The 288358-nt window shown below is 37.3% G+C and overlaps 8 protein-coding genes across 17 annotated transcripts in view; 4 read left to right on the forward strand and 4 right to left on the reverse strand.

Moving 5' to 3' along the window:
- Positions 1-3524: 3524 nt before the first annotated feature.
- Positions 3525-11258, reverse strand: ccr8.2 (chemokine (C-C motif) receptor 8.2). Of its 2 annotated transcripts, none has more exons than XM_032555004.1 (2): positions 11135-11258; positions 3525-6225 (listed from the first exon to the last, which is right to left on the reverse strand). In XM_032555004.1, exons 1-2 carry the CDS (start codon positions 11170-11172, stop codon positions 5145-5147), a joined length of 1119 nt encoding a protein of 372 aa, XP_032410895.1. In that variant the 5' UTR covers positions 11173-11258; the 3' UTR covers positions 3525-5144. The 2 variants fall into 2 exon arrangements, with proteins under 2 accessions (XP_032410895.1, XP_032410886.1); XM_032554995.1 differs by lacking the exon at positions 11135-11258 and adding an exon at positions 9623-9829.
- Positions 11259-14799: 3541 nt separating this feature from the next.
- On the reverse strand, positions 14800-19624 carry LOC116715169 (C-C chemokine receptor type 3). 2 transcript variants are annotated; one of them, XM_032555868.1, is made up of 4 exons: positions 19447-19624; positions 16338-16474; positions 16040-16212; positions 14800-15821 (listed from the first exon to the last, which is right to left on the reverse strand). In XM_032555868.1, exons 2-4 carry the CDS (start codon positions 16468-16470, stop codon positions 15123-15125), a joined length of 1005 nt encoding a protein of 334 aa, XP_032411759.1. In that variant the 5' UTR covers positions 16471-16474; positions 19447-19624; the 3' UTR covers positions 14800-15122. The 2 variants fall into 2 exon arrangements, with proteins under 2 accessions (XP_032411759.1, XP_032411758.1); XM_032555867.1 differs by lacking the exon at positions 19447-19624 and adding an exon at positions 18483-19219.
- A 1346-nt stretch (positions 19625-20970) lies between these two features.
- LOC116714449 (C-C chemokine receptor type 2-like) lies at positions 20971-25195 on the reverse strand. Its single transcript, XM_032555041.1, has 3 exons — positions 25064-25195; positions 22910-23074; positions 20971-22822 (listed from the first exon to the last, which is right to left on the reverse strand). Exons 1-3 carry the CDS (start codon positions 25068-25070, stop codon positions 21933-21935), a joined length of 1062 nt encoding a protein of 353 aa, XP_032410932.1. The 5' UTR covers positions 25071-25195; the 3' UTR covers positions 20971-21932.
- Positions 25196-28917: 3722 nt separating this feature from the next.
- Positions 28918-78860, forward strand: cobl (cordon-bleu WH2 repeat protein). 5 transcript variants are annotated; one of them, XM_032558828.1, is made up of 18 exons: positions 28918-29034; positions 29234-29366; positions 39513-39707; positions 42404-42614; positions 44669-44897; positions 45516-45560; positions 46194-46282; positions 46754-46825; positions 51720-51902; positions 63073-63646; positions 70219-70525; positions 72770-72873; positions 73727-73915; positions 74008-75563; positions 75649-75864; positions 76041-76151; positions 77164-77454; positions 78157-78860. In XM_032558828.1, exons 2-18 carry the CDS (start codon positions 29338-29340, stop codon positions 78238-78240), a joined length of 4485 nt encoding a protein of 1494 aa, XP_032414719.1. In that variant the 5' UTR covers positions 28918-29034; positions 29234-29337; the 3' UTR covers positions 78241-78860. The 5 variants fall into 5 exon arrangements, with proteins under 5 accessions (XP_032414719.1, XP_032414723.1, XP_032414722.1 ...); XM_032558829.1 differs by lacking the exon at positions 28918-29034 and adding an exon at positions 29137-29155; XM_032558832.1 differs by lacking the exon at positions 46754-46825.
- Positions 78861-83343: 4483 nt separating this feature from the next.
- Positions 83344-155138, forward strand: LOC116717152 (growth factor receptor-bound protein 10-like). The gene is made up of 17 exons (XM_032558300.1): positions 83344-83590; positions 98054-98163; positions 104487-104583; positions 112913-113204; positions 118268-118412; positions 136733-136889; positions 141353-141468; positions 141850-141924; positions 146095-146232; positions 146316-146426; positions 146701-146799; positions 147236-147304; positions 148047-148163; positions 148494-148557; positions 148669-148756; positions 148841-148934; positions 149348-155138. The coding sequence occupies exons 2-17, from the start codon at positions 98113-98115 to the stop codon at positions 149492-149494; spliced, it is 1860 nt and encodes a 619-aa protein (XP_032414191.1). The 5' UTR covers positions 83344-83590; positions 98054-98112; the 3' UTR covers positions 149495-155138.
- Positions 155139-157884: 2746 nt separating this feature from the next.
- On the forward strand, positions 157885-184515 carry ddc (dopa decarboxylase). 2 transcript variants are annotated; one of them, XM_032559534.1, is made up of 14 exons: positions 157887-158024; positions 160121-160409; positions 160659-160772; positions 160892-161011; positions 163614-163748; positions 165831-165974; positions 166415-166481; positions 166830-166924; positions 169465-169532; positions 170533-170609; positions 179218-179237; positions 179327-179425; positions 181851-181952; positions 183012-184515. In XM_032559534.1, the coding sequence occupies exons 2-14, from the start codon at positions 160209-160211 to the stop codon at positions 183210-183212; spliced, it is 1443 nt and encodes a 480-aa protein (XP_032415425.1). In that variant the 5' UTR covers positions 157887-158024; positions 160121-160208; the 3' UTR covers positions 183213-184515. The 2 variants fall into 2 exon arrangements, with proteins under 2 accessions (XP_032415427.1, XP_032415425.1); XM_032559536.1 differs by lacking the exons at positions 181851-181952; positions 183012-184515 and adding an exon at positions 180349-181844 and having other exon boundaries at positions 157885-158024.
- An 8037-nt stretch (positions 184516-192552) lies between these two features.
- Positions 192553-206602, forward strand: entpd3 (ectonucleoside triphosphate diphosphohydrolase 3). Its single transcript, XM_032558328.1, has 10 exons — positions 192553-192775; positions 197704-197841; positions 198379-198496; positions 199863-200022; positions 200365-200524; positions 200648-200875; positions 202224-202487; positions 202574-202684; positions 203864-204001; positions 204904-206602. The coding sequence occupies exons 2-10, from the start codon at positions 197707-197709 to the stop codon at positions 205090-205092; spliced, it is 1503 nt and encodes a 500-aa protein (XP_032414219.1). The 5' UTR covers positions 192553-192775; positions 197704-197706; the 3' UTR covers positions 205093-206602.
- Positions 206603-207294: 692 nt separating this feature from the next.
- The window catches only part of LOC116717170 (RNA-binding motif, single-stranded-interacting protein 3-like), a 134369-nt gene continuing 53305 nt past the window's right edge, over positions 207295-288358 (reverse strand). Inside the window, exons 3-14 of one of the 3 annotated variants that reach the window (XM_032558332.1) lie at positions 283762-283820; positions 273443-273534; positions 242441-242598; positions 241033-241112; positions 231731-231837; positions 227377-227420; positions 222962-223037; positions 221319-221369; positions 212334-212450; positions 211823-211909; positions 211326-211450; positions 207295-210317 (exon numbers count right to left, since the gene is read on the reverse strand). In XM_032558332.1, coding sequence (XP_032414223.1) covers positions 210314-210317; positions 211326-211450; positions 211823-211909; positions 212334-212450; positions 221319-221369; positions 222962-223037; positions 227377-227420; positions 231731-231837; positions 241033-241112; positions 242441-242598; positions 273443-273534; positions 283762-283820 — 1000 coding nt within the window. In that variant the 3' untranslated portion in view covers positions 207295-210313. Of the gene's footprint in view, positions 210318-211321; positions 211451-211822; positions 211910-212333; positions 212451-221318; positions 221370-222961; positions 223059-227376; positions 227421-231730; positions 231838-241032; positions 241113-242440; positions 242599-273442; positions 273535-283761; positions 283821-288358 lie in introns of those variants that run through there. The other 2 variants (XM_032558329.1, XM_032558331.1) reach the window with 2 other exon arrangements.

A 288358-nucleotide genomic window follows, 5' to 3' on the forward strand; every position in this document is an offset into this window, starting at 1 on the left:
TGGACAGATGAAAGCAAGATTGTTCTTTTTGGGTCTAAGGGTCACAGGCAGTATGTCAGACGCCCTGCAAACACAGAATTCAAGCCACAGTACTCACTGAAGACCATTAAGCATGGTGGTGCAAGCATCATGATATGGGGATGTTTTTCATACTATGGTGTTGGTCCGATTCACCGCATACAAGGGATCATGGATCAGTTCCAGTACATCAGGATCCTGGAAGAGGTCATGCTGCCATATGCTGAGGAGGAAATGCCTTTGAGGTGGACCTTTCAACAGGATAATGACCCCAAACACACCAGCAAGCGAGCAAAAGCATGGTTCCAGATGAACAAGATTCAACTGATGGAGTGGCCAGCACAATCCCCGGACCTTAATCCCATCGAAAACTTGTGGGCTGACATAAAAAGTGCAGTGCATGAGGCAAAACCAAGAAACGCTGAGGAATTGTGGAATACAGTGCAATTATCCTGGGCTGCAATACCTGTGGAACGATGCCAGAAGTTGGTTGACTCCATGCACCACAGATGTGTAGCAGTCATCGGAAACCGTGGTTTTGCAACAAAATATTAGTTTAGGATACTCAGCTAGGTTCACTTATCAAGAATTTCTTTGTTTGTACAGTACATTTTTGAGTTTCCAAGGAAAGATGGCAACACTGCTATTCTTTTGAACATGCCATTTCTTACTTTATTTGAAATATTATTATTATCATTTAAGTTTTGATGACTTTGCGCAATTGTTTTGCTTTGGAATAGAATGTACTGTGTCCCCAATGTATCTGTGTTCATTAAAGTACAATTTCTTTGAAGAATTTTGACATTTACTCATTTTTCTAAAGGCACTGCTATTATTTCGAACACAACTGTATACGCCACTACCTCGTGGACATGAATGCTATTTCACAAAACGTTATCCCACTCAGCGTGATGCATTTTTGTTGCTTAAAAGAACTACAAAACATGTTTGCTCAGCTTGGGTAAATAAAAAGCTAAACTAACACATTAACACTGAATCATCTCTTTAACCACATGTCAGCGTGGCTCTCATCATTTCCCCGTTTTGAACAACCTACCCTTCTGAGCATCCTTCACCCACTGAATTCAGTATTCACTCACACAAAGATCCTTATCTGACTTTTGTCATCAAGCTGAGAGAAATTTAGAGAATTCTTTGCTGTTACCTAAGTTAATTTTCATCTGCTGTGCAGTTTTCGTGAAGATTTTTAACAAATGAGGTCGTTTATTTCGCTTTGGAAATGGCGTGACAAACAAACCACGCAGACTTGACACAATGCAAGATGTAGACCAAAAAGCAAATTTGACTTCAGTGAACCACAGAATCCACTAGATGGGGCTAGAGAGCTAATGTACTATTTGATGATTTGCACAGCTGTCCACACGTGAAGCCACTGACTGATCATGAAGGTAAATAAAATGCCTCCGCCACAGATGATTATATAAGCCAAGGGTGCAGAGTGTCGCTATATTAAGGAAGGAGATACGAAGAAATCTTATGCTAACTCTTTTCATAATCTGGTTTCAGACGTTGGAAGATTTTGTGAAAGTAAAAACAGGAGTTCGTATTCAAATTAAGTTTCTGTTTGATGAGCGACTGAAAATTTTCCAAGAAAGCATTTGTTGTTTAGTCAATTGAGAAAAAGCAAGACTTATTTTTAGAAGGAAATGCATGTGGCCTCTGCTGCAGTTCTGGGAATCGCCCTTGTTAGATTTTCCGAGGAGCCTTTTAATTCCTGTTTCAGTTAATCATAGTCATGACTATTTTTTCTGAGTTATTTCGGTTTGTTATTGTCAGTTATTTTTCTTTTTTTTTATCATTCCGTTCTTACAAGAAGCACAGTGGGAAGTTCTTTGCCAATTTGTTTTTCTGCCATTCTGTTTGAAAGTTCAATTTTACTTTAAAATGGCTGTCTTTCCATAATCAAGATGCTTATCAACAGGGAAACCATTTATATATATACAGTTCACACCTTGAACTGCATATAGATTTCATCCAGATACTGACGTCCACTTTGATGTGTAACTGTGTGATGGTCAGAGCTGTCAAAGGAGTCCTCAACATCCCTGCTCCTATTCCTGTACTTCTTCTGTGTGTTTATATTGCCATTGCTCCAATTATGTTTTGGCATAAAAAAAACAGCTAAAAACAGGTCAGCATGATGGTCTTCATGATGATTTGAAACATTCTTAGAACTTGCATCCTGCTGCAATATTACCTGCACTTTAGTCTGTTTAGTCAACTTTTGTCACCCGGACTACAAATGACATCCTGACAAATGACTCGGACATCCTTGTTTAGTTTTCAGTGGCCAAACCGCTGCAGACCTGACAGAGTTTGTATATTTGGGACTGTCAGAGAAACAACACATCTGTTTCACAGTTCAGAAGGGGTATAACAAAAACACCTTACTCAGACCGACTAAACTCACCTGCTGCACATTCATACTAGTTTTCCTTCCTTCCTGAATCATGTCATTCATAGTAACTATGTCACCTCATCCCATTGTAATCGCTAATCTCCCCCCCCCTCACCCCCCCACTTCCTTAGCAAAAGTTGGCCTCCTTAGGGGAAACCCGTGTTTTGGTTTTTGTGAATAGTTCAGAGATCATTTTCCTGTGTGTCAGCAGTAAAAGGCACATATGCAATCTCTGTTCTCTCTGTGCTAATCTGCAGATATTTAATAATGATAAGGATCTCTGTATGAAAGAGACTCCACCACAAGAAACCACAGAACGAAAAGACTACACTCAGGGCTACCTTCTAACTGGTGCTATATATATATAAAAAAAAAAATAATAATAATAATAATAATGGCCGGTACCACAAGAAATGGACAAAGTAAAAATACATTCTTTAATGTTTTAATTATACAGTTTATTTAAAAAAAAATATAAAACATATATAGAAAAAACACAACAAACACAAGATTTAAGAAATATGTACATGTTTAGTACTGTTGTGAAGAGGCTTACAGCCATATTTTTCACAGTCTAATTCAAGGCTATAAGCATTACTGACTAAGAAACAAATCACACAATTTATATGTTTGTGTATTTCAGTCCTCATGCAATATAAGACATTTTTTTCTGAAGGCATTGAACATTCTGACACTTCTGCTTTATCTGCCAGCAACAGGCAGGAAATGCAGGGCGAGAGTAAAGGATGTTGTGGTCAATGCATGATTACTTCTTGTCTGAAAGATCCTTCTTTTTGAAAAAGATAAATATAATACAACTGGGTCTATTGTCACACAATTGGTGCATATTAGTGAAAAAACTATTTCTGCTTTGGCTTCATTCACTATTAATTTTTCTTTTTGCCATTTCTGAATTAGTAAACGTTATCCTTTGTCAGATAGTGAATTGTATTTTTTTTTTCAAAAGCAACAGCTGCTGTGTATAAAAACATACATGAGCAATAAAAAATAAAATTTCAAAAAAAAAAGATGAACGTTATTGAGTGTTTGCAAAGCCTAAAAAGGTTAAACTCACAGCTTGGTTACATGTTTCCGCTTTCAGGTTGTGGTTTTTTTTTTTTTAAGGTTGAGGTGAGGTACAGATTCTCTGCAGAACATGTTTCTGAATCTACCAAGCTAACGCTGCAGGTTGCATTAGAGGCTTCATACTGTGCACCAATCTCAAAAAAGCAAACCGAGAACTCTATAGCGATCTTTATTTGTAATTTATCTTCTCAGTTTATTTTGCTAATGGATGATTACAGTGAATGATAACAACACAGTTGCTGCACGTGAGGGTTTTACACTTATCTCAGGAAGAGAGACTTTAGTTCAGCTCAAAAATGTTTCTGATGTAATGTTTGCAGACACATGCTGTCGTGTTTTCAGTTTCTCGACAATCTGCAGTCTGTTTAACAAAATGCACAGCGTAAACACAGGTACATCACAATAACCTAGAATGTCATCAAAAAAAAGCGTACAGCCGAAACCACAGAAATTACAAATATTATATCCAATCAATAATAAAAAAGATTGTTTTAAATCAGAAATGTTGTGTTACGATCTACATGCATAGGGGAAGACTGCTTACTTGGCAAATACTGAGCCACTGAAAACCACCACAGGTATAGTATCCCACTATGCAAAAGAAGCTGCCTGTTCAAAGATTGATGCATCAACGCCTATAAGTAGAAAGTCAGGTGGAAAGAAAAACTGTGGTAGGACAAGCAAGCGTGATAACCGCAGCCTCAAATAAATTTAGTAAGAATTTCATGGGGACATACATTTTACGTCTAAATCTAAATGAGGCCTATGTGTTTTACAAAGTATGTATATTAAAACAGACTTACCTAAGTGATTATATATAAAAAGTTGCTTATAAAGTTGATTAATTTCCTATTTTGTAGTAACATGTCTGATTTTTTTTAAAATAATCTTTGTTGTTTATTACACAATGTCTATGATATGACATTACATCTAAACTACTACTGTGATGTAAAAATTTTTTAATTTAAGCAAGTTAACTTTGACCAACCTAAGTTTGCTCTTTTTTGGCTCTGATAGTTTATTGACTTTTCTAACTTTGACACCTTTGTACAGCATATATTAAGATTTGTAAGGGTTATTGGTTTTAGCTAGCTGTTGACAATCCAAATTCAAGAAAATAAATAGTTAATTCTGCAATTTCCCAAAATAAATTAACTGCAAGTGAACAACAAAGAAAATGTCGAATCCCTAAAAAAGCAGGTTTTAGGAGCCAAATTCTTCCAAACCAAATGAAATGGCAGAAAATAAACAGCAGATTTTTTCATTTAAAATTGGAATGGAATGCAACATAAGTATTAAAAGTCTGAGCATAAAACTTTATTTACAGCTTTATAAAATGTAAGACTTTGACAGAAACACTTTTACAGAAGATATTTTAAAATGCTGCACATTAAGAAATACAAGGTTCACTGAAAGACACTGTGCATTGGAAAGTATTACATTCAGTCTAGTTTCTACATATAAACCATCATTCGTCATAACAAGAAAACAAGTCAAAGGTATTTCACCGTTAACTTGAAACTAGCGTGACCTATCTGACTTCACATGAACAGTTTTTTTTATAAAAGATGTTCACAAACGTATTGGTATAAGTAACAGAATTTAAATTTACAGTTCCAGATCACACCACAGTGTTCCTTTCGTCCACGCTGGTAGTTTGCGAGTACACCGAGGTACCTCTGTCTTGAGGAATGTACATCTTGATCACCTGGCACAGGCTGCATGGAGCTCTGTTTATCAGCCTTACGAGGTGCCTCCTGAACTTCTCCCCGACAAAGACATACAGAATGGGATTGAGACAGCTGTGGGAGTACGCGATGACTTCTGTAATCTGTAAAGCCAGTCTGACGGCCTTGCTTCTTTCACATGTGGCATAGACCTGCAGAAGTTCCAGTGTTTTAAAGAAGGCCGCCACGTTGTAAGGAACCCAACAGCAGAAGAAAACGGCCACCACTACGACTACCAAACGGATGGCCTGCTTCTTGGAAGACTGGGTTGATAGCAACCTGCAAATGATCTGAGAGTAGCAGAAGCCTAGGATGAAAATTGGGATAAACAGGCCCAGAATGTTCATTTTCAAGAGACTAAACACTCTCCAGGAATGAAGATAGCCGGACACATTGTTGGGTGATCTTTGGGGATACTCAGGGTAGCAGTACTGAGAACCGTTGACAGATGTTTGAGTTTTGAGGAAGATCAGGTCAGGAAAAGAGGCCAAAAAGCCAGCCAACCACGTAACAGCAGCTGCCGCAATGCCACAGGTGCGTGTGCGTGCTTTAAGGGCGTAAATTGCGTGCACTACGGCCAAGTAACGATCGATGCTCATCAGACAAATGAAAAAGATTCCACAGTAAAAGGCAATGTGATAAATGCCCAGGACCATCTTGCACATAGCATCTCCAAACAGCCACTGGTCTCTGGCTTGGTGGGCGAGGAAGGGAAGAGAGCACACCATGAGAAGGTCAGCGATGGCCAAGTTGACCAGGCACACATCAGTCATGCTACGGAGTCTAACCCCGCAAGCGATGACCCAGATTACTAAAGAGTTTCCAAGGAGACCTAAGAGGAAGAAAATGACATAGAGGGGCGGAAGAAAGTAAGCCCCATGTCGCACATAATTGCATGTTTGATAGTCTTCGTCATCCTCTGGATAGAAATATTCAAATGTGGTGCCGTCAGTAAAGGGCATAGAAGAATTATACCTAGAAGGAAAAAGAGAAACAAAGAAAGTTGTCAGTATTTTCAAAATATTTCATTTTCACACTGATGGGGTTTTTCTGAATACTGATTTTCTTCAAAGCTTGACCTGCCGATTTAGATTGATCCCATTTTTTTCTCCCAGTTAAGTAGAACAGAGAAAGAAATGTGCTGCACCTTCTTTGAAATTGCTAGCTGTGAATCAAACAGCAAATGAAGTCATTACTAGACTATCACCATGTATCCCTATTCTGTGCCTGACTCAAAACATGGCTACAAAGTACATGTTGTTGTTCTTTACAAATAGCAATTTTAAAAGAATTTAAAAATGCTAGGATTGTATTAGAAAACAATGTTCATCATCCTCGGGTTGAGCTGGAATAAACTTTAGTGCCTACCCAAAGTGCAAAATAATTAATAAGTCTGTGGCAACTGTTCATGTACGACTGCACATGCAACTAATCAGACTGTGTCCTCTTTCTGAGCTTCATTGAGTCCATATTGGAACAGTCCTCTAGAAATGTCTATTAAAGAAATAATCTTTGTTTCCACAATTTGTCTCCCACTATTTTGTGCAGTCAAGTCCATGTTGATGGAGCTCTCATTAACTAAATCCCTTCATAGAGTATTTGTCAGTGGCTGTGGTTTTGGACAGTGCCGCACCACATCTGAAGAAACCCAGTTGTTAGATTACTGTGATGTGAAGCTGACATTTTCCTCAATTAAAACAAATTTTGATAGAAACTTATGCTTTGTAAAATCAAACAAAAATCTTTTATTTCAACATTCAAGACGAGTTCCCAAACCACGTTACAAAGGGGTCCACTATGCTCTCTATGCTCGGCCTCTCGTCCATATATCAACCAGACAACTGCAGAGTCATCTGAGTATTTTTTTTACAGATGATAGGACTCTGACTTGTACTGAAAGTCTGACTGAAAAACACCAGTGTGAGTACAGCCCCCTGTTGTACTCCTGAGCCGCTGACCACTTAGACACCCAAACCTTTAGCCTGTTTGAGAGTCAACCACCACACCAACATTCATATGTTTATAAGGCAGTCATTTTAACACTGGGGACATCAATCCGTGTCTGGAGTTTCTTACACAGTAAACCAATCCTCCCTTGAACATGCCACACTGTGCGAACGTCACACTGAACGTCTGTCTAGTCATGATTGCATGATTTAAGCCGAATAATTTAGAGATCAAGTCAGTCGAGTTGGTGTATTTTTCTGATATTTAATATTTCTCTACTTAAGGCGTTTCCATGGGTTCTAGTTGGACCACTCCAAAATGCTTCTATCACTGCCAGGCAGGAGGAATATGTTTTTAAATTAAAAGATTATGAGCTTTTAACTCGAATCTGACAGGAGTATGAATAATTTAGTGGGTGTAAAACAAATCCGCACACAATATAGGATAAATCATTTTGAGACTTTTTCTACCTTTAATTATTATACCCTGTACAATTCAACTTAGAAATGAACAAGCAGTTAGAGAGGAAAACACAAATAATGATAGTAATAATTATAATAATAAACAATAAGAGCTTGGTTACATATGTCTGCGCACCTTTAAACTCATGTTTTATGAATCACATAGTTAATTTCCAGCATTCAATCTGCCCGATGCTTGTTGTCGATATCTATCATATTGTGTGGAAATCCACACCCGTCTTCACCCATATATAGCAGAGCACTCTGGTTGGGTCATTTATAAAGTGTTCTTCAAACTGACATTTATTATTCAAGATTCAAGATAAAGTTCTAGTTTATCTGAAGAATAGCAACAGCAAAGTGTCATACTGCCACCACTATTTTTCACTGTGAGTTGAGAGTTGTTTTTTGTGACTGGAACAAAATGTCAGTTTTAGTAATGTCACTGCTTTCATTATTGGCTACTTCATTCACTCTGCATATCTAATACTGAGATTTTCACTGTTACCTTTACACAGGTTATCCATTTCATCCTTTGCAACCTCTTTGTATGTGAAGACTTTATATTTACTTTGTTTATGATCTCCAGCTCCTGATAAGTTTCTATCACATAACTCTGCTCTCTGCAGGATCCATGTTAAAGTTTGTGGTCTTCATGGTATAGAGATAGTAATTTATATTTCTGTCTGACTAGCTTCACTTGCAGTACGTCCTTTAGGTTAGCTGATCTGATCTGTATTTACTTGTTGTCCTTCACAGCAGATGTAATGGAATGCGTTTCCACAACAAGCCTTTAAATTATTTTCAACCACCTCTGAGATTTTTAAGAGACGGCTTGGAATGTATCTGCTTACAAAGGCGTTCCTAATTCTTACTGCATTGAAATTTGTTTCTTAACAGCACTTGTGTTGTTTATATTGCATATAGGCATGTATTTTAAATTGTAAAAAGTGGTATAAATAAACTAGACTCGTTTACATGCTAAAGCATGCAAATGAGGAAATTCTGGGAAAAACTTAGCTCATATCCATTTCAGATTCTTAATCAGATTCTCAATAAATAAATTGCCTGACTGTACTTAAGACTATTCTGAAACCTGGAAAGAAATCAACAAAGTATGGTTGTGCACTCTTATGCAGCCAGCTTATAGCAAGGTTTTTTTATTTATTTATGTTTTCTCTTGAACAGATTTGTCTGTTGTTCAGCTGAATAATAAAGAAGGTGTGTTAAATTAAAAGGCAGAAAAAGCTTGGAAATAACTTTTCCTGGTCTCATTTTCTGTGGTAAAGAGTAATATTTTAACCGGGTGTGTTTAAACTTCATTTGATATGAACTGCAACAACCACGCAGTTTGACAATAAATAACTTCAACACATTGAAACATTTTTAGACATGTCAAAATGTGGCTGTTTTCCTGCCAGGTCCTTTGAAGGTCTCTGCAGCTGAAAACACAGCTGTTGCTTTTAAGATTAAAATCGATCCGGCTGCAGACTTTTCTGTCTAGATGTATCTGCCCCTATTTTAAAGTTCTTTCTATATACTGTAAATATAACCATATACCAGTTCTGGGGTTATTTCTGTTTTTAATCAGACTAAACCTGCTTGGGAGTTGTTTTTAATTATTATTATTATTATTATTATTATTATTATTATTATTATTATTATTATTATTATTCCTACATATGTAGCCAAATATGCAAATACAACACAGAACCTATATAGCCTCGGTCAGAGAAGGAGTTACAAATCTATCACCAAAATAAAATTGCGAAAGTATGCATCATAAAACTTAGACGCAGCTAAAGTGAAACTGAACTGCAAGTAAACATCTTCCTGAAATGAAAGTAGATAGGTAGGCCAAAGGCTAGCAGCGACCAGTTAAGCTTTCAAGACTTTAGTGCTTTAAAGACCTCTGCTAAAACAAGAAATAAAACGTGTAGCTTTAAATTTTTTTTTTTCCTTACCCAGATGTGCCAGTATTAGAGAGAGTAAAAGTGAAAGCTGTCACAGCTGGGGGATTCATCTGTTCAGCTGACAAAAGGGTTCCACGACCCAGTTTCTGAGGAAGAAAACCGCCGATCGCACTTTCAATAAGAATCCCATCTGAACGCCCACAGACTGCAGCCAAAACCAGACGACGCCTTGGATCAAATGTCTGTCTAGGAATTTAACTTTTCTCCTCCTAGTTTTTTTTTCTTTTTTCTCCAAGACAGGGCTACTTCTCCACAAAATCAAGAACTGAAACAAAAATTAGGACCTTTTGTCGGCTGAATTGCGCTTAGCAAACATTCTTTAAATGTCGTCTGTGTTTCCTGACAAGAAAAAGTCACGAATCAGAAATAACACGGACTATAAATATTTTATGATTAAAAAGAAAAAAAAAAAGTGCATCTGTGGTTAGACAAACCGCACAGTGATAAGAAAAGCGGTTTAAGATAAAAATCTTTAACCAAACACGTATGAGGTTAAACTATAATGTACTGATTTTTTGATAGTGTACTTATATCATATGTAAGTTGTTTTTACTTTAAATATAATAAAAATAAATAAACCACAGACGATCTTGCTTGACAAATGAAGGGTTTTTTTTTTGTCTTTTACAGTGACTCAGATCTAGAACCACATCACGGCAGGGATCACTTCATTTTACAACTTGCCGATGATTATCTCACGACAACGCAGGTAAGTGAAAAATGTTAAAATAAGTCATATAGGTTTGTTTTTATGCATTTTGCTCAATGGTTTCTTATAAGCATACTCGTGTTTGAAAGAAAAATGAATAATGTATGTGATGACAGATGAATTGGCGTGGTTCAGTAATCCTTCTTTATACCCCTGACTGATTTAGACTGAAAGTAATCTTAATTTGAAAGTAAAATGAACATTTAAGAGTGAGTCGCCATTGCCCCGACTTAAATGCAGTAGAGGAATTGTGAAAGGAGGTGAGTATCATGGAGTTTGCCGGTAGAGTGTCCAACCTCAAAAATGAATGGGCCAAAATACCAGTGGAGACATGGGAAAAAGCTTGACACAAATTAAAGTAAAAGACATTGAAGGCAAAAATAATTATTGAAAACAAAACGATCCGCTCTCAACATGCAATTTTTCTTACACTGTAAATAAAAAAGGAAATGTCTGTATGGGCTTATGCTCATTATATGTAGTTATGCATATTATCAGTATTTTTTCCGGTTAAATTAAAATAATTTTAAATCCAAATCTGCTCAGTTTGTTTTCTGTAATGTATCAAAGGTTAAAAATAGCAGTGTATGTCCTGCATGTTCTTTAGGTGAAAATAAATAAAAAAACACACACAAAATAATTCTTTGTGTGACTACAAGTAAATACTGTACAAATCAAACAATGGGAAAAATCAAATAAGAGTAAAATTCAGCGACAAAACATTTTTTACTGCATATTTTCATATTAAAACTATATGTTTGAAACTTTTGCATACAAATTGAACAGAAACCTACCCATCACTGGTGAAAGGATCACTTTCTGTCGAATTCATTTTGCTTCCAGAAATAAAGTAATCAGTAATATTAAAAGCGTCTCAGCTGTGTATCCGATATGATCAGTCAGCCAGTATGAATGTGTGAAAAGGTTTATACACCTCTCAAAGCACTCCCCACCCCCTAGACCAGAGTGGCAGGTGGGCCTGTGTATAAATGATATGGTTATGTACTTCCTCAATCAGCTTTTGAAACTTTAAAACAAAAACCCACACGCAGCCACAAGTCCACATATGCTCGTCTAAATACTTAGTGACTTTGACCAAATCCTGCAAATGCACATAGATGGAAGGTTGCAGGGCATGATGGGTTATGCATGTTTTGCACAAGAGTGATACTACCAAAATAGACAGTGCTGCAGTCTGTACAAGTAGTTTCAAAACATGGCCTCTTATAGGAAATACATATCTTAACCTGAATAGGAAGTTGTACTCTTTCAGGTTGAGGAGAAAATTTGGGTTTTTGCAAATGCTGCTAGTCACTGTAAGACACTGCCTTCAGACACAATTAAATTTATTGGACGGGCTGGCTTTCTGGTTGGCTTTAAGGTATGACACACAAAGACACACTCTGCAAATCATGACAGGATGAAAATGGAAATACCACTCGAAGGCAATACAATGTCCTGTGGAATTCTCACCTATCACACAATAAGCACGCTCTATACCACATTGTCTTCTTTCTAGGTTACTGTCAATGACATATGGCTTTGCACTACGCTCATTGTAACCATCACTGCAGACACCGTAACCTTGTTTCTCACCCGACGTCACACCAAGATCCAAGCGTCAAAAAGCCTTTTAAAAATGTCACACCAACAATTCTGCGGTATCCAGGAAATCTCAAATACAGATCAAAGTTGGGCTACTATGAGGCTAAAAAGGTGACAGCTTGCATTGACATCCAAAAGGAGATTTGGCATTGGAAAACCAAACACTGAAAATGAAACATTTTTATTAAAAACAGAAACAGTTACATTGCATAAAATTTCATTTTATGATGCATGTTTATTTTCTGATTAGACAAGCTTTCACATTTTTAATTTGCAAAAAATAAAATGCAACTTAAGAGAATGACATAGATATATAATTGATTGATTATTTGACCGTTACAGAGAACTATTAGAACACTTCTCTTGAATAAATCTATTGTGTTTATTAACTTTTAAAATACGATTAACTAGAATACTGTATGGGGTTGCGGTCAGATTTGACCTTAATGTTTATTTCAGGAAAAATACTGCTTTGTTTTTATTAATTGTACTTTGTTAATATAAATACAACGTGAAAAGCATAAGACATATCAGTACCCTTTTTCAGTGACAATGACCTGAACAAATTAAAGCATCTATTGATGTCACAATTGTTCTCACAGTGAATCTTGTGACCAAAGGGATCATTTTAACATCCACAGCAGCTTTCCTGCCCTGTATGTCAGGAGCTTTCTACCCTTGGAGCCGAAGATTTCAGCAGGAATGGGATCAATTTGTTCACCAGTGAAATCTTCATCAGATTTATTGGTTTTCTGGTTGATAGCTGACATCATTGTCTTCCTCGGAGAACACCTAATCTGAATCACTATGCTGCTTTGTTCCCTAGGTCACATTTAAAAAATTTTTTTTACCAAAAATATAAATCAAAGCTTCACTTGCTGTAAATATGTTTTTTCCTTGTTTTTGCTTGTTGTTCAAGTGATCAACTTCAAACTGAATTTTGCATGCATGTCAACTAACAGTGTTAGGGAGGTCTAACTTTGGGTAAATATTCTTGTTTTAAAACCATTTGTAATAACAGGGTCAAACTAACTCCAACACCACAAACATCATAAATTTCACCTCAGTGTTTTCAAATTAAATGATGTTTGGCTTTATGTTGTTAATACAGAGGTTTTTGACAACGTTTTATGTTTTAAAAACCAAAGGATGGTTATACAGCTAATGACGGTAATAATCACGTAAACAAGACCCTGACCTGTGCTTGTGTAGTACTTAAACCTGAACCTTACATCAGGGGAACTCAAGTAGATGTAGAAGATGAGCAGAAAGATCTACTACTTTTACGTCACAGCTGATAGACTGGAGTAGCTTCTACGGAGAGAAAAACACATAAAATTAATAATTGAAATAGCAACAAATGATGCTAATTGGAGAGTAGTAGAAGAAAGTGAGAAAAAGTTATCGATTTGTCCTCATGTAGCCTATGCCTGTAGCATCATAACTACAGAGATAGCTGAGGTTCACCTAATCCAGTCTAACTAAAAGCGTTATCAGAAAGGAAAGTTTTAAGCCTAGTCTTCAAAGCAGACAGAGCTGGTTCCACAGGAGGGGAGCTTGATAACTAAAAGATTTGCCTCTCTTTCTGCTCTTTGAAACTCTCAGAACTATCAGTAAACCTGCAATCTGAGAGCAAATTGCTCTGTAATGAGCATATGGACCTATCAAATCTCTGTTTGGTGCAGCTCGATTATTAAGGGCTTTAGGAGAAGGAGAATCTTAAATTTTATTCTGTATTTCACAGGGAACCAATAAGAGAAGCTGAAACAAGAGAAATATAATCTCTCTCTTTAATTTTCATCAGAACTGTCACTGCAGCATTTTGGATCAGCTGAGGGCTTTCAACTGCATTTGTGGACTTCATGATAGTAAAGAATCACATTACTCCAGCCTTCCAGCCTTGTGTTAGGTTTTCAGTGTCACTCCTGGACAGGATATGTCTAGAGATGACAGAAAGGAAATACGAATTGCGATGGAATATTAAATTATAATAAATGTTCAAAAATAACACAGATTCTTTAATTCTGATTACTAAGTATTTACTGAACAGTACCTTATTGATTTCTCCATTATGAATGCTATAGGAACTGTGTGACAATTGTGAAATGATCCACAATTTCTTTGTTTTGTGCTGTTTTTATTATTGGAACTTTTTCATTAGTCTGCTGACCAATTTCATCAATACCATTGGTGCAGCCCTGGGTTGTCTAAAATCTCAACTAAAGTACGGTAAGTAAAACTTTATCACCAGAGTTTTTAGTATGTGTTGATTTGGTATGTTTACATGACAATCATCAAAGTGCAGTGTCCCTACTCAAAAAGCCATCCAATATGGCTGAAATAAAACAATCATGCAAAGAAGAGGGTGCAGAAATTGAGCCTTAATATTTTTTTAAAAATTCCCTTTTTCATACAAGATTAGGTTGGCTTGAATGAATTTTACCCCTGATAAATTAGAGAAAAAACAGAACAAATCATTGAATCATTACAAAGTACTTGAAATCTTTTGAAATGGGTAACTTGCTGGTTCATCTAAAACATGAGATGTAAGATGTTCAATAGTTGAAGATTTTGGAAAAGTTTGAACTACATTTATGATACAGAAAGAGCTTGTCAAACACATATCAAGATCTTGAAAGACTCTGTGGGTGAAAGGCATTTGACATTTATTGAAAAGGAAGCTGACAAAAAACACCACAGACAATTTAATACATTTTGGTATTCACAAACAGCACTATTTATACAAAATAAAAAGAACATTTTCATCTAATCTTAATGGTCTTCTTGTACATTCAAACCATATACTGTATATATATATATATATATATATATATATAAAAGTGATGAATTTTTATTTTTTTTTTATCTGCTCTTTGTACTTCTTGTTAAATGCTGAACAGAACGACAGAAAGACATGGGTTGGTTGGAGTTCGCATTTAAATGTTTCAGGTAATTCTTGCACACTTTCCGAATGAGTCATCACCTTGCATGTGACAAGGAAGAACTTGTTACATGCGCCGAAACCTTTGCAAGCTGAAACCGCGTGACCTCCCCCTCCGCCATAACCACTGCCACCATGCCGTCTTACACACACGCACTTTTATCTATTTAGTCTCTCGGTGCAGAGAAACAAAGAAGCACTGCACATCCCGCCTCGATCACAACGATGACCCAGTTTCAATAATCTGATCGTACAGGTGTGTTGGAGGTCTCGTTGTCTGTGGTTTGGCTGGTGCTCTGGTAATTCCAACGGAAATACTTGGAAAGCACTTTGGCCAACGTCTTCCTGAACTTCTCCCCGACGAATGCGTAGATGACTGGATTTACGCAGCAGTGAGACAGAGCAATGATCTCAGCAAAGACCATGGCTGCATCGATGGCCTGTGACGACTCGCAGTTGTTTAGGTATTCAGACATTGGCTGTAGTGTCTTCAAGAAGACTACGATGTTGTAGGGCACCCAGCACAGCACAAACAGACACACCACAATGAAAATCAACTTGATTGCTTTGTCCCTTTTGGAGTTCCTGGATTTGGAGACCACTATGAGGATATTCACGTAGCAAAAAATAATGACAGGAAGACAGAGAAAAAGGGCCACCACGTTCTCTGTGAAATTTCGCTGCATTTTCCACGACGACTCGGTTTCCTCTGGGTAGATGGGATGGCACTGGAAGCTTTCATTGTCCAGTGACTCTAAGCTGGCAAAGACCACATGTGGGGTTGCCAAGACCACAGATGCGACCCAGATGGTGACGCTGGCGATGAGTCCGTAGCGAAGGGTCCGCTTTCGCATGGCTGCCACAGCGTGGACGATTGCGAGGTAGCGGTCCACGCTCATCATGGTCACAAAGAACGTCCCGCTGTAGAAACCCAACTGTTTGGAGGGGCAGAAAGAAAGTACAGTGAGAACAGGATGTGACAGAATATGAAGCAAAACTGGTTAGATGTTCTGTAATTTACTTAGGGGGTGATTTGTTGTTTTTTGTATATACATTTAAATACTGCTTGTTACCATTAAAAAAGGTCTAGTTTCTGAGATTTTTAACATTTTGTTTTTTTTGTTGTTGTTTTTTTATTGAAAAATTGTCTCACCTGATAGAATCCTGTAGCCAGTTTGCAGGATGGAAGGCTCTGGGCAACGTGGACCCAGACAGGCAGAGATACAGCCATTAAAAGGTCAGATAGGACCAAGTTTAGGAGGAACACGTCAGTCATAGTCCTTATCTTTGTGTACCGGAGGAGAACCCAGAGAACTATAGCATTTCCTGTGAAGCAAATTAAAATAAAATGTCTTAGCTTTTTAATGTTAGACAATCCAAATCAAAAAGATATGTCTATCTAAGATATCATATTCCGTTTTTGCATGTTACTTTTGTGTGTGTGATCTTACCTATTAGGCCCACACAGAACAACATGTAGTAAAGAACAGGGATGAGCACAGATCCACTGGTGAAGACCCAACTTGTTTCATTGCAGTCGGAATCATAGTCATAATATTCGGTCAAATTCTCCGTTACGTTCATAGTGCTGTGTGAGACAGAACAGAACCTTCGTCAATAAAACAATGAACAGATAATGAAAGATAAAACCCAATCATATTCCTTAACATTAAAAAAATAAACTGTGAAGTGTTTACCTCCTTAAAGTTTTATGTTTTCTTTATGGATTTTGTCACACGTAAATGTTTTAGATGTGAATATCAGACAATGAGAACCTAAATAAATACCAAGGTCACTTTCAAGTGATGATTTAATAAAAAAAAAAAAGCTATCCTGAATAATGTGGTAATATATGAAAAAGAATTTATACAATCAGTAAATCATGAATTTACACTTAATCTCCTTTCTTTTAAATTGACCTTGGTTCCACTAGTCACACACTTGACTAGTGATTACTGACATTGCCATGAAATCAGGAAATTATTCAGCTAGAGCCTGTTTGGTAACAGGAAGTAGGCTAAATGATCTCAAAAAGTGTCTGGTCTTGAAAAGATTCAAGAGAACATAAGAGAAAACAGTTATTGATATCTGCTTGTCAATGAAGGGTTGCTGTGGTGGCACAAGGGCAAATCACACCCCATGTATGGAGGCCTTAGTCCTCAAAGTAGTGGTCAAAGGTTTGATTCCCAGCCTGACGACATTTGCCGCATGTCTTCCCTCTCTCTTATTACTCTTTTTCCTGTCGAACTACTTTCAAACAAAGGCTATTAGAGCCAACAAAATCTTTAAATAATAAAGGGTCAAATAGCCCTTCGCAAGGCTTTGGGATTCTAGCAAAGCAGAGAACAAAAAAACATATTTTATTGCTCATTGACAGTTCATGTACAGTAGGAGGTCATAATATAACCTCCTAGATGAAGGTCATATTGAACTACCTTGAACTACATTTTAAGGACTGCAGACGTCAGCTGCATTAGTTCAAGTACGTTTATGGTTCAACAATAAGAAAGAAAAGATGCCTTGGGAGAGTTCCAAGGCAAGAGGCTCTGCTAAATTAAAAGAGCATTTACCAAGAAACATCTTGATGATTTGTAAAAACTTTTGTGAAAATATTCTGTGGGACTTTTTGGAAGTTGTGTGTCCTTCTACATCTGGTGTAGGACTAATTTAGCACCCAGGAAAAAAAAAGAATTCATTGAAAGTAGTGTGGTAACCAGGGGCTGCTTTTCTGTTTCAGAACCTGGACCACTTTAGAGATTCCTAAAGGAGAGTGTTGGCAATTTGTGATCTCTCAGTTATTCTTGGGTAATGGAGTAGAATAATCATTCAAGTACAACCAGCCTGTCCACCTCTGAATGACTCCTAAAGTAAAATAAAAGAAAAAAAAACTGTTCTGGAGAGCCCTTGTCAAACTTTTAACTTAAATCTGATTGAGATGCTGCGGCATGACCTTAAACAGGACATTCATGTTTGAAAACACTCCACTGTAGCTGAATCAAAAATAATTCAGTAGAGAAGAGTGGGTCCAGATTTAAGATTTCTTTCCAGTTATCACAAACTCTTGTTGCTGCCGTCTTGGTTTTGCAGCAAGTAAAATTCTTTAATAATCTAAAAGATTTAAGTGACACAAAAAAGCAAAATCTGAGAAACAGATGTAAGTGGACAAATAGTTTTTCATGGCACTGTAAATATGTAATCTTTGACATTTGAACTCCTTATTTATCTCTGCAAAATCGTCAAATTTGAATTTACAATGAACAGCAAAGACATCATTATATCTGATACATCAACGAAACATTGGACGCATGCAATTCAGATGTTACAATTTCTTTTTCCATTTTAATGAAAAACATTTTTTCACTGCGCAACAGGTGCCGTTTCCTGTCACCAAACATCCCAGTTTAGTAAGCCTTCTCTCAAGCAAAGAGAGTTTACATTAGACACACTGAGTGGAGTTTGTACTTTCGTGGTCAAAAGGTAAACAAACAGGCATTTTATCTTATTGAGTCTCTATGATATTAATAATTGGAATATACTTTCATAACAAGCCAAAGCGGACAAAATATCCAAATATAATTTTGTACATCAGTACTTACTTTCCCATTCTGTCATTTGACTCCTGATACTCCCGTCTTGTGATATAAAAAAATAAATACAACTAATTATCTCTGAGTTGTCTGTTAAAATTCCTTTCAGAAATCTTCATGAAACGATCGTGGCACGCAGCATGCCTCCCAGTTTCACAGAACACCACGTCCTTCCTCACCACCACGAGGACTGGATGCTGTACAGGTTGACACTGAGCTGGGGGGGGGGTAATTTGTATTAGTGTGTCTGGACTTTTCTGCCCTTTTAAGCTGAACTTCAGATACCATCATCATTTAATGAGTCACACTGGAAAGGCCTATCCTTCACACTTTTTAGAAGTCGAGTAAGCAGTTGTATGAATCTGAAACAAATTCACTGTATCGCTGAATCTCTTCTAGAGATTCTTACTCCTCTGAATGAGTTGTAATTACAGAAACACGTGCAGCGCAAACTTCCTACTGTTGTGACCATAATCAAAATCATGTGATCTTATAAACCACATCTCAGACATTTTTCTTTCACAATCAACATACCCTGAACCACTCGCTTTGACACTTATGCCGACCCTCACTTCCTGTGGCTGACTTTGCTTACGCGAAAACACAAGCGCGCGCACACACACAGGTAGGCAGCTCAGCCACAAGTGCAAACAAAATCACCAACTACACTATGTGCTTAAGGTGTAGGAGGGGCGTGCTGTGGTGGTGCAGGGGGTTAGCACGCCCCACGTTTGGAGGCCTTAGTCCTCGTCGCGGGTTCGACTCCCGGTCCCGACGACCTTTGCCGCATGTCTTCCCCCCTCTCCTCACTCTCCTTCCTGTCTGCCTACTGTGGAAAAAATACGAGCCACTAGCACCGCAAAAACTCTTCGGAGAAAAAATAAAAAAATATTTAAGGTGTAGGAGGTGAACGAAAAGCAAGTGTTCCAAATGGCAACTAAAAGTTTAGAAATTGAGATATTGAGGCACTTACCACACTGGCTGCCAAAGTCACTGCTACTGAGCTGTGTGTGTGTGTTGCTGAGCTGCGCATCAAGATTTCATTGTCATCCTGCCACTTGCTTGCAAAGTTTTTGTGACAAATCCTGCAGCGAGGCTCATTTCTGGTAACGTGAACTCTGGGTTTTGTTGTTTCCTCTGCATCGTGTTAAACCTGCACAGAGGTGTCAGTGCGGTATTCTGAGAATTCTCCCTTGATGTGTACAGAAAGAATTGGAGGGGGCGGAAATGTCTGCTCATGGGGAGCTTTGCTGTTTTCTTTGCTCATATCAGAGAGATCTTTGAAGGGTCTTGTCTTTAATCTTTATTCCAAAACAGCAAACTTTTCATCACCTTTGACAGGGATTTGCAGAAATTAACAGTCTTACTACGTAAAAGTTATACAGTACATTGTCTTCCATAACGCCTGAACTTTTTAAAATTCTTTAATCTTAGTAACCCCAAATGTGTATGTATTTCATTGGGATTTTGCTTGAAAGTCAACACAAAGCTTAAATTGAGAGGCAGCCAAAAGGCCAATGGTAACTCCTGAGTAGCTGCAGAAAGCCGTAGCTCAGGAGGATGAATCTACTACTAGCTGGATGCTCCACAAATTTGGCTTTTAAAAAAGAATGGCTTGAAGAAAGTGATCATTGAAAGAAAGCCACAAGAAGCAGTATTTGTATTTTGGCACAAAGCATGTAGAGCTCAATATTGAGACGCGTTGATTAGATGAGAACAAAACTGAACCATTAGGCCTACATGCAGAACACCATGCCGAGACAATGCTGCTCTTTAGCAAATGCAGGAAACATGGTCAGACCTCATTGGAAGGTGGATGGAGCTACATATTAGCCAAGCCTGATAGAAAACATGTTAGAGGCTGCAAAAGCTTTGAGACTGGAGGACAAGACATGCCTACAAGAAGGAACAGTTCCAGTATCCTTACTCTTCTGATTCATATTCATGCTTTATCAGATAAAATCAGAAAATGTGCAGTTATAATGTGAAAAAATCAATCAAATCAATAAAATTTTATTTGTATAGCATCTTTCAGCAACAAGGCATTTCAAAGCACTTTACATCATAAAAACACAAAAATACAAAGTCATGAAACACACAGTCAACAATTGAAACATTACATTTTGTTGTTGTTACACATCAGAATGTTGATTAATGTTTCATTGATTATCTTTCTTTAGGTCCAAAGAGAATCATTTCAGTTTTGTTTCTATTCAACTGAAGAAAGTTTTGGCACATCCACCACATTTATCTGTTCTAAGGATTTGTTCAGAGTCACCTGGTGACATTGTAATGTACAGCTGTGTACCATCCACATAGTTACAGTAGCTAATCGTACTTCCTGTTATAACCTGAGCTATTTGACGCACATACTGTACATATTGAATATGTCAAAAAGTACTTTTGCTAAGCACCCATAGTTTGAGTAGAAAAAAATGAAAGGATATTTTCTTGTTTTTGTTTTTGTTTTTTCATCAATGTCTGTGTTTATATTGCATTAAGTTTCTCCTCAGCAATGAAATGTTTGACTTCTTGTGTTGATGATTTGACTTGCAACCGTTTATAGCAGTGCTTTGGGAAGAAAGAGATGCACATCCCAAAATCTCCCGGAGAGGTTGGTGAATTTCAAAATGTCCTATGTGGCAAAATAAAGGAAATATCTGTACACCAAAAAACATTCTGCAATACCTTGTCTTGCGGGAGCTCCACTCGGTGCATGCCTCTTCTCTCGGTTTTACCATCTACATCAATATATGAAAGTAGCTAACACGATGCAAAAGCTAGCAGATTTTGCTAATCTGGCAGATAAAAGGAGAAAAAAGTCCCACTTGCCTTCCAGTCTTCAGATGAGCAATACTCCTACGAAGCAGACTGCCACATCAACTGAGAGAAAGATCACACACTACCTCAAACATTCTTAAGTGAAAATATGACAGATTTGAAAACTCTGGAAAGAAGTTTTATTTAAAAAAAAGCAGAACATATTACAGCAGACAGGAAAACAATACAACTCTTTTTGATAACTTTTGAAAATGTCCTATAGATTGTTCAACTGCACAGTAAGCAAAAATTATTCAATGAATGCAAAACACCGTGCAGAGCAGGATGCAAAAGCTCTCTGCTGGAAGACGTTTTTATTATTATTATAAAGGTGTGAGGAAGAAATAACGAAACTGTGTTATCTGAAGTGGCTGTGAAGATCTTTGTGGTTGCAAGCTGTTCCAAACTGTAAGCTTGGTCTGATGCCCTTTCTGCATCCAACGTCATAAGGAGGAGGAAGTGTCTTGGTTAAAACAAAATACAAAGGGTTCAAAGGATGTACAGAGATTGTATTTAAGATTAGATACTGATGAACGTTGTCGTCTTAAGGATGAAACCACAACAAGGACACCAAGTGGCCTGGAATGCCTGATTAGTCTCTACCAATATCCAAAGTCAGAGTATGTCCACTTGTAGCTCCTACATGATGACAGTGGAGGTGACAGAGGATCTGGACATAACTGAACTTCTCCTGAATGAGCTCTCCTTGAAACTCACTGGGCCAGGTGCCCATTTCTTCAGCAAGTGCATGGCTCGTCTCATAAACTTTTGTCCCACGAAGGCATATATGATGGGGTTCAGGCAGCAGTGTGTGTACGCAATTGCCTCGGACACTATGGTTGACACCTTGAGGTTCATCTCCACACTGCAGCCGCTGGCCATTAGGTCTGTGGAATACAGGAACTTCAAGAAGCGGGAAATGTGATACGGAGCCCAGAACAGGAAGAAAACGATCACTATGGAGATGATGAGCTTGACGATTCTGTGCCTTTTGGCCGTCCTCATTTTCACCAGAGTGGGGATTATCCTCGAGTAGCAAGCCACCATCACCAGCATGGGAATCAAGAGACCCAGAATATTTGTAGCAAACAGATCGTAATAGACCCAGATTTCACTTTCCGGTTTGTAAAAACAGCCGACTGTTTCGCCATCATTTTCTAACTTTGTAAAGATGAAGGTTGGAAGAGACACGCAGAAGCTCACGATCCAAATCAACACGATCAGAGAAAAACACGCCTTTGTTGTACGATACCGTGCCACCTTGTGAGCGTACATGATGACCACATAGCGGTCCAGCGTCATGATAACCATGAAGAAGATGCTGCTGAAGAAGCCGGTGTGGTGGGAGCAGGACAGGAAACGACACATGAAGTCACCGAAGGTCCACTTGCCAATCAGAGTGTAGTGAATGTAGAATGGGAGCGTCAGGAGGAAGAGGAGATCAGAGAAGGCCAGGTTGAAGAGACACATGTCAGTCATGTTGGTCTGGTTGCGGTGTTTCACTAGGACACAGACGACCAGGCCATTTCCTTTCAAAAAGAAAGAGATCAACATGTTAGTTCCTGGCAGAATTGTTTGTAGTAAGAGTGTCTTTGGAGCTTTATTTATACACTTACCTAAGAAGCCCAGGATGAACACCAAAGTGTAGATAGTCACCAGAAACCCCTTACTAAATGTCCTCATATCATCCTGCTTACATACAAAGTGGGTACTGTTTATATCGTAGTCGTAATAGCCTGAATAATCAGCCGACGTGACTTCGAAGGGGTCTTCAGTGATGTCTGTAAACAGAGATTTTTCATCAAACATCAATCTCATTGTCAGTTCATTCAAAAGTTCTTGCAAAAATATTCACATGTTCATCCAAAGGAAGCTGGTTTTCAATTTATAGAAACAAAATATGTGGTTTGTATTAGCATTCTCAACTAGTAGTTGTCATGTCAGCTTATTCTCCAACCTGAGCCATACATTTCTACAAATTAAGAAATTTGCAATGCGTTGTCAATTGTGGTACTGGTTTGCAGATGCTTGACCAAATTACTTTAAGAATTCTCCAATCTGCTTCTATTGGATAACATTTTCAGGCATGTTTATTTATATAACAACCACCTTATTTTTTTTTTGCATTGTTAAAATGTTAATCTGTCCTAACTTTGCCCCCGTTTAAATCAAAATACTTTCTTTGCATGCAAAGCCTGTGTACAACACTTAGGATAAAGATACACCAGTCAGTCTGCTGGAGATCAAAATCAGATGATCTTAAAAAAAGATTTAGATTGTTCCTGTTTTCTAGATGCGGTGAGCTTTAGGTGCCCACTATTTTTTGTCTACGAACACTTTAAACTGCAGGAAGTACGTCAATATGGCTTTTGAGGCAACACAAAAATAATAATATATGCATAGTTTGGGGACATATGACGTAATGGTAAAATAGAGAAAGCATCTGTAATGTCATTTAATGTCCTTAGAAAAAAATACAAGAACTGGTCAACATCATAATCTCAACGAAAACAGGAAATTGGTACATTTCTAAATTTGGGTCTTAGTTCTGCTTAGTAAACCTCAGTTCAGTTTATAAAAATAAATAAGGCATGAAGCCAGTTTTAGTCTAAATCCAATGTTCAAAGCTTGAGATATTGTTTTAAAGCCTAAAACCACTTTAGACATCTCCATGGTTTTATACCAGACCTGCCTGCTGTGTTCCTTGGCCTGCATGATGCTCTTTATTCTTCAGTGCTTCTAAAAACTTCTGATGCCTTTAGACAGCAGCTGGGTTTTTTTTACTGAGGTTAAATAACACACATGTGGATTGTGGACTCCTTATTTATTAAGTGACTGAATGCAATTGCCCTGCAATGCACTAGATTTTATTTGGGGTTAAAAAAAAAAATAAAACAGGGTTAACACATTTCAGATTTTTTATGTAACATTTTTAAAATCAGCGTGTTATTTTCTTTTCACTTCATAGTTATTAACTACCATACTTTTGTTGGTCTAACACAAAAACACATAGAGTGCAATAAATTTTGTGGGTTTAATGTGACAAAATTCTAAAACCGTAAAGCGTTATGAACTCTTTTGCAGGGCACAGAACAAATCCGAGCGATCCGGATACAATGACGTGCTCAGGTCACCTGAAAGCTGTAACATCAGAGGCCAATAGCATATATTTATAAGAATTTTTATTGAAACAGAAGCACAAAGTCCTAGCCTGCCTAGCCTGTATTGTTGTGTGTGTGTAAATTATCCAATAAGCACCACAACACAAACTTGTATGTAAACAATCTGTAAACCAAACACATCTAGCTGCTTAAACTGCTGACATCCTGGAGGCAAACTGCTTAAACAGTTCATAATGAAACCTTTTACGCCATCTGCTGGTTATTGCAGATAATGCATTCAAAGGTAAGAACATAAATATACTGTTCCACGTCATTTTATTTCACCACGTACGTTTATATTGTTTGTCATGCGTGTGACTCATGAGGTATGAATTGTATAAATATGGGTCATAGGTTTCTGTGCGCTCATTTGTTCTGTATTATTTTACAAAATCAAACACACAAATCCTGTTTATTGAAAAAATAACTTCTAATGATGGAGAATATTCAATAATTTATTTATTTTTTTCTTATGAGTCATTCTGAATTTATTTAAGCCCAACTGAAATTAAAACTTCTAAAGAATAAACATATGTATAGGTAAAAAAAAAAAAAAAAAAAAAAGTACAAAAACTTGAAAGTTATTTCTATTAGTTGAAATGCACTTACTTGACATGGTGGTGTCTCAGTGATACCTTCTTCAATCAGATAAAATCCAAATTTGCTTATGAGGTCTGCCTGCCTCTAAATGACTGCGACTGTGATGCCCTCAAACGAGCAGAGAGGATGAACTGCCTCCGAACCAGCACAGCCTTAATAATGTGACTAGAAACAGTCAGAAACTGTAGTGCAGATGTTGTTTCCTGTTCGTCCCTGGGCGAGATCTTTATCTCTACACTTTCTGACAACAACCTGACAGAATATAGAACTCAATGACTTGTAAAACAAGTGAGAAAACATGCCAGATACTGACAAATACAACAAAGCTTTTTGTTGTATTTGCTGATTATACCTGCTGATTTTGATTTAAGAGCTCTTTGCCATACAGGTTATAGTGACAATGGAACAAAGGGGGCAATGTTATTTGTATAGCAAGTAAATGTGACCAAGCTTGTACCGGTGTAGTTGCAGTTTCTTGTCTTAATATTAACAGTATATCTTTTAAGATCATTCTGTCTCAAAAATCTGTTTTCAGGCCATTTTATTATTCGGCAAAAACACAGTTTGTTATAAGTTTTATAAAGATATATAAACTTATTTATCTTCTATCGTGATATGATAACTGTCTTCTTATGTTTGTTCCTCTTTCTGCTTTTATAAATATTGCTTTTGGGTGTCATTTTTATGCAGATATAGAGCCACCGTTTCTCTATATCTGACTGAAGCAGTCAAAGGGACAGACTGAACCGAAACGCGGACAAAGTTTCAGGGGATGTTACGCATTACATTTTTCAAAATTACACATTCTGAGAATAGTTTGTACAGCGATGTGTTGCCAGCCTTGGTACTGGCTTGCAGATGCTTGACCAAATTACTTTTAAGAATTCTCCAACCTGCTTTTATTGGAAAACACTTTCAGGCATTTTTATTTAATGAACTACTTTTCTTACATTGTTAAAATGTTAATCTGTCCCTTTTTTTTTGCCGCCACTTAAAATCAAAATACTTTCTTGGCATGCAAAGCATGTCTACAAGATTTAGGGTAGAGATACACCAGTAAGTCTGCTAGATATCGGAATCAGAAGATCTTAAGAAAAAAGAGTCAGATTGTCCCTGTTTGTTAGATGGACTGACTTTTAAATGTCCACTATTTTTGGTCTATGAACACTTCAATCTGCAGGAAGGACTTCGATATGGCTTTTCAGGTAAAAGCCATATTGTGTTAAGGGAACGCATACCTTATTGGAAAAACAGAGTTAATTTCTTTAATGTCCTTTAATGTCCTTAGAAAAAAAATACAAGAACTGGTTAGCATTATAATCTCAAGTATAACAGGAAATTGGTGCATTTCTAATTTTGGGTGTTTGTTCTGCTGAGCAAACCTCAGTTCTTAGCTCAATTCTGCACACAAAGCAGATAAAAATAAATAAGGCCTGCGGAGACGTTTTAGTCTGGAACATTTAGGTTACATACACAAAATTGCCTTAAAAAAATGCCTTCATTTATTTGGAGGTGAAGTGATAGTATCATATTAATCATCAGTTTCTCCTTTCGGGTTTTGAGCTGTTTCTCTATTTTTTGTATTTCAAAGGTCACACAACCACTATTTGTTTAACCATGTCAGACCATACTCTATTTCCTAAAAAGGTTTTAGATGGTTTTCCTGCTTCACCCAAACTTATTTAAGTTTATTGTGGATTGAACCACTTAAGCACAACAGGGCTCAACCTTTTGAGCTAATTGACTTTTTAAATTGCATGTAGTGAAGAAACAGGCTCAGTCTAACTTAAAAGTAGACTTTGTCGCATACTGCAAAACGTTCAAAAGCAATCAGTAATGAGGAATATAAAAGGGACATCAGTTGTGTAGTGGTCAGCTTACCTGGAGACAGGTTCCCAAATGAAATACTGTATATGTTTGTTTTTTTAATTGTAGCACTTTCAGATTGAAAAATGTAAAATTCATTACAAACTTACTAAATTATTATTATCATTATTATGAAATTCAGCCTTAGGTTACATACAATTTGGGGCCGATTTTAAGACATCTAAAACAAAACGGAACATCGTGCCCTCAAGACCCACGGTTGGGAAAACTACTCGTTTATTTTGTGTTTAAACGGTGACCTCTAGTGGTGGAAAAAATATAGTGCAACTATGTGTTTGTATGAAAATTGCCAGTGCGGACATAGCTAATTCATATCAAATTTAATTCAGTTGGCAATATGGGCTTTCTCGAAACCCATGGATGATTCACTCAATTGACTAAAAAAACTACCAAAATGCCTAATTGGCGGTAAATCCAACTCCTACGAGCTATTTTTGCGCCTCCGCTCTCCAGCTGGCGCTCATTGAATTCCCGATGAGAATGATTGGCGTAAGATGTGCTGACGAAGGCGGGTTTAGGAGAACTGCGTCAAGTTGCCAACAGAGAAACAAAAGCTGCTTAGCAGGCCTTCAGAATAAAATTGTTGATCGGGGGTTGCACATGTTTAGCAGAAATTACAAAACGAAAAGCTAGTTGGAACATTTTACTTGCGTAAAAATAAATGTTCCCAAATAAAAACCTATTTACAACAGTTTGCTTAAAATTGTCACATGGCAGAAATTAAGTTTCTGAAACAAATATTTGTTTAATTTGGATGCTTGGTCATTGTTTTATACCCTAACTCTTTTTTAAAATTATTTCTCCACAACTTTATTCCTGCTAATTTAATTATTTGTACTGTTTTTTATTTATTTAGGGGTATCAGAGTAAAGTGGGCTAAATACAAATAAATCTTATTTTTAAGATTTTATTTTTTAAAGTATCACCACTAGAAGATGCTTTGTTTTAGTGTATCACATGAAATCTAAGTAACAAAATGCTAAAAAAAAATTAAATAAATAAAAAAAGTTAAATGGTACAAACAACCTAAAGAAATATAGTTATAATACTTTTTCAACACCAGTACAGAGGTATCTCCGCTGCTGCACATAAAAGACAAAAAATGAAAAAATAAATGAATAAATTATCTTCTGTTTTCTTACAAAATACTAACATAATTACAACACAAATAAAAATAGAATTACACAATACAAAATGCTATTGTGACAGTGACAGAGCCTAAAACATGTCCACATATAACATTGTAAATCTCAATTGCAGAGCTTGACAACTTAGGAGATGTGCTGAATGGACTTCCTGGAAAAGTTAATTAAAGATCTTTTCATTTCTCTTAAAGGCATTTCACTTCTTTTTTTTATTAACAAAGTTTCTGCTCAAAGGAAAAAAATAACTCTCATTCAAAAGTGTGTAAAAATACTGCCTTTTAAAAAGTACAACTAAGGGTATATTAGTAGGTTTAATGGACATAATCAATTAACACTGATAGCTTTATGAGCCGTAGATGACCTCAGTTTGATTTATGTTTCTGTTTTGATCAGGTACTGTTTATTTCTCTATAGCTCACCATTCTCTCTATACTTTTTCTCTTGTGTCAGTTCGTGTGTTCTCATTGTTGTTCTTTGGCTTTGTTTCTTTTTAGATGTTACTTTCAACCTGCAATGCCAGAGCCACTTATGGCTGGAAATAAATTCTTACAAAAAGTGTTTCATCTGCTTCAAAGCTATTTTGTAATCGTTGCTTATTTGCATTATTTTATTCATTAGTCTTCAGAATTTGCACATAACTCTTTATTATCTGTCTGTATGATGACATGATTGCTATGTATTAAATCAGATATGATGTTGAGTTACTCAGTATTCAAATAAGCTTTTCACTGCCCATCTCTCGACAAGACTTTTATCGAAGTTTCATTTTGAAAATATTTTCCGGAAGTAGTTTTGTGGCCCAATATATTTCTGTAACTTGATAATGTTAGAGGTTATTCAGCTACTGGGAGACGGGGATTATATCAAGTGGATTTGACAAGTAATAAACCCTTTGGAAAAGAACCAATACAACTTCTAATTTCTCATGGAAGAGCGCTCGACGTAGCAGTAAGTAAATGTATCGGTCCCTGAGCCTAACAAGCAGAGACGGACGTAATGCTGCCATTGTGCTTTCAGGTCACCGTGAACTTTTATCACTTGTTTTGCCTATGCATAAATACACGTAGATGTAAGTTTCTTAAAAAAAAAAAAACATGCAGTTTAAAAGAGCAGGACGTTTTTAAAATTATTTCTGTGTACTATCCAGGTGATGTTGCGGTGTTAACGTAATGGATATTCAGCATATTTAAAAGGAAGAGCGGATTTTTGTGGGAGTCTGGCGTGTTTGGAGAGGATATCTTAATCAGCGTCATGACGGAGTCCTCCAAACCCCCTTCAGGGTGAGTCTATGAACACAGACTGCACGCATACCGACTTATTACCGGTTTATGTAACTTGAAACTAACTTTACGTTTTTAGTGTGCACGTGAAATCTGGCCTAGTTAACCACAATGGCATCGATTCTGTTGACCTTTTACAACTTTTGTGTGCTAAAGTTTGGTAGTTATTGTTAGGATTTATTTTAATTTGCCCGTTTAATGATGTCTATAGCAATACTAATAATAATAATAAAGAAACAAAAAGTGTACCTTGTAAGAACACTCACACTACTTGAACTTTCTGTTACAGCTATGCTTACTATAAAAATTACTTCTGAAGGCAGTGGATTGCACTGACTTTTATTATGAAAATGGGTGCCATCATGCATTTGAAATGTTTGCTTGATGTTGAGAATCATGGAGAAGGCATGGGTCTTGTAAAACATGACCTTCTGTCACATCTTTATAGTATGTGTGATGCTGCAGATGTTCTCCTGTTCTCAGTAGTGCATGTGAATAAGAATGAAGGACGATGATCTCAGTATTTATTTTTGCATCCGGGTGAGGTACGCAACTATTTCTGTGATGCCACTTTCATGTTTTATTTATTCATTATAGTTAACAATCAACTGACCATCAGAGAATAACATTTCAATACTTTGAGTTTTGAAGTAGCCAGATATTAGCCCCTTTGATGAGTTTGGGTTAGCGCTGCAGTGCTTCATGTTGTTGAATTCCACCATCACCATGTGTTAACAAGGACTTTCATCTTGCTACTCTGCCACAGGGGCCAGATTTGTGGAGATCATAGTAGAAATTTTCCAGACTCTCACCAGAGCTGTTGAATTCTGCAGCTCTTCCAAAATAACTGAATAGTTTCTGTGATTAATGCTTTTCTTCATGCCTTTCATGTTGTGCCATATTTTCCACTGACTGAAAAATGTCTCATGACATGTCCAAAGCTTGGGATATTGCAGTGGTATAAGAAGGACTTTACTTTAGATTGTTGTTGGAAACAGCACTGGTAATGTAAAGTGAACATTTTGCGTGTTTATCTGTTATTTTAAGTGCACGCCTCTTTAACCTGATTACAGAGATTTCAGAGTCCCAAGCACGTTTTAGCTAAATTACAAAGTGACTGTCCACTGAGTCTGCTGGTACCGGAGCCAAAATGCCTTTTCATCCTTTCGCTGTGCGACATTTTTCTTCAACATACATCGCCGTGACAACTTCTGTGTTACAACTTCTCCTTCGTCATCACTCTTTCTCTAGCTGCCTTACTACTGTTATCCTAATAAAACAGAGCTCATAAAACCTTGCTAACAAACTTGCTTCCAAAACTCACCCAGCATGGTCTCTTGAGCAGACACAGAAAAAAGACAAGACTACTCTTTTTGGGAAGTGCTTTTGTAACCTGGCTTTTGAAATCTGAGCACTGGGCTTTTATGCGGGTGTGGGTCAGTGCTTAGAAAGCTAAGAGTGTATCCTTCAAATGTGGGAAGGGAAGGCGGCCTGAATGAAACTTGAATTCTGTGCATTAAAAAACATGCGATAAATTCAGGGTAACTTCCTTAAAAGCGACAGTTTGATTTCTCACAGAAAACCCGAGATCAGACATATAAATGTAAGGAAAACTATTTCCAATCTGTTGCGGTTAAATTAACCTTAAATTTTGCTTATCTTGAGCCTAATTTTGTTTTTATTGGTGCTACCAGTTTTGACAGAGCAGGATGTGGGCAAGCTTCTGATTCCATATGTTCTTACTCTCAGTCAGAGAAGGAGCATTTTGTCTTTGCTAAGAAAGCAAACTGATTATAAATCAAAATTAGAAACATAATGAAAATGCTAGGTCAAACAGAACAACACCTGGGGATGTTTTTAATCCTTTGTTTCTTTAATTTATCAACATTTTCCACCAACACTTAACAAAAAAAATGAACATTTAATATGGGTATATATTAGACCAATAAAAACATTTTTAAAATAGACATGTGGGTGGGATTAATCAAAATTAAAGGACTTAATTTGACAAATGAGCCACATTTGAATTAATATTTCATTTTCTGAATGTCTGTCTTTTCCTATTCATTAAATACAAAAGAACTAGGGACATGTGGGAACAACATGTGTTAAAGTAACACTTTTTTTTAGGAAACAAGTAAGAATAGCCCAAAATCAGTAGCAGATAAAATCTTAAAGAGAAATAAAAATCAGTATTGGCAGCAAACACATCTGTGCATCTCATGTCATTTCTGAAACAAAACCACTATGTGAAAACTCTTCAAGTTTGTTACTTCTGACTGTGTGTGTCGGAGCATTTTGCATTTAGACTAGATTTGTCCTGTTGAACTCTGCAGCAAACACGTACCTTTTAATTAACAGACTGATGTCTTCCTCTGCATGACTGGAGCGTGTGCGCTTGTGTGTGGGGGGGTGTGTGCACACGTGTTTGTGAGAGAACAACTTCCTGAGAGTTTTGTTTGTGAGCTGATTAAGGTTTATACAAGAGGCTTTTTAATAATGTGGTTTTGTTGCATATGCCTTGCCTTCATTTTCCATCAGCAGTAAGGGAGCGGCAGATGTATGAACTTAAACTGAAGCGACTGTGATATTCCTTAAATTTACAACTTCCCTCACGTGTGTGGGGTTTTTGTTCTTCAAAGTGCTTTATAGATCTGTGATAACTTTATAGGGAGTTTCAGTACTTCTGTCTGTCTTTTATAGAGTTAATTGTAGTCACATGAGTTATTTCCAATCTGTATTTCACATATAAAATGAATTATTTTCAAACAGGCCACATGCATATTTCTAAATATGAACTTCCTCCTTTAAACATAAGGAAAACTCATGTCGAAGAAACTGTCTATGTACAGGCCTCAGCAACTGACGCATGCTGCCTTCTGCTTCACAGCTATGTTAGACTTAGTTTTCTTGTCTCAGAAGCTTCCATTGTTTGTGATGCACTTGGTTTTGCATCTGCTCATGTTTAGCTCAATTGTGAAAATGACTGATGCTTTAATTTTTTTTCTAATTAATACTATAGAGTGTGACATGCATTTGTATTTAGCCTACCTGAGTTAATACTTCGAAGTTCAACTCTTATTTGGAAGGTTCGGTGCTGTTATAGCTACAAGTCTTTTGAGTTTGTTGCTGTCAGCTTTGCATCAACATACATATTTTCAAATGTTGCACAAAATTACAAAGAAGAAAACTATATATCATTTTAATTTCACTTCACAATTGTTAAATAATTGGGGTTAGTCCATGACATAAGGACTCAATATAGTATAGAAGAGTGTAAAACTGAGTGAGTAGAAACATTCTTTTTAATTAAAAATATATATATATATATATGTCTATTTTTTTTATATACAAAGAGGGACGTCTCCATTGGTCACAACAGTATATTTAGGCTTATTTTATGGTAGCTTAAATTAAACCCCATCTGAAATGTGAGATGGACAGGAGAGCACTCACTTGAGGTTATGTTGTTTGCAGTTCTACAGCATCAACCATTTAGCAGACCACTTTGACTTAAATAATGTGTGGATGCTGGGTTTCCACAAGCTTGCAAACTTCAACTCAACTCTTAAATTTAGAGATAATCGGCAGAGAATGGTAATAAAATGTTACGTATGTTTTTCTGGTAATAATGGGATTTCTGTTTAATGTCAAATGGATGTTTGTTTAAGGGCAAGAACACCCAACAACATCCCTTCTGTGTACCATTAAGACAGAAACGCAGCTCTGAATATTCACTCCAGAGCAATGCGGTGCTATATTTATCACATTTCTACACTGGGTGTATTTGTAGACAGTTGTTCTTCATGGGCTCCACCACACTGTCGGCTGTGTTATATGCCAACCCCGCTGTTAGTGCTGAACACATGAAGTGGCAGACACTTTTTTTAACAACAAAGACCTCTCTGTACACTTGACAATGTGAAGTATCAACAGCGGACAGACAGAGAGTGTTTGTCTGTTTAAAGCAGCTGTTATGAGTCAGTTTATTTCTGGAAGCCCGCTGTCATATGTTAGTCACTGCGGTATGTGCGTTGGTAAGAGAGGAAGACAGACGGACTGCACATGTTTGCGCATACAGATTTAATGGAGTCTGGTGGATACTCCAAGATTGTTGGATGTTGGTGAACCGTTTAATCCATTAATGCAGAGCAAACAACCACTTTGTGCTAACATCATTTTTTGAGGTGTTATTATGAAAACAATTGAAGGCTGCAGTACAGAGCCTGTTTATGGTGACATTTCTATGATGTACATTGAGAAACACAACAAGTGGAACTTCTATTTGATCTCTTGTCCTCTAAATAATCTCAATTCATGAAGATGAGTACTTGGTTTAGTTTTAAGAAGGAGTAGGTGTTGCCATTGTGAAAGCTGTTCTAGCAATGTCTGCATCATAAGTGTTTTTCCTTGAGTCTCTCTAGTGGGAGCAGTCTCTAATTGAACAATCATCTTGGGGAATAGAGAACAGACTAATTAGCATTTCTAACTGTTGTGATTTTACATGATCTCTCTGTCTTTTCACCATCAGCTCCATTGTTCTTCACCTATTTGCTTTTTCTGTTCTGTAGTTCTGCATCATCAGATATTTCTCTTTTTCCTACTAACATCTGTTATTTCTTTTTCTTATTTCTACTGGGGTTGTTTGTCACTCATAAGTCATCATAACGTTGGAATATTGTAAAGACTCCTATCACTCCTTACTTATTCACTTAAGTCACTATAAATTTTTCTGCTACTTTATTTTTATAATGCATGGTTACTTATTTTTTGTGTCTAATTAATTAATATAATGTGTTCACTTGGTATTATTTTTTACTAAGCCTAATTTTATTTCTATTTTATCATTTATCTACTTGTGATGCTGTGTTTGTTGTGAAGCACTTTGGTCAGCTGAGACTGTTGTAAATGTGCTATATAAATAAACTTTGACTTGCCTTGATGGAGTTACTGCAATAAATACATTTTTCACTCATTTTTAATATTTTTCTAATGGGTCTACAGACTTTCTGGTCCTAGCCTAAATTTTAGATTGTTACAATAAATATTCAGATTTATTGTGATGCACATGTGCTGCATTTTTTGTTGGAGTCAAAAAAAAAAGCCTCTAATTGTCCTTGTTTCAATGCAAAATAATTTATGCACCTCTAGTTTAGTGGAAAGGTGGCTTTTCTATAGTATTTGATAGATCCTCCCACAGTTTCATTGAGAAAATAGTAATAAAATTGAGAAGACTAAACTGAGTACTGAGTCCCATATTAAAGGAAACCTAGCAGCCATGTGCAAAGAGCGAGTTTCATTTGAGTGTGGACGCTCAGAGAAATGTGATGCTACAGTGCCTATTTTATTGCTGTGCTCGAGGAAGGCAGTGCTTTTAGCGTGGTTATAAAGAACCACCATACAAATTATGTGACCTTAATGTATTTTAAAAAATGTAGAAATATAATGTGCAGACCAATTCAGAACAATGAAAAAACTGCATCCGCAGGCAAGACCTTCATTACGTCGCAAGACATAGTCTACATTTGTGTCTTGCTGTGTGTTTAGGTTGCTAATTATGTGGTCAGTAATTCTTTCATCAAGGCGTATGCTGAATTAGACCCTGTTTGGGTAGCTAAGCAGGTTGCTATATGTTGCTACGTGGTTTAGCAACATGTAGAGAGCTCGTGTTTTAAATGTCTTTATGTACTAACAGAAAAAAGTCTTTCAAAGCTTCTTTGCTGGTTTTCTTTCTTGCCATCCTTGTTGGTTTTTGCCTTTCTGGGACACACGCCCTTTGTGAGAATGCGTCCAATATCCACAGCTGCTGCTGAACCGAGGTCTGCTCTCATCTGCAGTCAAGTGGTGTAAATATAGGTTGTCATGGGGACACCATGACACCCAAGAAGTATGCTGGCTGGATTGCAGGATGGTGTATACGTGTGGGTCCAGAGTGAAGTGAGGGAGTGTCTGGGATGTGCTCACATTCATCTGAGACAGGACAATGGAAGGTGGAAGGTAAATAATGGCACTGATAATTGTTGTTGTTCATTCTAGTGGTTTTACCATTTGAATTTTTATTTTAAACACAAGTTTTTTTTTTAAACTTACTGACTACATATACAGTATGTATTCAATAAAGAAAAATGAGGATTTTAATTCTTCAAGCCAGAGGAAAGTTTGTCAACTCTAACAGCAGCTTTGTAATATGAACGCAAGATAAGAATTTTCCTCAAACATGTAGGATGTCCCATAGGCAAGTTTTTGTTTAGATAGTCATCAATCCAAATGATTGCTAAGGCCCACATTTGTGTCTTTTGGAGTTTCTGACAAAGCTAACAACTAAATAATGTTGTGTTTTCAATGTAACTCATTTTTATCTAAATAAATATCATTAAAAAACTCACTGGTAATTTGATATTGCCCATCCCCAACCTGTACCTTAACGGTGTTTGGTCACTTTTCAACTTTTGGACAATGTTCTGCTTGAGTCATGTTCCTACAACTCAAATAACAACGGTGTCAATGTGATGTTTTTGATAATCAGTCTTTTCAAATGGTACATTGGAATGTCTATGCGTATCTATGATTGTCTGTCCTGTGAATGGATGCATAACCACTATTTCTCAATTTTGAATGAAGTAGTGAAGCCATATCAAGGGCATCTAAACAAATTACCAATTATGATCAGTCAATGTGTATGTGGAAATTATAATGTCTTGTATTATAGGGTTTCACATTATAACTTCTATTGTCCTTGACTCTAAGGACATCCTTGTAGGGCTGCGGGGATGCTACTCCATCTCTCACCCAATGACATGGGTGGACAAGTTGCCACTAAATTAAATAAATAAAGAAATTTGTCAGAAACAAAGTAGTTCACAATCACCAGTGGTTGTCTTATTTAAAAACTGAAGGTTTTTCACATTTGCTTCTGTACTAGCTATGTCCTTCAAGCAATGTAACGGCATGTCTAGAAGGCAAGTGTGTTTATTTTTATTTTGAGAGGGTGACAACTTTTCTGCTTGAATTACTCCTTTCTAACACCTCTGTCTAAAACATCAGTCAGTTGACTTCCTGCTGTCACTATGTGCTTGTTCGGTAGTGATAACTGCAAAGTCATTGACTCTGTGCTTTGTAAATAAACTGAGTCGAACTTTGTTGCTCACGTTTAATTTGGTGCTGCACAGTGGCCCAGTTCTTAGCCATGTTTCCTTGTAACAAGAAGATCACGTGTTCAAATCTGAGCCAGGGTCTTTATGCATGCAGTTCACATGTTCTCTCTGTGAATGTGTGGGTTCTTTTTCTCCAAAAGCCTAAAAGATGCATGTGTTGGATAAATTGGTCCGTCTAAAGTGCCTTCAGGTGTGCGTATTGTAAATGTTGAAACAGGTGCATATTTATCCAACTAAATTTTTTTTTAGTAGTGAAATCAGAGAAAGGTTCCTCTTGTGAGTAATGGATATCTTAAATCTTATCAAAAAAGACCTAATAAAGAGTAAAAGGTGTTTTATTATGAACTTGGGGTAGTAATGTATCCTTATGAATGATGTTTAGTCAAGTGAAAGGGACTTAGTGGTTCTGAAAGGTCCATTAGCAGTGTGTGTGTGTGTGTATGTGCGTATAAAAGAAAAGAGCACTTTAGTTCCTGCAGCATCGCAGCACTCCACTTACTGCACCCCTGTGCCAGAGCAGGGTTTCCTGCTTTTCCTTCATTACTTCTCTTTTACTCTCCTCATCTTTCTCATTGCTTACGGTGATTCCAACTCTGTGGGAGACCAGACTTTTTCCTAAAGGTGTCTTTGTCTATGCTGGAGAGAGGAAAGGAGAGAGCGGGAAAGTGAAATGTTGCTCTAAAAAAAGAGAGGGAGAGGAGGATACTAGCTCACTGTGCTAAGTCTGGCTGAGGCCCAGTCTTACAGGTCCACAGAGCCTGGTTCTGTTTACCTTTAAAGACCAGACCTACCAAGAAGGCTTCACATCCTAATAATGCCTTTGTAGCTTCTTAAGTGTTTATAAGAATAACAATGTAGTAAACAATATAGTACTATGTTTATGGTGGATAACCCATATGTTTGAAGGAGTTTTATATTTACAGTCTTCAAACTTAATAATAAAACAAACCCCTCACTATAATTTACTTCTAAATGGATTATAATCAGTGTTGTCATAACCTTAATTGTGGGCTGTCATTTCAATGACACAACCAGCAGAAACCACTCTGCATTGCATGAGTTAATGACTCTCTGTGTCCTCTGGGTCAGAGTTAGCTGATGTCTCACATCCTGTCAATGTTTAACCTTACTCAGGTTAGAGTCCGTTCGCTGTCATGCTCATTCTTATTTTTCTATTCTGGACTGGGTGGAAAAGCCTCAGCGAACATTGAATTTTACAGCCCTGGGTTGGACGATAAAAGACGGGCACATCGATTATTTTGAGGAGTGTGCTGAATCTTAGAACATTTGTAAAGGTTGAGAACTAGTCTTTAGTCCAATTGTTTGGACACTAACGCAAGGATTTCCTTTGATGTAAGTGAGATACTTCTATGAAATTCACATGCACTGTATGAAAAAATGTTGTCTAGAATAATTGTTTGCCATTGTGTACATACAGTGCATGACTTGTTGAAACCTACTGTTTCTGTTGGGCTGCTGATTGTAGCCTCGGGAGTCCATGTCGATAATATCTTTCACAAGCTCATCACAGGAGGATTTTTTTAATGCAACTATTGTTCTTATGGTCTGAACATGCAGCTGTTTTCAGTAGTTTTCGTGCCAACGAAGTTTTATTTACTTTTGAAATGTATTTTATTTTAGGTAGTTCAGGAAAACCAGGCGATCCCAAGAACTAGGTGTTGGCTGGCATGAAATTCTCTTGGTGGATAACATTTATTAAGCTTCACTGTATTGAAGTGTTTATTCAAAAAACATAATATTTAAATGCATAACATAATTAGAATTATTGTATCTATTGTATCTTATTTCTATTGATGCTAAAATAATTGATGCTATTGATGCTAAAATAATGTCATTGAATGTTACTTATAATAATGCTATCTATATATTTTTTAATCATTTTTATACATAGATTTAAGAAAAACAAAGTAAACCCCCCTGGTAAAATTTAGCAGTTATTTTTAAATAAAGATGCTTGTCGCACAGAATGTTGCACCTTAATTATTATTTTTTTCCTTTCCAATTTATGTGAGCAGAAACAAGACGTCAAACAATGTCATATCTAAAATAAATGAATATAAAAAACTTCAGTATGATGAAGAAGTCAACATATAACAGTACTATTACAAACAAACTTATTTACATCTGTTTCCAAGCCTAGATAGTAGGAGCCTTTCAGACATTAAAAAAGCAGTGCACAGCAGTAAGCGGGGGAAGGGCAGCACTACATTAATCTACACTTGCAGGTATACAGATGGAATTTTCTTTATTCCCTCGGAAACTAATTTTCGTTGTGAAATGCTCACACTTTAAACCCTTTGTTTACCGTGATACCAGTAGCCAGTCCTTTCCAGGTTTCATTTTAGTAAAACTATGATTCATCAGGTGTTTTATAGGTGACTATATATTTTATAATGATCTGTTGCTGCATATTTTTATTTTAAATAATTACCCAGAGCTGCAATAAGATTGAAAAGAGAGATGTTTATGAGGGGTGCTATGGAATGCAATTTAAAGGCGAGAACTAAGTGACACAAATGCATTTCATAGAAGTGTGGGCGGTCTGGGATATAGGTGAGATAGCAGAAGGAGAATCTGCAGAAATTGTTAGGTTGTTGTGAGTCATTTCAGAATCACGTTGAATCAGTAGCTGTTCGAAGATTAAACATCTTGATAACCAAACAGATGATTTCAGTTTCTGTTGTGGTATGAATGAAGTCTTTGGTGCAACACTGCACCAAAGTCAGAAATACAGAAAAAAAAAAAAAAAATGTCATTGGTATTCAGGCTGCTCTTGAGGTGGTAACAGTGGAATCCATTCACCAGGCTGGGTTGTTATGTAAGCAGTGCTGAATTCAAGAGAAACAAAAGTGCCTCAGTTGAAATAGAAGTAAAAATAAAATTAGTGCTTCTAAAAAGGTAATAAAAAACACCTGGGAACATCTAGTATTTCTGTATCTTTTTTTTAACCTTTGGACTTGTCATTATCCAGGAGGAGAATGAAAGTTCCTGCCCCACCTCCACCGCAGGCCCCCCAACCGGCTCCCCGTCATTTGTTCAGGTACAATGTACCTGATGGAGGAGGGACATCAGCCATGGATGTCAAGGAAAACATCCTAAGGCCCACCATCGTTTTCCAGCTAACTCTACCACATGGCTACCAGGTTTCTATAACAGAGGATGGAAGGTTAGTCCAATGAAGCACATGTTTAATCTCTCAAATTCCAGTGGTATTTGTTCAGTCACTTTGTCCTTCCATTGCTTTCGTCTGCGAGATATTTTAGTTGTGAATGCTGATACAAGTTCTACAATCTACTGCTATTTTATTTAAACTGATAAATCTAGAAATCTTTCAATCTTAGAGTTAGATCATGTGAGTTAAACTCCCAAACTGGAATATGATAAATGGATGTTGCCCTATTTTATGAAGCCTGGTGAATGTTCACATGCCATTCTCTACGCAGTGCACAGGCTTTTGTCCTGGTGTGTGGTCAGCTGACCTGCTAATGCACTCCATAATGAGGTTCCTGCTGCTGAGGCAGAAAATTGGGGATGTCTTTGATAAAAAAACAAAAAAACAACAAGCCTCTCTTTATTACCCAAGTAGAATCTTAAGGCCAGCAGATGTCTCCATTGTATTCCCTACCAGTGTACAAACATAAGGTTTTGTTTGTTTTTCTCTGGTCAGTTTTTACATATATAATGTACTGGTGCTTTTTGGTTAGTTAGAAAATCATTGAGAAGTAAAATTATTTCAAGAAATCAGTTCAAGAAATGTAACTAATGTATTTTTTTACGCAAAAACACAATATTTTTTTATGTGCATGATTATAGCTTTTATTAACCAGTTAAAAAGTTATTCTTAATTCGGAAATCCTATGTTATTGCCTACACTATACTGTCTTGACTGTTGTCCAGTTTTAAGTCATTGACACCCTCCATAAGGAGAGCAGAGGCTCCTTATGGAGAGTCTCGAGAGAATCAAAATTTGAAGAGTTTCTCTTTGACATTTAACCTCTTGAAGCATTCACTGCAGTGCCTATTTTTAACAGTGGGAGTTGTGGAAGATCAAATCTGCCTGTATTCAACATCTGATGGCAAAACAATTGTGTATACAGGTTGTACATTTCTAATATAGTTCTAGCAACAGAGGCCTTACAAGTGTAAATTAGTTGCCCATTTTTTGCAGTTTTTCCATGCTTTTACTACTTTGTCTACCAGCCATTTTCCTTCCACTCAACTTTCCAATAACATGCCTAGATACAGGACTTTGTGAACAACCAGGTTATTTGACAATGACCTAAGGACAAATTAATGTCTGTCAAGTCAGCAGTCCTCCTCATAATTGTTTAGGGCATAACACAATATTTTTGTTTATTTTTTTATTGGTCATTCGTAAAATTACAATTTAAAAAATAATAATAAAGCTATACATTTCACACATACACTGTATGTGTGTCACAATTACATATTTGATTTATTCACTTTTTAGTGATATCCTAATTTACTCGGATGCATGAAACTATGTTTTATGCAGTAACCATGTTTTTCTAGAAGGTTTTGGATCAAAACAATTCAATAAAGTTTTTGAAATTAGTTCTTTTATTAATTGCAAATAGATGTGCTGTGGTCACCATTTATATCATGATTTGCATTGACTTACAGAAATCTCTTTCTAACTCTTGCATAAGAATACTCACACAGACAAAGCAATGTAGAGAACAGCTGACAACATATTGTAAAAGGGTTAAAAGAATCAGTGTTTGTGTCTTTATTTGCTGAGCTGAGCTGACACTGAGCTCTGTTATATCAAAAATCTTTTTAATGCCCCCGTATAGCACTCATATGAAATCGGTTACATAATTTAGCTGTGTAACTCGTATCTTTATTTCTGTTGCTAAACACTGCACTGGGTAGGTAACATGCAACTCAGAAACCTGGAGTCAGCTAATAGCTGATTACTTATCTTTGATGAATTGCAACACAGTGTTTTAATATTATGAAAATCATATGCCACTGTGTTGCCGTTTCAGGCCTACATATGGAGCACACTGATTCCAAAGTCAGAGATTTTCTCTTTAGCGTTCTTTGTTGTGCTATCTGTCTCCATTATGTCATTTGATCTGGATTTTCCCACAAAAGGAGACCATTTATTTCTTTGTCTGAAGATTGACAGGTAATACTGTAGACCTAATCATCACTTGCCCTCTCCAACTGGATTGCAGAGCAAATGAATGAATAAGTAGAGGGCAGAGCCAGTCCTGTTACACTAATGTTTTCTTTGCTGTTGTCTTCTCTTGGATAAACCTTGTAGTTTATTAGTTGATACATGGACAAACTGACCAAGTAGTAAAGTAAAGGCAAATTGCAATATTTGGTCAGTATTTAAAAAGAAAAAAAAATAATGATTATATATATATAATATATATGCTGCTTACATGAGGCCCCTTGTGTGTATATATATATATATATATATATATATATATATATATATATATATATATATATATATATATATAATATACTACTTATTTAGCTTATTAATAACTTATTGCTGTTTATAGTTTTAAAATTGACTTAGATATGTTTACAACAATATTGTTCAGTGCTCATCTAAGAACTCCAGTTAGATATGAAGACATCACATGTTTGAGTTTTCCAAAAAGCAAAGGGAAAACAGCAGTTAATTCTGGCAAAAAACAACTTTATTGTCCTGCTTATTTGCAGTTCATTAGGTATACGAGTTCGTTTTGCTTTCCTTTTTTGTGAAGCTAAAGCTAGGTAGGCCTCGTAACCCAATATTCTGTCCTTACAAAGTCGGGCACACGCACACACATATTATCCGGACACACTTTCACTCCTCTTTCTTTTCTCGTCTCCCAGTAAACCTTTGATGGATTTGCTGGTTGATTTGTGTGGTCACCACCATCTTAACCCATCAACGCACACCTTGGAGCTGCTTTCCCCCGACGGTCACTCTTTGGGATTCAAGCCCAACGCCCTGCTCGGCTCCTTCAATGTGGCCTGTGTGCTCATCAAGGAGAAAGTCGTGGAGGAGAAAGTGACCCGTAGACCAGCTCCTAAAGTGCCAGAGGTGAGTTACGGGGAATCCCGCTTTTGTTGCAGCAGGTCCCACTTTTTGTTGTGTGCTCATTGCGTTTTGAAGTCTATTTGAGGTCATTTAAAAAATACTGCATATGCTACCGCCTGAAATCAGTTCAAATGGTCCACGATTCTTATATGTTGTGTTGTGGCCAAAGGTATTTTCCTAAAAATGAAGCAGATATTTTAATAAAAGAGAATTACAATTGGAGAACATCTTTTTTTTTCAGTCATATATGAATAACTATCAGTTAATACATTTAACATCCTAGAAAAAATAGATCACATTATGTAACAATATTTCATATCACGTGCTTTATGCTGCTTACATGAGGCCCCTTGTAATCTTTCTTCCACCCTGTCCACTTTGTACCACTGGCAGAAGGCAAGGCCAGTGAAACCTGTAAGGGCTCATGCTAAGGTAGGAAGCTGGTTGCTTGTAAGCTGGCCTGTACATACTAGAGTCAATTTTATACACTCTTTATTTTTGTGTGCCTTTTCTGAGTGGAAACTCTACAGGTTGTGTTAACATTTTACTTTTTACTTCTTTTTGTTCACTCTTCAGCTATTTCTTTCTTTGTGTATTTTTCTCTGCCTCTCCTTAGCTTTCCTCAGGTGTTTCAATATTTGATGAGTCCCTTACCTTTAGTTACCATGCATTATTTCTCTGCTGTTCTCAGGGCTCAGTGGCAGCTCTGTCTGCCTTTGAGCCCACCTGGCCTCAGGCCAGAGGCCAACACTCCTCCTACAACTGCTGTCAGTCATTTACTGTTTTATTCCTTCACCCATTAGGCTTTTCAGCAGTTAAAGTCAGACTGCTGTGGGATCAGTGTGTACTCGGTTGATCAAAAATAGGTATGTCCTGTTAAAATATGCTAATCGGCCATAACATTATGAGTTGTTTCCCAATTGGGACTTATTTCTAGTCCTGAAACAGTTTATCTGATTAATCATGCTAGATTAATTATTGAAATGATAATCAGCTATTTTAGTAGTCGATTAATTAACTGGCATATGCAGACTTCACAATAAGGTCATTTGAAGAAAGAGCGACACACTTGGAGCCAAAACAGGAAATGTATAAATTTTTAAAATAAAAAAAACCTTCTCTGTGTGTAAAGACATAATACCTAGAACTCCTCAAGTGACATTGTTTTCATTTTTCCTGGTTCAAATTCTGTAAAAGAAATGCCTACAAGTAAGCTTGTTTTGCTTTCCAATTATTAATTGGCTAATTGAAAAAAATGGTCAATTTTTTAACCCTGCTCTATATTGATCCTAATTCAAGCAAAAAGGCTTGAGCTTTTCACTGGTTGATGTTAGAAACATTTTATTTAGATTTATATGCATTCTTTGCTCCAAATGATAAAGCGTTCACTAAAGGAATGCTATGTTTAGACAATAAATTGTTTATTCTATTATTGTAAAAACAAGTTGAATTAATTGTTTTTGTTTTTATTTTTGCATTTTTTTTATGCATTTCTAAAATTTAATAAAATAAATTGCAGTGATTAGATGACAAATTTTTTAAATTCAATTAATCATCAGAATATTTGATAGAATAATTGATTACTAAAATAATCATTAGCTGCAACCACTTATTTCCCATTATGTTGCCACAATCCTTCTGATCCATTGAGGCATGGACTCAAACAAATTTTATATCAGATATTGTTCCAGAGTCGTCATGTTGTCAGTAATGAAGGGAATGTGTGAGTCTCAAACTCGCTGTGATCTGCAGATGATGGAGGGAGACTTGCAAATGCAGGACAGATGAGGTTGGACTGGTAAACAGACTTGGTGCATACTACACACTAGTCATTTAAGAGCATCACATATATAAAGTTTTCTGTTGTTTCAATATTTCCATCAAGCATTGGCAACTTTTTCTTTTATTAGAAGTGCAACCAGCTGTTTTTCTACTTTCCCATCGTAGAACTAAATAATTGGAATTTGTCTATTGATTGACACATTTCTACTTAATAAGGCTTTTGTTTGATCAGTAGACCTAGATTTACTGATTAATTCTCTCCATCATTATCTCAGAAAACTGTGCGGTTGATGGTGAACTTCCACGGCAACCAGAAGGCCGTGTTACGGGTCAACCCGCTGGTTCCGCTCCAGGCTTTGATACCGGCCATCTGTGACAAGTGTGATTTTGACCCTGCACATGTCCTGCTCCTGAAAGATTGCATCAGTCGCCACGAGTTACCGCTGGACAAATCTCTGACAGAGCTGGGAATCAAAGAACTCTACGTGCACGACCAGAGTCTAGGTAAACCTTAACCTGAATTAACGCTAATTCTAATGTGGTGCTATGTGTACAATGGTGGTTTCAGTGACAAATATCAACTGTGAGTGGAATAGGACTTGCTTTATATGGATATTTTGTCTTATCTGTTCAGTTGTGATTGGAGTCAAGGTCATATTTTATGATTCATGTCATTCTGAGAAACCAAACCCAGAAAGATTCTGTTTTTATCATAGAAATTCTTGGTGTGGCGCAGAATGATACAAGCAAAACATTATGTCATGTTTATGGTCAAATGCAGTTATCTACTTTTTAATATCCAGCTGCGTTAACTACTAGTATGCATGCAGTACCTGGCAGGAGCATTCACTTCATTTCAAACTTTTTCACTAATCTTAGTGTTTTAGATATGTACATTATCACATCACACTTTGGTGTATTTCAAACACAAGGGCATGCATATTTTCATCCGGATACTGTAAAATTATTTATTATTTGTGTGTGTATCCTCCACATTAGTTTAGTCTGTGTGGCATTTTTAGATGTTTGAAAGTCTCGACAGAGCACAAACAATTTATCAGTTTGTTGCAATGCAGGTTACGTATCAATGACTCAGTCTGTTTGTAAATTTTTTTTTTCCAGTTTTACAGCCTAAAATGGCTTCTGCCCCTGTTCTGAACAACTCAGGTATATGTCCTCCATGTTGCTGGTGCTAATGTTTTCTATACTAACCCCCAATGGCTGTTTAACCCAATCTACTGCTGCTTCCTCATTAACAAAGCCTTGTTGGCGCTTTTATTAAGCTTTGTAGGCTGCTTATAGTAAGACTATGTTAAAAAAAAATTATGTGAAGTTATAGTTGTAATATGTGTGAACCATATTGACATCTTTTATTTCTGAATAATTGTAATGAACTTAATTAGCTTTGCTAATTTAGAGACCAAATCACATCATTGCTCAGTAGGATAGCACGAAAATAGCATTTTTATTGGGAAACGTCAGTTTAACATGTGAAGGTTAAATAAAACTGGTAGAAAACAATTAGGTTTTTGGCGCCCTCTGCTGGCTAATAAAGTAAGATATAGCAATTGAAACAGTTTTTTCATTAATCGATTTTTTTGGATATTGTTGTGTACAAGCAATGTAAATAACAGATTTAAATTGAATGTTTAGTTATTAAAAACACTCCGACCTCTTTATAACTGTAATTTATGCATTGCTATAGTTTCAGAATAACACTGACCCCTAACTATTTTAATATGACTCGTTAATGATGCCATATCTAACTTCACTTCCTCTACTTTTTTCTGTTTTTTGTAGAGTCTTTTTATTCCAGTACTGCTAGTCTGGGAAGACCACAAAAGAAAGGGTTGCTAAATATCTTCCCATTCAGCAAAAGGAAATCAAAGGTAAGATTTTAAATGTCACATGTAGGGAGTACTTTCGCAAATTCTAAAGTAACAGGCAGCCATTTTGTCAACTAACCTAACATCTTTATTTAATTTATTTTCCTAGTCAAAAGTAAACCTGTATTGTGTATAAATCTAAAGCCTCTGAGCCAAGCTGTAAGGCACATTCCTTGAGTTATCGTCATACTTTTGGATGGATACAAAGTGTCTATTTCTATATCGTTGAAAATATCTGCTGTCTCTAATTTTATTAAACACAAATGTGTTTGATTCCTGCTTGAGGCTGTCTCGAAAATTCATCTTTCAAAATAATCTCAAAGAAGCATTTTTAAGGTTGCATTCTTAACAATGATGATGTTGTGGATCAGATTGGTATCTAATGTAAAACAGCCAGAGAAAAGGCTTTGAAAAACACTAAATGCATGTGTGTGTCTTTGAATGCTGCATGTGTGTATTCCTTTCCATTTGCAGACTGACAATAAGTCTTTGGACATGGATGACTTTGATGACATTGCAGTTCAAAACTCAGACACAAAATTCAATGTAAGTATTTAAAATATATTTATCAATCTCATCTGAACTAGTTATGAAATTACTCAGCTATTTTTATGGGTGGATAGTACAACAGTTGATTGCAGCATATATTGAAAAACAAACTTCAAAGACTTGCTGATTCTGCAAGTTTTTGGACTCATTTTGTCCTTTGTATAGAGTTAGTTAAAATGTAATGTTTTGTTTCCGAGACTTTTATTCTCACTCAGCAGTTCAAACTGGTGTAGCATGTTGCAAACAGTATTGTGTGAGGTAAAAATCATTTATATGTTGATAGGTCTAATCTTTTGTATGACCGAGTATTAGGATCATAGTGTAGCAAAGAAAAAATAATGTGCCATGGAAAAAATCCCTGATGTTGAAAAGTTGCAAATTTGCAAGAAAAGGGTAGTTTTTTGGGGGATTTTTTCTGATTAAATTTCCAGTATTAAAACTTGGATATTCTCTGTCATTTAAAGGTATAAATTAATGTGCAACTGGAAGCACTGCATGCTTGAACAATGTTGTGGTTTATGAGTCCAAAGTCCAAATGGGGAGTTGCAGTACATGCTTATTGTAGTTAAAGCTGGGTCATTTAAAAAGTTGGTCATTATATCTCCAGTAAAAGAACATTGTTTTCTTTTGTCCTCCAGAGGGCAGCAACTGTCTTTACATTTGTAAGCAGGCCTCTGTCATGTTAATGTAGAAAAATAACTTGTTTTACATGCAAACACTTAATTACAAGTTGGACAATTACAAGCAACAGGTACACTGGTTATTATTAATAGAGAACAGTAAGTGAAGAGCAATGAACCTTATTCCTAAACACAGTCAGAAGGTTAAGATCAGCAGCTTCTTGGTTTGAACATCTGAAAATGTTTAGTAAAATTAGAATCCTTGATAGATGTGTTTGCAACTAATTATTTCAGGTTTAAACATCAACATAAAACTTCCCGTAACCACGTCACTGTAAAACAGATTCTCAGCTGCTGAGGTCTGCTTGTTACACCCATAACTTCATTAAGAAGGGAGTCAATTGCATTAGGTAAAGAAACACTGGCCGACTCTCTGCTGTTCTGTTTCACTGAGTTAAAAAGCTGCTGGTTGGACTCCACCCTCCTGTTTTCTGTCATATCACTAACACTGTGCATTGCCTCCATTGTTGGTCTGCTTGCTGTTGATGCTTTATAGCACATTTCTCATTGTATGCCTCATTTCCTTGATGTAATTATTTGAAAATGTTGAGAATGAAAACTTTTGAACTGAGTCAGGAAGTGTTAAAAAAAAAAAGGAAGGCATGGACAGGATTTATGCGTGCAAAACACAATGTAAAAGGCATTGTGTCATCTTTATGATGTAATCCAAATACCAAAATGTATCTAAGGCAGTGGCAGCTAAGTTTGATTTATAGATATTTTCATTCTCAGCCTTATCGTTATCAGTGGGCGTCAATGCAGCTTGGCTTTCGTCTCTGATATGATTGTTTTTCATTCACTGACTGTTATCAGACCACACACATGCAGGTGTGCACCCCAACACACACACACACCCACACACCTGCATACATGCTGTGTTATCAGCTTGAAGGCATCAAATTACACTACCTTGGCTACATTAACAGTAAAAGCCCAGCCTCTTATCTGTAATTGTTCATTAAGGGCTAAACTACTGTGTAGGTCGGGGTAAGAGTGTGTGGTCCTAGAAACTCTGACATTCCACATATCCTTATATTTGGGTAATTCTGTTTCAAATGGAAGCTAGTTAAAAATTAAAACCAAGTATTAATTTAATTCAGTTGTGTGACAGAATATAATGCTAAAGTGAGCCATAGATTTCAGCACAAAAAAGGAAAAAAAAAATTGTTTTGCTTACATTTTATACAGTATAACAGAGTGTTCTTCAAGTGTATGCAAGTGGAAAAAATTAAAGATTCTACATCACACTAACTAACCATGATATTTTAATGAGTGGACAACTGTCCATGCGACTGTCCATGCATTAAAATATGGACAGTTGTCCATATTGAAATGGCTCACAAATCAGCCAAAGGTGCTGAGTTGTAAGCACAACTCAAAAAAGGGCTACAAGGATCCAAGTGTCTTCAAGTTCCAGTTGGCCCAGTATAAATGTTATACAAGACTTTCCACATGGTGAAAAAAAAAACCAGTTTCTTTTAGGATATGCCTGTGTCGTTTCCAACCAGGATAAGAAAAAAGAATCCAGTTTGAATGACAAATGGATTTCAAACTAAATGATGGGCTTAACTGTACCTCTGGCATTATGTCCTTCTGGAACTTGAACCATCGCTCCTTTCATTTTCACACCAACTCTGATCAGCTTTCCTGTCCCTGCTGAAGAAAAGTACCCCACAGCATGATGCTGCCACTGCCAGCAGACAGTGTTGGTCTTCCTTTGCACGTAAAATGTTCAGTTTGGTCTCATCTAACCAGGACACCTTCTTCCACATTTGCTGCCGTCTCTTACATGGTCTGTGTCAAACTGCACACTCAACTTTTTCTTATATCCCCCTTCTCAGCAAAGGCTTTCTTCTTGCCACTCATCAATAAAGGCTAAATTTGTGGACTGTAAGACAAATTTTGTCTTGGCGGCAGATTCTTGAGCTGATGTTTTCTGCTGCGGGTCTCGTGGCTGCTTCTCTGATTAACGAGTTATGGCTCGGCCTGTCAGTCTAAGTGGACAGGCCATTTCTTTGTTGGTTTACAATTTGTCTATACTCTGTCTGTCTAATGAGTTTCTTGCCTACTCTGCTCTAGCAAACCTTTGAGGATTTGCAGGGCTACTTGGCAAAAAAATCTGTTACTGATTTTTGTTATTTTACATTTTTGTCTTTAATTTATTTAGGGATGTCAGATTAAAGTTATAGATTTGGAATGGGGATTAAATACTTAATTAAATATTGGGTGATTCTTATTCATGTTTTAGGGTAGGTTGCTGTTTTATAATTATTCTCTAAAAGTACTCAAGATCTAAATCCCCTTTGCCCATAAACTCTGCATGAACTCTACTGCATTATAATATTTGTGAGCGCATGTGTCTTCTCCCTCTGCACTCTGCCAACCCTGCTGAAGTCTTTAAAAAGATTTCTGTATTTCTCCCTCATGCATTCTGTCAGTTATTCATTTTCTGAGGTCTATAAAATACTCAGCCTTTACAGCTTTTTTTCCCCTTCCTATCACGCACAAGCACTTGTGATCTTAGATGAAACCGACTTGAAAGATTCAACCAGAGGGCAGAGAAATACTGCGTACTTTTCATTCAGTGACTTTTAAATGGTAGCACAAAAACAAGTCCCCAAAGTTCAAATCACAGCAGGCATTAGCACTTTTACTGTAATTGTCATCGTAAGCCACCTTTGTTTTTAAGTATCTTAAGTTATTTGCTAATGTGTTATTTTCTATTTATAGCTCTCAGTAATGGGCATCACTACAAGATGCATTATGTAAATGATGCTCCTTTAGGTTCCTTTTGTGTTGCTCTCATCGTTATTATGAATGCGGTGCCGACTTGTGTTCCCTTCCCAAGTGCCAGAGAACGTTCTGATCTAGTTTACCCACTCGCAGTTTTCATGTTTTTAACTAGGTCGAAGGAGAAGGAGCGAGCAGGTGAAAAAGTCAGATAGAGTTCATGCGAATTTCTTCCTTTGAATTTTTTTTTTTTTTTTTTTTTGACTTGAAATGTGTTCTTTTTTGGGGGATTCCAAATCATATCAGCCTCCCCTCAAGCATCCCTTTTGTGTTTTCATCACTCAGTTTGCTGCCTGCCACAGCTCCTTCTGCCTGTCTCTTATCCTGTCATCCTGTGAGCATATCTGTCATACCACAGAGAGAACAACTGTTCAGTCAAAGAAGAGTTGTACCATTTTGCAAGTATTTTACCGACTTATTTCATTTTTTAGTGGCAGTTGAGGTCAGGACTGTGGGATGTTTTGTGCATTACAGTGTAGAAAAATGTTTCTTTACAGCAAAATACAAAAAGCCTCTAGTGTATTGTGGTTGTCGTCTGAGCTTGCTTCTTTTTACTTCTGTTTCTGGGACTTTATTAAAGAAATACAATTTCTTCATCATCTTTAAAGCTGTTATTAAAGGTTTTACATTTTTCTCTCCATTTTTTTCTTTTGCTCCTCCTGCTCATGGCATGTTTTGACCATGGGTATTGTTACTTCAAGTGATCGGAACGTAATGTTCCTTCTTGCTCTTTAATCTCACATTCAGGCATTGTCTGAATCCATTGCTTAATTTGCTTTTAAACATTTTACTTCGATCATGGGGCTGCACACCCTGGTGTGGTGCCCCTGTTGTGCCAAGGCTCTGTACCAAGCTGAGCCACAGGGAGGCTCAGATTTTCAGGAGCACTCAAGGCTGTCTTTGATCACACATTCGAGTCTTTTTTCTGTTAAAGTGCATTCAGTCAAGAGCAGTCACCCTTTGAACGTAAGCTTGCACTTTCAGCTTGATCACATAAATTCGGCAATATCAGTTATGACCAAAGAATTACTTATAGTGTCGGTCTCTTTATGTTTCTGAGTATCTATGTGTGTTTGTGATCCTTATTTAGACAGATTTAGACAGCTTTATGTTCCCACGGGGCTTGAAGTGCCAATAATGTGAAAAGTATTAAATCTTTGTATAGCAGCTTTGAATTAAACTTGGTAGACTAAAGGTAAACATTGAAATTAGTAAATCATTATTAAAAGAATGAAAACAATCCTTTGAAGGAAGATTTCATCTTAAAATAGTGCAGGATCCATTTCTATTCTCAGAATTTTACGACAAAGGTATTAAATAGAGCCTAAATCAGTCTTTCCTGTATCGCATATATGCATATTTTAATGTTTTTATTTAAGATTTGATTTCTTCTCTCCTGTTTTTCTTCTTCTAACCCACAGGGTCTGTCCACTGTGTCAGGGGTCTCCTATAAAGAAGAACATCCAGGCTCCCTGGAGCAGTCTCAGTCCTTCACTGATATTCCCACGATGCATGCCAAAGCTGAGTCCAAGAAGAGAAGGGCCCCAGTACCACCTGCTGTCCCAGTACCCAGCCAAGGAAACACAAGCTTTAAGAGCAATCAGGTGAAGAGATAAAAACGCCGACACTGTGCGGTGCTCAGACTTAGACTCATTAGTCAGACGAAGCATGGCACTTGTTGAACACCTGTGGGTGTAGATACACACTGATTTTTAAAACTATTTTTCAACATTTGTCGTTAAAAACAGTGCTCTGATGTTGGGGTAATTTTTCTTTGTACATATGCAAAACAACTCTTCCAAACTTTCGTCCTTTTACAGTGTAGAACTGCACAGATCTTCATCCATGCATCCATATTCAAATCCTGACCAGTCTTTCTGAAAGTCTGACTGAAAAAAATATGTATTTTGACAAGAAACATTTGTGGAAATCCTTTGTGTTCAAATCTATTATGCAAAAAAAAAAATGTCAAGCGTTAAATCAAAAAGAAAAACAAATCTTTAAACTGTTTTAAATCATCAACCGTGATGTAAGCAAAAAACGGCTTTATCCCTATCTTTTTCATGTGGGTGATGTGGTAGAATGAATCATCTCCGCTGTGTCCTCTATAAAGGGGCGTCGTGGTGGAAAATGTTGTTTAGCAACTAATATCCTTCCTCACTTCATTTGATTACAGGGTTCCGTGTATTTGGAGGGGTCTGTGTTCATGATAAGTGTTACAGAGGAGAAATGTTATTCCCATGTTAACATGGACAATTGTGCTATTCTCACTGGCATAATTAAGCACACAAACAAACAGAGTACAAAGAAGCAGAAGTTGTTTCTGAGAAAATATCATCAACTCCAAACAGCTGACTGTGATGTAGGCTCAAGCCAGAGAGATTAAAATAATTATAATTAAAAAAAAAACAAGAGCAAGAATCTCTTTTCTTTTTTTCAGTGTACGTTTGATTTTATACCAGATGAGCTTATAGATATACAGTACCCCCAACACTTATGTTCCTGTAAAGGACTCCAGATTTTATGAACAAATTTACCAGGAACTATTTTTGGAGAAATAAGCCCACGGCATGACATATCATCTCCCATTCTAAAAAGCGAGCATGGAGTTATTTTTCACATATCCTTCTTTAGTGTCACACCAGACCCAACTGCAGTGTGTGGTTATGTGATCAACAGATTTGATGTGGAAGATGTAGTAATGGATACCGACATCAGTACACAGGCATTGGGAATAATGAGATTTTTAAAACAGAGCTTTATAAGGCCATTGCAGTGGAGGTAATGAAGGCAGGTCAAAGAAGAAAAAAAAACTACATCAGCCTTAATGACAGAATTATGAGGGTTAGAATCTCAGTTGTCCAATTAACTGGCAGTCATGGTTGTGACATGTCACCTTTGGGAATTTGTTTTTCTTTCTCACTTTGTTGAGATGATGTGGATGTAACAGGACCTTTTGTTCTTTGTACTATTTTAAGTGGAAACTGGTTTAAGGGGTGTGAATACTCTTGCAAGGCACTACAGGAATGGTAAATTGGTCTTAAATCTTTTTTATCACACTAACTGTTATTGCCAATGCAATAGTTTACCTATTTCATAAATATACTCAAAATAACTCGAGAATTGTACCATTTTGTTACAGTATGGGATCATATTTTATGGCTTTTTGCATGTATTTACCCGGAGGGCCAAAAATTCTTGTTGGTGCTATGTGAATGCAACTTAACATTGAAAATACATTTTTCAGTGCATTTGTTACTAAATAATAAATGTTTAATTTTCAAATCCTTTTTTTCCCTTGTTTTGCTACTCCAAAGACACTCGGTGTAATTGTTTAGCTGCTTTTAGGGATTTTAAATTTGACTTGCTCAGACAGAGATTTGATATTTATCCTTGCACCTGTCAGACTGAGGGTTATGGTTGACACCAAATCCAAATTACAACACCTCCAGGACGCTGCTAGACAGAGCAGGAGTTGGAAAGGTTAGCTGAAGACCCGATGACTGGTCTAATAATAGATGTTTCCATCTTGCTGTTGTGCGCCGTTACTAAGTCTGTGAACTGTGTCATATGTATTTATACGAGTCCTCTTGTTGCAAGAGTGCTGTCACTGTAGTGCTGGTGGCATCTCATGTTACTTGTCTCAGGATTTCTGGTGTTGAAGACTAGCAAGGACACGCTGTTGATGGCTTAGCTGGTCTTATCAACAAAACGCCACCTGTACACAGTGTTTTTGAAGTGTATGCAAATCATTGCATCAGAATAGTATATGGACTTTAAATGCTGAGGTGATGTGAGATTGTAAACTCTAAATCAGCAGGAATATATCTTGGGACAGAACTGAAATATGAGATGCTCAAAGATTACAGCTGTGCCTGACCTGTAAATTTTTTATCCGCGCTGTTAAAAAGGATTTAAACTCATGACAGTTAAGATTGCCAGAACAGCCAGGTCTGATCAAGAATGCTTCTGAAGGGCATTGGCATTAAATACTGTAATAAATTAAATACTGCATGACTTAATACTGTCAAACAACTGAACGTGTCAAATCTAATCGTTTCACAGTGAACAGTTTTGCTTTTTCATTTGCTTGAAATGTAGCAATGTATTTGCTGCAGGCGGTTGAAGAAATTGAATATTCTGTGGATGAGAACTTGAACTTATAAAATTGGCAAGATTTTGAGTGCACTCATTAAGTGTGTCAAACTTTTGCAATTGTTGAGGCTTTTTTATATTTTTGTCTTTTTTTTTTCATTTTAATCATCCTTCATTGTATCCAAGAACCTCTATCTTTGCCTTATACCAGCAAAAATACAGTTATAAATGGGTGTTCTGGGAGAGACGGGCATATTAGGAACATAATAGCAGGTCATCTGAGGACAGCTATTTATTATGACTGTCCTCATTACGAAGGTCCCTCTGATCAAAGGAAGCTTATGTGGTCTACTAATTTGATGTGCAAGATGTGGTAATGGATACTGACATCACAAAACAGGCAATGGGAATAATGAGATTGCTATAACAAAGCTTTATAAAGCCAATACAATGGAGATAATGAAGGCCGGTCAAAGAAGAAAAAAAAAAAAAAACTAAATCAGCCTTAATGACAGAATTATGAGAATTCGAATCTCTTTATTCTTGATTTTATTGGAGATATTAAGGCAAATGGGTATTTACAAACTATTACAAATGATCAGTCTTGGACAAATGGAGGTTTTGTTACACAGAGCACTCTGCACAGACCATATTTTATGTACTTTCTGTTCCTTTATTTTAGTAGCTGAAATATTAAGGCATGCATGACATTATTTGTACTTAATGCATCAAGCTACAGTAGATAAAGTTACCCAAACTACTACTTTAACTTGAATAACAATCCATTGCTGTACAGCATGCAATGTGGATGGCTGCCTGTAGAACCGCTCTCATCTTGCATGAGAAGGACACAGCAGGGTAAAAGTTAAAAACAGGCTAAGTAGCATTACAGAGCTGGAGTAAAGGAGTTTTAAAGCCAGCCGGGGGGCCTTGCAACCTCATTATGTTTTGCTTTGTCAGTAAATTGTATTTCAAATTCAATTTTGATTTTTGCCTTCCTATCTCAGTAGTTGTGCTCCCACGCTTTCCCTTTCAGCATTGGAGCCATGCAGCTACTGTTACAGAATCTTCTGGCTCTATTTTGAGAAGTTGATTCTCTTATGAAGCCTACACAGAAGAATGAAAAAAGAGCCAGAAATGATGACGGGACGTTGAGAAAGTCAAATTGAATACAGTTCAAGTTGCAATTGAGGCAAGCTACTCATATTACAGTATGAGTAGCTTACTATAATATTCTACTCATATTATAGTATCTAAAATATCCAATATCTAAAATATCTCAGTATTCACTTTTGAGTTCAAACATTTTTAATAGACATAGTGTTGATGATTAACATTTTTCATTTAAAAACACATGTAATTTTAAAGTTGTTTCTGAAAATCCTTCATTTCTCCACCTCGAAGAAAATTCAGCTAAAAACTTTAAAGGATAAGCTAGACTTTCTTGTTTGATAACTTATGTGCTTTAGAGAACTGAGGAATAGTTGACATTTTTTTCCCATTTATATTTCAGTTTTGTCAGAAAAAGCCAGTTTTTGCTTCCAGAAGTTTTTGCTTCTTGAATTATTGCTTACAAATGTGGGTTTTTTATAACCCACATTGCATTTACATTGAATAAACACAATTTTATTGTTTTTAGTCTTTGTCTTTAATATGCATCATTCATATGATTAATTTCACACTTTAATTAAAATGTCCAGGGTCCACTCACCTACCTGCCAGAGCGATCGGAGGACTGGGATGTCATACAGCATGCTTCTGTGTTGATGTCTGTTCTAGTTTACAGACCCTGACATGCCATAATATTGAATGATATATCTTGTTACATGAACCTTAAAGGTTGTTCAGTTAATTGGCAGTCCTGGTTGTGGCATGTCAGCTGTGAGAAATTGTTTTTCAGTTGCTTCCCAGTTTGCTCAGTAGAATTTATGGATGGTGTGGTTGTAACAGGACCACTTATTCTCTGTACTTTTAATATAATGTCTTTATAGTCATTTTATAACTTTTATAACCAGGTTTTGAACTTTTGTTTCTAAGTTAAAGGAGTTAAAGTTATTATCTATTAAGTCATTTAATAAAGGACTTGAAGATTGCAAAGTGAGGTAATCTCTCACTTTGCAAACTACTGATGGAAGGGGGAAAATAATCAACTCAAATTTTGATATGATCTAACATGCAGCCCTGTTTCAGTCAAATAATGAACAGACATCTGTTGTTGGATCCCTTTAAAGTACTGTGTAGTAAATTCATACATCTTTCAGCCTTGCAACATACTTTTTGTTTAAGGTTCAATGGAAACCATAGGATATACATTGACTGTGAATCTGTACACTGTGACTCAAGGAAAGTATCCTGGGCTTTCAGGATGCGTGACATCAATTTTCAACATTGGTTTTGAAGCATGCAGATAGGATGTTTACCCTCGTGGCTATAGTATCTCCAAATATGTTTCAGAAACAAAGCATTTTTTTTTCCTGAATCAGTTGGAAGCACTAGAAAAGAAGTTCACTTGTGCCAAAACCAACAGACAGCACTTCCTCTGCACGTTCTTATCCATATCCGTCCTTATTTTATAGCCCTTGTTTTGGTTGGATAGTGCTACAGCTGAAAACAGCAGGTGCTCTGGGTCCTGTAGATACATCTGTATTTTACATTCTCCAGTAGGTTTCTTTAGGATACAGTTTGTCTCTGTGTATCGATGTACAGTACAATGACCTACAAAAATATTTAAATCCCTCAATTTTTTGACATTTTGTAACAGAAAAATCCCAAACTTTCCTGCCAGCATAAAATAGAGGATGACTGTGAACTGAAATAAAAGATGCAAGATTTTCCAAACCTCTTGAGTAAACATCATCTCATAGAGCAATGTTAAGACTATCTAATGAAAATTGAAAGCAAACCTGTGAAAATGTGACTTTCCATGCTAGGAAGCTGGCAAAGAGAGCATCAGTCAGAGCTAATGCTAAATAGGGAGTGGCTGTTGAGATCACAGGTCAGGTGGATGACTCTCTGGACCCGACAACTTTATTTGTTTGAAAGTTAAAGAAAAATAGCCTTATAAAAAAGTGACAAGAAAAAAAAAGCTGTTGTAAGCTGTTGAAGTTTAAAAACTGACATTTAAAGTTTGTCACTAATGTTATTGGGAAGGGGACATGGATTCAAGATATGGTGGTCTGGTCAGATTAGACCAAAGCTGGACTGTAGACATACAGGACTATAATGAAATGGTTTAGATTGAAGAATTTTCATTTGTTAGAACGGCCTAGTCAATGTCCATGTGCAAATCTAGTGGCGACATAGTGCAACAGGATTTACAGTTAGTATTGAAGTGAAAAGTCATAGAAAACAAAGACCCAAGGTCTTATGCTTCAAAGACCCCCTGATTTATTTATTTTTTGGTAATAAAATGTGAAAACCACGTGAAGTGTCAGAAAAAGTAGGAGCTCCTTCAAGAGACAGAGGCAAGATTTGAGAAGTTAAATTTTTTTAAGTTTGATATAAACAGCATTTTACAATGACTTAAGGTAACATAGTTACTTGAATATTCTATAAAATGGCACTATTCTTCAAGAGCAATGAGTTCAGCCATAAAATAAGTCTATTTTCAGTCATACAAAATAGTTTGAATGTACCATCAAACTCAGTCAAAAGTTTGACGGTACATTTCCTTTTTGTTTTTATGCATTAGTTGTGTTCAGACTAATGTATTACCACAGCATTACCCATATGCCATTATTTTAGTGTCGATGTGAGAAATATCTAATCTTTCAAGAAACCACCCCAACACTGTAACAGGTGAATGAGGAGAGTTTTTTGGGGGCTTTGTGTGTTACCATCCGCTAAACCCGAACCCTCTTGTTGTGCTCTGTTATTGTGAAGCTGAATTCTGTAATGCGATGGAACAAGAAGTCTAGGGTTCATTACAAGAAAACAATATGCGCTTTCTTTTCTTGTGCATAGTCCTTGACGGTTGAGAGAGGACGAGGAAGGGGCCAGGATTAGGGGAACCTGGCCCCTCCTGTGTAGGACAAGTTCTCTTTGGACGTGAGTCTGTCCAAACATGTTATGTATGAAGTCATTCAGTGTAGATTGGACAAATGAATGAAACGTGAATGTTTGTGTCGGGTTCAAAGCAACTGCGGCTTAATTTTTCATGTGAGCATTGCTGGGGTTGTAACCATAATTTAAGGTTTGTCTAAATTAGAATTTTTTATTGTAAACAGAATGCGTTTGTGTTGGAGGAGTTGTTATTGACTATATCTGACTGTTCAATAAATGACAAAGATTATACTTTCTGAGTTTTACAGATTTGGTTACTTTTAAATTAAATTACTGCTTCAATTGCCTCTCTGCTGTAATTTCATCGAGTCTGAAAATAAATGTAATTATCTTTCCTTACTGATGAAAAGAAAGAGGTAAGAAAAACTAGAAATATCAGTGGGTTAGTAGAACAGGTTGGACAACAATGAAACTGGGTCAGCTGTGTGTCTCCTGATCCATTTCTCCACCCTTCGCCCCCACCCTCGTTTCTCACTGACACACATTGTTAAAACCTTTTTACATGAAACCTCTTTCATCTTACACTCACAACCCTACATCTTCATCATAACAGTGACACTGAAAAGCACAGCAGCTGTCTTCTAGCCTGCTGCTTTGAGGGGTGTTTATGACATTGGAATCCATCGTGTTTGGCTGCTATTTTTACCTTTGACATGTACACACATTTGCACAAACTCATGCAATTGTGAGTAAGCTCCTGTATGTAGACAAGCCCTTGCACACACAAATAAAATGTCTAATAGATAGGCATACATTACAGCATTCCACATTAGTGCTGTAATGTTGCTCTGTTAAAAAGACCCTTATCTGCAGCTGATGAATGGTAGCTTGGCCAGGTTTAAGCATTTATTTGCGTGGCCCTGTATGGTCAAGAATCCTCAATCATGGGGCCAGTATTCTCACAAGTTATAAAGTTTAACAAGTAAAAGACATACCAGTCTGTTCTGGTTAATTTTGTCTCTCTTTCTGTGTATTTTTACTGACTGAACAGCTGTGATTGGTGTGCTTGAATCCTGTTACATTCACAGTGACTTACAAAAGTATTGGTACCACCTGAAAATTCTCTAATTTTATCATTTTTACCTCAAACTTCAATGTATGTTTTACAGGGAAACCTTTGTGATAAACCAACACAAAGAAGTGTACAAATTTGAAGTGGAAGAAAAAGTATACATTGGTCTATTTTTTTTTCTTTTCAAATAAAAATCTGAATAGTGTAACATGGACACATATTTAGGCCTAGAAAAATCCAGAGCAAAAGTTTTCTGTCAAACCTCAGTTAATGGAATAGATTGTTTTAGTAAGGCAGTGTAAATCTTTCCGAAGTCCTGTAAACTTACTCTATAGTCCTTTTATTTAGACTAAATAAACCATTGTTGGGCTTTTTTTTTTTTTTTTTTTTTATCAAAAAATTTTATTCTAAAGCCAAAGGAATACAAATGGCTGGTATGTCCATGTCTTCAGATAACTAGTGTTTATATTTTCTCTTATCTGTTATTCACATTAGTATAAAGATTGTAATCCTTTAGTTTGTCACTGATTAGGTTTCTCTTTGAAGCATCATAGTTCTGCATGTTTTTTTGTTTTTTTTTACTGAAACTAAACAGAGCATCTTTGCGGTGAAGTCTGTTTAAGATCAAAAATAAAAATCTGTAAATGCTGATCTTCGCAACTAAACTTTTAGCACATACAAATGACTTGGAACTCACAGTGAATTCTTTTAAGGCTAAGGATTGCCTTGTAAATGTGGTTTAATATAGCTTGAAGCCTTATCTCTGATTCCCTACTCATAAGTGCATGCTGCATTCCCAGTCATGGCGCCATAAGCTCAAGAGAGCAACACGCATGTAATGCTTCTTAACAATCCTATCTATGCTGTCCAGCTCAAGCCAAGAGTATCATTATGATTATAAATGAGAGTGGGTATCCAACTGCTTGTCAGGTGAACCCCATGAAGTACTCCTTTCATGACACTGGCTTCACTGCAGTCCCGTATTTTTATTCTGTAGAGAAAACAATCACCCAAACTCGTATACAAGCATAAATACACTCATGTACACGCCGACAGACACACACACAAACAACACGTGGGTCTTCTCACGCATACACATCCATCTTCCAAGGCAAGTCAATCATCCATTGCAGCTCAACTTTGGCCCATGTCCATGTATATATGAATACTGGGGTGAGAGAAAAACAGGAGAGCCTTGAAGAAAAGGACAGCTATTTGGAGCGGGGGGAGGAGGGCATTCGGGTTTCTATATAATGCCATGCACCGGGTTCACTGAGTTCATGTGTGAACCCTGTGTGCCTGCAGAAAGACAAGGTGGCCTGATCTCTTTCATGCCCTGCTGAATGATGCAACCCTGTGTGCAACTCTGGGCATGTTGTCTGTTGAGTTTCAGAGAGAACGAAAATAGAAGGCAAGAGCTACTTGGAAATTTAAAATCGATTCTGTTATAGCCCGTCTTATCATAATAATAATGAATCTTTTAGCGCTGACCTCATGAAGAAAGAGAATGGCCTTGTCTCCCAGTAGAGTAAATTAGTTCATTTGTAACTTATTTTGTTAGACTCAGAACGTTTGTCTTGCTCGCTTTCTGTTTGTATCCACTTACTTCTTTTACATAGAAGAAACCGATTCCAAACTTCTTTTTTTATATATATATGTATGTAATTTTGTGGTTTAGCTTATTTTTTTTTCTTTCAGAATGCTAACTCATTAAAAAACTCATAATGTAGCTTAAAAGGAAACTATTGGTTGACTGTAATATAATTTTAAACTCAGGACTACTGGTGTATGGCATGCAATGAATCCAGACAATGTTGTCATTTGAATAAAAGAAAACATACATTTCTAATTTTTAAATAACATTCCTTTTTAAGATAGAACTTACGAAATATCCCAGTTAAAAGCTCATACTGGTTTTCTGTTGCAATACCACAGCATCATTTTAAATGAATTGCTGGGAGACCTTAAATGTCTTGAATTGAAGAGGAATGTTGACACACTAATGGCTAAAAGACTCAGGCCTCTGCCAGCACTCCACTCAATTTGATTACTTGGCTGTAAAATTGTTTCAGTCCTGACGGGCTGAATTTACGAAATGATTAATGCTTAAACCAGACACATAGACAGTGACTTGCAAAACTATTAATTTATCCTGAAATGTTTCTACATTTTTCAATTACAGTGACAGAACTTGATGTATTTTACTGGAATTTTATGTTGGGTGTAGTAATTTAGTGTTTTACAAAATTCAGTGCAACCACCTACCTTCAGGACAAATGTGCAACCAGAGTCCCGTTGTGTGTAAAGTCGGTGTTAATTGTACCTGAAATACAGCTGTCCTTAAAAGGCCTTTGAAGTTTGTTAGAGAACAGTAGTAAACAAACATAAATCACAAGGACAGGTAGGAAGAGCATTAATCAGAGAAGCAGCCAAATAGGGCATTATGGGACTCCTCTGAAGGAGTTGTGGAGTTCCACAACTTAGATCAGGGAATCTACTGACAGGAAGACTCTTGGTTACTGTATGGACACCAAAGATGTGTCCATACAGCAAGGGCTACTTTCACCAAAAATAAAGTGGTGTGTATGTAGGACTGTTGTACTCCGTTGATGCCAAAATTGACCTTTTTTTTGGCGTGCATCTCTTTTCTGTTCCTTCCTTTCAACAGCAGAGGGGCCTAATTTAAAGATTCAAGACCAATTTATACATGTAGACACACTGTGAAGGCAGATTTGTGGTGCTCACCAAATGAAACCCATTGTTGAAAAAATGCCATTATACATTATATTTAAAATTTATCCACATGCCACAATATGTATTGTGCTGTAGGGCAGCACAATATATCCCAAATTGATATTTATTACAGTATGAAATATGCGTCTCCTTGGACTACAATAAATATTAGCAGAGGTGTAACTACCAAGCGTTTAGCCTCTTTATGCCTGCAATTTGGTAACACTACTTGTGTAGTGCAGCATGTAAATGTTTTAGAAGGTAAAGAGAGATGGAGAGGTGCTAATAGTATAGGGTCTATGTTTACTCTGAACCAAAAGCAGAACGACATTAGCACTGTTAACTCACCCAGCATACATGGAAGATGTTACTTGATTAGATAAGGCCAAGATTATACATTAAATGTAAAACTTGAATCAGCTAAATTTCCAATAGAGTCCACCTATGCATAATTTGATGTTAGAATAAATAGATAGAAGAGCATCATCAAGACATTTTGGCCTACATGCAAAATGCTGTGTAGGTCATAAGCTAACATTGCGCATCAAACTAAATCCCAAAATCCTGGGAAATATGGTGGTGGGTGCATCATGCTATGGAGTTGCTTCTTTTCAGTGGAGGCGGTTGGTGGAGACTTTCCTCAAAAGTCTTGGAGTTGAAATCACAACATAAGATGAAGTTATGATCGTCATTTTCTCCATTATTATGGTTCACGGATCTGTCACATAAAATTCCATGGAATACATTGTTTATGGTCATCTTGTACAAAATGTAAAAAAAATTACCCTATGAATACTGTCACAAGACTCTGTATGAAGAAGGGTTTTGCATAAAATGTCTTACACTATCTTCTTTTTGCTATTTTCTGTTAGGAGGACCCTAGTTCAGAAGGCCAAAGGAAGAGAAAGGCTCCACCTCCTCCACCCACACCTTCCCCCATCACTCTGGATTCTGATGATCCTTCAGCAACTGTTGTTTCCGTTTCCAATCTCCGCAGCATTGAAATTCCCACCCCAGTCCCCCGTACCAGAACACCACAATTGCCCACGTTCTCTGATGACTCTGTGGTCATGCAGACAGCAGAAGTTTCTCGTGGTGAAAAGACACCAAAACCTCCACCCGTGCGCGATGCCACTCCACCCCGAAGTTCTCCGTCCCCCAGCAGCAGCACCACCACAGACAGCCTGGTTGTGCAGGATTCCAGCTCCGAGCTCAGCCGCAGCCTTGACGACTCAGATGTTGACCTTGACCAGGCCGGTTCCTGCTGCAGCACCAGCAGCGCGGCCAGTGGGCCTGTGCAGGTCCAGCTCACAATAAAAAAGTCCAACATGACGGCCACAAAACAAAATAAAGAGAAACGTTCTGACAGCAATTCCAGGTCAGACTCTGAATCGGCCCTGAATCTCACACTGGATGAAGCGGAGAACAACAGACACAGCGGAATGGGTAAATATCTTTTATGCTTTCAGAAAAACAATAGAAATCCTAATCAAAGTGTTCTTCTTGAACTCCTGTTAAACCGTAAATTCAAGATATATTTGACGAACAAAAATAACAAATTTCAGGTAGCGCTCACTTAACTTTGGAGAGTCGTGGCAAAGACACTGTGAGGCAGTCACAAGTTACCAGTTGAAGTTTTCTACCTGTCTGCCCTGCAGAACTGAGCTGTCACATTGCAGAAACATCTGACTCTTTACCTGTCAGAGAGGTGACGTATATACCCAGCTAAGAGAAAGGAGGCTTGTATGCCTGCGTGTGTTTGATAGCTACTTGTGGAACTTTTTTCCTTTTTTTTTTAATCGCAGTTCTTGACACAATGGAGTCCTTGTCTCGAACTTAGGCTTATCCATCTCTCAAGCTTCGTCTGTCTCTGCCTTCTTTTTCTTTATCTGCCTTTCTTTCATATGCATGCAATCACACTCAGAACTTCAGAGACGTGGCAGATTTGCATGTAGATAAATCTGTCATAGATTTACATTTCCTGACCTTTAGATGACCTTTTATTGACTTCTACGTAACCCAGAATACGCTCAGTGGCAGAGTGAGACTGCAGCGGAGGGTTGGCGTGTCTGACAGGGGCAAAGATGAGAGATACACGGACCTCAAAAAGGATGAGAAGAGGTGAGAGTGCCAGAAGTGTAGAGAGGAGAGCGTGGGAAGGTTTTGACAGAAATGGTGGGGTAACGAGGCAGAAAAACCGAGGCTGGCAGAGTTTTAAGGAAGAAGAGTGCTGCTGGAAAGGCAGATAAAAGCAGATGTAAGGTTGAAGTATGACATGACTAGTTTATAAGGCAGAAATGAATGAGAGGTAGTCATCAAGATAATTACTGAATCCATATAATACATTGCCAAAGTTGTCTTTTCCAATTATATTTAAAGAAAAAAAAAGAAATTAAATATTTTTTCTTTCGTCTTAGTGACAGCTACAGTATAAAGCTGTATTTCTTACGATGATGATCAAATAGCACTTAAGAGGAGCAGCACCAGTTACACATCTTAATGTCCAACAGCAGGACGACTTGCCTAATACTCCCACTACACAAATGTACAGCAGATTTGGAAATCAGTCGGAGTCTTCGGTCTTTAATGTTCGTCCACCATTCTGCATTCAATCTTCATGCTAACTTGGTAACCAGCACGCTGGCCAGTTGACTTGCATAGTCACCACATTTTGTTTGGGTTTTTACTCGGATATAACCACTGTTTTAGGAGACGGGCACTTAGCCTTGGAATTTGTTCTTTTACTTGCCATGCAGCTCAATTCAGGGATGTTGTTGAAGAAATTATCAAAAATAACACCTGTCTCATACTTGCATTTTTATGTGCTGAATTTGTACTTCCAACTGCAAACAATCCATCCCATTTTCTGAGGGTCTGAACAGAAGTTGAATGTAGTTGCTTCCTGCAAGTTTGTACTGAATCGTGCTAATCTATTGGTTCTGCAGACTGGTCTCCTTCTCTCAGCACACCACGCTCCATATGTCCTCTCTATTATATGTCATAAAAAATTAAGTCTAGTGAAATTGTCTGCCATCTTTAAATTTGGCCCAGTTACTCGGTCTGCTGTTTGCTGGCAGCACACGTACTGTATGCACATTTTAGCAAGTGTATTTTTCTTTCACTAAATTAGCTGCTGCATGTTTTTTTTACTTCCTTGGTGTCACTTTTCTTAAACCTGTTTATCTTCTGTTAACCGTTGGTACCCAAGATAGATTTACCCTGTTATGAAATCTCACAGGAGTAATACTTGCATTTCTACTGGGGCTGTATTTTCGTTCCACTCCTTTGACAAAGCACAATCATGACTTGTGTGTCTCCTTGGCACTGGGCTCTCAAACAGTGACTGCAGAGTTCACAAGATGCCGTAGGAGCAGCAAAACAGGTGTGAGGTTCACTTAAACGAGCCATTGGAAAGCAAATTTAACGTCTGAAAGTTGGCTGCGTTTTGCGAAGCGAACTGACACACGTGATTCGTATCTCTTTCTTGTGCAACAGCAGCGTGGTGCCAATCTGATATCTCTGTCAGTAAGAGCAAATTAAATACATGCAGCACACGTTCAGTGACAGTGCTAGAAAGCTGAAAACATAAATTAATCTAATAAGAAGAACAATTTTACCTACAGGCCAGAAAAGTCTCCAAATCATTTAATCTTCACAAGCTCGAGGGTAGAAATAATAATACATCATGTTAAAACTAGTCTCTCATTGAAGTGTCCCTTTGGTGTACGTATTATTATACATGTCTCAGTGATCGTCTTCATTAACTCATATGGTGATCACATTATTTTGCTGTCATATTTCAACTCACACTAAGTTATAACAAAGAGCCCTGTCACAGCTCTGTTATGCTTCCAAAGATTAGGTTTTTACCGCTCAGTTAATCCTGCCTGTCAGCTTATTTTTCTTTTAATGAAATGCTTGTGGTTTCTTCCCTCAATTTACTAAAATAAACATACTCTTGTTGTGGAAATTTAAAATGGGAGATAATTATGCCAAGCAGAATTTCTCAACCTTTCTATGGTTGGGCTCCTAGGTATAAATATCTGCCAAACTGTATCATATGCATTGTTTTTTTTTTTCCAACTTCTATTATTTGGTTACTGCAGCACAAACATTTGAAAATGTGCAAAATTGCAGAATCCCAAACTGACCGTAACCCTAACCCTAATCCTGCTGCTCCTGTTCAGTAAGAGTAGAAAATAGAGGAGGGACTGCCTGTTCTTTTTCTCACTTGGATAAGCTGACTATTAAAAGATTCCTCATCTTGCAAGTGTGGCCATGAACAGCACCTAGCCTCAAAAGTATAGTGCTGCAAAGAAAGACAGTTTGACCAGTAGGCTACTACCCAAACATTGTTGTCTTTAAAACAAGTTTTTATCCATCCATCAGTCCCCATGTTTATTAGTCTTTCCTTCATTTCTTTTATTGTTCCTGTTCCTTCTTGTCTTTTTTCAGGCACCATGTTTACTGTTTTACCCATAGAGAAATATTGCCCATAGATTCCTTATTAACTTTGCATAGATGTGGCAAACTGAGTTTTAAAAGGTCCTCCAACGTCATATATTTGATTGTGGATAAGTATGGAATTTTGACTTTGAAAAATGGACTGTAACCCTGTAACATGAGAGCTAAAACAGCCTGCCCCAACCTCTAGATTATCTGTTCCTTCGTGTTCTCTTCCCCTCCTCTTTTGTGCTTACAAACTGCATGACCCCACAGGATCAAATGGAAGTGGAAGAAGCAGTTCCCCTGTGTGGATTGTTGCCATCCTCTCTTTGTAGTTCTGTTTTATTTTTCCTAGAAGCTGCTCTCCTGAGATACAAATGGACATCTGTCTGAATTTTTATCCAACTTGTTTTCATGTGTGTAAATACTATGTGTCCTAATGCACTTTCCATTTTTTCTCTCCGGAGTGAGTGATGCTGGGTCCCTATGAGGTCAAGATAGTCCTTATCTATGACTGTCAATCTCAAAGCCATGTTGGTCCTTCAGGGTCTGCTATGTCCAGTTAAGGTCAACACCAATCAGTTGGAGTGCCTTTAATGTTTTTGCTGTGTGCATTTATTCAGTAACTCAGAGTATATGAAATGCATAATGGAGGAGATTGCTGAGTGATACTGAGCCACCATCTGTTACTGTACATGTTCTCAGCCTTACCATGGCAGATGACTAAAATAGAATTTTCTATTCAATTTCCTTATTTGCCCTTTTGTTGTTTCTGTACCATCTCGATTAATGTTTGATGCTTTCATCTCTAATCTGATCTGTTCTTTCCTTTGCTCCCCGCCCCGCTCCCTCTTTGTAGTGTACTGCTGTGGACCTGTGCGTCTGCGTCCCAAACACTCCTGAAGTCTTTCTCTGGCTCAGTTCTTTCTTCACCTTGGCAAACCTCTGTCATCAGCTCATTTTTTAATGTTTAAACCCTGCCTTATTGCTGTTGGACTTTCTATTACATCCTTTGTAAGCTGTTCCATGTCATTAGTTGAAAGCTATAGTTTCATATCTACAGCTTGTTAGCATTTCAAAGGAGGCTTTTGGTGTTTTCTTAAAGAAATGATATATATTATACATAATTTGCATGGTTTTACATTTCTTTTGACTCTGTATGAGTTCAGAGCATGTTGTGAGTGGACTCAATGTGGTTTGAGGAGAGTGAGGCAACGCTATCTGATACTGCAGATATGTGATAGCTATAGATCAATAGGTGGACAGTTTGTCTTTGAGTACTTAGTGTAATGCATTGGTTTAGAAATCTAAAACTTGAGTAAATGCTTTAATTGGTGCTGGTATCAGAGTTGTAATCTATGTGAAGCATGTTGGGGTTTTTTTTGTTGTTATAGGTTTTGGATTTAATAAGAGAGTAGATTTTTCAGTTCTATATAATTCAAGAGTTAAATGTAGCAAATTGTAGCAAAATTGACCATAAGAAAAAGCATGTGCTAAATGTTCTTTAATAGTGGTGGATCTGAATCCAGTAGGAAATTGAGCTAAGTAATCATAGAAAGTTTATCTATATGACACTTTTAATAGACAAATATCACACTCTGTAGTAAAATAAAAAATCAAATACCAAAATACACTGCCACTGGAAATTCATCTTAAAGACTCTGTGACCCTGACTGTAAAGATTGTTCCTAATCTAAACTAAAAGCAAAGTGCCTAATGTCAGCTAACGTGTCTGAGTAATTCAGATGCCTTTAATGAACAGTGGCAAAAAAAAATAAATAAATAAGATTATTCAGTGTTGGAGCCAATCAAGAAGCTGACTGTGTTTTGCTCTTTTTATAAGGACAACTTCATCAATATCTCCTCCAAATAGGTTTTCGATTGAAAAGATAAGTAGCACAGTTGTCGACGACATGTGTCAGTGCCTCAGTTTTTTTTGTTTTATTTTTCTTATTCAAAAGTCATATATAAAAAGACATTTTTGAGGTGTGCTGTAAATCTGACATCTTGGTTGGAAATAAAAACAATCTAGCCTTAAGCAAAGTTCCTAGGAATCATGTTTACAGTTATGAGAGTATTTTGTTTGCTATATAGTTTATTTTTCCAGGTAGCCTTTTATTTTATTTGTTTAAACTTATCTTATTGAAAGCAGTACTTGTTGTGATGTGTGCGACTACAATTTCTAGTGGTGCTCTGTTATGTCGCATGTATCTTATCAAGGACTGTATCTTATTTGAATTTTTTGAGGTATGTTGCAAATTTTAAAAGGATGTCTAATTACAAGGTCAGTAGAAATATGGCAATGAACATTTTGTTTTTGCCTTTGAAACATATTTTGTAATTAAACAACTGAAAACTGAACCAAGACAGTTTTATTTTAACTTGGCTTCTTGCATGGACAGCCATGGTCAGGTCCTGACTAATAGCACGTGTATGTGTATAGTTAGTTGACAGCTTGGGAGTGAAGACGTGTTTGGTTTATCTTTAACAGATGCATGTACTCAATGTCCTTTCTGAGCTGAAGATTTGAGAACGCTGTGTGTCTGTTTACTTGTGTGTAAGCATAAATGGGCGTGTGTGAGTGTGTGTGTGTGTGTTATCCTCTGTGTGTTGTGTGAACGTGTGCAGATTGTGGCTGTAACTGGCATGATTCAGCAGTTGCTGGGAAGGAGCTGGGAGGACAGCCCTGAGTCATCACCACATCTCCTGGAACTTACTGTTCTCTGCTCAACATTCGGACAAGGCCTAGAGCTTACACTCCTAATACACACATTAAAATACTCGAGGTCACTTTTTCCTTTTTTTTTTTCTTTCTTTTTTTTCACCACAGTGCATGTCCAGAGTGATGCTTAACTCTCACTTACATCGGTGATAAAAACAAGGTCACTCACTGTTGAAGGCATTTCAACCAGGCGTAACTACAGAAGGCCTGACAAACAGAACATTTATTTTTTTATTAACTTGGCCGACAGTTCAATGAGATCAGTGACACTCTAAATACATTTCCCAGAACCCACAGAACTGACCAGTGAATGAGTGTACTGAAGAGATGAGAGGGCATGAGGCAATTCCACCCTTTCCCTTAGACCAAAAAGAGTTAAGGACTATGTTAAAAATGGAATTAAAAGGATTTGTTTACAGTAAGTCAATCTGCACATGATATAAAATATTTTATTAAACCACAAAGGGCTGTGCCCCAAGCATGTTTAGCATATTTATCATATGCTCTGGTTTGCATGTATGTGTGAGTGGTGTCAGGATAAATGTTAAAACTTATTCCAGTAAACCACATCTTCAGAACCTCTCATTTTCTTTTTTTTTTTTTTTTAAACACAAAAACACTCTTGGCTTTCTCATCCTTTTGGGTTGTGGGTTATATTTCTGAACGTGAGAGATACATAGGGAATGAGAATTATTGGCATTGTTTTTGTGTATAACCGCTTTCTTACTTAACAAAAGTGTGCCCTGGAAAGTCTTTAATTTTCTCTCTCTCTTTTTAACCTTGGCTAACACTTCAAAATTGTGTGTTAACACTGTATTCATACAAATAATTTCTACCTATTATCCTCCAGGTTGGCTTCATTCCAAAAAGACTTCATCCATTGTCCAGAAACAAGAAACCACAGCGCCTGAGGCTGAAACTCTTTCTCTAGGCAGCAGCAGCGTTGGCGGCAGCCTTCCCGACCAAGGTTATACACCTTCTGAAGGTGCGGCAGAGGGCGAGGACTCTGGCATTGTCAGTTCCCCGTCTGATACCCAGATGACCTCTCCAAATGGGAGTTTATCAGCTGATGGAAAGACTGGTGACACAGGAGAGAGAGTATTTATTATGGAGGCTTCATGTGATGAAGAAAATACCACTTGGGGAGAAAAAGACAGGTAAACAGAAAGTCATGAAAAGCTCAGTTTGAGATTTCTCTGATTATTTTAGAAAGCTTTATACCGTTACTTTGGTTTAAGTGGTTATTTAATGTGAATATATGGGAAAAAATATGAATATATTTTAAAAAATCTTGTATGAAAACATCTAGAGTGGTTTTAGTGGAACCAAACATCATCCAGAGTTGATTATCATATGAAAACTTACTAAGTGAAACTTTGAGGAGTGCAGGCAGGAACACAGGAAACAACAGTGAAGAGTGGTTAAAAACAAAGGCCTCATGCTGAGTTTGGTTTTAGTCATTCAATCATCTTTATTATTCTCAAGCGCCAATTGTTGTGTAGCACAATAGGGAAAAGAAACAGTCATTCTTACATAACCCCATACCATACGTACACGAGCGATGAAGCCATATTGGGTCATTTGAAATCATTAAGAAATGTTGCAACTGTAGGGACAAATAATTTTTTTAAAGTCTATTTGTTCTACAACCTGGGGAAAAGATACCTGCGTCAAGAAGGAAACAACCGAGATTCTGTTGCTCCAATATCTGTTTTGGTTTTAGAATCGACCTAGTCTGGTACATTTGAGTATGGTCCCTCAGATCTATTCCAATAATTTTAGAATTGGGTGATAGTCAAGAATCTATCTCTGCCTCTGACAGTTAAAAGTCCAAATCAGCAGACAATGTTAGAAGTAAACACAGGATCGATAAAATAAGAATATTCAGTCTGAAGTCAGACCCTTCACCCCAATTGAAACTGTTGTAGTTACAAACTACTAGCACCCAAGAAAATGACCATAAACATGTATATATTTCACATGTTCAAACATTACAGGAATATGTTCACAAATATAGTGCTAATAATGAATTTGCTGACAAAATTACAAATGTATTTTCTGGTGTACCGTAAAAATAGTACTTGTACTTTATTCATGCTAGCTCTAACTCTGTGCTAAAAAGACCTAGCTTCTTCTTCTGAATTTGAATATAATTAACGTGAACATTGTTGCCACCTGCTGGCACAACATCTTAGAGATAGTGCAAAGATTTTTCTTAACAGTAAAATATGTCTCATAGTGTAGCTGTGACTTAGATGGGAAAACATGTCATCTGCAGACTTTATGCAGAACCTAATTTAAAAAAATCTTTATACCTTTCATGTGGATGGAGAATAAGAAAAAGAGCTATAAAAGTAGGGACAGGGGTTAAAATCGTATGCTTTGTAATTTTAGAAAAAGCATTTACTGTAAATAGCAAAATTGAATAATTAATAATAAGACTGTAGGAGGAATTCCCCCATGTGAGCCAGGTAATCTATAATACTGTAAAAATAATACCGCTTGAAATAATTTCCATGGCTTGTCCGACACCTGCACTTTAAGATTGTAAGTGGTCCATTTTGGCCAACTTGTTTCCAGAATTTTACTACAGTAGGTTTTATAACCAAGCACAGCTCCATTATATTATACTTGAGTTGTGTCCAAAGCTGGCTTGCTCAGCTGGGCTTTCATGCTGGGCTTTCATGGTTATGGTTTTAGGCCCTTGTTCAAAGGTCCTTGGAAGGAAAATTCTCCTCCAGATGTGTTGATTTTTCAACTTGTTGTGAAATATTTGTATGGTACTATGCCCAGACGAAGGATACTGGAATGATGCTCTCAAACAACAACCAAAAAAAAAAAAAAAAAATGTTTTGAATCCAGAGTCTGGCTTAATTCTGCTGGCTTCTTGGTATTCCAGGAAAGCATTATAGCAATGTTTTCTCAGAATCACTGAGGAACAGAGGATCCAATCCAAGTCTCCTAAAAGATAAATTTTATTTGGTTTGGCCCTCATTTTGCAATTTGTTATGGCTAATATGGCACTAATTTAGGAGAACGCTCTTTTGAACCCTGAAAGAAAAATTGAAGAAGTTAATAAACTGCATATTTGAAATCCAACAAACTTCAATAAAAATCCTGTTGAACCTTGAAAGAGACATAAAATACCAGATTTTTCTCACTCTTATAACTGAACTATACCAAACTATAAGTTTTAGAGCTACATCAGTAACTGGAAGTGCAGTGAATGAACTTCATCAAAGAGGAAGCCATAACATGTGCTCAGTAGTCCAACTAAAAGCCATGAAAGTGTTGTTTTCTCTGCTGTATGCTGCTATCCTTTATCTGTTATGAGACACTCATCATGTATCATATTATAAGTATCTTGTGTATTTTACATATATACACATTTTTTGGCACAGTGTCAGAAGCCCTCATCCAGAATCAGTCAACGGCTTTAAAGATGACTCTGAACTCACAATCCAGCTTCATCAGACTTTGGCAGATTTGGAAGCAGACCTTGCAGGTGAGAGACAGGACATCACAATGCCACAGTGCAGCTATGCAACCTTACAAAAGTAGTAATGTGGTTTTTTGTTTTTTATTATAGTCACATACTTCAGTGTATTTTATTGGCTTCATATTTGTTAAATGGGGTGAACATTACACATTTTCTAACACTGTTTACTAATTTTGATGCCACCGTGAGTCGGTATTTTCCAACATAAAAGCTGTAAAATTTGGAGAGTGTGTCAGAAATCCTTGCCCTTGTTTTTATTTTTGATTTATTTATTTTTTCAAAATAAATTCAAGTCAAGTCTAGCTCAGCTAGATAGGATACAAAATGTAAACATTTTTTTATTTCAATTTCTAATTTGATTTGACTGAATTATTCTTGCATGTAAATCTGCTTTGATCAAAAATAATTGTACTTTGTATATCTAGGTTTTTTATTCTATTAGAAAGTTAACCTCCACCCCAGGCTTAAGTCTTAGGTCAGACATGACTAGCTTCCCTGCCTCTGCTTAAATAAATATGGTGCTACACCCCTGTATCACAATGTGGCTTGATATTGATGAGCACTGTTAGTTTTTTACTGCACATAGTGAACTGCATTGACTAAGCCAGAACTTTACTCATGATCTCTCTGGTGGGTTCATTGGTCTTTGTGATGCTATTTATTCACTGAGGTTATCCAACAAACCTGTTGAGAGGAAAACAGATCAGATTAAATAGCAGTCATTTGGCTCATTGATTAATTAGACAACTTTAGCCATATCCAGAAATGACTTCTCAATCAAGAATATTTTCTTTAAATAGTTTTTCAAGGACAAATCTGCCTAGCACATATTCTGATATAAAACTGGTCCCTTTTTCAGAACATGAAGTGGTCATCTCTGCCAAAGATAGCCCTGATACCAAGTCCACAGACAGCAGCGATGTTCCTGTGTCTGTAGTGGACATGGATGTGCCAGTCACAGCCATAGATGAGGTACTGGAGGAATTTGAGTTTGTTGTAGAGCATGAAGTGAAACCACTTACAAAGACTGAATCAACTGACAACAAAGGTAGGACAAAAACAAAGGACCGGCATCTAAAGTAACCATTTTATGTTCTCTCAAAATTGTTAATTGTCTTTGTTGTTTTGTCTGATTTACAGGCTTCATTCATCACTCTGATGATGAACAACAGAACCAAAACAACAGCGCCTATACAGCTGCTCTTACCGACAAAATAAGCAGTGCAAGTTCAAAACCCTCTGAAAAGTCTATTGCACGACAGGAGATCAAATCTACAGGTAATAAAAAGGAAAAAAAGGCAAAAGACAAAAAAAGTAAAGAGAAGAAGATTGCTGAAAGCACCACTGTAAAACAGGACACGCAAACACTGGCAGTGAAATCCAGTGCTGACCTGCAGAAGACCAGCAAGCCTCCTGTGATCACAGTTGACCTTGCGCAACATAACACTCGGTCCTTCCAGCAGAAGAAGTTTGAACTTCCAGCAAAGATTCAGAGATCAGTTTCTCCTGGGAAGGATGAAGTGACACATAAAGTAAACCAGATCAGCTCTAGTGTCAGTCCTCTGCATGGTAAAATTACTCACAACGTCACATCCCGCTTCGGTATGAAAACATTCACCGTGGTCCCTTCAAAACCCTCTGTCACAAGCGTCACCAAGACAGAGCCAACTGACTCAGGAGGTCGTTTTGCTATTAAGATCGATGATCAGGGGAATATGGTGGCAGCAGGCATACCTCGCTTAAAATCCAGAAAGTCACCTAAATCAGAGATTGAAAATGGCACTCCTGTTTGTGAAAATGCCAAAGCACTTTGGAGCTCTGACAGCAGAAAAGAAAATTTGGTGACTCAAAGAAAAGGTCAAGTTGATAAACTTAAGGAGGGCACAGATGTCCTGAGCATTGCCTTGGAAGGAAAATTAAAGACCAGCAACCCAGAGTCCCAGAAAGCAACACCAAGACTTACAGTTGAAACTACAGTGGGAGTGAAAGCAGATCACAAACTGCTTAGAAAAGACATGAGTCCAAGCAGGGAGTTGACCGAGGTGGAGAGCAAGATTTCAGTGTCCAACAGTGTTCAGAGGCCAAGTAATAAACCCTCACTTCCCCCTCCTCTACACTCTGACAGAAAACAGCAACTCAGCTTTGTTAAACCATCGAGGAGGACCTCCAGCCAGTATGTGGCTTCTGCCCTCGCTCAGTACACCCCAAAGACCTCAACTAAACCTTCCAACATCCCTAAAACTACAGACTCCCCTGACTCATTGAAAACAGAGAAAGCTGAAAGTTCCAAGAAACCAGTCACTCAACTCCAATCCTCTCAGGTGTCTTTGTCAGATATTACGGAGAATGACTCTGCTTCCACAGTCAATGCTTTTTGTTCCAAGAGGTCTATGAGCTTCCCAGAGTACATATCAGACAGTCGGAGAGAGTTTGCTCAGGTGAAAATAAGCAGGGAACTATTTGAAAATAATGCTGCGGCCAAGAAACAAGTTTTGGATCCAGCCGACAAAGAAACAGCCAAGAAAAATCACAGTCACTACAACGGATCTCCACAAATACAAGTCTCTAGCAACAGCAGTGGCGATTACATTAAACACAATCAACCTCAAATCCCCAGCCCGACAAAAAGCAGTGCTCTACACTCATCTTTCAAACCGCCCATAGCCCCAAAGACCAAACCACAAGACCAGATAGGTGTAAGTAACTTTTTGACTGCAAATATTTCTTGACAAATGAAAACTAATTCAGATTTCTCATTTAAAGTGTACCTTGATTTTACAGGGAGTAAAGGATGTAGTGAAGGAAGTGAAACAGCAATCTTCAACTGCAGTATCAGACAGCACTGAGACACCTGGGTCTGTGGCAGGTTTAACCTTGTTTGGGCCTGTTAAAAAGTTCAAACCAGTCATCTGTAAATCTGTTGAGAAAGAGACATCTCTGCACAGCAACCTGATGGAAGCAATCCAGACAGGTGGAGGCAAGGAGAAACTGAAGAAGGTAAGGACAAGCTGAACGCGGTGCATTGTATGAATGGATACCCGGTTACCAAAAATCAGCAAAGGTGTTCATAGTATTGCAGTTAACCAGTCATTGCATATTCTAACTTCATATTTTAAGCTACATCTTCATCTAATAGACTGATGTCATTCTTTTTTTATTTATTTTATTATTAGATATCCACTACCACCGACAATGGTAAGAAAGTGGCCTGTGATGAAGAAGGCAATGAAAGATCTGCTCTACTAGCTGCCCTTAGATCTCAGAACATCAGCAGACTGAAACAGGTAAAACAATCTAAAGACTTTTTATGCACCGTCACTATGGTTGTATGTGAGCATTTCAGTCTTGCACTACAAGAGTTGTTTTATTAACTTGTTAATATTTATCACGTTTTGTGCTTTTTGATTATATCTATATTCCTGATACTTAGCCAAATCATTTATAAATAGGCAATAGCTGTTTGATTCTAAGTAATATACCTGAAGTCAAACTTGTATTCACTGTAAGGTCTTTCTACGTTAATGTTATCTTGTTTACTCACATTTTGTATGTAAATCATTGTTAATTTTGCTTCTAACACATATCATTGAAAAAAAAAAAATTATTTATAAAACTTTGTTCCACAGCTTTAAAATATGTAATTCCTGACTGTTATAATCTAATGACTAGAGTATTAGCTGCTCTGGGCAGCTGTGTCCTGCTCTTTAGCTGACAAACAAGGATCTGCTGTAACCTTAGAATCTGTGAATGACATTGATAAGAGCAAAAAATAAATAAATAGAATGACTCAACAATATAATGGCAAGAAACTATAACAGTTATGCAAACAGAGTACCATAAAATAGGACATTGTGTTTGAACAATTTCCGTGCAGAAAGATCGTGCACATCTTGCTCTGGGAGCGGCATGATCTTAAACGACAGAGATGCAATAGGTATCAGAAGTTAATTCCACAACTTGAAATGCCAGATAAATAAAAATGCTGTCATCGGGACCTTAGATCAGAAGCAGACGTCACTAGTAAGAACTAATCCAAAGAGAACATTTTCATTCTGGAGGTTTCCCAGCAGCAATAAAATTTCTGAAACAGTGACCATTTCGATTAGAGCTCAAAATCTTTCTTTTACATAACTTGTGTCATCACTTAAATGTAAAAATGTATATTTGAGTAATAAAGCCACATAGCTACACGTAGTATGTGGTATTTACTCATCACATACTGCGAGTAAATATCACATACTTCCGTCATGTGATTTTGCTTTTACAAATAAAGCTGTCTCACTTTTGTGTTCACAGACAAAATCTAAGGCCGCCAGTGAGGTTGAGCGTTTCAGGAAGGAGTTCTCAAAGGAGGAGAAAACAGTGGCGTTATCCCCCTCCCCTCCGTCTTTGATCAAACCTGCTTTCACTCCTCCACCACCACCTCCACCTATGAGTGCACCTCCACCACCTCCTCCCTTATTTCCCCAGGGAAAACCTGACCCTGTGGGTCATTTAAATGCCAACGCCCCCTTGAACCCTGCCCTGGCCAGGGAGGCTTTGCTGGAGGCTATTCGCTCTGGATCTGGTGCTGAGAAACTTAGAAAGGTAATGAATAATCACGCTATCTGTTGCTCCGCAGATTAAATTATATTAGCATTGTTACAATTTTCAAAATGATTTTCTGTGAATTAGTGCAGTTGGATTTATGTTTACATTTATTGCATGTTTGAAATACGCTAACATTTCCCATTCTGATAATGGCTGCATCCCAAAAAAAATCTCTTCTGTCTTTTGATTTGCAGATGTAATAAAAGTACAAAAAGGCAAAGTCAGGATAGAGTCAGGGAAGAAACCTTGGAACAGCAGCAGAAAGAAACATGTTGAGCTGAAAGTGTCCTCTTTCATCCCACAACTTTTGGTCTGATTTCAGATGGTTTGATCTCACAGCCAACATTAATGAACCCTGGGGATGGATTTCAAAATGTAGCACAGAACTATTGATAGTCTGTTTTGTGCTTTAATGTAAAAAGTATTTTCTAGAACATTCATTAGGATTTTACTTGATACAACATTCAGTGTTTCTCAGTGTAGATGATTTTCAGTGATGTGCAGTTTTGCTTTAGCCACATGTAGCAGTATATATACACAAAGTAAGTTCAGTTTTGGTCTTTTCTGTCTGGGGCACCATCTTGCACATGACTAAAGAGATATGAATACTGTTGAGGGCCAGTGCACTGTTAGGCACTAATCCATTATTCCTCATAGTATAGTGATGCAAAAGTGACATGTTATTTTTCCCTCAAATAGGTATCTACCCCCAGAAAGACTGTCCAAGTGAATGGCAGGCTGGGAACTATTCATAAAACCTCATCAACGATCCTTCAACATTGAGCTGGTGACTTCCAAATCACAGCAACAAGGACTCGAGCTGGAATGTGATTATTTTTTAACATTCAAATTATTTGTAAGACATGCCTGGACTGAGTCACTGGACATTGTAGAGAAGGGTTTTGCACTACAATAGCTAAATAAATGGATTTCATATTTAAGCTGTCTACTTTGACTACATATAGAGCATCTGATGCCTTATGCTTACATCAATGCAGTTTTAGAGGAACTGAATAGAGGGGATATTATTGAGAAAAATATTTGCCTGTTTGTAGCATTTGCAACAGTCTGAGAAAGGTGTCAAATGTAAAATGTTTGCAGTTAATATGACACCCACGACATGAGATGGATCAACCTCATAAGATGCTTTGGAAAATGGTTGTATCCAGTGTTATACCATGATGTTTCTGATTATATCTTGCCATTTGTACTAAAATCTATTCTTATAGAACATTGTGCAAAATGTGCCAATGAAAGCAATGGTACACCAGACTTTTACTTTTACTGTTTTTTGTTCATTTTGTTGACCTGTACCGCTGTAAGCTATGGATGCCTTACACCGCTGCTGAATCAGTGTTATGTGTCTGATGTCTGCTTCGTAAATTGTAGAATGAGTGCAATAACGGTGTCTGATGTTTCCAGATTTGGAGTATTTAATATTTTTTGCATTTTAAGATTATTTCAAGCACATGAAGGAAACAATGACAAGCAATGCTTGCTTATATATATATATTTTTTTTATGTTATCCGGTCCTTGTTGCCACCAACCACAATTTTAGGATCAGAGGTGGAGTTCACTAAAGATAACTCGCTCGTGCCTGGAAATTTATTTTGTTCATTTTGAAGCTGCTTTCAGGCTTTCTCAAGACTTCTTTTTGTTGTTTTGAACAGTTTCAAAGAACTGTTTTGTGTTATATTTACAAGGCCACTATTAATGATTCATCTATTCACCTAGATCATTAAGTAAAGCTGCAGGTAAACTTATATTTTGCCTCAATTTAAGCTTTATTGGGGTTTTTTTTTTCTGCACCCATACTAGTGATATTATGGGGAATCCAGGATTTGTAATGAACCCAGTAAATGTCATTGCACAGCTGTTGGAGAAGTAGATTCATACCTAATTGCCTTTAGAATGAAGATAGATTCAGGTACAGTTAATTGCTGCTGTATATTTAAAGGTAATTTTGACGGAGTTCAGCTGACAGTTTTATAGCGATTTGTTCAACTACAGTTTCAATACTATTTAGATTGTATAATATACAGACTTTAGCCTAATACACAATTGTGTATTTTCTTCTTTTTTGTGAAAATTTAAGATAATTTCATAGATTTGATTTATAATGCTAATAGATTGAGTCTTTTATAAGCTATTATCTTTTTTCTTGTTGGGAGTTGCACAGTTATTTTTGTTTACCTACATTTTTGATTCAATAAATAATTTTTTAATCAAGAAAAAGAAGAGTGCTTTGTGAACGGTTTTCAATTGTATAAAGCTGTACAATTTAGAGCATGAAGTGCATTTAGTGTATTTATGTGTTGGAGCCTTTTTCAGCATTGAGGTCGTCTAAAGGCTGTGGTCATCCTGCTGTTCTTATGAAATATAACTTCTCAGGCACACCACAGATGAGCTGCTATTCCGAGCAGCAGCTCATGGTCCTGACTCATCATTGTGTGGTCATACAGAATTACTTTTAAAGAAAGGACCGTGAACTTCCTGATTCCTGAAATGTTAGTCACTGTTTCGCTCTCCGTTTCACCCCCGATGCAAATAAGGGACACAAAATATGCCCATTAGTTGCAGAATGAAATACACAGTTCAGATTCTGTTTTCAGATTCCACAAAAGATGAATAAGTTTTAACAATGGTGTTTGCTTACAATGTTATTTATAATGTCTTTTCAGGTATGTCTGTAATTAATTATAAAGGTAGGCCAGGCTGATTCTAATTTTACTAAGCATTTCACTAAGTTGTGATACCACATCTGAATTTTACATACAGTACACTGGGTTTCTTTATGTTTTTTTTTTTTCCAGAAAAGACCTTTTTTGACACAGCTTGAGAGAATCTTTTACTGAAATTTGCAAACTTCCCAAATCTGAAGTATTGGGGTGGCAGCATTATGTTTGCTTCAGAACTGACTGGTGCACTGCAAATATTGAAACAACTTTTTGACGTCAGTCATGAAGTGAAAGCTTAGGCACAAATAAGTCTTCCAAATGAACAATGACCTACAGCACACTGCCAAATTAGTCACAGAATGACGTTTTGAGAAATGCAATGCTACCAGCGTTATTACAAATATTTATAAGAAGTAATTAAAACATTTTCCTTAAGTTATTTTAGCATTTATGACAAATCATTTAATTCTGACCACCCATAAATAGGGCAACTTTGGTCTCATTTAATGTTGGACAGCAAGGATAAAAGAACTATTTAGTCTTTTTATACAGAATCTGTAAACATCTGAATTCAACTACACTGAACTGCACCAAGTCCCTACAGTCTGTGTGTACAGCAGGAACCTTCTTGTTTTGATCCTGACTGCTTACCGCTGTGTACTTGTTCACTCAGATTTCAAATCTGAAATATTCTATCAAGCAAAAAAAATGAAGCCAACACTGTTATTCCTGATGTTCTCTCAGCCTGCGGTAGAAGTCTTCAGAATCCATCCATCCATCTTTTGCAAAGCCCTTTAAACTTTTCAACAGTATGTATCATCATGCCAGCTTTAGTGTATCTTATTAAAATTTTTTTTGCAATAGATCAACAAAAATATCCACATGTTTGATATATTTTTTTACTTTAAAAAAAAAAAACTAAAAGGTGTTGCAGGCATTTGCATGCAACTGCCTTTTAGTATTATACTCCCAGTTTTGCTAAGGCATGAGTGGCTTGTTTTAACCACTTTGTGTTGGCTGATCACATAAAGTCAGAATAAAATACAGTAATTTTGTGGGTTGAATGTGACAAAATGTTAAGTTTTGCTTCTCTTCAGAGATAAATTTCCATTCTGTTTAATTGAGTAAGGTTTCCCTGTGTGGAGTTTGCTCCATGTATTTAAAAGTGGCTTATGAACTTTATCACAAAAACAAGCCGGTTGAGCAGCGCTGATGTTGATCTCAAATTGTACGATAAATACTCCACGGTCTTGTGCAACGCAGCAATGCTCGCAGGTATACAAAGAAAACAGTTGTGAAGGTGAACTAGTGTAATGAGATTTGACCCCCTGTTGTGCAATTTACACACCTTGTGGCAAAAAGTGTTTTTATTGCAGATTGTGCTCATCATAACAAGACTTTCATAAAAACTGGAGTGTTGTCCCTCGCCCTGAGCTTCTGGACTATCAGACCCTCCGCTCTTCTCCAGTGCTTAAAGTCTATGTAAGATCATTTATAATCTAGTCATAAATAATCACTCATTTGCAAATAATACAAAAGATAAACAACATGGTACTTTAATTGCAGTTTTTACCTTATGTACGTCCACTGTTTTAAGAGTGACACAAGGCAATCTAAAAAAAAAGCACAGATTAGTGGGAGAGAAGAAACAATAAATGGCGAAATTGTAGCTTTTCCAAATCTAGAAAACATCTTATTGTTATCTTAAGTTCTCTCCTGGTATTCCGGCTTCCTACCACAGTCCAAAACCATGACTGTCAGGTAAACTGGTCTCTCTAAATTCTCCGTAGGTGTGTGTGTGCATGGGTGTTTGTCATGTCTGTCTCTGTGTTGCCCTGTGACAGACTGGCGACCTGTCCGGGTGTACCCCACCTCTCGCCTGAAACGTTTGCTGGAGATAGGCGCCAGCACCCCTCCTGACCCCACTTGGGACAAGGGTGATTTTTAAGTTGTGCTGAGTAAAAAACAAGAATGAAGCAAAAGAATGAAAGTTCCATCTTTAACAGATTCAGCTGATTTATTTATTTTTTAGTTTTAGTTCGAATGAGACACATTAGGTTCCTACAGAAACAGAAACCTAACGTTTTCCAGCTTGATGATTTTCAGAAATAGCTGCACATGGTCAGTATGTTCAGAGGGATTGGTACAAATACAGTGACTCGGTGCAATTGACCCAGCTAGACAATATAATCGATGTAACCCAGCTGGATAATATAATTTGTATGACATAATCAGAATGTATCGGACTGTACTATAATCACAACTGAATTGGACTGTATGCTACCGAATCTGTGTCACTAGGATTGGACTAATGGGTAAGAATTGGACTGTTTTTAATATATAAGTTAGTCGGGCCTGTTTGTCATGCAAAAATGACAAACCTTATGATGAATAAATAACACCAGCTTGTAAGGACTTTTTAAAAACCTCCATGCAACAACAGCCAGTTTTCCATTCATATGAGCCCATGATGGAAATATTTGCTTAAAACATGATTTCCTTGCTTCATCACAGCATAATGTTAACAAATAAGAGATGACATAAAGGGTATCTTCATAAGGAATTTAGGTTTTATGTACACCTCCTTTCAAAAGTATTCAAGTCTTTAAACCTTTTCACATTTTACTTTATGAATCACAAACTTATTATGTGGGATGCAATATGAAAGACCAACAAAAGTTCTTATTGTAAAATAAATGTAAAATGTTGCAAGTTATTTTTATTCATTTTTAAACATCTCTAACATATTTCTGAAAGGAAAAGTCATAATCATAACATAAGAAGCTGCAGAGATGCACAACTCGAGTAAGTTCTGTTATGCACTTCACAAACATGGTCTCTACAGAAGAGAGGAAAGAAATAAGGCCTTTGTTGAAAAACATACTGTATGTTCAAGTCTTGTTTGCGGTAAACAAACACGCGAACGAAGAAATGTAAAGCACTGTGTGTGGCAGAAGTCTGACTCTGCATATTGCCCGGACGACATCATCCTTCTTATCAAACCTGAAAGACGGAGGTGTCCGTATCAGGCTGAAAAGTGGACACTTTCCTTTAGCAGAGACAGGGAAGCACTCTTCTCCTTGCAAGACCCAACCGCCTCATTATTGAACCATTTTCATGTGGGAGCGGCCTATGCATAAGTGGGAGGAGCTTGTTTGCGCTCCTGTATGTTTGGGTGCGTGTGTACGTGCGTGTGTCCTCCTCCCTCAGCTGCAGGAGATGAGCTGCCCCCAGTCTTTGCTACCACTGTTTTCTCTCCTTCCTCCTCCTACCTCCTTTTCCTCCTCCTCTTCCTCTCCTCCTCCTCCCGCTGCTTCTGTCTATCTGTCCAGTCTGGGTATGTTGACCAACGTGGCCTGATCGAGCTCCGTAGATTGTCCCCTTCATCTTCACCCTGCCTGGACGTTTATGTCCCACGAGGATCGGAGCCATCCTGATCTGATCTGGCTTGAAGGTGAGCGCACGCCGCCGGATAAACATGTATTATCGTACTGGTTGGCGTGTGTGTGTGTGTGGGTGTGTGTGTGTGTGTGTGTGTAAGTGGATGCAGGACAAAAACGAAAGTGGTGCCTTAGTACACTGAGGAAAAGTTTAATGTGCCGATATGATGACACATGCTGTTTGGGAACTCATGTGCGCACTTTGCGTAACCGCTCAGTGAGAGAGCCCGCTCCCTCTCTCTGACATCAGCCAACAAGCGGTCATTGAACTTTTAACCAAGTTAATTCACCGGAGTGGACTGTTGCAGTCCCACCAGTGGGAATCTTCCACTGGAGACACTTCAGCCTGTTCCGGTGTCTCGAAACATGCCGATGAACTGCCGAGTCTCATGCGCGCTTTCCAAACACCTTCCGACTCTGATCCCGGTGTTCCAGTGGGAGCAGGGTTTTGATCTTTGTTTACAGTTCAGAAAACAGTGATCCATCCAGCGGGATTCTGTGGATAGCCACTCTGCACCAGCACCAGCACCCCCACCTCACCCCACCCCACCCCACCCCACCCCGCGACGCTCCCCGGCCCAACACCTCAGTTCTGAAGGAGTTTCACTATTCTCGCCTTATCGCTGTTTTCTTTTGGGTAGCATTTTCTTTAGGCTTTGGGAGGGGGGAGAAAGAGGCGTTTTCCCAGAGACACTCCAGTGGTTTCACTGCAGTGGTTCCCAAAGTCGACTCCGGGGATGAGGTCCCTGGGATGGGTCCAGGCGGTCCGATCCGAACTGTGTAAGGATCTCTTGAAGTAGCTGCATTTTGGAGATATTTCTTATCTCCAGGAGATTTATAGTCTTGGGTTCGTGGACATTTTTTGTTTGATTCCCCCCCCCCCCCATTTTTCCCCCTGCAGATCTTGCAGCTGGCGGGTTGTTGAAGCAACTCCATTAAATCTGACCAGATTGTGTAATCTGGGGTGAATTTTAATTTTAATTATTTCTTCAAGTCTTACATGTCCCTTTTTAAGATAGTATGTTACCCATCTGCAAATTTATGCAGTTGACTCCTTTTCAGAATGCATTATGGGAGATCTTATTTGCCTTTTCAAAATGTTATCTCCTACCTATCACCATAGGTACAACTATGTAAAATTTCCATTTAACCCCCGTTTAACCTCTCATCTTGTCCCCTTCTCTCTCACACACACACACACACACACGTGCACACGCACACGCCCGCACAGACAAAACAACCAAACACAAGAAAATTAAAGAAACTTTGGATCTAACATTTCTGAAAACTCCTGAATATTTGCTCTGTTTGGTGAAAACTGAAACAAGGATGCACAATATCAAGAGACTAACTGCAACACTTTTCTTTGTTTTATGACTCTTTGTGAGATTTATCATCCTCACATATACTGATATACTGAAAATATATATCAGCTGTGGGGAATGAGGCCAGTTTAGACTCCATCCAACTGACGAGATATATTACTGATATGCAGAGCATGAAGGCCTGACAATTGAAATATATTTTCCTACAAAATATATCCAGACAGTCCTTTGGATCTATGCAACTGCACACACTGATATTGCATTTCTGACCATGACTGGAAGTTTTATAAGGACGATTTCAAAAGGGCCTTTTTTTTGTGACCTAGGGATCGCAGTGTGGCAATATATATAAAAAGAGCTTATGTAGTATCAGTGTTACCTATTACTATTTCATTTCAAGGCAGTCATATTGGAATTCATCATTAAAGATTATAAGATACTCTTGATTTTTCCTCCTATAGCATTTTGCTAATTAAATGTGGAAATTTCAACATATGGGTAAAATGTTACAGATAAGTGAGCTCATCCTTCAACCAATCAAACATCACTAATTGATAGCAAACTGCTTTTCTTTTATTTTTTGTGACATACCACAACAAATAATGTTCAAATTGCAAAACATGTTTTTTTCTGAGGTACATAAAAACATTTGGAAACATTACTTGATGCTGTATGTTAACACATACGGCTGAAATGGCATTTCCATATCAAGCTTCAACTTGCACACTTCCCTTTTATTTGGTCTGTTCTAAAAGCATATTGCTGCAAATCTCATGACAGCATTGATGCAGTCACTGGTCCAAATTACAGTCCAGTAACAACTGAAACCAGAAGAGGGAAGGGAAAGATGAAAGATAGTTTACTGTGTAGGATGTGGGGACGCCTAGTAGCAGAAACCGGTAATAGCAACAAAATACCCCTCCCCAAACACCCCAAAGCACACACACTACCAAGACAGCATAGCAGTAGTACGCTATAGTGTACTATGTAGTGTTGCATTAATGTGTGTAATGCAACACTACATAGTTGGTAGATTTAAATACATGTAAAAAGTTAATAAATTCAAATCATTAATATGAGTAAAGTTACTTAAGGAGGAAAAATCCCATAATTAATGTTTTACTATTTGTAACATCGCTTGTGAATACCTTATAGATCAATCTCCTGCTTGTGCCTTGTTTTAAGCTCTAAGCTCACTCTGTCTTATATGTCCAAAGCACCACATTCTTAAGGTTTTACCTGCCACAAGGACCACTGATGAAAACTAACACTAAATCTTGTACAGCTCATATAATCTGTTTTATTATTTTACACATTCCTGAAAGAATAAATAAACCCGAGTCCAGTTTTCAATAGTTTTTTCTTTTCTTGTTTACTTGTGTGCTTATCACGCCTAGATGTTAGAAAAGTACTGATTTAAAATTCGAGCTAGAGCTTGAAAAGTTTTGTGGTTATTTTATTTATGCTTTTTGCCCCATAGCAATTACTCAGGGTACATGTTAGTAACTGAAAACATTCATTGTTTATTTACCTACTCAGTCCACTGAAGTTTGGGAAATATGTTTGAAAACCTTAGCATGCAAGACATGAAAGAATAACCAACATTCAGAATCATTTTAACCAAATTTTGATAGATTAAGAAATGAGTAGCTTTTTTTTATTAATAGGTTATGCCCTCTGATGGACTGGTATTGTGTCCTGGATGGATCTGACAATGACTAACTACAATGATTTATGCAACTTTTTGAAAACCTCAATTTTAACCCTTTCATGCATAGTGGTCGCTACAGTGGACAGCTGTCTAAAAGCCATTTTCTTGTGCTTCCTGTGGATTTTTATGTTATAAATGCACACAGACCACTGAAGTGGACACTAATGCATCATAAAACATACCATCAACTACTGGCCATCAGCTGCAAATGCAAGAAATTATTTTTGTTAAATACAATATGGCCGACAGACAAAAAAGCATGAGAACCGACCCGGTCCCTCCTTCTACTGTAGACGACTCATGCAAGTAAAAAAAATATTGTGACATCAGATAACCCCTAAGGAACAATACTACTGATGTATTTTTCAAATAACAACTTTGTAATTGGGACAAAATTACAATTGATCACATAAAAATAAAAAATAAAAAAAAATTATTTTTACAAAAAAATGTTCCTACCTTTTTTATGCCTTAAGAAAAGAATTTTAAAAAATGGAAAAAAAATTCTGACACAAAGGATCATAATTCATGCATCAGAGGGTTAAAGTAACGAAAGCATCTTAATAAGCATCGTAAGCAGTGATGGACGGCCTTCACACCTTGACTCCGCTACAGCTACTTCAGAGTGTTGACTGCTTGGCATGAAGTGCTTGCCTTTAGCCATTAGGTTATTCTCATGGTTTCCTATTCTTCACTATTGAAAACTAAACTACTTATACTATTTTGCCTTTTTGCAAATAGTCTAAATTTTACAGGCTGGGATTCTAAAGTTAAATAAGTGTAGGCCAACTGCAGTCAGCACAGATATAAAATATTCAGTATAATTTTTTGATATGTGTAGAAATAGGCTTATTGTGTGTCAACTACTACACAGAGTCAAACATTTGCTGTGGTTGTCTTCTCTTGGAGATAATTATTTTCTGTTTTCCTGAAATTGTGTTTTGTGGTCATATCACTGTGCGCATGGCAACCAACCAATGGAGCTGTGATTTCTTTCACCATTCTGCTATTTCAAGTCCATGTTCAGCAAAGGCATGATGGGGCAGGAACTTTGCACGATTGTTGGCTGCCAGAAGGCTGATGAGTGCTGCAATTGCAAGTAATTATACAATAACCTTTACTCAGATTGCCTTCGTTTCAGACAGTCAAACCCTTGGTTTTGGACTCAGATGCCATCTTCTGCTTGTACAGTGTGTACAAAATCCTGAGTATCCAAATGTTTAGCAGCTCCTTTTAGCTTGTACTTGGGGCATATGAGCTTCTGGTCATGCTGCAGGCAGCATTCCATCAGGTCTTGCATCAGCCAGCGGTCATTCAGCACTGGTTGGGCTGGGCTTATACGCTGTTAATACTCCCTCACTGATGTCATGACACCATTAACCCAATCCACAGCACAGTTCTTGTCACTGGATCTGACTGGATTTAAATGTGAAGCAATGACACCTTAGGTACCAGAATGCTTTGCATGGCTGTCAGTGTTGGCAAAAATAATCCGGGCATGTTGGGAAGTGTTATTTTATTTAAATGTTTTCAAGTTTAAGTATTGACGCTGTTGCATAAGCAGGCTTAATTTAGCAGATGTTCATATTCCACAAGGTGTTGCAGCCTAAGACCGTTTCTGTTTGTGTGTGTTTGTTTGGCAACTTGGTGTAACTATTAAATGAGCGTATTTAGTGATAGTCTGTTTCTAACAGATTAAATCTTTGCCAGAATAAAAAACCTTGTGGTGTACCCTAGTCCCTCCTCTTCTTCCACCCTGTAAATATGGACCTGTGCAAACCAGATCTCACCACTTTCCACTTTTGACCCAAAGTGATGCAATACTTACTTGTCTAAGTACAGTGGATTAAGTTTCTCAGTGTCTGGTTCTGGTCCAAATATGGCTGAGAGCCTGAGTGAGAGTTAAGAATGTTGCGTTTATTCGGTGGGTAACTGAACACCTGAGGTACCATGGGCTCAGGTGGCTACAGGTAATGTAATGTTGATGCAACATGATGACAAAATGATTCTTCATGTATGTATACTGCTGAACCCGACACCTCTCCTCATCAGTTTACTTTTACCCAATTATTCATCTGTTTACCCCATTGCTTGGTGTAGCAATGTTTTTTCTCTGTTGATCAGAGCCCTTATGGAATATGCCAAGAGAAATCATATCAAACTATTGATAAAAGATTTGTTTTGTTAAATTTAGGGTGGACCAATCCTAACTTAGTGCCTAATTGTTGATCTCTATATTTTGTAAAGCTTAGACCTGCCAATTTATATTTTAGACAATTTCAATCTCTTGAAGAACTATAAGGTATCATCTATCTACCTTAACTTTGATATTTTAGAGAAGCCTGCTAATATTTCCAATATCAACATTGTTCACTACATAGGGCCAATAGGATGAAATGGAACAACTTCCATTGACTTTGACTTTCAGCTTGTTATGTGCTGAAAGCCTTGCTCTCTTGAAAATGGATGATCTGTCTCAATACGTAGAAAACAAGTTTCCTGATAAATAGCTTTTCTAATCTCTGTGCTCCCTCTAAATGTATTTTTGACCACCTGAGTGGCACAGAAAGTAGTTAACTTTGGGATTTTTCTACATAGCAGAGAGTTCACCTATTGGACAAGCTGTCCTACTTGTAAAGCCAGTCAACATAAGTTCAAATGATACTGGAAAAAAAAATCTTTCATTCTTGTATGTTTTTACATTTTGCATATTTGACAGTGTACAGTCTAAGTAATGAGTTTATGAGGTTTTTTTTTCATTTTTAATAATTATTCCAAGGGAACTGGCTCTTGAGGTTTAATGAGCTACACAGTAGTAGTACATTTAAATTAGACTTATACCAAGTCCTTGCTGATATGTTTTTTTTCCAAACTTGTTTGCATTCCTGAGTAACTTAAATATATCCTCTTCCCCCCTTTCCTCTAAGTGGACACCTAGATTGGAGGCATGTTTCATTTAAGTAAAACAAGGTCAACTTTGTTTGGGTTTGATAGTCTGTGTTGGTGTAGCCGTGACACTTGCACAGATGCAGTTATGGCTTTATTAGCTCTTATTTACCATTGGCCGTTGGAGGGGGGGGAGATACTACATCATTTAGTTGCAGTCATGTTGTCACTATAGCACCAGACAGACCAACACGGCGGCCAACTTTACGAGCGTTGCTTCTCCCAAGCCTCGTCCATTCATCTGTGCTATTGCATAACTCGCGGTTCTCCCAGGCGGCCGAATGACATCCTCATCCAATTAGGCACTGTCCACATTTCCAAAAGGTTTTTCTCCCAGAGTGGCGCTATTCAGCCTCCCCCGGCATGACATCAGGCCCTCTCTTATAGCCCCACTTTACGCTGCTGCTCCCAAATAATGAAAGCTGCCAATTAATGACTAATCAACATGTGCAACAAGCACATCCAGTGAAGAGTGACTGCCGTCTAATCTGCTGATTGAAACAGAACACAAGGATGCTCTGTTAAACTCTCCTTCCATAACAGAGAACTGGATTGCTGAAGAAACGGGTGACAGTTTTGTAAATCTCATAATTTAAAAATGAATCTCCTATATTTTTTAGGGGCTAAATGAAATGTTCTCTCACTGAGCCATTGAAAAAGCTTTTTTTTTAAAAAATCAATAAGACTTGGAGGTACTTATGCAAAAGAGTTGTAGGAATCTAAAGTGGCTGGAGGATCATGTCGTAGACAAGTGGATGTATCTCTTTGCCCATGACTCCCTCGATAAACATGTTTAAAACATGCTTCTTTAAATTATTTTTGTTTACTAATAATTGGAGCCCCTTCCCAGCTCCTCCTGGGTTTAGTTTGCACTTAGTGCATCGATTTTACTCCCTTCTCCGCTACACACACTGAACTGGAGCTGTTCCACTTCTTCAGTGAACACGCTGTTTATGTTGTGGACCAAAGTGTACAAGACGAGGGGAGGAGTGAGACTGGGGGTGTGGTGAGGGTCCTGGGCTATGGTCGGGTGAATATATTTAGGGGAGGGGTAGAGCTGGTGTGTTTTGCAATGGGAGCCAACATGTGGGAGCTTAGTTTGGTGGGTGTGGTAAGTGAGAGGGGGCGTCATCCTCCTCTGATCAGTCTTATCAGGCCGACGGTTTTTGTTTTCATGTTTGAATTTTTAGCACAACCCCTATATTGCTTTTCAATATACTTCAACAAGTTTACTTGTAAATTGTGTTTATTTCTTACATGTAATGAGTGCACTGTACCAAAGCTGTTCTTTGAAATAACACCAGCCTGGAGTGAAGGTAGTGAAAATCAAAGCAGTGAAACAGAAGACATTAAATGCTAAAGGATCAGAGGATCACTCTTGGGACATGTGTGCGAGTGAAACTCTTTTGTATTACACATTGACATATGAGCTCTTCTTATTGGTATAAATTATTGATAAACCCTCTTCAAACATGTGAAAATGCACTAGAGAGATTTTTATTTCTAAATTTTCAGCCTGCTGATATGGAATTTTCTCAGTGATTTACTATTTTACATACATGATTTGACTTTCTCTTCATATAGTGAAATGTATTAGAACGTAATGCAAACATAAACTACTTCATTCTCTAACCGCATAAACTCACTGATTTTTGGTATGACATTGGCACCAGATTTCAGGCTCTTTTCTGTCTTTCACATACGGTTTCTTGTCGAATGGCCTTATAATCCTTTTCATAGCCTCTAAGTTCGCTTTTAAACACCTTACTTTTTGGCTTACACCTTCAGTGGCTGTCAAACGGCTTGACGTATCCATGTGTGTCTGGAACTGAAGTAATAATGAGCATTTTGTGGAACAAGTTCTGTCATGTTCTGTCAAGTATATGTTTCGTTTTCTATCCCCCCATGGCATATAGTCGTCTGCCTTGCGATGGAGGCTATAGAATTCACATTGTTGCACTATTTTAGGAGGAGTATATTACTTTTCTTCTGAAGTGTACTTCTCAAGTTATCTTTTCTGTTTACCCCATATTTGAGAATCACCTGACTATCTGTAATTTAACATTTAAAGGCCTGAAAAAAAAAAATCCCCAAAACTGGTCATAAAGGGGTTGGCAGAATTAATCAGAAAGCAGCTGCTGTGAGTTGATCATCATCGGTGCAGACAAAGCGTCTGCCTAGCTATGCCACGGTTGCATAGCAGTTAGATAAATTATGCAGTTGTGGATTAAACGTGTACCATATGTAGCCTCTTAGGTCAATGCACGGGTGCAAAACATACGTGGGAACGTGGCTCAACTGGAGATCCTGTGCTACGTATGTTACGTTCGCTAACTGGTAAAAGATCAACAAGTCGAGCCGACAAGTGGCTGTTTCCAGTCATCAGGCTGCGTTTAAGCTTTCTTCACCTGAAACATGTCTGTTGAGATAGTAGGACAGGCTGCTATCGTTATCAGTGCTGTTAAAACTTTAATTAAGTTGGAGCAGCAGTGCCGTTAGTGCTCTGCTGCTCCAGCTAAAAAGCCATCTGCCTAATTAAGATACATGAAAATAGCCCACTCTTAATCAGTGTGGGCCTCTCTGTTGCAAGTAGTGCAACTGTCAGCAATCAGTGCCAGATGAAGACATTTCTTATTCTGTCTGGTTTGCATGATCATGCTCTAGGCAGATCCTTCTCCCCGCCCCCTGGGTGCAGCACTGTGTCTTTCAAGGCCTTCAACATTACTACTATGAGATGAGAGACGTCAAGCCTGTTCCAGCTGTACTGTGTCTCTAGGGAGGCCCCAGGGCTGCAGCAGGACTCCATAGATCACACTTGTGCTTTGAGCCTCATTATCTTAGGATAAATTTAACAAAGGGGGAAAAAAATCAATCACTGCGCCTTAAACTCTGTTTGAGGACTTGACACCTTCTAATTGTGAAATGAACTAACTTGGCATGAATGTTCTGAAATAAATTGAAACCGACAGCCTCTAAACTACACCACAGTACCATCATAAAGTTTTGACAGTTTATCTTATTCTCTTCATCTACAGTTTCTAATTACATCATCACTTGCGTTTTCTTGACAGATTTGCCGTGAAGATTTCTCAATTACAAACGGTGTGTGTAAAGTTATTAGGGAGTGACTGGGAAGTTATTCTGAACCATACTGGAGTTGTTGGAAATTGACCATCTACGGACGTGGGTTAGCATCACACAAGAGCTTTTGGGTGTAAGATAGAAAACAACCCCATGTAGATGTGAAGCTTACCTAGCTTGAGAAATAAAACACTTACTTTAATCTCTTTAAACAAAGTCAGCACACCACCTGACTTCCTAGGGCAATAAATGTCACCTTTTGACCCCAGGGAAGCCTAGAAGGAGGCTTTCATGCCCTTTCTGTGTAGGTGTGTATGTATCTTAGGAGTCCTCACAAACATTCAAATAATCTGCCATTCTTAACTTTCTCAAAGTTAAGAATCCTGTTTGCAGTTCTTGGAAGGCCATATCATGAGGCTGGAGCTTGCTGTGTTCATACCTTGTGTTTACTCCACAGCTCCAAAGATGACTGAGGAGAGCTAAACCATTTCACCCTTTGCTGTGTCCATTTAAGTCTTCTGTTGACTCTAGAACCCAGAGATTAATTTTATTGCATGGGTTTGTCTAACTCCATTCCAAATGAAGTTAGACAACATGTTACGTTTATTGTGCTTAGCTTTGAGAAATATATATTTTAAATTAAAATTTCTCTTTAGCATTGGAGACTGTGGCTGTGAGTATCCATAGAGGCCATTATGGTTGAGTGTATTATTCATTGTTTTCATAAAAAAACAAAACAAAAAAAAACTTTCCCTGCTTTTTGAAACCGCATATTTCAAATGAGAAATGTAATGAGAATGTACCGAGTTGATAAATCAACTCTTAGAACTTTTTTAGCTGTAATACTCAAGTGGGCATCTATTTATCACTTTGGTGTTTCAGCAGAACTATTTTAACGTTTTTACTTATCGTGTTTTAGATGCGTCTGTGGGATCTATGTTAAATTAATGGGTTGCAAACTCGGGAAACTTTCTGCACAGTTTTCCTTTTGTACTGTTTTTCTTGTCTGGTGAGTCTCTAAGCAACTGATCATCACCTCTGTGAAAAGATAAATCTTTAGTTCTTTAGCATTTTGCTCTCTAGCCTTAATATCCTAGGCTTCATGTGATCTTCAACCTCTCTGGTTGAAGATCTCTTCAACCAGATCTTCCCGCTTTATCACTTTGCATTGTTAAAGCTGGATCCTTGAGATGTAAGCACATACCGGGTTACTTACTGCTACACTACCTAATCTTGTGTCCCTGGTTCTTTGTAATGATCAGTTACACAACACCTTGCTGTCTTAGTTGATAACAGTGCTCATGAACCAAGGTCAAATTCTGCAGTTTACAGAAAACTTAGAACTTCATTGTAACAGGGACTCAATAAGTGGATGCTGTATTAGATTTCTAAAGGCTGCCATTCATTGCAAGTAAATGAAATTAACTTGAGCAGAGGAATCCCCCAATTAGATAATTCGTTTACCACCTAATGACTTTATAACTCTAGTGCAATGCTGTACAATATTGCCGTTGTAGCTCATGAACAACACATTTCCATATGAACCATAATGGGGCTGAATTCATTCAGTGAACTTAGTTTTTTCAGTCATTTTTGAGTGCTTCCTGAAATGCCCACTTTATAATTTGCTTTTGTAACATACAGTAACATGTTCAATAATTTCACAAATGCATATTTGAGTAAACTCAACCTTGTCTTCTTCTTTTGTAAAAACACTGCACGTCTACAAAAATAATTTAAAAAATGAAAGCAAAGTCATTATCTTTGTTTTGTGCACAAGCCATGCAATAAAGTTGGTTCTGATTAGTTTCTTTTTTGTTTTGTTTAATTGTGTTAGGTTCCTAATTTTGTAAGATTGCAAGGTCAGTGTAAGATTTCTAAGCACAGAACAGAGCTGGTCGCATGACTCGCTTAAGTATGTACAATAGCAGCCAATTCTGTCTCTTTTACTTGATCAACAGACACTGAAATTATTAGGTAATTCTTTTTGCTAAATTAATAAAATAATTTGTATGACCTAAAATCCATTTTTGTGGATGACAATATTATCGTCATCATCGTTTTCATCAAATGTTTATTCCAGACATAAAATGGTCAGTAGTAAACAGATAATAAGAATAAAAAAGACATACATGTTAATACAATCTAAACAAAATCTATATCACATAATCTTGTTCGTGGAGGTATAAATAAATGAAGATGCCAGTTGTTCCACAGTCTTGAGGTAAATCTGACTGAATTCAGAGCAGGGTTTACTAAAATTCCAAATATATTATTGTCTGACACAGGTAATCTATACGATGCATTTGTACATAAGATTCCTGAGCACAGCTGAACATGTAGGTACAGCATTATTTACAAGCATTTTGACTATGCCTCATACCACATAAAGTTTCTGCATGCTGAATATTTTGTAACAACGCCACACATGGGCAGTGTATAGTGGAGTTCAAAAGGCTTTTAAAAACGGTATCTTTACCGAGGATGAATATATCAAGTTTTCTTATCAGCATATTAGCTAGGCTTCAACAAAAGGGCAGCAATGGCAAAAAATTAACTTTGTAAAATGGCAGCAGGTTTCACCTGGGGTGCAGCTGGTAAAATCAAAAATTGTAGACCAACAGCATGTGTTGAGAGTGCAGATTGAAGGTCCAAATGTAGAAACTAAAAACAAACTAAATATTCTACTCAACCTTAAACACAGTGTATTTCTTCCACAGCACATGGCCAGATAAAGCAAGCCCTTTTGCATTATTATTGACAATAATACAGACAATTGTTGAATTTTTTCCAACAGTTGGAAAATATTTTTCCAACTGCTGTGTTACAAGAATGATAATAACATTTCTTCAGTTTGAATTACCCTTTTGAATCTTTCTAACTATAGAAAAAAAAGTAAAAGTTAGAATGATCTGTGTTACACATGAAATAGATTAGGTTCTTTTTGTACTAATAAATAGTTTTTAAAACATCTGGTCAGTCATAGAAAAACGTAACCTTTGGCAGTCTTATTTTTACACAGGACATATAATTCAAGTCCACCTTTGCATTTGAAGTCCCCCATCTAACATGATCCCCTACGCAAGGTTCAGCAAACATTACTTTAATTAATCCTCATGCTGTAACTTCCCGGCTCAGTACAGTCACCCCCCCAAAGTCTCTCAAGTTCTTCTATGACAGTAATTGAGTTGTCAGGGCCATGGATGCTTAGACCCCAGAGCACTGTTCAAGTGGAATTTATTGAGTCAAAGGCCTCAGAGAGTCTAATCCCTGCACAGGAATGGCTTTGATTATGTCAGCTGCACTAGTCTAGGTGCATGCATGTTGGATCAGTGTATTCATCTAGGAGAGTTGCTGAGGCTTTTATCAGAACTTTGAAAATTCACCTGCAGTTACATGGGATGTTTAAGCTCTTTACCATGTTTCAGGAATTCTCACGGGCTAAAAAGTATCAATTTTTAAGGGTACGCATCTGTTAAACATCCTTCTGTCCCTGCCTCTTACTCCAGATAAGATCATCTGTTGCACAGTTCTACCCTCCATAGATGGTGACAAGAGTTTTTGTGGCTTAATGAGGGCTTGCTTGGAGGGCATGGGCTACTATTGATTTGCTAAGTTTTTGTTTTAAGTTGTTTTTCTGTAAATAATGTGCAAATGATGAGTTGTCCTTAAATGCCAGCCTCTCAAGCCACATACATGGAATGCTCATTCGCATTATACAGTCCTTTAAGGAGTACTGGCCTTGTTTTTCTTTGAAATGGACACAAAGTCATTATAAGCACACTGAAGTTTGAAAGAAGCTTGAAGAAGCTTTTGAAAATAACTTCAATAACTTTGTAATATGGTTAAAGGCCCACTTAAAGGTCCACAAGAATTGATTCTTCATCAATTCTTCAGAAGAAGACGAATTGATGAACTTCAATTCTTCATCATCCAGCAGAGCCAGTTGAGTCCAACTCATTTTCTCTTGGGTGTCCTTTGCTTAAGTTACTTGGAGACAGGTCATACTTAGGTGTCTGGCAAAATCATACCCCTCAGCTTGATTGGAGAAACAGAAAAGCATGCGGTTGTGTGTGCAACACATACAGTAAGCTATCTGTCTCATAGCACTTCACCAAGATGAATTTTTGCTCATATTTTTGCCAGTTGACATAATGTTTCCTTTTTCTTGGCTTGGCATGGATACAGATTTCAAACATAATTTGCTAGTTTTTCAATTGAACTGTGATTTAATTCAGTTTCAACCAGTGGGGGATACAATATCTTTCTGACACTTATTTTAGCCTTACTGTTTGCAGCGTGGCTGGCCCGTTACACAAAATGAGAGATTCCAATTTTTGATCATGACAAGTATGTGTTTTTTCTCACTTTTTTTACTTCCTGTTTTCTCCTTCTCGTTTATTATTGAGCAGCTAGTACTATACTTCTAATCTGGGTTCTGATAAACCCCACAAGGTAATTTTCCTCCTGGACAGACTCCACCAGCAGCGATACATCTATATGTGGTGAATTGCATCCTCTCCTCTTAATGTAAACCCAACTATGCTTACAGTTACAGTTTTTCACACGTTGCAAATGCACATTCATTTACGATTAATTTGCAGGCAATCAAGGCTAACACTTATCCTTTGCAGGACATTGCGTACAAGCAGAAATGCACACATTCAATATAAACACAGGAAGGCCACAAGGGCAACCCAGCAGCAACCGCTAATGCAAACATGAGATAATATTAGCTGCCTCTGAAACAGCAGCTCATGTTTTTAAATACAGACCTGGGGTCATGAACTGCTGTATAAAAGCCCATCACAGTTATGAGCCCCGGCCGCTTGGCTCTAAATATTCCCCGGGGTCTAACTTCAGATCTGGAAATATGCCGGCAGGGTATTTTTGGTTGAGTGTTTACAGGTGCTTGTTTAGTAGCAGCAGCAGTGCCTGGAGGTTAGTAGGCTACCCACTTTAATATGTTCAAATAAAGTCTCACTGTTGAATTTGTGGTTATTTTGACCAAAGGTGGCCGGGACATTGGCGTCCTGAAACTGCCGACCATATTTGGGTTTTGTTTGCTGTTGTAGCAATAGTAAGAAATTGTCAAATGTCTGCAAATTGGTTTAATTGTTCATGTTGAACCGAAATCTGATTATGAAAAATTTGACATTTTTTTTAACCTTGGTATACCTTGAAACAGCGACTATCCCATTGGTAACAGCAGTTTGAGTCTGTTTCAGTTAATGTTCGTTTTGCACCAGATTTTTTATCTCAAAACTTGGAATTTGTTGCCTTTTTCTTTTAAGTCATCCACTAGATTTTCTGTTTTGTTTTTTTTCTCTCTTCAGACTTTACCACTTTGCAACACATTTCAACTTTTATATCTTTTCACTAATGTATTTTTCTCTTATTAACTTTCTACTCAGGTTCTGGTTTGTACACCCTGTTCTCCAGCCTTAAAAATCGTTGAGAGGTCTCTGAAACCATGGCTGTGGCCGGATGTCCGGATTATTTCCTGCATCATCCAAATTATCAGGTAAACACCAACTTCCTGTGTATTAGTTCTAATCTTCTTGAATAAGTTCACCAGTTCTGTTGGTGGTTGTTTGATGAACTACTGAGTGATTTTGGTCAAATTATACATGACTCCAGCTAATATGCAAAGCCAGACTTTAAATGTTCCAGAACCTACCTTACAGGATAACTTGCAAAAACTTAAACAAGAGAATATTCACAGGAAAGACCTGAATTGTGTATGTTTTTCTTTCACTCACTCAAGCAGCAGACACCGATGCAGTAGTGAGTAACTTCAACCACGGAACATGTGCATTTATGCAGCTTCATCTTAAAGCCGTGGGAAGACCCATGCTGAAGCTTTTACTTGGCTGTCCTTAAAAGACTGGGTTTTAGCCTTCAGATGCAGGTGGACTGCTGGGTTTTGACCTGCAGATCTGATTCCCCTAAGTTGAGCCATCCTCTCACTGAGCTGTTGTTAAGTCTACCTTATATAACATAGTGGAACATAAACTGGGCAGCATAAGAACCTTACACCAAAGTCTTCTCCAAAATTGCAGAACTGGGGGAAAAGCTAAATGAGCAAATGTAGAAAGTTCTTCAAATCAGTAGCTAAATGAAACCAACCATCAGCCTGGTTAAAAATCAGCCTAGCTTTTAGAATAACTGAAGAAATCATGGGACTTGGAGTGAAAAATTCTTTTTTTTTAATCATCCTGTCGATCATTCCAGCATAATGTTCCAGTAAGGAACATTAAAAGTCTAAGTTTTGTAGAAAAGGCATGCTTTTGGATTAGAAAAGTGGTGCTATTAGCCTAGTCTGGATATTGTTGGCCTCCTCATCCTGGGTCAAGGTTTATACTGTACCCTTTGAACCAAGAGCAAAAGGTTAGCAAGTTCGGCCTTAATGAGATAGAGAGTTTGGTGTTAATGCCCAGACCTTAAAGAGCGGTAAACCCAGGAACCGCTGAATGTGTATCCTTGATTGGGCATATGAATATTTGTGGAAGAGTGAAGTTTCATTTGCTGTTTCACAGAAGTAAACATTTTTTATTTAATTTTGTAGGCCTGTGTCTAAGAGGGTATAAATAACATCTAATATCTAGACATATGACCACCCATAGTGTTTATTTGTTGTGTATTTATAGTTATAATTTTGTTTTTGTACTTGCATCATTAAAAAGCTGCAGGATGTCTTTCAGGTGGAGTAAGTACAAACAGGTTTCCAAATATTTTGAACACAGAAAACAATAGTGGTCTTGTGGGTAGAATCAAAAAATACAGACTTATAACTATAAAAACACTCTTCTCCAAAGAAGAGAAGCGTGCTTGATCACAAGCAATCTCTCTTACGATTCTCGAAAATAATTTACAGCCATCACAATTGGGCCTGTCACGATAACAAATTTTGCTGAGCGATTGTCTCAAAAATTATTGCGATAAACGATAATATTGTTTGAAGACCTTTGTACACTTATTTAATGGAAATGACGTAATAATGCATGCGATTTCCTGCCAAAGATAGATACACGTTATTTTCAAAAGAACACTTAACACTGGAACTGATAAACAAAACAACCTAAAACAAAAATAAAATGGATTCTTAGTCTCCATTAACAAAAAATGTACTTGAATAAAAACTAAACAACATAAAGCCAAAGTGGAAATAAATACTGCATTCAACCAAAAGAGTGCAGATTATGAAGTCTGTATACTATGTTGCCCTTCAGTAATAATTAGATTTAAATAGAGAAAATGGGCACATCGACTACATGATGCAATAATTCACACTACACGATTTTTTGCTCCTATTTTTCCCCTTACAACAATCTTAGAACCTTGGCCGTAACCGATCATCCGGTAGTGTGTGGTGTGTTACGGTAGATCGTCGTTCCCGCTCCGATCTAAATCAGGGTTTTCCCTACTGGGAGCTTAACTCAGCCTGTTGAATGTGACAGGTAGCCAATCAGAAAGCCCGGATTCTCCGTGTTTTCTGAGGGGAAATTACGTCGGGGAATCCCAAACAGCTGACACGGCGCAACCTGAAGTCCAGCGGACTTTGGAGATGATATGTGGAAACAACATTAATGTTTCTTCAACATGCAAAGAATATAGAAATGACAAGAGGAGGAGTTGGAGCGAAATTACTACCGCAGTTGATAAACCCGGTAACTTTTCAGCTGTTCTTCGTTAACGTGACGTAAATAGGTTATAATGATTTTCATTCAGTCAGGACTGACACTAGCCACATGCATTGCAGGTAGATTGTAGTAAAGCATTGATTAATGCCTGGTTTTAAAATTAGTTCACTGGACTTGTAGCCATTATTTTGCGCCCATTGTTGGACACCACAGGGCAGGAAGAACCCGATCGAACCGTTGTAGCTAGGATTTCTGTCGGCTAGTTTGTGGTCTCTCAGGTTTTGAAAATGGGCCGACAATCGGCCGACAGCTTGTAACGCTTGGGTTGTATTTAAGGGAGGAGAGGAGGCGGCAGCCTCGTCAGGGCGATCAAAAACGCACAACCACACTGGTACTGGGAATTCCACAGTGTTGTCTTTTAATAAACACGCTCTTCACCAACCTTACAAGCCCGGTTGAACGGCTGCTTTATTATCAGACATGAAGATGAGCAGAGTCCAAACAACCCGTAACATTACTAAAGAAAGTTAGGGAGCTAACATGTCCGTCTAGCACGTTTCTCCCCCGCTCTCTACAGAGAAGCCGTGACGCATACTTGTGACGTCATTGGCAATACTAAAGTATCTTAAAGAGACACTACACAATTACGGCTGTTACAAGCTCTAAGATCGTAGAGTGTGCGCTGGGCAGAAAAAATTTGAATTGTTGAGGCTGTTTAAGCTGAAAATCCGGCAGCGGATTTTTCTGTGAATCTTTTATTGCTACAAAATTTCCCTGTGGGAATGTACGGTCTCATATCTTGTGCCCGAGAGAAACATTTCTCCGAACTTCCTCTCTTGCACCTTATGGAAAGTTCTGCAACAAAATCTCTTTTATTCCATTTCATCTCCTCTCTATTTCTGTCACAAATGATGCCATCACAGTGCCAAAGAGTTCAGTGCTCCTTATAACATTTTGATGGATTCAGAAGTTATCCACATTTTTAGTTTATAGACACAAAGCATTTTGTTTAGTTGAGACTTAACGATTTGAGTTCTTGGATAGAGCTGGGCATCATCCTTTTTTCTTTTTTTTTTCTCAACAGTTTGGGTCGGTGTATGGAGGGTAATGTATACTCTGGTGTGCATAGTGCACAGAAGCAAACATGCAAAGCAGTCTGCATGCACAGAAACCCTCACTGGGCTGTTTACAAACCGTTCAGCTGTAACAGATGTACCTTGACTTGCTGAATGAGAAAACCCATTCAGTGTGAAATTCCAGAGTTATGGAAGATTTCTTTCCTTGATAAAACTGCAGCCGCGACCCAAAACAGATTCACGTGAAGATAGCATTGATACTGAACAGGGAGGATTGTTTTGAAACGTTAATCTTTTTATAAAGTGAATACATTTTACGCAGGTTCTAATTTGAAATAAAATTGTTAGCGGGGGGGGGATAATTGATGTAATACGTTTTGGTAATATTTTTAGAAATGACAGTGGGACCTAATTCTTCGTATGCCGAAGTAAAACTAAATCAAAGTGAAACACCGAGCTGCTGTGCAAGCAGAACGTAGGGAATGTTTGCCAAAGAAACAAGATGTTCTGTAAACTACCAGTCAGTCCCTCCAAATCTTTGTTGGATCACTTGGATAAACATTCACATTTGCTGAGTGAAAGCTGCAGATAGCTGAATCATTTTGGGTTTGGACTAGAAATTACATACGTTACTATAGTATGTGAACATATTTTATGTTTGTTTAAAAAGAATAGATATAATAAGATTCTGATTCCACTTGATACACATATTTGTCACAGTTAATTATTCACTGGATTTTGGTAGGTTTTGTAGATTTGTTCACGTCATTATGGACACGAAATGGAGGTTTAGATCCCTTCCCTGACATTAACAATTGTCTTGTATGTAGGAATGTACAGTACATTAGGTAAATAAGACATCAGCATTGTCTTCCTACATTACATCTCTGTCTTATACTCTAACTTAAATAATTTGATCACTAACTTAGCTAGGGTACCTAGGATAGGTTGGACATGATGGAAATATTTAACAGCATGATAGACACAAGAATATACAGTATATTCAATTGCTTTAAAGTTGAAGTACTATTCAAATGTTGCTGCAACAACGAGACATTCTTCTTTTTCATGCGACACTGTCCACATGCTCTGTTTGCACTGACGGTAATTCATTCACCTCAGCTTACCAAAAGCTTGAAAGGCAGCCGCTACAGGCATTATAACTTACTCTCTGATTAAATCAAGTCCGCAGCTGGGGATTTTCTTCACCCAGAGTTGAGCTACACAGAATATTCATGAACATATACTTCAAAAAGGACTTAATAATTCTCAACATGTCTTCATCAGCATAAAACAGGTTTTTAGAGATGACAAAATACACGGTGCGCTAGAAAACAATGTGACTGCAGCTTTTGTTGTCCTCAACCCATGCAGATGTTTCCAACTCAAAGTATTCTCTGAATATTTTTACTACATTCAGAATTATAGGTTTGCTGACATTTTTGAGATGTTTTCCCCAGTGGATTTTTTTTCCCTTTTGTTTTTGTGCATTACATAACTCCGGTTAAGTTGAAGAGATGTTTGACAAACTGCAGACTGTGAAAACAGCTTGGCAACGTAATGAAATTACATCATTTGACCTGTTGAAGCCTTTATTGCTTAACCTGAGCCAGCATAAATATAGAACCAAAGGTATTGTTTTGGATCAATTTCCGCTGTTCCCTGTTGGCCTAAAGTCTCTTGATGACCTCAGTACTGAATCAAATCCCAGCTATTACATTTAACCTGACTCTGACATCTTTTAAAGGTGTAGTTCGACATGTAGACCTGATCGTTTGTTGTTGTTGTTGTTCATTTGAGGCTCAATCTCCACAGCTTTGCCTCTGCCCTGCTTTCAGGGCCTTAACCTTGCCTCTGACCCTCTTCTGACCCCTTTCAAAAAGCTGTACCTTCAACATCTTGACTCCTCAGCACTCCTTTCAACTTCTTCAATATGTAAGGGTTTTTGTAAGCTCCTTGTCCAAACTTGGTCCCATTACGATCCATCTTTAAAGACTTAAGCATCACATGGATGTCTGTGTGTTTCTAGTATCGTTGAGCTTTGTTTCTCTGTGACTGTGAAGAATGTATGAAAATGCAAAGGTACAAGCCATCCTTGTATTTCTCCCAGCTACATAAAAATGAAAAATACTCATTTATCTTACCTTATTATTTTTCCTACTTGTAATCTGATGCTGCCTTAGGTTAGCATTAATTTAGCTTTCAATGTTCAATCTAGTTTTTTTTTTGTTGGTAAGTGAAATAAAAATCTAATTTCTTTTGTTTGAGTTTATTTTTATTTAGCTGTTTATTCCCAGACAGCTGTTAATGCTGCAGTAGGGCGTTTTGACAAAAACATTTTGACTAAGCACTCCCTGCACAATCTGTTCAGGAAGCACGATCCATTTATTTGGCTCATTTGCACATGTGCTGAAGAAACCCTAACACATTATTCTTACACTTCACATCAACAAAGTGTAACGTATTTTTTATATTAATTGACATACTTGCTATATTACCTATTTTTCTAGAGAATGATATAATTTTCTTTATGAATAATTGTCATAATTTAGTTTAAAAACTATAAGAAGAAAATTGTGTGTTGGACTCACTGGACTGTTAGCTATTAGCTACCATCTATGCACCCTCTGGTGGACTCCTCATGGATAAAAAAAGACCTTTATTTTTACAATGATCACATCTTTTATGAAATTAACCAAATGTTTTATCGGATTGTACAAAACTGCATACCATTTGTTCATGGAAAAAAATAACCTGGTATCTTTCTTGATGCTTGATTATTGTACAATGGCCCATTTACTTGATTTATTTATTTATTTTTAAGCAGTATTGAGAAAATGCAGTTAAACCATTTTAAACTTTATTTCTTGTTATTGTCTTCAAATCAAAAGCAAACAAAAACACGCTCCCTAGAAGTATTTCTGTTAGCACATGCGCAGGTTAGCTGATGGTATGGATTGTGCTTCCAGAACAGATCGTGCAGCGACAATCTCTCTCCCTTTGTAATCTTGTGCACGAATGAGGGATGAACATTTTTAGAACATCTTTAATAAGAGTTTCTTTTTGTGTTGTTTTATTCCAACTCACAAAAGTTTATTGTTTTATTTTTATTTTTTTACCCATTTCAGCAGGACAACATAGACCGCTCATCCAATCACCGACAGGCTGACCTCATTCGTCCAAGCTTTCAGCCATCAACCAATCAGAGTTCTCCAAACCATCAAGGTTAGTGCTCTCTACCAAAACAATATTTATGGACACGTATTTGTTGTTACTGTATGTGTGGCAATGTTTATGCTTGTGAATAACCAGTCTGTGAATAACTTTATTGTGAAACTTTAAATTGCTTATGACAAAGATACACACATGTTGACAGATTTTCTCGCCACAGAAGGATTGGGAGGTTAGTTAGGGAGGGGGGCTGTTTATTATTCTCTACTGTATGCCAGACCTGGGTCACTGCCTACAATCTATATTTGGGTTTCTTGCACTGTAAACATTTAAGCTGTTCAAAGGGTGTTCTGCATAGACACTGTGTGCCAATTTAATTATTCTGTCTAACTAATTGTGCCATATAGGGTCCATCCATGACAATCGGAGCATGAGATTTAAGTACAATATTGGCTCAGCATGAGAGGTAAGGGCGGGGAGTCTGTGAAGGCTCGATCAGTGAATGAGAGCGCTTGGCTCAGGCATGGGGAGTAAATGGAGCAGAAATTACATTGTCATTTTTCAGCATCAGGCAGGTTGGATGGAACTCCCAGACAGTGGAATACAGATGACTTTAATATAGCAATATTTGTGTTCAAACAGAGCAGTGTAAATGGTGTTTGTGTAATGATGCGGTAATGATCTAGCAGCATTAAATCCTTTATAATTCTTTCTCTGTTCTTTTGAATGCATCACATGATTAAAACAAAGAAGTACCTATAGATTAGTAAAAAGGCTTATTATTAAAGTTTGACCTGCAGATGATGTGTGATTCTCCAGTTTGTGCAGGTGATTCAACATTTTTGCAGATTCTGAATCCTCTTTAGGAAATATAGGAGGACAAAGGAACTTTTATAACAAAGACAAATTTGTTACACAGTTGACATTTTAAACTGCCTTTATTTTGTTAGCAATTTTCTCATGTACTGCAGCCTACATTTGTAAAACAGCAGGAACTGGACATATTCCTTAGAAAATGCAGAACGGTACCATGACTCTCAAAGCTGCCAACTTTTCAAAGTCCAGGATGTTTCATTACAGAGGTTGGAAGCTCAACAGCACAAGGAAGAGCTTTCATTTGCTTTATTTATCCTTCCAATATTATTCTGAAAATCTTTCTCACGCTCTTTTCACAGCCTGAAAAAATGAGACTTAGTTTACTTCTAAATACTTTCTTACATTTCTGTGCTTCCTCTGACTTCATCTGCAAACACCTTGCCGGCAAACTGGCAGTCATCTTAGTTCAGTGACAACTTTGATACACAAAGACTGGTTTCTGCATTGACTGGATGCAGATTTTTTTATTTTTTTATTTTTTCCAACCTGCCAATCGCTGTTCAGGGCCAAAAAGCTTAAAATTGTCAGAATTTAGTCAATAAATGACGTGTTTGCTTACTTTCAAATCAAAACTCGACTCCACTTCAGTTGTTTCACTTGACCACAGACAGACATCTGTATTTGCATAAATTGTAATTGTACATATTTCTTATTGCATACTGCTTGTTGTTTCCCTTTAATTTTAACCTGGAAGGATCCCATTGTTTTCCCTCTCACATTTAGAAACATAAAACCTTATCACTGGGAGGAAGGGCTCTTTTTTTTTATCTGGACATGTGCTTGTGCTCCTTATCTGAGATAGTTTATTGTTGATTGTAAAACTTGGTTGGCACAATTTTTTATTATGTTCTCACATATGAAATCTTATATTTTTAAAAAAGTGATATATTAGTGTTTGCATTGACTGTGGCTATAAAGTTGCTGGTCAACTATGAGATAAAGTTATCTAAAGGGGACTTTGTGAAGACTGTGGTTTCATTGGCAACCTCTTAGAATGACCAGAATGTTATGTTCTCAAGATATCTTTCTGAGATGAGGCGGTCACATCCTGTTCCTTATTGTATCAAAGTCACTGATGGTGTTAGAATGGCACACTTTGTTTATGTGAAAAGATAACGATAGCCTTTTCAGGGCAATGGGAAACTCAAGCACATCCCCGCTGCTGTGATGGCTCTTAACACTTTTTCCTTGCATGGAGACAAAGTGGCTGTGCCAATGAGATATACATGTATATTCTTATGTAAACGCAGAACACTTTCAGCAGTTATTTTTTTACCTTCGCCAGTATTATTGACTTTGAAAACATTCCCTCCATGATGATGCCATGATCATCCTTTCACACGTACATTCTTGCAGCACTTGCTCAAGAAGTAAAGAACCATAAAAAGCTTGGATCTTATCCTACAGGTGGGTAATAAACTCTAAAGGGACTGAAATGCTTCCAGCAGCTGTAATAGCATTCACAGCAAGAAGTAGTGTAGCATCAGCTGAGGTGTGAGTGCCAGCATGCAGCCGAAGAAATGAGTTGGCACTAATTACCTTAGTACACTGCAAGAATATAAATATATTGTAGACTGTACAGTGAAAGCAGCAATAGGTGCATGAAAAATTCTTTAGAAAATGACAGGAAACACCAACTCTGTTCAAGACTAACGGTCTGTATTGGGATATTTTTGTTTGGACCATAGAAAATTAACCAACAGAGATAGTCAGGGTTACACACAACAACTCAATTAATTAGTCTCTAATGTTGCAAATGATCAATCTCAGATAGGATGCATGTTGTCTGTCCTGTCTCTTGCAATGGTTCCTGAAAAGGTCAAGCTTTCAAATTATTGACGTGAACATCTACCAACCTTAGTCTTTTAAGTTATTGGGATATAATGTTCACCCCATTAAAAATATAAAACATTGTGTTTATGTTCAAAAGTAGTAGAAAATATGCTAACAATGTTAATAACAAGAAGTGCTTTTATTTTGAAGAACCATTCATGTCTTTATGTATCTTGTAAATTGTCCACTCTTTTACTTACAGAGCAAAATATAGGTTTAGTGTCTACCCGCCTCCCTACTTCGAAACAGATGATGGTCTGCAAGGTCATTTGGAAACCATATATTAAATCTGCATTTAATGTTCCAAGATTTAGAATAAATTTCAAAATAAAGAGTTGGGGAATGATCTAGTGCTTGGTCAAAAATAAAACACAATATGAGGCTTGAGTCCCAGACATTGAGTTTGAGTCAAGTCTACAGTAACTAATATACAAGTCTGCATCTAAGTCTAAAGTCTTAGCTGCTGACTTGAATCAAAGAAAATGGTTCCCTTTTTTCAGATGCAATTAAGCCCAATATTATGCATACCCTTGAAAGATTAAAATTTCAAATTACCCTACAAAGCATTAATATTCCTTCTTGTACAAAGAAACATCTTAGTAATATCACAGTGCATTACTTTCACCCTAAGCCTAAGTATGAATAATTAACTGTATACTACATACTGTAGATATACAGTATGTCCCGCCCTGTTCTTATCCCATGCTTCTTTTTTCCTCTGTTTGTCCTGTTCACATTCTCCCTCTGCTCCTCTTTAACCCTCTCCCTCCCATCTGGAGCTTTGGCCCACAGTGGGTGTGTGTGCCATCACCAGAGGTATTGTAGTGAGCAACCCCGAACCAGTGCACTTTACAGTGCACTTGCTCTGGCATCGCTCCCACAGATTGCCTTTGAATAGAAACCCCTTTGCCAGTCTTGTATTCATGGGCCGTTGATCCCCCTTATGTGTGTGCTGTTCGTGTGTCTGTGCGTGTTCAGTTTCTGTACTGTAAATGTAAACCCTGTACTCTCCCCTTTTTCTGTTGGAGAAAGACCCCTCCTTTTTGTTTTGAACTAGAGGGAGCAAGTCAAGAATCCATAGTCTACATCCCAGGGTGAAGAAGGGCCATATGGGGCTGCCCTTCTCAACAATAGTCTTGTTTTTCTCCATCACTCGCTGACTAATGAGCAAAAAGGTATTCAGAATAAGCTTGATTCAAATTGTCGCCAAGCTATTCCCCTTCACAGTGTATCACTGTTATTTAGAGTGGCTTAGGTGGAAAATCGATGTAAGCTGTGTTATTTATAAAACTTATTTGCTTCCTGTAGATGTTCAGAGGAGTAAGGAGGGGGGTAACATTCGAGAAGAAAGCGGTCGTAAAGGGATTCAACTTATGAGAGCAAGAACTGTAATATCATTGCTATCTTATGAAAAGTCCAGGTTTTATATTTAGAACAGGCTGGCACAGTATTTGTAATATAAAACCGTAGATGGAGCACAGTCACTGAGCATAGTTAAGTCTGGGGCTGCTTGATAACAGAAAAACAAATAATTGCAATATAGTTGCTGGCAATTTACTTTTTACTACTTTTTCTCCTCGTTCACAATTTCCTCACCACTTTCTGTGAGTGGAACTATTTTGTCGACTGGATCTACATAAAATTTCTACATCAAAAACAATGAAAGTCCCTTAAACTGGGCAAATATATTGTTTATTGCATCTCCCTTGAAATATAAAATAAAAACAGCAAAGAGGTTCTTTGAGATTGTTAACTTCAAGAAATTGATTTTGGTTTTAAAGCAGATGGGTGTAGAGGCTTTGGACACTTTTGGAGCACCGTTTAATCCAACATCTGAAAACTGAAAGGACATGGCACAGTTGCAAACGTGGCCATCCCTATGAACTAAGAGGCCATATGAAGAATGAAAGCCAAGAGACCGATGTTAACTCTGGAGAAGTTGCACAGCTCATGTGGGAGCTATTATAAATATTAATGAATGAGCCACAACGTAGTTACTTCCACGTGAGTCTACTGTCTTTAAGCAGAGATAATCACACCTCTTAAAGAAAGAGTGTTTTATTTTAGGGATGTATTTCCTGATGGAGTGTTTGTTTGGTGTCCACATATCTCTTTACTGCTCAAACCATTTCTGTGTGTCACTCCCTAATTAAATTTCTACAAGAATTAATACCCCTGTTATCTACGTTCATCAATATTAGTTATTTATTTCATATCGATGCCTGAAATGTAAGTTGATGATGGTTGAATGAAGTTGTCGCTGTTTGAGGAATGTTTTTATCTGTTGCTGATTGATTGCTTAGTTGCGCAAACCTTTTATTAGTCGAGTGAAGGTTTAGTATTTTATTTTGGATTTGAGTTCTGTTAGCTGCTCTTGTTGTGTTTGAATCCTAAGGATCTTTACACCTCAGATCACACTTTTTACTATGTCCACTTCAGATTCAAAAACCTCATTGTTTTTAATCCTGTACATGCTTGCCTACTCGAGGTGCATGCTCTCAGTGTCATCAAACAGTCCTTTGCTTGTTGTGCAATCGTGAAATGCACCGGTGACTTCAATTGTATGATTGATAGTGACGCACAAATATTTCATCCCCCCAAGTAGTTTAAGGCTTGCATTTCCTTTGTGTGCAAACAGTTCTGCTAATCCAAAGGCCAAAGTAGGTCAGAACTTTTTCTTCTGTTATTGCTTACTAGCTTAAGGGGACATGGCTCAACTAAGGAGAATACCAGATGCAGACCGATTGATGTATTCAAGTGGAGTGCTCTCACACAATGTGCTAGGCATTAGACTGATTCAACTTTATATTAGGAAATGTATTTGTATGTATTAGCCACTCTTTGCAAGTTTGGCAGCTCTGTTCTGCTGCACTGGTGTCTCTTTCTCCTTTAGTCTGACTTTTTATGCACCGTGTGTCTAGTGGTATATAGCCCTTTAGCTCTCCAGGTTATCTATAAGTAGCTGCTTCAGCTTTCCTGTCACTATTAATACCCAGAGATTAACCACCTGTGACTCACAGGCACCTGTGATACGACTGCCTGACACGTTTTCAGGAAAATCTCCGCTACGACAACACTAAAGGTTTTAATGGGTAGCTTGGAAGAGAGAAATGAGAATATTTACCGCAGCTCTGAAAGCTCCTGCTGCTGTTGTTCCCTCAGGCCTTTTTCTTTTTTTTCTCCCCTCTTTAAAAAGAACACTGTTGTATCTCTGCAGTCGCTTTGAAGCCCCTCAGATGCAACCTGAAACCTTACATCCATCAAATTACTGTTTGTGTTTCCTCAGTCAGCCTTTCTGCTTAGGAATGGGACTTTTACTAACTTTAAAGTGGCCTGACATCTGCAGCAACTCAACTGTTTGAACCCGGAGCTGTGAAGTCGCTAAGCTATAGCTTCAGCTAAATACACCTGAGAACTATTGAACGGTTAATTTACATAAATCAAAAATGTTAACAATAAATTCATTCATTAACCCTCCAGGTAATAAAAACTCCAAACTGTTTCTCACAAAATTAGAATATTAAAGTGGCAGTACAGTATATGAAAAACATAAAGTGTGTCATGGAGGTGATCAGCCTGAAAACAACAATCTACTTTGGTTCTGACTGTCTCCACTCTTCTCCGATGTTGTGGGACATTGACTGCCAAATGAAATTCTAAATTTATTTTCACGTCTATGTGTGACGGATCTTAAAGCTCTGACTCCAGCTGCAATACCCACCTTGTGACCCAAATTCTTGAATGGACTTCCATTAACAAACTTTCTTGAGTCTGGGATCATTACTGTCGCTTGTGCACCATTTTCTTCAAAATTGTTTCCTTCCACTAAACCTTCCTATTGAAAACACTGGATACAGCACTCTCTTAATAGTCATGTTCTTCAGCAATGACATTTTGTACCTTACTCTCATTGTGGACAATACCAATGAGTGAGTTTTAGTGTCTATTTCAGTAAATTCTGATGACTATGTTTTGCAGATAATTAAAACAAAACTGGAATTATGGAACATTTTTATAAAGCACTGCATTGATTAAAATTCCTCATTAGAGGTCAGATGAAGCAGGCAGTCTGTATGTATATTTCTTCTGTTCTGCAGGATAACATGTCTGATCTCTTGGGTAGTTTCTATCCCTTATTACTTTTCTGGAGTTTCATGAGTCTTTTTTATGATTAGAGATTGTCTCCCCCTAGTGGCGCACTCCTTTTGCCGCTGCATACTTGTGAAGTATGAATACACCAGCTTGATGATAAACTTTTAAAGATTTCTTCTTTTTTTTTTTCAAAATGAATAACTTGGTAAAAGATTAATCACCAGTGCAGCTTGTAATTTAAAATTGTGCAAAGTTAGACACCCATTTCACCCAGATGATGAAAGATTTATAGCATAAAGCAATTAGATTAGAATTTCCCCCTCCGCTGAGATAACACTTCTTGAATTTAAATGTGCCCAGAGGTTTTCCAAAGGGCTTTGTAGGATAGATTCTTCCTCCGAGAAGAATTTCTCATCTTGACTTCTAAATACATTTAAGAGCTGGATGTTTGAAACGTAGTGAATTGAGAGCCAAGGCTGGCTTCTCAGCTCGTAGTCCCAGTGGAAAGGAGTTCAGAAGTGCAACGGGCAGGTTTGTGCCTGCACCTGATTTCTCTGGAGATTAGGCTCGCTGGGCAGAACAATGTACATAGTCAAGACTGTCTTTCTGATGAAGCAACTGGGCAAAACTAGGTAGCTATCGGTGTGTTCCTATGTGGTCTTTTGACACACCTACAAACATGGATCATGACGATAGGGCAGAAATGAGAAAATACTTAAGACGTAGTGGAATCAAAGCATTATCTTGCGTGTTTTAACTTTTTGCCTTTAAAAAGTTATTGTCCAACAACTTTCCAACATCTGCAAATTCAAAACATGACCGAACTACCAACCTTCCCAGGACGTGGCAGTCCACATAAACTGATACCCCGGAAAAAGAGAGCAATAATCAGTGAACTGGGCCAGAATCCCACGGTGACTCTGAAAAGATGCAGAGATCCGCAGCTCAAGTGTGAGAAACAGGTTTTTTATGCTGCCTAAATCTGGAACAACCTCCACAAAAACTTTAAATTTTCAGAAGCGGTTATATACTTTAAACGTGGACTAAAAATATCTTTGCTTACTACACCTTCTGATCAAAGCAGCTTCTAATGAACTGTATGAAACATTTGTTTCTTTCATGCCTTTAGTATCTGTATTTTAACATTATTATTTCATGCCATGCTTTTGTTTTCTTTTGCTCTTTCCTTTGATCTTTTATGAAGCACTTTGAATTGCCTTGCGTATTAATGGTGCTAAATAAATAAACTTGCTTTGTTATGCCTGTAGCTGTGCACTCTGTAAGTCTGGTCCTTATGGAAGAGTGGCAAGAAGAATACTGTTGTTGAACAAAAACCACCAACAAATCAAATGTTTCAGTTTTTTTTTTACAAACTATGTAGGGAGCAGAGGAAAAATATGTGAGAGGAGGTGTTCTGGACAAAAATGTAACAAGAATTGTGGTGGAAAACAAAATATAATTTGGAGTTTATTGTGACTTGAATAAGTTTTATGTGTGAAGGTTATAAAAACTTTTGTAGGGTACTGTTTGTTGCCACATTCCCTCACTGATGTGATTCATTTTTTTGTCTTTTGCCTGTCAGATGATGACGTCGACTTGGAGGCCTTGGTGAATGATATGAACTCCTCGCTGGAGAGCCTGTACTCCACCTGCAGCGGCCAGCAGACAGAGATAACACCGCTGCTGCATAATGGACAAAACACTTGTTCACAACATCACCCCCACCATCATCATCACCATCATCATCACACACAGCACAGCCAGCCACGGCATCACCATGCTTCCCCAGAGCCTCCATCGTCCTCCTCTGCGAATGTGGACACCCCTCAGACTAAGCTCAGGCGCTCGCAGCCCATGCACATCCTTGCTGTCAGGTTAGTTGGGAGATAAATGTTTTTTGTTTTTTTTTTAATTTAGAAACCTAGTAACCTAGTAAGAAAATCTGTTATGCAGCTATGAATGTAATAGTAGATCAAAACAGTTCCCTGTAACAGATGAGTGTTAATACACATCAGATTTGATCATATTAAGACAAAAGAAAAAAAACACTAATTGTTAGTTCAGGGTCTGCTGGAAGGCAATACACATGATTACCGGCGTTTGCTCCTTGTACTAAAAGATTTAGCTCTAATAAATGTCTAATTTAGGTCTCATCATTTTGAAGAAAATTGATTCGTTGGATGTTAGCTTTTTTTATTTTTCTACAAGGAGATGTGTTGAGAAATTTTTTGGAAGCACGTTCAATAACAAACAATTATAGGTTCAGTTAATTTGATCTTAATTTCAGATTATATGAATTTACTTTATTCAAATAATTCCAAATAACAACAAAAGTAATCTTGAGGCACTTGACATTCATTACTTTCAATTCAGTCGCAGTTAGTCTTATATTTCACCCAGAAAGTCCAATATTCCAGCAGATGTCATTGAATTTTGAGAATACCACAAGGGCAACAGGAGAAAGGATTAACTTAAAAGGAAAACAACAAAAAATTGAACAAGAACAGAATCAGGCTCTGAATCAACAGTCATCTGCCTTGAACATCACATACAGAATAGACAAAGACAGCTGCTGATTGTTGGTAATACGAAACTGCAGAGTGAAAAAAGAAAGTTAAAAACGAAATATGGTTGAAGTAAATAGAAAATAAAATGTGTTAATCGACTCCTCTATTGGTTGAGGTCCATATCAGGAAAGCTGAAGGCATACTTATCTTGAACCAGACTGATATTTAACCTGGCCTTGAAAGTTGTCACAATGTCTGTCCTTCTTTTCTGAATAGAACCTGATAACTAGACTGTTCGATACCATAGCAACCCCTAATAAACCTGCAGTGTGAGAGTCAAATGCTCGGTCAGGAATATGAGAAACTGTGAGTTATTTAACATGAGATTGTAATTAAGAACAAGGACCCTCTGAATATAAACTAAGGCCAGAGAAATGTGATCTCTCCTTCTAGTTTTCATCAGAACCCCTGCTGCTGCATTTTATACTTTTATGGGTTCGATACAACACCACTTTGTACCCAAGATATGCTTCAGTCTTCTAATAGATTTGTTTTCACAGGTGTGACCTCTGCAAATAACAAGAAAAAATCTCAAAAAGTAGCCTGACCCACTGACCAGATGATCAGTCAGTTTACCAATCAATGGTCAACAACAAAAATTCATAGTTTTAGTTAACTCTTTTTGTCTAATAAATACACCACATCACATTTATGTAAGTATATTCTCGTCATCTTTTGAAGCAATAGCTATCACAGATCTTTGTTTGGAGTGATTTTACAAGCCCAGTGCATATTTTCCTGATAGAAACATTCAAGCTCAGTCAGGCCTGACAGTCCTGAGATGCTTTGTCGAGTTCAGGCTGAAACTCGAGTTGTATCACTGCAGTCTTGTGATTTGCCCCAGAATATCGTCTCATTGAAATGCACATTTCTACTATCCCTTTAAGCCTGAAGTCTGTGACAAAAGACTTTTCTGTATAAAATATTCTAATTTCCCGGTTCATTTTACAGACAAACATCCTCGTGATATCTTTAAACGATCCCAGTTTATAGCTTATGCTAAATGAGTGACTTTGACTGCTTTTCTTTGATATCATAGAAAACAATATAATCTTTGTCGATACAGAGAAGTACATTTTGCATATTGTGATCCGAGTTTCAATCAGGTCCTTTTTGACAAATTCTGAGTGGATTCATCTTTCAATCCATAGCAGTTTTGTTCAACCACTCTACCAAAAAGCCTGGTTTTTAGAGGCATGCACTAACATTTAGCTTAGCGTAGCTTATTTTAAACATGTTCACATTCAAATACAGTTTAGATTACCTCATTGTAACTATCTGTTTCAAAAGGAAGCAGGCAAAAGTATAAACTTATTTAACCCTGCCCTCCTTATTTTATATTTTTCTTACTTTACACAATATTCTTTAAGAAAAACAAAAAAATGTAATAAAAAACTATAAAAACCAGTACAGAACATTTTCTTTCACAAAAGAGACATAATATACCCAAGCAATTTCTTTCAATCAAACATACATCCACCGAAGACAAACTCTCTGATTAAAGGTCAGCTGTCTTAATCTCAGTAAGATTAGCTATTTTTTCCTTTATCTTGAAGTACTTTTGTTCTGGATTATGCAGTTAAACTGAGCAGACAAATGCTAGAATTCTGGTTTATGCCACTTTTCTACGACTCACTAAGATGTTGTTCTTTAAAGCGCTTCACATGAAACATTGTGAGTTGTTCGGCAGATCTGTTAGACCATTTATCTGCAATTTGAACCTCGTGGCTTTGTTTTGACTGGGAGACCTTAGACAGAATTTGTGGGCCTTCTTAATGACGTTAAAAGATTACTCTTAAGCACAAGTGGATTTCACTGAAGGTTGCCAGATATGTGGTTGGAGTCGAAGGATGCCTGGCAAATCCCTTGAGAGAGTCATAACAAAGGGACAAAAAAACTTTGGAAACTGTACGACATCTTACTGAATAGATCTTTCCCTTATTGATTGTCAAGCCTAGTGCGCAGGTTGATTGAAAGATCACTGGTGAATTTTCTTTTTTTTTAATGGAAACAATTGCAAAATGCATTTTTGCCATTTTTACCAGTCTTTAACATCTTAAATGAGCAGTTAAGATGGTGGGCGTGGTTAACATGAGTATCTTTGTGAATTCCCTGCGGAGTAAGTTGACTGTGGCATTCCCCAGAAACTTTCTAAATCGAGTATCTTCCATGTTAGACAGAATTGGACTATTCCAAAGAACAAAACAGAGCAACCGCAGGTTGTTTTACGATGTCTAAAGCTGCGGCAGATGTCTTGAGAGAATGTGAGTGTGTGAAGAACATCACTGACTTTCCTACTAATGTGCATATTTTTACTAAAATTCCTAACTTAAACAGTGGATGTCACCCGTCGTCAAATCTCAGTTGATAGAAGATGAATATGGAGTCAGAGCATTTCTAACAACAGCCCACAAAACAAAGTTGGTTGTTACTTCTTAGCCATTTTTAAAGTTTGTGGATCATTTTGTAATAAAACAAATCTGTTTATACTCAACTACACTTTTGCTTGTGCCTTTTGTATTACCTTGCTGCTCCTTCTGTTTGTTGAGTGGACTGATTCAAAAATGCATGATATTTACAACGGGCCAAATTTACAGGGCGCTCCCCCTACAAACCGTGCATGCATATGCACTTTTGTTGCAAGGTGTAGTCCAGCTGGAGAAAAAGGGATTGTTTGAAACCAGATGTGTTTCATTATGACAGACTAAAGGAACAGTTAACATCCCCCAGAGAAACTACGTTTTTCCATTCTAGAAGCTTCTTGCACTTTTATAGTTTCCTCTGACTTAATTTTGAAGCACCATAGTTAAGTAGAGTTAAGTAGTGAGTTAAGAAGTAAAAACTTCTACATTGAAGAGTGCTGATGTTTGCACATATGTTTCATATTTAATAATCTGGGGGAAAAAAAAGATCTTATATTTTTTGTTTATCAATAAGCAGAGTGTGTTCAAAATGTTGGATGCCAATCACCTGACTGTTTCTCTGTCCATCTCTGTTTTATGTAGTAGTTAGGAAAAGAAAGTACAGTATATCGCAATGTCAGATTTTCACTTTCAGAACTGAAAAGTCTAAAAGTGAAACTACTGGTGTACCGCTGGAATGACAAAAAATACTTGTTCAAAGTCTAAAAAGTGCTTTATTTGTACCTGTGGCAAGAAAAGTATGGCAACAAACTTCAAGCTGAAACTGCTTCCAGCCTGTCTGTACTCATACACAGCCACATACTGATGCGTAGCTCAAGCCTTTTTTTCTCCCCTTATTTAAGAATAAAGCTTTCTCTGCACACTATCATCCTTTCACGCCCTCTTTATAATTGGGTATAACATTTCTTCCCTGTTTCTAGTCTGTAACCTGTGAATGACCCGTTCCTCCCTGTCACTCCTTCTTTGCCTCAGACTACACCAGCAGGGGGAGAAAGTAAAAACTCGGTTTTGTTTGAGTTCTCCTTACGTGTGTGCATTCAAAAGTAGGGGTGCTCACACACACACACACACACACGCACCCACACGCACAATTCGACTGCAGAACTACAGCTTCACACATACATTACACACAAACAGGTTCAAAGGGAAGCTGGTGTCAGTTCCTATTTTTTGCCCTCGGACTGTATGAGAGAAACAGAGGGGGATGATCAGGTAATGGAGTATTCTTTCTTATGAGTGCTCTCTCTCCGTCTCTCTGTGTGTGTCTCAAACACACACCCACACATATGCAGGCTCCGGAGTTCCTATTATACAGGACTGACCTCTGGATAACCCTAGTCTCTGGCTCATATGGGACAACATCAAAAGGCCTGATCCCTTTTGAGCTCACTGGGTCCTATAGACAAAGAGAATTGCAAAAAAAAAAAAAAAAAAAGCCTTTCGCAATGTTTTTTTTTATTTTTTAACTTCCGATCTGAAATTTCACTAACTGACCTGCTCATTTAAAAAAAAAAAAAAAAAACTAAAACCCATCTGTCAAATAATCCTTTGAGGCTCCGACTGCATCTGTTTTCTTAAACAACAATCTGCTTTAATGTGATGTCTTGATTTAGAATTGATGTATGATAAATATTTCAAGAAATTAGCGCGCGGGCTATGGGAGGCTGTGATTTCCACTTGCCTCGGGAACGCTCATTACGGCCAGATCAGACAGAAACACAGATGAGATCGTCTACCGCAGTGGGTCTCTCCAGCACAAATTTCCCATGTTTCAGCAGCTCATTTAAACTTTTCCCATTTCACTTTATTTGAGGCACCTCCAGGTTGTGGTTTTTGGCTTTGTTTTTTTTTTTTTTGTGCTGTTGCTTAAAAAACAAGCGAAAAACTGCTAACTTCACAAAGGAAAATTACAACACAAAGGTCTCTGTTCTGTTTTTCGGTGTTCAGGAAGTTGCAGGAGGAGGAGCAGCAGTTCAGGACGTCGTCTCTCCCAGCCATTCCCAACCCTTTCCCTGAGCTTTGCAGTCCTGCAAGTTCCCCTGTCCTCAGTCCTGGGTCACTACCTCCTGGAGAATCTTCTTCAGAAAAACATGTGAGTTCAACATCACGCCCTAGCTGTTTAGCGGCAGTATTTTTCAGTATGGTGCCAAGCATTCATATACCTATGAAACTTTTTCACATTTTGTCAAGTTAACCTTAAACTGCTATTCTTATTGGAACAAAAATGTAGCATAGTGGTATATTAGAAGGAAATAGAAACATTGTTTTTGACTTTCCTTGAAAAAAAAAAAAAAACCTCAAATTTATCATGCACATTTGTATTAAGCCCTTTTTCATCTGAAACCCCCAAATAAAATTCAGTGTATGGCAAAAGCTTTTCAGGTTTTGTGGAAAAATACCATGTGTGGTGGAAACTAAAACCACAATACCTTTGGGAAGCTGGTCAGAGTTGATAGAAAGATGGACAGAGCGAAATGCTGGAGATTTTCATAGAAAATGATGCATTTCTTTTTGTCGGATTATCTCAAGCAAAGTTCCAGGGGTTTCTAAATACTCTGTTACTATCGACATTGTGACTCTGAACTGCCGTAGCTCATCTGCTGATGTTTCATTCATAGAGGGTATTCTGTATATCTGAGTTGTAACAGGTACTTATTTTAGCTACCAGTTTACCCGGTGCTCAGTTTGAACTTCAGCAACCCATTTTTGCCAGGCTTTGAATTGCTGACATGTAATTGGCTAAGGGGCTGTTTTTTTATCACAAGCAGTTGCACAGGTGTGCCCAATAAAGTGGTGGTGAAGTGTATAAATAGAATCATTTGGTTGTATCCCGTTTTTTTATTGTATTTTTTTTATTATTTTTGCCTTGTGGAAAAGCTAATAAAGCGAGGAGCTAAATGCTTTTGTGTTCATCTACATGCACACCTGCACACACGACTGGACTTCTGCTGTCCTATCTGTTACTGGAAGTCAGAACAACCCCCTCTCACCATCGCTCGCTTCGTTAATGGTCCTCATATGGAAGCAGCCAATTCTGGTTACGGCAACATAGCGGTTTACAGTAATACGAGGGCAGACAGTTTCTCATAAATACTCCCCCTGGCTGGGATCTGGGGCTTTTCTTCTCAAGGCTTCTACTACGTCTCCTCCACAATCACACACTGCAGTTCCAGTTAATTCATTGCGAGCCAAAACACAAGTCTGACTTCAATGTGCACCGCATTTTGCCCTCTCAGATGTCATCTCGGTTTTCACTTTGTGAATTGATGCAACCTCCCCATTCACTTAGCACCTAAACTTGGAGAGGTTTAGGTTTTAATTAGCATCAGTTACATAAATAATTGGTGCTCGTTAATGTGGGAATAAGGTTTGGAAGCTTCAAATTGTTTTAGTTGTCGTTTAGCGGGAATGTTTTGGGGATTTTTCTCTTTGGGGAAATTTTCAAGCTTGAGTTACAATCTGTGGTACAAACTCAGAAGCTCAGGTTTTCCTTATGGTAAATAGGTCAAAGTTTATTGCAGCACAAAGTTGTTGTGAATTTAATGACTTGCTGTGCCCCGGTTGTAAATAAGTAAAGCAGGCTAGGCTCGTAAATAATTAGACGCCAGTTTATTGTAGCTTGTGGCTCGGGATTGGGAATGTCATTCTCACATGGCCTGTTAGCAGCACAGTAAAAAAACAAAAACCTGGGATTGAAGCAGACAGAAGTACTAGCAGAGCTAACTAACTTGCATTAATCACACCATGTTGTTATTCATGGCATGGCTCTGGAATGTATATCAAGGAACTAAATAAGGGAAAACTTTTCTTGTTTGAAGCATCAGTTGAATGTATAGACACGCATGGGAACATGATTATGCTGTAGAATTGTATAGGAAAAAGTTATGATAATAAATTATCTGTTTTTTCTTTCTTATTGGTATCAGAATAATTGCTCATACTTGTTTTGTTGAATATAAATGCTGAAAGATGTAATGTTAGAAAAATAAAATACAATGGCATTTGATAAATAGTTCATCATAGCTCACTGGTGAGAGTGATTTACTACACCGCTTTTAGAAAAGGATGCCGTGTTGATTACTCATCTATGGTATCTGGCATTAAAAACAACCAAGCTAAACACAATAAGTAAATTAACTGTCAAGGGCCATTGATAATGAGCCTAGTGCATCACTGGTCCACTATTCTCTGCAGAATTGTTAGTATAGGCAAATTGGATGGTTTATGAGTATAAACACTCTGTTTAAAGTCATGTCTCAGCATTTTTATTATTTTTTTTTATTTTAGTCTTTCATAGGTGAACTTGTTTTTGAGATTTAGAAATTGGGTGGATGGGCGCAGATTCCCCTTCAGCATTTTCTTAAAGAAAGAAGAACTCATGATTGGCATCAATTACTGCGAGTCGTCTAGGTTCTGAAGCAGCAAAACAGCCCCACACCATCACACTGCCACCACTGTGTTTGACTCTCTGTACGCTTTTTTTGTCAGCAGTGGATTTAGCCTTGAAACTCTGCCATTGAAGCGGTTTCAGTCTTTGTTATTTTTGAATCATAAGATCTTTTTGTCTACTTTATGTTGTCAGACATGTTGTATAAGAGTAATTTCTTGATTCTATAAGTCTGACAGAAACAAACCGGGGTGTGGTAAACACTCTATAGCCACAGTCTTCAGAATGGTATAGTTACATCTGCTTCCTGGTGGTGATGTGTTAATAGTGTTGTTGTAAATTTTTCTTGCAGCATATCTCAGGGTGGTCCCAGTTAATCCTCCACAAACAAAACCTACAGAATAATGTGACTTTTACATGCTTTGGTAAGAACCCGGATTCCTCTGATCAAAACAAAATTGTGCTGTGAAAAACTTGTAAAACAGCCCTGCAAAACCCAGCTTCTAAAAACTGGTCTCGGGTTTTGAATTTGATGTGGAAATTGAACATGGCTCTCTGGCTGCACTCCTGACAAGATCACTCCTCTAAAATATGTATCGGGAGCTGAGTTTAATCAGACAATCCAAGATTGTTTTACAATAACTCGGCAGCCTGACACTTGGGATTGGATCATTACATAATCGTTTGTTTTAATTCATTTTAAAAATGTGTTTTTATTTAATTATAATAGATCAGTTTTGTTAGTTATAATAAAACCATGGGGGTAAATATAATCTAAACCACTTTGAATGCATAAAAACCTAAAACATGCTAAAGGTGATGAACTTTTCCCTCATAATTTGTTTTCCAAACTACTGAGAGAGAACAATACTGTGCAAAGCAATGGAAATTTTAATTGATTATTTGTGTTTACAGCGCACTGTATCTAAACTCAAGTAAACTCATGTAAGAGTGCCGTGCATCCATGCATGCGTTCGGGTGTTAGTCATTTAGACACATGTGTGTTTACACTCACAAGCCCCTTTGTGAGCTCTGCAAACTATTTACAGCACTGGCAGCGTCTCTACGTTGTTGATGGCAATGGAAAGTATGGCTCATTGTAGCTGTTCTTCAGTGGAAATTCAACTCAGCACCTTTTTCCACAGAGAACTCTCCCAAGGAGCCTTCTCACTCTCACATCTTCACAGGTCTGAGTTTAGAGACATGAGGAGTAATAACTTTAAAAAAAAAATCATCTGCTTTCCAGTGGTTAGGATCCATAAAGGAGATGGTGATTTGTTTTAGGTTTGACAAGGGGGATCTGGAGAAGGTAAATTATTGTGCCCACTCTCCAAGACCTCTGACCTTCATCATTAGAACCACATGTGTCCTATTTAGAGCCTCTTTTTTCCCTTTTCGCTTATCTCCTTCTCTCCACCGAGGTCGTTTTCTTGTCTGTTGTGTGTCTATTCGTCTTCCTGCCCTCCAAATATCCACTGCCAAATTGCTTTTCAGTTTCTCTGTTTAAGTTTACTGAATTTTCCAGCCTCCCGGCGCTTTCTGACAGACTTTCATGCCTGTCTCTCTCTGCTCCTCCTTGCCTCATTCCTCGGCCTCTGTGAGGGAGACATGAGGATGTAGTGAGGGGCTGTCAGGAATCGTTGGCCAAGCTGTTTGACATGACCATATGACTCCCAACCCCCATCCCTGTTTTCCCTCATCTCTCAAGTCTCAGCCTTCATCTCCCCAGCTTGCCTTTTTCAATGTACACTCTGAAAGGACAGTATTTCTCCGAGATCTGCAGAACTCGAGCGTCAGACTTAAAGTAGAAGATTCTGTACTGTTCTTTAAATGTAGACTCATGGAAATGTGCAGTGGTTTATTTGAATATATATATTTTTTAATTTGCAGGATGTTTCAGAATATAGACCCAGGTAGCTGCCATTTGTAAGTACTGACAGCAGTCCACTGTGATGTTTAATATCTGCACACATTCTATAAACTCTGACTTCCTGTTTCTTCTTTGGACCACTGCCAACATGACTTTAGCTGTGTGTCATACTCTAGTGTTGTGAAATGGAAAGGGATACACACATAGTGGCATACTAGAACATTAGCTACAGCAGGTCTTTTTTCAAATATAGTCTGGTAATAGTCTTCAGAGGTGTTTTAGATGACAATATTCAATTTAATTCTGTTCAGTTTGCTTGTGCAGAACCAGTTCACCATGATTTTATTCTCAAGGCACTTTAGGGGACAAAGTCCCCTAAACAGATCAAATTTACATGCAGAACTCTATAATCAAATATGGCTAATTATTTAATGAGATCTGAATGCAGTTATATACTTCTCAATTTGATGTTAGTTATTTACAAGGCTGTCAAATTCCCCTAATACTAACTGGTAAAATAACTAAAGATGCACTGGAATTTGGATTGAGCCATTGACTGTATAGTCTCTCCTCGCGAGCAGCAGTCCCTTATACTATGAGGAAAAAAGAGACAACACACAGTGAAAACCAGCAAAAATTGCATGTCAGATTTAGCAGATTTAGTTGAAGTGACTTCATCCAGTATTGAGAGTTCAGTTACTTAGGACATATCAATAGCATGTAATTGAACATACTGTCCATGACATGTAAATGATGGGCACAGAATGGCGCCTACTTGCTACAGTTAAGCATGCTATCTTGTTGCTGCTACCCCGTTAGGAATAGTGTGTGTGTCAAAGGGCAGACTTTTCCACTGTAAAAGATTGGAATGCTATCAGTGGCCAAACTGTTGGCCTCGATGTGTGAGAAAATCTGTGGCCGTGTGCATAAGTGTGTGTATTTAAGAGCAGGGCCGTGCCTATGAGGCGGTTCTGGTTTGTGTACTCTGTGTGTGTAACGTGCATGTGTGCTCGACTTTACGAGCAGAAACGCTTTCGCATGTGCCCCTTGCGAGAGTGCTTGACAGTGTGTTTATGTTTGTGCGAGCTCTGCTTCTCGTTGCTGAGGCTTTCTGCAAGCTGTGCTGTGTGCAGAGATCAAAGGTGATGCAGTGCTGGAAATCTGCTGGCTCACTCATCCTGCAGCCTACTTCCTTTTGAATGGATCTTAAAGTGAAATGAAATGAAATGAAATGCACACATATAGGCACTTGTACAGTGTAATCACAGGATAGCAAAGTTTCTGTGATTGTGTGTGGCTGTAACTTGAAAGCCTGGTTTCTTTGTGATTATTTGCACACATAAAAGTACAAATAGCATTCAGTTTTATTGAATTTGTGTATGTGTGCATTCATGTGTTCTAATTCAAACCATGCATGGCTTGTTGGCTCCATTATTCGTAATATTGCATCTAGTCTCACACAGACAGTCCTTCACTTGCATGCTTTGTAGCAGAGGTAAAAAAAAAAAGAGCATTTTAGCTCTACAGAAATCTTTTGTCAGCAAACATAGCACTGCTTTCTTCTACTTTTAGACTAAAGCAAACCAGCTTACATGCAGGCCACTGAGTGACTGAGTGGATTTGCAGTATTCACTGTTGTGAAATACAAATTGTTTCACTGCTGTTGAACAAATCTGACTTGGAGGGGTGCCAGACAGGTTGCGGTTTAGTCTGGAACATCTCATGTGTCAGCGCCATATTCTTCCCCAGCTGCTAAATAGAAACATGCTTGGACCTGCGAGCTCAACCTGCTACTGCTCCACTGCAGCAGAGACACTAACACAAACAGCCACAAACACATGTTCTGTTTACAACTACAGTAAGCCAAGATGATTAGTCTGAGAAAAGAGTTAGTTTTAAAAATATAGACCTGTTCAATCAGCATCAGACAAATGCCATTTGAATCAAAGCAGCAGGTTCTCTAGGTAGTGTAAATTTATTTGTGGTGCAAAATGTCCTTCACCTGTCACCAAGACGCTACATAACCCTAGAGTCAAAAACTGAATTGCAATAATGCAATTCTGGCGAACTGCATTATTGCAATACTTATTAATGAAAGAAACGCTGAGTGCTTAGAATTGAAGGTGCTAAGCTTTAAAAATGTTTCTGTACCATTGTCTCTTCTCGTTTTTTTGTTTCTATCTGGCTCACATGTTTCAGATCATCAAACAAATTTTAGTTTCAGGGAAGGAACTGCCCAAATTAACCTGGCCCTACGTGAAAATTAATTTTCTCCCTAAACCTATCAACTGGTTGTGGCACCTGGCGGCGATGACTGCCATCGAGAGTTTACCCTAACTGCAAATGAATCTTTTACACTATTCTCAATGTTTTGAGCCCATTTTTGTTCCTAGAATTGTTTTAACTCAGCCACGTTCTACAGTTTTCTGGCACAAATCACCAGCTAAGAATCATGCTTCCACATCTCAGTCAGAAATATGTCGAGGCTTTGACTTGGCCGCACCAAAACCTTTTTCTTAGCCATTTATTCCAGACTTGCTAGTTTGCCTTGGATCATTGTGCTGCTGGATAACCCAAGGGCACTTCAGATTAAGGTCACAGCCTGTTGGCTATTCTCCATCAGGATTATTTGGTCAAAAGCAGAATTCATTACTCCATCAAATACAGCAAGTCGTCTAGATTCTGAGGCAGCAGAGCAGCTGCAGACCACCACGTTTAACTAGAAAATTGACATTCTTTTTCTGAAAGCTGGTCACCGCACACAGGCATCGACAACACTCCACATTCTATTAAAAGTTTTCTTCCAGCCTTTTCCTCTATTTGCCCACATCCATTGTCCCATCAATCCTAACAAGTTTCAATGTCCCTACTGAAGGCAAACATTTCTACAGTATCATGACGTTGCTACCATGTGTCCCCATGGAGGTGGTGTTTTCAGAGCGATGCGTGTGGTTAGATTAGCTTTGTGCAGGTACTACTGTAGAAGTAAAACATGAAAGAAGAGAAAGTATTTACCACTTTTTTTCTTCAGTCTTTATCTGTAACAGCAATTTACAAGACTCCCAATGACTGGATGTTGTTTATTGGATGGAAACATTAAACATGTATCTTTATTGGCCCATTCCTGGTTCCTGCTTAAGATTATAATAATCCCAAGTGAAACCATGAGTATCCATTACTTCCACTGCCACTAATTTGAAGACCTGAGAGATTAAAGTTTGTAGCTGAATTATTTGAATTATTAAAACGAATAAAGAATAATTATTTATTACTTACGTGGATATATTTGTACATTTGGAACTTTTGCATGGCAAGTTTAATATATGGTGTATTTAAGCATCATCTTTAATAATTTTTGTGCTCTAGAGTTTTCATACAGCTTTGAATATGCAAATGTCTGTATTTGCTTGTGTTTGAGTGTTTCACAAAGACAGCTATGTGTTGCTGCCTGTAGCTATTTCATCTGGCCAGAACTGAACACAGCTTCGGGACTCATGTAGGTCATGGAGACTGCATTTTCCTCTCTCTTAGCCTTCTCTCCATCCTCTCTCTCTGGTTCACTCCTTCTATGTCTCTCTTACTGTGTCTGGGAAAAGTAGGACAGCTCAGATTTCTGAAACTGCTGCTGTGAACGGATAGAAAGGAAAGTACGGAAGCAGGAATTTAGCAGAACGGGAGAGGAAATGATCTACTAGAAATATAAAAATATGTTATAAGTTGTATTAATATTTAAGGATTTATGACTAAGACAATGTACAATGTCCTACAGCGAGATGCTTCAACAATAAAGCATTTGTTAAATGAGCGATTCTTTTACTAAGACATTTTCAGTCTTTGAATAGCTGCATTGCCTTTTGGTCAAAGCACCACCTTTTAATATAACCAAGATGGAAACATAGCAAAAAGAAAATAAAAGGGTAACTATGCATTGTTTAATGTTGTTAAAAAAGTGCCGTCTTTTAAAAATATAGTTCAAAATTATGCATGTGTGAAGATTTCATATCTTATTATGGATCTGCTTCTTTTTGGGAAAGAGAACCTTGCCCTACACCAAATATCTGGTAAAATAGTCAGTGTCTTTGCTTTTTTGGTACTGCTGACTTTTTCTGGTGTAGCAAAACATAATTTTTTTGTTTCAATGTACAATGCAATTTCACAATTGCATGGTAAGCTTGTTATGGTTAAATTCAATCTGTGACCACACAACAACTACAAGAGCTTGCAATAGAGCAAGTGGACCATTTCCACACTATTTATAAAATCCCATCAGCAGTGTCACTCTTTGTTTGCCCAATTAGAATGTCTCCGTCCTTTTACCCCCACCCTGCTGTAATTGGACAATGGCTTCAGATCAACAGTGGTCTGACAGAACATTTGTTGCCCAGGCTTTGCTGGCAGCCAGTGAAAAGAAGGTTCTTGTAAATATATATTGGTAGAATATCTGCTATGTCTCTTTGAGGTGAAACCGATCTGAAATAGATGTAGATTCAAAATTCCTATTCCAAAAGTTTCTATTGGAGCACCATAACCTCTCAGACTCAACCAAAATGTTTTCTTTCTTGTGCTTTTACATATCAAAACTTTGTTTCAAAATATCTGTGATGTATGTAGAATTAGCCAGTTAAAGTTTGATTTGTCTAAGTATTTTTGAACAAGATTAAAGATTGAATGCAATAAAATTGCCTTTTAGCTTAGCACTAACAGGAATATTGTTCACTCCCACACATATCCTGAATTGTCATCCTCCATCTTTCTACTTCCTTCAGATCTCTTTTTTGACTCTCCGTAGTGATGGGGATACAAACTGGAGATTGGACACCCTTTGCTGGAAAGTTAATTGACAAAAAAATCTAGATTGAATCACTTTATTCATAAGGATATCACTAAACTCGCTGAGCCTTTTTGTGGTTCACAAAGCTTGGACAGGCCTCTGCAACTAGGGTCCCAATTTGACGCTGTAATTAGATGACAGTAGACAGTTCAGTGGGTCTTCCTCATGAGTCAGCAGAGTTTTCTTGGCCCATGTCTCCCACTCCTGCTGACTGCAGGCGCTAAGTGAGGACAGCCAATTGTCCAAGGCCCATTCAGGTTTTTGTGTCTCTATCTCATCATCTGGGACATTTCCAGGGGCAGCCCAGACCACACACAGCATTACAGTCAGAGAGGGCTTTTATGGAAGTTACTTGTTAGTGGGAATTTGGGGGGCCAACGTGGGTTGTGTGTGCCAAATCCAGCAATCAACGGTTCCAGTTCTTTTCTGGAAACACGCAGACGTTTGGAAAAGCAGAGGCGGCTGGTAGAGCAAAATGTTCACTCTGCAGCACATGCAATACTGATGACCTGTGAAAACATGAAATCTCTCAAAAGGAGGGGTATTATGTATATTCCAGGCTAATAGTGCCATTTTATAGCACAATCAAGTAACTGCTACCTTCAGTTGTTATAAAAATGCTGCATTTATCAAACATGACTTAAAAGAAATTTGACTTCATAATTTGAAGCCTTGAAATTGGCCTCTGTCTCTTTAAGAAGCTCCTGCTCTTTTCAACACTCCACCTTCTGCACGTCATCACGGCAATGCTTCCCATTGTGCCATTAGCAACAGTTCGTATGAGCGGTGGACTGAGAAATGGTTTGTATGATAAGCTCAGCAGACTCCAGTTCCACCAGGTGTTTGCTAATTGCTGCTGCCGCTAGTCTGGAGTAGCTGAGTGAATACGGGTTCTCTGTGAGGTTTCAAATGCAGATTTTCAAGTGCAAGTGTTTGTAGTTTATGATGATTTGCGAGCTATGTGCCTCCCCATCATTATTAATTTTACCAATTTTTGGCTAATTCAACATGTGGTGCAGTCATTACTTGACTTTGTTGGATGCATTCTAACAAAATCAAGGTATTTTCAGGAACTGCTACTTGTTCTTCCTGAAAACACCAGTCTCAAATAGGTTGTTAATGTTACAATCCTTCATATCCAGCATTCATAATAGCTTATGAGACATACTTTGCTTTCATGAGTGTTTTAATTTTACAAGACTTTATGCCACTTGTTATACCCCTATTCTTCAAAAACCAGATGTTCTGGTCATAGGCAGCTCCGGCTCATTTAAGGCCTGTGTTTATGATTTGGTCAGGCCAGAAATAGCATAAACTGAAAGCCTATCTTGTGATTAGAAGGTCCCAGCCTGGACAGACTAATGAAATATAATTCCTCTTTTGTTTCACTTCTCCAGTAAAAGGTCACACTGGTGCAGGCATCAGTGCTGAATTTGAATATGGCTGTGGGGATGGACACTGGAGACTATCTAAAACATCTATTTTTGGCTCCAACTGTGGTTTGGAGTGCTTTTCCTCTCTTATCCCTCCACTGTTTTGCCAACAGAGACTCCTCTCGCTAACACAGCTGCTCTACAGGTTGCTTTCAAATGCATCACATCATTCGTGTCTAATGGCTCCTGAAGAGTATGCCTAATGGCCAATAGTCTTTTAGTAACTCCTATCTGATGTAATGGCTTGTAATGTGAACGTAATACCAGCGTAGCTATTTATACAGTGAGAGACAAAAAGATTGATGTGAATGCGAGCTGGCCGCTGGAGGTGCACACACACGAAACAGTATCCCTTTGTCTGCCTGTGCTTGTCCTCCACCTGTCCTGCTGTGTTATTTCTCTGTCAGTGGAAGGAATGGATTAGTAAATTAGTAAAATGCAGTTCAGTCCTGCAGGACGAGTGGGTCTATTTACCTTAAAAGTGTTGATGTGTGAGTTTGCACATCTGGGTGCCTGCGTGTCTGATGGAGGGTGTGTGTGTCTGTGTGCTGCCTGAAGCTTTCAGTTTCTCCCTGAGGCATTACATCACAGGGTAGTTATCAGACCTGAGTCATCAGAGTGGTTGAGTGGCCCTGCTCTGCTCTTCCAGCTAAATGAGGACGTGTTTAAAAGCAGCAAATTATCTTTCCTTTCTTGCTTACTTGCTTGCCTGTGTGCAGCGATGTGGTCATTAAATTTTTTTTTTTCTTACCCTGCAAAGAGACCCAGTGACGCACGCATATGCATGAAAAGAAAATGTTTTCTTTTGTTGTTTTTTTTGCTAAAGAATTGAAATCTTACTTCTGCCTTTTAAAGGTCACAATTTTGTCAGATTTCACATTTTTGCTTCTTCTGAGTCCACTAATGAATTTATGAGACTATATATATATATATATATAATTAGTTTTTTGTTTTTTACAAAATAAAGTCTTTCTCAGCGACAAGATAGCTAAACATTTGCAAGTAGTTTTACAGTTTTAATTGAATCATTTGTGAAAAATGCACATTGCCACAAGTTTTTTTTTATTTTTAATTTGTATTATATATTTGGAGACGCACATCAAACATCTAAAATGATGGTTTTCTGCCGCCCAAAATATAGTTAATCACATGTTGGTTATGTAATGTATATTAACTCTGTATTTCTCTCACAGATCCTTTCATTTCAGTGTAATTCTGAGAGGCTCAAAACTAAGAAAGAACAAAAAGATTTGTGACTAATTTGCAGTTACCAATATCTTTTTCTTTCTTTCTTTCTTTTTTTTGGTTCCCCAACATGGATTTTAGCAGATTCCAAATTTCAAAACTATCTTTTCTTTGGTCAATAATTATTTCTTAGAAACAGAGTCGGCATCACACTGTTTATAAGGAGCTGTTGTAGGACATAATTATTGTAGAGTCATCTTAAGATGTCTTTTATGTCTAATTAGCAGCAATGCACATATGTCAACACTACTCAGCCAATATCAGTCATTTTAAAACATATTGTGCAGGTCTGATAAACAAATCTCACAATCAATATTTATTTTTGTCTTTGTTGCCAGTGTTCTTCAGAGGGGCAGGTGAGGAGGTTGGTCATGTGGTCTTTGTTTGGTCATGTGACAATGACATTGATGCTCTGCAGGATTATTGGAAGTTAAACTAAAGCAGGGACACGGCGGTGAAGTGAGCTGTGTGTTGTTGTTTTTTTTGTTTGTTTTTTTCAAAATTGTTGAAAGTGTACTGAAATTGACATAATATACATAATACCGGTAAATATCAGCTATAGTCTTTAACAGCATTATTGATATTGATATCGATATTGTCCCAAATTCTCATATGTGTGCGTCCCTACTTATTCTGGCGGTAATTATGAAGATAATGGACAATGAGACTTCCAAAAGTTTGACAAATTGGAAACAGATAGCATGTTTCCTTTGTAAAGACAGTTTCATTTTAAATAGATTCTTGGATGCACAGTGGTTCCTCTGACTTAATCATCAATGTTGCAAAGAGCTTTTTTCCTGCACTTATGATTTCTACACCATAGAATGTTGCAGTTAGCACAAGCTAATAGCAATGAGGTGTGGTGCATACAGGCCAGTAGTCATCAATCAACTCAGGTCCAGCAAGTCTAATTTGGAGTTAAAGCATTGTAAAAGATAGACTTGTTTTAGTTTTACACATGCTGGACAATGGTCCGGATCTGAGTAGCTCAGCCTGTTCAACTCAAGGTAAGGTAATTTAATTTATATAGCACATTTTCAGGAACAAGGCAGTTCAAAGTGCTATTGAGTTCATAATGAACTCAATAGCCTCAGGACATCTTAACACAAAACATATTTCTTCAATGAAACTAATGCTGTCAACTGGAAATTTCCACATGCATGACAGTTGTCCAAAATCAACCTTTTTGCCCAAATTAGCCCTCAAAATGCTTTTCAACAAACAGGTGGGTGACTTCATGGTGGCCAATTACATCTTTTATGTTCTGCTAACTCCTACCGCCTGCTGCCTACACTCTGTCCTGATTTTTTCTGTCCACCGCTCATGTCTCTGTTTGCCAGCTTCATCTCTTTCTTTTTGCATTACAGTTACATAATATGTATTTCAACAGTATTACATTTTCACAGAGTGTCCAAGAAACTAAATGGTTCTTTATTTCAGCTGCAGCATGCCTGTCATGATAATACACAACCAATTCCTGGTTGATAGATTGCTCTAGGAAGGTATGACTTTGCTTACATGGGATTTTGTGTTTATATCGCATAATTATATCAGCTAATCAACATAAAAGGAAACAGATCAAAAGGTTTTTATGAGCCATATGATTTTAGTTGTATGTTATTCAGTTATTCTCTGTCGTACCTGTTTATATTTCTGGTTTGTTATACATGACAGCAGAAGGACCAGATCCTGAATATGAGCTCTCTTTTTTTAGGACACAGTGGCAACAGTTCAGCCTTAAATTTAGAAAAACTAATATAAAGATGCATGTATTGCACTGCAGCAATTCGTAGTGTTATTTTAAATAAAAATGCATGTTAATCTTGTTGAGTCTGAAATTATAAATTAGGTCCCTGTTTCTTTAAACTTATAGAAAATTGCCACCAAAATGTAATTTTTATGATTGTTTTTCTTCTCAAAAGATAAGAAAAATGGACTCTATGTGTCTTACTTTCTGTTTCTTACTTACTTTCAGTTCTAACAGAACTGAATAAAAGATTGTTTAGAATGTTTGTTGCAATGTCTTCCCTGCAGCCTTGCTTGGGCTTTCCCCCTTTCCTGAGAAGCGGTGACAAAGACCTGGGAGTGTGTGTGTGTGTGTGCGCGCGTCCGTTCTAGTGCGAGTGCCGTGGCAGAGAGGGGGTGGGCAGGAACGCAGCTGTGCAGGCTAGATATGTGGTTAACAGTGGACGGCATTCATGCTCCGCATTTTGCTGCAGTGTGTCACCAGACTGCGTCTCTCGCTCGCACTTCCCTCTTCTTCCCACTCATTTTCCTTCGTTTTTCACATCCGTCTGTGTCAGTCTCTCCCCTGTCCCACAGTCTCACAGAAACACACACACACATACATGCGAATGCACATGCACTGAGGCACGTACGTGCATTCTTACAGCCTTCTTTCTCTTAGCCTCGAACCCTTCCTGTTTCTGCCAGCATCTCTCTCCAGAGCTTCCTGCTGAAGGAAATTCAGTGGAATCACTGTGACTACTACCTGTGCTGCCACTGTTTCGCAATTTCAGAAAAGTTTTTTTTTTCTAAATACTATTCCCCCAGTCATGTACACGCCTTTTCCTGACAAATGAACACAGCCAAGTTACTGTAACTTTATTCCAGACATGGCACGTCAAGTCTTTGGCCCATCTACTGCTGGTGTGTTAAATATCTGAGTTTAAAAGGAGCATAAAGGACCTTGAAAAAGTATTCATACTCCCTAGGACTCATTCTCATTTTTCACATTAACCATACATTTTTATGTCCTTTTGTGTGACAGACTAACATAAAGTTGTTGCAGTAGAAAGAAAACGAAACATCCTTTTTCTTTTCAGAAGTAGAAATCTAGAAAGCATTCATTTGTATTGTAAACCCCTGAGTCAATACATTGTTCAGTCAGATTTTGTTTGCAATTACAGCCAAATGATATTTCGTGATATTTATTGTGACAACAAAGTGACAGTAACAAACTATTTACAACTTCTTAGTCTTTTGTTGGTGAACTGAACGGCTGACTCCACGCCGCAGCAATCACGACAACACAAATACAAATACCGGTCTTAAAAAAACATGGCAATTTTTAAACAGGCTTCTTTCAGATGCCAGTTGCTTAAGGAAGTGAGGAGTATTTTATTTGTCACTGTCATGTTTTCCTCTGAGAATGGCGTGATCAGAGTGATGTGCAGTGACCGTTATTTTAGCCACAAATTGTGTTTTGCTTTGTTTTTGATTTATCTGATTACACCATCTCCCTCCATATGTTTGTTGTTTGGAACACAGGACTGGTGGCATACTGAGTTCTTATGAGGTTCTTTCAACAGTTACTTTTTTTATTATTATTTTTACCACATTTGTGGAGTTCAAAATTCTTAAAGGGGCAGTGTTATGTAAAATTTACATTTTTGATCTTTACATCAAAAATATCTGCTGTGATTATTTAATGTGTGTTTGAGAAATTCTTTAATCTTTAATCTAACCCTCCCATGTCAACTATTTAGCTGTGCAAAATGTCTGGTTGGTTCTAGCTCCTCCTTCTATGCGACGCAGCTCCTCCTCTGAGCCACAGAGCCAAACAGAGCTCCCTTCTCCTGCTACGCCCCCACTCAGCTCCTTCAGACTAGTCAGCAGCAATTAGCAAACACCTGGTGGAACTGCGCATCTGCTGAACTCAGTAAACTATTCCTCATTGCAAAAATTGTGGGTAAAGGATTAATAGAGGAATAATGTTGTGATAAATTCATCAAGGCTGTAGACTGGAAAGAGCAAGACTTTCTTAAAGAGACAAAAGCCCAATTTCAAGGTGTTAAATTGCGCAGTCAAATTTCTTTTAAGTCAAAGACAGCGATACTTGATTGTACTATAAAATGATACAATGTGACTGGAAAACACATAATACCTCCCCTGTAGCTGTGTTGTCAAGAGACTTTTCAGGCCAAACTGACAATTTTTGCTGCTCCTCCAGAGTTACCATTGGTTTCTAGGCTGCTCCTCTGGTTAAATCTCTCCTTTCACATGTAGTTCAGGTGGACAGTTCTGTCTTTGTAGGTTTGCAAATGTGCCATACTCTTTCCATTTAGTGACAGATTGAACAATGCCTCATGCAATGTTTAAGTCTTGGAACATTGTTCTATAGCCCAACCCTGCTTTGTGGCTGGGCTATAAACAGTTGCATTTATGCTGAGATGAAACTCACACTTTTATTTTTATTTTCCTTTTTAAACATTGTTTTAAAACCATTGATCATTTCCACTTCCACTCCACAGGCCTATGCTACTCTGTGTGAGTCTATCACAAGAAATCTCAATGAAATACCCCAGGTTTTGAAGTGTGACAAAACGTGAAAAAGTTCAAGGCGCCTGTACACACGGTGTGTGTGTGTGTGTGTGTCGTTCTCCACTTTGGCTTAATTGTATTTGCTTTGAGTCAGAGTTAAACAGCAGGAAGGGAAGAATAGAAGGACTGGAGAGAGAGAGAGAGAGAGAGAGAGAGAGAGAGAGAGAACAAGGAGAGGTGAAGAGCATACAAGCTAAGAAGTTCTCGCTTAAAAAACTTGGAGGCAGGAGAAGCAACAAACTTTCCCCTCTCCTTCCTTCCTTTTCTTCCTCCCCCAGCTGCTCCTCTCAGCCCCACGCCCTTCTCAAATGATCCCTCATGCATCAAGGTCTAAAAAGAAACCGAGGCAGAGAGCTCGAAGGGGGCTCTGAAAAAGTTGGCGGTGTCTGTGTATGACTGTGCGTCTCTGTGTCTGCTCGGGTGTGCATGCCTCTCAGGGAGGGTGTGTGCGTGCGTGGTGCGCGCGCGCGCGCGTGTGTGTGCCTCTGCGTGCTCAGGTCTGTGTGGGAATGATTACATCAGCCCGCTGGAGCTTTATGATTGGTTGGTGAGTGTGTGGTTTGATTCGGTGCGCCTCGGAGCCCGTGGCTGAGGCTGTAACCCTTTGTGAGGGGGAGGGAGCGGGAAGGAAGGAGAGGAAGACCGATAGTTGTCAGACTGAGCCGGCACTGGGAGCTCTGCGCTGTACCTGCTGCCATCCAGCCGCTGACTGTTACTGCCTGTGTGCCACTGCACACGCCGGCTTTACTTCAGCCAGACTGTTCTTCATCTTTTTTCTCTCTCTTTTTTCCCCCCTCCTTTCTTGATACAGCAAGCGGCCTTGGGATACACTAAGGTATTAGCTGTAACATAGGCAGCTCAGCTGTCAGCTGCCTTAATTCATATTTCTCCAATAGTCTCTGGAGAGAAAAGCGGCAGCATTTTTTTGGTCTAAGGTGGACTGTGTGCTTGTGAGTTTTGCGGAGACAGACTCACTCCAAAAATGCCTTCGTGTTCCCCGGACTGCTGCCTGCTGCGGGCCATGGAGGTAAGACCACTCTCTCTCTGCGTTTCACCTCTTTCCTTTGGGGTGGCTCTGCCTCTCTTTGCTCCCCCATCTCTTATCTTTTTTTTTTTTTTTACAATCTGTCTGTTTCTCTTTGAGGTACAGCCACGCTTAACTGGAGCCAATAGATTTATGGAGACATTACTTTAATTGGCTGTCTTCACTTTTTCATCAAAGATGTGAACAGAGCAACAAAAGAAAGAATCATATATTTCACCAGCTGAATGACTGGGCCATTTTAATATAAAATAGACAGCCTCAGGCTTGGTTTGTGCAGACTAAGATGCTTAACGATAGGGCTTTGGGGGAAGGAGAACATTTGCTTACCCTGATATATTTTTGGTGTAAAATTTATATTTTTCATGTGAAGTGCTGGCAGTTTTTTTTTCTTTATGCCATTGGACGTGAGTATTCTCTGCCCCTGCATGTCATCCTTTTTAAAAATAACCCTTGGACACATAATTTAAGTAAATTTAGAACCGTTAACCACAATGTATTTGGCAGTTGCATTCTCTGGATTTTGTGGAGGAAGAAGAACTTGTGAAATGTTACACATCTGGTACTGAAGGGGGTAACTTGGACATAGATGGTTGGCATCTATTTAGCAGTTTATACATCAGCTGCAATAATGCATTTATGTAAAATAGTTTTTTTTTATCAGTCATTTTTCGCTATGCGTATAATAAAATCATCTTTTCCAAAGGGTCATTGGTGCTCTGCATTGAACCTTTTTCTTTAAATCTCTCCATACATTTTCTTTAGAAGTTGTAATTTTGTATATATATACAGTACATACATACAGTCCATATATAGTCATTTAGACTTTGTGTTGAAAAGAGGAGATTCTTGTAAGATAATATGGTATATTTGTCTCTGTATTACAGTAAGAAGATGGCTTAGGAGATCCTCGCCTGTGATTTCTAACGCCATAATTGCTACACAGTGTTGAATATCTGTTCTTTTCCATTGTGTGTTATAATGACAAGCCTATGTATTCTATGCTATGGTTCATGAAAGGTTATCGCTGTGTTGAAGGGGGGGGGGGGGGGAATTGCTTTCTTTGACCATGTATTAAGCTGGTTTAACTGAATTTCTTGATTGTATTTTTCTTTTTTTAATAATTCCGAACATTTTGATTGATTGAACTTAAGTAAAAATGTATATAACGGCTCTGTTGAACTTTTGTTTCAGATTTTGTTTCCCCTGTTTTCAATCCATGTTACTAAAACGCTCTTCATCCTATTTCTTCTAACTTTGCCCTCTGCATCGTCTTTTCAGATTGTGAAGATCTTTAGCGAGGACGGCATGTGCAAAGTTGTGGAGATTCCAGCCGACATGACGGTCAGGCATCTGTGCCAGCTCCTGGTGTATAAAAGCCACTGTGTGGATGACAACAGTTGGGCACTTGTTGAACACCACCCACTGCTAGGACTAGGTAAGAAACCATGCTCAAGTCCCCTTGGGTGGGTGAGGATGTGCAGTGTTATCACTGCCTTACAGAAGTGCATTCCTGTCTCTGCGCCATATTCACGCATGGAATTATGGCTGCATAGTCGGGTGGGCAGAATAGACGCATATTCTAATGCAGGCATTTCCTGAAGCGTGAGTGGATGAGCATATTGTATAACATAAGCGCACACTATCCAAGGGTAACATACACAGAGTGAAGTTATTGTGGCTCATCTGTATTTCTTATGTAAGGAAAAACCTTTTAACAAAAGTAATATCGAAGTGGCTCTAATTGACATTTTTTTTGTTATTGTTGCAATTTAAATTTAGTATGCTTAGTATGAAAAGCCCTTCATGACTGAGTTCAAAGCTCTATCGCACTTTAGTCTTTTGAGCACACTGACAAAACAAACGGTTGGAATTCAACCAAAAATGTTTGTGTAACTATTTGCAAGTGTTTTGTGTCGGGTTAGATTTTAATTGGAGAAGCACTGATCACAGATTTCCAGTTTTTTTTTAGGGGTTTACAATGATGACATTATAACACCTAAGAGACAATTTGCTGCTTGTTTTGGACAGAACTTTTAGTTTTAAGCCAATAAAAAACACTAACATAATACAAGATATACAAGGTTTTGTCTATTTATGCTTCACACCAGATGTCTTTTATCATATTATTGTTCAACAAAAAGAAAATATCCAAAGTACATGTTTGGTACTCTGACAAAGATGCATAGTTTGTTCAGTATTTGAAGTGCGTATTATGATCAGTCAAGTGGAAAATTGACCAGTTCCAATCTCTGGTGGATTGAAAAGTGCATTTTTAATTTTATTCCATTTTCTTGGAGTTATGCAAGATTAACAGCTAAAATTCACTCACTGAAGTAAATTCCAGACAAATTTGAAATTGTGTTACTCAAGAAAATTAGCTAAATTTGAATTTTTAATAATTAGTCAAACTTATTAATTTTGCTTTATGATAAAGGCATATATTACTAGTGCAGTGGCAGTTTTTCAATTTCATCTAATAAGGTGACCTGTAAACCTTTTCCCTGGCGATCATAGCTAAGATGTGCCGTGCATCAGCAACAACTGCCTTAGGGTCAAAAAGTCTGGCTTGCTAGCAAGTCTGATTTTTGCATTTGTGTTGTCGCTAACCTGGTTAAACACAGATACATCTTCAGAAAAGGCCTTATGACAGTTCCATACAGATTGTGTATTTATTTTAATTCAATAATTTTAAACATATCAACCTCAACACTCTGTGCTTGACACAATATACAACAAATGTGAATAGCTAGCAGTTGACTAATCTAAATTTGTGGTTACATAAGATTTGTCACTCAAAAATAAGTAGTTGAAGTTGCTGGGTTTGAACTATCATTGAATGTTATGAAGGAGTTATTTGATTTTAATTCATATACCTCTTAGGGTTTGTATTTATTGTCCTCCAAATTTCCTTTGTACCATCTAAGTAGCTTTGTTTTTGAGTTAATTGAAAGAAATAAAACGTTTTTGTTGTATGCAGAGGAAGATTCACACACTAGCAAATACACTCTTTCCTGTAAACGCTTACATTTGAGGTTTCAAGTCACTGACAAAATACAAACTTTAAATTTGAAGTGCCAAGTTTATTTTATTTTATTTTTTTTCAGCCTTAATGAAGTGGGTCAAGAGAATCATAATTGATCGTTACGGCTCAGGAGATGTGATGTACCTGATGAGCAATGTAACAAAACCTTTCTCGACTTTCCCCCCCTTAGTGTCAGCGCCTGTGTAACATTATAGCTCCAGCACTGTAATTGACGCGCCAGCTAGGTGATGATTGATGACGGGTTTAAAAACCTTTCTTTCGCATTAGAGGTTTTCTTTAGTTCTGCACTGGAGCCTGAAAATAGAAGCACTTACTGCATCAAAGTGACTGCAGTCCAAACAAGATTCAAAAGTAGAAAAAAAGAGAAAAAAGTAGGAAACACCTGAAGCTTGTTCTTGTAATTTTTTTGGTTTGCATTTCTTTTGAGATAGAATTGTGTTAAACTCGGCAGCGTGAAATAGCCCCAAAAAGTTTCAGACAACTTAATGTTATAAACCAGGCCTCCCCTAGAGGGGAGGGCGATTATAAAACACTTATGGAGGACTCATGTCTGCACAGTTACCCAGATGTTGGAAGGAAGGGGTGTAATTTTAAAAGGAGTTGTGTTTCTGGGAGTGAAACACATTGCCCAAAGAGACATGGTGTAAAAACATTTCATTTCTGCTGGTTAAGCTGACAACTAACGTCTGAGAGCTTCTCTGTGCAGACTGCTGCTCTTGTCAGGCGAGTAAAATCTTAGAAAATATATTGCATTATTCAAAGTGTGGCTCCCAAAGCTCTAACCTAATATTTCACCATCTATCATGATCGACATATTTTTCTCATCACTGCTGCCAACCTGGTGCTGTCAGACTGTGTTGCTTTCTTGTGAATGACATCATTTGTGGCTCAGCGTCCCTCGGTTCTATTATAGTCGTTATTGTGTTATAAAGAACCTGTTCTGCAACTGTACTCTTTTGTTGTCCAGAATAACCGCTTACCGCATTTAGTGTTTACAGGATTCTGAAAATGACATATAATGAAGCAGTGGCAAATTTGCCCTTTGTCTAAGGTCACTTTTCTTGACATTCAACAAAAAAATAAGTATCTTGGCTGCAGCAAATAAAATTATTTTTATTTAGATCTTAGTTCTTCTCTTTTTTTGTTGAAGACGTTTTAGTTAATGCTACTTTGCTGTAATACGCTGACTACTGCTGTGTAGCTGACAACTGTACTTTCCAACCTTATTTGTTCAAACGTCTAATTAATGGCCTTGAGTTTTTTGTTTTTTTTCATACTCTCAGGTTTTTTGTCTCTGCAGAAACTCTAGGAAGGTGTAACAAATGAGGCCAACAGGTCCAGTTTCAGATAGTATTTGTTTCAACACCCTTTATGTTCGATAGGAATCAAGCTTAGAACACTCAAAAAAAAGTAAAAAAATATTAAAATAAAATAAGGTTTTTTAGCTATTTTTAAAAATATGTGAACGGGAACGGTTCCATTGTGCACAAAAGCTGCTAAATAAGTAGTTGTTATGGTGACCCCAAGAAAATAAATAAAGAAATAACAATATTACTGTAATACAAAATTAATAAAGAAAAACTATAATGCATGATAGGTTAGAAGACAATAAAGGAACAGCACACAGCTTGAAAAGATAGAACTGTTCCTCTGTGTCGCAGCCCAATTCTGGCATGCAGTTGAATGGGTGAAATGGCCCATTGGGATAAGTAACATTGACCTCTATTTGTCCGATTAAAAAAGGTTAACAACTATGGCTGAGGGAATTGGAGCTGCCAGGGTGAGTCACAGCTGCAAACATGCCTGACTCATGGGGCAACAGGCTGAAGTGGAAGGAAAGAAATTGGTCATGACAGTGTACAGAGATCATGACAGAGGGCATGAAAGGGAGGGAACACACATAGCTAACAACAAAATTAAGCTTGGACATCACGTACCACAGCAACTTATTCCTGTTTGTTGTACTCCGTTTAATTAAGATCTGTTATTTACCTAATTATTAGATTATTATAAAAAAGCCACCAATTAAGGCAGTAGCAGACGTTGAGAGTGGAGAAACTGTGTGACTCACTTTCTGTTTAGGAAATTGATTGATTGAAACAACAACAAAAAAAGTAATTACCACAGTTGTGACTATATTCATACAAGCTCAGACGTTGCTCTGACTCACAGCTTTATATTAACCCACATCAGGAGGTTTTTGGTTTTAATATCAGCAGACAGTTAATTTTAATTTGCCTGAAGCTGTAAAACCAGCCTGTAATTTAAGATTGTTTTAGCCACAAAATAAAAGACAGCATTCTGCTTTAATTCACACAGTTTCTGAACCCTGTGGGCAGCAGTTTCATTATTGCCTGAGATGATGTATGATTAAGTTGAGAGTATGCCAGCCCTGTTCATTTATTCATTCATAACACTTGTGTTCCATTAATGTGCAAATGAGTAACGGTGCAACACTGTGACGTTCGGTTTCTAAAACGAGGACTAACAAGGCGCGGATTGTGGGAAAAAACTGCTTGATTTGCATTGGGAACAGGTGGGGGAGTCGCGCGCTGCTGGAATGTTTTTTATAGGAAATTAAAGGTTCCAGGAGCCTAAATTTAGAGCAGCCGACAGTAAGGGTTTGTGCTTTTTATTTCGCTTTCATTATGTCACTGTTTTTTATTATTATTATTATTTCTCTTTCTGTCTGAAAAGAAATCCCAGTGACTTTCTGTTTATAATGTGACTTTTGTGCTGTTGTCAGTGTTCCTAAGCAGTTTTTATGAAATATGATTTTTATTTTTTATTATGTTTATGTTTTGATTCAGACAAAAATAATTCTTTAAAGTAAACGGTGCCCTCTTTGTTTTCAGAGCGCTGTCTAGAAGACCACGAGCGGGTGGTTCAGGTCCAGGCCTCCATGAGTAGCGACAGTAGATTCCTCTTCAGGAAGAACTATGCCAAATATGAATTCTTCAGAAACCCTCTGGTTAGTAGGACTTATTTTTGCCAGACGTCATTTCATCCACAATGTCACTTTTGAAAAATTCTTATTGAGATATCTTAATACATTCAAAGCAACCACAATTGTGTTGCTTGTTCCTTACTATCTGTAGAAACAAAGATGTTTTGGGCAACCTCATTAAAAATCCCCCAACAAAATCTGATGTAGTTGTCTACTTTTCTTGAACGGTGCGACCTGTTGTGACAGGTCTACTTGTTGAGAAACTCTTTTGTTGCCCTTGTGAAACACTATGACAGCAATTGAACTAATGACATTTGCTTGACGTCTGTTGCTGTCACAACACCTCCGCCCTATAATTATTGTCACAGTCTCTGACATGTCCCCTTCTTCCTCCTCCTCTGCTAGACATTTTTCCCGGACCACATGGTTGCATGGTGCCAGGAAAACGATCATAAAATTCCACCATCTCAACTCCTGCAGGTACGAACCTTCCTCTCTCTCTTTCTCTCTCTATTTGCGTGTCTGTCTTTGACTGTCACTCCTCCTCCTCCTCTTCCTTCTCTTGACACGCACGCAGTGTCGTTTGCTCAGAGTCACCACCTGCCGCGTACTGTACAATCAAGCTGGCACACCTCACCCCTGACCCTTAGACAGCATGTCTCGTCAGAGGCAACAGTAATAACTACTGTTGATCCTTTGTTGACACACGACTGTCTCGATACGCGCACCACAGCCCAACCACCTGTGATGGATGGAATCAGGCCATTTGAAGCACAAAGTGCAGCCTGCCTCGCAAGAATAGACTCAACCCTTAAACATTTTGTAATATTACAACCATCGACTTATTGTAGCTTATCCTCAATTTATGAGATAATTCACAAAAAGCGATACATTAAATAAACAGTCAATTTAATCTCAGTACAAAAATACTCTACAGTAAAAAAAAAAATAAAAATCTGGCAATATCCAATAAAATGACAATGAAATAAAACAAACAATACCGGATTAAAACAAATTAAAACCATTCCAGTTAACTAAAACCAACTAACATAAAAATGAATTAAAACCAACATTTCCCATTTTCTCAAAGGTTGGAAAGATTGGTTTTCAGAAGAGAGTTAAAATCAGACAGAAATCATGACTAATTTTCATAGCTGATGTGGTAGAATATGTTAATAAGACAAGCAATAGTTGTGTTTATGGCCTTGAAGAGTGGCAAGAAGAAAAAGATGGATGAACGAAAACCACATAAAGTCCCATTTGAAGTGTGGCCTCAGATCACACTTCAGCAAACCTGAGGAATATTCCATCCTCATTGTAGAACATGGTGGTGGCAGCGTCATGATGGGGTGTGTATTTGTTCTAGAAGGGAGGCTGTAAAAAAACTGGGGTAGTGGTTATTAAGATATTAAAATCCAACATAGGAGACAATGTTTTGAAGCTGCTATTGAAACACTCCCTTTAAGTTTTTTAAGTTTTTTTTTTTATGTGCAAAGCTGCATGAGATGATTTACTGAGGCAAACTGATTCCAAATGACCACAAATACAGGTACATAAATGTCTGCAAAACCACAAGTTTATGGTTCTAATGTAACAAAGCGTGCAAAGCTTGAAGGAATATTAACAGTTTTGTAATGCGCTGCAGTTCCTTAACTAATTGGAAGTTTGTGCAGGTCTGCATATGTGCGACAGAGCTGCCTCTCAGTACTTGGGAATTTGAGGGGCTTTGGTCTTAAAAAAACCCCAGCCTGGCTCTGTCTTGGAGCGCTGTCAGAAACAGATCCTTCTGTTCATCCTTTGCACTCAGAGAAAGCCGTTGGCCCTCCTTCTGATTATAGAGACGTGGCGCTCGACATATATTAGGGATTGGAATGAGCTGGAGCTGTGTCAGGAATTCCCTTTGTTTGACTTCTACTAAATTCACAATCTTTTCGCTCAATTAGAGCACAGTACAAAAGCAAGGCACTCGCTGAACTGAGCTCATCCAGGTGGCTGCAATAATCCATATTACACAAGAAATATTTGACTGTGGGAAGTCAAGGTGCTGTGGCTCTGATAGAAGGCTGTTTGAGATATTGTTGCATGTGAATGTGTGCTTGGCCAGTGTTTGAAAATGCATGAGGCCCATAATGATATTCTTTTTTTTCCAAAACACTGCGGAACATGTGCTTCAGATATTGAAGAGGCTTCTGGCACAGTTTGTCTTTTCAGCCGCAAATCACAGTTCCAAATCAGATTTATTAGCTCAAGCTGTCACTTCACTTATCAACCTAACCTGCTTCAGCCATCTGGTCTTGTCAGATTCACACCCATGTCACAAAGATAGGAGTTTTGGACCAACTTTGGACCACAAATAGAACTTCTTTTGCCTCTTGCTGCTCTTTCATCTACAAGCAAAAGTGTTTATACATCTTGAGCTTTTTTTTAGATTTTGACAAATGATAGTTTAAAACATAAATGTGCTTAATTGGGATTTTATCTGATAGTTCAATAAAAAGTCACATTACCAACCCTGTGGCAATGCTTTGTAGACTTGCCTTTAAGTAGAATTACTGCTATATAAGATAAGATAAGATAAATCTATATGTCTTTTGGCAAAAATATTAAATATAATATACTTTGAGAGGCTAAATTTGTTTGTCCATTCTTCTTTGTACAATCAGCCCTACAGTACAGATTGGATACCGAGTGTCTTCGAATAGCAAACTTTATATTTTGCCAAAAAAATCCCCAATTGGATTGGAGTGGTCTTGACTTGGGTCATTTTAACATATGAATGCTTTGATTAAAGTTCAGGTTTGATTTCTGACCAATTACCCTTCATCTACCAGAACTACTTTGTTCCTCAGCTAGTAGGGACTTCGTGTGGCCCATCTTTTTGTCACTGTTCAATAAAAGTCACATTTAAACAGTTGTACAGAAAAGATGAAGGGGTATGGATAGTTCTACAAGGTAACATACAAGCCCTTAGTGCTAAAAAACAAACTGGGCTTAAGGCGTTCTACAACGTCTTATTGCGTTGATAATGAGCAGGCTTTCATGTAGGTAGATCTTTGGTGTGCAGAAACCTGATAGAGCTGTGGTTGCCAGTTCTGTCAGCTGTGCTGTGGTCTCCTGTGGGAGCATCGTTTGTGCCAAACATGTTTCCAGTACCAATAAATGTATTAGTAGAGCTAAAAAAATTTTTAATTAGAATCATCCTATAGATATTTGGGTCAGAGCAAGACGGGAAGTCTCTAAATAACTGCTCTGCTTTATAGATAATACATTTCACCCCTCTGGTATTACGATGACAGTGGAGCACATTCGGCTATCACGAAGACGGCCCCAGAAAACCCCTGATATCACTCAGCACCGCAGTACACAACAGCCAAGCATGGGCTGCAGCAAGGTTCTAATAGTACGATAAACTTGATTAAAAATACCACCGTTTCACAGTGTTTACACAAAAATGTACATCGTGGCCACATTCTGTTAATTTATTTGTTTATATGTGAAACTAATGAAAAATACATCATAAAAACTTGGTGAGTTTAGTTTTTAATGAAGCATGTCTGTTGAACAGATTATTATACCTTTTTACCATATTAGTCTTTTTATAGAAACAGAATATATCAAGCTGACATTAGCCAGTTGATGAAGTTCAAGTTCAGTCTTTAGTGGTCTGCTTTCCAGATGCAGCCTGTTTTGTAGGAGCCTTGCTTGAGTCAGCTATGCACAGTAACATGTGAGAAAGTGGCAGTGCTGCATTGCTCTGCTACATACAGAGAAAACTCAGTTACTCAAGCACTGTCTATGCTACCTTAGTGCTGACTTGTAGAAAATTTAAATTGTAATAAAAAAATGAAAAAACTTGATCTATTTTAATATGCCTGGTAGATATCCTATGCAAAACAGGAGATTATTTTTCACACCAAGTATATTACATTTTATTTCACATCTATACACATGTTAACTGTGAAACGTAATTCTTATCCGGATTTAGTTCGTCTAATGTTCATCCTAATCATATCCATGATTTCAGGTCAAAATTTCTTTGTTAATATTTAAGATTCCTACTGTAATGTGTTTTGCATGACTATAGTTCTGATTATTGACCATCTCGGGATAAATTAATTAATAAATAATAAATATGCAGTCATATTCAATAAGTCAGAATATGCATACAGTCTGAAGATAACAACCTTTGAGCAGGTATTAAATGTACTGTTCATCAACTGTAAATTTCTGCATTAAACATTTTTTTTTAATGGTAATATTCTAATCTCGAATATTATGTTTTCATTACTTGAAAGCAAAAAAAATCATAATAAACATAATAAACATAAAAAGGCTTTAAAACATCAATGTATTCATATTAATTTATATAATGCATTTTAATTTGTGAATTGAGTTACAGAAATACATTCGCTTTTCAATAAGATTCTACTTTATCATATATAATTGCATCACAAAGCACATAAAATGAATGTATTTTTACATGTACATAAATTACCCTCTTTCTTTTACAAACAGTAACAAAGTATGCTTTTATACAGAGACCAGATTACTCTGTGTTGTTTATATTTACATTACCTACTGCTAAATCAGAGCTTTAAGGCTTCAGATGTATGGAGTCAAACAATAAAAATGTTCCTGCTCCATTTTCAGAACTTTCTTTCGCCCAGCACCTGCCCAGAAATCCAGGGATATTTGTACATGAAAGATGTGGGCAGGAAGTCTTGGAAAAAGGTTTACATGTTCCTGCGCCGCTCAGGACTCTACTGCTCTACAAGAGGAACCTCAAAGGTAAATGTAATCTGAGGAGAAGAGATTACTGACGGCGGCTGATGCTCGCCCTCCTATTCTGACTTCATTCCCTCTGTCTCCAGGAGCCCAGATATTTACAGTTGCTAGCAGACCTGGAGGACAACAGTATCTTCACTGTCATCACAGGAAAAAAGCAACATGGTGCACCCACAGACTACACCTTCTGTTTCAAAGTGAGTGCCAGACACTGCAAGTCAGATTAAGCTGATTTTATGTCATCATGAAAAGCTGAAATTGTGAAATGTTATGAGCTGAGAAAACATCTATATCCAGTTTAGCTCCTTGTTCAGCAGAGAAATGTTAACACTCACCTGTCTCTCCTGAAGGGTTTAAAAAGGCTTTACCTTTAAATTATCTACGAGCAAAGTAGATAATTTAGGCACATCTGTTAGAAATGGGGAGTTGACTATGCCATGAGATTAAACTCTACATGTTGTTGATTTGCAGCTTAATAAAGCCATAGGAGAAACAAAGGAGCTGAGGATGCTGTGTGCAGAGGATGAACAAAGCAGGACCTGTTGGATGACTGCTTTCAGAATCTTTAAGGTACCTCATCAACACTGTCTAAGATGTAATACTATCCGGCTACCAGCTTTCTATAATTTGGTGGATGGGAAGAGTTTCTGGAACAAGACTAAAATAAAAGGATGTAATGTGATTGTCTTGTTAAACTGTCAAGATATGTGCAATATGTTTAATATAGAAATGAACCAAACGGCTAGAAATTAGTATCAGCCAATTTTTTTTTTTTTTTTGATTGGTTTTAATCAATGATGAGGCACATTAGGTGCATGGAACCAAATATATACCCAGAGCACTTTTTTTCTCATTTTTGTGTTAGTCCTTTGAAAAAAAATGGAATTGGAACTTAAATAAAATTGAAAATCTGTACTGGCCAAGAAAAGTGTGATTGTTGCATCTGCAGTTCACAAATAAAATTGTTGCACTGGTTTACATGTCTGTCTTTTTCCCCCCTTGACAGTATGGGATCATATTGTACCAGAACTATAAGCAAAGAAAAGCATTGCTTTCACACTTTTCAGCTCCTGTGGTAAGTTTTTTTATTTTTATGTTCTTTATTAGATTTTTTTATTTATTTATTTTCTTTATATCTGATAAATTATCCCTAACAGGCAACTTCAGACAAATCATCTTGAGTGAATCAGGGTTAGCCACGCCCAGTATGTCTTTAATATTTATGGCTGACAGATGCAATAAATTCATACTGCTGCACATCACAGAACTATAAAGTGATTAATTAGATGTTAAAATCATTATATGTGTTTTTAAGTTAATTTTGAATTACTATTTTTTATTTTAATTTTCATAGATTTAATTGATTTAATGAATTATTTATTAATTTACAGCCTTTGGATCTTGAAGATGTGTAGGATTTGTACATGAAACATTACTTCACTTAAAGAGGATTTAGTCTGAATTTGACTCACAGGTTAATCAGTCTACGATCGAGTTTGTTATACAAGTGAAAGGTTCATTTGAATTTATTTAATGCTGTGTTGCAGCTTAAGAACTATTAAAATAATAGTAATCCTTTGTGATTTTATCATATATTTAGTTCAAACTGTTATTTATTCACAAGAGTAATGCATTTTTGACACATTTAAAGCATTGTATTTCCACTTATTTATGTACATTACATAAAAAAAATAAGTAAATAAATTTAAATTCTTAAATACTCCTTGCTTTGTAAGCTGGCATGTTTTGGGAAGGAATTTGTTCACATTCCAACTTCATCTCCTTTTTAACTGCTGTGTGTTTCTGGCTCCCCCTAGAGGAGTGTATCGGAAAACTCCCTCGTGGCAATGGATTTCTCAGGGAGGATAGGTCGGGTGATTGATAACCCAATCGAGGCTCAGAGTGCTGCCTTGGAGGAGGGACATATGTGGAGGGTGAGAAAAAGACACTATACATTGACAAATAAAATCTTAATATAAATGAATGTTTTATGCGATATTTGAAAGTTGTGATGTTGTAAAGTTTTTTCTTTGACAGTGAGTCAAGAGCTTAATATTAATTTACTATTTTCATTAACATTTTTTGCATTCACTCAATCTAGTTTTTGTATAACTTTTGCACTTTAACATTTTATAAGAATGATTTGTGAGCAATCAAATTCAAACTTTAGTCACATTTGTATAGAATTGCTAGAAATGTCTTTGCTGCTCTTTGTGTCATAAAGTAATGACTGTTGCTTTCTGTTTCTGTGACATTTCCTTCAGAAGAGAAATCGAGTGAATGCTTTAGGTTCCCACAGTCCCTTACACCAATCTTCACTTAACTCAGGTAAATCTCTAGTACATAAAGAATGAATAACCTGGTGTTTTATCCTACCTTTTTGTATTCTTTTTGCTCTGAATCAACATTGAAACGACATTATTTTTGCATTCTGTGCAGTCATCCACATAGCTCAGTTGTGGTTCTACGGCAGGATAACCAGAGAGGAATCCCATCGTATTATCCACCAGCAGGGACAAGTAGATGGGTGAGTCAGCTGAACTGGTAGGAGGAAACGCATCCCGAAAATCTTTTTTTCTCACACAGATTTTGTCTTCTTTCTACTGTGAAGGTTGTTTCTGCTGAGAGTCAGTCAGAGTAACCCAAAGGCCTTTGTCCTCACTTTGTGCCATCATCAGAAAATCAAACATTTTCAGATCCTACCGGTAAGCATTTTATCTTAGTGATGTCTTTCTCCTACAAGATTCTACCCCCCCCAAAAAAGAAAAAAACCTTGTCAAGATGTAACAACATAAAGGGTTCTTGCGTAGTTGAAAGTCTGGAATTTCACCAAAGTATTTTGAGGATCAGCATAAGTACAGAAAAAGATAAGAGTGTTGTGAGTTACGTCCGTTTGTCTGCCTATCTTTCCGTTTGAGAAAAATAAGGAATTTTGACATAAAAGAAGTGTGTGAACCTTGAACATAAATAAGAGAAAACATTTTATTGTGTTAAATCTTGAGGTCATAATTACAGGCAAGTTCCTGCAGACATTTTAGATAACCATTTTTTGTCTATAGAAGAAAGGTTTTTCTTGGTTGTTTGTCTTATGCCATGTGGTTCTCTTGTTTTTATTCAGTGTGAAGAGGACGGCCAGGTCTTCTTCAGCCTCGATGACGGCGAAACCAAATTCACAGACCTGATTCAGCTGGTGGAGTTCTACCAGCTCAACAGGGGCGTCCTGCCTTGTAAACTCAAACATCCGTGCACCGTCGTGGCCTTATGACATCTTCGGACCATGTGACCATCTGAAACTTGACCTGACTTTGCCTGAAAACTAACAGACAAAGCAGAGGGGATCGCTGTTCTCTCTGTCGTTTGTTCTTACCTTTCCAAGAAGCTGGTGAATTGACTGATGTTTCGCTGTTGTCGTTTTCTATTGTGAGTCTGCTGGACGTTGCTGACTGGCTGGATTTTTTTTTTCTCCTGATTTTCTTGGACGTTTTGTGGAAGCCGATGCACGACTTGCTCACGGGGTTCCACTTTTAAGAAAAAAGAAACAAAGATAAAAGAAATGAACACTGCCATTTTGTGTCGTCACTGTTGCAAAAACGCTTCATGAGATGCTGGCAATATTCATCAATAAGCTTGGGGGGGCCTCAAGGGTTATCTCTCAAGAATTGACTTGATTTCTCTTAAACTGGACAATCAGCAGGAAAGTTGAAGCTATTGTGTGGACCATTTGGTTTCCTTCTAACTAACTGCAGTGTCATTTAAGCTGTTGATGGCACATTTTCAAAATGTATATTACAGATGGAGACTATGTTCCGTTGGTTTTAAAAGTCACTGCGGTGCACATGGCCTTTAAAGGTGCATAGCATATCTTTTGGTGCATTACTCAACTCGACAAGGTGCCACCCACCATGTCGTTTATGGCGTGAATGAGCATGCCCAAATTTTACCGTGAATTAGATCTGAAGGCACCTGGCGGTCCTGCGTGAAATTCTTTTCAGTCTTTGAACTGATACGTTTGTCAAATCTGCACTGTCCTCCCTTTTAGACATTTCCTCAGCACAGTTCCTCAAATAATTCAGTTTTTGCGTCTTTTTTCCCCACCATCTGAATGTTTGCAGCCCTATGTAGGTCACAATAGCCACGGCAGATCACTTGGTGCTCAGCATTCTGGGTTGTTACACCATCTCCAAGATTTCTGCTTTAAAATATCCACAAAACAGTCCAATTTTTTCACAATTTTGCCATTCAGTCATTAGCAGCTAAGTCAGAACAGATATACTAGACAGACAGCTGATTGTATTGTTCAGTTTTTATAATTCAGGTATGGTAAAAGGAGCTTGGGACCGAGACTATATTATTGCATTCATACAAATATTGCCATTTTAATAAACTGGCCCATTTTAAAGAGTTGATTCAACTTGCAATCATTTGGCTTTGGATAACTTCTGCCTTTTATGAAACAGTTTTCCACAAACCTCTGTAGGGCCCATTTCACATTGGACTAAGAGTCCAAAGCAATTCTAAAAATTTGTCTTTGCACGTTCTTAGAAAGGTCTGCAGTGAGCATCCATAAGACACATAATGGAATGTGAAATTTAGCTCATTTGTTTTGAAAATAACTTAAGTGTTCAGACTGTGGTGGTTCATAAAGTAAGTGGTTCATAAACTACAGGATACTACCTCGAAGGGACAGCGTTGTCTCCTCCTCCAAAGCTGTTCTGACGCTGATGGTAGAGATGGAAAAATCTCTCCCAGACACAGAAAGAAACTCTAGGTTATGTGGATACAACCTCATAATGAGGATGTTGTAATTTGTTGAGTACTGCGAAAAGAGAAGCATCCTCATTGCCTTCAGCATGGAGATGGTTTATCAAATGGTTTGAATGACAAGTCATTGAGATCCTGGAGACTGTAATCCACTCTTAATCCAGTGTGATGTGGGCCTTGTGAAATGACAGGAAACACAAAAGAGAATGCTGTAGATTGCGTGAAAAACATTATACCCAGATTGTGCTGCAACTTTAACATTTTGTTCCATAAATGCTCACCTGAAAAGGACATGCCTGGAAATACAGCACAGTGTTCTCTGTAATTCAATAAGTGTGGCCTTTTTCCCTCTTTGGCTTACTTGTACAAAGACAATATTAAATGCCACCTCTGCTGTCTTCTTAGAATTTTAAATGGCAAAACTCTATACAAGCTGCTGGTATCATGTAAATTATATTTGTAAAAACAGAAGCACATTTGAAATGCATTTAAAACAAAGGATGCAGACCCTTTTTGCATCATTCTCGTTTCACAATATGTAGCTTGCTACTGAATGTTGCAAGTAGGAAATGGATTGATTGAGATAAATTTAGTGGCTATGTTAGTTCTTTAACCAATGTCTGTTTATTCGTCTTTCACTCTCACCAGAACAGTTGTTGGAAATGTTGGCTTAAAATGTTTCTTACATGATTCTGTTTTGTGATTGGCTAAGACCCTGTTTCTGTAATTAGCAAGAGCTAAAATAGTTTTATTGTAAGAGTTAGATTTTTACTTTATATGAACAGAAAACCTAATGAAAAGCAAAATCTATTTAACCCTAAACTCGACTTGTAAGCTTGAAGTCCTTTTTTGTTTTTTACTTCCTTTTTGTCACTTCTCACAAGTTGCTGCCAATACTTAGAGTATCCTGCTGTGAAATGTCTTTCATAAATAGCAGTCTTTTTTTTTATCATTTGTACTCCTGAGCTTTTAGATTTTTCTCTTTGTTTTTAGTTCAGGGCATTTTTGGTTGCCTTGTTTAGCTAAAGCCAGCGGATTTTTAGATACGTGTACTCTTGTACATCAACAGCCATCTTTTATTGACCTGCAGGTTGTTAAAGGATTTATGTCTATGACCTGAGATGCAGAATAGCAGCCCTATGTTGTCTCTCTGTGCAAGGTCATCATAATTTATCTAAGATGCAATGACATTTTTTTTTATTTGAATGTCTGGTTTTTATTGATGCAGCAGTGTGTATTTATTTATCTGGATGTGTCTGATTACTTGAAAAATGTAGACTTTTTGGTTCTCTCCTAGCGCTGTCTCTGCTGTTTTTCGCTTGTCATTACCATGAAATCATTGTGACTATTATATTTGTAATGACATTACCTGAAATTATGTTTTCCTTTTTGTTTTAAATATTCCCAAAAAAACATCGAGATACACTAATTTCAATTTTGTGGCCAATTTCCTGTCCTACCTTTTTTACAAGTGCTTTGACCTTCACATATGGAGGTTAGCCTATTCCAGCTTCTCTTTGAGAACTATAAAGTAAGAAGATAAAAGAAGCGTTTAGATCCCTTTGTTCAAGCCTCCCTGTTGCGAGCATTCAATAATTGTTTATATTAGGAGCAGATCCTAGGTCATGCTTCTCACTGTAAAACTGTGTTTTGCTAATATTTTCTAACAAAGGCAAAAATGATTAAGTATTTCACATTTTAAGCTTGCTTTAATAACTGATATCAATGATTAACATAATTAGATTAATCAAAATGGCAATAATATTTAAAACAAACGCAAAATAATTATGGGGTTCACATTTTAAGTTGGTTTTAGCAACGTATGTTAGCGATGTGTGCTTTTTTTTTAGCATAACTAACCAGTCTGTATTTTCTAGAGAATATAGAATTCCAAAGAGACTCCCAGCATTTCCAAATCCAGCATGTTCTTGGAATGACAGAGCTAAAAGAGATTAACATTGCTGTACTTTGTTTAGCTCACCTGTCATTTGCTGAAAGTCTTGCTCTCTTTCACCCTCTTGCAGCGTAATTTAACCACAGGCCTGTCTCATAATGTCTTTGAAAACTCAGTTCCTTTCTAAAATGCTTTCACCTGTGTCCTTTGAATTTATCTTAAACACCTTACTGGTACTAAAAATTGATGACATGGTCTCCTACCTTCAGTTACTGTCTCCAACCCGAAGAGTATTACTTTCAGTGTAACCAGGTACTACTTAGCTTGGTTCAGACAGTGAGTTGAAAAAGAAGCTTTGATCAAGATGTCAATCTGCAGATTATGATTTCTCATTTCATATACATTCAAATGATAAGTATCACAAAGTTATGGTTAAAGCACACTGACAATATTAATGTCAATTTTAACCTTGAGAATGAACAGCAAGATGAATGTTGTAAAAATAAAAACACAAAAGTGGAAAAAGAAAATAGGGTTTCTTACTGAAAATACCAATAAATATGCGTATTCAGTAACATCTTTTCTGAAGCTGCCCTCACTCTCCTAGTCTGTTAAATGTGTAACTTAAGAAAACCACTAGGTGTCACAATAGAGCAGCAGTTTACATCTAAAACATAGAAAGTCCAAACAAATACCTAATTCAAAACCAGTGTCAAAAAACTCAGTCTGTGTAGATAATGGGTATGAACTGGCCTTAAAAGACACAGGAATAGGAAGTATATTTCTATTGGACCCTTTTTTACCTCAAAGTCCCTCAGCCAGTGGAGAATCAAATACAGCACAAGCAGCCTTAACAAACTTAGAAAATAAGTACTGAAAGCATGTAAGAGCAGACAGTATCTGGGTAAAACAAACATCTGTAGATGGTTGTAAAGCTGATTGTTGCTCCATACAGATTTACTATAAAACTTTAAGACAATTTCAGTTCAAATCAACAGCTTCCTTTTTTTCTGAGAAATTTATTTATTAGGCAAACTGCAATGTTTAATTGATTATGTTTTATCATTTACTTAATTGTGGATTTGAGTTGAAATTGGTGAAATTCAGGTCATGTCTATGGTGATATCACAATAAAACAAGTGGATTGCTTCAGTTGTTCAAAGGTTTAACCTAATACCTGTGAAATTAATTTCCACTGAATAAGTTATTCATTTTTAACTGGCTATTGTGGAAAGGTCTCTGTTTATGAGAAAATAATATTATTTACCATAAACCCTTTCACTTCATCAAGCCAAAACAACTTTTTCATAGACAAAATGGTAAGATCTCTCAATCTGCGTCATTCTCCACTAGTGTTTATCCCATTGTGTCACACTGAGATGAAACTACTTTAGCAAGCTCAAAATACGCAACCTAAAAATGGGACATTGTATGTTTGTTTTAATACAAACATACAATGTTTGTCTGATCAATAAATCTGATCAGACCATTTTTTTCTAAACACATAGCTATTTAAAAAGAAAGAAAAATACCAATAGTACTGGTGTAGCGCAGTCAGTTTTGGTGGCCATGGAAGCTGTAAATTAACTTTGAGGTGAGCATTAGGCCTGGCATGAGGTCTAAATTATATTTATAAAGTTCATGGACATTTTGAATTAGGAAAAATGGTCCTTAAGCCCAGCTAAAATGTACACAAGCCTAAAACAAATTCTCAGCTTTTCAACTCCTTAGCCCTTTTTGCTTTTTGAATGAGTTAAAATCCATATGTAATTTTTTCAGCTGTCACAGTGCAAGATAATCTGGTTGTTCAAATGAGTAAAGTAAAAAAATAAATAAATAAAATCTATGAAAACTACCATGCATTTCAGGGAATGTGAACAGGAAAACTGACTTCTCTCTTTTTTTGAGAGAGCTTCTATATTCATGATGTGCTTTGCTTCAGTCTGTAAATAGTTGGTTGGCTTACTGTAATCTTTTCAGGTATTTTTGTAAAGAAAAAAAGAAAAGAAAAAATAAGGGACTGATATATTCTGTTTATTGATATTAGAATAAAATGTTAATACGTTGATATAAAATAAAGTTAAATGTGTGTTTATTCACTATCCTGGTCAAAGAGTCATATTCCCTCATCACCTGCATGAATGTCATCCTGATTTTGAGCTTTCAAGCTTTCAATGATGCATTTGAACTGTTCTTTTACAGGCTGGACTGATAACAGAGCAAATCATTTAATAAATCTGAGGAAAAGTTTGAATTTATTATGTATTTTTTTTCTAGTCCACAGAGGCTCAAAAACTATACACACCATGTGTGTATGGTACAACCCACTGATATTTGGTTGGCTGTTTAACAGTTTTCACCTCAACCAATTCAGCTAGATTTATTCTTCCATGATGTTTGACCACTTCCTTTCAAATTCAAAATTACTTTATTGATCCCAATGGAAAATTAAATGAAATTCTTTTAAAATTTCTTTGAAGAATTAATTTAAAAACTTAGCTTCCTGGCACAGACGATGATTTTCTGCCTTTCTATGTGGTTGATATGAGGTCTCTTGTGGGGCTATTCAGTAAGCTCAATGCCAGCAGTACTAGTACTTAAAAGAAAGGAGTTAGACTGATTAATGATGTCTTTGTTTGATTTTCCAGACTTGTCCACATCGGTATCATAGAGACTGCAAAGGATGACAATGATTGTGCAACAATATGAATCTGAAAAGACTACAATAAATTCTAGGGCAGTATATAGCGTGACACTTTGAAGATAGCCGTTGAATGAAACTAAACAGTTAGGTTGGCTAAAACAAGACAGCTCATCACCCAAAAACACTGCAGCCACAGTAAAACATGGTGATCGCAATAGAGTGCTCCGGGCTTACTCTTCTTCAGATGGATCTCAAGGTGGATAAATTCTGAACAGTCAGTTTTGACACAAAGCATTAGATTAACTACTAGAAGGCTCAAGATGAAGATGGATATAATCTTTCAGCGTACATTTTTATATCCACAACAACAACCAACAAGAACAAACAAGTGAGGATTTAGGATTGGGTTTACTTAAGCAAATATCCTTGTGTGAAGTTATTAGTAAAAAAGGTCAAATTCTAAAGGAACCTAGATTTTCTGATTATCCACAAGATGGTGCTGTTCTATAAAAAGCTCAAGGGATAATAAAATGGAATTGTGGCACTGAAAGTTCTCATTCTCTAAACTTTCTTAGGAGAAGTCTACCTCCAGCAAAGGTCAAATAATCTATGGGTATTGGTCTTGTGAATAGCTGGTAAATAGGGTGTTAGAATAATTATCTAAGTTCATTTACTTGTGAGTTTATTTGAAAGGTTATGTTTTCATATTATTATTTTGTTTAATGTTTACGTGACTCCTTTTCCTTCTGTGAAACACTATTAACCATTTGTAGGATGTTTGCCTGGAGGCTAGAGACTTTGCACATTCCTGTGTTATCAACTCCATGTGTAACTGATTGGTTGTGGTCAGCCATGCCCTTTTAAGGGCATGTCCACAGAAGGTTCCAGGACACCCTGTAGAAAAAGGTCATTGGTCAAATTCTTTGTGTGACTATGTGAGAAGGCCCAACCTCCTTCCTTGTATTTTCTAATAAAACCAAATGCAGAGAAAGATCTGGCAGAGTTGATCCCAGACAGTGTTTTACAGCGATTCATCGCGTCTGTTTCAATTCTCCTTTCTGCAGAAAAGACAATTACTGCCTCCGGTTGAATCTTTGCTAGATAGGAATTAAAATAAACCTATCATAGGGAGCGTGATTTAGAATCACGGAGCCGACCTTTTGACACCAGCTGGTTGTCACACCACTTGGATTATCAGTCATGGAAAAGTAGCAGCTTGAGTTGTTATTGTGCATAAAAAAGATGACTAAATATTAACATATCTGAAGACCCGTTACCTCAGTAAATAAATAACCATATGCTCATATATTGGTATTGCGCCAGAAAGGGATATAAAGCAAATCTGAATGCATCAAAGGTGATTTACATATGCCACTAAAGTCTGTTGATGTACATACCACAATTCCAAGAATTGTATGTGCTTTGGTTGGAATTATGTTGAGGTGTGCAAAAATATAAACCTTTGCTCTTTGGGATTCAGCAGAACACCTTGCTCATATAACCACTCAGGACTCATGCAAGCAAACCAGAGAAACAGCATTCTTAAAAGCAGCCCCTCTAGACAACATTGACAAAACTCAAGTCAAAGCTTGTATTGATTTACCAATAAAATGCTGTGCAGGGTATGTAGAGACAAACATTCAGGCATCTGTACTGAAAAAAGATTGGTTTTGATGTGTATTGTGAATCATTTACCCAATTTGTGTTTGATTTCAGCCAATTAGTGGTTGATCTGAGGTGAAGAATCATGAGTTCTCTCTCCTTTTTTCACTTTCCATACTGTGAACAAAGTACCAGTACAACTAGCCACGAAACTAACCCTGAGCATGGGACTTCCACCACTTTTTGAAAGTTGATATAGTGATATCTTAGGTTTAAAGGACTCAACTTCGTGCATTCTAACATTATTCAAGTAATGTCAATGTGACTTACAATGTGTCTAAACAGGCCAAACTTTGTATTGTGAGCGTGAGCTTTCACCAACAGGACATTTGGCTTGTTCATGTGTGATCTACAGGGTTCAGTTGAACTTGTAACACTTCTTTCTTGGTCAGTATCCTCTCAGCTCATGCTGATTTTAAACTCAAACAAATATGACAGCAATGCTGCTAATGACAGGAACATCAGCTTTTATTCAATAACCGCACTAAATGTTTTTTTTGTGTGCAATCAGATCATGATTATTATTTTGTGAAGTGTATTTCAAAGTTGGGTTCTGCTCATCCATGCGTGCTTTGGGTTAGGAACACTTTATGAATCACTCTGCCTTGCGTTGGCAATGATCCCCTTTCCTATTGGCTGGCCTCGTGGGGGTTGGTGGATTGTGGGTGGTAAGAGGCGAGATAAAAGGAGCAAATGTCTCCTGTCCTGCTTACACATACAAACACACTCAACACGTGCCTGTCTGTCTGCCTGGCTGCTTGTGGACGCAAAACAAAAAGTAGGCGAGGATCTACTATCCAAACACTGCTGCTGAAGGTCTCTGGATCTGAAAGTGTGAGTACACCCACACACACACCCACACACACACCCCACTCACACCCACATCCATACAGCATGTCTAATCCTATTTGAGATAAGGCTTCGGATAATTGCTCTGCCGCTTAACAAAAAATAAAGATCCGCTTGGTAACACTTGTTGAATGGCGTGGTGCAAGGGGCAATGTTCGTGTCCTGTTGTACTGTTTGAACGGGCGTCACAAGAATAAGGTCCAACCTTTTCTCCTACCATCGAATTAAATTGTCATTGTGTTTCTATAAATCATTTACCCCCAAGCACAGGTCATGTTCGGCTACTGGTCAGCTGTATAGGGAGGGATGTTTATGAGGTTGTTTTTCATTTTACTAGTTGCAGCATAAATATGATCAGGTGACTAGAGAAGAATATCTTGTCAGGACTTTTTTATAGGAGAGTATCAAACCGGAGTGCTCTGAGGAAAGTGTGCAGAACCTTTTTAAGTCACACCACAGTGTAAGGAAAATAGACTGCGAAAGTGGCTTAAAGCTCAGTATGGAGGTCAATAGTCCAATTATTTGTTTAAAAATGTGCTGCCTTAATCAAAGGACAGCCTCTTAGACTTAATGCCCAAGCCCTTCATATTAAGCACAAATAAAAAATAATCCTGAAGCTGTTAAATATAGGTTTTAATCCTCATTTGTGTTAACTCAGCTGGCTTTATTGTCATTTTTGAATGAACTGTAACGTCTGCAATCTTTTTTTTTTGTAATCTACTGATCCCTCTAGCTCATGTAACACAAAGTACTTTACATTATTATTTATTTAATCTTTTCTCTGCAAATATTTATTTTGAGCAGAAGTTTAGACTGGGTAGTTCAATACAGGCAAACTGTAGATGGTTAAAAGCAATAAAAGTATGTTTTTTTTCTTTGCTAATTTGTCGGTTTCAAGGTAAAGAAATTTGTAGAGTAAATAGCAAAATATCAGTCATATATTATATATATTTTACAATATGTCCTAATTAATTATTGCTATAGAAATGTAGAAAGTCTAAATCTTAAATAAAGCACAGTTGTCCAAAGTGGAAAACGACAACAGTTACATCAATACAGCAACTAGGAATTACAATTTTATATATATATATATATATATATATATATATATATATATATATATATATATATATATATATATATATATATATATATATATATATTAAAGGTTATATATTGTATATAAAAAAAACCTATAATAATGGGAACCATCACTATAGGATGTTTTAAATATCTTAATCTCTAGATCTGAATCCTAAATCCTCTGATGTATTGTACAACATAAGTTTCATAGGAAATGACTGAATGCTGTTCTGTAGTCAGTTGTACAAAGCATTAAAAGTAGGGAAACCAAAAAGTGTTGCACCAATGATTTTTCTACTGTTGAATCATTGCAATGTGCTATTATATTTCTGCAATAAAATACTATTCATTGAAGGCTTTTCATATGTCTTTGTGTTTATATGTGTAAAAGACTGGTATTACCAGAGAATGTGGCATTTTTATATTTAGTTACTTTTACTTTATACCTTGCACATGTACAGAGCTAAATAACTTCTATTTTACTGTCAGTCCTGCACTTTATATTTTATATTTAGATTTATATTCATATTTTATACTGTATTTTATTTTACTCTGGAGTAACCTCACAACATTGGAACCTCAAACATTGTCCTGAGCCGTATGCAACGAAATTTCGTTCTGTATACACCCTGTGCATGCAAAATGACAATAAAGTCAGTCTAAGTCTAAGTCTAAGTCTAAGGAACAATTGTGCAACTGTGAGATGCGTTGAGGCCATTACCAGGGTAATTATAAGGTAATGGCCTTATTTACAGAACAAAAGCACCTACTAGATAAAATCCTTCAGGTCAGTCGACCCATCTCTGGGGTCCAAAGGTAGAAATATTAAATGACCTTTCTCTGGTACTTCCAGTGTTAATGACAAAAATGTTTTCTAAGCCATTCTTGCTGACAAAAAGCTGATTAGCTCTATAATGTTCAATCCCTTCCCCACCATTAGAGCAAAGGTTAATCTTGAGAGGTAATGTGTGTGTGCATATTCTTTCCTAAATATTCAGAAATTCCAAAGAAATCACATCCAGCTGCTTAAAACACCAACAACACGTCCTGCCAAATCCATAATCTGTACTGCTGTCCAGTCGCATCATGGATGCAGCAGAGTTCCGACGCAGAGGCAAGGAGATGGTTGACTACGTGGCAGACTACTTGGAAAACATAGAACAGCGACCAGTGTACCCGGATCTGGAACCAGGATATCTCCGTTCTTTAATCCCCACTGAGGCCCCACTTGAGCCTGAGAGTTATGAGGAAATAATGCACGATGTGGAGAGGGTCATAATGCCAGGGGTGAGGTGACACCATTTGCTCTTTTTATTTGGTCAACACAATACAATTTACAAAGATTTTCCTATTGTTTTTTTTTACCCACAAAAATATAGTATACATTTTTTACAGTAGTAACAAATATAAATCCTAACCCACGTAGTAGATAGAACATTATGTAGAATAATGTCTCTAAAAAGCGAGGTTGGGTTTTCACATTTGTTATTTGTAGTACTTACCTTTTCATCATTTATCTAATATATCTTTTTCCAGATCACCCACTGGCACAGCCCAAACTTCTTTGCTTACTTTCCAGCAGCTTCCTCCTACCCCGCTATGGTGGCTGATATGCTGTGTGGGGCCATCGGCTGCATTGGATTTTCCTGGGTAATCCGTTCACATATGCAACACTCTCTTTAATTGATGCTACTTTTCCACATTCTATCCTCAGCTCATAGAAGAAACAAGCTTTTGATGTGTGTCTTTGAATTTCGGTGACATTTTAGGCTGCCAGTCCAGCCTGCACCGAGCTGGAGACAGTGATGTTAGACTGGCTTGGGAAGATGCTGCATCTGCCTGAGAGTTTTATAGCCGGGACACATGGCCATGGAGGTGGTGTTATTCAGGTAAGCATATTTTTGTGGTGTCTCAATAGAGCCATTTAAAATTACACAGCCGAGGCTTGCTGCCGTCAGTCCATTAATCACAAAACATTTGATTTTATTGGAGTATATGCTGAAACAATGCTGTTTTATGCCTGCTAAGCAACATCTCTTTCTAATGTGTTTTCATAAAAAAAAAAAAAAAAAGTTAGACAAAATACTTCGAACTATTGGGGGTTTACATGATGGGGTTGACAACCACAAGCTTCTCTGTACATTATTTGGATTTTTTATAAAAGACCAACATAAAGAAACGCATAAAAATTGAGGCACTTTCCAACAAACAGTTCCATAATTAGTGGCTACACAGGACATCAAACTTGCAAACAAAGGGCTGGAGCTTACTGATTAAATGAACTCAGCATCACATTTTTCAGATTTTTATTTGTGAACAAACATAGAAAATAACCTTCTCTTATTCCACTTCACAGATATTCACTACTTTGTATATCACTTAAATATAAAACATAAAATTATTCAACAAACACTGAAGTTTGAGTAAAGTGGCAAAGAAAGAAAACATTAAATTGAAACACACACATATATTTAGAAGATAATTGTACCTGTCAAATAAATGCTACGGTTAATAATATTTCCAAATTTCTCAACTTTTGGCATCAGTCTAAATGACTTTAAAGATGATTACACACACAAACAACTGAGAAACCAGTATTTAGACTGACACATTTGTCTGCAATCATCAGCAATTTATGCACTATTGATCTGTTGTCCTTTTTTTTTTTTTTTCTCACCGGCACAAACCAGGGGAAAATAGGCAGGAAATTGCCTTTTGATTGTGTCATTTCCAGGCACACGACAGAAAAATGACAGTGATGGCGCCGGTATTGTTTCGTGTGGAAGAAGGCTAAGCATTAGTTTAGGGTTCCATTGACAGAAACCCAGAAGAGATAGATGCGTGCACATGTGTTATTGGGACGGTGAATGGTGTGGCAGGAGAGTGCACTCTGATGATAGATCATTTCATGCCTCCTCTGTTGTTTCCACCTGAGTGAGGGGGTGCGTTTATGCGTGCGTGCTCATCTGGCTCATCGTCGTTTTGTTTCTGTCTCTGCCACTCTCGTGTTTTTTATAGCAGCTTAACAGCTCACTATGGCAACCAAAGGAGCTCTTCTTGCTGCTGCAGAGTTAATGAGTGTTGTGACAGCACACTGCCAGCCTATTATTACAAACCGTGTGTCACCACACAGAGGAAATGGAAGGACTTTTTAAAAAAGGTGACCTTAAAGTTCCTTTTATATTCTGTATAGCGCAGCAGTTATAACTATGCAAAACTTTGACCGATGTTGTGCTTAAATTGAATCAGCAAAATATAAACTAAAAACAGCTCTTTGTTTGGGATGAATGTTTGTCACGGATTCTGTCTGTATAATTACCCCTTTTGCTGAAATTATTTGCTTCTGGTTGCCATCTATGTACATTTTGTTTCCAGTCATTTTACGCCGCATCTCAATGCAGATCTGGTTGTTTACTGAGCTCAAACCTTCTATTTTTATATTAATTGTATACTTAGCAAATGTCAAACATGTCCTCTGTTGATGTTTAAAATTATTTCAGCACCTTTTGGAAATTGTCCTTATGTCTTGGCTGATAGCTTGGCATGTAGCCAGAAAAAAAAACCCCAACAAAAATAATTATTAAATTGGAAGAACCATGTCCTTTCAGACCTTTTAGGACTGTCGTGCATTATGAAAGAAAACAGATTTTCAGCCATGTCAACTTTTGCTGCCATTACAGTTCCTTCCTGTCTTGAGTCATCAGATGATTGAATTATTTTGGTGCTTGTTGATCCGAAGCACCAAGCCTTTTGAGGACAATGTTGCTGCTGATACACCTGTGTATGTGTTATTTATCTCTTTTACTTGTACTCTTAGAACAATGAGATTATTCCATAAATGAAAATATTATTGACTCAGTTAAATTTTTAAGCACAATATATATAAAAATCACACAGAGTAAGCATTGGTTTTTATTAATTACTATGATTTTCCACTTATAGCTGATGGGAAATTTTTTTTTAATATTATGTCAGACCTATAAAAAATAACACAGAAAAGAGATCTTAATAAAATCTGCTTAAATCTACTTAAATGTTATTTTCAAAAATGTCTTATCTGAAAAACAAGCCTTATCCAAATCGATGTTCTGAATTATGTAATTTGACTGTATATTTGTATAAACCAAAGGGCTCATAAATGGAGGAATAACATTCTTTGATTCAAAATGTGGATTTTTTTTTTCCAACTTCAATAACTCCTCTTTAAAACTGTTCAAGTTCTCAAAATTTACTATAAACTGAAAAACACATGACTAATTGCAGTTAGGGTTTATTTGTGAAAGAAAATAGCGGATATATAAAATACAATATACTACTAGATTTTTCTCATTTTTAGACACAAAGTGGTTTGCACAAGCGAGGATCATATTAACAAACCCAACCACAGTACTCTCCTGTATGCCTGAACATGCCTTGTTTCCTTGAATGTATTTTATTTGTTATTTTTTCAGACATCTGTAACATGTAGATGAACCTGTAATTGTCTGACAGGGCACGGCCAGTGAAGCGACCCTGATGTCCTTGCTCGCTGCCCGGTGTAAAACGATCCGACGGGTCTTGGTAACAGACTCTAAAAAATCTGAATCTGAAATCCTCTCTAAACTGGTGGCATATACCTCTGACCAGGTAAGCGTAAGAGTACAGAAAAACCTTTGTTTCAAAGAAAATAATCATTGTTCTAGTTTACCTGAATTCCAATTTAGGATGCCTACTTGACAATATTAAAACTGACAGTTTTTACATTAAGGTTCAAAAGAGAACCAAGCTGTATATTTATAAAGTTTATGTGACTGTTTTTTATCGTCTTTCTTTTTTTTCTTCTTCTTTTATTTAAGAAGTCGTCATCATTTTTTCCAACATGCGTCACAGGGTGAAAAATAACAAAGTCAGAGTGGGGGGTCAGTGAGGCAGTAGCTATTGCTGATCAGGTTTGAAACCAGACTGACTTTGTGATTGGATTATGAAGTTGCCTGAGGGCCACAGAGACCTTTAGCAGGGATCCAGTTCATGTTCTTCAGCAGCAAGTAAGGAGAAGTGTTCTTTCTAGCATGACAGGCTTAACATAAACAAGTGATGATTGCCTCAGTGGAGGACCAGGACAAAATGTTGAATTCAAATAATTTGGAGCCAAACAAAGTATAATCACAAAATTGGGATGCATTTTCTATACACTTTATTTAATAAGCTTAATAATTAATAAGCTTATTTGATTTATTTTACTCCTACAGTTTCTTTAGACCAATGCATTTTAAGCATCTTCCACTCTGTTATCCGTATTTATTCAGTGTGACATTAATAAAATTCCTTAAAGCTACTGTCCAGATGTTCCTGTAAAACCCATCAGACTCACATCAGATATAGTTGGAATCTATGGAACAACACAAAGCTCTCATTTATTTCTCTATTTGGTTGTTGATGGTCATTTCATCGAGACAAAATCCAAAAGATGAGCTTCCTGGTAAGACAAAGTTCTTTTGAGTATGTCCTTCTGTTTTTCTTGTTTTCCTCTGGTTCTGAAGAGCCAGATCTCTAACCCAAGTCTAAAATAAGGATTCATAGCAGCATAGGACAAATCTTTCTTTTATTGGTAGGTTTTGGTCACATTAACTGTTTAACAAATTGATGCACTATTTTCATTTCTGGGACACCGAAACCAATTATTTTTAACAATGAGTCAGATCTTTTATTGCACTTTTACTTCTTAACTGTTGAATAATTCAGCTAAAACCAAAACAGCCTTATTTTGCCAAACAGTGTTCGTTGTGGTGGTTTGTACGGTCTGTCTCCACATTGAATTGGCTTGAGCTCCATTACTTTACCCAGACCAGAATACCTAAACCTGGCATGTCTCTGCTTTACCCTGTAACGAAGCACTAGCTCTCCAGTCCTAATAATAAATAGGTTCTGAGCAGAATATGATAGATCATTCTTTTCCCAGTGAGATCTGCTCAAATGAACAAATTAATGTGTTCTTTCTATTATTTTTTGCATACCTGAGACTTTGAAACAAGGCTTTTTTTATTGCTTCATAGTTCAAAAGAAAAATGTTCTGCTAAACCATAAAAGTATGATTTCTTGCGGTGGCATTGTATTGAAAAATTCACCCTTTTTCTCTGGAAGAGGTGCGGAGGGTTACAAAAGCAGAATGCAGCATTAAGTCATTTCAAGGCTGGTAGATACATGGAAACTACACAGATGGGAAAAGTCAAGCAGGGATATAAACTGATTTGTGCGAGTTAGAGATGAAAGACTATTGCTGCCATCTTCACTTTATGCTTCAGCTGCACCATCCAAGGCGACATCACTCTGAGCTTTGGGCTCATCAGAGTCAAACTCATTCAAACATAGACAGCCAAACTCAGACGCAATGTGAATGTGTGAGAATCGGGGTTGTGACTGATCAAAACCTGCTCATCTGCCAAGTTTTTAGCTAATATTTAGATTAGTTTAATTCTTGATCTTGATCATTTAAAAAAAGGTCTTTATAAATCCTAAGTCGGTTTAAATCGATCATACAACTATGTTGTTGTATACATTTATTGACAAGAAAATACACCCACTGCTGGGTAGTATTGGACAAATAACTTTTCATGTTCATGAAAACCAGGAAGATAAATGGCATAAAAACTGGGAATCAATTCCCTCAGAAGGATTAAAAACATTCTTATCTTGTCTTTTTCTCCAATATCACTTATCTTCCCATCTCAGGCTCATTCCTCTGTGGAGCGGGCCGCCCTGATTGGAGCAGTAATGATGAGGAAGGTTCCTACTGACGAACACTACGCTGTTAGAGAGGAAATGCTGAGGAAGATGGTGGAGGAAGACAAAGCAGCTGGTCTCATCCCTTTCTATGTAAAGAACAACACAAAGCACATCTACCCACAGTACCAAACGCACATGTAGACACACTTCCAGCCACTGAGCTGTGGCTGTCAGCTATGATGTAATTTCCTCCTGAGGCAGCTGTATGCACCCAAGGCTTCTGCTGAAAGATAACAATGTTTCTGTCCAAACTAATGTATGTCTATCTTGTTAGGGGCAATAATTCCTGCCTCATCTGGTTCCATAGACTTAATTCAACAAACAACAAAGGGGAGGCTGTAGTTGCTTTCCAAGACAAAATCAGACTGTCAGAAGGATTTAAGAGAATAACATACCAGGAAAAAATCATTTAAATTCACTTTTCTTGTGTAGAAATCTTCAGTTTCATGCCTTACTGTGGTGGCTGTGAAAACAGACTATGACATACCGAATGCTTCAAGGTTCTGATTATCAACATCTGTGTTTTTCAGTTTTGCGCGACTCTTGGGACCACACCATCATGTGCATTTGATCATATCATGGAGCTGGGACCGCTTTGTAAGTCAGCAAGTTGCAGCCAACTAGAATCCCTCAGATTACTCATGGCAGGAAGCTCTGATGGCTCTATTTGATTTTAGATAGGCACATTGTTTCTGTTATTTTCTTCATAAACTTAATAAGAAGGAGGACGTTTGGGGAATAAAGATCAAAAGCACCAAGGAAATAGAAATGTTTATTACATTACTTGTATCAGTGCCATTTCAATGTATATTCAGTATTTATTTTTGTAGGCCTTTAATTTAGAGAGATTAATCTTTGAAGCTCAGGATTATTTTTTTCATTAAAAAAATCCCAACCCAGTTTATTCTTTAAAAGTTTATGTAGCCACTTCTTCATCTTTTTCAGGTAATAAGGAAAACATGTGGATGCACATTGATGCAGCTTATGCTGGGAGTGCCTTTATTTGTCCTGAATTTAGGCCTTTACTGAATGGCATTGAGGTGAGTAAAAATCCTTAGAAGTGCTTTGTTCGTATTCCACTATGCAAAACGTATTCACGCCCCTTTAGCTTTTTCAAATTCTGTGCAGAACACTTCATCACACTTTATGTAATTACACTTTATGACACTTTATGACAACAGTCATAAATATTCATGAAGACTTACTCATGTTCATGACAGGTGTTATGTCATATCAGTCTTATTCACAACCCGTCAAATAAAGTGTTACCGTAACTTCAAACTGCTTTTGATATTTGAAGTACCAAGTGGAAGAAAAGACAAAGTTTTCAACATTTTTATTTATTTTTTTTTACATATAATGTTCTTTCCAGATTTACAACAGCCCTATATGGAATCAGAGCTGCTCAAGTAATATTAATGTGTCTGAACGTCCCAAGTCTCAATCAAATTAACAATATATTACGAGACTTGAAAATGATAATTCACAGACACTCTCTATCCAAACCATTTAGTTTGTGGCTGTGTAGAATTGTTAGAGACATAGTATAAAACACCTGTATGAGCAGATGCACCAAAAACCATGAATCATTTTTCTTGCCTGTCACAATTGTGCCTCATTTTCTCCTTTTCTCTAAGGAGAAATCCTACTGAAATGTAACAAGATTTTTGGTCATAATCTGACTAAATCAAACGTACAAGTGGTATGAATGCAGGGAACTACATAGCCCACTGAGAAAATTGTCAGTTTTGCAAAACTTAATATAATCAAGTTGCACCAATAAACCTCCTTGGCAAAATAGAATAAAATTAAATATTCAAACAAAATGGCCCTTGTAATAATACAATTATTATTACAATATCACTCCTTGTACTATTACAAGTAGCAATACTCATCCACTTTCATAGGCACAGCCTGTCTCCGACTAACAAGGAAAAACACTTTCTGTTCAGTTGCCTAAGAATTATCTGTTATTGGATCATTGAGACAAAACACTGACTTTATGGTCTTTGAAAAGGGCATAACGTCAAGGATGGCCTAATGTCAAGGAGGACGCATGCAAAGCAGAGCAACGGGCCGAATCAGTATAAGACTCAGGAGCATTAATGTGCCTTTTGATTCTACCCAAGCAGCTGTTGCTCCCCATGCTGTGCAGAGACACAGAGATAAGGGCAAAGTAATTTCCTGAGGCAGAGTTGGACCTTTATATATCACCGTTTATTAGACACACCAGTTCAAAGAGCGGTGGTAAAGAGATAGGAGAAGGCTGTCTTGATGCTAAAAGCGCCAACAGTTTGATCTTTTCTTTGACTCGTAGAACGCAAATGCACTTTAAGTTTTAATGTCCTTTTCTGTAAGTTTCCTGTCTTTTCCATTTTGCGATATTTGTTCTCAAAGTCTATATATTTTTTTGTCATCTCAGAGCTGAGAGCATAAAACATTATTGCAGTGTTGGGTTGGAACATGAGGTAGAATCCTGATCCTTTTTGCATCAGAACGACACCTCCCTGGCTGTCTGGTTGCTAGGATATGAGTGATGGATAAGGAGGCAACCATTTTGAGTCAGTCAGCATGGCAACTGTCAGCCAGGACTCTGAATCACATTGTCTCTGTGTTGTGTTATTGCATTTGTGGAGGTAGAGGAAAGGATATTACAAAAGATAGGTAACAAAAAGATGGGAGCAGATTGGGAATAACTCATCGCTAAGCGAGGAAGGAATGTTATCTAATGCTCTATTCAAGCTGCCGACTGGATGCTCCTCTTTTGCATTGCAAATAAGTTGGGTCCCCTTTAGTCTAGACATTAATGTTGATGACTAGATTTCCTCTGCAACCACTGAGATGGATCATGAGGTTATATATTAGGTTTTTACCAAGAAAGAAAAAGTGATTTTCACAATTAATTATTCAAACTTACACCAAATCACAATGATATTTATTTGTTTTGGTACAAAATATATTTATTTGCATTTCAGCTTCAAACATCAGTATGTTTTATTGGGACTTTATGTGATAAGACCAATACAAATACAAGATTTGATGTTTTTTCATGTTCTTTCAGAAATAAAGCATCTCTACAGCAAGATGCTTTCACCACTATATTTCACAATTGGGATTATCTTGTTTAAATTAGTACACCCCTTCATCCCTGATCTGTTTAGTGACTTCCTGGATCTGCATGATGTGGTTTGTTCAATGGTTCTTTAACAAACCATTGATGCCTTCAAGAAACTAGGAATAAATTGTCCACAGGAGGACTTTATTTTTTAACTTCTGGGGAAAGTTACACTGGGTTTGGTTTGGTTTTGTTTTGCAAGTAAAAGAAATTAAATACAAATTTATCCCACTCTTTTATGATTATTACTAGTAAAACATTTTAAGAGTTGTCTATTATTCCTTGTTGTGGACTACCTTGTGTTTGTCAACCACAATAAATCCAAGTAAAAATACATAACTCTGAGGTTTACATGTTAAATATTGTTTGTTAAAGTTCAAGGGGTGTAAATACGTCTGTACGATTCTATTCATGTGAATCAAGGAATGACGTTGCACAATAAATAATTTTGTCTTTATTTTGAAGTATGCAGACTCTTTCAACTTCAACCCACACAAATGGCTTTTAGTCAACTTTGACTGTTCTGCAATGTGGTAAGTGTCCAAAACTCTGTTTGCTTAGCTTTCTGAAAATAAAAATATATATATATTTATTTTTTTTATCGTGCAATTTAAATAATAGTTTACATATATCAATGATATAAATATTTTTACAAGAAAGAAACCCATTATTTGAAAGTCAGTGTTCATATTTGTCACAATAACTTCAAATTTGTCTTTGCTTTCACTCATGGATCCATGAAGCTACAATGAGAACTGATATCCATCTACACCTTTATCATTTGCACTGTAAAAATAGAACCCTGCCTTCCACCTGGCCCATCTGTCAGCATCTATTAAATAGTGCTTGCTCTGCAGGATAAAAATGGCTTTTTAAATAACCTCAGATTTGCGCTATAATTTGTTTGAAGAGGTTTTTAAATAAAAAATTTTCCTCAGTCTGACAACAAAATAAATAAACATTTTGGCAGTGTGGACATTACTGAATGTGCATGTGGATAAGTAATAATAATAATAATAAAAAAAAACAGGTTTTATCCCAATTGTAAAAACACTCAAAATATAACTGAAAAAAGACCAGAAATAGAAAGTCAAATTGTAAAAAGTTTGTTTGATGAGTAGTTTCTGAAAAGATAAAAAATCCTGAGACAGTAGGTTTTTTTGATATTTCTGAATTTATATGAACACATTTATCCTCTCACTGAGTATTATGCCTTAGTAATGTTTGATGATCTGAAACAGGAACATTTTAGGATGATTTATTGTCAAAATATAAGGAAAAAACTTCTGTATCAATTAGTGTTAACTTAAATTAATGCTCCAAAAGCACTTGTATTGAGTTTTATTCACTTGGTTTTTGCTAATCAATATACAGAAGTAATATTGTTCGAGACACACGCTGAACCCAGGCCAAGTAGTACTTATAGTAACCAATCATAAACACAGTCCATAGTTTATGAATTTCAGGATATAATGGTCAAAAATATATTGGGTGAATTTACTGAAGTACAAATGTTAATCTGATTATCAACAGGGTGAAGAAGAGGGCAGACATCATTGGAGCTTTTAAAATGGAGCCTCTCTACCTGAAGCATGAAAACCAAGAGTCAGGTAGAGTCTGAATCATTTCTCAGTCACTTTCAGCTATAATATGCAGAGCAGTTGAACCCCATAAAAGTATTTTGAATTTTAATCTATTTACAATCGCAAACATTGATGTTTTGTTTGAGCAATTTAGTGCTAGAAAAACACAAAGTTGTTGTTTTCACCTTTACAAAATTTTATTTTCAAGAGGCATTCATGTCAGTTAAATTAACATTACTGGATTACTTTTAAAAGCATTTAAACTCTACCCAGCTTTGATGATATAACCCCTGTCTCTGTCAACATGTCTGCTATACGTGCTTTGTGTGGGGGTGTGCACTGTCTCAGTCTGCAGATGGGCTCAGATTTGCACTATAATTAGTTTGAAAGGTAGAGGCAGCTGCCACCCTCCACATCGAGGCACCTTACAAAAGCCGGACTCTTCAATCTAATTGGGGCCTGCCATGCAAAGCAATGGCAGGAACCTATTGCTATTGTCGGAGAAAGTGTTTCTTTATTGGGGCCTGCCATGCAAAGCAATGGCAGGAACCTATTACTCTACACCCAACAAGGTGTCTCTTTATTCTTTATTTTTCTTCCGTAACCGTTAATGCGGCTCATACCGCTGGGTGCACACCTACAAATGAGGTATCAAAACGTGCAGAAAATTCACGCCATTGGAGCTATTATTTTTGGTGGGATTTGGGCTTAACGTGGCGACATAATTCGCAAAAAACTGCGAAAAAAAACCCATTATAAGTCAATGGGAAAAATCCTGGAAATACCCTATTTTTGAGGATTTTCTGTGTCGTCACAAATTCACCTAGAAATGCCATTCAAATTTCATTTTGTAGATACGTCTGTGATCTCTTCGAAAGTGAAGACGGCTCGTCGATACCAGTTACGGTTTGTCCACAATTTGCCTCTAAGCGACCCAAAGTTTCTCATTTTTCCTAAAGTTAGAGGGCTTCTCTCGCTGATTAGAGTGAGAGATCAAGACAACTTTTTCAACCCAAATCATTTTTGAAATCGCCATCACGGCCACAAATATCGCACGATTAGTATCAAAATCGGTCCTGACATTGATACGCCTGTCTGCTCCGGTAAAATGTTTTCGAAATTTATCTAGACCGTACGGTTTTCTGTCACGGTGCTTCAGAGCAAAGTCATGCGACAGGATTTTCTGAGGCTCTCAGGCTGTCTCACTGACACTTCACACCTTGGTGTGAAACTTATTTAACATAGCAACGGATCTCAAGAGGCTATTGGCTGCTGATTTGGACTACAAATACGCATCATTGTAGTTCTATCTATCCTCAGTTGAAACAGATCAGGACTGAACTGGCCTTTATAACTAATTGCTGCTATGGGCTGTATATAACTGATTTAACTCAGTAACTGTTACACATGGGATTAGTTTTGAACTTTAAAATGAAGCTTAACAAAAATTTCACAATAAAAGCCTTGAATATTTTTACATCAGAAAATTGCTCTTTTGAGCTGTATATAACTGATTTAACCCAGCAATTGTTACACATGGGATTAGTGTGGCAATTTAAAATTAAGCTTGATGAAAATTTCAAAATAAAAGCCTTGAATATTTTTACATCAGGTAATTGCTGTTTTTGGCTTTATTTGACTTTTTCATCCAAAGCACTGTTACACATGGTATTAGTTTGGCCCTTTGAAATGAAGCTTAACAAAAATTTCAAAATAAAAGCCTTGAATATTTTTACATCATGTAATTGCTCTTTTTGGCTTTATTTGACTTTTTCATCCAAAGCACTGTTACACATGGTATTAGTTTGGCCCTTTGAAATGAAGCATACTGAAAATTTCAAAATAAAAGCCTTGAATATTTTTACATCAACTACTTGCATTTTCAGCATTATATAACTGATTTAACCCAATGACTATTACACATGGGATTAAAATAGACTGTTTTGCATGAGCAGCAGATAGATCCTCTATTGCACATGTGTCAAACTCAAGGCCCGCGGGCCACATGTGGCCCGCTACGTCATTTTATGTGGCCCTCTCCCCCCTACCACCGTTTTACAGCCCCATTGATTGACTTAAAATAGGTTTTGAGCACGAATTGACTACAAACTACATATCCCATAATGCCTTCCGATTCTTACCAACCAACATTACGGCTTCTCGCCACTAGAGTGCAGCAGAGTCACCTCAAGCTGATTATTAATTTTCCCAGCGAATAAAACTGAAACATCGACAAGCTAAGAAGCTAAAGAGCGAAGTTCCGTGATGTTTCAATCGAGGACTTTTACTTTTACCGTCTACTGCCCCCTGATTTGATGCCACAGCTTCGACTCCATGCAGCTCGTGTTTTGTCCACGTTTGGAAGCACCTATCTGTGCGAAGAGATGTTTTCAATAATGACTTTAAACAAGACCAAGCACAGATCGCGCATTACTGACGAAAACCTACACGCCGTTTTGCGGATTGCCACAGAATAGAACTAAAACCAGACATCGACAAACTGACCAGGGGAAAACGGTGCCAGACATCCGGCCAGAAAACATTGGTAAGCACAAACAAACTACATTTAAATAGAATGGATGTAAAACCAAAACTCAGTATACTGGAATATGCATATAGTTTATTGATTTTGCTTGTGTTTTGTTTATTTACAGAACACAACACAATGAGGATGTGTGTGAGTTATTGACAGGGTGAAGAGGGATCAGCGTTGTGTTCAAGGACAGGCAACGTCACCTCATTGTTTTGTTCTTATGTGAAATGCATGTTCGTTGTGTAATAAATAACGAAAAAGTTTTGTGAATGAAGTTGAGAGTTAATATCAAAACTTGTTTTTTATTATTTGTCTGCTTATCTTCAAAGCAGACAAAGAATAATTTTCCCAGCGAATAAAACTGAAACATCGACAAGCTAACGAGCTAAACAGCAAAGTTTAGCTGAGCAGTTTAAAAATACTGAGCATATTTTTAAACTGCTCAGTTTAAAAATACTGCAATTTTTAAACTGAGCAGTAATTTTACATCCATGCAAACTCAAATGTAATATTTAAAACTTGAATACATAAAATCAGTTATTTAACAATATGAGGTGTTATTTAAAAATAAAAAAGATAGCAATTTCTTTTTATTGCAGAGACATTAGATTCTTAAATTTATGGTATTCTTTAAATGTTGTAATTTTGGTTCATTGTAAACTTTACCTGTAAAACGTTTGTAGAAATCTTTAACATAAGGTCAATATATATTTTTAAACTGTAATATGTTGTGTGTGTGTGCGTTATTGAAAATTTATATTTGTGACAATCATTAGGTAAATGCTAATGAACTGCCTTCCTGCAGTTTATGAGCATTGAACTGTTACTAAACAGTTCAATGCAAGGTTCATTAGCGTTAGCATTTTAGCTTCAATAAGCTATTAGCTATTTATTTTACTTTTTAGCAATGTTTAGTATACTGAATGGAGTAAATCAATTACAGAAAATATCCTAGTGATTTCCCACATACTGATGAAAGCAATGACGCTAACATTAGCGTTTCTGCTGATTTTAGCTGATATACTTACTTTATAATACTGAACGGTGCACGTCCGCCTCGCTTAACGTTCTTGCGATTCTCCGCGTGCCACTGATTACGTCGCGGCGTTCTTTAGCGTCGACGCCGATTTGTGGCGTGACGACGCCGGGCCCATGCCCGACGGGCGCGCCTTGGCAGGCCCCGGCTAAATTTCTTCCGAAATTTTCTAGTTGGGGCCTGCCATGCAAAGCAATGGCAGGAACCTATTGCTATTGTCGGAGAAAGTGTTTCTTTATTCTTTATTTTTCTTCCGTAACCGTTAATGCGGCTCATACCGCTGGGTGCACACCTACAAATGAGGTATCAAAACGTGCAGAAAATTCACGCCATTCCAGCTATTACTTCTGGTGGGGTTTGGGCTTAACGTGGCGACATAATTCGCAAAAAACTACGAAAAAAACCCCATTATAAGTCAATGGGAAAAATCCTAGAAATACCCTATTTTTGAGGATTTTCTGTGTCGTCACAAATTCACCTAGAAATGCCATTCAAATTTCATTTTGTAGATACGTCTGTGATCTCTTCGAAAGTGAAGACGGCTCGTCGATACCAGTTACGGTTTGTCCACAATTTGCCTCTAAGCGACCCAAAGTTTCTCATTTTTCCTAAAGTTAGAGTGCGTCTCTGGCTGCTTAGAGTGAGAGATGAAGACAACTTTTTCAGCCCAAATCATTTTTGAAATCGCCATCACGCCCACAAATATCGCACGATTAGTATCACAATCGGTCCTGACATTGATACGCCTGTCTGCTCCGGTAAAATGTTTTCGAAATTTATCTAGACCGTACGGTTTTCTGTCACGGTGCTTCAGAGCAAAGTCATGCGACAGGATTTTCTGAGGCTGTCTGAGGCTCTCTCCCATGTATTTGAATAGAATTTCAGATCTGGGCACAACATTTCTTTCTCTCATCACTGTAAATGCTCTGAGTGAGGTACAGATATGAATCTCGGGACTATCGCAGAAGACACATTGCCCTCTCATACGCTCAAAACGCTTTTCGAATATGTATTACGGTTCCCGAACAAGAAGGATTTGTTTCCAATGCTTTTTTTCAGTAAACCGTGTTGGCTCAAACACACAATTGTGTGTTTGAGCATGTATGACTCACAGCTCACACCTGCTGAGACCATTATTTACCATGGCAACGGAACTCAAGAGGCTGTTGGCTGCTGATTTGGACTACAAATACGCATCGCTGTAGTTCTATCTATCCTCAGTTGAAACAGATCAGGACTGAGAACTGGCCTTTAGAACTACCCGCTGCTATGGGCTGTATATAACTGATTTAACTCAGTAACTGTTACACATGGGATTATTTTGGAACTTTAAAATTAAGCATACTGAAAATTTCAAAATAAAAGCCTTGAATATTTTACATGACGTAATTGCTCTTTTTGGCCGTATATGACTTTTTCATCCAAAGCAATGTTACACATGGGATTAGTTCGGAACTTTAAAATGGAGCATAATAATAATTTCAAAATAAAAGCCTTGAATATTTTTACATCAGGTAATTGCTGTTTTTGGCTTTATGTGACTTTTTCATCCAAAGCACTGTTACACATGGGATTAGTTTGGAACTTTAAAATTAAGCATACTGAAAATTTCAAAATAAAAGCCTTGAATATTTTTACATCAGCTACTTGTGTTTTGAGCATTATATAACTATTTTAACCCAAGGACTATTACGCATGGGATTAGTTTGGCCCTTTGAAATGAAGTTTAACAAAACTTCCAAAATAAAAGCCTTGACAACATTTTAAATCGTACTGAATGGTGCACGTCCGCCTCGCTTAACGTTCTTGTGGTTCTCCGCGTGCCACTGATTACGTTGCGGCGTTCTTTAGCGTCGACGCCAATTTGTGGCGTGACGACGCCGGGCCCAAGCCCGACGGGCGCGCCTTGGCAGGCCCCGGCTAAATTTCTTCAGAAATTTTGTTTTTCTAGTTCTTTATTTTTCTTCCGTAACCGTTAATGCGGCTCATACCGCTGGGTGCACACCTACAAATGAGGTATCAAAACGTGCAGAAAATTCACGCCATTCCAGCTATTACTTCTGGTGGGATTTGGGCTTAACGTGGCGACATAATTCGCAAAAAACTACGAAAAAAACCCCATTATAAGTCAATGGGAAAAATCCTAGAAATACCCTATTTTTGAGGATTTTCTGTGTCGTCACAAATTCACCTAGAAATGCCATTCAAATTTCATTTTGTAGATACGTCTGTGATCTCTTCGAAAGTGAAGACGGCTCGTCGATACCAGTTACGGTTTGTCCACAATTTGCCTCTAAGCGACCCAAAGTTTCTCATTTTTTCTAAAATTAGAGTGACAGCCCATCTCGGCTAGAGTGAGAAATGAAGAGGTTTTTTGAGCCCAAAATAATTTTGAAATCGCCATCACGGCCACAAATATCGCACGATTTGTATCAAAATCGGTCCTGACATTGATACGCCTGTCTGCTCCGGTAAAATGTTTTCGAAATTTATCTAGACCGTACGGTTTTCTGTCACGGTGCTTCAGAGCAAAGTCATGCGACAGGATTTTCTGAGGCTCTCAGGCTGTTTCACTAACACTTCACACCTTGGTGTGAAACTTATTTAACATAGCAACGGATCTCAAGAGGCTATTGGCTGCTGATTTGGACTACAAATACGCATCATTGTAGTTCTATCTATCCTCAGTTGAAACAGATCAGGACTGAGAACTGGCCTTTAGAACTACCCGCTGCTATGGGCTGTATATAACTGATTTAACTCAGTAACTGTTACACATGGGATTATTTTGGAACTTTAAAATTAAGCATACTGAAAATTTCAAAATAAAAGCCTTGAATATTTTACATGACGTAATTGCTCTTTTTGGCCGTATATGACTTTTTCATCCAAAGCAATGTTACACATGGGATTAGTTCGGAACTTTAAAATGGAGCATAATAATAATTTCAAAATAAAAGCCTTGAATATTTTTACATCAGGTAATTGCTGTTTTTGGCTTTATGTGACTTTTTCATCCAAAGCACTGTTACACATGGGATTAGTTTGGAACTTTAAAATTAAGCATACTGAAAATTTCAAAATAAAAGCCTTGAATATTTTACATGACGTAATTGCTTTTTTTGGCCGTATATGACTTTTTCATCCAAAGCACTGTTACACATGGGATTACTTCGGAACTTTAAAATGGAGCATAATAATAATTTCAAAATAAAAACCTTGAATATTTTTACATCAGGTAATTGCTCTTTTTGGCCGTATATGACTTTTTCATCCAAAGCACTGTTACACATGGGATTACTTCGGAACTTTAACATGGAGCATAATAATAATTTCAAAATAAAAGCCTTGAATATTTTTACATCAGGTAATTGCGCTTTTTGGCTTTATGTGACTTTTTTATCCAAAGCACTGTTACACAATGGAATAGTTTGGCCCTCTGAAATGAAGCATACTGAAAATTTCAAAATAAAAGCCTTGAATATTTTTACATCATGTAATTGCTCTTTTTGGCTTTGTATGACTTTTTCATCCAAAGCACTGTTACACATGGGATTCGTTCGGAACTTTAAAATGGAGCATAATAATAATTTCAAAATAAAAGCCTTGAATATTTTTACATCATGTAATTGCTCTTTTTGGCTTTATATGACTTTTTCATCCAAAGCACTGTTACACATGGGATTAGTTCGGAACTTTAAAATGGAGCATAATAATAATTTCAAAATAAAAGCCTTGAATATTTTTACATCATGTAATTGCTGTTTTTGGCTTTGTATGACTTTTTCATCCAAAGCACTGTTACACATGGGATTAGTTCGGAACTTTAAAATGGAGCATAATAATAATTTCAAAATAAAAGCCTTGAATATTTTTACATCATGTAATTGCTGTTTTTGGCTTTGTATGACTTTTTCATCCAAAGCACTGTTACACATGGGATTAGTTCGGAACTTTAAAATGGAGCATAACAATAATTTCAAAATAAAAGCCTTGAATATTTTTACATCAGGTAATTGCTGTTTTTGGCCGTATATGACTTTTTCATCCAAAGCACTGTTACACATGGGATTAGTTCGGAACTTTAAAATGGAGCATAATAATAATTTCAAAATAAAAGCCTTGAATATTTTTACATCATGTAATTGCTGTTTTTGGCTTTGTATGACTTTTTCATCCAAAGCACTGTTACACATGGGATTAGTTCGGAACTTTCAAATGGAGCATAATAATAATTTCAAAATAAAAGCCTTGAATATTTTTACATCAGGTAATTGCGCTTTTTGGCTTTATGTGACTTTTTTATCCAAAGCACTGTTACACAATGGAATAGTTTGGCCCTCTGAAATGAAGCATACTGCAAATTTCAAAATAAAAGCCTTGAATATTTTTAAATCAGATAATTGCTCTGTTGAGCATTATATAACTGATTTAACCCAATGACTATTACGCATGGGATTAGTTTGGCCCTTTGAAATGAAGTTTAACAAAACTTCCAAAATAAAAGCCTTGACAAAAATTTTAAATCATACTGAATGGTGCACGTCCGCCTTACTTTATGTTCTTGCGATTCTCCGCGTGCCACTGATTACGTTGCGGCGTTCTTTAGCGTCGATGCCAATTTGTAGCGTGACGACGCCGGGCCCATACCCCACGGGCGCGCCTTGGCAGGCCCCGGCTAAATTTCTTCAGAAATTTTGTTTTTCTAGTTAGTGGTTATTAGCACAAGCTAGCCCCATTCTGCAGAGACCAGCTACCTGAAGGCGTTGTGGAGTGACAAGACTCTGATCAGTAAGATAGAGAAGGTGGGCACATTGGAGAGGAACAACACCTGGCCAGTTAAAAAAATAAGCCTGAAACCTTATCAGCAAAACGATTCCCAAACTAAAATGTGTTGGTGTTTCACTGAATTAATTCATGTCTATGAAAAAAAAAAAACGGTCGGGTGAACTAAGAACATCACCTCAAAGAGATTAATATGTTGTTCTGACCGCCTCATGTGTGAATACAAAATTATCATCTCGCCAACATTTGATGATCAGCATTATTATCTTTTCTTTTAACAGGTCTGGTCACAGATTACAGAGTAAGAGAAACCATCATTATGAAAGACCAGAATATCTGCAGTAACACAAATGTTGTGGATTTGACCACTTTTCTGTTTCCAAACTCCAGCACTGGCAGATTCCACTGGGAAGAAGATTTCGCTCTCTGAAGTTGTGGTTTGTGTTTCGAATGTACGGGCTGAAAGGCCTGCAAGCTCACATACGAAAGGTAGGCAACCAGCTGAGTGAATGGGTGTTATGCTTACAAATATATCTTTGCCTTTTTATGAGTTGATTCATCTGAAATATTGCCCCCCTGCTGTGTCTTGGTGTCATTGGGATATGTGACAGATCAACCCAAAGTGGATCACAGTTGTGAATTGGAAGGAAAATTATACATAGCTTCCAGTTAATTTGTTTTTTTTTTTACTAATAGAAATAAATCCTGACCAGTTTCCCTGTCCTGCTGAAGAATAGCAACCCCACACTTTTCACAGTATTATGTGTAATGTTCTTTGAAATTCATTTTTTTCATTCTTTTCTAAATTAAGGTCTTCTTTGTTGGTCGATGAATGACAATGTTTGGCACGGATGTTTTTCCAATTCTGATTAAATTCCATTTTTGCAGGTATAGGCTTTTATAGTAGTATTTGTTAATAATTTTAAAATAAATCTGTAATTTTTCATCATGATGGTGCAAATAACGTCCATCCGTTTTCCATACTGTCTTAATAACTATCATGGTGTAGGATTAGGAGGGCTTGGAGTGTGTCCCATCAATGACTGGGTGTGAGAGAAGTTAATTTTTTTTATTTTTTTTTTACAATCCATTACTGAGCCAACACAGAGCAATACAAGACAGGCCAATCATGAACACACTGAAAATATTATTTACGTTTAAACAAAAAGTCCAGTTTTTGAGCTGACTGACTTTGCCGTCTTCCTCTATTTATTTGACATTCTTCTCTTTTACCCATCCCTAAAATTGAGCTTTATGGTAAATGCCATTTCCATCTATGCTAACCCCTCGAAATCCTCTTTGTCAATAATGTCCCTCTTCTGTCCCCCTGCCTGACTCTATCTTCATCAGTGTAACCGTAATCCATCTTGCCAGACATAGAACACATGTGACTGTTATCTTCTTCTTTGTAGCAACATTTCCTCCCATCTCTGACCGCATTGCTGCTCGTCTTTTCCTTCAAATCCTTCACGGCTGAATGCCTGGCTCTCTGCGTTCCTTTTCCTCCTCCACCTCCTCCCTCTGGTCTGCTCCGTCAATCAAATGAGCCTGTTTCATGTTTATTCTCCATTTTAGATAAAGTGGCAGCTTCTGAGAAGATTTACTGCAGCTACGTACATAAATAAGGCACAAGATTGTGGCCACTTTATTTTGAGTAGCTTCTCTTTTTGTCCACAAAATAGCCTTGATGAGAAATGATGACATAAGCTGAGAACAACTGGAGGTAACCTGAGGAGCCTGTTACCAGGATGTAAGCAATAGATCTCTGTTTACTGATGGATGATGGACTGAGGGAGTGTTATAAGGTGCAAAAACTACATGTGTAGAAGTCAAGCTTCAAACACTAACAAGTCACTCTCATGTTTTAAAATAAGTATTTAATGAACATACAATAAGTTAAGACAGGAAATAAGGTTACTACGGTTAATTATCTACTAAACTGTTTGTAAACAAATAAATAAAATTGTTGTTGCTCGTGTTCAGTGTGTATTTTCACACAACGGGAAAAGGCAGGACAAGTGAAGGAGTGTCCTGACTTTATTATCATGACTAGACTGATGCTCACTTTCATCCAGCATCTCAAGGGCCTCTCTGATCTTAAGTGGATAAATTATGCAGCAGCATGGCTGATCACTCGCAACCCGTCTGGAAATCCTATTTGCTGAAAGCAAAATCTGATAAAAGCTATTACATGGCTTGGATGTTATGCCTCCCAGAACTCGCCTCTTGTTGATGTAAATCATTACAGCACTAGCTTGTTTCATCAGATGTCAAACTATTGATGATTACATGCAGTTCTTACAATACTGCCAGATGAGTTGTTTAAAAGATTGCTTTTTGTTACACAACACAACACTGCCATCTAGTGAGGAAAATGAAGCAACTTGCACCTTTTAGTTTAGTTTTCTCGGGTATTTTGAGACACAATAATATATTAACTTAACAACTAAAGGGACATAATATCCAAACAGTGCATCAGAATGTGGAATATTATGAACTTATTTTTCAGATGTTTAGTCCGTTATGCTGCTTCCCCACAGCAATAAAAAGAACAACTCCAACAAAAATAAGCAGTCAAGCAAACAGCAAGTTCATCAAAAAGTTAACATTTTATTTCAGAAATGTTACTTCTTCAGTTTCATTAGTTGGTTTTCTTACTGAATCTCATGTTCAATTAGAAAACACATATTTGACGAATAATATGAGATTGTCTTCTCAGACAAATGTCTTTCTTGACCCAGTAATATTTTTGCATAGTTATATCTTAGACCCTTTAATTATTAAAAGCTCCATCTTGATGTTTTGAGAAAAAAAAAATCATCAAATGAAGTTGCATATTTGTTTACTTGCACTGTGCATTCCTGAGTACATTTTACGTTGAACTTTAGGGCATTTTGATGTCTTGTGTTCACAGCAAGTGGCGCTGGCAAAAGAGTTTGAGAGCCTGGTAAGAGCAGACAAGAGGTTTGAGATCTGTGCTGAAGTTGTTCTCGGACTGGTCTGCTTCAGACTTAAGGTAATAACTTATAACACCAGCCCCATATATTTTCTCTTAGTCTGTTCATTCCTGTAATATTTGTCCTCTTTTCAATATAGAATTGGAAGAGGTCCCTCTAAATTTAGGTGTAATACATTCCCTGTCCATGGATTAGGGAAGGGACTTTGAAAATGTCTGTTATCGCCCCTGAACCCCCAGACCTTGGGGGCGTAACAATGTCAAATTCAGTTTTCCAAGTAAAGTAAAGAAAAAATATATATATGTAATTTATTTATTTTTTCTTTTGGAATACCCAGTTGTGACCATGATTCAACTATCTGACCCAAACTGTCATAAACTAATTTTTTTAGGAAGTTCAGGATCAACTCAAAAACTGCTTTACAGGCTAACCAATAGTTTTACATTCTCATGCAGGGATAAATGCTGACCAAGAAACAAAATCTCTTGCTCCAGAATGGACATCTTCAAGTTTGTAAAAAGTTGAAGCTGTCCTCTTGGACTTAGCAACTGGAAAATATTTTGCTGTCTGATGAGACAAAGACTGGAGAATTTTCCACAATGACAATAAGTATGTTTGGATGGCTACATGTTCCTTTAAGGCAAAGAACATTTAACCAACATTAAAGGTTGCATTACGCTTCCAGTGGTTTCAGTACAGAGACAGTGATTCAAATGATGTAAAAGAAGGACATCCTCCAGCTCAAATCCACATTTGAGACAGATGCTGGAAAAAGTTGGGGATTCCAAAAGGACAATGATCCCAAAGCAGGGTATTAAACTTTATAGATGATTCTGACCTCAAAATGATAGTTCAAAATGTTTGAACTATGCTTACAAATGTGTTAGTTTTTTTGTCACTGAACCAATCACTAAAAATAATGCTCTAACATTTCTGATAAGAAGAGGGAATGTGTATATCCAGCCTCTACGGTAAAGTCTGCAAAATGTTTAAACGTGTGAACCTGATTCTTGTTCTTTAAGACCTATTTTAGTCCATTTTGTGATGTAACAAACCTCTATTCTTTCTGAAAAGTTTGGCAATTGGGAATCTGAACACCATGCTGTCCCTTCTCTCAGGGCTCCAATGAGCTGAACCAGAACTTACTGAAAAAGATCACGAAGAGCAGAGAGCTCCACCTGGTGCCCTGCCAGCTCTCCGGGCGCTTCGTCCTGCGCTTCGCCATCTGTGCACGCAGGACTGAGTCGCGCCACATCCAGCAAGCATGGCGCCACATCACACAGCTAGCTTTTGAGCTTCTGCAGGAGCAGCCACATTGACCATAACTTTAGGAAGCATCATTCTACTCTGATGCTGAAATGACAACCAAAGTTTAGGCAAAAGGTTTGTGAAGTTTGCAGATATAAAATGCCCTTGTAGTTTATTTGTGGAGTTTTTTTTTGTAGCTGTCAGTAAAGTTTCTGTCTGCAGCCAGTTGGTAAGTCTGAGAAGTATTTGTCATTATTTTTGCTGGACAGTCTTGAATATACATGTGTGACGTAAGCATGACTTAATCCATGCTGTGCAAAAAGTCCTAAACAAATACAAAGGGAGAGGAGTAGATATTACGTTTTGCATCTGCAATTTTTTCATGCTTTGTCTAAGCTTGTGTTTGTGACTGTTTGGTGATTTTGTAACTGTTCTCAACTTGTGCACTTACCGCTCTGCTAGCTTTTCTGTGCCCGTTCTGTGTTTTCTGGTTGTCAAATATTTAGGGCTGATTGAACTGCAGCTTAGCTTTATAGCAAATGCATCAATGGTAAAACAAATTCTTTAGACAGCGTATGTCTGCTGCTTCATCTAGAACCAGCTTCTCAATGTACTGTATCTGAATGTTAGTGAAATTAAAGATATAAAATGTCAGGTTCAAAAACTCCAGTTTTGCGAATTTGGGTATAAGCACGTTCAATATCTATTTTGTAAAGACACTGGTGTTTTAGTTACACTGGCACAGATGAGGTAATCATTTTTAATTTTCTTCATTATTTGTCTTATCCACAGTGGGTGTTTGCAATCTGTAGCATAGGAGCACTGGATAGTTATATTCTTTTAAATAAGAAAAGGAAGAACGAATGTTTCCTAATTTACAAATGCAAAGTACTAATAATATATATTTTTTTCATTTTATTGGAAATTGTAATCATAGGTTATTTTTGTACTCATTCAGAGATAATACCACAAGTAAGTTTAGATAAAAGAAAACAATTTTAAGCAAATGTGCTTACTGCGTACATATGATGTGAATTTGTGCTTAAAGAAATAGATCTACTTTGGATTTTTGAAACCCACTGTGATACGACATCTTTGACTACAGATAAATAAAATCCATTGTTTCCCTTTAATTAAGCAGTCATGCCTGTTGCTGTCTTCAATGGGACTTGCTCTTGGAAGCCTGTATATTTCTTTTTCTTACAGTCTTTCATTGTAAAGCCTATGTTTAAATTTCAGGATCAAGAAATATGAATATGAACTGTTGCAATGAACAAATGTAATTAAAGCATTGATGTCTTGCATCTGTCTGAGAAAAAAATAAATAAATCTATGGCGTGTAATCAACACCTCTTTGTGAGCTGCCGACTTTGATGCAGGAGTGTTTTCTTTTCTTTGTGTGCTCCATGCATTGTTATAATTTTTTTTTAATGAAGCCTGCTGTAATCTGTCAGATATTTATGTTTTCTTGACTTGTTTGACTCCCACAGACAGAAATGTAATAGTGCCTCAAAGTGGAGCTATAGTAGCTACTGAAATATGTCATAAATAAGTTGTTTATAGCTCAAACAGAGCCATAAAAGTACTGATTTAGGTAATATCAATGATTTTTTTCCCCTTTAATCATCCAGGGATTTAGTCAAATGTTGTTGTTTTTTTATATTATTTTACAGATATAACTTTATGAAGTCCTTCTGTTCTCCTGCCGAAGCTTGTTTGATTAAAGATGGCAGGCGGAGTGCACACTTTCTCTCCAACTAACGTGCTGCACCAATCAGCCTCCTCTGAAGATCCTAATCCCTGCAGCTGAAGACTAGCCTTCTATAAATACAGATGGGGATTCACTGATAGACGTTAATGCTTAGACCCTGATTACTGCTCCACATTACTGCCCTGTTAATTTATTTATCTCATAATATAATGCATAAGTAATCATAGCCAGACAGGATGGATGTGGGTAACATCTTCTTTAGAGTTTATAAAGATTGTACAAAAAGAGAGAAATGCTCTTGGCGGGTTTAGTCTATGCTAAGACTAAATGCTTACCATCATGGTAAGACTACAGGGACATAAAAGTACTACAGAGGTCAAGCACTTATAATTATGCACTTGACTCATGTAACCAGCATGAATAAAAGATGACTTTTACTCAATATTTTTTGATGAGCTGGACAAAACACACACAAAACAATGCACTGGAGGCACCACAATACACTCTATCCTTAATAGAGCAAAATGTAGGTTTGACAGTCTCCTTTTTTTATTACCAAGAAAGACCATATCTACTTTTTATGAATTTCACTGACCTGTTTTATTGTTCACATTGTTTTTCTGTTGGTTTGCTTACTGTGCAAAACAGCTTGGTTTTTAACTTTGGTAAGAATGTATTTCTAGAAGATATTAAGTTTTGTAATACATACCGATAGAATGAGCAGTAAATTAAACAAGAAGAAATAGAGGTGAAAGGTAAACAAAAATTGCTAGTTTCTTCTCAATGCATTATCTTGTAATAGAGGATAAGGTATCTTAAGTGACTCGTGAATTGACAATAGGCTTGAGTAAAAAGTGTCGTAAGTATTTCTGTTCTCTGTGAAGTTATGAAAATAGGCAAAAAATGCTAAACTTATTCATTAATCTGTATTAGAAATATTGTACAACATTTAAAAATTATTAAGCATCTTATTTCTTTGGAGGTATGTGTGTCAGTGTGCAGGATTAATAAACATTAAAGCTGCACTTTACAGCTTTGCCACAAGGAGGTGCCATAAATTACATGAAATTTACTATCCATGGATTTGATACAAATAATTTGCAGGCTTTAAAAACAGGCTAAAACTGAAACATGTGAACATTTACCTTTCTTTAAAATTTGGTTTTCAAATTATATTTCCCTAATGCCCAAACTGACCTGGACATTACAGGAGTTCAGTTTCGTTGGCCATTCCCTGCCTTGACCCTAACCCTAACCCTTAAAACATAATTTTAAGGGAATTATGTTCCCTTAAAACATTTTTAAATAGAACATGCCTGAGACACAGAAAGTAGCTACAAAGAAAAAGCAACAGACACGAAGCTGTATTTCACATCTATTAGTCTTTAAAAGGTTACAAAGTCATGTATAAGGTAAACCACAGTAAGAGACATTATCTACAAATGGAAAAAATGCATGGAACAGTGGTCAACCTTTAGAAGAAAAGCCAACCAAAATTAGACCATAAACACACCACTGACCATACAGGGGATCCCAGAAGAAACCAGAACAATATCTAATGCATTACAGGCCTTACGCCCCAGAGTTTATGATTCAGCAATCAGGAAGCAACTTGGCGAAAGCGGTTTTCAAGGGTTCCAAGGCCTTCCTATAAAAAAGTTTAAAAAAACTAAATAAAAAAAAACTATCACCTTATGTTTGTCAAATAACATTTTGTCAATCTAAAAAAATATTTTGTTTGTGGAAGAGACAAAGAGACAATGGTGGAACAATTTTTAATTGGTTCTTCCCTTTACATCTAGACACATACAGTAGATATCTTGCATTCACTTCTGACTGCAAAACAGGACTTTGATGTTGAAAATGCATGACAGGTTTTCAGAATGTAACTTAGGTGGCATGTCTCAGAGCAACAACAAAGAAGAACCTCCCGGTGCCCTTCCTGTTTCTGAGGAACAAACTCAGCCTGAATACTTACCTCTCTCACAGGGCAAGTTTCAGTCACTTGTTGTTTGAGCTTATTTGCTGAAAGCTCGTCCAGGACACGCTTTTCACTTGGGAGGCATCAGATGGGAAAATATTGCAATCTGGTGGTCATCAGCACATAACTGAATCCTAAGTCACAACTATACTTGAAACCTCAGAGATCGCATTACATGGCCAGCATTTAATGGTTCATGCTGAGCTGTACACTGGCTGCAGTTCACTCTAATACTTAATAGATAATTCTGTTAGGATGAGAGTTTCCTGGTAAGTGTATGGCAGTTTTAGCGTGCAAGATGAATAGGATTTTATTACATCTTGCTGGTGGAGATTCTTCTGTAATTTCACTTCTTGTGAGGAAGACGGTCTTCTGAAATGTACAAAAGACAGAAGACAGACTAAGATGGGGGTGGGGGTTTGTAAAAAGATGGGTTTAAAGTGCACCAGCCCACACAATAAACAGCACATTAGACATGAGAGATCATTTTCTGCCAGTTTAACTACTGAAGGAGCCCATTATGAATCGTGCATGTATGTGTCCAGTGTAGTTGTCTGAGCAGTATTTCGCCTGCAGAAATTTAAGTTACAAACTATGAACCCTGTGATGTAGATTTATATATGTAATTCACTGGTTGCTGTTTGATCTGATACAAAAAAACAAGATACCCAGAATTCAACAGACTTAAAAAAACCTAACATCAGTAACAGTAACAACAGCACCCCTCATCAACACCCTCCCCCTTACAGATTTGCAAGATCCTAAACTTGTATTGCACCTGTTCTGGCATTTTAAAATGGATTAGTGTTTTTTTCAGTCAGACTTATCAATTTTATAGCTCCAGTCTCAAGTTAAATAATAACAGTTGTGATTCAGTCATTCTTTTTCATTTATTATTTATCTGAAATTTATTTATTAAATAGTCTGAAATTAATTTGTTTCTTTCCCGTTATGCATTTTCCCATTATGCATTAATGCACAAATAGGATGCATTTATGCAATTGTATTTCTCGCTAATGCAGTTTGTGATCAATTAGAGGTAAGCACAACTAAGTATATTAGAAATTAAAGTGTAAAGCTATTATCATTTAACCTAATATAAAGATATGTGAGGCTGCACAGTGGCGCAGTTGGTAGCACTGTTGCCTTGCAGCAAGAAGATTCGATTCCCGGCCCAGGGTCTTTCTGCACGGATTTTGAATGTTCTCCCTGTGCATGTGTGGGTTCTCTCCGGGTACTCAGGCTTCCTCCCACAGTCCAAAAACATGACTGTTGCCCTGCGACAGACTGGCGACCTGTCCAGGGTGTACCACGCCTCTCGCCCGGAACGTTAGCTGGAGATAGGCACCAACACCTCCCGACAAGGGTGTGAGAAAATAGAAGGATGGATAAATATATGTGTACTTAAGGTTTATAAATACAAGCAAACTAACAAATAAACAAGCAGAAATGTATATACATGAGCTATAAACAATTGCTTCAACTAATGCAAATTAAAGGTAAATGTCTAAAATAATGAACTAGCACTGATTTTTGAAGGGGCAGTATTATGTACGTATTTTCCAAGCAAATAGTGCCATTAAATAGCACAGTCAAGCACAGTCTCTGTTGCCTTCAGTTGTTATAAAAATGCAGTATTTATCAAATGTGACTCAAAAGAAATTTGACCTTGCATTTAACGCCTTGAAATTGGGCCTCTGTCTCTTTAAGAAGAGACAGAGGTCTTTCCAATGCTCTGCTTCAGCACATCATCCCAATAATGTTCCTCCATTAAGCGATTAGCTTTGTTCTTGGGTAAGGGAATGGAAAAGAAATGACTTAAAAAGCAGGGTTTAGTTAATATTCTGAAAGGCTTTTCTTTTGCAATTTCACAGCAATAAAATGGACGTCTTCCACCTGGCATCCGGGTGAAAGTACCACATGTTGCTTGATATGTGGTCTTTGGAGCAAAGAAACAGAGATGCGGTGTAAACAAAATAAATTCTTTTTACCTAAAACAGTCTCAAACAGTGACCAGTCTGGCTTGATGAATGCTTTATGGTCAACTTACACAGGTGATAAAAAAGGCAAAGCTGGCATTCACAGGAGAGAAAAAAAGCACAATTATGATTTTTGCACAGTTATATATAAATACTTTGCTCAAGTAATACCATCAGTAAACACAGTTATGTAAGAGGCAGGGTACACCCTGGACAGGTTGGCAGTCTGTCGCAATATATAAATATATTCTTTTGCATTTATGACTGCTTGGTCAATGTTTTAGTGGATATTGCTCCTGCAAGCATCTCATGACCACAGACCAGGCCAGGAGACAGCTGGAGAGGTTCCATCAGAGTACGGCTGCAGGCCCGGATGGCATCTCCCTCAGGACTCTAAAGACCTGTGCCAGCCAACATGCCCTCTACTTAGATGCCTCTTCAACCTAAGCCTGTGTCAGGAGGAAGGGGAAAAAAATGAAATCACAAACATTAAATTGAGGAACGAAAGAAACATCAACGCTTGTATCCTGAAGAGACATTGATGCTTGGACTTGCCGTATTATTGTCTAAAAGTACCTTCCAGAAATAACAACAAATATGAGTCAAGAAAAAAAAAATCCCCAAAATCAAGATGATAATTCAAGGTGATTTACGCTTACTATTTCAGCATGAATTTGCCCGTATGAACTCCATTAAGAAAGAAGAGCTAGAATAAACACACATCAGCCCCACTTTGAAAGAAACAGCTCCACAGCTTCAATAGATGTCTGTAATCTGCATCCACGATGCTTCTTCTATTTCTTCTGATTGTGGAAATTAAATTTTAAAAGTGCAGCCTTTCCGGTTCACTTCAACCAGCAGGTTTCAGGTCTCACATTTGGCAGCTAAAAATATTCTACATGCACTGTCTGCTGAAGGAGAAATGTGATTCAGATTGACTGAACCGATACTTGTCTCTTTTTGGACAGGATGAAGCCAGTGAGGGGAAGACAGATTTGTTAAATATTAGATAAAAAAAATCAACATACATACATACTGGGGTGTTTCACCCTGTCAACTCACTGTGCATCACTTTCTCCCCTCCTCTTCTCATTATACACTCTCCAGCATTTCCAGGAAATCAAATAATGAAGTTTACAAATGACACCACAGTAGTGGGACTCATTTCATAAGAGGATGAGTGGCCTATCAAAACCAGTCTGACTGGGTGGTGTTCACTGAAAAGTCTCAGAAAACTAAATGACTTGATTTTAACTTTTTCTTTCTTGATCACATTTTACATGGCTACTAATAAATTGGTGTTTTTCTGGTTTTCAGACAAACACATGTACATAGTGTTGTTTGTGATATATCTTTTACTTTTATTTATTGGACCTTATAGGAAAGATGCTTTTGATTTTATTGTACTGTTTCTCTGTACATTAGCAATAAAGTCATTCATTCATTCTAATGTTTAATTGTTAAATGTAAATTCTGATACCCTATTCTTCAAATTGTAGCAATTCAACTTTCTGGATTCCCGTGCTGGGTTTGGGACATGTTGCACATTACTTAATGTTTATCACAGCAATTATCTTCATTCATTCTGTAATCAAATCTGCTTTGCAAAGCCTGAAAGCCTGCAGGCAGACCAGGCTCCTAACACCAATTTGGAAAGAGTTTTTTTTCTCACCCCAGAAACAGCTGCACAGACAGGGAATCCAAGCTAAAAGGAGAAACACAAAACATGACTTGACAAGAGCACTCACCAGACTGGATGTGGTTCTTTCACTGAATATCAGCGTAGGCAGATAAATGACTTAGTTACAATGAAATGACTTGCAGAACTTGAACAAAGTGTTCGGAGAAACTAGAAAGCAGTACAAACACAAAATCTAGGCAACAAACCCACAAAAAAACATGGGAACCTGTAAGATCCCAGACAACTACCAAAACCACACATTATGATTGAAAAGCACAAGTCACTTGTCTGAAATTGCAAAACTTTGGTCAGACAAATGAGACGGTGACATTTATTGTACATTGACTAGAAATACTCAAATCACTGAAACAGGAAGTACCTACATCTTATCATTTCGACACATAACACAACTACGCCTGGACTAGAAAAGCAATTTTTTCACTTAAGATATATTTATAGTGGATTTACCTTAATTGATTTTATTTCTAAAATGTAAAAAAAAATGCAGAGTATTCAATCTACACTAGTGGTTGTAGACTTTTTTGAAAGATAAGGACCATGTCAATAAATCCAAAACTTTCCAAGTATGGACAGATATTTTACAGGACTTTAACTTTTCTCACAAACTTTGATCTCAAATCAAATATGGCTCCTGAGTGTTTGTGACATTGTGATAGCTGTTGTAATAATGTTTATGGTATTAAGACGTTCACAACTATACTGCACAACCCCATTTAGTGAATACATTGCTTATGCAATTGAAACTAAAAATTCAATAGATGGCTATAATCTTGTTTTTTTTTTTATATCGTCTTTGGTTTTGTGTTAAAAGCATACACAATACTAGTTTTTTGAAAAGGCAGTCCTTACTGAAAATGTAGCAAATGAAATCCAAGCAGTAGCTATCAGAAAACTTTTGTCAAGAGACAGTTTTCATTGACTTATCACATGAGTACAAATAAGTTTTAAAAACATCCTTGTGTTGTGGAATCTGCTTTCAGTTGTTTTTGAGGGTTTAATGTTTCTATTTGAATAGAAAAATAAAGAAAACTTTACAACCAAAACTTCGTGATTAATCGGGGTCAGTCATCTTTGCTGTTTAGTTGATTGTCTCAAAGTGACATAAAGTATCTGATGGGTAAATAATCGTTGATGCAATAAACTACAATAAAAGTATTCCAATTTTAAGCCAAAAACCTTAATCTTTTGCTTTTATATATTTTTGGACATTTTAATAACAAGCAGCTGATGTAATTGCAAAAAGTGTGAGAACCAACTCAGGTTTGCTGTACTATTTAATTCCCAAGAAGAGCAATGAAGAGTGAATCAATGAAAGACTGTTTCTCTCTGCAAATAATAAGTATGCTACACTTAAAGGGCTGCTCTGCTTGTTATTCTTTGCTCTCAATGTTATTGATCTTTTGCTAAATGACATTGCATGGGTAGACATGTCGAAAAAAATACAAACTGTTCTCATCTCCATAGAAAGCAAAATTGGAACATGTCTCTGCATGTATGCAAAGAAACTGTGAACCCAAATAAAAGCAAGCTTTCAGCAGTTGACTGTCTGATCGGCAGGCTAAGCAAACACACCAGCGTGGTGTGACATACAGCAGGATATGTTCACACAACAAACGCCCTGCTATGACAATGATCTTCCATAAATGACTCATGGGATCCACTGTCACAAATCCAACCCAGCATTTGAGGAGGAGTCTGCAGGTTTCAACGTATCTTTTAAAATTGGCAGAGTCTTTAAGCATTTGCTCCCATGATTGCCCCTCAGATCAGAGCTTTTAAGTAAGAGCTGACTTCATGATAACCCTCACCGCAGATGCTCAGCTACACTGCACTTTATCCTATTGATTGTATCCTTTAACCCTTTCTGTTTTCCTCCCCCAGCCCATTACAATTTTTATTCATTTTCACAAACTCTGCTTTTGTATTTGATGACTACACAGACAGTTATGCAGCTGTAGCAGTCCTGTACCTGTCTCCGGTTCACTTTTGCTGGTTTATTGTACGGGTTTACGTGGAGTGTGGAATGTGTGCAGAACATACTGCTCCTCCCATTACTCTGTTCATCCTCACTTTCACCACCCATATTCTTGTGGGGAAGTCACAATTTCAATCTCTCCTCCACACACAACTCTCTTGCTTCTTAGCTCGCTCTCTTTTCATCTCTCAGTTGCTCCCTCATTTCCTGCTGTGTTCAGTTATCCCATCCTGTGAGTTATCTCACTCCCACTCCCTTCCTTCATCTGCAAAGCGAGCTCTGCACGGTAAGATAAAAACACTTTGTTGCATGCAATCATTGACATGTCATCACGCACCTTGTTTTTCTGAATGAAATATGGATTTATATTCTAAACTGGACTTATGAATACAGATCTTTTTTTATACTGTTGTAATGCTCACTCTGATCTACTGTACTGTACCTAAGACTTTTAATGTCAAATACTCATGCTGAGTAGAATCAACTTGTAGAAGCACAGGAGTTTACCAAAAATGTTGGAGATTTGAGATCCTAATCTTAATGTTCGTACATGTTTAATGTCACAGTAGGCATTTTAACTATTCAGTGGGTAGATTCCTTCAGTAGGTGAGTACACATTTAAATTTTGCTGCACATTATATCATGTTTGTCTTGTGGACAGGTTGGTGGAAAAGGGGTGTGATGGTAGTGAGAAAGAACATCTGCTCTTTTCTAGTTAAGCATAGGCTAAATGTATTTGTAAAGTAGGATAAAGCAAAAGTTTTAGGTATTTTTGGTCTAATCATTATTTCTTTACGCCATCTCAGGCTCTTAACTTGTCTTAACTGCATCATTTTGATAAAACTTTTATGGTTATTTGTTTCATACTTTTTCACAGCTTCAGAGGCTCAAAACAGAGCCTAAAAACAGAAAAAGACAGATGAGCTACAATAAATAAATACATAAATTAAATGTAAAACTATTTGGGTGAACTGACTAAAGCACAGAAGTGTAATTGCACAACAACAGTTTCAGGCAGTCAAAAAGATTTGAAAAAATGCAAAGGGATAAAAGAAAGTGTAATTTGTCTTTAAAGGTAGAAAATAAAAAGCCTTTGTAGCCTCCAGAAACCAAATATCGTCCAGTTTCACCTTTCAGGGCCGAAAGCTACTTGATGAGCTGAAAACATGTAACACTAACTGAGACAAGCAGACATGGCAAAAGAAAATAAGTCAGATAAACTGCTATATACCTCCTGTTTAGAGAGACTTCAGAGAGAATCATTATCAGTTCGGTTTCTCCTTTGGAGAAGACAATTTTCCCCAGGAGAATTGTCTATCTGCTAAAGTAGAGGTAAGAAACTGTTAATGTTTTCATGAGCAACAAGTGAGTTTAACAAATAAAGGTTCAGTATAGTAATTCTAAAAAATATTTTTCATTCAAAAATATTTGAGCTGAAAAGAGAATATCATATTTTCTCAGACTTTAAGTTTCCGAAAGATTATGGTAAGTTTATGTAATTTACTGTTCAAACTAATTTAAGCACATATGTTTTCTACTGTCCTTATTTTCCTAAATTGATCAATAAGAACTCAATTACAACCTTTTGTTTTTCAATCATTTCCCACTTTATTTTGCATATATTTTCATCCTTTGTTTTTTTTCTCTAATCAGGAAAAACACATGATAAGCTGCATCTGTGGGACAGGTGTTGCCACACAGTAGAACATATTACAAAAAGAAGAGAAAATCCACTTATTTTCTCCCAGTTCAGGATGAGTTCATGTCAGCTTATTAACAGTATAAGTTTTTGGAGTGAATCCACTTAATATTGAAGAATAGACGCAGACTCTTAGACTTTTGGCCAACTTTCAACTCAGAATGTGACAATTGCAGGACTCAGATGCGTAAAATCATAACTAAATCTTGGCTCTATTTTTAGACAGAACATTTGAATTTTTAACTTCTTGCAATTTGGAAATTCTTTGTTCATGCTTTTCAAATAACATGACCTGACAAAGGGAGCATGTTGCGCTTCCCATTTGTAGCCAGAGTTCTGAAGTAATTTAATCTTTCCCTTTGATCCAATTCAAGGTTGATGAATGAGTAGAATGTGTAATTACCTTTTCATTTTGCTCTATTTTTCCTTCCACTCTGTCTTATTCAATGAATGCTGAAGCATATCATTTTTAATTGTATTCAAATGGTAGGTTTGCTAGACTGTGAGATTACAGCAACATTAACAAGATTGTTTGTGGTTAGACACAACTTATAAAATCTTGATTAGATCAGCACTTGAGTCACTGCAATTGTCTGACCAACACAATATGCTCTGAAACGGAAAGATCAAATCAGCCAGTCGTCTCACCACTATATTATCCAGTATGGTTTTAAACATTCATGGTGGATAAAATTAAAACGAATTTCTTCTTATTATATTATATCACTATAAAGCCATTTATGGAGAAGTGGGTGCAATATGAACTATTATAAAAAAAATAAAATGCATAACAGTCAGAAAAAGTAAAAAAAAATGAGGTCAAGAATTTAAACATGAATAAATATTAACTATTTTTACTAATGTCTTTTTGAAATACAAAATTACATCACTGCATACCAGGAGAATGAGATTAGCCAAAAACAAACAGAAAAGTTTTTCTGGCACACAACATGATTCAATCAATCAGTGTCATTGCTTCTAAACTGTTTCGTAATTTGTTTTAAACTTCTGCATATGTTTTAATTTGTTTTACGTTTGTGTAACCAGGTTGTTGTGTGTTGCATAAACTAGATTTTAAATTGGGCAAATTCTCAACACATGTCCTATTATAAAATAGTAAGCTATGGCTTTATTCCCCTGCTTGCAATTGCTAAACTAGCAAATCCATACTTCAGATCAATCCTTCCCTGCAGCAGGCTCCTGCATTATAAGAGCAGAACTCAGCCAAAGTAGAAGTCAGCATCACTTTTCACTTTTGATGGTTGGGGCATCATTTTTCAGTTTAAAGTTAGGAGGAACTCTTTATAGTCTTGTTTAATGAGAAGGGGGAGGCATGCATTTTTTTCAGTACTCATAAAGACAAGTGTGTATCTAGCTTCCTGAACCACAGCAATATGAAGACACACAGCAGACACCAGGTTCTTACCTTTGAGGAAATCTTTTCTTTATTACGCTTTGCCTAAATATTCAGATTATACCTTTATTTATTGCCTGAAAGAATGTCTTTTAAAGCCTCAGTTATAATTACAACTCCACTTTTCTGTGAAGACTAAAGACATAAATTTTGTCACATGTTCCCTGGTAGGGCCTTGGGCTACACTTACAGCAGCCCAGATTTCTGTGACCACAGAGACAACAATAAGCCCATTCACAGGGTTCTGCAAAAAATCACCAGTCAGTAATGAAAATGACAAAACAAGCAGAAGAAAAAGAAGAGGCAAATTAACAGCACAGTTTTATGGAGTGAGAAGAAATTGGCTTCTTTCCCAATAACTTTCTTCCCAGCAACCACAATAACAGTAAACATGCAATAGCTTTCTAGTCAAAAATCTCTTTGACAGTCATGAAGAGATATGTCAAGGCAAGTTAAGTCATGTTTATTTGTGTAGCACATTTCAGCAACAATGCAGTTGAAAGTGATTTACACCAGAAAGCATAATGCAGTGAACAATTACAAAGCAGCAATAAAAATTACATTTGTCAAATGCCATCCTCAAGCAAGTACACATTTAATATATTCCAATTACTATGAATTGGAGGCAATTCAAAACAGGTGGGTTTATAGCCTTGATTTAAAGGAACTCATGTTCCTGCAGATATGTTCAGCTTGTTAATGCCAGGGACTGCTGAGCCAAGTTTATTAATGATTCCTAAATTACTCATATTAAATTCTCAGTGCAATGTCGTATCTCCAAATCTGTGCACAACAATGTATTTTTATACTTGTCGATGGATTACATTCTGGATAAACCATTACAGTCACTTCTGACTCCGGATAATGTTTAGTTAATTCATGAACACTTGATATGGCATAAAGTCTTCAGTGATGACAAAATGACCCAATTTGTGACCAATCAGTGGAGACCATGTCAGTATTGCTTTACTGATAATAATAAAGGATATTCCCCCTCTGTTTAAGGGTATGGAAGTCACACATTATAAGTCACTTTCACCTCGCATATGTTTTTGCAATGTCTAAAACTTTGGAGTACCAGAAATTTCTCTCCAGATGAATCCACATTACAGCCCAACTTATCTGGAGAGAAACACTCCTTTCTGTCATTGAATATAAACAACTCAGGCTGAGTGGTTCCAGGCACACCTTTACTCAGAATGTATATTTATATTGTTTGTGGTTTGTATAGACAGAAAGTCGGAATGGGTAACAGAGACCATATCAAATTATCTAAAGAGATGGACTTTCATGTCCAAGGCTGCAATCAAATATAATCTCAAATATTTCAGATTATCTATTGTTTGTCTGTGTGTCTGTGTATGTCATATATTCTTTAAAAGACTTGAGAGACTACATATATATATATATATATATATATATATATATATATATATATATATATATATTTACCCCTCCAGGGGGTCTTTTGTGGGCTCTAGTGTCCCTTATGTAAAAGTAGGCTGACAGGAAAGGGGGAAAGACATGTGGCAAATATCGTCGGGTCCCGGTGTCAAATCTGCGACGGCCGCGTCGAGGACTCAAGGCCTCCAAACATGGGTCTGGCTAACCACTACGCCACCACGGCACGCCCCGAGACTACATATATTTGAGTGTGAATATTATTCTGCACTGAGGGCATAATTAATGCTAGGTGAAACTGGGTTGAAGTTCAAGATGTACCTCATTTCACTGACAAAAAATATTACTGTGTATCCTTTGTTTTACTGTAACCTCAGAGCTAATACGCCAACCTGAAAGCAGGGGTTTCCTGTTGAAGGCATTACTTCAGCTACTGCATGTGGCTTATCAGAGCTGTTTTTTTCCTATTAGAATACTTTCCTTCTCATTTGCTGACATTTGCTTGTTTGGCTCTCATCCATTATTGCTATTATTGCTGCCAACAATTCTTTTTCCCAGCTGAAAGTAAATACTTTAAAGTCATTGTTTATCATCACTCTTAAGACCTCCATATTCATCACTGTAACATGACAGCTGAGAGCCTTTTAGTGACAGCTTCACTTCTACTTTTTGTTTTGGCTCTGGCACGCTTTGCCAACAGGAAATGGGTTCCAAAAAGAAAATGGGATACAAGTGTCGCATAGCAGGAGTGATGCTTCTATTGATTGGAAGTATTGCTGCCCTTGTTGTTGTTGCTGTCATCCAGGACAAGTTAAAGGTTAAGGAGTATGGATTAGAGGTGAACACACACACACACGCACACCCCTCCCCTCCCTCCAAACACACACACAAGTGTATCTTTCTATCTTCTCAAGGACTTTCCGTTGACTTCTATTAATTTTTCCTTCATTTCTGTAGTACAAACCTGACTATTACCCTAAATCTAACTATTCCCAGTACATGCCTGACCCTACACTGCAAAAACAGCACTACTCCAGCAGTTGGTCCCCACATCATTGCATTAGTTGACAAAAAGGTCCTTACAACGCATCAAATACAAGGACACATACACACACATGCATGAGAAGAATAATACCTACAGATTTATATATTGTACCTGCACAATCACACACTTTCAAGACATTATCAAGTTAGATCTCAGCTACTGGTTCCACTGGTTTATAATGTGAGGCAAGAAAACAACAACAAAAAAATAGGCCAGCCATACTTTATTTAGACACACCTTTGCTTCACTGTAAAAGATGTAGTCTTTACATATACAGTTTACAAAACTTTCACATGGAGGGCTGATGTTTTCCTGCATGCTTTTTCACAGTTTGGCATTGTGATAGACTCCGGTTCCTCTCGCTCCAATGTGTACCTGTACGAATGGCCTGGGGAGAAGGAGAACGAGACCGGGGTAGTGACTGAAAGAAAGAACTGTAAAGTTAATGGTAGGTGAAGTTCAGTTATCAGCTGTGTAATGTTGGTACACACTGTTTCAACTTTTTCAAACAGCAGCTCGGCAAAGTCTAAATATTCTACTAGTGTAACCCAAATGAACCAAATAACATAAAATCTGGAGTATCCTTAGCATTTTTTTTTGTTTTTAAAATGTTTAATGTTTCACATAAACCTCTGTTCAACAGTTTCAAATGCAATGTTAAAGATTGTAGGTACACCCTTCAATCAAACTTTCTGACAGGTTATGAATATGAATATGAATATGGGGGGGAGTGGGGGATGGGTATGAAGTGAAGTGGGGGATGGGTGTGAAGTGAAGTGGGGGATGGGTGTGAAGGGGAAGGGTGGGTGCTTTATATGTTAATGAATTTGACACCTGCGAAGACGAGGAGTCTAGACCACTCAATGTTCAGGAGATAGGTGAGCTAGCAAGTCGTAGGGGTCTCTCTCTCAGGTTGAGTACAAACAATTGATGCAGAGGAGACGAGTCTAATTAGCCTACCAAAGAGCAGAAGATGATAGGTGTCTTTCAGGCAGGAGACAGGAGGAAGCAGAGTGGGTCTTGGCTTGGATATTCTGCAGAAAAACGCTACAAGTAGAGTTGGCTATTCTGTAGAAAATGCTACAAGTAGAGTGCTGTATTCTGTACCCCTATTTATTACAGTAAAACTCCAAACCACACCCCCAGGGGGGAGAGGAAGTAGTAATAAACCAATAACATCCACTATTTCCCATGACATCATACGCTACCACCCACAGCGAGGGCAGAGGTGTCAAATTCATTAACATATAAAGCACCCACCTCTCCCCTTCACACCCATCCCCCACTTCCCCCGCTCACTCTCCTCCCATATTCATCTTCATATTCATAACCTGTCAGAAAGTTTTATTGAAGGGTGTAGGATAGAATAGAATATAATAGAATAGAATTACTTTATTCATCCCAGCAGGGAAATTATTTCGCAGTTACAGCAGCATAGCGACAAGACACACAACAACCACCACTGAGTAGCAATGTAGACAAGATAAAATAAGAATAAAATATGACATGCTGTCAATATAAAAAGCAGCTTAGAGCAGACCTTGCAAGGATTCAAAATGCAGAACAGAATGTATATGTAAATATATGTACAGCAAGTGTGCCACAGTGCATTGTGCGAAATTGGACTGATTAGTGCAGAACAGTGATTTAGCTTTTATTGTACAGTGAGATGGCATGTGGCAGGAAGGATTTCCTGTATCTGTCCCTACGACAGCGGAGCTGGAGCAGTCTATGTGAGAAGGTGCTCCGCTGTACCTACAATCTCTAATGTTTGTTTTTGAAGGAATAATCCAAACACAGATTTGTGCCTCCAGGGCTTCCTATCTCAGAACTCGAGGTTAGTTCCAAGGATAATAAAAAAACATTTGAAGGATTTCAAGACTGCATGGATGAAATCAAGAATCACATTCCTGAAGAAAAGCACAAAACCACACCCCTCTTTCTGGGAGCTACAGCTGGGATGCGCCTGCTAGAGTAAGAAAGAGACAATATCCTAAACCACACCGTTGTTTTTAAACTGTGCTATATTTAGTAATTAAATGCTAAGTCTTTATCAGTCTTGAAGAATAAATAAGGAATGGAGTTAGGAGAGATACTGCTGTCCCCATTTACCTCCAAAAATCTGAGAAGCAGAGGGTTTCAATTTCTGATTAGAAGACAAATACATAAAATAACTGGTAGGTTTTAGGAAAGCACAGAATATACTCAGAGAATGTACAGGCTGTATTGTAAGGACATAGTTTCAAACTGATCAGAATTGCACTTTCTATATCAATTTGCTGTGTGATTGATTATTGCTTTTGTCTTGTTTTTGAGAATGAAAGATCAAGAAAGAGCCAATAAAATTATGGGAAAACTCAGAGACTTCCTGAGTAAACAAAACTTCCAGTTCCACAATGCTTCCATCATCACTGGACAGGAAGAGGGACTGTATGGGTGGATCACAGTGAATTACTTGAAGGAAAATTTCCTACAGGTGAGACTTGAGAGTGTACTTGTCCATTTAACGGTTTAAATCACAGAAACACAACTGCTCTGTGAACAGGACCAGGGTAAGGTGTGGTTGCTTTTCCCTAAATTATTCCAATTACATTTGTAGAAAAACATGTGGAACACTTACATCCGTCCAAATGGAGCAGAGACAGTCGGGTCTATGGATCTCGGTGGAGCATCGACACAGATCGCCTTCCAAGTTCAGGAACGTGGAGAAGGGCCTGACTACATGCGTGTCAAGCTGTATGGTTACCCCTATACTGTCTACACACACAGTTTCCTTTGCTATGGCAAAAATGAGGCTGACAAGAGGGTTCTGGACAAAGTAATCAGGGTATGCAACTTTTTTTTAACATTTTGTGATATTGCAACCACAAACTGCAATGGATTATAATGGAAACGATAGGCTAAGCAAAAGTAGTGCATAGTTGTGAACTAAAGGGAAAAAACATGTATTTATTGTTTTCGTTTTACAAATTTTTACAAGTAAAACTTTTTACAAATAAAAATCTGGAAAAGGAGGTGTGCTGTCATATACTGTCTTTATGAATCAGTGCTTTAAAAACAAAATTATTCCTTTTGAGTTTTGTATCAACCTTCTTAGTACATCAAGATTCTGATTAAAAGAAATACTACAAAGCTCAATATCATTTTGAATTGTTGTAGGGCATCTGTGAAAATAAATTTTCAGGTCCTGTACAGAATCTCAATTGAATTCAGTTCTGGAGTTTGACTTGGCCATTCCAAAATATGAATATATAATTTATTAAAACCATTCCGTTTTACCTCTGGTTTTCTGAAAGGTGCTTACGACTTGAAATATATAATTTTACAAAATTTCTTTATTAATATTCTGCAACAAATCTTTGAGCTCTTCAAAGATCAGCTGCATGATTCAATATTTCATACTGTTTGCATGTTATGTGACTTCTGAAGGCAACTGGTTGTACTGTAGGTTATTCATGGGTGTTGCCTAAAGTCCCACTGGAAGTTAGTGCTTGTAATGTGGCAAGACGTAAAAAGAGGATGAAGGATACTTATGTAAAGCACTAAATGTTGCTAAAACAATATAACACAGGCAATAAAAGCTAAGTAAAATTGAAAAGATCATTGTATGTAAATGTGACTGGGAACAGTGGCACCTTACTGGAATATGAAGCAGGCTGTCAGACCGCAAAGACCAAACTGGCCCAAAAACATCATGAATGTGTGCAGATTAATATAACCATAACTGAAGAGCTAGCCAAGATTCATCAAGAAAAGAACTCCCATTCATGTGAAAGCTAACATCCATTAATGTCCTGTTAAAAATGGATTAGTGAACGCTGCTGTTCCTAACAGTCAAAGGAAAACCAGTCAAGAATGCATTATATCATTAAGAATATTGATTGGACCAGGAAGGTCATCCTAGCAGCCTGTGTGAAAATCAGAATTTCTCGTAACTTACAGCCCGATTTTCAAAATCAATGACCATGTGATAGGAAGAGATATCTTGCGTTGGTGTACAGTGGAACTAATGTGAACACACTACAGTCTATGTTACCTGTATGAAGTGATGGCTTTAAGGGTTTAAAATACAAAAGTTTCCGTTAGTCTTCCAATCAAGTGCCTTCACTCTCATTCTTTTGTCTCACTGTACTTTTCACTTTACGATGACATGTCTTTACTTTGGATGTTTTCAGGAATCATCTGACCCAGCCTACATAATAAATCCCTGCTACCCCAGAGGTTTCAACATTACCACAAAAGCTTCATCCATTTATGACACAGAGTGCATACCGAAACCCAAAAACTACAACTCTGGTCAAGAGTTCTACATGGTTGGGGGGGCCGACTCGGAAAAATGCGGGCAAATAGTGAAGTCCATATTTAACTTTCAAAACTGTCTCTCAAAGCAGTGCTCCTTCAATGGGGTGGAGCAGCCACCAGTGACTGGAGATTTTATGGTAACACTTGTAGATACAGCTGTGGATACAAGTAAGTAGTTGTTGACCCAGAACAAATGGATGTTTGTTTCTTATGGTTCCTTTAGGCATATGCTGGATTCTACTTCATTGCTCGAGCGCTGGAGCAGAGTGGGAAATCCGACCTTGGTCAGTTCAACATTGATGTTGGGAACTTCTGCAACACTGACTGGGCCAAGGTGGGTCATCCAAACTGATGTGCAGCTACAATAGAAAGTGCAAAGAAGAACGATAAAAAGGAAGATAAAGGAAACAAAAAAGAAAGTAGCATGTTCATGAATGTGTGGAAAATAATAATAATTAATAACATGACATAACAAATCCATTTATCCATACAGCACTAGAATACGACAAATATAGTTTCAAGGCAACAAAATGTATTCCAATTCCTACCTTTTTATTTAGAATCAAATTTGGTTAATCGCAGAACAATCCAATTTTGTTTAAATACAGTCCAATTTCTTCAGTACATTAAAAGTAGTTAGCATTCACAATTAGTGACTGCAGTGGGCTCCCAGGTTGTTCTCTTTATAACTGAGCAAACAAAAAGAAGACATAACATATTTTTAAATTAAGGGACTGAAGAAGAAAAGATAGTTTTGGTTAGTGGAGCTACTCAGGGTTCAGGGTCCTCACTTCCTGCTCCACTTTTATAATTTTTTAATTGTTTTCCAGATAAATTACAGATTTTTTTAATTTATTAATTTTTTTAATGTTTTTGTACACTTCTTTAAATTCAGAAACGGATCTACATTTCATTTAGATTTTGATTTTGGTTTTGATTTTTCCCGTGGGAGACAGGACAAACCTTGACCTGTATTTTGGGCATTTGTTCACAAGCACCTTTAATAGTTTGTTGTCTTTTTGTACTATTCCTCCCAAAATAACTGGTGTAGCATTTTGTAGCTATCTTGCTCACACCCTTTGTAACCCTGCCAACACATTTAATGTGAGGCTCAGACCTTTGTGGAAACTACGTCCTTTAACCTCTTTGTAGTTGATAGCTGCTCATTCAAAAGAACAATTTTTCCTCAGCCTTTACCTTCCTGACTGATAGACACTGAGATATTGTATCAATATTTCCACATGCCAATAGTATATACCATTCTTTGAATGATAAAAGTTTTGCTTAGTATGTGTGCTACTGCTGCATTGCAAAACTGTCTTGTGTGGATTGAAATGCACTTATTGTTCTCCAACCAACAGTCGACGCTAATCTATTGAAAAATCCAGCTCTGCATAAATTAGATTTTGCCTCTTTATTCTGACTTTAGGGATGCAGCTGGTTTTATTTTAGTTTGCACTCTTGCGGTTGTCAAACTACTATCTTAACTCTGATTCTTTTCTTGTCTTTTAAGCTAAAAGTACAAAAGCACTGGATCTCTGACACATACCTCAAGACTTACTGCTTTGCCAGTCACTATGTCCTCACTCTTCTGGCAGATGGCTATAAGTTTGACAATGAGACTTGGAAAAATATCCACTTTGAACAAAAGGTAAGTAGAACAACATCCAAAACGATGTAAAAGCCTGTCTTGACTGAAAGTTTTGCTTCTATCAGCTTATTTTCTGCATTTATAAAAATCAATGAACTGCTGTAAAATTAGAGCTTCAGAATGCATCCATGTTGGGACTCAAGCCATCTTTAGCTGTGTAAAACATTGCTTGGGGCCACCCACTGAGGCATATAACATATCACTGACACTAATTATTTTGTTCTGAAATAGTGGAACATATGAAGAGCATGTTTCGACAAAGACCCTTACAAAAGTGGGATTTCCCAAGTATTACACTGGGCTTGTCACTCATAACACAAAATAAAAGACAGTGGTTCTGTGAAATATCTAAACTCCAGTCTGCCATTTGTCACTTATTCAGATGTTGGCCTTTAGGCACAAGGCATTTTTGTTCCTCAAATGCTTGAGGCACTCCCAGATTTGAACAAAGAATTAATGTTCTGATTGGGGCCCCTGGGATATTATGACAGTCAGTAGGCTGTTATAGAAAGAGCCAAAAACCAGACACATGGATTTTTTAGTGGGGTGTTCTTTGCATGTTATGACTCATCTTGTGTCCTAAAGCTGCTCATGTTGCTTCAGCACAAAAATATTCAGTATCCGAAACTTCAAATGTCATGTATGTACAGTGCGAGAGTGAGGCTCAAAGAAAATGCAACATAAGTCTAAAACAGAAACTAAAATTATGCAAGGGGTTTTCTAGCTTTTCTTTACGAATTCAAGAACAAAAATGTGCCGTGCATTTGTATTCCTAGTCAGAACTTTATCAAGCCACTTCCTGTGGTGTAAGATTCTGCCATCTTTAGAGCTCAAACTTGTGATGGAGTAAAGAAAGCATGACTAAACATGCATGTGTGTAACTTCTCTCCTCCCCTCTTCAGATAAAGGAAACAAACATAGGCTGGAGTTTGGGCTACATGCTGAGCATGTCCAACATGATCCCGTCTGAAGTGAAAGAAATCACTCCAATGACAAACCCGGTCTTCGCTGGTCTCATCTTTCTATTTTCAGCTCTAATCATTGTAACAGCGGTCTTAGGATTTATCATCCTCATTCGTACTTGCTATTGATAGGTGATGAAAGGAAATTAAGGAAAGCATAGGGAATTATTTTGTTCTTTGCTGGAATGTGCTGCAGTAGCATGTGATCAGGCATGTCTGTTGAATGTTTCTAAACAAAGTGATGTGTTTTTTTTCAGCTCATACCTCTGAGGCAGGATTTACATAGAAAATGTCTTTGCACTTAAGTTTATGGTTAAACTGTTTTTTTTTATTTCCAATACAACCAGTGCTTGTAAAAGATAAATCACCCCCAATGGAAATGAGCAAGATTGTGAATCTCACTGGATCGCTTTTGTTTCTCTGATATGTATCCGGATGTGCTTCTTTGGTTATTTTAACTCACAGAAGCGCAGAGATTTAAAAATCCTTTCCCAGCAGATTTTTTTCACAAAACTAATATAAATGAACAAGAATTAAATGAACATGTCAAAATGTCCTTTTCCATACATTCTTATGGAAAAGGACATTGCAGGAGGACAACACATATTTTGCTTGCACAGGTTGATTTTTTTGGTCAATAATCCACAGAAAAAATGTGTTTTGTTTTTTGTTGTTGTTGGAAATATCCAAAATGTTGTGCTGATGGGAACATCGAGGAAACCAATCAATATTTGTCACATTTCCTCATGATGAGGTAATGCACCTCCACTTCCGGTGTCAGTTTTTAGGTCAAAGATTCATCACACATCTAAGTAAGCAGACATAAACAGTCCATCCTTTTTTATTTGAATAAAAATGAAGAAGAAAGGGATGAAGGGGTGAGCTGCCTCTGAGCTGCACTATCAGGGAACAGCAGTGCTCCTACCTGGCTTGATAATGACACATCTTTAATGCTTATTGTAATAAATAATCAATTGTAACACAAAAGTCAACTTTCATCCATTATATTACTGAAAAACACTTAAATGTTGTCATGTATTATATTCCAAATTCATTCAAGTAATGGTTACGCAATGTACCTGATTAAAAATAACTGTAGTTCTTAATGTCTGTTCTTCAAGGTGTTTCACTTTTCATTCCAGAGTTATAGTTCAAACTGGACATTTATAACTCTAAAAGTAGAAACAGGAACAATAAATTCATGTAAAATGCCCCGCTTATTTTTTTTTCTATAGGTTTTTCATATATAAGAGGCACATTTCAGGAAACTAACCAATTTATTCCAATTTTGTATTGTTTTTCCAATAACTTTATCTCACTGTAAGGGAACATAGAAAGTGTTAATTTTCAGTTATATGTGTTCAGATGTCAATGTTTTCAGCTATATGCATATGTTTTATTAAATGAGAAATACATTTTTGAACATTTATTTGAAACAGTAAACCATGGGATTTTTTTGTGAATGCAATTGCAGTTACAGTGAAGTTTGGTTGAATACAGCACACTCTACTGGATAATATTTTAGGACAATTTTGACTGTACTTGAAAAACCGATGCATGTTTTTCATTTTATTGTACTTTCCTTTCTGTTTTAATGCTTTGATAACTAACTGTATACTAAACATGTTCTTTGACTGCATTTTGTCTGGTTATTTCATAACCTTCAAAATTATTTACCCATACCATAAGATTATGCAGAAGTTGTTGCCTTATTTCACATTACCTGCAGTCACAGATATACACTCTATTTACTTTTAATCACTTCACAGAAAGTAGCACTGCCAAACTACAGCATCTATGCAACCTTACAACAAACCTTTCGGTTTATTGTAAATCAATTTATTTATTTACAATTTATTTACAATAAATTGTAAAAAAAAAATTGCCCCAGAAAAAAGCAGAGGCAGCCCACCAATACACAAAATATTTTTGCTATACTAATGACCAATAATCTTGAAAACACTGAAATTACCGAAACTAGGATGATTCCTATAAAAACAGGACATAATAAACAGCTGCATGGTTTTAATTTGAGCACACAACAAATTTGTTGGAGTTGAAGCAACACTGTGCGAGTCTATTTGGTCCTTTTCAGAATAGGTATTAGTTAGTTTCAAGTTATTCAGCAAGAGATTGATCATCTTTAACTCTTCCAGGTGTTAAAACTACTCAATCTCTTGTTCAAATAACTCTGGAAGTATTAAACTTTCGACTGCTTGAAGCAGTACCCGTGCACATGCTATAAACTTGCCCTTTATCCACATGCAGAAAACAATGCTGCGCCCTAGTGGTAATATGCTGCACAAGCCATTAAGAAATGTGGGCACTGGCTGTTTTTATATAAAAAAAAAATTTATTGAAAGTTTTGTCAAAAAAGAAAACAAAAACAAACAAAAAACACACGTGTGAAACTACAGCAACACCCACTGGTTCTACAGACACTCAAAATCACAACTTTGAAAGACATGGGAGGCATGTGACCAAGCAAATAAAAAAATAGCATCCTCAAAGTTTTGCATCTTCTTTTACACGCCTGTACAAAAAAGAAACACCTCATAAATATTACCTTTGTTTCCTCGGCCTCCTCTTTAGCTTCTGATACTTTATTTTCCATGAGAAGTTTGTATCTGCTTAGTTTTGGTAAAAAAAAAAAAAAAAAAGAAATCACCTTTTTCTCCATCCATTTTGTCTTTTAACCTCCATCCAGAGTGATGTCGGTCTACATGGATGTGGACTCAGAACCAGTGTGAACCACAACATGTACACTTCTTTTCCTGCTTTCTGTCCACTCATCTGATGCACTCGTACTCAGAACAAATGTTTTGTTCATTTTTTCTTCTTCTTCAGTCTTCATTCTGCCTTAAAATAATCAGTTGCTGTATTTCAATGGTGCATTTTTTCCCCCACACACATACACAACACAGGACACCCTCTTCCCCCCAATACTGAAAAGTGTTTAGCAGCTCAAATATATGTAATTGTCAAAAGACAGTAAAAATAAAAAATAAAAAAAAAGGTTGCACAAAAAATATTGCCCTTGTAGAAGAGTGTTCATAAGCTGAAATTGTTTTGTTCTGCAGAAGTGCCCTTTTGTCTGACAGAGGTCATTGGTGTTTACAAATTACATGTGTTTGGCAAGACAGACAAAACAGATTGTTTTACAGAACAAGTTCTGTTTGTTTAAAGTGGGTTGTGAATGGCACGTATGTGTAGTCAGTATCTCAACTGCAGAAGACAGTGATGAGAGTAATCTCAGTTTGCAGATGAATTATAATTAAGAAATAAAGGTTAGAGCTAAAATAATTGCTCTCTTTTGAGAGTTTAAGTAAATTATTTCTGCATGTATGCAGCTATAAAAAAAATGTACTCAAATGTTTTGCATCATACAACTAATCCAAGTTAATGCCCTTCTTAAAGAATGTTTTAAAATGTATAATCTCCCATAAAATTTCATTTTATTGTAATATTCCTAAAAGTAATAGACTTTTTTTTTTCTTAAAAACCATACCTGTCTTGCCTGAAAATGCATCACATGACTTCAGTTAGTAACTGAAATCTTACTAACATAGATTTATATGTATATCATATTTTATCAATATATTAAAATCTTATTCCCACATGTACATATGACTGCAACATATCCCTTTAGATAAATCTTTCAATGATCATTTGGTATCAGAAACCAGATTAAAAAAACCAAAATGTAATAAATAAAAATGTATAACTTTTCATTCAGTGAAATGATAAGAAATGTTTGTTTTCTGTTCTCTGGAGGAAGCAAATAGCATTAAGAGATTCAGTTTTACTTTTGGTCGCTGTCTTCTGGAGGCAAGATGCTGGCGGCCTATAACTGCTCCACAGTGCCACATTTTAAACAAAGTTATCTGTGCAAATTAGAGTTTGCATTCCAAATTGCGTTAATGAAATCTGTAGTGTTTTGGCAAACAAGGATTTAATTTTAGCATCTCAGCCATCTTATTATAAGCCACCTGCTCTGTTGAGAAGGATGCTTCTCTCTAATTATCACTGAACTCAACATCGCGGCAAACTAAGCTGCTCTTCTCGTTGAGGCAATCGAGTTAAAGACCTACTGCATATTTTATTTTAATCTCACACGTTGGGGACTCTCATCCACTAAAACCATGATAAGCAAGAATGTGTTTCACTTTTAAAAGGTGAAAGAGTTGAACAAACAACAAGGAAGATCTCTTCTCTACATAATTTCTTCGTCTTTGGTATAAAATATGCCATCGGCAGCGTTTGTTCAACCGTTAAGAAAGACTCAAGAAACTGTCGACAGCTTTACTCAAACTATTGCTCATCACACATTTATAAACCCTAATTTTTTTCTTCTTCAATTTGGTTGTTGATGAAGTTTTTCATTTCTTTATGTTGTGAGACAAACAAAGCGCACAAACAAGAACATTTGGACTGCAATGAAAATAACAACAAAACCTGAAAATGAGACAATGTGGCGGAGAAACTGAGATTTGATCCCACCGTTACACCAAACCACATTGCCCAGGAAGCCGCGGATCAACTCTTTTAACAAGCCACGCAACATTTTTTTGTCCATCTAATCCATCGACTTTTTTTGCACTTCACCACTTGTCATCTTCAAACTATTGTAATATCTTTTCTTTTTTTAAAAAACCTGTACAGATAAGCTTTGTAGATTTCCTCTCTGAGACTCCCATAACACACTTTCAATCATTTTTAAAAAGAATTGGACACTATGGAGTCTTTTTTTTCCCCAAAAAAGTCTGAGAAAATTAAGGCAATACGAATTTAAGAAAACATTGATTTTCTAAAAAACTACTCAAATAATAAAAGAAAAAGAAAAACAGAGCTTCATATCAGAGGAAGACAGTCTGTTTTCTCCTAGACATTGCTTCCTTTATTTTTTGATAAAAATGTCAAAAATTCTACCTGCACATTCAAATGTTTTCTTTTTTTTTCTTTACAGTTGGTTGAGTTTTGATTTCAGTCTTTTATATAGTTTTTTTTTTTTTTTTTTTTACCCCTCCAGAGGGGAAAGTCCAGTCTCAAGGTGAAAAATGACCAAATCAGTCTTGGACTGTGATTGATTCCATTGTCTTGTAGTTCAACAAACATTCTTTGCTATTTGTTTTTTTTTTATAGCTGTCTTTGCCTTGGTTCAAACAGCTACAAAATATAGCATATTTTTTTCTTCATTTATTTGGTTCCTGTGCACAGTGGAAGCATTTTCCTGTCTGTCATGTCCACCTCACTGCTGTGTTTTTGTCCTCTGTCTTGTTATGATTCTCTGTCTGTCTCCGGCTCCTTCGTGCAGTCCTTCTAAAGGCAATGCAACAATGACTCCCACCAGTTACCTGAAGGAGACAGAGAAGTCAGAAAAAATTAGATGACCAAGACTTTTTTTCAGGAACGCAGCTAGACGGAAATAAAATCAAGTTACCGAGGCGGCGACAACAACATAAACACCATAAAGAGCTGATAGAAAGAATGACAGAGTTATGAGCAAAATAAAATAAAAAAAATATCCAGTTTAGCTTTGTAATTATGCTCACGAAACAATCTGTTTCCACACCGATTGTCTTTCAGTGAACGGAAGTAGTAAAACACTTTCAATTTAATACATTACATTTGTTGTTTTCTAAAATATTGAGTCTAAGCTTTATAGATATCTTAGAGCATTTGCATCTAATTTGTTGTAAACATTTTTTTTTTTCCCAGAGTTCACTTTCTCTCCCCTGTCAATTCAGAAACTCTCAAGAAAGTGAAGTGTGTACTAGGTGCAAGAATGTCTACATATAAAAAAAACAACAACCTCTGAAGCAGTTGGACCAAAATATACAAATAACCTGTCTAAAAAAAAAATGTTTTTATGCCAAAGTGAGTCTACACAGAAATTATACATTAGGTAGTTAATCACCATTAAAATTGCTCGCAATTAGTGAAAGCTACAGTTTACCTGATGGTCAGAAGAAAGACTCAAGGCGTTATCAAGGGGCTACAACACTTCTGTCGCATAAAAATGATCTGCAGAGTTGGTTTTCATTAGCAAAGAGAATTTAAAGCAGAAGAAGGATTGGATGGTCCAGTTGTGCTTAATAGATTAGCAAGTTGCTTTCCTACAAGAACCTAACTACTTTGTAACCTTTATTACAGCATTACATGCTTAGTTTATTGATTAGCAGAGATTTAGGCCCACATATCAAAAACATTGGACAATTATCTAAAGATATAATTAGCTAATAAATGTTTATCTTTTTATCTGTCACTACAAGTCAGATTTGTCCAAACAATTTGGCACTTTTAGAACCAGTCATTGTATTTAGATGAGAAAATATTAGTGAAGATTTTTTTTGTAAACTCACTTTGTCTGCTGGTAGGAGTAGGCTGTGGCATGGTCTGCTGAATTCTCCACTGATAAAGGCTGCTGCCCGCTGGCATCCTGTGAGGAGGGGGCAGTTGTCTGTGGAGATGGGTCTGTCACCACACCCTGATTGGACACAGAGTGGAAGAAAGGAGGTCAAAGTAAATTGCTGCAGTGAGAGTGACATAAGCATTTCCCTCCTGCCAAATTTTTCAGCTTTGGATAAATAAGTTAACCACATATTCAACTTATAACTTGCTTACTTCATGAAAAGTAAAGGTGGATTCTAACTTTAACAAGTAATTTGTGACAAAGTGAATGCACTGTGTATTTTTTTCCCCCTATTAAAATTAGCAACTCTAAATGAATTCAAAATTCCACACATCTGAAATTGTAAAAAATACTGTTTCAAAATGATCATCTATGACTTCACAATAGTACGATCAATCATAAGACCATCTAAATCTTTCTGCACAGTAGGGTTAACAAACATCTTACATCCACTGTAATAGCAGAGGCAGGCACTGCAGTGTACTGGGGAATGTAGGTTCCTTGCATAGGAGCAGCCGCTGCAGCAGAGATGTACTGCAGAGACACAAGGCGGGGGGACACACGTGAACCAATACGTACAGCCTGGTGCAAACATGTTACAATCTATCTTTGGATTTTGTAGTTGGCTTTTAATTGCTAGCAGCCAAATGTGAAAAATACAAACCTTCCGTTTTATTTAGCTGCAGGGTTGCAAAAGCTTCCAAAAATAAAAGAAAGGGTGTCATTTGAAAGTATGCTTGACTGTGTGACAAGACTCTAATGTAAGTCCGCCCGTTTGTTTTAGAGTAACTGTCATGTTGCAAAGTAAACTTTCCACACCAGCCGACTCTGTGTTTAGCTTCATCCTCTCCCCATCAAATCTGACCGACTTCACTGCCTCAGTGGCATGATGCTGCCTCCACCGTGGGTTCTTGTGTGGATGGTGTGTTCAGAGAAATATGTTGGAAGAGAGACTCACGGTGCCTGTGGGGCCCAGAGAGAGATGGTTCATCTGCTGGGTGAGAGGAGCCATGACACTGGATGGGTGAAGAGACAAGCTGGGCTCTATGGCCGTTGCTGGGGTGATCACAGCACCCTGGTGAAGAAGAACAGAGCAAGCACATTCAGGGCTTTTCTCAATGTTGTGGATTTTAGTTGCAAAACAATGACAAAAAAAAATACAGTGGAGTCAAATTGTACGTACTTCAATTATCCATGTCTATAGGCTTAATTTCACAGTACAAAAACAACAATATATAAATATAGGGATGAAAAGACACAGACATTACAAGAGGATTGTAATGTTAAATGATTTTAAATTTCAAACTAAGACTGTAACATAAAAGTGAAATCTCTGCTTAGTGTAGAGAGGAATCTAAAAATGATTCTTGCTGACATTTTATTCTTGATGATATTGGTACAAGAGAATGATATCAATCATATCTGTCATTTCAGAATATGCATCAGTGATTTAACCCAACATCAAGACTAAACAAGGTTCAAGTCTTATCCTCAACATCTTTGTTCTGACCCTTTGAATAAAACATAACTAATCATTCTATTCATTCAACAAAGTTTACTTCTTGTCCTTCTTGACCAAAGGTCAGATTTGTGGTGGTGTGGACAACCAATGGATGAATTTATGATTCTTTGATCAGATGAGACGTGTCCTTAAAGTTGTTGTCTTGCAGTAAGAAGGTCCTGGGTTTGAATTCCGGCCTACGTGGATTGTGCATGTTGTTTCTGCGTACTCTGGCTTCCCCTCACAGTACAAAAACAAGACATGGTTAAATGGTTATTCTACACTGTCCTTAGGTTTTTAGTGCGTGTGAATGGGTGTCTGTCCTGTGTGTCTCTGTGGTGTCCTGTTATGGACTGGTGAACTGTCCTGGGCGTACCGTGCTTTTCACCCACTGACCATTGAGATAGTCAGCAGGTCCTCCTTGCAATCTCCTTGCAAGCATGTATAGAAAATGGGTGGATGACTTGAAGCTAATTCTAAGTATTTTACTCATATTTCCAACACTGAAAAACAAAAGCAGTGGCTGTCTAAACAACTAAAACACACAAATTGAGGTCCTAGAACTGACAGGGTTGGAGCAAATTAACTATGCTAGACAGCGTGGCAACTTCACCTTCTCTCTTGTGTTTAAGGGTGGCCCCCTGCCCTTCGTTACAGTTTCTCTTTTGCTTCACAATTCATTGTTTTGCAGACAATAGCACCATCTGTTTAGCTCCAGGGTTACTACTCAGTCACGCCAGAGTCTGCACTTTATAAGTGAGCTAGATCAGATTCCCAAAAAGAAACAAATATGAAATATTCTGTAAAACAGAAACAGACACTCTCGAACAAAGAGATAATGGTTAGCATGCACCTAAACTGCCTGGAGTCGCTTCAAGAAAACTTCCTCCCCGTTCATGAGAAGCCCAGCAAAGGCCACAGATTTTTTTTGTCCCGTGTTACTATTATCTGTATCAATAGCCTTTGAAATTTTCTTTTTTAAAACTCATGTGCCTTACATCAGTGTTCTGCATTCAGATAGAGCAATTCAGGCCAATACACAAGAGTGCAAAAGGGCTACATGGTGGAATGATGGGTAACAGCATGAAATATAATGAAGTCTGAAAATCAATTAAAGTTATTCTGTGTGGAATTTACAAGTTCTCTTATTATCTACATGAGGTTTTTTTATCTCCTACTTTCGAAAAACACGGCTGTTTTCGTCTTTCTTCGTCCAGCTCGTTCTTTACTGTGAGTGTGTGAAAGCCAAACTTTGACTGATGGGATAAGAGCTGGTTGTAATTGTCTAAATACAGCCAGGAAAAGATGTTCGGACTCCCAGGTCATGTTAAACTTGATGACTACAAATGTTTCGAATTTGTACACGGAAATAAAACAAGTCAGCTGGCTCGCTCGGCAGGCTTGACAGCACCTGCTTGCTGAAAGGAGGAGAGAGGCTTTTACAGTAAATCTCCTGAATGTGAAGGGCTTTGATGCCGTCTAACACCTTGATGCTCTAAGCTGTGTTTCTCCAGTACGGTGCGGCTACTGCCTGTGCTGCTCTGCAAAAAGACTTAATACGAGACTTCTTACAGTGTGTGTGCTGGCATGCCTGACAACATAACAGCAGATGTAAACACAACTGTTAAACAACACTCCCCGTGGGAACAGACGCCATCAGCGGATATGTGCCGGCGTTGTTCCGGGGAGTCGAGCCGTCAGCCCCTCCATGGTTGCATGTTGAGGCAGGGTTGAAGAAGTTTGGCATTTTAGGCCCAAGCCGTTTGACACAAACGAGCTGCTCTATAGAGGCTTAAAAGCACTGCTAAACAAAAAGATGCACCTAAAACTGGAGACACAAGCTGTTTCGAATGTTTTCAACCTACATACAGTCTGTCAGGTGAAAAACAGCTTACCCTCATGAACATTACATATAAAGATTACCAGAGCTGTGAACAGTGGTGCTTAGTACGTCGATGTAGCTGCTGTATTTACAAGGCAATCTGTTTGAGGACTACAGCCGTATAGTTATAGGTACCCAGAATCACACTCTAATCACCATGTCTCTATGGGACACAAAGGAATGCTAACAGATGCATCAACAGATTTCCTGGAAGAAAGAAGAAGAATAAAAGTTTTTAAAAAAAAGAAAGCGTTTCCTCTGCCAGTCAAATTTACTAAACACAATCCAGGCTAACAACTGTGGTTTTTATCCACCTCAATAAACTGATTGCTGTCATAATGACTTTTTCTTCCTCTGCATTCAGTCTCACAGCAGGTTCCCACAGAGGGAGAGGGAGCCGTACAAAGAAGAAGGAGAGCCATAATGAGTAACTGCCCGCTTTGATTTATAGCTGTACACGAGTTAAACGGGCTATCTCTGCATGTGTCTCAACGTGGACACAAAGCATTAGCTGGAATGTGATGAGTCTAATTATACATTGTAGAGCATGTGTACATGTTAAAGCTTTCATGCGTCAGGCATTGCTGCTAGGGTAATAAATGGACAAGCGAGGCCGACAGACATGATTCTTCTCCCTAAGGACAACAGACAGGGAAGTAAATCCCCTTTCACCTTGGATCGGCTTCACTCGTTTCTGTTCCTTTCTCATGTTTTCTTCTTTTTCTTTGTCTGCATTCATTTAAAGAACTTATGCTGACAAGTTGAAGGCTTACCTATTTCAAATGTTTTAAGCCCTGTGTGCTGCAGGCACTATAAAGCTTCTTCAAAGACATAGTATTAGGAATAGTAGCATCCCAGGATGGAGTAAAAAAAAAAAGCTGCTGCTGTTTTGTCAGGCCCCCTTTCTGTGTAAGCATGTTCCCTCCTTAGCTAGTGTGCTTTTATGTCCAGGTGGTTTCATTGTTCCTAAAACTTTCTTTTTTTCATTGAAAACACACCCTTGATGTCTCTGTTTATACACACAGAAGCAATGATAATCTGCAGAACAGAAACTGCTTGGAGGTAGTTTCCACATACCTGAATGCATGCATGGTGGACACAAGCAGGATGACAGTATTTAAAAAAAAAAGTTTAAGAAGTTTTGTACAGGCACAGCCAAATGCATGGGCCCTTCTGGTAGATATGAAAAAAAAAAAGTTATTGCACTGAAAAATCCAGCCTTTAATCCGGTGATCTCCAACTCCAGTCCTCAACGGCCAGTTGCCTAAAACCTTTGGATGTTTCTCTGCTTCAGCACACCTGGCTCCAAAAGCTCATCAGCTTGACTGCATGCTGGTGAGAGAGTTTCGCTATTTAAATTCAGGTGTGTAGGACAAGGAACATCAATGGCCCTTGAGGACTACAGCTTAAGACCACTGTTTTAATCTGAGTACAATAATTCAGTGCAGGAAAAAATTCCATGTTAACTAATAGTTGTTTTGGACAAAACTGGATGCCATTGGTGCTTCACCTGTTAAAATTTATACGTTCCCTTTTGCTAAAAGTACAGCAGTTAGTCTTCTCTCATGAATGGTACAATGTCAGACTCTTTACTGAGCCATGTTTAGTTTACTGTTTGGAGTCCACCAGTTAGCATGTGCTGGCACTTGAGAAAGTTTGTGATGGCATGCTAAAAAGGCCCAGAGGTATGCAACAGTGAAGAGAAGGTGCTTTTGTACATATTCTCATCTAACCAAAGCACACAGTTCTACTTAAAATCCATGGAGAATTTAGCAACTCTGTATGTATATAGGCAATTTTGGTATTTAGATATTGTACAAGGGTTGTTGTGTATAATAGAACCCTGGTGATCCCGAGATGCCAACGCATGTAGCAATTCGCCTAAGGTAAGCTCTGGAGATTTTATGGTCCTCATCCAGCCCAATATCCTTGTCTAAAAGTCATGGATTACTAATTAAACATTCTAAAAAAAAAATCACTTACATGTCAAATAAAAATGCTCCAGTTACATTTATTTTAGAGGGTCTACTAGAGGTACCAATAATTGCGCAACTTTTGAATTTGTCGATTTATTTCTTAGTGTTCCATTTTTTTCACTCTATATAATATTATGTTAGAGGAATAAGAAATTGAAATAAGACTTTTTACACATATTTACTAGGCATGCCAGGAATCATGCTCTTGCAATGTGGAAGAGTTTCTTTCTGGGTTCTTTTAAAATCTCGACATCCTGTGTCATATTCTTGACATACGCTCATTACTCAGAAATGACGTAATATAAACTCTGGGCATTAAAGTTCCCATGCATCCAAATGACTAATTTTGGTATTTTAACTTAGTGAAATCTGAAATTCTAATTCCTCAGATGTCTAATTTCAGGCCTCTCAAATAAGCAGCATAGAGTTTTTTTCACTCTATGGACGGTTAAGGCAATGCATTAATTTCCTGTATGAGGATTGGTAAGTAATTATGCAGAAGGACATCTTCTTACCTTAAGATGAATAAGTTGTAAAGACAGGCAGTTAAAGTAATCCTAGCATTCATCCAGTACTTGGAAACACAGCCTTTAAAGAGCTGCTTGAAGTGTGTTTTGGTGTGTTTAATGTTTGTGCTTCTCACTTAATCTCAGAAAGAATGAACATAAAGCCCCCGAATCCTGGATGTGAGCAGGTTTGTGTGTTTGTATGCGTGTGTGTACTTTCCTTCTCAAGCTGTCAAAAAAGAGGATACAACTCTGTTTACTTCTCGTTAATCCTAACCTGTTCATGCGTCATTAATTTAGTCAGTCGCTAGGTTTTTGCCCAAGTCCATCTCAGCACATTTGGCAGATTTGTGCAATGAGAGTGCAAGAACTCCGAGTATGTAATGGACTGAGAATGAGAAGCCTGCATAAATGTGTCAGCCTAAATGTGTCAAGTGGCGTGCATCATTTATCAAAGTTAGCAGTTATTAACCGTGGCGCAGCAGAGAAAAACCCTGTGCTACCATTCAAACTGCTGTGTCTTTCCCCGTTTCTCTCTCTCCATTGCAGCTTTAAATTGCCGAGCTCTGGATCCAGGAAATACAATGACTAGCCTTCCCCCATGTATTCGCGTTGGGATTTTGCGTATGCACAGACGGGGTTTGGGAGCAAAAAGCACACAGCCCAGACATGCTTCTGCAGAAGTTTTCCTTTCTTTGTTCTGATTTATCCCTTGTAATCCCTTCCTTCTCTCTCTCCCTTTTCCTTGCACTGTCAAAGCCCTGCTTTCGCTATTTATTTTCTATTTCAACAAGCCCTCAGCCTTTCCTCCCTGTTATCTCTGTCTTACTTCTTCCAAGTCTTAAGCTGTCATATCAAGCAGTCTGCCAAATTATTAGATGGGACATTTATTTGAAAGTGCAAAATGGATCAAAAAATGAAGAGATTTAACTGACTGTCAAAAGTGACCAAAAGTCTCTGAGAGGGACGCAGCACTCTTGAAGCTGCTAAGATATTGAGGAGGTGATTACAGAACCATAAAATTTTATATTGTAAATAGTCCGCAAGAAACATGTTGTGAAAAAAGGCGCTAGCGAAGGATTTGAGAAGAATCAAATCCTTCCAGGAAGCTTCCAGGAAACCATCATCGTCCAGTTCTGTCATATTCCATACCTGAAACCTACCTGGAGTATCTACAAGAACCAGACAAGGCCAAGGTAAGGAAGAAGATCTAATTGTAGATCTTGAGTTTATAATCTGAATCAATCACCATCACTAAATATGCATTAACAAATCTTCGACCTAAATAGTTTATGTGGCAGAAATGTTGCATACTCAGCAGAAACAAAACAGTGACAGAATAAAACACATGATATCCAGATTCAGGAGGGAGCAGTGGAGTTAGGGGAAGTTCCAGGTTTTACACTTGTGTGGTTTTGAGAAATTTCAAAGTGACTGACAATTTAAGTCAAAAGAAAAAAAAAATCCTTTTCTCACATTTTTGTAGATTAAATCTGTCCTTACACTGCAATGCAACAGGGCATGCTTAAAACTGCAGGATTTAAAAAATAACAATAATAATAACATTTACCAAAACCTGGCTGAATGTTTTAATTCCTTAAAGTCCTGACTCCCACTTTCTGGTTTCCGAATCTTTCCGAATCCCACTTTCTGCAACATGAATCTATTCAGTCTATCTATTCTATCTATTCGGCCAATGATTTTGTAATCCACTGGCCCTGATGCTCTGAACAGCAATCGGCTTGCGAGATCAGTACAAGCAGGACAACACTGTTCCTTCTTCTAATTAAATACTGTACTCTGCCTCATGAATCAACAAGGGCACAGGTTTTATATTTTTACCTCAGGAGAGAAAATATAACGCAGGACGGGCTTTGGCTCAGACTTTGTGTTGGGCTAAGTGAGAAGCCTTTGGGACTCAATCAGATATAATTGATTACAGTCCCTGAATAGCCAAAAGGAAAAAAAAATATATATATATATATATCAAGACTGTGTAAATGATTAGCATCAGAATGAAAGAAGAACTGGTAGTTCTCCCACAGAGTTTATTGACTGTACACCCACTCTCAGAGTCAAAATATGAGTGTTTGTGAGAATCTATACCATGTGTGGGTGTGTTTTTCCAACAGCTTTGCTTTGCTTTGTTTTGTTTTTCTGGCAAAGTAGTATCTGTCCTATTTTTTTATTCAAAAATGTCCATAGATACAAAATGTTCAGCATTTGTGCAATTCTGTATTTGCAATTCTATTTCAATCCAGCAGGGAGCAATGTTTTATCATTGATTTTACAGATAGCTCTGCTGAGCTTTCCAAGCTGCCCTTCTAAGGAGGCGGCTCAGAGACTGAATCAGCAGAACAAGAGCGAAATGTAAAGGTGTGTGTCAATAAATCTAAACACCATCAATAAGTAATATTATTGTAGCAATTCAATTCAATGTGTGAAACTTAGGGTATCAGCAAACAAATAGAAAACAAATTCAGCTTCTCAGAAAATTGTAATATTACATACAACCAATTAAACAGAATTAAAAGAGAACCATCATCTGCTAGGAAGTATGTCCATGCACTGTGCAGTATATACACTTATTCTTGGCCTGAGTTTATTGTGCATGAATTACTGCGTTAATGTGACCAGACAGCCTGCAGCACTGCTGAAGAGCTCAGGAAACCCAAGTTGCTTTAACAGTGGCTTTTGGCTCTCCTGTATTGTTGGATCTGATGTTGCTCATCTTATTCTTGACAATACCCAATAGATACTTTATAAGGTTTACATCAGACCAGTTTGCTGGAAAATCGACCACAATGATGCCATGGTTGTTGCTACTTTTGGCAGGACAGGTGCCAGGTCATGCTAGAAAATAAACTGTGCATCTCCATAAAGTTTCTCAGCAGAGCAAAACATGAAACGGGTCAACATTTTTCTGGTAGACTGCTGTGCCCTCACGCAAGTTGAGGCTCAGTTTGCCTCTTCTTTCTGTATCCAGACGTTGGCACATTAATGTACTGCCATTACAGGAACAGTTCAGACCTTCTTCACGTTGTTCTCTCTAGTTCAAAGGTGGATTAAAACAGGGACAGCTGTGCTGTAGCTCACATCTGTGGTGGCTCTTGAAGTGCTGACTCCAGACGCAGTGCACACCTTGTAGAACGCCCCCAAAGTCATGAATGGGTTTTGCACCTTGCAAGCATTATCTTAGGTTATCCCAGCTGCATCCTTTATTCTACCACTCATTTTTCCTCTTATTCAAGTTTACATACGTTTGTGAACAGTTGGCTTTCATAGCAATGACCATTTGTCACTTGTTTGCTGGACAACAGTCAAATTGGCACTCTTCCCCATAATTGTGGAAGCCATAGAAAAAATATCTCTATTAAGAATTGTTTTTTTTAACCCTCTTGCAATACTAAGAGGGGTTGCAGTGGATCCTGCATGAGGTTTTTGCCCCGTGTGTGGTCCCAGAGGGGTAAAGTGCATGCACTTTTATGAGGTTTATGAGGTTTATTTTCCATTATTTCGGGAATTGACACTTTCCCATTGTCCAACTGTGACATATGCCGCACTACTAAGTATCACCTAAGAATGTGGAAGGGTTAAATGAAAAATAAAATCACTCGAAATGCTGAAATTTTTCAACATATTTGAATTGAATCACAGAAATAAACTTTTAATATTCTAGTTTATTAAGATTCACCTTTCTGCCTTAATATGAGTTAAGGCTGACATGTAGTAAAGTTATTGAAATATTACTAGCATCCCTTGGTTTATTCCTCCACAATAATTTACTTTAATTAGTTTTATTTTAATTTCTGAATTTTTGGAGATGGTCTATGAGTGAAATCTATTTTTTGAAAGAGTATGTGAAAGTGTTATCAGAATTAACTTTAAAAGAGAAATGTGGCTATATTTTAAATCTTGGCAGTGATATAAAGGCCCGATAATGAGACATGCTTACGGAGCGAAGGACAGACATAAAACGAATCAGTGCAAGGGACTAATGAATGCAGAAAATGACTCCACCGAGACATGATAACACATGATGAAAAATCAAAAGAAAAAGTAGGCTTTGAAGACTTACTGTAGGTTGCATAACATACTGTTGATGTGGCATCCATGATGTACTCTGGACCTACATAGAGACAAGAAAAGGGAAAAGCCGAGAGTAGAGAAAGCCAGAATAGACACCAGTTATATCAGATAAAGGACAGAAAAAAGAGAAAAGATGGGGAGTAGGACAAGAGAGGACATGAAAAAAATTAAAGCGATTAATTAGGAGGGAGGTGGCGATGAGAGGCAAGATAAAGCAAAAAGTCGACCAAGAGACAAGACAAAAGAGAAGAGTTTGGTAAAAATGTTTTGTATCCATGACAGGAAAGCAGAAAGAAAAACAACCGGCATTCAAAATGAAAGGAAGAGAGTCAAAATGAGACAACAAAAGAATAAAAGAAGATTTAATCATCAGTCCCTGTGGCAGAACATGACGGCGGAAGCTGAGGGTTTGCTGTACTTTAAGTTAAGCTGTAATTATGACAAGTTACAAAGACCACAGAGAGCAAAACTATCCACTAGTTACTGCTTCACAGTGTGGGTTACATCATCAAAGCTCTCTTGGTCACATATCGCTACTTTCATCTTGTTCTGTTTTCTGCAGTCCCTGAAGGCTACTTTGCCACATGTAAGATACTGTACAGTTCACAGATTGCAATATAATGCAAATGTGCATGTTGGTTTATCTACGGTATGTGTAAGTGTGTGTCTGTGGGGAGATAAGGCTGCGTAACGTAGGCAGGTTTCCTCCTGTGTTTTCTGCAGGAAGCAGGATGTGACTTTGAATTTTGCTCTGCTGAACGTGTGCCTTTGCATTTGTGTTTTTCATTTGTTTTCCTAAAGCTGTGTGGTAGGCGAGGTGTCTGTGTCGAAATCTGTGTTTGACAAGCTGTCGATCAAGAGCCTGCTCAGGTTTTTAAAGAACCACAGCTTAGATTATCAAGCAGCTTTAATATAACTTGTTTTGATGTGAGGGGAGCAGGCTGGACACACTGGGAGGGGGAAGTAGAACAGAACTTTAGGATCAGAGCTATATGGACAGGGCAAAACGAAAAATGTCACTGGATGCCTCAAAAGGCCTTATTCCTTATTATAAGCGTAAGGACTATACCTCAGATAATGTGGGGTGTTATGTTTGCGTGTGCACCCCTACATTAACACCACACACATGGTTCGTTATTTTTAGCTTGCAACATGTTCTCATATGGATTTTGGATAGGAGTAGACAAAGTTCACCCGTACATTCTGTAAATTTTCTTGTTTTATTCCAAGATATTATTTCACACCATTATACTGTATATATTTTGGCAGAAATACCCATATATGATATATATTAAGCCATTCACATCGTCAACATCAAAATCACACAATAAGCCAGGTGTTGGCAGAACACCCTCCCTACCTAAAAAAATATTAGCTTTCCATTTTTATTTGAAAAGATATGCGGTTTGGAAAAGTATCTTTGCTCCGTGAACTTTGACATATTTTTTCACATATATTTGTATATTTTTAATTGGGATTTTCTGTAATAGACAAACACAACATATTACATAATAATGAAATGTAAGAAAAGATGCATGATTTAGAAAATGTTTTACAAACAAAAGTCTTGCACACATACAAAGTCTCAGGCAAATATACCATGGACATTCAACTACAGGACGGTCAACCCACCTGATATGTGGAGACAGGAGAGGCAGCAATGAAGGGTGTGATTGATGTCTGTGCAATCATCCGATTGGTGGAAAGGCTATAGGGTGAAGAGTAGAATCTATGAAGCATACAAGACAAACAGTCATTTTCGTCATCTACAGTACAGCATCAAACAAACTCAATGTGGAGTAAACCTAAATCAGAAGTATTCCAAACAATAAATGCAAAAATTAAAAAGAATGAGTTAAAAGGCTTCTCTGCACAACTGGCTCTTGATTTACAAACCGTGTGTAGCTTCGTACAAAGGTGAAAATGAGCGCCTCTTTGTTTTGAACTGCCAGGCGGATGTTAGCTCAGCACTGACAAAACGAATCAGACATCATCAAAGATGTCCTGGAAACAATAAATATTGCAGCTTCATTCTGAGTCAAACCATCAAAGTCATCTGAGAATGAAACTTGACACTGCATTTGAGTGCACATCATTCTACAAAGGAGTCTGTTCTATTGCCATGCATGATAATGAATTACCCCCTTAATGTGTGAGTGGGTGAGATATTTCAATATTGCCCTTTATGCCTCCACCTACAGAAATGGTAGATGAGCTGTATATGTAGCATCAGCTTTTTATGCTCTGTTTACTCTTCGACCTATACCTCTATCTGCCCTTCTGAATCTGTTCTATTTCTTTTTGCCTGTTTTTTTATTTCACCCCCATAACCCTGCAGCAGTACAATGCTGTGGCTCACAGTGCTTTATTTATCATTGTGTACCTAGAGAGGACATGTTTCATCCGCCAGGCCATGTTGCTGTGCCCGATCGATCCTAAAGTGTCTGTTGGCTGAATAATGGTGTATGGAAGGGAAGGCAAAAGAGATCCAGAGACAAAAGGAGAAACTCTCCTCTACCTGTCTCTGACACAGTCACTTGTGATTTCATAGAAATGGTTTGCTTGATAAAAATGTGATCTTCATTTACAGAAGGGACTCGATTAAAAACAAATGTTTTTTTATTGTCATCATTTCCACGGTTGCCTTGGGTGTGTTTTGACAGTTAAATAACACTTGTGTTTCTTTCCACATTTCTTAAAACTGTATAACATTACACAGGTAATGTGTAAAAAAAAATAAATAAATAAAGTAAAAAAAAATATATAAAAAATGAGCTCCTCTCCCTCCTTTCTGTGGTCCTACTACCATCAGGAGAAATGCAGGGCTCCCGGTCAGAAACAACCAATCAGAGCCAGGAGGAGAGTCTTAGCACAGTCAATCAGGCTCATGTATGTGCTGTAGTTGTGCTAATAGCAAAGAAACAACTTAGCATTACAGAAAAAAACTAATTAACTGCCGTCATCAGTGGACATACTGTACATAATAACCAGAGTATTCACAGCCGGTTGTGGTGAACCAGCTGTAATGGAGCTGAGATCAAGAGGCAGGATGTGAGCAGCACATACACAAGCTTTATTTGCCGGTGCTAAGACCTTCCTCCTGGCTCTGATTAGTTTTTACGGACTTCTGCCAATTTCTTTTTCTTTTTTCAAAGGTCAAATCAAGTCCACATCACATTTCAAGCCTTTGAGGAGAATGTCCAAATCTCAAGTCTTAACCCTCACTCCAAGAGGAGTCACAAGTGTTTCATGACTCAAACAACCATTTTCTAAATACATGCAAGGCATCTCATTTGACTGCATTGCTGTAGCTTAGGAATTCAAAACCTCAACTTTCAGATAAGTGCAAACTTAGTAAATGAAAAAAAGAAAGGAATTAATCGTTATTAAAATCTACACCGCATCACGGATGTCACAAAAGCACAATCAGAAAGCTCACCACAAGGATCACATTGATCCCTTTTAATGTACGAAACATAAGAAAAGTAATCCGGAAATGAGACTCTGGCAATGCTAATCAACTCCTGTCAGTAAACTAGAAAAATCTCTACGCTCGTATTGTTGGGCAAAGATTCAAAGGATAAGACATCATGCTTAAAAACACATGAAAGTAGTCTAAGGGCACAGGCATGGATTGCTTCCAGCAGCACTGTGTCAATAACGTTTATTGATTTTCCAATAGAAGACCAAGATAGGAGTCAGTCAACTGATCTCAACAAGGCTGAGGTGCATTTCACTTGCACAACTCCAAAGTACTGATAAACAACAAAAGAAAACAGCTGCATTGAAAGTCTGGCAAATAGTCATATTAAATTAAAAAAGTTGTTCTGTGTGTTCAGGACTTCAGAAAGCCACAGTCTGCAAATGATTCCCACTGAAAAACTAAAGTTGACTTAGATTAACTTTCCCAGTTGTATGTCAGTCATTGAAATGGTTCTTCACCTGAAGGCGGTATATCTGCTGAAACCTTTTTTTAAAGTTGGAGGCCTCCAAAAGCTAATCTTCAATTTTATATTTAGTTGAAAAGTTTTTGAGTAAACTTGAGAACGTAAAGTACATCAATTATCGCAGCAATTATGTCGGTTGCCAAACGCTTCCAGACCTAAAGATTTTGAGTCTAAATGGAAAATGTCTGACTAAATGTAGATTGAACCAAACTGGAATTGAAACTGAAACATGTTTGAAGAAGTATTGATGACGCGAAAACAAGGTCCTTTACTGAAAAAAGTACTGGCATGGATTAATCTTTTAGACTACAATTAATATATGACTTGTTTCACAGATACTGTATTACTGTCATTGATGAATACAAATAGGGACAGCAGCAGGATTATTCAATATAGCTCTGTGATTGTATTTATTGTATTTTTCATTAGACTGATGGGTATTGAGAGTAGGAAGTTGTGGGCAGAGGACAAATCCAAGGTTATTGATAGAAGCTATTAGCTCTGAGCAGCAAACTGTCAATGGCGACTCCAGCACAGTCATTTAAACAACGCACTTAACATGTAATGGTGAGCAGAACAGCAATACCACAGTGTATGTAATCTCTGGTGCAATCTAAATGTAAAGTCAGGAGTTTTCCATGACAAGTGATAGATTTTGTGATTTACTTATGATACCAGTAACCTTTACGCAAATAAAATAGTGAGACTTTGCAAAGTCCTGGAGAGATTCGGGGTTTAGATGACAGGGGAGTTCGTTCATTCATTCATTAATTCATTGTTTTCCTCTTTGCAGAGGTCAAGGGGGTCACAAGAACTGCAGGCAAACTCTGGGATTTCTCTCCTCAACAACACCCCTCAGCTCATTCTGGGGGATTCTAAGGTGTTCCCTAGCCAGTGGGTTCTCAGTTAATCCCCAGGATTTTCACCCAGTGGGAAATGAAACCAAAACCTCCAATTAGAGGCAAAAATGACACAATTTCCAGTAATACAAATCTGGTTTTCAGTCTCAACAATCAACTGCTCCTGAGTTCAGAGTGGCTGGGGACACTGTAATTGATTCATACTCTTCCTCTCTCTCCTTGGGCTGACTTTAATTTTGCCTTTGCCTTCCTCGTGACCCTGTTCATCCCTCCATTTTTATTCAAACCCCTTCCCTCCCTTCTTTTTGCCTCTCTAATTAGCTACATTAGCATTTCACAGTCGTTTAGCGCTTTGCCGGAAGAGGCTTGGATGACCTCGGAAGAGAGGTCGGCAAGGACTTAAACAGCCTGAAGTCCACAGATGCTTGTGCATGAGCATGGTTTTATGTATGCCTGGACCAAAACTAAAGTAATTATTTGAAAACTGAAAGCACAAAGGGGTAGAAGACATTGATGAGTCAAAAATGTTGTTGATAAGCCCAAAATGTCAAAAATAATTCTTTCAACCCTAGAACATAAGGCTGAGTGAGCAAAAAAAAAAAAAAAGGGACGGATATTTAAGATGAGGTGAAAATGCAAACCACAGCAAAATGCAGATCTAGCTGTGATAGTTGGAAACGTATGAATGAAAATAAAAAAGGATGGCTGACTGAGCTGACAGGTGAAGAAAGGGAACATAGAGCTGGGAGCAAGCATCTCCTCCTGGGAACGCATCACCAGAAGCATTCCTAGCAGACATGACCAATCTCCAATTTCCCTCTGAAACTCTACACACGCTGCTCTCTGCATTCAACCCGGGAGTGCTGAAGATAGCCAAGCTGACGAAAGTCTTACAGCAGGACTGCAACACCGCCCAACAACCCCATCTGCAATCAGAACCAACATGTCTGACAGCTGGTATGCATAGGTGCATAAATAAATGCTCCATCTGCAAGAGCCAGATTGACGGAGCAAATGTGTGCCTCACCAACCTGTGCATTTGGACGCAACATGGACCCATGTCTTCAAGTGCTTTTGCTCATCAGGTTTAAATGTTCGTGGCCTTTTTGTTCACCTGTGAAGCCGTCTAATGTGACTGATACCGATGGCTATTCTCAACAACAAAATCTTGCAGAAAATTGCTCTCAAAAGTAAAATAAAAATGTTTAATGTACTTTAGCAAGAAAAAAACGGAACCTACCCGTTCTGCATTGTTGTGGGGTCATATGTTAATGCCATGCCACTCTGTTGAAAGAAGAAAAGAAAAAAACATGCAGGTTTAAGAAAACATACTAGTGTATACTTTCCATTAGGTGGAGAGGAGAAGCAAAGAAATGTTACACTATATTGATAAAAACTCTTGTTGTAAAAAAAGAAAAAAAAAACATTGTTTGCTCTCAGGGCGTTTATGTACAACTGATGGTTGACCTTCGTGTAAGAACAGATACCTGTTCCAAAAAGTCCACTTTATATAACAAAAAGCTCCTCTATGCAGCTTTTTGACAAACAGATTTGACAGAGAAGAGAGGAAACAATATTTAGAGAACTAAGGGAACTACACTGTCTTGCAAAAGTACTTATACTCCTACATTTTTTTGTGTTCTCTGCTCAATTAGTCAATTATTTGCAGAAACATTTGCTCCAAAAATGGCTGCAACCTTTTTGGAGCAATTCAGCTTCTCACATGATTGCAGATGTTTCTTTGCAAAAATGCTGAAGCTCTGCTTGACCCAAATGGACAAAGTCTAAGCATTAATCTGTGTCATACTTTTCACAGATTAAGATCTGGACATCGAGTTTGGATTCATGATTATGATTGGCTGTACATTCAGTGTAGTTTTCCCACTCTTATGTAAACCTTACTCCAGTCCTTTGTAGCCTCTAAAATTCACCATGAATTTACTTCAGTCAATGTTCTCATCAACTCTGACCAGTTTTTCTGCCCCTGCTAACAAAAACAATTCTCTCAGTATAATGCTGCCACTAACATGTTGGCGCTATATGATCAGAGCACCTTCTTCAATGTGTTTGGCTTTTGATAAACATGATGTTTGGTCTCTTGTCTGCTTCTTTGATTAGTCTCCTTTTTTGTCTCTTTACTAATTTGACACTAATTATTCAATGGTAATTGCTCTGTTCTATAAAAATCTCAGTAAATGTAATTGACGTTCTGTGGTTGTAGTGTGACAAAATGTGATGAAGTTCAAGGGGAATGAGCACTTTCGCCTGATACTGTAGAAGTTAACATGTACTGAGAACATTGGCATTAACAATAAAAAATAACTTGCAAAAATGTCAGAAAATACTTTCAAAAATGCCTTTTTTTTTTTTTTACATCTTTAAGGTAAAAATCCTTCAGCATCACACTGGAAACAATTTCCATCAGCCATCTTTATGTGAACAAATAAAAATGCAACAGGTTTTATCTTTTTCTATTGCTACATTAATCATTCTTATAAACAGGGTAAGGGTTCATCATCATGACTGAATTCTAATTGTGTTGAACATCAAATGCTCAACACAATGCTACAGAGACTGAGCTGTTATCTTAAAATTAAAATATGCTAAAGACTTCTTTTATTACCTGGAACAGTTTTTCCAGGAAAGTAACACCCCGAGGATTAACAGCAAAAGGGTGCAAAATGTAAAACCTATTAAGTTGCAAAATTAAAAATCTGTCACTGAAGAATCTTTACACCACATCACTAACAAATATTTCATTAAATAGTAAAAGAAAAGTAGAAAAGTAGAATTATCATGTTAAAAATGCAACTTTTATAATGAAAAAAATATATTCTCAGCTGTAAAACTGACTTTGGTAAGAAGCTATTTATCTGCACTGTTGTTTTCTTCCTGCTCACTGCAGCACAGTCAAAAAATGATTTTAAGCTTCACATGTACCCTGTGTGTGGTTCTCTGAACACAGGTGTTTACTTGTGTGTGTAAAATGTGTGTGTATCCTTTTCTCAAGGCCAGGCTCTTTTAGAAAACAGGGGTTCAGGGAGCCGAGGCTCAGTTGGCTGAGCGTGAGCGTGCAATGAAGCACCTCAAGCATCTCCACTGTGAGATGTCTCTATTAGTCAGCCTGGACTCTTAAACCCAATTCCAGAAAATGCATAAACCTCTAACAAGATGCTCTGGGGCCAAGCAAGCCTTGTCGGAACTCTGGACGGCTGAAAAATGTGTGAAGAATTCTGTGGAGAACACTCAACATTTATTTCACATCGACACAAAAGGTTGGAAAAATGAGAGAACATATCAAATTCTACCAGCAAGGCATTTAAAATTAAGAAATACAACGCTGTGTTGAAATTTGTTTTCATACATGTAAGGAGGAGTTTCGATCTGTTACATCCTGAAGGATTAAAGGTCAAACACAAACATCATGGTTGCCCGCTGCGATGAAGTTGCCGCCTGGTGCCATTTCGTTCCACTTCACCACACTGCTCTTTCCCAACCTCCTTGCACTGCGAGCACTGAGAAAATTTTACTCTGTGTGTGGGTGGCGACATTATTTTGCACTTTTCCGTTGTTCTTTAAATTAGAGGTTTGGCAACCAGAGTCTAAATCTGAACCCACTCTTTGTGCAGCAATCAATCTGCTTTCAGTACTCAGGACAAGGTTTCATTTTATACGAAGATGACAATGTAGAGGTGAAAGTTTAAACAAAGAGAAAAAAACATGACTTTGTGAAAGTTTAGAAACGTGATATTTCATATTTATACAAGGCTGGTTTTTATATTGTCTTCAGTATCTCTAGTTCAGCCCACAGTATGTCACTGGAAATGAAAACCGATAATGACCGAGCAGGGAAGCTGACAAGTGTCGTGGAAATCTTCTTTAAACACTGAAAGTAAAAGAAAATGAAACTGAGCAGTAAGTTGAGATTTCATTGGCTTTTTAAGAGATAAATCAGGACAAAACCAATAGATGTAGAGTGAAAAAATGGTGACAAGTTTAAAAAATATTTTTATGTATTTAAAAGTGAAACATGCAAATGGCTTAAACTGCCTTCGCTCTGATTTTCCTTAATATAAATCAGTACAATCAATTGGTTTCAGAAATCTGTTACTTAAACTTAAATTTAGAATTTTGTTAAAGAACACTAGTGATCAAGCAGAGATGAAAACGAAGGAAGACACCAAGCCAGTCAGGCCTAAAATTGCCAATCAGGCACTCTTCTGGAAAAGTGTCAAAAAGAAAGTCATGTTTTAAAGACAGCTATGATATGTCCAATTTACAAATTCCCACAAGCTATGCCTCCAGTCAGATGACACCAAAAAGACGCTTTAAGGCCAACATGCAAAACACTAACTCTACATATCCCCGTCAACATATCATCTGCATGTTGAGATGATTCATGTATATCATAGTGTAGTGGACATGCTTTTCTTCACTAGAAACATGAAAGAAAATCAGAATTTATGACCAGATAGATTGGGCAAATACAGGGCATACCTTGACATCCTGTTAGAGGCCACAAAGACTGGGATGAAATTTAAGCGTCCGGTAGGACAATGCACAGTGAGACTGAAATCTTAATCCGTAGATGTGGAAAACTGGTAGAGGTAACTGTGGCCAAACTCAGTTACAAAGTATTGATTCAGGAGGACTGAATAGAAAATACATACCACCATGTATTATCCCTCTTCAGCTTCACACTTATGCACAACCTTGTGTTGTTCTATCACAAGGGTCAACAACCTTTACAACCTGAGGAGATGTTTTTGAATAAATTTTTTCCAAAGCTGCAAAACCTCCATGACCCATCAAGGGCACATACTGTAAAGTTTTATAAATTGCTACTGTATAATATATATTTTTTGTTGCTGTGTGGTCATGTTAACTCTATGTTATGGTTTTAAAATGTATAACAAACTTTTACAAAGAGAAAAATCATATATTTGATAGATTTATCTTTTTATGTATAAATAAAAAAAAAAGTAGTTTGTGGCCCAAAAATCTTCATACTAATTGTTGTCTTGCGGTAGAAAATGTATACTTTTTTGCATAAAAATATATAGAAAACCTACTAAAATCAGTGTTTTTTTACTTTACTGCTCAGTTCTATCCCTCCACCGCCATTAAAAACTAAGCAACTTAAGGTTGATTAGACCATGTCATTATCTTATACAATTAATATCTTGAAAATATTACTTTTGTGGCCTGTATGTCCAGTGTAAATTTAGCCTAAACAAAGATGTCAAGCTTAGTTAACCCATCAGATCATTTCCAGCAATCTTCCAACCACATTTTAACATCTATACACAATGTTTCGTGAACCTAATTCTAAAAACAGCTCAAGCTAGGACATCAATGACATTGTTAGTGTTGGAGTGTGAGAATGATTTATTAATAAACACACACATTTTTTGTTTATTTTTAGCATTTTGCATTTATGATATTCCAAGTAGGAAACTAAACTTAAACTTAAACTTAAAAGTGCCTGTTACAGTTTTCAGGACTGTCCGGAATGGCTACAATGATTCTTTTCATTTATTTATTTATTTTTTCTGCCAAGTCCTGTTTTGATTATTTAATAAGCTCCAGCTCACCTCTCCTTCTCTTGTCCACGGTCGTCCATTCTGGGGATATTTAACCTGGCTCTGCCTCTTCTTCTGGCCTCCATCAGCAAACTTGCACAACAGGGGCTCTGCAGGAGCTAGAGTCAATTAAATGGAGATGGAGACAACGACAAGGAAAGATAAGTTACTCATCTTAGTAGTAAGAAAAACCTCAAAATGTTTCCAAGATCAGATGAATAAAGGGAGTTTTATACTGTGACTTAAAAGCAAACCTATCGTTAATCAAATGGTCTTGGAAACCACACTTAACCTCCAGCAGAACCCTTATCTCCTCCACAGCTTTATCCAATCATCTGAACAACAGTCTTATCGCCACTATTTCTACAACTTAGCTTTCTCGAAAACAGCCTTGACACTGAATCAAAGCCACAGGCTAATCATCAAAGCATGCTAAGCATGTTTCAAAACAAACCAAACAGTCATGCTCGATGCCCCAAATTATCCCCACACTTTGACCCCGGGGCAATGGGTGCAGATTACAGCTGCTTCAAAGAAAACACTGCCTTTTTCTGGACCAGAGAAAGCAGAAAGACTTGATTGCAAACTGGATTAACTGAGTGTGACCCCTCATTGGAACTCTAGCTGAACTCTAGACTACTAGGTACTAAATAAAGAGAAGTAGTCTGGTGACAGTGTCGACACAAAAACAAATAGGATTGGTAAATACAAAATTCTTCTAATTTAAGGGCATATTTTACGAGAACGGGGTGAACAGCAGTTTCTGTTACAAGGAAATACTTCTGCAACCGCATGAGTCAAAAACACATTTTAAAGTATAATAGTTTATTTATTTAGACAGTTTGATGTTTTATGTAATGTGAAAGAGATTTGCTTGCGCTTTGATAAGCCACAAATTTAGCTGTATGAAGACTGTTATTTTGTCATATTGAGTGAACAGACTGACCCATATTTTCCTATGTAGTTACATAACTATACGAGAGCTATTCGCTTTAATGTAATGTAAGAAATATAATAAAATTCAACACCTCAGGTGGGCTGATGTAACGGTCTGGCTGACATAATAGCCCAACACAGGTTGAAAGCTACAACATCTAGAAAATATTGTCCGGTATCCTGGGAAACGCCAAATGACAGTCAGCTGTTTATGCGTCTCTGTTTATTGCTGGAATTATAGTGAGCCTTCAATACTGAGCTCCAACTTGTGGAAGAGGAGGTTTAATCTCTAAACCTTAAGCACTGATATCCTGCAACTTCTGGAAATGTCCCAACTCCAACATACTGAACTGAAATGACTAAAATACCTCCTCATGCACTGAAGTTCGCTGGTCATGTAGAGTGTCCTGCATGCTTTAAACATCTCCGTTTCGACATAAAACTGTGTGAAGAATATTTGTTTCTGTTTTTCTTTTCATCACTTTAGCACCTACTGTGTAGCTTGTTTGCATGTGTGTATTCAGTGAAATTTGCTTTGTGAATCTAGTGCAGAAATAAGCCGTGGCCTTGCGCATTTCCACCATTGTGACATAACATTTTCATAGATTTTATTATGCATCTTTTCATTCATCTGAACAATAGCAGAGGACACAGTAACTTTTCAGTGAAATGACAAAAACAGAACAAACTTTACCAAATTGTTTTCATGTGTTAACATGAGTCAAAATGGAAAAAAATATTTTTCCCACAGTAGAAGGCTACTCTGAATTTCATGATTCATAATGGAAAAAAATTGAATTTCAACCACACATTTGAAATGTTGTACCATGAAAAAACTCTGAAGCATGAAAGCTGTGTCTGTGCTCAGTAGCTGTTCTGTTTCCCTGGTCGAGCAAACAGAGTAAGACAAAGTGACAACAGCTGACAACACATCAAGTATTCTGGCAGAGCATGTTTTTATCTGTCTTTTCTAAAGCAGAACCCAAAAAACATCTGAAACTCTGTTTACTATTTTCTTGTTGTGCCTGCATGAAAATGAGTCCTCTGAAGTAAACTGAAATTCTTACTTTACTTAGCAGCAACGTTGGCATACACATTTTTGAGTTCATGTTTTTGTGATAGATGGCAACCTGGAAGACAGTTAAATTCCATATTTTTCTTATTATAATTAACTGACCTATAAGAAAGTTTAAAAATCATTTTTCTCCAACAAAGAACATTTTGGTTGGTGGTTGTTTTTCAGTTTCAAGGCTGTAAAATGACAAAACATTAATTTAAATGCAAAAACATGTTTACACTCTGCATACTTTAAAATAAAGCCAGATGGAAAGTTTATAAAAAAAATCCAATATAAATAAATCCGACATTTTTAATGTGAAGCAGACTATTGTGCTTTTTTTTCTTATGTTTTTGAATTGAAGAACAAGTGATAATTTTTTTTTTGTACATAAATAAGGTAAGTTTTGGGGTTCACTCTGGACAAGTCGCCAATCCACTTCAAGTTAACACAAATGCATACAAAACGGGTCATCAAATGCACACAATAAAAGTCAATTCTTAGTGACCAACTAACTTCAATATTTTTGAAGTTAGTTGCTTTGGTAAAAAGCAGGAGTAGAGCCATTGTGTGGATGGGGTGAACGTGTAAAGACCATACACCAAAGACGTTTTATCGGGGTTCTTATAGGAACATCTAGCTTCTAAACAAATGGCAGACACCTCTCTCAAACAGAATTGGAAAACATTGAATTGTGAAGGTTCTATATGTAGTATGTTGAGATAAAATGAGGGGTTGTAAATGTCAGACAAATATTTGTGCTTAACCGAAGAACACCAATGTCTGCGGCCAGGCTGTGTTGGTCTGACAGCTAAACTGCAGAAAAAGTCTACTGAGGCAAACAGAAGTCACAAAGAGCGTAAAAATTTAATTCCAGGAACGGCTTGCAGCTGTCAGCTTGTACGTTTTGTATAAATTGGTCAGAGATTGCATTCTGTATATTTGACCTTTATGGTGAGCTTTGGATGTCCAAAATCAGCACTAAAGCTAAACTATCTATAACTCCCAGACAAAAAAAAAACTAAACCTTCAGGAATAATGTGAGCTGGATAGCTGATTCAAATATAGCGATGTGCTGCACCAGTCAAGCAAGACATTTTATTCCAGGCAAACTTTAGTGGAAATATTCTAGTTTGCTTTGCTTTTATGTTTTAGGGACTGAAACTCTGACTGGTACAGATTCCAATATAAAATCTCCCAAGCTTTAAGAGTGCTTTAACAAAATGTGAGCCATATACTGTACCAAAAGTGAAATTTGACCCCAGCAAATCCACCAAAGTTCACTACATTGAAACAAAATGATGTGGAATGGCAAGTTATTCAACTAGATTCTACATCAAGTCGATTGTGGACATTTACAACAAAATGCAAAACACATTTTACAATTTTGTATATACAAGAGTCCTCAGATTTCAGCAGGCCAGTGTCAGACTCAAGATCGATTATGGGGAAAACCTGCAAAAAGTTTCCGAGCTAAAAAAAATAAAGTATATAACAAGTTCTGATTGTTCCACATTACAGTATTACATGTAAGACATCGTTTTTAGGTAACTGATTGAGACTCATATAATGGTTGTGATGCTGTTCCAGTATATTGTTTCTCTGGAAGTGATTCAAGGACAATCAAGTTCTGGGTTGTCCAAATACACCAAATAAATCATAGCTTGGCTCGGGGAGGAGTATTGACATCATTTTATTAGACGGACTGTAAAACTGGTCCTGCAAGGCAGAAATTGAAGAGGTATAAATGGTCCAAGGACCTAAATTCACTTAATGGGTATTAACAGTCATCATGACAGTCCCTCTGAGACTCATGATGAAACCTACAACAGTCAACTTGTTATTCCCTAATTGAGAACTTAACATGCAGTAAGAGGACAACAATAAAAAACAAATCAGCAAGAGCAAAGGTTTCCTGTATGCAGACATAGTTATTTGTAATGTGTATGTTTTTCTGCTTCCTTTCATGGTTGCTTTTCAGCAGCCTGTAGCATTTGATTAGAAATTACAAATAATAACTTCTCTTACTTGGATAACTGTTTTAAATGTTAACTCTGATGCTTAATATTAATGTCCCATTTCATCACACAGTGGCACAAGAACAACAAAACTGATCTGTCGTAGTTTTCTGGTGCTCATGTGTTTGTCCAATCAGCGAAGAGAGGTTACTACGTAGCTGTGCACATACATTATTGTTCGGGCAGATTATTTTGTTGATCAAATCTGAGTGTTCCCATTGTAATCTAATCCTTTTTGCCCTTTACAATGGGTAAAGTAATATAAAAGAGTAATATAACTGTAGAGGTCCCTGCTTATCATGTGACCTGATGTTCCCACTGAACTAAGATGCCTAAAAAGAGCTCTCTGTACGACTTAAAACACAAATCATCAAATTCTATTACTTTAAAATCAAGACACTGAGTTTATGAAACAGAAAGACCTCTTTTTCTGTACATTTTGCCCACACACGATTACCTAAACATTTGTTTAAAACTGTTTCTCATGTCCTATTGTCATGATCCTTACATCATGGTATATATTTATGCTATTCCAGTAAGAACCACTAAAGAATGTCCATGGAGAAACACCAGCTCATGAAAAACTACATATTAACTTCTTCTTTTCAGCCATTGTACTTGTTTTGACATTGTGATTCCAATCCTAATTTCTGTTTGATTACATCTGGAATGACTGATTTATTACAGACTAACAGTGTTGTACTGTGAGGTCTAGTCAGAACTATATTTTTAAGTCAATGAAGTGAAAACAAGAAAACCTCACCTATACACAAAACATTACATTAAAGAAGATGTATATTTTAATGATTTGCATGAGGATAATGACTGCTGTTTTATTTGTGCATACGAAAATGTGTATAGGTGAATTCAGTGGACCAAAAAAATTTGTTTACTGAGTTACAGTCTTCAATCTTTGACCTTTTCTGCTCAAATGGCAGGACATGTTTCCTGGTAAGAAGGTGGGTGGCTTGTACTGTAAGGAGCAGATCACATACTGTTAGTGCAGCTGCGGGATACTGGAAACTTTAGCAAGGCAATAAAGAAACCACTGCAACCCCAACACAGAACACATTATATGTACACCTTGTGTAAAGGATATGAGAGTAGGCAATTCAGTCTACAGTAAAACATACTCCTCTGTCACTCAGTTTGGAGTATAAAGTGCATTTATAATGGATTTACAACATTGTCTACTGGTAATCACAGAAGCATTAAAATATACGTACTGATGATGATTTTAAGGTTGAAACTAAAAAAAAACAAAAAAAAAACAGCAGATCTATGAAGCAATGAACAGGTTTTAAGCCATACAGTGCAAAGCCAGAGCTTATATTTCTGTAATAATAATAATTTGTTGTTGTTGAACAATAAATAATGAGGAATTGTTAGTTAAAATATTTAAACTCAAGAAAATTAGTTTAGCTTTCATATTTTCTTTGCCTTTTAAAAATTTTTTAGATTGCATTTTATTGTAAAAATGAAACAACATTATCTCAATGTTCCTTGAAAATAAGCAATGAATTACATGGAGGTGCTAGAACATTTCTCAGGGAAGAAATATTATCCACATAAAAGTCATTAAACCATTACCCAAAATATAATTAAATCAATAATCTGTGCTGACAATGACACTTGTAAGTAGTTTAATCCTATTATATGCAATTCTTTTGTTGTTTTTTTAACACAGATATTGGCTTTGGTACCTCAAATCCAACAAATAAGTAAGAATCCTAAAGAAATACTTTTTGTTTCTTTCATGTAACACACCAAGCAACGTGTGAGACCCATCTGGAGCAGGAAATGTGCTATGAAAAATATTCACTAGCAAACAACATGCTAAAATATTCATTTGAAAAAATGTGATTTAATCTACAAAAACAACTAAATGGAAAAAAAAATCAGTGAGGTGAAGTGAAGCAAAAGCAACGCCCTTCAAGGCTCTCTGAGAAAACAACATGCGCTCCAGATGGTTAGTTGGTCAAGGATCAAGACAAGCGGATGCTGACAAATTGTTAGTGGAATTAAAACACCTAGACTAAAAAAATTCATGGACCTGTCCAAATAGTAACATATCACCTCTACCAGGGCTGGCTGGCTGACTGGGTGTGTAAAATGCCGTAAAATCTAAAAGACACATTCATCATAAATTTATACAAATAATAATTAAGGGAGAGAACTAAAGCAGCTGTCATATTTTCTCCATCTCACCAAGAACAAATCTAAAAAGACATCTACATATGAAGCATTAACTTATGTAGAAGCTAGCCTCCAGCCATGTTTCCCCTTTTTACATTGCGCTTGTTTTATGGCAGTAAACATAAAATTGCACAAGGTTTAACTTCCTCAGGATAAGGTAGGTTACTTTTGTTGTGATACCATCATCTGATTCAGTTATTCTTCTTGAGTATAGTTTAGTGCCCCACAAACAGTCTCTTTGTGAATTCAGGAGGTCAAATAATTGGACAAAATGATCAGAAAGTAAGTCGGGTTTTATTAGATGGAGAAAATACTTCATCTTCCAACTATCCAGCGTGCCGGCGTGTGTGAAGACAGAATGTCTGCTTTCAACATGCCAAAAAAGTCCGAGGCAGCCCGATTTAGTTGTTGATCAAATTCTGGAGCTTACATGTGTTTCCAACAGGGCAAAGCACAGCAACAGCAACCATTAAAACAAATCTGATGGCAGACAAAACAGCTGAAACAATTGGGGGAAATATGGTATAAAGAAAGCAGTGCCCCCAGGGGGAAGGGGAAAAAAACACACATATCAGTGGTGAAAACTGGCAAGGAATCTTAAATGTGAGACATATGAGGAAAAAGAAAGGATGAAGCAATTAAGTTGGAAAAAAGAAGAAAAAGGGTTTGAATAAGTTCTGAAAATTATTTTTTTAAAACTCCTTGCTTCAAATGAGTAGCAGGAAATCATGTCTTCTGACTCAGAGTTGAATCGAGATTTTATATTCATATATAATAAAACAGGGCAGTGTCTTAAAGTCCAGGAAATCTAAGGAAGAAACACATTTTCAAAGCTTTCCTCTTCAAAGCCGGCATGCTAGGTTAGTGAATAGATTGTCAAAGATAACATCCTTGTATTTAAATGTCTTGAATCAACGTGCCTTCTGATTTGTTTTAACATCACATTCTGACATCAAGCTGTTTGACAAAACTGTGCAGCGCGTGAACGGATCCGAAAGGTTTCCCACTGGCACTGACTTTTACACTCGCTGTGTGGAGGCATGAACCTCAAAACACAGAGAAGAAAATACAGCAGGCAACCCGTTGCATAACGTGTGATTACTTGATTTACATTTCAGATTGGAGTGCTGGATCTTGCTCAGCTCAGTAAAAGGCATTGATACGTTGGGAGAGCTCAAGCTGTTTCCAGCACATTTATTTCCCCCTCTGGAAATCAGTCGTTTTCCAACGTTTTTCCTTCAATAAACTTTGTACATCCGTAACAAACAGAAATCAACATTTTATGGATCTGAATGAGAAGACCTGATCAACTTTAGTCTGAACAAGAAGTAAAGCGGAGAGAAAACTATTTCTTAAGTTTGATAAAGAGACTGCTTGGAGGAGTCAGAAAGCAGCGAATCAGTAACCGTTGAGTTATTGAGAAATATTTACTCTATAAATATGATCAATGGCAGCTTTTATCCTTTGGTGGAGCATTATATCTCGACCAACAACGTCATCTTGGTCTTCCTACAGAACAGGGTTGATAACTTTACAGTATATTTTTGTATAAACTACTGAAAATTTTAATAAGAACAGAAAACTTAAAGAAGCACAATCGTGTACATGTGTTTTACCTGTTTGTAATAACCAGTAACTGGCCATGCTCTACTATAATAATATATAATCTGTGTTTTATTAAGGGGTTGCAATCATGTATACATTTAATTTTGCATTACAAAAAAAAAAGAAAAAAAATGCTGCTGCAGGCAAAGCTGTAATTAATAATTTAATTTGTTTTGGAAATATTGATCATTTAAGAACTGGCAGTTTGTGTTTTATCTAATAGCATGTTGCATTAAAAAATATTTCAAATAGATCTGAATCTGCATCTGAATCTTATCAATTAAAATATAAAAGAGGTTTAATCTAGAGCATTCTGATTTGCATTGATGCTGAAACGTGATATGCAAATAGACTTGCCTTGCCTAATATCACTTTATTCTTTTTTTTTTTTCTATGCTGAATTACTCTCGGTGGATAGTCTTGGAATTTATACAGACACATTGTGTTTTTAGGATTTCCAATCAGGTATTTCTCTCATAAGTTTCTCAACTCTTTGATCAATGTATGGCCTAAAGACAGCGACAGAAGAGAACAAATAAACCCATCAGAAAAAATGGGGAGATGCATTGCAAATACAATACATAAAAGAGTAAGATTATGATATGTTTAACTGCTTATTCAATATGCTTATATTTGTGTATTTTTCTTGTTTCCCTTACATGTGTTTTATTAAATGAAGTGGAACCAGAACTTCCAACTTTGAGCTGTTTTTAATCAATGATAATCAGCTCGGAACACAAACGATGCTGCTGGGGAACCACTCTTCTTTTCCTTTATTTCTTGATCCAGTCTTACCCATGTTTTATTTTCCTGTATATTGACTTCTTTCAAATTTTGTCACTTCTTTGTTGTGTCTCCTCATTTTCTCCATATCTGTTGCATGATGTTGCTTGTTTTGTGTGCTTCAAAGGAAACAAGCTTCTTTATTCAATTACCTTGGGGACAATCACAAACAGATTGTTTGCTTTAAGCGACGTCACTCTGGGTATGAACATGTGCCTAAGCAAGGGTTAGTCTCAGAATATCTTTCTTTTTTCTTTTTTACAGAGCAAGGACTAATCACACAAATCCTCATACCAAATTAACTCAAGAAGGCCTAAAGAGTCGGAAGCAAAGACAGAGCGGAGATAATGATGTGTGATCAGTGTGTAGTTTTATGCTCAGACAATTGCTAAAACTGAAAAGTGATAAAAAAAAAAAAAAACATGCTTCTTCAATAAACAGTGGGTGCCTGGAAAACTAAGGGTCTTTATAAAAATCAATAAATGAGGGCTTGAAGGAAAGTCCAAGTGTAGCAATTGGCATTTTGATGTCACTTTTTTTTTTAAACAAAATCGAGAACCTTGAAAACAAGAAAACATTCCTGCTTGCACAGAGAGGGGAGAGTAGAGCAAGGGTAACCACTAATAAGAACCAAAATGTGTTGAGTAAACACAATGCCGAATATAATTCAATGTAGTCTGCAAGTGTAAGCGTATTTTATTCTCTCAGTTTACACCTACCTGTCATGCCTGGAGGGGTTTTCAGAAATTTGCCATTGAAATTCTGAATCACCACATCGCACTTCTCCGTCGACTCCATCCTGCAACAGAGAGAAAGAAAGGTGATTTCGGATTTTGTTTAGGTGAGCGGAAGCACGAAAGATTTTATGGCTCATCAAAAGTGAATGTGTCGTATGCGGCTATGAATGCATGCAAAAGCGTCCTACATTTCAGTAAGTGTGTAAACGCTGGCCAGTTAAAGGATTAGTGCTTAGGTGTCTTTCTCTGCCTGTGAAAAATGTATGGGGGGGGTGCGTGTGTGTGTTTTCTATGGGGTTTCCTCTCCTTTGTCCCAGTTTAAAAGCTCCATTCAGTCTGATCTGTTGTGTGTCATGTCCTCTTTGTCTGCCCCTATTCAGCTCTGCTCACCCAATCACAGCTCAATGACTAATTGCCTGCTTGGCAAGCAAAAGCCAGTGTGTCAATGCGTGTGTGTTTGAGCAGAGGAGAAAGACGGTGACAGAGGGCACAGAATGTGAGTGGGGAGGGGGGAGTTTAGGATGTGGGTATGTATGTCTCTGTGTGGGTCTTGGGTTTTCTTTGTACAGTCAGTGACCCAGAATACATACTTGACTGCATTCTAATCACTGGCACACTCTACGGTGTAACTGAGAGGACCACACATGCACACACAGGGGACAAAAGGGTTTGAGGTAGAGAGAGGTGGAATTTCCCTTTTTTTATTGCTGGAGCTCCAAGTCCTTTGGTTATAAATTCCTTATCTTATTGTAACTTCTATAGCAAAAGTGATTATTGTAACATTTAGTATTTGTTTCCCCAGTTACTAGTAAGCACATGTCCAACCTGTAACCACCTTTTCAAAACTCCAAACAAAATTAGCACGGCATTAGTTTGCAGAGGTCATGCGGTTGTCAAGTCTTATGTTGTTTTCACACAGTATGCAGTTAATGACCACATTTCTAAAGTAGTTGCATTTTCTTAGCATACAGGTTCAATCTCTGACCAAAGCTAGGAATATTATTTTTGCTTATTCACAGACATTTACGCAAAAAATATGCCAAGCCTTAGTTACTGTACAAAAACCTTGTCTTTTGCAATGAAATCAGCTAAAAAAAAAAAAAAACTTAATCATTTCAGCATGGCAGTTCTTAAATAACGTCATCTAAAGACACTTTACAGGGAAAAAAATGATTTAGTTCCTATCCAGAAATATGCAAATAAATCAATTAGCCCAACCAGTTTACATTTAGTGATGACACAGTTACAGTACATGATGTGTGGAAGCCCAGTCGACGGCACTGACAGCAATACATTAACCTTTGTTTCTAACGTGCTAGAAAAACAAATGAAATTTCAATTTTATATGACTCTCAGAGTGAGGTGTTTTTCCATTTCATTGTGTATGCACCTAGCAAAGCCGACTCCTCTGCTCAAACCGTTGGCATCTCTCAGTATCCGCGTGGAAATAACATGACCAAAGGGCTTCAGCATGTTTTCCAGCTCCTGCTCATCCATTGACACCGGCAGGTTGGAAATGTAGAGGTTTGTGGGGTCCTGCTCCTGTTGCTGTGGAGAGTCAGTGAAAGACAAGAATGGAGTGTTTAACATCAATCTTAATGCAAAGAATTAAACAAAAAATATATACATATTTGACACAGTCACCTTTAGGAAAACTTAGAAACAAAAACTACAGGTGAAGTACTATAAAAATATATATATATTTCAGAACAATGGAAGGACCCTGACAGTTTCATTAGAAAATAAATTTTACATTTATTGTGTAAACACTATTAACTGACTGCAGAGAAATACAAAATTGTTACAATATCATGGCACTTTGTGTATTTCTTCCTTTCAAAAATATAAGGCAATAAAAATTTAAATAAAAACTTATTTGATTGCTGTTTGATTTACTGACAGACGCATTGTTTATTTCCATATTTATGACTGAATATTTCACAGAAAAATAGCAGTGAATTAAACCCAAGAGGCATACTCCTAAGAGGAGTGGAAACTGTTTTGAAAATGCATTACACTAACCCCACACTCCAAAACCCCTGAAGCAAGAAGGAAAACCCCTATGGATGAAGAAACGCTATCAAAGTTTAAATAAATCTTTATGCGGTAAGTGGGGGGCCTCCCTCTATTGTGTCACTCAATGAGTTAAGATGTGTACACTGATATTGTTTGGCTTTTCTTTCTGACAGATCTCAATGCAAATGACGCTCTGCACAAGACCAAAATCTTTCTGTTTGGTGTTTCTCAATTAAAGGGGGATGGTTACATGGAAAGGTTGTATGGCAACGATGGTTTGATATGTAACCTGCTGCAGAGGAAGGAAACAGTAAATTCATGTTCCAGAAATTACAAAGACACACTTTCAATCCACTTCACAATTTCCTAAAGGCAAGAAAGACACACAGAAACTGAGAGACAGATCCTCATTATTGGTGAAAATTATAACTGCATATAAAATCATTTGTTATACAATAATACCTTGCAATGCCAAACATATTGACAATTACAATAGACATATAGGAATATATAATTAAAGGGGCAGTGTTATGTATTTTCCAGGCACATAATGCTATAAAATAGCACAATCAAGCAGCTATGTTACCTTTAGTTGTTATAAAAATGCAGTATATCAGGCACAAAGTAAAATAATTTAATTTAACTGAAATCATTAGGAAAACAAGCTATGTGGGTGTGACATACAGTATGTGTCCTGCTATGCGAACATCTTCCGTTTCTGTGACTTAAAAAATACCTTTTGTGCTCTCTTAGCACCTAAATATTGCTTTCATCCATGGAGGATTGATAGATGTTTGAAGAGAGTGAGCTCAAAGCCGAGAAGACTGCGACCAAAGCCATTTGTGTAAGCATTGAGTCACCTCAGGCAGAACAGCTCCAATGGAAAGTTCTGAAATACCTCACCTTTTCTTTTGGATTCTGAAAATCTATGTGCAAGGTGCATGGCAGACAAGGATTTTCATTTGTCAGTTTCCAACCTAATGACTGGGGAGGTTGTCTTCACATATGGGGCAACAGGCTTTGAATGTTATCTGTTGCGTTTGCGTACATGCTTATGTGTCACATTAAGACAAGCAGGGGGACACATGAAAGAAGAAACATCAAAGGAGTTGAGTGTAACAGCTGTGGAATCTGTCACTGGTCTCAGAATCATCATGTTCATGAAAGAGTTACGTCACTGAAATCATTCTTGGATCATCTTGCATGATTAAAGTGAATCAGGTTTCAACACTTTTCCAACTGAGTCCTTATTAAAATGTTTCTGGGACAGAGTCACAAGGTGAAATGTCAACCAGGAGGACACCAGGCAACATTGTGTGGGATCAATTTGCTCATTCTTGAACAAGAACAGAAACTTTTTCTAAGAGCTTCACAGCAAAAGAAATTTGTGGGGGGGGAAAAAACCTCCTAAAATGTCTTCTATGACAGCGCTCCTCTAGGGGAACTTAGGAAAAGAAACCAAAAACAAGCAGAACAAATCTGATTGGATAAATCCAGGTCAGCCACAGAAACAAATAACCAGACTAAACTGCTGGTTTTATACACAAATTGGTACCAACCTCAGTAGATTTTATTCCTGCACTGAAGTGCATAAACAAATACATTAAATAGTACCAAATATAAATAGTCCTTATTATGCTTTTTTAAGACAACTGCGTGGCACTACCATTGTGGTACATCTGCAGTACAAATGCAGATGTACTGGAAGGTGTTGCAAGATGCAATGAAAAACATAGTGCATTGCAAGACAAATGTATAGGAAATAACAGCAGAAACAAGCTGGGAATGTGCAGCATGAATTGTGATAAGAAGAGTTACAGAGTTATAATTAGTTGTTTTAAAGGGAGATATTTACTAATGGAGTGACTGATGAGTGAACAAAGTTGAGCTGGTTGAGAATATGAAGCAAGTAGTGAAATTGACAAATTAGAGTAAGCACAAGTGAGGACACCTGGAGAGTGGGTTAAGTATCACAAGGAAATACACCCTGAACTCACAGTATGGCTCTGTTCCATTTCACCCTTTTGCTAATTCACACCTGCATTTCACATTTTTTGCCACTTACTCTCTTCCCCCTCGTGTGCAATTTTACTTAATCATGTTTGCTAAGAAAAAATTGTACAACACCACTGATTATGGTTCTGACCCATTTTGGGGGAAATTTTGGTTTTTTAAAATATGACAGGTGATGAATCCTTATTAGTCCAAAATACCTCAAATTGACTTTCTGCTGGTAGACATTACCTGGAGTCACACACTCACATTTCCGAGACAATAAGTAGATGATAGAAAATAACTTTCCATATTTTGTCAATGTAGGTACAAAACATCTCCCTGCAGGTTATGAATCAAAGCGTGGTTGATATGAAACGTAGATGCAACTGTTGTTATTGCCCTTGTTTTGGTGTACTATACAGGAACAAAATTACAAGGACAAGAATTGTCAAAGAAAATCACAGAAAAAATGGAAATGCAAGCTACAATAAACTGCAACACAGTTCTTTTAAATTGTTACTTTGCTCGATTAGTGTGGATGACTGGATCTCAAAACATTTCATATTTCAACAAAAATATAAACAAAGTTTCCCCTAATATAGGAATTCTGATTAGGTTGTTGGATGACGACAACCAGCTCAGAAAGAGAGAAGAAACAATTACACTAGGCTTGAATTGAAATTGACAGGTCAAACTTTACAGACTTACAGAATGCAACTTACAACTTGGAACTAAAATCTGCTTAACTTAGTTTTTGATATTTTAATCCCAGATGCACATCCAGACTTCCCAAGGCAAATCAAACAGCATAAAATTGCAAATGTTTTATAAAATCTCTGAAAGTTTCAAATAGGCTTTAAACTCATTGCTGTTAATTTCACCTTTAGTGTGAAAATGGGTGACAGAAACCTGAAAGACACATCCACTTTTAAAAGAACTCTTCTTGACTTTGGTTATAGTTGCTGTTTGCACAAAGTTATCTCATGGTGATCTCTCGCTCGGCAGGTGTTGCAGATGAGTCACTCTCTCTCTCTTACACTGTCCCCTTTCTGGCTCTGTTTCTTTGTCACTCTGTCTCTCTCTTTGCAACATCTGTCATGTTCTGGAAACAGCTTCACACCAACTGTGCCTCTCCTTTTACTGTGTTTGGCCTGCCAGCCAACCAGTCAGCTAGTGTTTTCAGCCCCATTAAACCTAAATTCTGCATCACTGTAGAAGGTCTGCACCTCTTATCCCGCTACCTCCTAGTTACCCCGCCACTCGGCAACACCTGCTGATGATACAGAGGGTAAACCGAGGGCAAAGCAGTGATTAAACACCGACCGAATATGCCAGCATTGTTAGCACGCCAAACAAAGCTCGCATGCATGGATGCGAGGCGAGACAGTACTTGAAAATCCCATTTCTTAGCCTTTCTGCGTCTCAAATAGAAACCCTTCAAATTGGAAATCTCAGCCCTCTCACAGCACTGCCAGGAATGAGCAGGTACAGCAAAGTGAACGGAGATGCTTAGAAAGAAGATGCCAGAGCACTTTCAGAGAGAAGGAGTCAGTGATTATGGAAAACACTTCCCATTCATTACAGTATGAGTTTGCTTCTTATTCCTACTTGGACAAATTCATATTCTTCCACATTTTCTTGTTGCTACGTCTAAATCTCTCTTGACTTTGGCCTCCTTCTGTTCACCTCTTCTCTCTACCCTGTATTCCTCTAAACTTGAATTCATTCATATTAATTTCCTTTTTCATCTTACTTGCTATTCAAACCTACTCCCTCGCTAAGATTAAAACCTAATCTCCCTTAATGGTAGCCTTGCTGACTAAAACACTATCTGAATGCTTAGTTAATATTTAAAGAGGCGAACTTTTCCCTCCTCACACTTCTCATTCTCTTCCTAATCTATGTGGCCCCTCATTCTTTTCCTTCCTGCACGTCTGCACACCACACTCATCTTTATTTTCCTTCATTTACATCTCTCTCTCTCTCTCTCTCTCTCAGCAGCCTTCTTCTCTATCTGCATTTCTCATTCTTATGGGTTCCTCATCCTCAAGCCAAGTTCTAATCTTTCATAAGGATTGTCTGGGTGTCTAAACGCTTCCTAACGGCTTAATCAATACTTAATGAACATATCATAAATACTTTATGAAGGCTAAACCCCCAAATCCCAGGGGTGTCATTAACTGTAGAGATATACACTTTATCCCTTATCTTCATGATGACTACCATGTTGGTGAAATCAACACCAATCATCTTGCCCATTCACCCATTTTTTGTAAGTACAGATCCCCATGTTTGTGTCACCATGGCAATGATGAATTGTGAAATAGGCACGAAGCCAAAGCCATTTCATTTAAAGTCAGTGGACGTGACTTGTACAATATTTTCATGAGAAAAACAACAATGGAACAGACAGAAATTATTTTTACAGTGAAGCTACCATGTTGGAAAAAGTGACATCTAGAAGGGACGTCACTTCATCACCTACCAACATACACTGTCATCTAGTGACAGTGTATGTTTTACCATTGTATGATAAAAAAAAACATACACTGTCACTACATGACAGTGTATGTTTTTTTCGACCATACAACATTTTTACTGACTCTTGAATTTTCTTTTCCATCTTCATCTAGAGCAGGGGTCTCAAACTCCAGGCCTCGAGGGCCGCAGTCCTGCAGTTTTTAGATGTGCCACAGGTACAAAACACTGGAATAAAATGATTTAATGACCTCCTCCTTGTTTTCCAGAGCCTCAATGACCTAATTATTCTGTTCAGGTGTGGTGCAGCAGAGGCACATCTAAAAGTTGCAGCACTGCGGCCCTCGAGGACTGGAGTTTGAGACCCCTGATCTAGAGGTTACAATTGGAGACTGAAACCAGATGACTATCCCAACAGACAGACAGGATGCCTCTTCTATGCAGGTACAGAAGGGGGGTTGACAACATCCAACAGTACACTCAAAATTCAATGTTTGGTTATTTTGGCTATGTCTGATGGAAGGGCAAAGAGATTTGTATTAATTTTTTTTAAATCTTTTTTTAGCAAATAGCTCATTCTGAGGAATTTTTACATTTTTTTACCTAATCCTGATCTATTACAAATCATTATGAACACAATACATTAGCAGCTTAATCAGTTAAAAATCAAAGTGGATAACAGAGCAGGTATTATCCTGATGAACAGCATATCCCTATGGCATCTTGCAGCCTCTCAATTTCTGCCACTTAAAAGTAAATCTTCTTCACTGAGCTTTGTTTGAGAAAAATTTTATATTGTTGTTTTTTTATCATACAAAATTCTTACTGACTCATGAAAACTCTGGACTTTTCTTTAACTATCTTCAATATCTGGATAAGTTTCGGAAAAAAGAAAAGTGATTATGGAACGATACGATATTTCCAAACTTTTTCTTAACTTCAGGGTTTGAATGATTTCAGATGTGTACATTGTTTTAGGTCTCATTGGTAAAAATGGTAAAGAGCCTGTACTTGATTAGAGCTTTATGAAGCCCAGAGGACCCTCAAATGGTTCATACTACATTCAGTCAATCACCCATTCACAATGTAATGGTGGCAAACTACTACGTTGAAGCCACAGTTGAAGTGTCTTGCTCACTAAGGACACAACAACTGAGACAGATAGAGCGGGGATTTGAACCAGAAACCCACAGATTACATATGTGCAGTCAATAGTGTACAGTCATAGCCCTCTAACTGAAGTAGATGGACAACACAAAGTCGATTCCATGATATATCTTCCACAAATGACAGTAAAATAAACCCTCTATGTCCTTCCAAGTGCCGGTTATTTATCATCAAACATTTTAGAAAACCTTGTATTGGATTAGGGACTTCCAATCACAGCTGAGGATGTACTGTATATACTTCCCATTGTAGTCAGCAGAGTCCACTCAGAAATTAACATGTGGAGGTAAGACTCCTACACCGAGGAGGATCTTATAAGAGATCAGATAGTGATCCCATAAGAAACAAAACTATTGACTTCATGACTCCATGTCAAGATCATCAGTTTGATTTGTGATCAAATGGTGATTTATTTGATGGTTGTGTTTGTTTTGTTCTTTTCCTTTAACCATTATGTCAGAACTAATTGCATTGTTTGTTTTGGACAGTAATCAGCATGCTTTCACAACCAACCAAGTTCCTGGTAATTTGATGTGCAATGCTTATTTTGTTCCTGAGTAGCCTAAACTGAGTGGTTTTTATAACAACATGGTTTGGATTTAATAGACTCTTGTTTCAACCGCTGCTCATTTGTCTTCTAACGTGAAAGGCTGCTGGTTTGTTTGTGTGCTTTCTGTATCGTTGGTTTAGAATCAAGCCTTTTTCACATGTATTTAGATGTTAGACCAAACAATTCTTGGATACAATGGTTTGATTAATGTAAAGACATTTCCCCTAAAGCTTAAAAAAAAGAAAAAAAAACTTTTTTCATCATGTTAACCTTTTAAAGCTGGCAAATTTCTTTTACTTTGAAATTTTGGGATTACATAAAGAGAGTGACAGAGGGCTGTGGTCACTAAACCATGGTTTACTACTGTGCAGAATACACTTAATGCATATTTCTATCAATGTTGATTTGACTGACATTAAACATTTTTCAATAAGCCCAAAAAAAACTACGATACCTAGCTTGAGATCACATATTTCAGTATCCAAGGTGTAGAAAGGTAATGCTAGAACATTTTGTTGTATTTAAAAAATAAAAGTGAAATAAAAGACCAAAATACATCTTGACTGATCTCTGACACTCTCACAAAGCTGCTGAGAAATTGTGATTTTTTTAGCTGCAAAATATATACTATAAATACTTTTTCAATCACACTCACCAGTTGTGAATTACTAAATAGATGATTCCAAAAAGTGTTGCTGCTGGAGGTAATGTTCAACAGGTGAATTCAATTTTTCAACCTCAGGCTACAAATGCTTTATGCTCAAATTTTGCAAGAGTCTTTTATAGTAACATATAATGTCCAGAGAACAGGTGACTGACTACACACAGAGTTCTCATGGTATGTAGCAACAATGTACGCATTTTTTTTAACACTATCGTCTATTTCTTTCAGCTCAACAGTTTCAACATGGCTTCTTCCCTTCTCGTCTTCCCCTCATGTTGTCTTTGGTATGTATTAAAAGGCCAGTAATTCATCACAAAGTCCAGGCAAAAAACAGTTCTTGCTGCAAAGCAGTCTGCTGGCTGTTTGTCTTCCAGGTGTCCAGAGAAGGAATCAATCACCACATCCTGAGATGCTGAAACCATCCAAGGGGGTCGGATGCAGATACAGAGGAAAGAGAGAGATACACGCCCAGAGAAAAATGAACAGAGTGTGGAGGATGACATGCAGACAAAGCAGCCCTGCACGGGTGAATTAAATAAACATTCCCTTCGCTGAATACAAATCAGCAGGCCAAGAAAGTTATGCAATCCAATCTTCTTTGGTTGTGATTTGAAATAAAAAAATGACTGCAGTGTTGTGTTGTGTCAGTGTTGACTGATGCATAGATTAAACAACAACAAGGCCTGATTGTAATGATATGTTCTGTTGTTATTGCACTTGTTTAGTGTTCAAAGTCACCACACAAGCAAACCAAGTAGAAATGGTGTAGTTTTCTTGTGGGAATGTGGTCGCGCTAACCTCTATAATATAACATTTTAAACAAAAGAAAAAGTTCAGAATGGTAGAATGAGTTCTTTGGGCGGATCAATGAGTTAAGTGGAGATGATCAAAGGTGACACTAAGGTTTCAGTTTTCACTGTGCAATACATTTCTTACCTCTTTTTAATCATTGGCAAAACATGCTGGTGATGAACAAAAAACAAAACAAAAAAAACTGTCAATTTTTATTTAATTATGCACAGAAGAAATAGCTAGTTTCCACTACAGATTCCTTCCTAGAAGTTTCGTGTAACTTTAAGTCTTCAAGCTTTACTGTGGAACATGTCACTGATAATGAAAACATCAGTTGTTTTCTCTCCCCTCACTGACAACATCCACACTAAAGAGTGTTGCTGTCAGTATCACCTGCTTATTTAGAGTCTGTTCACTTAGAGGAAAAAAAAGACCAGGATTCTGAGTCCTGATACAGAGCTTCAATCTTAGCCTAAATATTGCTGCCACGGAGTCCCAGCTTTAGACTATTTCAGTCAGTTGCTGAGAGCAACTCTGAGCGAGGAGATGCTGTTTTCCAGGGGCTCATACTGGTTGATACGTAAAACGAAAGGCATTGAAAAAAACAAATATCCCTACAGACGGCAATTGATAGAAATTAACTAATCACACAATCTAAACTGGATTTTAAAAAAGCATGTTTAATGATGATGACAAAATTACAGTAATTGCTACATGGCATCAACATGTTTGATTGTGCCGTATTTACATCCTCATCATTGTTTTGATTTGTCTCTGCTTCTCGTCATGCTGGTCCTTTGACCACGTCATCTATTTGATATTAACGTAGACGCTCAGCTGTCAGCAATTCACTGTGATTACCTGCTTGTATAAAGTTGTTTGATCAGGCGAAACAACCAACATAAAACGGGGAAGCAAAGAACACAAAATTCAAACACATTGCTTGCTTTTGGCACAGCACTATAAGTTTTACGAAGAATCTCTCCTATTGGTCTTTCCCCCATTTTCCCTGCTTAGGACACTCTTAGGCGACTCTCAGGCTCGCTAAAAATGTCGTCACATGGAGCTACTTTTAATCTTAGGAGTCTTTAACACTGGTCCAGATGTTTAATTTGCCAACTACAGATTGCAAAACAGAATGCTGTCCATTTCTGGTCATTTGCCAATTTTTCTGCATAGCTCTAGAAAACGAATATTTACAAAGGTTCTTACAATAGCAGGATGCACAATGGATATCAGTTCCTAAATAGGTATCTAGTAATCTTATAGTAATGCAGAAACGGAGCCAAAACCCCAAACGTTCTTGTCAAGAATCCAATGAAATATCCTCAAGTTTTCTGAGAAACCAGGAAAGACATTCCCTTCCTCTAAAGCTTATCATTTGTGAACTACCCTTTTAACCAAATCACACAAATGTTTGCTTCCCAAAATAATCTCATTTCACTAACTAATGAAAAATCAGATGCAATATTTCTGTACCTCCCTCTGCATAGCATTACTTGAAACAACAGCCTCTTTGTCTCTCACTTTGAACATTTGCTAACTATTCAGAAACGACTCAGAAAGCACGTGCCAAGGTGCTGGCAACAGAACTATGCATCAACATTCCACACACAAACAACCCCTCTTAACAGACAAAGTCTTAAAAGTGCAGCCTGTACACACACTCACTCTCCCTCTCTAGCTCCCCGTCTCTTAGTACTGAATGCTGTAATCAAGGCTAATGGGACTCAGCTGCTGGCCAGTCTAATTACCTGGAATGCAGACGGATGATCTTTGAGACAGAGACACACACAGACACACAGGCTTATTCTAATGCGGATCATGACTGCTACATATCTTACAGCACAGCAGTTCCAAGACCGGCTTAGAGTTCCCATGCAGCATGTGTTCAAGTATCTTCAAGTGTGTATAAATATATTAAAATAAATGCAGTATTTATGTTGAATTTTTGCCCTTATGGTACAGTATGTTGTTCTACATTTTTTGTTATGCATTGCATATTCCTTAAATTTTATGATTAGAATTTTGTGTAAAAGTGCAATATTTCTTGCAGGTCATCTCATAAAATCAAAAGATAAGTCTATTAAGATTGATTCCAAAAATCGAGCTTTTATTTAAAGCTTTTTTTTTTCTTTTGGAATTTTAATGATTATGGCTTACAAGTAAAGAAACCCCAAAATTGAGTGTCTCAAAATTCTGGAATGGATTTCACTAGTGCGTCTTTTCTTACAAACTTCTTCCTTCCACTCAATTTTCTGTTAATATACCTGGATACAGAACTCTGTGAACAACCAGTTTACCTTCCCCGTGAAGGGTGTCAATGACTATCTTATGGACATCTGTCATGCCAACAGTCTTCATCATGGTGTAGCCTATTGACCTGGAGTGAGAGACTGTTTAAAGGCTCAGGAAATCTTTGCAGGCGATTTAAGTTAATTAGCTGATGAGGGTTTGACACCATGAGTTTTTAATAATGACCTTTTTCACAGCATTCAAATTTTCTGAGACACTGAATTTTGGGGTTTCATTTTCTGTGAGCCAGGTTAATCAAAAATAACAAGAAACAAAAGGTTAAAATATATGAGTTTCACTTTCTGAGATGAGATTAAATATTGCACTTTTAAACAATATACATTTTTTTTAGATGTCTCTATATTGTATATCTCTCAGTGAACTTCAAATAGCCAGAACTTTGCCGCCTGTATCACCAACCAAACCCCGTCCTTCCATCTTTCACATTATTTTTCTCCCATTCAGTAACAATGACACTGTTGCTACTCCTCCTTACTTTCAAGGCCATCCACCACCGTGCCCCATCTTACCTGTCACATGCCTTCCTGGTCCCTCAGGTCTTTCACCTCCATTGACCTCTGTCCCCTCTGTCCATGTCAGCACCATGGAGACCTCAGTCTTCTCTTACTCTACCTCCTCCAGCTCTGGAATTAGCTGCCACCTATCCTTAGCATTGATTCCTTTACTCATTCTAAAAACGGCCTCAAAACTCGTCTTTTCAAATCTGCATATTCTCTGCAGTGTTTGACGCATGTAAGTTTCTGATCATTTATTATGTTGATTTTATCTTCTTTGTACAGTGTCCTCGAGTGTTTTAAAAGGCCCTTTTATTAAAAAGTGTTATGATTATATATATGTATATATGTACATTTTCTAATCTGATTAATCACAGGGTTGCTGTGAATTAATCACGATTAAATAAAAGTTAAAAAATGAACTGAATTAATAACTGAGTTCAAAATATTTTTTTATTAGCGCTGTCAATTGATTAAAATAGGATGTAATAGGTAAAACATGGTATCCTTTCTAATGTCTTTTGATGCTTTATGTGTTTATCATTGTTCATACAGAGGTTTAGGGTTGCTACAGTCATGAATATTCGCATGTAAAATGTTGCTCTCCTACCTTGTTTTGTCCACAACAGTGAAATCATATCGGCGAGTAGGAGAGTTGGAGAGGAGAGGATAGAGAGTGGAGCTGTTTACAGTTGTACTTTTTTAAGAAATGGGAGAAAACACCATTGAAAAGCAACTAAAACAGAAAAAGAAATTAGATTCAATCTGCAGCACAGATCACATCCAAAAAGGATAGAAATCTGTGTGATTAATCATGCTTAAAAAAAATTAATACCCAAAGTGTTTTTACCAGTCACAAGCAATAAATTTTAAAAGATGAATTATCCCACTTTTATTAATACTGGAAAATTCATCGAGACTCAAGGTCTAAAAAAAATCTGCTTTTTATTATGGCAATTAGTGAATAGAAATGACTTTTGTAATCCTTAATGGCAAATTACAAAAAATTTAATTACACAAAGCGAGGAGAAAAAGCTTATGTGTTCTCACAACGTATGTATTTATGTTTTCACTGTATATAGGTCAGCTGAAACCAGATACAAACACAGAAAGAAATTTTATAATACACCTGCCATTAAAAATACATGTGTATTTTTATTTGTTTTGAGTCAGCATGCGCTGCTTTTTTGTAGTTCCATGTGCTGAGTTAACACAGTTAACATAGAATGAGGTGGCATAAGTGCAGCAGAGCAGTCAATTAGTCAAAACAAAACAAAACAAAAAAACAGAATAACAACCTCATACTGGCTTTTCCCATGCTATTTTTTGGGTGAAAAACAGGTAGTAGTAGAAGATAAAATGTTACATTTGTAAGGACTTTAAAAAGTCAAAACAATTAAACTTTTCAGTGAAATGCTAAATAGAATATAAAGCAAACAGCAATAAAGTCTGTCTGTATGAGGAGTTAACACTAGTGTTCACTACGCACAAATGTGGTGGAGGAAGAAGAAAAGTAAGAAAATTATGAAATTTAATGTTCAAAGGAAGAGATTTTGAAACAAATCTGTGGTGCGTTTGATAAATGTGTCTCGGTGTCATTCAAGGCCTCCTCAGTCTGATGTCACAGTGTCTGCCTGAGTAGACAGACTGCTTCAGGGCTAGCCTCGTTCTAAATGATTTATGGGGCCTGGGAGCAAGAAGGAGAGCAGTATCTGCTTATGGTGGCACAGGTACACACCCCCATTAACCTGTTCTGAAGAGAGAACTGCATTTGTGTGGTTGTGTGCATCGTTACAGTAAAAACTGTTACATAGCAGTTCAGAAAGACTTATTAATAATGGCAGCTATACAGAGACAAGCATATAAACATGCATAAAAATTCAACACTCCCTTTATGAGACATATTGTACTTACTGAAGATGATGAAGGATGCAGTTATGAAAGAGGAAGCAGCGGATAGGTAGAAATTACAATGTACTCATTTTTAAGCACACATCTACAACTTTAGAAAAATGAATGCTATAAAAACAGCTAAACATGATGCGACTGCTGCTGATGCTGATAATAGTGACAGTTTGTCAAGGGCACACTCCGAATGTACTTCTAAGGTCAGACTGATATTTTCCACAATGTTCCCCTCGCAACCCCAGCTCAGAAGAATTGAACAGATTGAAAGTGAGTTAAATTCAGCTCCTAAACTGATTCACAGACTGCCTTTTTAATCCCTTCCATCTCCTCCCCTTTCAATAAATTGCTTCTTGACTGGCTGTCTGTGTCAGAAGATTTCATTATACAAATGCAATAAACCAAGAGGCTTGCTCCATCGCTGGATTATCACAGAGGTAAAGTCTCCTTTGATGGAAAAGAGAAAATTAATAAAAGTGCTTATTGAGGAAACATTAAGAAAGAGTTTATTGTGCTATTTCTTTTCTTTACCAATGGTTTGTCCACTAATAAATCTTTGGGGAAATAAAAGCCAGGGTACACATGAAAGAAAACCGCAATTTTGAAAGCACATAGTAATAACAAAATTCTCAATTCTCAATAGAGAAGTCTATTAAAGGTGTTGGGACTGCAAAATTCAAGTTTTTAAGGCAATGCAAATTAGTGATATAATTTTCATGTCCAAAATACTCCACTATTATTTCCTATGAAGCAATGCACACTATGGGTTTTTGCTTGGCCACAAATGTTCTTAAGGCAACAATCTGATTTGAACCTGTACTACTCTAAAGTGTAAATACCACTGGACCGTAAACAGAAATACCACAACATACTAGCTCTTCTGCTTCTGCACGAAAATAGGAAAGTGCTCACATATGAGCTCAACAATATGGACATTGGTTTTAATCTGTTGTTTACTTTATTCAACCATCAGATTGGTGCAAAGTGCTTTTATACTTATTCAGTTTTCAGGTGTTTCAAGAACTCCTTATCATTAATGTAACTTCTTTAAAAAAGTACGTTTTAGAAATGTGGATGCTCACATTAGCATTTTGAGATTGATGAAATATGTTTTGCATCGATGTGGTATTTCAGGCCTGATAGCCCAACTGCTTTTTGCACAACTTGTACACAAGGGTTTTCCAGCGTCCAATTAATTGGTTTTTTGAAGCAAAAATTAGCACCCAGTGGGCCAAGAAAAGCGTATTTGTCATCCCTCACTGTTGTTTCGCTTGTCGCTTATGGATCAGATTTATGGGTGTGCTGGAAACACACAAATACAAAGGTTCTGGCAGGATCCTTTGCATTAAAAAAATCTTGGTAATTAATTCACTGAAATGATCAAGTAGAGAGATGTTTCTCTCTCCAACACAAAAAGTCACAAATGTGGATATGGATCTGGCTGTTGTGTGTTTTTTGCATTTGCCTGACACTATTTCATTCTGATCAATGCTGCTGCTTGATGGAGCCAACGCTTGAAAACTGTGGCCTGTTGCCATGGTTATCTCCATTTGAAACCAAAGAGATTAACCTCAGGGGAATGGGTTGGGTTAGTGAGACTGACAAAGAGAGATAAAGACTGAAAGAGGGGAGAACAGCCAGGGAAAAACAAGTATGAGGGAGAAGTTTAAAGACAGAAAACAATTAGGACAAAAGTGACAAAAGGGAAAGACATCCTAAGTTTTCCATGGATTTTTAGATCACTAGCAGTTTATATCAAACATGTTAGAATTCCAGATTCTTGTGGCATAAAAAGTACATCACAAATGGTCATTAAAAAAGTTTTTCCACTAACTCTCTTCTAAAGATTAAAACATTGTTTTCATTGGTAAATATAAACATCAAAAAGTTGTAAAAAAAAAAAAAAAAAGAATAAAACGTCTCACTTGTCTGAGTTCATTTGATGTTTTCAACCTGGAATTTAATGCAGCATGTTAGCTTGCAGTGGACTGCGCTGGAAAAAATGTTTGTTCCTGGAATCTCCAGAAACTACTTTTGAGGTACACAGATTAAAATGTATCAATGACTATTGACACAACTTTTTCCTTTCCCGTTGGTATTCTTTATCTATTTATTTAAATTTTTGCTTCTTAACTTTGGGATTGCTTTATCAGTCACACCTGCCTTCTTGTCTCCTTTTTTTTCATCATTTTTCCTTTTTCTTCACCATCACCTTGGTGTTATCTCTCTTTAGATTGTGACTCTTGTATGATCCGTTATTCTAACATAGGATTTCTGGATGCAGTACACAAATATCACACATAAATATCCAGGAGAAGGTCCACTTGTTTCTTTTCTTTCGTTTTTTGAAAGCCCAATAAAAAATATGTATCTTTTGTTTTTCATGTTTTAGGCTTTAACATTCATTAGAACAGTTTTCAGGAATTCTGGGTCATATTTTAAGTGCCATTTGATTTAATGGTTTCAAGATCAAGGTGTTTCATTCCCAATTGCTCACTTTTTTGCAGGGCAACCAGATCTAGGAAGTACATTGGCATTGGCATTTTACAGTTTTTCATTTCAGAATGATGAACGTTGTTGGGATCGTTGGCACTTTTATGTTACAGAAATGTTCCCATGTCCTTCCTCAGCTCTGTGCCACAACATATTCCTGTCTCCCGAGTTATGATGAATCTCAGCCAAATGGGTTGGAGTAGGTTCTTGCTCTGGAAATTTAGGCCATTGTCTACTAAAACGTTGGGTGAGTATTTAGTCTATGAATTAAAATGTAAGTCTTTACTATCCAGTACTGGCATTAGTTTCCCCCAATACAGTATTTTCACATAGGAATGTAAATGTGTAACAAAGATAGGATGAAAAATATTATAGTCATATTAGACAAAATCAAGCATCCCAGTCTGTATCCTCAGTGTCATGAAATAATAATAATAAAAAGGGTAGAACTGCAGTGGTTAATAGGTTGTCTTTTTCTCCTGACAATCAATACATCATTCTGTCTTTATTAGGTTGGCTCAAAAAGCTATCACCTCGCTATCATGACAACAAAAATAAATGAATAAACAACCATATTCAAATTTATTTCACAACATTTTTAAAGTTAAATCACTACACCAAGCAGAAAAGGTCAAGTTTCTCGGTGTCTTGTTCAGTGGTGATAGTAGGATAAAGCAGTGTATGAATAGACAGAATTAAGGCTTGTACAATGTTGATAATGGTGGCGATAAGTTCAAGTTGCTGGGCTCAGTCTAAGAGATATAGGGTGGCTCCATAAGTCCCTTCTATGTTGGGACCTGCCAAAATAATTTGGAAAGAGTTTCCATGGATGGATGGACTCTTTTTGGCTGTGCACTATATCGTGATGGAAGTTTGATACATATTCGCTGATGTACGCATTTTCACTGTCGGGTGTTTGGCATAGAAAGCAGTCTTTAAACTTTTTAAACTCTTTGAACATACAGCTAATCAAACAGTCCTTTCAAGCTCAAGTGTGCAAGTTCAAACTGTGACCTCTGGTTTAGCATCCAACTCATTTCTACAGCTCCAGCAGCTTGTTGTGCAATGTGAAGTGTTTTTAAAAGTTCTTTGCTTGAATACAAGCTCTTTGAAAATGTCCTTGTGGGTGTGTATTGTTGTGGTAATCAGATGAGAGAGACCAGGTTCCTTTATGATCTTTAGATGTCAGCACAAGGCCACAGTGGGGCCATTTGACAGTCTGTTGTACAAAGACTATTCGCTATTAGGAAGAGGAAACCTTTTTGAGTCCTTGAATACTAAAGGGTGGTCACACATAGATATTAAGCTGAGCAAAAGCACACATAGAAACATTGAAGTAAAGCTATTCCATCTAAATAATGTGCACAGAGGCTCAAACCATTTTCCCTGCTCCTAATACACATACAGTATATACACCAGCTGAAATTAGATGGTCCCCATGGAAGACCACTAAGGAAACTGTAGTTTAATTACCATCATATCCTCTGCCAAGGACAGCTCAAGAATGACACTCTATGCATTTATTTCAACAAAGAACAGCTTCTCATTTGCAAAGTCATGAGGCTCAGTCAAAGGTTGGTAAAACCTACCGAGATGAAAATAAGCAGAGTTTAAATCTCATGAGATTTATGTTGAGATGTGCCATGAGACCACACCCAAATAATGATGCAATTCATATTAGTAGTTCAGTACGTAACCGGGAACTCTAGCAGAACCAGCGCACGCAATAAAATGCAAAACTATATGACGTATTACAATGTAATGTATCAAATAATAAAATAAACAATGTAATATTCCATGACTGCTAATCCACGGTAGAGTTTAGATCTGTACCCGGAGTCTGGTCAGATTGGATTAGGTTCAAGCTTTGTTTTTAATTTGCCTACTATACATACAGCACAGAGAAACCTAAACAAGAATGCATAATATAAGCATGTGATAATGTACGTATTTTAGTCTAAATAGAGGAGAAGGTAGTTTTCCTTGATGAGGAAAGACAGAAAACAAGGTGCAGAAGTTAACCAGACTGTAACAGGTGCAGGTGTGAGGGGAGAGCAAAGGGCAAGCTGAGGGGGAGAGAGAGAGAGAGAGGTGGCAATGGGGAGCCAGGAGGAGAAACAGTGACAGGGGAGCAGGAACATGAATCTAACAGTAACCAAGAATAAGTAAATGCAGGAAATAAACATAATCTAGCTAAAATAACTAAGAACAGACTGATCCAAAGTAAAACAGAAACTTAAGACCAACAATAATATCTGAGACAAAACGCAGATAACAAATCATCAAAACTATAAAACCAGGGAGGGGAAAACCCCAAAACAACCCAAGATCCTGACACAGACAATGGATAAAATTCTTGGGAACCCTCTGTTAATGAATGAGTCCACAATGGTCACTGAAATAACTTGATACTAACAAAAGTAAAGACAAGTAAATATTTACTGAAAATTAGCCAATGAAAAACAGACATTAGTTTTGAACTGTGGTTCAGCAGAATAATTTTAACTTTCATGTTATTTTAGAGAGTATTGTTGGCTTTTTATTACTCAAGAGAAGCTACACCTGGTCTGGCGTTTCATTTGGCTGTGATAGCTTCCTGGAAGGAGGAAGGTATCAGCTGAGATAAAGGTATTTAGACAACCAGCTAGTAGAGTGTAAGTCTTGATTATTCATGGGCTTTTTAATTCAAGATTTTTTTTTTTACAAAAGCCTAGAGTTTTCTCTTCTATTAAAATGTGTTGTGCTTTAGGAGAAAGCACAACACAAACTTTAAATACGTCAAAAATTGTGGCTGCCTTTGAGTCAAGTGAAGGATTTGTAGATTGTTTAGAAGAAATAATTCCTCTTTCAATACAATCTTTGTTTTGGAAAGCAATCAGATTAATTAATCAAAGCTTGTAGGCACAGCAAATTCATGGAAAAAAAATTGTAGAATTCAAAAGGAGAATTCTCTTTCAAAAGGAGAAAGAGAAACTCTAAGAAATTGTAATTTGGATCTCTTAACCCGAAAAGATGAAAATTTATCTTTTATTACCACCATCCAAAATGCACACATCCGATTCTTTCTCAAAGCTGAAAATCCCCCACACATCTTAGTGCAATTGCTCTTGATAAATAACCATCAAAACAAAGTAACAGCACCCAGAGCTGATGTAGAAACTCATTCCATTTCTTCCATGCAGGTGCAATTACTCTCCCCAGAGCCACTTTCATTTGAGTAAATGCTGTTAGGAGCCACCGGCACTGCCTGCACCACAATTTTTCTGTTTTTTCCCCAGTATACTTAAGTAACCAAGAGAGACCCAAGCTGACCCCAAGGCAAGACACAGAAGACACAGTTCATGAGCAACTGGTACAATGGAGATATCTGAATGAATGAAAGAATATAATAATATGGAAAGAGCGGTGACGACGGAGAGCAGTGAGATTGAAAGGTAATGCAAGAGAAAAATCTTCATTGGTTTTCAGCGTGCATGGGCAGACTCAGACATCCTAAAAGGTTACAGCATTTGAGTTGTGATATTTTAGTCCAAAGACTCTCTGTCTGGAGGAGCTGTTCTGCTGCTGCTGTTCACAAAGTTTGAATGATGGCTGAATTATGCTGTCGGACTGTGAATCAAGCTGATTCTGCTGTCTGTTCAGTGATGAACTACAAACATACTTTCAGCCACCAAGAACAATGGCGGTTGTGAAAGGATATAATGTTTCTTTCTGAAGGTAAGTTATTTGGGCCGGGTTGCTATGCTTAATTGCAAAGACTTGCTGAAGGATTAATATAGCCAATGTTTAACCTTTTTTTTTAATGTTTTTTTTTTTTTTAGCAAATAATGATCTGGAAAGAGTGGTGTCCGTTTATATTCCACATTACTGAGTCATTTCTTGTGTCTAGTCTACTCATTTGTTAAGGAGCGCAATGTTAAATAGATGTCTATAAACATTGATTTTTAAGTCTAGCCACGCATTCTCAATTTAATTTAGGACCGGACCTGGATGCGGCCGCTCTAATGTATGAAATTTCTTTGACGTAAAAGGTTCCAATGTACCTCTGGTTGTAAACACATGGACAAAATTGTTGATACCCCTTTGTTAAAAAATTAACCAATGAAACTTTGACACCGTTTTTAATATGTCGTTCAACAGGATCATCCTAAAACAATCAACTTATTCAACAGGCCTGGAAAAAAATGAAGCTAGAGTTTAAAGGTTGGTTACTACTGCAAGTCAGTGTTCTACCTTTTATTAGTCCTAAGAATTTTATATAGTGCACTTAAAGTGCATCCTTGTTTTGAGTAGATTTTTTTCCCCTGGCGGATACTATTAAACATCTGCATCAGACAGCATATTGCTATTGATTTAAAAAAAAAATATATATATATATATATATAAGTTGTGCCTATAATAAATCTCACACTATGAAGGCCATCTTGTGTGGCACGGTTCCGTGTGCCACACAAGGTGGACTTTTTTTCCCAGCTTGAGCACCTGCACCCTAAAAAGACTATGAAAGCCACTGACAAAATTAATTAACTTCTGAAGACACTTCATAGCCAATTATTTTCTGTAGGGTCATCAGAGCAAACAAGAATGAATCCAAAAACAAACCACAGTTTTCAATTTATTTATTTTTTTGAAAAAAATAAGGAAACATCTTATCATTTTCTTTGCCCTTCACTAGTATGTGTTACGTTTTGTTGGATATAAAAGCCAAGAAAATATATTCAAGCTTGCAACTGAAGCAAGACAGAGTGTAAAAAAGGTCAAGTGGTTTGAACAACTTTCTCAAGGCACTGTGCATATATGCCTAAATATGTGCCTGAGATAAAAGTCGCTTTTTTTCTTTCTTTCTCCAACTTCTTCTTTAATTAGGTCGTTTTTACTTGCTTTATGTCTTTCCTCCGTCTCCTTTATCACTCTGAAATTCTCCATCTAAGGCTGACCACTCCACATTCTGTTGATCTCCCTCTAACCCCGCATGCTATGGTTTGGACTGAGCTTTCACTCGATCAATCTCTCTGTGTATCCTTGGCTGCTTCGGTGCTACACTGAAAGGCTAATTCCACTGAGATAGAATGTGAGGATAGCCTCTTTAAAGTGCTTTCCAGTTATCTCCGTACTTATAGATCTGTACAGAATAAACCAGGCACTGCCTCTCTGTGCAGTCCAGCTGCATACTCCCTTTTCCTGTGATCGTAGCCATATGTGTCAGTTTTTGCTTCCTTCTTTTTGTGGAACTCAGGGAAAACTAAAACTGCAAGGACGTGCATGAATTCCGGACATATTTAATTAAATATGAGGCTTTTGACAAATGTAGTTTGAAATAACCATAAATAAATTAAGATGTATATGATTAGCCATTCACTTATAATATTTTCAAAAACGTATTGTTGTTCATATGTACATATACAGTATATATATATATATATATATATATATATATATATATATATATATATATGTTAAATGTTCATATGTTAAGTTGTAAAGACTGACAGTTACATTGTATTTGAACTTCATAAGTTTATGGCAGCTCTGGTTTCTGTTGTCTCTCTATGGGTTCTTACACCCGTAGTTTCTAACTCGCATTGTTGGGACTTTTTTTTTTCTTCTTTTGCAGAAGAAGCTGTAGAAGCTTCTTTAGGACAGAAGCTCCAGTTTTCAGTCATTATAAAAGTCACCCAGGTGGCAAGGTAAAATAGGAAAACAATTTAGTCGTGTAATAAGAGTGTCTTGTGTTTCTGAAAGTAATACTGCACGATATAGTAGGAGTAACAGTCCATTTGTAGAACTTGAGAACAATTTGGAAAGTTAAAAAAAAACAACTTTGAGATCTGTTTTATTGCTACTATTACTACTTGTTCTAAACAATTTACAAATCCTTCACTTGACTCAAAGGCATCCACAACTTTTGGCATATTTAAAGTTTTTCTATTAAAGCACAACATATCTTTCTCTTATACAAGCAAGTAAAACAAACAAGACCCAAGTCTTGTCACAGGGAAACCAGACAGGACTTGGTACTTGAATGGGTAGGAACTGGATATAAAATTGCCACCTTGTTATCTGGGAGACTCAAGTTTTAAATTCCTTTGTGACTGAGTGCTGCAACATAACTACTGCACTAATTCATGTGAATAATTTTAAGAGAATTCGCAAAGCTACATGTTTTTAGCTGGATTTTCTCTGTCCCCTTTGATTCCCTCTGTGGTTTTGAGAACTGGACAAAACATGTTGTTGCCCAAAATAAAGCCAGTATGAGGAGGGTTGAGATGTAAGAGGAAACAGAGGGATCGTACACGACAGAAACAAGACTGAATTAAATCTGCTCTGGCCTAAACATGCACTACCATCAACTGCACTATAATTGCATTAACTTTGCATTAGCAGCCCTGTACTGTGAGGGTTCGGGTGCATTTGTCTTTTGTTGTCCGTGTGCGGGGGATAATAATTTGGAGAAAGATGAAGGAATTAAACAGTGAGAAAAGACAGCTACAATTTACGACCTACTGTTGCTATTCTTCACTGTTTTCACTCATTATTTTGTATTGAGTAGTTATGGCTTTTTTTTTACACATTACATTTTGGGTTATGAAACGGAGCCATCTAAGATGGCACCGTTCATACCGACTGTGCGCCAGTTTCTATTCACTTTAGGGATGCTGGTACCGGCTTTGAAAACTGCTAAAATAAAGTAATATCATAGAGTTTACTGGGGATAAATATGGCAACATGACAACAACATCAATTTTTTTTTCTGTTAGTATCCACAGAACACAATTTACTGAAACCTGGAACTTGTAATGAACTGCCTTATCAAGGAGGCATATCAAAAGATAGAGCAAATCTAACACTACCTATTAGTCTAGCACTACAGAAAACTACTGAGCATAAGTCCATGAATTACAAAGCTATGTGTTTTAGATGACATTCAACAACCTTATATGGTTGCTTTATATATAGACAAATCAGGGGTTGCAAGGGGGTTAGACAAAAGAGGATAAAAAGGAAAAGAGGAAAATGCAAAAAAAAAATAGACGCATCAGATGTGCAGAAAAAGACAGGAGGAGTCAAGGACAAAATGGAGGGGAGAAGAAGAAATGGAGAGACTAACAGAGGGAGGTGTGAAGTGTCACTGCTAGTGGCACCGTCTCTCTAATTAACATAGTGACCTTGGCCCTGTGGTCATGTTATTGTACACACACACACACACACACACACACACACACACACACACAGACAGAGAGATAGTGAGAGATATTATAAGCTTTGTAGAGTTTGTGGAAAAACAAGTAACAACCTGAATTGAATTGAACTAAAACCCAAACATGTTTCACTACGAATCAATTTTCCTATGTTTGCTTTTACAGTATTTTATATTCATGTCACACATATCACAACATTTTCCTTGTTTTATTCTTTGCCTAATCCAACAGAGAAGTTAGGGTAAAGAGTGAAAACACAAAGAGCATAGAAAAAATAAAATCTAAGACAAAATTAACTAGAACTATTATGGAAAGAAAAGAAAAAAAACCTAAGATTTAAACATAAGTCTTAGACTGAACTTATTACAAGGGTAACTAACACAAAGAGACAGCAGGAAGGAAGACAAGCAGACATAAAAACTAACTCTGAGTGAACCGGCAGAGAAGAGACAGAGTACAGCTGTAGCAGCAATCATCTTTCAGGTCAACAGTAATTACCAAGAAGACTTGTGACTACAGAATACACACATACACCACACAGTTTTTCTTCTACCCACCGCCTTGTCTCACTGAATTTTCTTCTCGTCCCATTTATTTCACAATCAAGACACACACCTGCCACAAAGAAGATGTCGGGACAAGAAGCAGAGTTTAGTGGGTAACGGTTTCTCACCACGAACAGATCTGAACACATGCAGGTCTAATCTTGCATTGGCTGGCTTCTAATTAATTCATGGATCCTGTCAGAAAGTCACTCTAATTGTGGTTCACTTTGAAGTTGCCACATGATTTTCAGCCTGCTTACACAGAGAGGTAAACAGCCATTTTTTTTTTCACCCACTCAGGCAGCAATTATCTCTTACATACCTCACATGATCTCTTATGAACCACATAGATTTTTGTGTTCATGATTTGTTTATTGGTTTAATCTTATTTCAAATGTCCCGATTGTCTGAGGAAAATATATGGCTCATCCATCCTTGCAGATGTTTTGCATGTTATATGTTGACTAAAGCTTGTTTTCATTTTTTTTTCTATTAAGATTCAGACAACACTGCAAAGCAAAAATACCTGAAATCTTATTGGTCCTGCAAATTCAATATGATCGATTGTTGTACTAATATCAATGTCTGCAAAATTTGTATTCAACTAGCAACATCCTTGTTCTCAGTTTTTAACTGATTAACCAAATTAGCTCCCACAGTATTCACCATGAACTGAACGTGTGAAGGAGTGGTTCAAGTGGTTCAACTCATATCTCAACAAAAGAAATTTGTTTCTAAATACAGGATAATGTTTATCAGAATATTATGATATATGGTGTCCCACAAGGCTCAAGTTTAGGTCCCATCATTGGATGAGTGATTATGCTAAAGACACACAGCTCAATACAGCCGTCTCTCCTGATAAACCCAGACCCATATTTTTTATTTTTTTTTACTTTACTGTCGATATTTAGTCATAGATGGTAGAGAATTTCTTTTAGTTCAATCAGGACCAAACTGAAGTTTTTTTTTTATGTGTAGAGAATATCAGAGAGAGAAACTCACAATGCACTGGCAAGTTGTGATGTAAATGGCCTGGAGTCATGTTAAGCCCCAGAGGCATTCACTGTATGTCACTTCCACTATTCCTGCTCTTCTGCTATAGCTTCTTACAATGAGGTGAATTAATTTTCCTCTCCGTTTACAGTACATCTACATATGATAATCTTCACACACAATGACAATCCAAACCACATTTTTTGACTGATTTGTGTTTCTAATATGATCAAGCAAATATTTGCCCATTTGGCCATGAAATCCATCTCCATGTGTGGACTATGAATACTGAGTAAGTCCTCGTTATTACTGTCCCTCCAGTCAAATGTGTTGATGGCAGCATCTTTCTTTGGGGAATGATTTGCTTTTTAATATTTTTTTCTGTGATTGAATCTGGAGAACTGAGTGTTGGACAGGCTGAAAATATTCTGATGAAATTTGCAGAAAAAGTTAGTTACAACATTCACATTTCACCAATGTACTAAATTTTGCAAAGACAATCAAAAATTGACCTCAGAAAAAGTCTCAAAAAGTCTTGAGATCAACCCAACATAAAAGTGAATTTGAACTGATTTCATTTATCTGATGCTGTGGACCTTCAATGCTTTCACAAGTATATTCAAAGGAAAGCAAAATTATTGTTCCTGCAAATCATTTAAAAAAAGATGTTGCTCAAAACAAATGGAACATTTTTCAAATTGAACAACAAGCTTCTCACATAGGAACAAGTTGGTGTACTTAATACAAATGTACCCCACAGTTTCAGTAAGTCATACAAAGGAAAATAAAAGGGCATATTACTATGTATCCAGTGTTGCACATAAACACCGTCAAATGAACAAATTCAGAAATGGAGCTCGCATTTTTGCCCCTTTTTAACTGTAATGCAGTTCACTTTGACATCATATACCAGTACCTTGGTTTAGGGGTGAACAAAGTGTTTCTGGTGGCAAACTTCAGATATTTCACAGAGAAAAGCAGCAGTGTTTCCTGCTAGCTTGTCATGAGTGTCTGTGCACACATGTGGGCATAGACAATAAAAGGTTTGTGAGGACTTGCTAATACTTCTTAGACTTGACTATGCAATAAGGATGGGCAATTGGACAAATTTATCAACCGTTTACACAAGGCTACGCCTTTTGTAGGTTGAGTGATTTTTGTTTTACTTTGCTTTGTTTTTTGACAGTTACTGAATTATGGTTTAACAACTCTTGTCTGAAGCTCAGCTCACAAAAAAAGGAAAAAAAAAAAGCTAATGCAGTTTTAATGGCATAAACAAACTCCTTCCAGCTGGAAGCAGAATTCTTATTTTGCGCCTGATCACTAGTTTCTAGCTGTAACAGCTGAAGCTTTGCACTAACTCTTCATAGTTCCTCTTTACATCCAAAAATGATAACTTCAGTTTTCTTACTATTCAGTTGAAGAAAGTTACAACACACCCACACATTGATTTGTTCTATTCTTCTGCTCAGTACTTGCATGGGTCTCTTTCAAAGATAAGAGGGTACAGACAATGGATGGACGGACATTAACTGAGTGAGTCTTTTCTCCATTACAAATTCAGCCTTCAGTATTTGGCAGCTATTCAGTATACTTTGGATTTTTTGAGTTAAAGGGACCACCTGTACTGAATTAATAGTATTAATGGTTAAAATTGACTGTAGTTAAAAACGTAATAAAATTAGACTTTTCAGTTTTCTTTTCTGTTTATGAAAGAATTACAACATGTGTATGAGAGCAGGTGTTTTCAAACAGTTTGTGCATGAACAACAGAAAAGAAAAAAAAGAATGTTAAGTGATGAGATGATCATATGCTAACTTGAAAAATAAATCATGACTTTTGCATATACTCACACACCCCCACAAGAATACAATTCATCTTTTCCACTTGCACTAGTTCTGGGTGCCTGAGAAGAAACTCAGTCTCCTTTTTTGGGTGTGTTCTTACAGTACAAACAGCTCGGACAAATTTAGACGCATGGTCAAATGTGTTCACGTATCCAAATAGTTGCCAGAGGATGGGTATATTTATGTAGGAGGGGATTTAAGACTCAGCTTGGGTCTTGTGATTAAGGACCCCTAATACTAGAAACACTGAAGAGGTTTTATAACACTGACAAGAAATTTAGAATGTATAGCGTTTTATGACCATAAGCAAATAGCAGCTCTTTAATCTTTTAAGCACTGCAAAGAGTGCAGCAGTAAAACAACAAAATCAAAGAAGGAAAGGCAAAAGCACTTAAGAAATAGAAAAAGGAACAGAGACATGCAAATGTTAAAAGCAGAAGCTATTTACAAATAAAAAAACCAGAGTACAGTATAAAAGAAATCACCTAAAATTATATAAGCAACAGAAATATTCCACTTTTTTATTTTATTCAACTAATAATTTCTTTTCATATTTCTCCATAAGCTTGAGCACAAAATTTTACAACCATCCATGTTGTAATTTTCCCACTTTCTTAGATCAGTTATATAGGACTCATTTTTTTAGCTATGTGTGAGATACTGAGTCTCTAGGTCACTGGAAATATAGGCACCTTCATTGAGGTATCAGGTGTCTATGTTTGAGAGGACCAAGCCATTTTTCTCCTGTGCTATGCTGTCATGATGGAGTCCTTGGATCATGTTTTAATGTATGAAAATATCCGTAGAGCTGCAAATACTCTGTAAGCAATGAAGCATCTTGAAGTATGTTTGAACTGCTGTTTCTTGAGACAAGCAGCAAGAAGGAAGTCACATTGATAATGAGGGTTAAATGTGGGCTTAACCTCTACAAATGTGATAGTTTGACCCTCCTATCACAACCTACAAATCATTAAACCAATATAATTTCAGATGAGTCTGCTTCATTTTCATGCCACATTTGTCCAGTCTATTTGGAGGCCGATCTAAACGAGAAAAGAACTTTTCATAAGTTAATTAAAAAAATAATAATCTTGCACTTTATATCCTGTCGTTTGTCTTTTAAAATCTGAAACTTTTTTCAAAGATGATCTGCTTACCTAAATGTTGTCAGTACATAACCAACTCCAACAAGGAACACGTCACGATATTCTGAGACTTTAAGATCTAACAAAAAGAAGAACTCTTAAATTTAATTGGAGAATAAATATAACAAACAGCTGGTCCATATACATTTAGCACATATGAATGTATATGGGAACAAGATGGAAACGGCTTGGTTCTAGCTGAACCTCCTTAGTGAAATGACAGTAAAAACATCAACAAAAATGTGCTTTACTCTCTATGGACGTGGATTTGAAACTGAATCAGTTGTTTAAATTTGGATAAATCTGTCAAACTATTTGCACATTCTTCAGTGATAACTACCTCAAGATGACCTCCTGTCTTTTAGAGCCTCAAAATCTTTCCAGTTCCAGTGCAACCTTTGCAGTCCAGATATTTCTCTCAGAAGCAGAACCTCCTGAGACTGAGAATGACCCTTTGGCTCAGCTTCATCATTTCCAGTCGCAAAGTCAAAAATATCAAACCAGCCCAGAACTAAAAGAACTTCAGGGGATGTTTGTAACGGAGCATATTGTTTTACAGTCTTCCTGATCATCTTTGCAGTTTTCACAAATCTCATCCTTTGAATATCTTGAACAAGTGAGGAAGATGCCTACTGACTCATGTCAAAATTTAAATGGCTGATCAGTTGATCTGTTGTGTGGTTTAGCTTATTTAGCTCTCAATCATTTTTCATTGCTCATAAAAAAACAAAAATTCTGCTGTCAGAAACATTTCTGGTCGTGAAAAACATAAGACATTATGAGTAAAGTAAGGGAGCGTCATCTATTACTGCAATTAGGATAAACCTGTTTTAAACTACAGTGGGCAAGACACAATTAGAACAGCTATGAAGAGGTTCACTCCAGACACCCAACCCATGCAGATAGTCCGACTAATTAACGAGTTACTATTAATAAAAAAATAGCTAAATATTGTATATAGCATTAATTTAGTTGTACTAATCATTTAGCAGCTCTGTGAATCATTTTGGTTTTCTGTTTTAAATAAAAGCAGGTGCAACAAGTTCATGGCAGGCATTTTTTTTTAGATTTTGTGGTGAAATTTACGTTTTTCATTAGTAACTTGACAGGAAGAAGAGCAGAAAGAGAGGCCATGCAGTAAGACATACAGTAAAGAGCCCAGTTCTGTAACAGTACATCGATTAAGGACTACAACCTGAATATGATGGACCTGCTCTGACACAGTGCCACACAATAACAAACTAAAGTTCTTTTTTTTTTTTCTCAACACATCTCAAAGCAACAGCATTTTTACTCAAGGTTATTGTACTCTAACAATCTCACATCAGACTATGCTTAATGAAGACAATTTAAAGAAATAATAAGCATTTTTCCCAGCAGTTTAATTAAAATCAAGATTCAGCGAAACCCAATTAGCGTACTAACACAAAATGCTACACGCTGGAACCGCATTTGAGTTAGCTAGCTGCACACTGCAACAAAACTAGGTGGGAAATGAGTGGCTTTCTCCATAATTAGCTCATGACACAGTAAGAAGTATGTGTAATTTCATTTGGAATTGACTTTTTGCCCTCTATTCCATCTCTCTGGAAAGCCTAATCCCTGAGGCGTTGTAGGGGTCTTCTTTCTAGAACACCCGCTAAACACATCACAACCCCTCTGCTGCTAATGCTCGCGCTCCGAAATCCGTTAGGAACAAAATGAGAGATGGGAGGCTAATGAAAAGAGGTTTAATGGAAGGAAATGGCAAAGGTGGCCTAGAGGTTTGCTGCTGTTTAATGCAGTGGGATGCTCCAGCTGCCTGAAGACTGGCCCATCTTAATTGTACTCTTCTGCCTCAGAAAGGGAAGTATGCGGCAATAAAGTTACAGACAATTTACGCTGAATTTAATTTTCTTGGATTACCCAACCTCTTTCAGTGTCTATTGAAACTTCCTTCAGGTGGTGATATAAAAACCATCAGCCATCATGCTTTCTGAAGGAATGTCCCATTTATCAGTGTCATATTTTAACCACCTCCTAAATTGGGTGCCAGTGGATAATGAGAGGGATAATATAAATGCAAGGGATAATGCTAGAACATGGAATTCAGCCATATTATCATGACACCAATACAAGGCTTCCACATATATACAACTGATCTGTGTTACTACTGGATTTTTTGGGGGAAAATGTCTTTAAAAAAACTTCTAAAGTTCTCTTCAATTTATTTTTACTGTAGCAACTATTTGAATTCTTAAAAGTCACTGACCACCCCTAAAAGAAAGAAAAAAAACAAAACGTTTTAACGCCACCCATTTATGTTTATTGGTACACATCTATCTATGAATAAATCAATTTCTTACCTATATTTTTTTCTTCACTCTTTAGGAACTCACAAAATGTGACTGTGTTCTCAGCCACTAATATTGCACAGTTAACTGCCGTCTAAAAGTCCTAAGCTTTGTATTTTGAAGCCATCATCATAGACCTGAGGAATATTTGACCATATCTATGCAGGAGGTGTTGGACAGATTTTTTAAAAATCTTTAGGACCCAATATCTCTCTAATAACTGGATGATTTTCAAGTGGACCATAATGATTAGAAGGAGTGAGTCGGTCTTGCTAATGACACCATAATGATTTGTGTGTAAAATTCATTGTCTTTGAGGAAGTCATTAAAGAATCTGACATTGCTCAATAGGCGTTTATTTGAAAAGTGTTTTATATCTGTGGCTCAGCAGCTATCAGACGGGACGCAGTTCCACCATGACCCCACTTTTGAGATTAGTGAGTTTGCTTAAGACTTATGTGAAAGAACAATAAAGTAACTTAAGTTCCATTTACATTGCATCATGTCTTTTCACCTCTGTTTACATTTTGTTTCATTAAGACTATAAACTTCAGTGTGTTTTATTGAGATTCTGTCAAAATAGGACATAACGGTGAAGTAGAAGGAAAATAGTATTTTTTGTGTGTATGGCATATGACACACATGAAATTAAAGAAGCAGAGATCCACCACTAAGTTGGAAAAATGCCAACATAACAACCATTAGTCTCCCACAAATTGGATCTTTACAGAAAAGTGGCAAGAAGAGAGTCCGTTACTGAACACACCACTCCCATTTTGAAACAAGTTGGTGACAGTGTCATGCTGTGGAGATGTTCTTCTTTCATGGCATGAATACAATTACTAATTTGGGGCAATATTTAAAAACTGATATTCACAGATAATAATCATCCAACCTACTGAGAACAAACCTTTGTTGTTGTTTTCCATTTTTCTTCAGAAACAGGCACAACTTTGTGTTAGTCTTCCCCATAAAATAAATCTTTTCGGTTTAAATTTCACAAAATGTGGAAAGGTTCAAGAGACATACAAATGCATGTTCAATTTCTAAGTAAAACAGAAGAAATAGGAATACTACATAGGAAAGCTGATGTACATAGGAGCAAAAAATAAAGAAACTATAGAATGTAGGTTGGTTTCCAATTTTACTGTCTTGTAAAATTCTTGAATAATGTCAACACAAAAATATACATTATGAAATTCACCAGTTGCACAGTATGCTCTTTGACTCAATGGTAATGGCACCAGTCAGTCCAATATGAGCAATCATAACATACATTAAGCCCAAAAATCACTGTAGAAATGTTTATCCTCTATTGTAAATTTTAGGTAGTCTTCTACTGTACATCCATAAACATAAACTCTTGTTAGTTTTATCAAAACCTCCAAATACCAAAACAGCGCATCACACCCAGACGTTCACCAGACCAGAGGGAGCGGGGTGAGATGAACCTTACCTTCGCCATCTGTGCCTGGACTCCACTGGCTTTGAGCGAGGCCACAGCCTTCTGGGCTGCCGCAGGGCTGTCAAAGTCCACAAAGCCATAGCCTGCAAACAGAAAACCAAACAAGAGAGGTAAGAATGAAAAAGAAAAAAAAATGAAACCAGTGATGGGAAAGACAAGTAGTTTTAGGACAAAACAAAACAAAAAGAATGAAAACAAGAAGCTAAGGTCAGAGAGAATTCTCAAATATGTTGGCAAGCAAGTGCAATTCTGCTCAGGAAACAGATCTTATTTTGTCTTCAGCAAGCTATAAAATGATTTAATGGGTCAAAATCAAGTCAGGTCACATATTTCATGAAAACTTCAAACTGGCTGATTTAGATTTTAGCCTACGATGATAAACAGATTGATTTTTATGTTTGATTGGGGATTCAAGTTTCGGCAAGTTTCTATTTTTTTTGTACAGCCTTGTCAATGTTTAGCTATATGATTACATTTTGTCATTTGCTAGCATCAGTATTGCATTTCATGGAATGCCATTCTGTTTCTGCACTTTATATATTTCCAGTTTTTTTTGTTGTTGTTTCTTTTTCAAACAAAGCACATTATTTATTTATTTATTTAGTCTCTCTTAGTGTCTGTGCATCTGTTAGAGCTCTGGGGCTCCCGGGACGTGGGTTGGGCCCTACAGGAAGATCTGGAGGACAAAAGGTCCGAACGCACTCATAAATCTCCACTTTCAGAAATAGTGCCTGTCCTGCTTTACTAGGTCACATGGCTGAAAGCTGGGAAGAGATGTCAACAGACAGGCTGTCCTCAGTCTCTCTGAAATGTAACGGACAGATTGTATGCGCTTGTGTGTTGAAAATGTGAGCAAATTACGAGAACCTTATGCCACGGATGAGGGCAAAACAACAACATTCAAAAAGAACAATAACTCTGACTGGGCTGAGTCCTAAAACAAGTATGCAAACCTTATGTTTACAGTCTAACTTGCTACAATTTTCAATAAAAATGTCCTTAGAATGAGGGATTTTCTCTTGTACATTCACCCATAGACAAACCTTTCACTCGTAACATCTGTTCCTGTCTTTCTTTCTTCCTTCTCCCTAATTTGGAGCCACACTCTGTTTTGCTGATAAGCAGCAGATTTTTTTCTTCTTTTTTAATTGTTCAAAGGCAGCAAGCTGCTTTTATAGCAAGATCTGCCCTGCGCATGCAAATATTTATACGCTGGCTAATGAGAAACCCATAATTTAGCCAAAATAGGGTTACACAACCTCAGAAAAGCGGATACATAAACATACAAAATGCATTTGCAATTTACTTTGACCTGTAAAGACAAGCACAGATACAGATATAAAAAAAAAATTTTTTTAAATATGGTCTATGTGCACAAGAATTACAATGCTGCTTATTTATCAATTTTAATGCAAGAAGAGCGACAAATCTTACCAAGATACCAATGCACGCAGCATTTTATCACCTTGATAAAATGTTCTTATTTTATTCCACCGGATTTTGAAAATGTAGGCATTTCTTACACTGACGGATAAGTTACTGTTTAAACACAGAGGATTGATTGATTCAGCACATAATATGTATGCCAGGCTGATTTATTCCTGTGTAGCCTGGATAATGTTCTCTGCTTGAAAATCGGTGAAATGAATATGCCTGAATGATTAAAAAATAATGTCTAATTAAAAATTTAGAGCAGGAAAGCTTTAAAGTTTCTATTAAAACAAAAACAGACATGATTCAATAAATAACTGTTTCCAAGTCTGCAAAACCTTTAAATCTCTTTTCTAAATAATCCATTCATCCTTGAAGGACAAGATGGTGCCTCTCTCCAGAGGTCAAAAGGTGAGAGGCAGGGTACAATCTGGACAGGTCGCCAGTCTATCACTGGGCAGCATAGAAACACAAATGCCCATATAAGAACAAATAAGGTTCAAAAACCACACCCTGGGGTATGAACCAGGAACTTTCTTGCTGAAAGGCAACAGTGTTGCTAACTGAGCCAATGTGGGACTCCACTTTCTAATTAAGCACAGCTTAATTAATAAGCTGTACTGAGAAATCTGCTGCTGAGCAGAATCAGTCTATTTTACACACAAAATGAGTTTTTAAGAATAAATTAGGTGTTGAAAAATAAAGTAAGAAAAGGTGCAACAAACGTCTAGGAACAAAACTGTACTTTGAATGATGGCATGTCAGCTAATTATTCATAGAGAGCTATGAGACTTCATCAGAAAACAGGAAGCTAAACGGACCAGCAGTAAAAAAGCTCTGTTTTATTCTTTTGATGAGTCAAGTTCAATCTGTTATTGAGAATGTTGAATTTGGAAATGTTGGCAGAGTTTAGACAATCTCACAGTTAAGGTAAAGGTCTGATACAACCCTGGTAACGCAGACGGCTTGCATCGAATAAGCATGGTAACCACAATAATTAATGATATAAAATGCTGAAGGTAGTTTAAAGCTACAGAGCCAACTGCTCTCTCACACAGTGTGACATTGCTGCAATGGATGATTGATTATTCATGATGTGGAGGCTGTCTAATGCTTTTATGTAGTAACAATAAGTGAATGAATGATTTTACACTTCAGGAAAATAATGCTATGTTCCTTGAAATATTAGGGTAGACACATGTTTTTATGAATGAATGGCAACTGCAGAAAAAAAACTATAATACTGTACCTTGTAATATGTATATAGAGTTTGAGTTTTTAGCATTTTTAACAGTTATATTTATATGGATCGTTCCATAACATGAGGGACTGCATGATATTTGTAATGAAGGTTGATGAGCCAGGTCTGTAACTTTCAGTTGTTTATGAGAAAAGGTTGTTATTTTTTTAATAAAGCATGCATGCATATTTTACATTAATGATAATTTAGTTAAAGTATCATTAAATTAATGATAATTAATTTAAATTAACAGAGAAAAATTAATTTCGCTGCTGATAATAGTTCCTGAAAAAAATGCTAAGTGGCAGATAAAAGATGTATAAAAATTATTTATTCTGCTCAGTACATCTCTACTTATTATCATCAGCATTTTCAAATTAGGTACATTAAATTAGGTACGAATATTTCATGGCAGCTGTTTGAGTTAGGTTGTCCTAGAGTAATTTTGGGGGGAAAAAAATAAATGTTTAACTTTCTAATTACATATTCAAGTGCTGCTACACAACAAGTCAAATATTTATATAGTGTCATAACTTATATTTTGCAAATAGTTGCACTGTCTTTTTGATTTTACGAGCCCTCAATTTTTGCAATAATTTTTTCCTCTGGATTCACACCTGAAAGATTAATATATAAAGTGAATACAGTAAACTGCTTTTAAATTAGTTCAAAGCCATTTCGTTGCATTGGCTCACAGTTGAGAAAAATAATAATTGCTTTTTAACAGGGCAGTGAAACTAATGAGAAACTAATCAGTAGTATTAACAGTGGAAACAACAACACACAATAACAGATATGGAAAATTTATGACTCGAATAAACATAGAAAAGTCCACAACATATTCCTGAAATTCAACTATTGCACTCTGTTTCATTGCCCTTGAGTTCCAGCTGGCCAGAGCAAAATCATTGTCTGATAATTCAAAATATGTCTGCTTGATCTCATCTCGTTTAGAATTTCAGTTTCACTGATACTAAAAGATGTATCACTCTAGGATTTAAAGAAGGCAGGGTAGATTTGAATAGCTTTGAAACCGAGGTGTTTAGCTCTGAGTATTTTTTAAATAATCGGTAAAGCGATAACTACAGCGGGTGAGCCATTCTTTTTCATTAGTCAGAACTGAAGGTGCCGGTAGACTGAAAACACAGCAGTGATTACAACACATGAACTTCACAGCCATGAAACTAGACGCTGCAGATTTAATCTGCAATGTAACCAGGAACCACTTCTGGGAGCAGGTCTGTTTACAGTGATATACCAATATCAAATGCCTTCTCTGTATTACAGTTCCAGAAAATTGAATCCATGTCTCAGGCGTCTGGTACATGCTCCCTAAATAAAATATTGAGTCACTGTAGATGTTGGCATGTAATCTAGTTTCACCCTGAAGGTTTTAAGTTATTCTAAAGACATCTGAGGCTGGCTGTGCTTTTTAAAGCACTTGATCTAGTTGGGTCGGACACAAAATGTTACACATAAATCCAGATGATATTAATATTTCTTATGAGGAAATTTAATTTCTAAGTGTCCATCTCCCTGACATGTTTGGTGGTGCTAAGTAGCCTTGAACTGAGTTAACCACTAGTTCAAAGTCCATTCATCACTCTCTTATGAAAAGGTTTTTGTCTGTGGCTTTATTGAGGTCATGGGTCAAGTATCAGAAACAGAACAGACCCCAGGAGCCGCTGGAGATTCATTGTCTTGCTCAAGGCCCTTTAATCCAGATGGACACTTGCTAAATCTGGGAGCAGATGCTCATCTTCTGTGATGATGGACAACTTAGCAAATATGAACTCAACATACGGAGCCAATAAAAAAGTGCACAAATCCTTACATATTTCTTCTGGCTTTCCTGAAGTACCCTTTCCTGAGAGCACATAATATGAAGTATTGCCTTAAAATACTGTTTATTAAAAGATGAAAAATAAGCTGTCCCAAGCAACATGATCAGGTGGAAAAGTAATGAGCCTCAAAACCTATTGAGCGGTTGTGCCAAACTATCATTACGCATTTACAATAACAATGTAACATTTACGCCACTTTGGGTGGATTTTGTCCAAATCTTCTTTGTAAAATTGCTTTCATTTGGTCACAATGAATGGATTACAAACTTTAACTATTTAAGGTCATGCCAAAGCATCAATCAGATCGAAGTTTTGATGAAATTTCTCTTTAGGGTTTCCTGGTAGAGAGCAAAATTCCTACATCCAACATAGTGTTCAGGCCGTGAAGCAGCAACAAAGCCCCTAAAAGTATATACTATTACATACTCTTAGGTTTAACTGTATGCATGCAGTTTTTAACCAAAAACATGTGCTGCGTTAATTTTACACCACATCTAACCGGACACAAATTCCTGAAGACTTTTCTGTAGTTTTGTAAGTCTATGTGTCGTATTTGAGACCTTTCACCCTACTTTGTTTTATTAGATATGATCCATTAAAGTGACTGCTTATATATACATTTCTGGGAGACATTGTGGCTGTGTGTAACCTGTGAAATTAATTCAACAATGTACTAAATTACAGTTATATTTGAGATTTAACAATGGAGATATTTTATTCAGATAGAGTTGGTTATTTTAGAGTAGCTTTTTTACATTATTTAATTAAATTATTTTTTGAAAACTACATTTTGCATTTACTCACATGCAAAATGTAGTAAATTTTGCACATTATCATTGATTTTAGTGCTTTTCTTGTAATCTAAATCATGACATTGTGGTAAGAAAAAAACAAAGAAATACTGTATTTTACACATCAAAATATACCCTCCTAACTCTCATCTCAAGTAGTTTTCTATGCAAAAAGACCCGACAGACGGACACACAAACATCACTATAGGTCTCATGCAATCTCCTGAGCGTTCAGAGTCCCTGGTCTGGCCCAGTCACACAGGCCAACCAAGTAGAGAAGGAGACGGTTGGGACAAGCAGAGAGCAAGAAGTGGGCAGGAGACACTGAGAGGGAGGCTGCTTGTCTCTGGGAAATGGAAATCCTTTCGTATCTAAAGTGGTTTCCTCTCCCTCCCTCCATCCTGTGCTCTGTGCCCGCTCGCTCCATCACAGCTCCCACGCTGCTAACAAGAAAACTGTCATTGCAAACTTGCTGCAAAACACAAGGAAAGTGTAAGAAAATCTTCACAATAGAGATTTTTTTTTTTTTTAGGAAACGCTGTTGCTTGCCTTATTTAAACATTTTTATTGTTAGTTTACTTTTATCTTTTTGCCAGCAGAAGTAATACCTCGACAGTGTTTCAATGACAAGTTTCACTTTTCATGAAGGAAATAATGAATCAACTTAATTCGGACCTGAAAAATGTTTTCAAATGACGGGAGCAGAGACATGCGAGGGGATCATCCAGGCCAGATGGCTTGATGTCATTACCTCTGTGTCTACAAAACAAAACACACCCTCTGTTTCCTCCCTCACCAACCTTCCTGAAAAGATGAGACTGTCTGCTAAATCATCAGTTTCAAAGGGTCGCCTTCCTTTTCTGTCAGCCTCAGGTTATTTTTACCCCCTCCTGCCGCCACTCGCTACATCCGCCCATCCATCCCTCTCTTTCCAAGAGAACTCTCCGAGCCAATTTGTACGCTCTTAGTCACGCTAGGCAATTATCTTGTCCCCACTGAATGCCTTTGCAATCAAACCAACACTTATCCGGTTGTACAGCACTCTAATGGCCAACTGATAATGAAACTCCTTCACTGTGAGTTAACAACTGGCTAAGAGATGTATGAAGTCCACACCATGAGCAGTGAAATTGCTTAAGAGAGTTACAGTCTGAAAAATGTGCCTATGTTGCTTCTGCCGCAGCTGTTAGATTCTATCTAAGTGGAGCATGGAAATATAATTAAAAGTGCAGCTTGATCTAATGCGGTAAAATTTCGCCACCTTCCTAAAATAATGGCTAAAGTCTTTTTTTTTTTTTTTTTTTTGACAAAATCACTTTTGGCCATTATTTTTAGGAATGTGATGGGTTTTTTTTTAGTCATTTCTTAAAATGCATGTTGAGTAACAGTATAACAATACAGTGCCAAAATAATTTCTGGTCTTGAGATAAGTGATTTAGTGCTAAAAAATATATCTTCAGCTAATACTGCTTTAGAAAAAAAATCCTATATTTCTTATATTTTGATTAGTTCGACATGTTTGATAAGTCACATCTTCGAGAGTCTGACTTCATTAAAAAAGTAATTTCAATAATGCTTCAAGACAAAAAAAACTAAACATAAATATGTTCCTCAGTTTTAAACTATCTTACAAAAACTGTATTCATTTTTTAATTTTCAATATTTTTGTTAGCTGTATGCTTTACACTTTGATTATTTGTAATCTTTTGTATTTGTGAAACCAGGAATAAAATTAAGCAAGAACAAAAACCACCATTATTCCCAGGGCCATCCATAAATTAACCTACCGATGACTCCAATTGTCAGGAAAACAAAACATAATAGCTTCATTAAGTTTTCTATTTAAACCTTTGCTTGAAGCATTACAAAAGACTTTCATAGTGCTTGGGAAAAAAATAGAAAGCACAATATGTACCATTATTTTAAATAGAATTGCCCAATGCATTGTCTATTTTCCGTTAATAAAATAACTTAAATGAAACAATTTAATTCCTTTTCTCCTGGTTTGGGAACACTCAGGCCCTTCTCTAAATACTTTAAGTTGTGATGGAAACAAAGATAACGATGACTTATGAGAGGAAACAATTTAAGGCAGTGGACAGTCTCCTCAGGAACGGATGTCTAGTTTCCCATGAGGTCACACTATGAAATGTTCAGAAAAATGACCAAACAACAGAGCAGCACTCAGGACCCCACCCTACTTACTAAGGCTCACATGGGGCTGTGAAAAAACAGTAAGGGGGAAATGTCTTAAAGGAAAAGTATAAGCATATTAAACAGTATATATTCAACAGTATACATTCAAAAGAAGTTGTTTCTGGTGGCTTTTAATAGGATGGCAGTGAAAAGCTTCTTTTCTTTATGTGAAACTTTCTTTGCAAACTTGCAAAACGAACAAACCACAAGAGGTTTGGAACAACATTGTTTGGACAGATGAGGACAAAACGGAGGAGTTAGGCGGTGATTCACTGTACCGCATTTTCAAAACAACACCAAAACCATTCAAACTAGCTGTCGGGAACGATGCTGCAAGGGTTTTGATTTGGACTTGTTTCACAACCACATGATTGAAAATCATGCAGCCACAGAGCTGAATATAGACTCCACTGTGTACCTGACTAATCCTAAGTTAAATTTGAGACCTTCTGGCTGACAGCTATAGTTTGGCTGGAGCTGGATTAGGTGACTGGACAATTAAAACCCCTTCACAGTCATTTAAGCATGATAAGCTCATGAAGAGGGGGAGTATTATTTCCCTTGGTGTAGTTCTAGAGGTTAGTGAATATGAACTTTGAATTTCTTTTGTTTTTACAGTTTGGATCTCAGGGCCAGCACTGAGCTATCAAAACTTCTTATCCTGCCATGGTATAGTTAGGAAAATAATCTCATCCCACACACATAAATTAGACCAAAATGTATCTGGGTTTTGCTTATATTTTTCAGAGTCCTCAGCGCCCGAGACCGAGATCAAATGCGGTCGAGTCCGAGACCGTCAAAAAACGGTCTCGAGACCAAGAACGGTCTCTAGTACTACAACACTGCAGCTGAGCACTTTAAGTGAAGTAGGAAAATGCTTAGCAAAAGTCAATAAGACAATTTTTTGTTTTTTTTAACCAAGTATTCTTGGTTAAGGAAAATTAAAATGACTGCAGACAATGACTGAAACAATAAGAAACAATAATACTGGAAAGTTAGGTCGAAGAAAAACATGTAGCTGAAAAAGATGTGCAGGCTGCAGCTATTAAAAGTCTTGTGCTAAGCCACACCTGAATAATGTCATAAAAGCCTTTACTTATGAGAAAATGGATTGGGGAGTTGCTAGGGGCCTAGTAGTCTCTTTTCAGATGAAAGTAAATTTTCTATCTCATTTGGAAAGGAAAGTTTCAAAGTCTGAAACTTGTACAGAATAAATTTTGTGCATGCATTTCATGAAGTCCAAATTTTACAAAATCTTAGAGGGCCTCATGCTTTCTTTTATTGACAAGCTTCATAGCAATGCTAATTTCGATTACAAGCGAGACTTGGCACCTGGCTAAACGCTGAAGGTATCAATACCTGTTTTAGTTATTATTATATTACTTAGTCTGACAGCAAAGCAAACTTGCGTGACCCAAGTACCACAGAGAAAGTATAAGAGTATAGTTAAGATGAAGAGGAGCGACACCAGACCCAACTGTGAAGATAAACTGTAGGCTGTTATTAAAGCAACCTAAATTTGCTTTAATAACAAGCAAATGTAGGTTGCTTAAAGTAGTGGCACAGACTTTAAGCAACCTAAAAAGCAGTGGCACAGACTTTAAGCAACCTAAAAAGCAGTGGCACAGACTTTAAGCAACCTAAAAAGCAGTGGCACAGACTGATCTAATCTGTGGAATGTTGCAGTAATTCATGCAAACGGCCAACTACAGAATGTAAATACATTTTAGCACCAACAATCATTTGAAATAACATGCAGCATTCAAAATCTATCACATTGCATATAATGGATGTTTATCAACTAAGTTTAAATTTTTTAATTGATTTAGTGAAATAAAATAATTTTAATGTTTTTTGTTCTTTTTCAAGAGGCATCTGTATGTTCACATTTCACTGAGAACTTTTAATTACTTATACTAAATGTGGAATGATAAGGGAGGTGCAAAGGTACCACTTGCACTTTTGGGAATCACCAAAAGTGTAAGAATTGAGAATTTTAGAAATACCATCAGAGCCAATTACAGAGGGATTTCCTGTCGCTGAAACCGGAAATTCTGATTACAGGGCATCCGTGATGTTGTCCTAAAGCATATTGATGCACCTCTGAGAACAGCCCCAGCAGATGAGCTGTAATCATGGTGAACACACGCTCACGGGTGCCTCTTCAAAAGCAGATGACAACAATCCCTCTGATTAGTGCTTTGTTCAAACCACTTTAACAATCAGACAGACGGTTCTCAATAGACACTTATGTGAACCTCACTGACTATTGAAAACACATTGTGGCTATTTTATGTCCTTCATTTTGATTTGGCCTGTGACAACAATGCCCACATCTTCCTTTCAAACGCTGCTTAACTTTGAGCATCATCAGGCAGCGGACTAGAAATCACACATTGGCTTTAATCAAGTAATATACTCTTAGTCCATTGTTTTGATTAGTGGGTAACATGGATTCTATGGCAGTCAGCACTGCTGTGCTGTAAATCTAATACAATCCTAACTTTCCCTCAAACAAAACTTGAATACAAACACGCAGACTTTTTTTTTTTTTTGCAATAACTTTTAGGCTGTGATTGATTAAGGGATGCAAAAAGTGCAAAAGGAAGGGATTAATGAAATAAAATACCTTCCCAGCAAAACACATTGATTAGTCTGCCTTTAAGCCGCCAAAGAACCTGCATTTTTATTGATTTTTTTTTTTTTTTTTTACAGACTCAAATCCCGTGTCAGCATTCAGGTTTTTCAGGTCTATTCAAGGCTACAAATAATGCTCACTCCAAAATCAGTCTACTGATGCTCACTCACCTTTGCACTGATTAGTGTTTTTGTCCAAGATGGCCTTTGTTGACACAATCTTCCCGTATCTATAAAAGAGAAAGAAAGACTTGTGAAACATTTTTGATCAACTTCTTAGCCTCCTTAAAACTCTCGTAATGAGGGAAGACCTAATTTAATTCCAAGTACACCACATCTAAATAAAAAAACGACTTCTGGCCTGTTGTTGTGGGTAATGGTGGCAAAACTGTTCCATAGGTCTTGCACATTTTATTTGTTGATCTCATCTTTTTTTTTTTCTTTTGCCCAACAGTCGCTCGTTACAATGAATGTCACGATGAAAGTCAAATTACATTGGATGCTCTCTGTGTGCTTGATGTAACCGGCTCTGTGTGCTGCCTTCACATTACCCCAAACAGCTTGCCGTTTAAGGAATAGCTGTGTAGTAAAACTAGTAAATAAACTTTCTGTCAGTCAAATTAAAATTCAAGTTTATGAAGAAGGAGAACTGTTTTTTTGTCTATTTTACTTTCACACGTTTGACCTTTGATGCCTGAATTTATGTCAGGTTAAACAAACTAACAAATAACATCAGTCAGATGGTAAAATAAATGAAAATTGTTAACAATATTGAACCAATAATATGTGTAAAATATGTGTAAATTAGGTGTAATAGCGACATCCGGTGTCCCTTAAATATATCTCAACATGAATAGCCTTTCTGAGCTTTTGATAGATCAGTTGACAATATTTGACTTGATGTTTGGATGTACTTTAAGACAGTCCTTCAAGCATAGTGCTTCCTTATGTGACATCATGGAAAAATTTGACAAGTTCCAGCAAGATATCAGTAAGACGACTATGCACCTCCAGAAGTCTGGGGCTACAAGTTCCAGTAGCCTGAAGCAGTTACATTAATCTGTTTAAACAATGGCATTTGCATGCAAACATCATGAAAATGTGAGTGTGTTTGACTTGGGTGAAAAGTTTGGGGCATCCTTCTGCAGAGTCTACTGGAATTTTGGTAAATTCCTCCTGTGTCAACTTTGCAGCTTGTCAACTTGCTTATGCACACCTTTTTCAGCTCTGCCCACAAATTGTTACTGGAGTGAGATCAGGGCCTTGCAACATCCACTCCAAAACATTGACTTTGGTGTCCTTAAGTTACTTTCTAACTAATTTGGACGTTCTTACGGTCAAAGTCTGTTTGGAAGAACCATTTGTGTAAAAAGTTTAGATTTATAGCTGCTAACTTTGCATTTTCATATTACCATTTGACCATAATCCACCGCAGTCACAGAGTTAGAGAGTCCAAAACATCCATTGGTGGGTTAGTGTTTCCTTCAGCTTAATGCAGGAAAGGTTTAGCAAATAAAAATAAATTTGGTAATTCTGACTTACCTAAAAAAGAAAACGTGTAATCCAATATAATGGCACACAGTGAAAATAAAAAGCTGTGTCTTATTACATGATGCCTATAAATGAATGGTTTCAACTGCATACGCTGCTGTTTGTGAACTTTTAGAACAAGTAGGCTTCACAACTTTGACAGCCCTGGTTAATAAATAACTATAATAACCAGACATTTATAAACTGATCCCCAGAAGGTCCATAAGGTGATTGGACAACCTCTTTACTTCTTCCTGCCTGTTCTCTCCACAAGTTTTTATGTCAAGACAGCCATCCTCTCTTTATTTGACACCTCCAACACTATCGCTTTTGCTTATTTTCCCCTTGTCCCAGGTGCTCTTGTGCTCTCACGTCTCAGGGTCTGAAGAAGTTAACAGTGTTTCCTATCAAACCAGTCTTTCAGCAGTAAGGGAAGGGGGGGAAAAAAGCCCCAAACTGAAGGAGGTAAGAAGATGGGGGATAACAAAGAAGTGAAGGTGAGGGTTGGAAAAATAGTAAGACAGAATACTTGGATCACGTGGGATCACTTTCTTGCTTTGTGGATGAGACATTCTTAATTAATGTGTTCACAAAACTGCACAATGAGTGACTAGTCGGCTGTCAAGCAGCCTGAGAGACTGATGAGCTGCTGACTGACTGATGGCTCCAGGTGAGAGAGGGAACTACTGTATATTCCCTCTTTGCTTTTATAGAAAAAAAAAGCGGTGCAGATAGAAAGGATTCGATAAAGATACAACACAGGAGGCTCCGAGCAGCTGGAAAAAAAAGAGCAAGAAAGGGGAGTGAAAGACTGATGAATGAGGAATAGGGAAGGAGAGTAGTCAGTCAAATGATTAAATGAGATACTAAAGGCGAGGAGGAAGTGCAGTAGTCAGGGAGAGATGGAGAGATAGCAAGAGGTGTTTAATAAAGAAGAGATCATTTAGTTGTCACCACCAAGAGATTCTGTCAGCCGACGGCTTCTGACAGTGAGAGGAATTTAGACTAGCTGCCTGACAGCCTCGCATCAAACCTACTGAGACAGGAGACTTTCCAGATAAAGAAAGAATAAAAGCTCTAAAAGGCTTTAATCAGACACAACATGACAGTTGAGAAGCTTATAATCTCGAAATTGGCAGACAAAAAAAAAGAAGAAAAAAATGACAGCTTTTTTGCAAGTCAAATTTCTGATTCTGGAACAATTCTTAGTCTTCGGCTTTTCTTTATATTGTGGTCTGTTTACAGATCCACTGATTCTGACTGGCAGAAATTTCTAGTTAATTTTGACCATTTTTTGGTTGAGAGAAAAAAAGTCTTTTCAGTTGTATATAAAAGCTGCAGTTTGAAATGGGGATTAGCAGCACAAGACAACAAGATTTCAACACAAATCAAAAACACTCCATGGCAACAGGAAAGCCACATTTTACCGCAGAGACCCACAGAAAGAAGAATAGTATAGAATAGTATAGAATAGAAATACATTTTATTGTCTTTCCAACATGCAATAGCATGTCAACCTCAGTCAGGCTGGTCTTTACCGTCCCTTCCAGTAAAAGCCTTCCCACAGCATGATACTACCAATTTTGGTAGTATCAGCTATAAGTGTAAAGGGGACTGAATAAAAAGAAACTTTCCTTTTTTTTTTGATGGAAAAAATTTTAATTATACTGTACTGTCCTTATTCTTCAGAATTACATTGTATGTTTGTACAGTTTAAATGATAATAATTCCACAAATCTTAGTATTTTAGCCGTTCTTTCACTGATAGAAAACTGTATTTGAACTTACAAATTCAAACTTGAGGCAGAAAGACCTATGTTAGAAAATATTTACAGTGACCTGACAAATAAATAATGCCTTTGTGAGTGTTATCATCAAGTTATAATGCGTAACAAATATAAATCTTTGGCTTTTGAAACACAAAGTGGGGGGGAAAAAAGAGTCAAATACATCATAGCCTTATTGAAATTACAAGAAAAAAAAACAAACATCCAAAATGTTATGACTTGATTCTGTGGTAAATATTCTTTCTGATCTAGACGGCGACACAAATCTGCTGTTGCAAAGTGAAATTGAATAAACCATTGATAATAGATCAAATTATGAAGTAATGTGACTAAAAAGAGCATGAAATAAGTTCAGAGAAGAGTGCAGAATGTCCTGTTCTGAACCCAACTGGAACTTTTTCCTTCACTCTGGCAGTCACCTGCCGTGACTTGAAAAAACATCAACCTGAATTTTACCTAAAGCCAGTAAGGTGAGCTACTCATAAAAACCTGCTGGGATACTGAAAACATCCCAATAACAGACAACCGGAGACAGATGGTTCGGGTCAGCGTGTCCTCATTCCATTACTTTAAATGTTCCCCCAAGAAAAATCTTTGAAACGGGTCATGCAGTGAAATATTGTGAAATTCTAGGCCCAAAGATTTTCCTTTTGAACAGATTTTGGCCGGTCCAGTCGGTGTATCTCCTTCTCTGCACTAAACGGCAATCACTTTGCTAGCTCAAAATTCTTTAGCTTCAAAGTCTGTATTGGCTTCACCAAACATTACAGAGCCAAGAAAGGATGCCTTGTCAAGAGATCGGTCAAGGCGGCGTTGCTCCGGGCCAAGGCTGACGAATTTCAGCACGACATTCCTGTTAGGAAGAACTGAGTCCTAAAATTGAAGGAAGAGAAAATAGAAATCCATACAGAAAGGAATGCTTTCCAGTTAGAGTCAACGCGAAAACTGCAACAAAAAATGCTGTTTTTTTCTTCACTGCTGAGATTTAAGGAGGTATGTCGGTACAAAACATAGCGTGCTCATTTGTGGCAGGCTTGACGAAATCTGTGCACACCACGGCTCTGAGTGTGTGTTTGAGTGAAGCATTAATGACAGTTCTCAGAGGGCCTTCACAGCTTCAGATGCATGTTTTCATTCCCTGGTGGAACAACGTCAACAGCCAGTGGATTCTCAACGTTTGATGTCCTCTGAAACACCACTCCCATCAACACACACACACACACACACACACACGCAAGTACGCACATAGCCTTCACTTCTGCTTCTCCTCAAGATGTCTATGTGTACATCAAAATGTATGTGCAAATCCTGCATATTTGCGAATCGTGTGCACTCTGTGCATTTAGCTGTGTGTTAGCACGCATGCGTCAGCATCCACACACAGCTTGGTCTCTGTGTGAGGTAGCTCCTAATTGAGGATTCGATACAGCTGTCTTGTCTCTTACGTTTCT

This window comes from Xiphophorus hellerii, chromosome 3 (genome assembly GCF_003331165.1).
Source record: "Xiphophorus hellerii strain 12219 chromosome 3, Xiphophorus_hellerii-4.1, whole genome shotgun sequence".
Classification (NCBI taxonomy): domain Eukaryota; kingdom Metazoa; phylum Chordata; class Actinopteri; order Cyprinodontiformes; family Poeciliidae; genus Xiphophorus; species Xiphophorus hellerii.

Coding starts and splice junctions, on each gene's coding strand:
- ccr8.2 (XM_032554995.1), bottom strand. CDS start 9,681: ATGAATCCCCCAGCTGTGACAGCTTTCACTTTTACTCTCTCTAATACT. Junction 6,226..9,622: donor TCTAATACTGGCACATCTGG/GTAAGGAAAAAA, acceptor TTTTCCTTCTAG/GTATAATTCTTCTATGCCCT.
- entpd3 (XM_032558328.1), top strand. CDS start 197,707: ATGGGTTCCAAAAAGAAAATGGGATACAAGTGTCGCATAGCAGGAGTG. Junction 200,525..200,647: donor TGAAGGAAAATTTCCTACAG/GTGAGACTTGAG, acceptor TTACATTTGTAG/AAAAACATGTGGAACACTTA. Junction 202,488..202,573: donor CAGTGACTGGAGATTTTATG/GTAACACTTGTA, acceptor TGGTTCCTTTAG/GCATATGCTGGATTCTACTT.
- LOC116717152 (XM_032558300.1), top strand. CDS start 98,113: ATGGCTGTGGCCGGATGTCCGGATTATTTCCTGCATCATCCAAATTAT. Junction 136,890..141,352: donor CCACCCACTGCTAGGACTAG/GTAAGAAACCAT, acceptor CTTTGTTTTCAG/AGCGCTGTCTAGAAGACCAC. Junction 147,305..148,046: donor CACACTTTTCAGCTCCTGTG/GTAAGTTTTTTT, acceptor GGCTCCCCCTAG/AGGAGTGTATCGGAAAACTC.
- LOC116715169 (XM_032555867.1), bottom strand. Junction 16,213..16,337: donor GTTCTGTGTGGGCCTAATAG/GTAAGATCACAC, acceptor TTTGCTTCACAG/GAAATGCTATAGTTCTCTGG. Junction 15,822..16,039: donor TGGCTACAGGATTCTATCAG/GTGAGACAATTT, acceptor CCCTCCAAACAG/TTGGGTTTCTACAGCGGGAC.
- ddc (XM_032559534.1), top strand. CDS start 160,209: ATGGATGCAGCAGAGTTCCGACGCAGAGGCAAGGAGATGGTTGACTAC. Junction 165,975..166,414: donor CTGGTCTCATCCCTTTCTAT/GTAAAGAACAAC, acceptor TGTGTTTTTCAG/TTTTGCGCGACTCTTGGGAC. Junction 170,610..179,217: donor GCATGAAAACCAAGAGTCAG/GTAGAGTCTGAA, acceptor TTCTTTTAACAG/GTCTGGTCACAGATTACAGA.
- cobl (XM_032558828.1), top strand. CDS start 29,338: ATGACGGAGTCCTCCAAACCCCCTTCAGG. Junction 46,283..46,753: donor TCAGCAAAAGGAAATCAAAG/GTAAGATTTTAA, acceptor TTCCATTTGCAG/ACTGACAATAAGTCTTTGGA. Junction 72,874..73,726: donor TTTGGAAGCAGACCTTGCAG/GTGAGAGACAGG, acceptor TCCCTTTTTCAG/AACATGAAGTGGTCATCTCT.
- LOC116714449 (XM_032555041.1), bottom strand. Junction 22,823..22,909: donor GTTCATCCTGGGCTTCTTAG/GTAAGTGTATAA, acceptor TCTTTTTGAAAG/GAAATGGCCTGGTCGTCTGT.